Source organism: Cupressus sempervirens, chromosome 5 (assembly GCF_028749045.1).
Source record: "Cupressus sempervirens isolate cs-2001-9-10 chromosome 5, ASM2874904v1, whole genome shotgun sequence".
NCBI classification, from domain to species: Eukaryota; Viridiplantae; Streptophyta; class Pinopsida; order Cupressales; family Cupressaceae; genus Cupressus; species Cupressus sempervirens.
The window spans coordinates 695,144,471-695,432,828 of record NC_143122.1 but is presented as its reverse complement, the minus strand read 5'-3'; the positions used below and the strand labels follow the sequence as shown (position 1 = coordinate 695,432,828).

Sequence of the window (288,358 nt, the reverse complement as noted above, 5' to 3'; positions counted from 1 at the left end):
ACAATTGATAGCCAGAGTCAAAATAGTAGAAAGGATGGTTATTTAGACATTCAAGATAAACTTATGAAAATAAGCCATGACATGTCTAAATAGTTGGTTGAGCACCACCGTATAATGAATGACATGTTATCTGACCCAGCTAAGGTGGATAAGTTGACTGGATTTCTATTTGGCAGATTTTCTCACAGGACAGATGACACAATTCCCAAGAACTTGCATGAGGAGTTTGAGAAACTAGCTGATAGACAGGTAGAGGTCTCAGATTCTACTCTGCCACAGGAGGTGGTGGGAAAGGATATTACACAGATTGATAGTAACGATCAACTTGATACTCAAATTGAGACAATTGTTTACAGGTTGTCAAAGGGTGATGACACAGGTATTCAGGATGGTATAGTTACAACAGGCAGTGACTACAGTGTAGTGAGTTCCGATGATGATTATGAGGATGTTGTTGTGCAGGATGGTGAGATACCTGGTAGAGATGAGCAAACATTGAGCATTCATGACTTTGCTGAGAAAGAGTACCAGGCACAGTTAGATGCTTCATCACATGAGGTTGAGGCAGGTAGTACTTCACATGATTTATCCCGCCAGCAGAAGGTGAGTGAAGATAGTATTTTGACTTCATTATCTCATCATGATAGGTATGTGGAGTTAGTTGGTATTGGTCTTATTACTCAAGTGAGGATTTTGCTTGAGTTACCAGCTGATTCTAGTTTACAGATATGGACTCAAGATTGTTATATTGGCATTTGGGATTCAGTTGACAGGAGATCTTTAACACTTTTTGGTAGCAGTGTTTGTTTGGGTGCTATCATGGATTTGATTAGCAGATTGCATGGTGTTGTCTTTTCTTGTGCTAGCAGCTTGTCCAATGTTGGTATTAGTTTTTATACACCGATGTTGGGCTTTGCTCATATATCCAGTCGACCATACTTGCTAGAATGTGTTGATGATATTTCATATTTGGCAGTGTGTATAGATGAGTCCCAGGATCATATTGGCATTTATGACATCCAGGAGGATGCAGTGGGCAATTTTGAAGACTTAGTTTCCTTGGGTATAGAGGAGTTAGACAGCAATGCTAATGTTTTTGATACTCCGTATGTTGATATGAGTTTTAGATTTGATTCACAGGATATGGATGGTAATACTCTAGAGACTAGTAACTTTGAGGATACTCCTTTAGACAGTGCATCAGAGGAGGTTTGTAGGAGACAGTCAAGCCAGTGCCATCATGTGTCTAATCAGTTGAGAGTTAGTGACCAAGACATTGCTATCACTTGCCAGCATTTCAATGCTGCTCGTCAGTTGTTAGCAGTTTATGGATGAGGTTCTCCTACTAGTGATGAGCAGGGAGGCAGTTATCTTTCCTTGACAGAGTTCCACTCTTTATGGGAGGCTATCCAGATTCTGAGATAGGATTATATGCAGTTGGTAGCCGACAGAGATTATCTTATGAAGTGGGGCAGTACAGCATATGATGCATTGTTGGCCAAGGAAGATGAGGTGAGTGAGCTTACTGAGAAGCTTGTGGTGACTTCTGAGATTCTTGAGAGTACACAGTTGGCTTTCAGGGAGTCACAATTTCATTTGGCTAAGGTGACCATGGAGTTAGAGTGACTACAATCTTCACCTGATTCTATACAGTCACAAGCAGTGGTGTTTGGTGATCTGAGGATGTCCATGGCCAAGATTGTCAGAGACAGTGGAGATGGGGATGCATCCATTCTTGATACTAACATTGGAATATCACGTTCATTCCCACTAGAGTTAGGTTCAGTTGAGTTGGGTGTTGTAGCAGATTGTTGTATGCCTGACATGGTGGTGGCCTCGAGTATTGATGGCACAGAGACTAGAGATTTATCAAAGATCATGTGTGATGTTGGTGAGTCGGCAGTTGGCATGGTTCCTACTAGTAACACTACTCCCTTGGTGATATCTTCGGAGGTAGTAGTTAGTTCCAACATGGTTAATGATCAATTGTAGTTAGTTTCATCTAGATTACAGTCTGAGCCATTGACTGAGATTGGTGCATTCTATCGGCATTACACTGTGAGGTATGCTCATCAATTTACCTTTGATGACCATGTTGATGAGATAATGATACAGAGATGTACTTTGGTTCCTAGTGCTTATCATCAGTTATGGGACAATTTGATGCCTCAAGATGAGAGTTGTGATGGGCATGACATGGCGATAGGTTCTACAGTTGACAGCTTGATAATACATGACTTAGAGCAGGAGTTTCAGAGTGATGCTTCAGCGGGTGTTGTTATTGATTCTACTCCTTTGGCTATGACATCTCCTAACTTAGCTGGTGATCAGTCACAGTGGGTTGTATCACTTGTTCATGGTGAGTTGTTGACTAAGGTTGGTTTTTTTTTATCAACATTATATTGCAAGGTATGTACATCAGTTAGCATTTGATCCTTGTGTTGAGGAGTTGATGGCAGAAAGATTTGGTTTGGGTTCCAATTCTTGCTATTTATCTTGTGATGGCTTTTCACCATCAGGGGTGCATGGTAGTTATGGTTATGAGATAGTGGCCGGTGATTTGCAAAGTTGTGTTGACTGTAGGAGTTGTACAGTGTGTGGATTCTCCATACTTGGTACAGTTTCATTCGAGAGCATTCACCATTGTTGCAAAGTTGGATTGTGCATTCCGTATAGGCCAGTGGGATGCGTTGATGGTATTTACTGTGTTGGTAGTTTGATTTGTCCACTTTGCTTGGGTTCTGATGTTCTAAGAGTTTGTGCCTCATGGGTTTTTGATTGTGGTAGTGTGATTTCAGAGTTTGGTTGAGCTATAATTGTCAGTTTGATTATGGATTCCTCTTGGTCATATTGCAGAGGATATTGCAGGAGCCTGTGTTAATTGGTAGTAGTATAGTTCATGACTACATTTGGGATCCAGGTGGATTGATTGGTTTATTGTTCAACCATTGCTTGAGGACAAGAAATGTTTGGGAGGGGAGGACTTGTCATGTCCCCTTTTCAAATAATTAAAAAATAATAATCTTTGCTAAGGCAGGCAGGCCCAAGAAAGTGAAGTTTCGAAAAAAGGGGGTTAATCTTTGGAAACCGTTGGACTAATAAATGAAAATTATTATTAAAATATGTTTCATTAACCTCTCTTGGATGTGATTTATAGTTACGCCCTCTTTTAAGGGATTTGGAGGCATTTTGGGCGGATTGGAGAACTTGATTTTTGCTCATTCTTTGTTATTCTTCAGAGGCTGCCAAACCTGTGGAGAAGGAGACCCAAGAACGGGAGTTTGCAGGTTTCCAGGGAGACCCAAGAATGGGAGTTTGCAGGTTTCTAGGAAGGCTAAGGATGGGAGTTTGAAGCCATTCCATGTGCATGCTCATACAGAGTTTCCCTTTGTGCTGAACAGTGTAGATTTGTGGGTTTTTGGGTGTGTTTTTTGCATGAGTTTGGTGTTTTCAGTTGAGCATTTCATATCAGTTTTGTTTGCTGCTGTATTTCAGACTTTAAGCTGTTAAAACAGAGCTGAATATATGTATTGGGATGTGATTAAACTTTTGAGATTGTTTATTAGTGTTGTGTGGTGTTTTCGGGCATTTTTGTGTTAATTTCGAGAGCCCGATGAGCATAGTTTTTGTCCTACATTTGAGAACTGTTGTGTAAAGGTTATACGGATCTGGAAATGTAATTTTGTAGGCTGTTATGCTGCTGAAATTTCTGTAAAAATGTCCACTTTCAGATTTATTAATAATTGGTGAAGCTGTGAAGCTTTTGGCACAATTTCTAGCATACCCGATTTGGGGTTTCTTGAGAAATTTGGAGGATCTTTGTGATATTAGTTGTTTGATTTTGAAAATCTAATTAGAGGCGTGAAATACCATATCAAATCAGAAAAGGGGACATTTCATAATCTCCATATAGAGGTTTCCCATCTCCAAGGTGAGGTACAAGTGGAGCAAGCGCAAGTAGATAGTGCTCAGTAGGCCTTGGCAGCACTACAAGTAGAGGTTCAAGCATAGCAAGTTAGGAGGGTTTAGAAGCCCTACAGGTGAGGATAAACACTGGCGAGTTTAGCAATTTTGGGATGCAGGAGGAGGTTGATGAGCTGATGGAGATAGAGACCCTCTAGTGAGAGGTGGCCATGCTACGAGCAAAGTGGGAGACACACCAAGCACAGCTAGATGAGTATCGTCGGTAGCAAGATATAGCTAGACAGGTAGTATAGCCTGGGGCATCCATGGCTATGATGCAGGAGGCTATGGAAGCCCATTGAGTGGAGACATGTGCAGTGCAAGAGGCAGCTTATTATAGGTCCCTATATCATGATGTCATGCCTACCAATCAGTGGCATCCAAATTTTTGAGAGGCCTCTAGCTCATCGACCACAAGGTGCCAAGACAAGTTAGAGCAGTCAATTAGATAGCATAGTTCTCCACAAGGAGGGGATACAAGAGGGGCTGGGCCCTCACAGCCAACTTCATGATTCTTACAACTAGCAATTTTGAAATAGAGGTGTAGATGTAGCGAGTTTTTGATGATGCATTGTACATAATGATACTACATGATTCTTTTGTATACAGACTATACACAGACATTGATTATTTTTATGATATATATACATGACATGATTTGATGAGCCTATGTGTATATGGATGATTATTGTTGATGCATGTGATGTTTATGATGTGGATACTAACATTGTGATGTAGGATGTGTGTGATGTTATGTTGCCTATGATTTATATAAGATGCCTAATGTGTGAATGTTGCAGGTTTGATGGTGAATATGAGATGTATGCATTGTGTTATTTTAAATGTATGGATGTACTATATGCTTTGTGAGATGTTTTATGATGTATATGCCACTAGATATGATAATGATAATGGATGCACATAATGACTTAATGTAATGAACTAATGATGAAATCTAATAATGAATAAAATGTCGAATTAATATGAAAATGAATGTATCCTAAAATGTTAGTAATAGAAAAAGACACTGATGAATGCAAAGTGAAATGATTGAACTTAAAATGTAAATATGAAAATGTAATATGAATGGACATGTGTCAAAACTCCTCATCTGTAGGAACCAAGTAACATAGCATAGGAGGGGAAATAAATAGAACCCCTGTCTCAAGCAAGGCACGATGAAACCCTATACTACATGAATCCTAACTACATGATACCAAGGGATTCAGTTGTTTTTATACGAGAGAGCACACCCTAGTTTGATTTTACAAAGGAGTGATGCACCAAATACTATACAAGCATAGATGACAAATTTCCTTTGTGTGGACTAGACTCTCAACACATTAGATACTTTAGGACAATAGATGTAGTCTATATAGCTATGATGGAACAAATGACAAATACACATTTGGAGAGTTCTAGGCACACCCAAAATCTTGTTAGGGGTCTTTGGTGGAAAGTGTGCTAACCCGTTGCCCCCAGTGAGTAATGCATAATCATAACTTGAAACTAACATGCATGTACTAAAGCATCAAAATAGATCATACTACAGATGACACGTGTGGTCAGTTGAAACCATTCGGGTGATACCAGAATATGGACAATCAAGGCACACTCTAAAGGCTACCACTAACACACAAAATGAAAATCAACCAAAAGAGACCTCATAACCAAGTAGTTAATCAGTCCACAGTTCCTACCAAGAACTTGAAGTCTTAGAATGTGAAATGTGTTATACCATGCATAGGAAGGATTTATCCTTCTAATGTCATTGCAAAAGCTGGGCAAGGGCTATAAAAAGAACATTGTCTCAAATCATTAAGTCTCAAATGGTGATTTGTTTAGGTTCTTTTGTGGTCACAGTTGTGGGAAAAATCTCAATGTAATGGGATTGGGACAAGCACTCGATGGAAACATGCCTTGTAGACTAGAGGTCTTTTGAAAAAATGGGAGTGAAGTGAAGCCTCATGGACAGGAGGTCTTTTTATTGGATGTCTGAAAAGTGAAAGTTAGATAGGACCTTTGCACAAAAATGAGATGAAATGGTGGAATGTGGTGAAGTGAGACAAGCCTTATAGATAATGGACCAAAATACTTTTTTCAAGAGCTTTTTCTTCTTTTTAGTCTTTTCTTCAAGAACATTTTATGAATGTTTTTTTAGTTTTCTCAATTTTCTATTTTTTTTGTATTTTTGTGGGACTATAACAACACTATATAGGAACTACAAGACTCAAGCATAGAACCACTTGAGGTGTTGGATGTTTATAGCCTCAAGGAGTGGATCTCCCCCTAAAGTGGCAATCTAATATGCCCTAGAACCATATTTGGTTCTAATGATAAATGGACCAAGCCAATTAGGTTTAAATTTTCCTTTCTTCTCACAGTTCTAGAGGTTCTTCATGTTATGTTGCAAAACTAAGTCACCCACCTCAAATTCCTATGGCCTAACTTTTTTTTGAAACTGAAGTTGAAGGCAATATTGATACACATGAAGGTGGTTTAGGGCATTGAGGCATCTTTCATTGAGGAGTTGCAGCTCTTGCAAGTGAGAAACATAGTATTCTTCTTCAGACATCAAATTCTTGAGATAGATTATGAGGGAAGGGAGCTCAACTTCGATGTTTAAGATAGCTTTAGAACCATAAACAAGGGAAAATGGAGTGGCTCCTGTATGGGTATGGATGGAGGTGCGGTAGGCCCAAAGGGTAGGAGCAAGTTGCAGATGTCAGTCATGGCCAGCTATGTCAATAGTTTTCTTTAGGATTTTCAAAATGATTTTATTAGTAGCTTCATCTTGGCCATTGCCTTGGGGGTAGTATTTGGTGGGAAAATGTTGGGTGATTTTGAATTTTCTACACAATGTAGCAACTTCCTAATTTTTGAAAGGCATTCCATTATTAGTCATGATATCTTAAGGTATACCAAAATGATAGATAATGTAGTTCAAGATGAACTTCAAAACCTATTTTCTAGTGGTGTAGGTTTATGGGATAGCCTCAGCCCACTTTGTGAAGTACTCAGTGGTGACAATAATATACTTGTGGCCATTTGTAGAATTTGGGTAAATTTTACCAACAAGATCGAATCCCCAGAGGGAAAAGGGCCATGGGGTGATGGTGGGTTGAAGGTCTTGGGTAGGGTCATGTATCAAATTTCCATGCTATTGACAAGGAACACATCTCTTCACAAAATGATAGGCATCTACTTCCATAGTAGGCCAATAGTAACCCATTCTAAGGAGCTTTTTTGCTAATGTAAGGCCACTAGAATGGGCACCACAAATTCCTTGGTGGACCTCTTCTAACATCATTCTAGCTTCGTCTAAACTAAGACATCAAAGGAGGGTTCCACTGAAGTGTTTTTGGAAAAGTGTATCACGTAAGATAGTATATCAGACAGTGCAACAGATGAAGGTTTTGCTTTGATTCGAGGAGAGGGCAATGGGAATTGTTTTGTGACATAGATAGGCAAAAATTTTGGTGTACCATGGAGACTTAGGACCAATAATCTCACACACCAACTCTGAATCAAGTTGCTCATAAGAAGGAATAAAAATATTCTCAACAAGAAACTCACATTTAGGACTATATTCAATCATGGCAATCATGGAGGCAATGTTAGCCATAACATCTTCAACTTTGTTATTAGCCCTTGGTCTCTGCTGAAAGACTATCTCTATGAAGTGTTGTTTAAGATCTTCAATTGTATGGCAATATGGCAACAACTTTTCATCCTTTGTGTGGTATTCATTTGTGACTTGTTTAATGATCACTTGCAAGTCTCCAAAGACAAGAAGACTCTTGATATTCCATTTGATATCTTGACGTAGCATTGTGACTAATCCTTCATACTCAACTATATTGTTTGTACAAGGGAATGAAATTTTATAAGACTTAGGAATGAGGTCTTCTTGTAGTGTAACAAACAAAATTCCTATCCCTGTTCCCTTTTGTGTGAATGAACCATCAAAAAATAGCTTCCATTGTGTACTAGGGGTAGCAATCATAATTGTGTCATCTGGAAAGTCTACTATAATGGGATGGTCTCCTTGAAGAGGAGCTTCAGTAAGCTGGTCCACAATTACATGTCCCTTAATGGCCTTGTGATCCTTATAGACAATGTCAAATTCACTTTAAATGAAGACCCATTTTGCAGCTCAACCAGTGAGAGAGGCTTTTGATAGCAAATATTTGAGTGGATCTATCTTGGCAATGAGATGTGTAGTGTGATTAAGCATAATATGGCATATTTTCTGCATGCAATAGACTACTGCCAAACAAGCTCACTCAATAGTAGTGTAATTCAACTCATAGCCAACTAATGTTTGACTGAGATGGTATATAGCTTGTTCATTACCATTGTCATCTAGTTGTGCCAAAAGGGCACCTAAGGCAACTAAAGTGGCCAAATTGTATAGAATCAATGGTTGTACTACAATTGGAGGGACTAGAATTGGAGGATTAGCCGAATATACCTTAATTTTTTCAAATGCTTTCTGACATAGGCAATCCCATTAAAACTTATTGTCTTTGTGAATCAGATGGTGAAGTGGATGGACCTTATCTACCAACTGGGACACAAATTGTCTAATGGACTGTAACTTTCCCTGAAAACTATGGAGTTGTTTCAATGTGGTAGGCGGAGGCATTTCCATGATGGCTTTTACTTTGGCAGGATCTACCTTAATACCTCTTCTTGACACCATGTAGCCTAACAACTTGCTTGATTTGACCCCAAAAATACATTTCTTTGGATTAAGGCACACTTTATATTTCTCCAACCTTTAAAAAATGGTGGTAAGCACATAAATGTGGGAATCACGTGTCTTTGATTTTCCTAGGATGTCATCAACATAGTCCTCCATTATGACATGTAGAAGGTCATGGAATATTGTAGTCATTGCGTGTTGATAAGTGGCACTAGCATTCTTCAAGCCAAAAGGCATGACTTGGTAACAAAAGGTCCCCCATGGGGTGGTAAATATCATTTTATGTTGATTTTCTTCTACAATTTTGATTTGATTGTAACCTGATTTGATTGACGGATCTAGACTATTTGCAGTAATGAATGCTTAATAAAATAAAATTAAATAAATCACAACTTAGCAGAAGTCTTAATTCATTTACTATCAATGAAATCAAAACTTAAGATGAGAAACAAATTGAGAGAGAAGATAAGAAGATGCAAACAGAGTTTGATTTCAGAGTTCGCCACAAACGTGACTACGTCTTCGGGTCGGCTCCAATACATGTATATATATATACATGGATATATATGTTTATATATATGCATATATAGTTATATACATATATATGTTTTTACATATATACATGTATATATATATATAGATATATTTATACGTCTACACATGTATATATGTATATTTATATGTATATACAGATATATATGTATATACACATTATTATACATATATAAATGTATATATGTATATACACATACATACATGTATAGACATGTATATATACATTTTTCTATATTATCCTTTTTTCTATTTTTCCTTTTTTGTTTTTTAGTGTTGTATTTTCTTTCTTTAGATGTTCGAGTGTTTGGGTTCTCAGTTCTCCCCCTTTATTCTTTGTCGTGCTTGGTGGATTTTTTATATTTCTTTCTTCTTTTATGGCTTAGTCCCCTTCGATGTTTTGACTTTTCTGTAACTTTACATTTCTTGAGCTTCTTTGTTTTTGCTCGCTTGGTTTTATTCAAGTTGATGCACCTTTAGTTCGTCGGTGCGTGTATTTTCTCTCTTCGATCCTTTTCCTTCGGTCTTCTCTTCTTAAGTTAATTTTTGTGCTTGGTGGCTTCCTCTGATTGGGGTTTTTCTTTCCCCCTTCTTTCCCCCCTGGGATTATTTTTATTTTTAATTCATTTTTCTCCTTATGAGTTAGGTGGCTGGTCTCATCAACTAACTCTCTCTCCTCCCCTTCCCCCTCCCTTCTATTTCTTCAGCTGGTTGGATCTGCATTCTAATTTTTCATGTTCTCTTTTCTCTCTAGCATCCTGATGATGGATCATGTAGTATGATCCGAAACGTTGATGTAAAAAAATTATACACAATCAAACCCAGAAATTTGATAGCACAGAGTACGACCAATCCGATTAATCTCCAAAATAAATTACAAATGCACCAAGATTATTCCCTTAAACACATCAGCATAGCATGCCCTCGATGTGTAGAATAGTCTTCAAAAATCTCTTAAACATTCTCCTGTTCTCACCACCTAAATGCCCTTCCAAAAGGCCTAATACCCCCCTTTTATACATTAAAATTAGCCTAAATAAGGCTATAACAAAAAAGTATAAAAATGGGGCCTTTAACTGATTACATTTCGAAAATACCCTTTAGCCATTTTTACCCATGACAACTTTAGGGTAACAAATTAACAAATTAACCTTAATTTGATAAGGTTAGGCGAGTTCAGTTAAGGTTTAAATACCATATCTCGCCTTTACATCTTTAGCTGCTAAAATAGTGCAACAGCAAGCTCTATTTTAGGATGGCCGCTTGTTGGGGGTTCCAAACCCGCCGGCGGCCTACTTTATGTGGAATTTCGGCCCCTTTATGTGGACTTTCGTCACTATTAAGGTTAAATAAAATTTTGTGCACATTAGTTTTAAATATCATTTGTGGTGCAATGGCCATCATGTTGGTTATGGGAGTCAAAGGTCACGGGTTCAAACCTCATTAGAACCCCTTTTTTTAATTGTTTTTTCCTTTTTCTTTTTTTCTTTTAAATTTGGTTTTTAAACTACCCCATGACATCATTATGATGTCATCAAGATTCAAATGACACTTTTACCTCCAAAATTCAAACTGCCATAACTTTCACATATGAAGTCTATTTTCGATGAAACCAACGCTGTTGAGAAGCTCTCGATAGGATCTTTGATTTGAAACCCATTGTTGACCACTTTCAAGATGGTCCAATTTTGCCCCTTATCTAGCCCTCTGGTCTACCTATTGACCAAAACTTTGACTGAGCCTAACTTCTTCATCCGAACTCTGTTTTTGTCCATTCAAGTTGCATTGGAATCAAGACACCGAGATCTTTCTGATGGTGCAAATTCTGGAGAGAAATAAAACACTTCAATTTTTACTAAAAATATCCACCGGATCAAGCCTCCCTACTGAAGACCTTTTGGACCTCCAAAAGTGACATTTACTCTGACATAAAGTGAGGACTTGGCCTCCCCACTTGTCTTGTATCATCTGTACATCTAAATACCTGGCTCACAAGCACAATGAAGACTGCAACAACATTGTTGATCATAAACATTATTCTATCACTTCCATAAGCATCTACATCAATTGTCGTAGCCACTAACCAACAAACATTGACTAACATCAAGCTGACCAATAATGCAAAAATGAAAGAGAATAAGTCAACAACATATCGATCCTTCACAATAGGAACATTTTTACGCAAGGAACCATCAATGCTTTCAATCATCATTCCCTCATGCTGTACTACGGGTGCATCTTGCAACATCTGACCCTGGTTAGCTACTCCAAGTTCAAGTGTAGAACCACCTGTACTGACAGACATAAGAGTTAACTCTTTACTTGCATTAATTACCCTCTTTAACTGCCCTGTGTTTGCAAAAGAATGATCAATCTTAATCCAGTGAGAATTTACAATATACTAAATGCCATCTTTAAACAAGTGATAATGATTCTTTTCCCTATAGAAAACTGCTTTTCTGTCATAAAGATAAGGGCTACCAAGCACTATCCCATAGATATCTAGTGGAACCACATCAAATTGTACTTCATCCACAAATTTACTAGTGATTGTGAATCTTAAGGTGCATTGTCTTGTTACTTGCAACTTATCATTTTCACAAATCCAGCCTAGTGGATAAGGTTTCTTATGTAATGTAGTTTTCAATCCCAAGTTTCTCACAATACTTTCAAAAATCAAGTTCACTTGAGAACCACTATCTATGAGTGCATCAATTTTAGTGTTCTTAGCAACAACCCTTAAATGAAACAACTCATTCCTTTTGTTATCTTCGGGGAAATCATTTACTGTAGAAGTAGAAGCACAACTAGCAACAGAAACACTAGAAATAGGAGCTTTACCTTTCAAACCCATGGCTGTTATCTTAGTCTCATCGTCTGAATCCGAACCAAGATCCATAACAACATTCACGGCTTTCTCCTTACCTTTTTGTTTCTGATTCTGTCTTTGAGCCCACTTAGGCTTCAATTCGAGATGCAACTTCCAACAATGTTCTTCATCATGACCCTTCCTGTCACAATGAGTGCAAGAAAGCTTCTCATCCTTCTTAACTGTAGTTGCCTTCTTTCCTTTCTCTGTCTCAGCATTCTTAGAAGATTTCTTTACATCATTATCAAACTTATCAATAAAAGATCCTTTACCCCTTGACTCTAAGTGCGTAGCTTGAACTGACACTTCATCCAAATTACAAGGGTTTAATACCAAAATAGAATGTCTAAGGTAGGAATGTAGGCCTCCTATGTACTTCAACAAAGTATCCTAGGTGTACAAAGGAACATTCAAAGCAATAGCCCTTTTTCTAAATTCATGGCTATACTCTTGGACAGTTTGACCTTTCCCTTGCCTAAACATTTGCCAGTCCATCATTAACTATTGCATATGTCATAGGGGATAAAATTGCTTCTTAAGAGCATTAACAAACTCTGCCCAAGTTAAACTAACTCTACCATGCCGTGAAACTTCTGCATTAGTCTTACTCTCCCACCAGGTTAAAGTTGTACCCCCTAACCTAAGAGTAGCTAATTGAATCCTATCAACATCATCTAATAGGTTCTGGACTCTATAGTAGACTTCTACTTGCTGAATCCAATCATCCAATTTTTCAGCATTAAGTTCACCACAATACTTAGGCAAGTCAAATTTTACATCCAGTTTGATCTTAGGCTTATACCCACTCTTGAAAGGATTAGAAGAAGTAGAATGAGGAGAAGATGGAGAAGAAGGAGAAGATGGAGGAGAAGAAGAAGAGGGTGGATCTGGTTTCTTGTCACCATCTCCATGATGTTTCCCTTTCTTGTCTTCACGTTCTTTTCGCTCTTGCCTCTCCTGAAAAAGAATGTCCACCTTAGCCTTCATCTCGAGGAATCCTCTTCGAAATTCTTGCTCACTGATCTCATCAAGAACCTCCATTCCAGAAATAGACATCCTTGAAAATGTTCTTCGCTTCCTGATCTCAGGGTTAAATTCTTCAAGATTGCCTTCGCCCTTTTGAATCTTGGATCTTGTTAGCATTCAAGAAAACAACTGCAATAATAGTCAACTGGGCTCTGATACCACTTGATTTGATTGATGGATCTAGACTATTTGCAGTAATGAATGCTTAATAAAATCAAATTAAATAAATCACAACTTAGCGGAAGTCTTAATTCATTTACTATCAATGAAATCAAAACTTAAGATGAGAAACAAAATTGAGAGAGAAGATAAGAAGATGCAAACAGAGTTTGATTTCGGAGTTTGCCACAAACGTGACTATGTCTCCGGGTTGGCTCCAATAGAGTACGATCGATTCGATTAATATCCAAAATAAATTACAAATGCACCAAGATTATTCCCTTAAACACATCAGCATAGCATGCCCTCGACGTGCAGAACAGTCTTCAAAAATCTCTTAAACATTCTCCTATTCTCACCACCTGAATGCCCTTCCAAAAGGCCTAATACCCCCCTTTTATACATTAAAATTAGCCTAAATAAGGCTATAACAAAAAAGTATAAAAATGGGGCCTTTAACTGATTACATTTCGAAAATACCCTTTAGCCATTTTTACCCATGACAACTTTAGGGTAACAAATTAACAAATTAACCTTAATTTGATAAGGTTAGGCGAGTTCAGTTAAGGTTTAAATACCATATCTCGCCTTTACATCTTTAGCTGCTAAAATAGCACAACAGCAAGCTCTATTTTAGGATGGCCGCTAGTCGGGGGTTCCAAACCCGCCGGCGGCCTACTTTATGTGGAATTTCGGCCCCCTATATGTGGACTTTCGTCACTATTAAGGTTAAATAAAATTTCGTGCGTATCATTTGTGGTGCAATGGCCATCATGTTGGTTTTGGGAGTCAAAGGTCACGGGTTCAAACCTCATTAGAACCCCTTTTTTTAAATTGATTTTTCCTTTTTTAATTAAAAAAAAAAAAATTGGGTTTTTAAACTGCCCTATGACATCATGATGATTTCATCAAGATTCAAATGACACTTTTACCTCCAAAATTCAAACTGCCATAACTTTCACATATGAAGTCTATTTTCGATGAAACCAACACCGTTGGGAAGCTCTCGACAAGATCTTTGATTTGAAACCCATTGTTGACCACTTTCAAGATGGTCCAATTTTGCCCCTTTATCTAGCCCTCTGGTCTACCTATTGACCAAAACTTTGACTGAGCGTAACTTCTTCATCTGAACTCTATTTTTGTCCATTCAATTTGCATTGGAATCAAGACACCGAGATCTTTCTGATGGTGCAAATTTTGGAGAGAAATAAAACACTTCAATTTTCACTAAAAATATCCACTGGATCATAACGAGAGAAACCATCCATTAAAGACAACATCTCATGTCTGGCAATCAAATCCACTATGATATCTACATTAGGAAGTGGAAAATCATCCTTAGGTGGGAAAATCATCCTTAGGAGATGTAAGATTTAACTCTTGAAAATCTAAATAGACGTGGATGCCCCCATATGCTTTTCCTACAGGAATAATGTTGGAAACCCACTTAGGATAATCAATAGGGAAGATAAACTTTGCCTCTAGCATTTTTTGCAGTTCTACTTTGACTAAAAGTGCTACCTTAGGATGCATTTTGTGCAACTTTTGCTTCATAGGTTTAATCTTGGGATCTACTATTAAGTGATGCACAACCAAATTTGTGTCTAAACTAGGCATGTCTTTGTCCATACAAAATTGACTTTACCCTTTTTTAAGAACTCAGTCATTGCCTTTTGTTCTTCAGGACTTAAGGTAGATGCAATGTAGGTGATTTGTGGATTATTATTTGTACCCAAATTGACTAGAATTGTGTCCTCATTCAAGATAGATGACTTTTTTGGTGGTAAAGATCTGAATGGAAAGTCAAACTCTCCCTCTTCTAGCACCTCTAGGAGGTTTTCACCAAAAGATGCATCCTTTATTTTATCTTTTTCTTCATCCAAAAGTGCTCTAAAAGAGTTTTCACTAGAGGATGTTTCTTCTATTTTTCTATTTTTCTTTTCCTTTTCACTTTTGCAACTAAGAGAGTTGACTTGGCTACCAAAGTAGGCTTCCTCATTGTATTGGATCTCATGTTCATAATCTTGGAGATTCTTAAGGCCAAAGAGTGCCATCACTGCTTCATCTAAGTTACAGATATCGAGAGCTAGTGGTATATCCTAAAGATCCCAGTCTATCATGTTAAGGTTGGTGAGAGGTAGGTCGATGGATGAAAGGTCAGCTATGATAATGGCACAGACATGGTTATCTAGGTCATCCTTAGTTTATTGGAAGGGTACTTCAAAGAATTCCTCCTCTTCAGTCTTAGAATCAGGTTCAACCATACAATAGTTGTCAGGAAAGGACACCTTGGGTTTAATGGAGCCCACACTTCATCATTTAGGATAGCTATTAGCCTCAAGAGGTTGTCTAATTCCATCTTCTTTTGGTCCAAGGCTAGTACCATGACATCCCATGTTTTTGATGATGGGAGGGGCCTTAACATATTTATCTTTGGAGAATTTCTACAATTTCATCTTTTCCATCAAAATATAACCAATCTAGGATATTAGATTCCATGTGTTCATCACTAAATGAACCCCAATGTTCAAATGTTGTTTTCTTAACATGCATAGTATCCTTATTTGCAGAAGGTGGTAGGTGTGAATGTTTTCCAAAGGAACAGGGGGAGAGGGGTAGTTGTCCAACACACAAGACATTTTTGAATGTATACTCTCCCACTCCTGTGTTAGCAAAAGTAACCTTCTTTCCTATAGTGTTGACCTTAGTATCTTTGACCTTCTCTTTTCCTTTGTGGGAACTGAAATCATTATTGAATAACTCTAGCACTATTGTGGAAGATGATTCCATTATGGTGAAGGTTTAGGTATAACCTTAGCAAACTCCTTGATTGGACAAAAATTTGTTGGTGTACCTTCTAATCTTTTACAAAAGTCAAAAGGCAAAGGATCGCCTGGAATTGTGACCTCTCTTCCTTGGTGTGAAATTTTCGAGCATTGATGATATGTAGATGGTATCACTTTGAGTGTGTGTATCCATGGCTGACCAAGCAATGTGTTATATGGAAAGTCCAAGTCTAGGACACGGCATTCAGTATTTATGACGGCTGGCCCAACCTTAGTGGTAACATGATGACTCCTTTTGATTCTCTTTCTCTTTCATTATATGCTTTGATTGTTATCCTTGTTATGCTTTCATTTGATTTATCCAACGAAATCACCTCCCAATATTTTCAAATTGTCTAAATATGTCCTTAATGGCAGCATTTGGCACATAAGCAATAACCTCAGCCCCAACTAAATAAGGTCGAAAGAATTTAACTGCCTTAACAAGAGCATAAGTTTGTTTTTCATTTATGTAATAATTTAGTTCAACCGCTTGTAAACTCTTGCTAAAGAATGCAATTGGCTATTCATGCCCCTCATCATTCTTTTCTAGCATAACTATGGCTATGGTATGGTAAGAAGCAAACAAAAATAATTGGAACCGCTTCTTAAAATCAGGAGATTTTAGAACTGGGGCTTCTTTTATAGCTTGCTTTATTTTAGTGAATGCTCCTATAGCCTCATTATCCCAAGCGATCTTTTCCTCCTTCTTAAGCATCTTAGCAATAGGCTTAATGATCTCAGCAAAATTAGAAACAAATCTTCTCACGAGTTGATTTTCCCAAAGAACAATTGAATTCCCTTAGTTGTTTTAGGTATCTGAATATTGTAATTAGTTGCTACCCTTTTTGGATCAATCCTTACCCCTTCCTTTGAGACAATATGACCTAAAAAATTTCCTTTAATGACACCGAACTGACATTTTTTAGGGTTTAAGGAAATTCCAAATTCAAGGGCTCTTATAAAAATCTTCTTTAAATGTTTACAATGTTCTTATGCTTTATTAGAATAAGCGGTAAGGTCATCCTAATAAACAACCATGATTAAATCAATTAATGCATCGAAAGCAATGTCCATTGCCCTTTGAAAAGTAGCTCCCACATTTCTTAGCCCAAAAGGCATCCTAGCATAGACGTAAGTACCCCATGGTGTCATGAAAGCAATCTTATACTATATGGACTCTTTAACTTTGACTTGATTATAACCTAAGAATCTGTCCATCATAGATAATAATTCATTACCAATTACTTTTTGCAATAAAATTTCCATATTAGGTAATGCATAATTATCCTTAAGAGAAGATATATTCAAATTTTTGAAATCTATAAATAATCGAATATCACCATTCTTCTTCCTCACTGGGACTAAATTTGAAACCCATGTAGAATGCCTAATAGGTTTAATAATTGTGGCATCTCTTAACTTAATGAGTTCATCTTTCATTTTTGGAGCTAGGGTTGGATTTATTGGACGTTGTCTCTATTTAAATGGCTTTGCATCAGCTTTTAGAGGTATTTCGTGTTGAAACAAGTCTTCCCTATATGCTTTAAGCTCATCGTAACTCCAGGCAAAAACATGTCTATATTTTCTTAACAGAGTAATTAAATCAGCCCTTATTTTGGATGATAATTTCTTTCCTATATAAAATTTTTTAGGAGAATTATCACTTCCTAAATTTACTTCCTCAATATTCAAGTTAAAAATCTAATAATATCTTTATCATCTTCAAAAAATTGCTAGTTTTGTACATTGTCTGGTATCAAAGGTCTATTTTTCATTTCAACCTGAATAACCTCATCGAATGGGATATCTATTTTCCTAATAGCCATGTTAGCCATTATATCAGCTAGGTAATTAATTGACCTATCAATCCATTTAATTGAAAAGGCATCAAAAAATTCTAGCAAATCCCATACATAATTATGATATTGTTTTAACCGTGGGTTCCTAGTTGAAAACCTATGCCTAATTTGTGAAAAAAATAGATTTGAATCCCCTAAGATAGTAAGTAGTTTAATCCCATAAGCCTTTGCAATATCAAGACCAATAATTATGTCTCATATTCAACAATGTTATTAGTACATTCAAAATTTAACAAGAAAGAAAATTTAAAAGTTTTACCTTGATGGCAAAATAAATATAATGTCGGCCCCATTTCCTTCCTTACTACAAGCACCATCAAAGAACATTTTCCAAATGTCATTATAATCTTCTTTTCCATAAATTGAAATTGGATCAATAATCTTAGAGGTAGGTTTAGTTATGCTAACATGAAAGTTATCCATGTCAGAATGACAAAAGTTGACTTTAGGATCCTGAATATAATCCTCAACCAAATAGTATGATTAAGGTTCTCTCTCAATTCTGATTTCCTTGTCCCCCACAGGTGTGGTAGCATAAGAAAAATCCAACTGCACATGACCTCCAACCAAATTTGACCATTGCCTAGATAACAACATACCATAACTTGCTAATATCTCGACTACTGCAATGTCAGTTCTATATGAGATATGTGAAAATGATAGAAAATGAAATTCAACATTTTTAATAATTCCAACTATAGGTATAGATCTATTATCCATGGCATAGCATTTACCAAAAGGAATATCAACTTTGAGACCTATTTCTTTCATTACATTAACAGACATGATATGGACTGTTGCGCCAGAATCAATCATACAATTCTTTACCAATTTATTATTTATCAACAATGTTAAATAAAATGGGTCTACTTGATTTGACTTTTTATTCAATGTTGTTCCTAGATATACAATAGGTGGCTCTTTGTTATTTCTTTCATCATCCTTATTACTAATATCTTGCACACTAGATAATATCTTCACAGTCTCATCCTTGCAATCAGAAATTTTCATCATTTCCATTAGAGGCACAGTGATTTTTAACTAAGATAAAGCATGACTCATAAAACTATGACAATCATATATTTTCTTACCATTAGTTTGCATGATCGGTTGCCTAGTCATCTTATAGGATTGATTACCTTCTTTTTGCTTGGCTTGGGCTTGATTACCAAGCTTTTTAGATGTTTCTATCTACTGTTGATTTTTTGCGAATATACCAGCAAGACTACTCTGATCAATATTATTATCCTTATTTCTTCTTTGGTAAGTTTTCTTAGCATGTTCTACTACTACAATAGTACAAGCTCTTCTATCTTCTGTCATTAATCTACGAAAAGTAGGTGTATCCTACTCATCTGAAAATACCTATTGAACACACTGCTGCTGATTAGAGACTCTATAATAACAATCAGCATTTTAGTCTTCATCCATAGAGTCATCTTCATCTCTTCCCCATAATAGTTCGGATGATATAGTATTGCCTATAGGTTTCTCCTCATTTTCTTGATTTTCTTCCTCAAAAATAGCTTGTGCAACAATACAATGTTTAAGATCATGGGGCAACCTGCAAGAATCACACCATGGGCCATCATCAATGATGTTGAATTTCTTTAAAGGGTTGAGGGTGTCCTTAGCATAACTTGGTCTTTCAGGTTTCTCATCTTTCCAATTTGTATTGTAGGTCATATCCTAGAGCCTTACCCTATCATTTTTGTGAAAAGGTGGTCTTTCATTTCTATTTTTTTTAACCTTTATTTCCTTTAACATATCCATTATTTCTTTTAGTTCATCCTTCTTAGGGTTTTTAGGATTGTATAATTTTGGATCATCCCTCTTGTTGATTCTCCCCACTACTTTTCTATCATTCTCAATTGTCATAGCAATTTTAAAAGCTTGTGGCAGCGAAGAAGGTCTTTAAGATCTTATCTCATAGTGGGTTTTACTATCGAAAGCACTTAAGTAAAAATCAATAAAAAATGAATCCATTGGTCTAGTTTCTCTTGGAATCTAATTGATAACTTTGTTAAATCTCTTGTTGAATTTCGATGCTGATTCATTTGAGTTCTTTTTAATGCTTGTTAATTCATGTGATGCAAAGGATGTATCATTGTGGTCACCAAATTGCTCAATAAAATGATCAACAAAATCACACCATCCAGAAATGGATCGATCTAGCAAACTTCTATACCATTCTACAACATCCTTAGTTAATGATTGAACAAACAGTTTCATGAATACATCTTCATGATCTTCCTCAAAATCTTCAATCACATTCATTAGATTAATTACACGTCTTTCAGCTAATTTTGTTCCACTTCCTAAGAATTTTGAAATGACATTCCTTAAGGCATTTGATATAGGATTATGATATCCTCTAATCCCACTAAAATCAAGTTGTCTATATCTTTCAATTGCCATAGGTTGTCTTATTACTTGATTTCTATTACCCTGATTTTGCATGATATGTCCTTGGATGTTTTGATTATTATTATTTTGATTCAGCCCATAAGGTTGTCTAATTTTTTCACCATTTTTCTGAATTCCTCTATTATGTTTCCCATTGTTCCATGTCCATTGATTGTTATGTCTATTAAAATTATTATTTTGATTTCTATCTCTTTTGTTCTCATATAATGGATTGTCATGACTAGTAGCAAATTGTGCCTCCAGATTCTTTCTATGAGGCAGGTTGTACTTTGGCAGTGTATTTTGATTAGACCTTTCTCCCCTCCATCTATTAGACTTTTCTTCATTACAATCTTTTCTAGGCAAGGAGGTGATAAGATCTTTTGATATTCCTATTTTTGCAAGGATATCATCTAACTGCATTTTTAATGTTTTTGCCAATATTGTACTATTATTGTTTGTAGTTACAGCCATCTTCTTTATTATCATATCCCATTGCATTATTTTTTCTTGTTCTTCATCATCCTCAATACGAGTTATCTCGCATTCTAGCTCTTCATCAACCCTAGGAATGTGAAAAAATAGATTACAATTTTCCTCATCCTTTTTAGGACTGTTATGACTTGATTCATATATTTTGGGTTGTTTGTTGGTCCTTTCCTGGAAGTTTCTATGTCCGGTGTAAAACATTTTTGCCTTTTGATTTTTACCTTATTTATTTCTTAGCCTTTTCTCAAAAGTTAGTTGTGCAAGTCTTTTAGGTTGGGGATTTACTAATCTTCTAGCCCTCATACACTTCAAAAGTAAACAAATGCTGATCAAAATATATTATCGAAACAATATAGAGTCACCACTTTCTGTCATAAAGAAATAAAGATCTAGGTTCTTTATCTAGTAGAGTTAATGCCAATAACTTGAGAACAATTTGCTGAAAATAAGAAAAGAACTTTTGTTTTAGTTGCTTTTAAGTATTTACGTGAAATGTAGACAACTTTAGATTATGCAAAATTTAAGACTTTTGAACACAGTTAGAAATCTTAAGAAGAACCTTATGAATTTTATTCAAATGCTGATAAGAAACTTAAATAATAGAAACTGAAAATTATAAAACAGCAAATGAAAATATTAAAAGAAATCTTACTAATATGTTTACATTTGTGGTGAATGCTTAAAAGAAACAAAATTAGAGAACTCGCCAGAAGGGTTGTGCTTAAATGAAACTCTAGACTGGTCTTGGAGTAAGCAAATCTTACTTGCGACTTTTTCCAATAGAGTTGCCAATCTATTGGTTATCAAAATTGCTGGTTAGAAACCTACGAGCCTTGCCTACTTGATGCTAGGTATCTAACTAATTTTGACCAACTTGACAGGATTGATTCAAATCCTCTATGCTATTGGTTTAGTTGGAGCAAGGCCTGTTTACCCAAATCTTGGATGACAAAACTCAGATCCAAGATGATTTATAGTGGATTATAACATAAAAACAAACTCCTCAACTAGCAAGTGTCAAGGAAATTTTCTAGATTGGAATTAATAACTATTTATCTTCAAACTTTGATTACTTTATTAAGATTTGTGTGTTGCTGAAAGAAAAAAGTTTTAAATGAATTACTATTAAGAATAAGATTCAATCTCTTCAAAAGAAAAAGTTAAAGAATTTCTAGCATAGTGGTTGAAGATGATGAACAAATTAATGATCAATGCCTAACTTTAATGGGTAATAGAGTGAAACGTATATTCCTTACATACAACTTAATGATATTAATGATATTATATTTGTTAATAACATAATTATTAGGATGCCATGAATTATTACACCTTTGCATATTCAAATTAGTCTTGCATGATTTAACCTTTATGTGGACACAACAGATACAAATAGAGGAAAGATTATATCCTACAATATTTATATTTATCAAATCTAAAGAGCAATGAATAATTCAATGTACTTATCAGAATATTAAATTATAAACAAATAATAATCAAAATCATAAAGGACAAAGTTATACGCCTTCTCACTCTAAAACAAATAAAAGTCTTACTAATTTATTGTTGGATAGCTTGTACTAAATACATTCAAGTTTGTTGATGCTCTATTCAATACAACCTAATTATAGACAACTTTAGTGTTTTACTCTCAACAATCCTCAGTCTCCAACTACTTTGCTCAATGCTTCAACAATTTTCCTTAAAAAAATTGATAATGTGTATGCTACAAAATATGCAGGGAGTTTTTTTTTTGTCTATGAAAAATTCCTCTTCCTTTTTGGCTTTATTTTACATATATTTATAAACATTTGAAGGGCATCGGTTGCTTTCCAAGAAACATGCATCTTCACAACTCAAAACTGAAAAAGTTAACATAATTATAATATGACAAATAATTTGGGATGCTACCGAACTTTATTAGGATTAGTTTTGTTTTCAAAATCCATCCTAATAAAAGATCTCGTCGTTAATACCAACTATTTTTATCATTTGTTCAATATATTTTTAAAAATCCAAAAGCATGGATGCCTTTAATCTCTATTATTGGGCATGGAATTTTCTCATGACATATGGTATCATAAGTTCTATGTTTGCATCCTTTTGATTCAAATTCAAAAATTTGTGCAACTTCTGCACGGTTGTTGATATGTAAAGTCTTCAGGTGTTGAAGATGCAATCCTGTCACATGCTTGTGTGATGTGGCCATTGAAGCTCAAGTTTTCACACTACACAAAAAATCCAACTTTTCCATACTAGTTCAATGCACTCCTTGATGCAAGTTGAAGAACAATTTTCTTTTGAACATTATTGCCACAGAGAAGTTCACATATTCTCCACGAACTCAACCCTACAAAATGAAACCAAAAAAAATAGTAACCATACATGTTACATGCGGGTTGGTGAAGAATAAACACTGGGGCCTCTATGACATGCTCATGATCCTCTGAAAAAGAAGAACTTGAAACATGATGAATAGATTCAGAATGCCAAATAGGTTGCCTTCCACACTGCACAAAGGCAACTTCATGCCCACTTCTTGCAATATTAATAAAGCCTTGGAAAAGGTCTCTTTGGCATCATTAGAGAATGGTACGCATATTGGTTTTGTACCCCTATATAAAACAAGCCACTACTTTACCCTTTCTTGATTCGTAAAAGCAAATATTGTGCTAGAAGGCCGATAATAGCTTAGTAAAGTAGCCATAAACCCAGTCCTAGTAAACACCATGATTGAGCTTCCAAGAGTGTTCAACATCATCATTGCATGGAAAGAAAACATCTCACTCATATGTCTATTAGAATCATGACCAAGGTTAACAGGAGGTGCTTCCTTCAATGTAGTCACTTCAGTGTGTAATGCAACAGTGTGCATGACATTCATAGCTTTTAAAGGATATTTTCCATGTGTTGTTTCTCCTGAGAACATGATTGCATCCGCACTTTCTTGTACAAAATAGCAATGTCTACAACCTCTACTCGAGTGGGCATTGGGTTTTTTATCATACTTTCCAAAAATTTTGTTGCTATTATAACTGACTTGCCCATGCTTCGACATATGTAAATTATTTCTTCCTGAAGTAATGGGACTTCCTCAATAGAAAGCTTTTCTCCAAGATCCTCTCAAGCTAACATAGCCTGCTCCTCTTCAAAGCCAAAATAATCCTGATCTTCAAAATATAATTAAAGAAATGGAATTGTATCTTCTATTGTTACTATAATACAAGGTATTGAAGAATTTTCAAGAAAGCCTGAATTTGCAAGCTTCTCAATTGTGAGCATTCTTTTGCCTATGTATTTCCATTGTAAGGCCACCCATCTTTTGAATTTTCAAATAGAGAAATCATGTGCAACATTTTTTATTCCACAACTTGTTATTTATATCTTGGTACAATCTCCTTGTCACCTACTTTGGTGAGTATATATCTTCGGTTTCATTTGATAATCAGTTGCATTACTTGTACATTTCCTTAGCAATATGATAATCAACATACAACATTTTCCCTTGCAAAACTGGGAATATTCTTTCCACCAGCCAACCCTAAAAAGACTGACAAATGCATTCTCAAGAAAATATCCAAAAAATTTGAGCTCCATCAGTTTCCATTATTGTTATTCTCATTATTGTGGTCAGGAAATGGTTTTTGAAATATCTTTAGTTTAGCATTTTTAGAGGGTGGTCCTCCTTCTACCTCAATTTCTCCATCATCAACAAGATTTTGAATAAAGACCTTGAGTTTCATACACTTATTTGTGTCATGTCCTTTGATGTGATGATATTTACAATATTCATTTTCCCTGTACCATTTTGATTTGGGTTGATTCTCATCAAAGGGTCATGTGTTGGGAAACACCATTAAATTGTGATTCACAAGTTTTTGGAATATGGCATCCAAGGGTTCACGAAATTTAGTGAACTTTCGGTTACAATTATAGTCACAGTTGCAATTTCTATTGGTATTGTTGTTGTTGTGAGGAAAAAATTACATTTGATTATAAGATTGTTGATTGTTTTGATTATGATTGTCTTGGTTTGAATTGTTGTTGTTTCGATTACGATAGTTGTTTTTGTTCCCTCCTTGGAGGTTTTGTCTGCTTTTAACATCAGTGACACCATCATGGGTGACACCTTTGTTTTTAGAACAGAATTTGGGTTTTTTGTTGTTGTTCATGTCATTATTTGAGGATGAAGAGCTATAATGTTTAATGGAACCCTTGTCTAGGAGTCCATTTTCAATGTTCTTTCCTTTCTTGACTAAGGTGGCAAAGTCCTTAGAACTAGCCATCTTCATGTGGAAAGACATCTCTGGTATCAAGTTTTTGATAAATATATCCATAAGGTGGGAATCCTCAATTTTATATGGCATGTGATTAGCAAGATGCCTCCACCATTGTAGAAAGTTGGTAAATGTTTCACCATTTCATTATTTTGTGTTGCACAAATCACTTAATGAGGCATGATGTTCAATGTTGTAAGAGTATTATGCTACAAACTTCCCCATTAAATCATTGAAGGAAGTAACAAAACCCTTGGGTAAGTTCATTAACCACTCTAGTGCAGGACCTCCAAGACTTCGTGTGAAGAGCCTCTTAAGATAATCCTTACTATAGGCTACTTCCAAACATAAAACGGAGAATTCCTTGAGATGTGTGATAGGATATGTTTCTCCCGTGTATTTGTCAAATTTAGGAATCTCAAAGTTTAGTGGAAATGGTATCATGTTGATGGATCTATCAAATGGAAAGAGAAAAATTTCCTCAAAAGAGAAATCCTTCACCCCTTTATTGCTCATGGTATGGACCAAGTTTTGAAGTTCATGCAACTACTAGGCTAGATCTTGGTTTGGTTGCATTTGTGACTATTGGGAATTTATAAACCCACCTCCCAAGTTGTAAGGAGTCCCAAATGTATTGTGAGGTTGTGGAAGTACTCTACTTTGGCTAATGTATTGATATTAGTCGTTGAAATTGGCACAAATGTTTTCACAATGTTTGTTGGCATTTGCAAATAAGAGGAATACATTGGTTGTGTTGGAATTGCCATCTATTGAGTAGGCCCTTTGCCAATGTTTAAGCATCCTATAGTTGGACCTATCAAGGTGGATTGTGGAATACTAGCATGTGTAGTAGTGTTGGGCATAGCACTAATGATTTGTTGAATATGTTCTACACTCAATTGGAGCATTGATTTTGTTGAAACACTGGATGTAGGTATGGCAGTAGTTGTCACCGTGGGTTCTTTTCCTTTGCCAAATGTTTGAATTATGTTTGAATTTGGCAATAAGGGAGGGCCACCTTTTGTAATCTATCTAATCAAGGTGTTTTCATCAAAACTCGTAGGGACATTAACACCATCTTTAACCAAGTTTAGGAAGATCTTAGTCTTGGTTTCCTTGATAGATTTTTCTATCATTTCTAAATTGTATGGATCTGCAAGGAATGTTCGAACATCACTAGGGATATCTTTGTTGTCAATAGGGTCTTCCTCTTGGTATACTTCTTCATCATCATGTGAATTATTTCCCAAAGTTGTGTTGCAGAAAGGGTCTTCTAGTTCTTGTGTGGATGTTAAGCTAGGCATGCCAAAGTTCAAACTAGAGGGAAATGTACTCCCCAATGAGGTTATTTGTGGAGGAAAAGGATTCTCCATCTCTTATTGCCTTAATGATTTTAACAAATGAGAAATGGGATTAAATGTGAATCTGTCAAATCGTGTATGTACCATACAATAGTGACCAAACCAATGGGTGGAAGATTATGGAAGAAAGAGAAGAACGTGTAGGAGAGCCATTGAACCTTATGTGATAAAAGGGCTAACAACCTAAATGTAAACAAAAGACCTTGTTGATTTAGCAAATGAAGTGTGATTATAGGATAAAAGTATCTTTCTCCTACCAAAGTTGGTCAAGTGATCTCTAGGAAAGATAGGACACCAAATTGATTACCCACTATTTGGAGATGGACTTATGATCCCAAATGAGTGAATGTAATTATGATAAATGTTTACTTATAGATAAAGGTCTAGTGTTGTAATCTTAGAAGCTTCGTAACTAAGATCTCCTTATGCCCAAAAGATTAAGGTTCAAATGATCAGGCTCTCTAGAGGAAATTTCAAAAATGGAAGACTAGAAATTTGAGAAATGGGGTTGTTCTGGAAAATGAAAGTGTTATGGTCACTATGCAATTAACTCAATATTCTCTTACTGGGAACAAAAATCTTGGGTTCACTCCAGGAAAAGTAAACCAATTTCAAATTTTAGCATTTTATTTGATTCTATCATAATGGTCTTGTTTGGCTTCTTCTTTCTTGATGTCATTGATAGTATATCATAATTGTTTATCATTGTGTGCTAGGTTCTTTGTTTCCTTGTAGGAAAATGGTTTGGACAATTTTACTTTCTTATGTTTGACTTTGTTGGTCATGGTAGGAACAAAATAAATCTAGTTTCAAAATCTTACAAATAAGCTTGTGACCAAAAGACTCAAAGACTTTCAAATGGTGGACCAAATGCAAGAACTCTTGAAAGATAACTGTAGGTCAAAAGGACCCACTTACAACTATTTTACTCACTAAAAGTTTAGCTCACCATTTCGCTCATTTTTTAACTTGTTTGATGTTTGGTGTTGGTTTTGGATGTTTAAACAATCAAGCATGTTGAACACATCAACAATTCTAGTAAGGCTAACACTAGGATGTACAAGGATTATCTAGAGGGCATCCTCGATATACACAAGGTACATGAGGCCCAAATTTGTAGATGAAAGAAAATAATTCCATACAGCGGGGGGGAGATGGTAACCCAAATCTCCACCTTCACTTCCCAAAGGTATAAAGTTCTTTGGGGCTTAGCTAAGAGTGACAAGATTTTACTTTCAAGAGAGGTGTCTTTCAATTCACCTCCTGATTCTTATACTCCACCAAAACACTGGAGTTGAGGTTGTCCCAAGGGGTGATAAAATCCTCAAGTAGGCTTCCTAAAAAAAATAAACAAGACCACTTATTTCTTGTGCACTCAAGGTCACTTGAAGGCATGAGAGGAGAGAATACGTAAGTGGCCTCAGGGTTAAAAGACACTTGTTCTTTTCGAATGGAGCTTTAGGTTTTGCAATCTACTCTTGAAGACACTTGTGTTTAAGCATGCATTGTTCTTTCCAACTTGACAACATTGTCAACATAATAAAAAGTGAAGATTTGTCAACAAAAGTAAATTGATTGTGAACATATATAAATTGCTAAAAATGAAACCAATTCCTTTAAGTCATTCAAGATTGAGTGAGTTCATTTTAAGCACCAAATCCAAATATTTCATAGCAAGCTTCATTGAACTTAGGCATTGAAGAGTGTATTTGCTATCTAAACATTCATTCCAATGAAAGCATGTCAATTTCCTTAAGGCATTCAAGATTGTGTTTGACTATCCTAAACATGCATTCCAATGAAAAACATATCCATTCCTTAATGGTATTCAAGAGTGTGTTTGAGCATCATTCATTCCAATTATATGTGTGTAAATTCTCCTTAAGGCACTTAAGATTGGATGTAATGTTTTCACTTTAAAGCATTCAAGAGTGTGTTTGGCCTTTAGGTATTAATTTACAACATACATTCCAAAGACAAATATTTATTTCATACAAGTTCATTAACCATCTAATCCTATAAGTGATCAAAATCACTATAAATTTTTTAATCCTTCAAAGTTTGTTGTATGCAATACACACTTGTTAGAAATCCCTGCCAAACAATTAATCAATGAATTAACTATTTAAAATTTAATTTAATTAAAATTTAGAGATGATAGACTCCAGGCACAGACAATAGAACTGCGTAGACACCAAAACTTGCAAACGACAGAAAGGCACAGATGCTAAAACTCGTAGACAATAGAAGACAAGTGTATATAGTTAGCAGTCCAAAGGTAACTTGCTAGGCACAAACAACAAATAAAATACATAGACGTTAAAACTCAGAGACAACAACATACTCAGCACACAACACAAATGACAAATTATGGAATGCAAACAACAATTCTCTATAAAAATTATAGACAACAATTTGAGTTTCACAACAAGCTCTAATGTCCACCCGCCACACAAATGATAAAATAAATAAAAGAGATGCTAAAACTCAAGATTATTGTAGTGACAGGTGGATTTAAAGAAAACATAGATGATGGTATGCAGAGATGCTAATCTGCGCAGACGCTAATCTATAGAGATGACATTTCTTCATAGATGACATTGCATCTAGCACAGATAACAATGCATGGATTTTAATAGTGGGTTACGATTTTTTCATTATTTTTTTAAAGGTAAAATAGGGACATGGGTCCCACCAAGTGTGCCAAAATGTATATGGGAAAAGCTAACCTATCAAGAGCATGCATAAACAAGCAAACATTAGTAGCATATGCATTCAAGATTCAAATAAGATTGATAGAACCACTAAGTCTACTTGAGTTTAACTACTTGTGCAACCACAAATAAAAGTCCTTACATAACCTCAAAGTAGCTCAACAAGGGTGCCCATAAGAGGCCTTTTTGGTGTGCTCAAGTGTGAGGGATGTAGATATGCTCTCCCAAAACACAACTATTGAATCCCTTGAGTAATAAATGTTATGCAAAATGAGATGAATCTAAGATTAAATGTATGGAGAATACTTTGAGGAAATAGCTATGAATGAGCCAAACCTCAAAGGATTCTAAGATGTGAGATGGAAATGCAATGCAAGAAAGAAACCTACAACATCATTCTACCATGAAAGCTAATAAAAACTAGAAATCTAAGTAATGCAAACAACTACCAAAGGTTAGTTCTAAGCATAAAATCTCTAAAAACTCTAGAATCAAACTAGCATGATAACAATGCAAATGAGAGAGATGGAAAATGATTGAGACAAGCGCTCTATTTATAGATTTGAGAGAGGCCTTATGGAGGTGGCATCTATGTGGCATCACATAGGTGCCACAAGGAAGACACATGGGCTAAAGGACAAGCCATGCAAAAGTCAAAAAGAGTCTTTAATGTTTGAGAGGCTCAAGGTGTGCTCACACATGTGTGAGCAACCTTAGGGGAAGGAGTGGGGGACAAATGTGTAAGAGGTGTAAGAGGAGTAAATGAAGTGGAAGCTTTATTGGATTATGTGTTGCTAACACATGTGTGAGCAACCACTTAGTTGCTAAAAATGTGACTACGAGAGGTTTAGGATAATAAAGTGGGATTAAGTAGTGGGTAGGCATAGAAAGATGAGAGTGATGGGTGTAGACTAGGTTTTAGGATGGGATTAGGACTAAGATTTAATTTAATCATAGGATTATAGAATTAAATGGAATGGAGGGAATTAAATAAATAGAATTTATTTAAAAAAGGATTTATGGAGCACTATGCATTAAATAAATTTAATACATTAGGGAAAGTATTAAAATTAAAATTAAATACATTAAGGAAATGAACTTATTTAATTAAATAAGGAGAAGAATATGAAAAATATAATTAATAAATAAATAATCAATTATAATGTCAAGGCAAATATTAAATAAATTAATATAGTGTTTAGGACAATTTTAAGTGTCTGCAGAATCTAGAAAAGAACTAGATTTAGTTGTTGAAACCCCTAAACTTAAGAAGAATGATCAGAATGAAATTGAGCCAAGTAAATTTAATGAAGTTCCTAAAGAAGTTGAGCAAGTAATTCAACCTAAGAAATGTGATGAACCCAAACAAATAGAGAAAGTTGAACCACCTAAAGAAGTAAGATATGAATTCAAAGGTAGATGTTTTACATGTAATGAAGTTGGTCATATGAAGAGAGATTGTACAAGTAGGTCTTTGAAACCTATTACTAATTTCTATTGTTATAATTGTCATGGTTTTTGACATAAAGCAATAGATTGTAGGAAACCTATGTTTGATAGTAATAATGACAATAGTATAATGTTTAGGGATATTAACCCTATAGGTAATGAAAGAAGGAGATCCTCAAGACAATCTAATGAAGGAGAAAGAGCTATTGGAACAAGGAGAAACATTATGTGCTACAAGTGTAACAACTTTTGATATATTGCAAGGAATTGCAGAGCACCAGTCAATCAGAATGGACCTAATCAAAGAAGGAGTATACCTGTATGTTAGTTATGTAATAAATTTGATCATATTCCAAGATTTTGTAGAATGGATATGAGGAACATCAACAAGAACCCAAACTATTGAAAAAATCAACATAAATGACAGAATGAATGATAGTGGCAATATTAGTCAGAAAGAAGCACTCAAAGAGCATGTTGAAGAAATTAAGGAAGTATTTGTAAAGGTAAATGATCCATCAAGTTCACATGTGGTTTTAGAAAAATAGTATTTCAATACAATTTATGAGAGATTGAAGTCATCCATTGTGTATGATTCATCTTATTTGAACTAAGAACTTTACTATCAAAGATAGAGTACTAGAAAGATAGAACAAAGGTTAGAGATTAAATTAGAAGTTGTGAAGTTAATGAAAGGAAATACATATCATAAGAAAGCTCTAGATAAGAATGCAAGTCATTTGGAGATCATATGAGGTTGTAAGAATGAAAACAAGTTTAAAGATTAACAGATAACAACTTTTATGGATTAAGTAGTTGCACGATCAATGCAAAGTTCAATTTGAAAGGATTTAAAGGATGTGAACAAGATTGTAAGTACCATTCAATCATGTGAAGAGTTAAGAAGCAATTGAGAGTGAATTGACAATGAAGTAAAGGTGAATTTGAAGCATTTGCAAGTGTAAAGTAAGAGAATTTGAAGCATTTGCAAGTGTAAAGTAAGAAAGCCCTAGTTATGCAAATTTTAGGTATTTTACAGAGTTTATCACTTGTGTTTTCAAAATCTTTCAATAAGTTAAGATGAAAAATCCTATAGTAAGTGATGTTAGTGAGAGACCATGGTATAAGTTTAAGAAACACCCATTTGTGTCACTGGAAGATGATTCTTTGGGAGCATTTTAGCAAGTTTTTTTGAATGTGTTGCATATAGAGGATGTAACGACATACATTTATTGCAAGTTTGATGTTATTGGTGACAATGATATTCACAAGGATTTGGATGTGGTATGTAACAATAATTTATCTTTGAAGCAAGACTTTTAGAGATTCAAAGAATTGAACATTATCAGGCACATGTTTAATACGAAGTTTGATGACCATGAACAAAGTAGAATAATCTTAAGTAGAATCCATGAAGGAATATTTTGGGTAGGAGACATCCCTATCATGATTGACAATGACATGATCTACATGCTTACTGGATTGAGCAACAAAGGGAGCAATCTAGTGAATGAAAAGAATGTTAAGAAATTGGTTGAAATCAATCTGAAGACCAAGTTAGATAGAAGAAACATGAGAATTGATTTGATCAAGGAAGATGATGCAAGAATCATTAGCAAAATTATAGTTTACAAGATGAATCATAGTTCAAGGTTGAATTTTGTATCTGCTAGATTTATCCATGAAACATAACTAATGATAGTGAAAAGGGAAAAGATCAATATGTGTGAAATTTTGAAGCAATAATTACTTGAAAAAATTTGAGAAATTGAAAAGGAAAAGGTGTACAATTTTCAGATTTGAATCACTAATAATCTACCCATTCTTTCAAGTTATCAAAAAGTTTCTAGGTATGCAAGACCATGAATGGAATGAAAACAAGTGCATAATGAACTTGATCACTTATCATTACAGTAGGCAATTAGAAGAAAGCATGACTGAAGATATAACTAAGATGATGTAGAGTTTCCATTCTAACATGAAAAAGAGATCCATAATTCCTCCATCACTAGTGGAGAAGTACAAAGATGACATATATTTTATGGTTGAAAATGATGTCACATTTATGGAAGCAAATGAACACAAAGTTAAGTTCATAAATCCCATGGACTATGAAATGAGTGAAGGTCTTATAGAAGGCTATGCGAGAATCATCCTGAAGTTTGATAGGGATAAGGAATGCCCTAGATGGGGTACCTATGATGAAAAGATGAAAGACATTCGTAGTGAACTATATAGCAAAGACATTAAGAAAAAGGTAGACAAAAAGATATAAGCTATCTTGAAGGAATATGGTATCACCAAAGAAGAATTCAATGAAGTTAAAGGGATTACCTTGGAAATGAAGGCAAGTGGACAAATAGAGGTATTGCTAGCCACACCCCTTGCAATGATAGGACCTACAGAAGGAGTTATAGTAGTATGATCTACCTCATAGATACCTACTATTTCTTATGCTGTAGTAGCACAAGTACAACCCATTGTTGTACAACTACCCAAGAAGATTGATGAAGAGGAAGTTACTATTACTGATGTCAAATTAGTCATTCCTCCAGCCACAAGGGAATCAGAGAGACTCACCAAGGTAAAACAAGAGATGGAGCCACCTAGCAAGAAGAGGACTAAGCAATTGTTAAGCAGACCTAGAAAAAGAAGAAATACTCTACAAATGATTGAATCAGATGAGTTTGATGAGTCAGAAGATGAAGAAGAAACAAAGGATAGACCAACAAAAAAATTGTTGGAGAAGCAAGGACATCCACTAAGAAGAAGCCTTGGAAGCCAAAGGTAGAGAATTTAAATGTTCAAATCATTAATGATGACAATTTTGTTCAATTTAATAAGTACTAAAGTCTGTATAACAACATGGATAGACTACAACTAGAAAATGTTGTAGTTAGGAATATGGATATGAGGAACAAAAGATTTGGAGATATACATAGGAGTATCCCACAAGATTTGTATAACATACTGATTAATAGAAGAAGAAAATTTGTTGAAGAAGACAAGAAAATAAGAGAAAATCTAATAAAGAAACTTTGCAAAGAAAATGATGATGAAGACATGAGTGGAATAATGAAAGGTATTGTGCCCTTGTCAAGAAATAAAAGAAGAGTCATTCTATTAATGGGAGGAAACTATGAAGAAGTGAATAAAGAGATAGAGGAAGCTATTGTTAAATACATGGCTTATGTACCCAAAATTGCATAGAAGAGCATGAAGTAAGGGGGAATCCCTATGTCTGTTGAGAAAAATACACCAACTTCAGAAACAATGGAAGTCAAGGACATGAAGATGTCAAACTTATCTCTGCAGATCTTAATTGGGACTTACACCATGCAAGTTGGTGCCACCAAGGTTATAGTTAACATTGCAGATAATCCTTTTAAGGATCTTGGGCCAAACATTGTTGACAATATAACTAGATACTCTAGTTCTGATAAAGAAGATGTAGAAGAAGAGAGAAGGAAAAAAGAGGAAGAGAAGAAAAAGAAAAAGGAGCAAGTAAGAAAAAGAGAGAGTGAAGAGAAGGTAAAGAAAAGAGTAGAAGATGAAAATAAAAAGAAAGAAGAAGACAAGAAGAGGAAGGAAGAGAATGGGAAAAATGAGGAAGAAGAAAAGAAAGAGGAGGAAGAAGAGAAGAAGAGGAAAGAAGAAAAAGATAAGAAAAATAAGGAAGAAGAAGAGAAGAAGAGGAAAGAGGAAGAATAAATCAAAAGGAAGGACGATGAGAAGAAGAAGGAGGATGAGGAAAATAAAAGGGAGGAAGAAGAAATAAGAGTAGGATGAGAAGGTAAGTGCACTTAGCACATCTCTCACCCTAGATGCACTAGCAGGTTTAGATGATGATGATCAAACATATTTGATATCATCTCTCAACAAGATTATCAACAAGATTAAACAAGTAAAGAGTTTACAAAAAACTCTTATGGATGTAACTGAAAAGTTACAAAGCATGCTGATAGTAAGGTCATTAGATCTTAATCTAGAGGATAGAGCTAAGTTTTTGATTCAAGAATTTGATGTCGAATCACAAATTTGTCAAAGGTAGTAGTAGCTTAGGCACAAGCAAAGCATGATGGTCAGATGTTTGATATTGTATGTCAAAACATTAGAAATGACTTGGGAGCTCTTGATGCTTGCATCAAGGAGTTGAGAAGGTGCGAACTTGAAGGCACAAAAATATATGCCAAATGTGCCATGTCCTTTAATTTCACCAAGGAAATTGATGAAGAGCTGAAGAAAAAGCATGATGAAGTCAAGGTATTGACAGATCAACTCAACCAACCTGGTGTTAAGATTAAAGAAATTGAAAAATAAGTCAGCAAGACTTATGGTGAAACAAGTCTATTAGAAATCAACAAAGAAAGGATCCCCACCAGGGTTTTCCCTTGGCCAAGGTTTCCCTAGTTAACAAAATATGGTGTTATGAGTTCTCTTTGTGTATGAATTAATTTACTATTCAACATTATTGGTCTACTTTCATATGCATGTTATAAAGTAATTAACAATATTTAGTTGAAGGAAAAAGTTTGTAGAATATTGATTCACCCCCCTTTAGTATTATCTATTTCTAACAGAATACTCCTAGGTTCAACTTACACTTGTGTACTGGAGAATTTATGGTTACTTTTGCTCTTGAGGCTAACTCTATTTGCCAACCCATGTCCTGTTTTACTACCACTAGCTCATATTTATCTACTATGAAGAGAGATATAAATGAGTATATAGCACATGAGTCAAATAAGATAGAAGAGACATACCTCTAATATCTCCCCAAGTCTCAACAACTAAGTCTTAGTGCTTTACTCGATGATGCTCTATCGCTACAAAAACTCTATGTGATCTACCGAGTCCTAAAAATTGAAAAACATGTTGAGGGAAGTTTGCAATCTGTCCAAACTATCCACCAAAGAAGAATTCAACACCTCTACCAAATCCCCTCCTTGAAATTGTTTCACTCGATTGTTGACGGTTGCCTCTACTAGTTATATGCAATTCTAAATTTATTATTACTAATTAAATAGTTATGAACAAAGCAATATTTATCATTAATATTTATATTACTCTTTTTTCCAACTTTCAAATTTAGTCTTTTTATTTTTATTTTTTTTAATTTAAGTCTTTTCAATCAAATGCACTTATTTAATTAATTAAATATTACATTCTAACACTCTCTTTTCCACAAGTATAATAACAATAATAATTATTAAGTAATTAATCTAAAATAATTCTTTGGTTGATTTAATATTACATCACACAACTAAATAAATGACTTACACCAACAAGAAAATTGAACCAAAATCCATAATGTAAAATCACACCTAGGGATACTTGTTCACAAATTTATGACACCTTGATGAGTTTAGATGGGTAGTTAGTGAGATACTTGTTCTTTGTCTCTAAACAAAATAGGCTCTGGTTGAGATTCATATCTAAACATTATCTCCCCTATCTTATGATTGGGATATTGCAATAGGATACACTCATCTTGACAATTCAAGGAAGTTGATGCCTGATACCTGCAATCCTTCATAAAAGAAAAGCATATACACTATATATCTACATCTACATATAATAGACAATAGTAGAGAGTGATACATTGTGTAGATTCTAACTTGAAGGTGACTACAACTCCCTTCATTCAACCACATTAGACATGTCAACCATAAATGTAAAACATACTAGAGAACCATACACATGCAAGTACAAGGCCAATAATCATTAATCCATATACATACATGACACCATCAAATATGACCACCATCATGAAGATATCTATAATCACTATATGAAATCATGTAAATCACCATCATCAAAAAAATAACCATGATCATCATATGGACACATATAATGTCTCAATTACACAATAGCTCATGATATACATGAATCCAATATGAAGTAGTGTCAAACAAATATGCAACCAAGTGTCACTGAATCAACCAATAGATGCATAAAAATTAGTCTAAAAGAGTTTGACAATATAAAATGAAAAGAAAACTATGGGTGGACACTACATTACACTATTAGTTTATCATTATTTTTAACAAATATTCATAGCTAAAACAATCACTATTTTAATCTTGACAGAGAAATCTTAAGGAAAAAAACACTCTTAAGGTATTGTCTAGAAAGTACTTGTGTTAGCATGAGTTGAGTACCATGACCTTTTTGTCATCTTGACCTCCCCAAAATGATAGCACATGTACCAATAATCGATCATACATGTACTAATAGTCAATAATTTTTTTAGCTTTTTGAGTTTGTAATCATATTTGTAATTTCAAAATTTGTGCACTATTAGGACATTTTGTAATGACTATTATAGTGTTCAATGACATGTACTAATATTTTGATATTTTTGAGTAAATGACTACTCATATAAGAAAATAGTGAATATAAAACATACTTTGAAACCACCACCTTTTAACTGATATTTGCCACAAGTTACAACCTAAAACCTTAACTTTAAACAATAAACTTACATATATCTTTGAAAAAACAAGAGCTCTATCTGAGCATGAGTCCCTGCCTATTGTAAGGAAAGGCATGTATTTTCAGTTTATGTCATTTTATTAGTTTTAGTCCATATATAATTAAGTGGAACTTGATTTGGGAGACTTTTATTGGATAGTTAACATATATTAGAAACATAAGAGTTGAAATATAAATAGAACTTATTTGTGAAATGTTTGTTGTATATTTAACATATATTTGGAACTTTAGAAGCAGTGGTTGATTCAATGATCTTCACAACATCTTCATCATTCTAAAATAGATTATTTTCTATGTCTGTGACATATGCCATTGTCTAAGGCCTTAATTTGGGCTTGTTAGTAGGAGTTCCCAGATCGATTGAAGGTGTGCTCTTCCAAGAACATAGTTTTAAATGATACAATCCCCAATGATGAAGTATAGTGAAAAAATGCTAATGCTTAAAATAGAAGTACAACACAAAAGTGTCATAGATATGCTCCAACTAAAAAACATATAGGACACGCTATGAGTATTGATGATGATTCACTGCCAGCTTATATTGCAAAGCTTGAGAGCAAGCCATTGATTGAAGATTATGTAGATATAGTAATAGTTATATAACTTATAAAAAAATTGCATTACCACTTAAAAACCCTTTGAGGAGCAAATAATTTAAACCCAGAGATTATTGATAAATTATCATTGTTCCATCATTAGACAATTGAAGTAATAGATAGAGATATAAGCAACATTATTACTGAATCTAATTGAAGTAGCAAACAGATCCATACAGAAAATATTCCCTTACTGAACATAAATATGGATCTATCAGACAACAAACATAACTCCTTTGCTATTTGTTGTTTGTTATGACTCTTTTGTTGTTTACTATTGCCTGTGTATCAAACCAAATGCATCAAAATTGTAACATGACAATCATTTAGGATTTTGGGGGAATGGTTAACAATCATAAAGTCAAACAAAATGGATCAAAAAAATAAAATTCACATGCTAAAATCACCATGTAGACACCTCATGCAACCTTTAATCTCCTTGGCATGCTGATCAAAAACTCCAAAAAATTCAGAACCCAGAAAACTACCAGCATTTAACATCCAAATCCAATCCCAAAAATGAATCCCATCTAGGTACATGGGTTTTCTACCAATTAGATGAGAGAGAAATTTTGAATCATAAACTATTCGTATGTCAACAATTATTTTATGTCTTCATAGATTCCATAGTCACAACTTCAAGGAGCCTATGAATAAGAAAAAGATTGGTAACACTCATGATGGACACATGGTATGTAAGGACCAACCATCTTCTAATAGACGAATGTGAAGGAAAAATTCCAAACCTTTGTATTGTCAGGAAATTCAAATATTTAAGGAATCTATTGCATCAACATTAAAGCAAAGACATGGAAGACCAAAATACTAGTATTTTTGTGTTTAGATGAAGACCACAAAATCTGCTATCAATATTTACATGATTAATTTCAATAGATAAATGTAAAAGTCATGCCCTGTCTAAAGGAATGATCAAAGTATTATTAAGCTTGTTGGTATTTGTAACAACCAACACCAAATTCAAAGTACATATCATGTTTAAGAGACATAAATAGCATCAAAAGTTATACCTGAAAGACCCATTGCCACAAACAAGATCAGTGCACTAAAATCATGATAGCCTAGAAAACATGACAAGCATTTAAACTCGCTCTAGCACTCAAATTTTTGGCAAACAAAGAAATTTCCTTCATCAACAAATTGTTGAAAATAATCAAGACTGACAAGGTTATTGAGAGGGGAGGGGTGAATCAGTAACTCTAAAACTTTAATCCATTTTTGCTTAATAACATATTTACCATCTAATCTACTGTATGCAAGAAAAGATGTAATACATTAACACACAAATTTGGTGACCCAGAAACCTTCCAAATAGAAAGTAAAACTGGGGTGGGGATGATACCCACAAAACTTCAATACTGCAGTATAAAGTTGGCTAGTCAAGGCTTACAATGATCACTTCTGATGATCTACCCTGTTAGGAGCAAGTAGGATTGCTAGATCCACCTTGTTAAAGGATTTACAAACATACAATAAAGTATGCACTCTGTTAGGAGATTTACAAAAGACTGTTAAATCTACCTTGTTAAAGGATTTAGCAAACTGATTCACCTATTAGGATGAAGCAGTGGATCTGATTACAACTGGTTGCTGATAAGATCCTTTGTGCTCTGATCACCTGATGTGATAGATATATCCTTTCTGCATCAATGTTGACCTTGATGTATTCCTTTGTTCTGCTAGTGATTCGCTTTCCTTCTTCTCAAATTATTGCAACCAACACAACCAACGACTTTCAACATCTTATCATTTCAAATAATATATACCATTCCAATATTTACACTGGCAAGGTCGACCAAACACAAGTGAACAAGCATTACTGAGTCAGTCAGGTTGTAGAAAACTTGAGTTCCACAAACTGACTCAGTGACCTTCTGATACTCAACATCCACTACAATACACAACATCGTCATGCACTCAGTAAGAGTAGAGGCACGGTCCATACTAATCATTTTAAGTAGCTGGGAACTCGGTAACCATTGGTGACTCAGTGAATATTGTGTCACTCGGTAAAAATTGAATCCATTGATAACCTTCTTCACTTAGTAAATATTGATTCCTTCATTTACCTAGTTTACTTAGTAATCACTGATTCTTTCATTTACCTTTTTTACTCGGTAATCATTGATTCCTTCATTTACCTTGTTTACTCGATAATCACTCATTCCTTTGTTTACCTTGTTTACTCGGTAATCATTGATTCCTTCATTTACCTTGTTTACTCGGTAATCACTGATTCCTTTGTTTACCTTGTTTACTCGGTACTCATTGATTCCTTCATTTACCTTGTTTACTCGGTAATCATTGATTCCTTTGTTTACCTTGATCACTCGGTAAACACTAAGTTTTTTGATGACTTAGTGAGCACTGACTGCTTGGGGAACACTGTTCTTCTCGGTAACAACTAACTACTCAGTAACCACTGTGAACTTGGTAAATACTGCGGAACTGCCCATATGCTCGATTTCTAAAGGAGTGCTCGGTATCAACTGTTTACCTGCAAAATTTATAAGGTAACTACTGAATGCTCAATGTGAACTATAGACTAGGTGATGAGCTCGGTAAGCATTCAGAATTGAATAAGTGTTGTGACTAATGACAAATATATCATAATTCCAACAATCTCCCCCTTTGGCATTAGTGACAAAAACACTTATGAGCCAAAACTTATATACAATATCTGACATACTGACAACTGATTCTGCTGAATATACATGGCTTCCTTACATATGACTCCCCCATACAATATACACAAGGTATTTACATGAGCTATATGACTTTTATTTACAGTATCTCTTTGTCTGTTTTATACATTTATCTCACCAATAACTCTTTCTGAGTATCTCTTTCTCCCCCTTTTTGACAATAATGCCAAAGAATTAAAAAAATAATGTATTTACATAGAAACACCAAAATGTGAGATAAACTCTAAATGTACCTAAAGAATGAGTTGCAGAGTCTTGTCCCAATTCTCTTGCAGGATTTTGCATGTGGATAGAGCTATTTAAACTTCTGTAGAGAGTTCAATCACATGGTCTGCAACGGAGAAATTGTTGTCATGGATCAATGTTTTTGAATGGGCAATGTGCTTTTGCATTGTGTCCATGATGGGAAGGATCATATTTTGAATATCTAACAATGTAGCTTGGATCCTTGAATCTTCTCTCAGCAATTCTGCTTGTTTTTTTGACAAAAATTTGATTCTAAGGTGATGAGATGAGGTTGAACTGGGGTCAAGCTTCAAGTTTTGTGCGCTTGCCTTCAGATCCTCATCTATCTTATTCAATTGTTCTCTTATCTCCTTAGTATACTCGGTAACATCACAGAGGTTAGCAAAAAGAGATGTTACATTATTAAAAGAATTTTCAATATTGGCCAAAACTGTGGTTAATTCAACCTGTTTTATTGCTATGTGCTGAGCAATGTGCTCAAGCACCTTATTATCAAATTTCTTTTTTGCCTTCTCCATCAGTTTTTCTTGACCAGAGGTATCCTCATTGAATTTATTGACTGCCTCTTCTAATTGTAGCAAAATGTGTTGAGAAGTATCAACATCAACACCTATAGCCTCAGTAATTATATTTTTCGCTTCATCAATAATTTTAAACTCTCTATCTCTCTCATTCCTTAGTTGTTTCTGCTTTGCCTTCAGTTCTATGTGCTGAGTGAGCAGTCTTAGTTCATCAACTGAAGCAGTATCCGTATCTATTTTTGGAATGACAATTTTAGTATCCAAGTCTACATCCTCATCAATTGTCTTGCCTGTTAGCAGAAGTTTTAATGGAGTCTTTGGTTTTTCTGCTATACTAACATCTTTCTCTTTGAGAACAAAGACAATGGTTGATGAGGTTGGACTGGCTGTCAAAATTGGAATAGGACCAACTAAAGGAAGACTGAGAGAGGGGCTAAATGTATCCAAAATTGATATACTTCCCAGATTTGATGTGCATATCGGAATATTTACAATTGAAGAGCTTACTGGTGCAAAAATTGGTGCTAATGTAGCTAAAGTTGACAAAATTGGAGAGGAAACTGGAAAACTTACTGTACATACTGCAGGAGGAATAGATATTTTTGATTTGGTGATTACTGCAGTGGATGACTCGATAACTAAAGAAGTTGCCTGTAGCTCGATAGATGAAGTGGAGGTATGCAACTCGGTAGATGAAGTGGTAGACACTTCAATTGATGATACCTGGAGCTGAGATGTGGTAGGTGCAGATGATATATCTGATGATATATCTGATGTAGTTGTGACCAAACCTATCGAAGTTAACTCCAACCTTGATGATATCTCAGTTTTAGGTGGAGAGTGAGGAAGGGATGCAATAACTACTGCTGCAATTTTCACAGGGTCATCCTCTTCCTTATCTGCCTCTTCAGCTTCTTCCTCCTTGTCTTCTTCCTCCTTATCTTCCATCAGTGTGTGCAGCTCTCCTAGTGAGACTGTGACGGATGGAGTGCTATCAAGCTCATCATCACTGTTGCTGTCATCATCTTTGATTTCTACTGGGTCTACACTGGGCTTATGTAGATAATAGATTCTTTTCCACATGTTTGTGGCATCATTTACAACATGTTCAATGTCTTTAATCAAAATCAAACAAGTGTGGAATTTGATCATCATTTTACCTTCATGGTTTTTCATTTCAACTTTTACTTCTACTCCAGTGAGACTTGGTCAGAGATTCTTCAGAGATTGCTCATAAATATCTTTTACCGTTTGGGTAGCTAATTCCCATCTCGGTTGCAATCTCTCTAGTAGTTCTTTTGAGATTTGAGGGGCAATCTGGTCTAGGGAGTATTTCCATTTACCCATCTTGCTAAGTACTAGTTCCTCAATCTGCATTTTCTCTACATCAGTTCTAGTTTCAAATTTCAATGCTTTGAAATTTGTGATTCCAACTTCTTCCTCCAATTGTTTGAGCCTTTGCTCAAATGTGGGTGTAGGCCTAACTAGTATAGGTTCCTGCTTACCTTTCCTGGTTCTTCTGGTGAATACTGCAGTAGGCTTCTTCTTAGGTTTGGTAATGATTACCTTTCCTTTCTTCTTAGGCTGTTCCTCTGCAAATTTTTCTTCTCCTTCTTCTTCACCTTCTTCTTCTTCTTTTTCTTCTTCTCCTCCTTCATCTTCACCTTTTCCCTCGGTGAGCATAAGAGAATCGGTAGAAGTTTTCAATTTGGCTATTTTCCTCTTGCCCTTGCTTATGGCCTGTGTAGCTTGATTTCAAACTCAATTCTGGCCTTAGCTTCTTCATAGGTTCCAAAAATTTGTTGCCTTGGGTCTACTGGCTCATTTACCAGTGCCTCTATGATGTCTCTGGCTTCATCAATATTTACCTCATAAGGAAGAGGTTTTACCCATGCAACTCGGGGTCTGACTACTTGAATGTATACCTTGTCATAGTCAACCATGAAGCACACATCATCTTTGTAGTCCTCAACAAGCTTAGGAGGGATTCTGAATCTGTTATTCATTCTTTCCTTGAAGTCTTCAAAATAATTATCCATAATACTATCAAAATTTTCACCCATCTCTGCTACAAACTCATTTATTTGATACAAAACTAGAATATCTTTCCTCCATACAATTGTACCTTTTGAAGGGAAAAAATTTTGTACATAGAAAAATAAACAAACTAACAAAGAACCAAATTTACAAGATATGGTTTTTTAGGTCCTTATACTGTCCATGTTCTTATTAAGTTGTTTTAGCAGCACATCTACTAGGTCAAACTCCATGTTTTTCTTTACGACCTTATAGACTAAATCTACGGCCTCACAGGGCACGCTATTCAATCTGCTGGAACTATACATCTTATATGCAATTAAATAAATTTTGAATCTTAGCTCTGCATCGGCTACATTGTTAGGTTTCAATCCTCTACCATCTCATTCGGCTATGGTTAACTTCTGTAGTTCATCTCGACTTAGGGTTTTAGTTGTTCTTGATTTGCTTAACATTGGCAAAATTGTGATCTTATGAATCATTTTCTTTGTTATCAGGACGGGTTGCTCTAACCACAACTGACCATTATGCACATGACTTAAAATGTATCTTATCCATTTCATTTGAAAGTTCCTTGGTAGGTGCGGGATATGGGTCAAACCTTTGGTTTCCAGATGTTTGAATTCAGGTTTTAGGGTTCCATCCATACACAACTCGGCTAGGGCATTATCCATATCTAGTGTCCTTATTTCTTGAACAGTGCATTTAAAATGAGTGCGAATGTCATTTAAAAGTAGTACCTTTGGTGGAATTTTTGATTGAGCTCCATGAGGGTCGAGCGATTCAGCTATGGCGGGAATGAGCTTGAAGCTAGATGCCTTCCATTCTACTCCCTTCACAAGCATTTTAGAGCCTCTCTTTGCCTTGCTGCTGCTGGTGCTTGCAGATGCCATTGCTGCTTGGTGAGTAAATGATTTCGTTAAACAAATTCTTCGCTGGAAAATCACTTCAAATCGCTTGAACTCACTTTCACACTCTTGGAAATTTCTTCGCTCTATATATTCTAAATTCGCGGTGAAAAATGAGATCAAATTTTGCCTTTTTGATGAAAAAAAAATTTGCCATTAATGCTCGAGTACGAAGGTAGCTGAGATGACCTAGGGTCTGCTAGATAGTCACCAACTTACTTGGTAAACTTTGCAACTCGGTAAACAAACAAAACCTTTCACATTACCGACCTAGCTTGGTTAAATCTGAAACCAACTTTTCTCGGTAAATGCATCACAGTGAACTATGTCTTGTATTTGAAATACTGATTTGTCATTTGTGCTTCTACATTCTGGAACTGCTTAGGATATTGCTTGAAGATGCAGTCCCTGGTCCTTCTTGATGAGTCTAATTAGAAATGGTGGAGTCACCCACTTCTTGAGTGACATAACCATTATTTGAATTTTTTGGCTCGGTAGATTTTGGAATCCACTGTTGTCTCATTTGTTTTCGAATGTTGTCAGCTCTGGCTTTTTTTTCATCTTCAATTCTTCCTATATTCATGAAATTCTTGAATATATGACCAAGTTCGGTACATGTATAACATCTTATAGTAGTATCTTTCTTCCTTAGGTGATGCCTTGCACAGTTTATTCCAATGTGTCCATATTCTCCACAATAGTGACATCTGCACCAAGTATTGTAGTTCCAACCGAATAATGCATTGACAATTTGTTCTGCTAGATTGAATGATTTAGATTTACACTCAGATGCCTTGTGACCTTGTTTCTTGCATTTGTGAAATTTTCCCTCAAACTTTGGTTTCTCTTTGCATTCATTTGCTTTGTGACCATGTTGATTGCAATTGTAGCATTTACCATTGAATTTTCTTTTACTATTGCTCCAACATCTGTTAGATGTATGACCTAACTTTCCACAGTGATTGCAAGTAGGTTTTTTATTCTTTTGGCTACCCTGTTTGGAAGATTCACCTTCTTCGTTGTATCCAAGGTCTACTTTACCTTTTTGTCTATGAAGATTCTGCTCATTTTGCAAATTCAATTGATCTATATCTGCTTGAGATTTTTTCATCCTTTCATTGACTTGTTTTTCAACATTTAAGTCATTTTTCAAACTTTCATTGATTTGTCTTTCAGTGATTAAATCATTTCTCAAACTTTCATTCTCAGATCTTAGATTCATAATTTCTTCATTTGCATTAGATAGTTGTCCTATAAGATCTTCATGCTGAAGGGATAGATTATTTCTTACCTCTAAGTCTTCATTTGCCTTGTTTCTCTGTTCCAAAACTTCACATAACCTGATGGATTGGACTTCTTGTTCTCTTTTGAGCTTTCTTACTTCTTCCTATAGAGAACCATTCTTTGCTAGGAGTTCCTTGATTGCTTCATTAGCTTCATTTGAACTACTTAATGGTAAAAGGTCTTCAATCCTTTCTTCAATATACTGATGATCATTCATTTGTCTTGCAAGTTCCTTCCTTCTTTTTAGGGATTGAGAAAGATGCTCCTTTGCTTTATTGAATTGAGTCATGGCCAATTCCAGATCTAGCTTTTCATTCTCAATAGATTTGTCAAGTCTGAATATCTCCATTGTCCTTGATCTTTGCTCAAGCTATCAAACTTTTATCCTAAGAACCACAAAGCTCTGATATCAATTGTTGAAAATAATCAAGACTGACAAGGTTACTGAGAGGGGAGGGGTGAATCAGTAACTCTAAAACTTTAATCCATTTCTGCTTAATAACATATTTACCATCTAATCTACTGTATGCAGGAAAAGATGTAACACATGAACACACAAATTTGGTGACCCAGAAACCTTCCAAATAAAATGTAAAACTAGGGTGGGGATGATACCCACAAAACTTCAATACTACAGTATAAAGTTGGCCGGTTAAGGCTTACAATGATCACTTTTGATGATCTGCCCTGTTAGGAGCAAGTAGGATTGCTAGATCCACCTTGTTAAAGAATTTACAAACATGCAATGAAGTATGCACTCTATTAGGAGATTTACAAAAGACTGTTAAGTCTACCTTGTTAAAGGATTTAGCAAACTGATTCACCTGTTAGGATGAAGCAGTGGATTTGATTGCAACTGATTGCTGATAAGATCCTTTGTGCTCTGATCACCTAATCTGACAAATATATCCTTTCTGCATCAATGTTGACCTTGCTGTATTCCTTTGTTCTGCTAGTGATTCGCTTTCCTTCTTCTCAAATTATTGCAACCAACAACTTTCAACATCTTATCATTTCAAATGATATATACCATTCTAATATTTACACTGGCAAGGTCAGCCAAACACAAGTGAACAAGCATTACTGAGTCGGCCAGGTTGTATAAAACTCGGGTTCCACAAACTGACTCGGTGACCTTCTGATACTCGACATCCACTACAATACATTGCATCGTCATGCACTCGGTAAGAGTAGAGGCACGATCCATACTAATCATTTTAAGTAGCTGGGAACTCGGTAACCATTGGTGACTCAGTGAATATTGTGTCACTCGGTAAAATTTGAATCCATTGATAACCTTCTTCACTTGGTAAATATTGATTCCTTCATTTACCTAGTTTACTAATCACTGATTCCTTCATTTACCTTGTTTACTCGATAATCACTGATTCCTTCATTTTCCTTGTTTACTCGGTAATCACTGATTCCTTTGTTTACCTTGTTTACTCGGTAATCACTGATTCCTTCATTTACCTTGTTTACTTGGTAATCACTGATTCCTTTGTTTACCTTGTTTACTCAGTAATCACGGATTCCTTCATTTACCTTGTTTACTTGGTAATCACTAATTCCTTTGATTACCTTGATCACTTGGTAAACACTAAGTTCTTTGATGACTTAGTGAGCACTGACTGCTTGGGGAACACTATTCTGCTCGGTAACCACTGTGAACTTGGTAAATACTGCGGAACTGCCCATATGCTCAGTTTCCAAAGGAGTGCTCGGTATCAACTGTTTACCTACGAAATTTATAAGGTAACCGCTGAATGCTCGGTGTGAACTGTAGACTAGGTGATGAGCTCAGTAAGCATTCAGAATCGAATAAGTGTTGTGACTAATAATAAATATATCATAATTCCAACACAAATATGTTTAAAAGAGACTAATAACACCAATTTGTTCGTAACAAGTATTAATTTTTATTGTAATAGATTATAAGTGTTGCAAATAGATACAAGGAAAATGAAATTAAACAAGGCAGTATAGAAGCAAGGAAAATTTAACTGAAGACAACATTTTTCTATAGATAGCAAAATTTTAGACTACGTGTTTTCGACTGAATGTTATTTGTCTATGCCTGAACATAGGATAGAAATTTCTCTTCAGTCGACATAATTTTTACTAAAGTATCTACGAGATCTATCTATTGGATATTGTTCATCAAAGCCTTTCTACATAGGCCAAATTTTTTATAATAGAAGTGATATCTATTGAAAATATTGTTTACAACATATTTGCAAGGTCTTCACTAGATTCAATGTGATTGTGTATATTGAAGCCTTCCAATGACCAAAAATGTGGACTATAGTCTATGAGCCTTAGTTGACTTGCAGTACATTTCGAAATGGCTTCGTTTAGTGGAAAAAAATGGAAGGAAAATAAATATTTGACAAAGAAAAAGGACAAGAAAGACGAATTAGTTCTAGCTTACATTGGTGATTTCTCCTATAATGGAGATGATATTGTCATTCATTGCAATAGAAAAAGACCCTTGTATTCCAAATGTTCACAACAGGTACACGATTGTTGAGATATTTTTTAGGTGTCAAAGGGTATGTTTGCAAGCTGTGGCAAGCATTCTTGAAGCATTTTCCCAGTCATGGTACATTCAAAATATTTATTCTAAGTTTCTATGGTGCAGTGCAAGAAAGGTCCATAGGTGAAGTTTGTGATTTGGTCACATGCAAGACATTGGATAGTTGTGGTGACTAAGGAGGGTGCCAATAATGTTGGCTGGTTGCATTTTGTGCATAGTACCTAGTATGGTTACAGATAAGCATTCTTTGTCCAGAGGGTTCTGGTGACCTAGGAAATAAAAGAAGATTTTGATATCAATTTGAAATGTCTTTTATCTAGAATATGATTGCAGTATTATTGGAGAGGTGCTATGGTTTTTTCAAATACCTAGATACTTCAAGAGAGTATGTTTTGTAGAGCCTTGATTGTACTTTCATCGTTGAGGCTATCAACATATGTTGATGGTGTTGTTTTAATGCTATTTGCACTACAAACAAGGGCATATGCATACCACTAAATAACCTCTATAGCTGAGCTTTACACATGTTGAATGAATTTACTCAAAAATTTTCACAACCTAAGATATTTTTATTTATATGAGAGTTTCTCTCAATAGCCATCAAAGTTTACCATTTAAAAGGTGGAAACATTGAACATTGATGATGAAATACCATAGAATTTATATTAAATAGAGGAGGGAAGACTTATAGATATTTTAACTTCATACCACACTTGTAGATAGATTAGAGAAGCCAAAACCAAAGACAAAGATGCAGATACTTCTCTGAACAAAGCAAAAACCAGGTGAGAAAACCATGTTTGCAACTTTGTAAATATCTATCATCTCATCAATGATATTTGGAAACAAGGTGACACAAAAATTTAGTGAACCAAGAGCCTCAATCAAGATAGAAACATAGACTCTACTTAATCATAAATGTGTTTTTTAAAATCTTTCCCTTACAATAGAATGTATCAATTTTAATTCTGAAAAATAGTTGTTCTATGCTATGATACATAAATTTAAGCCAAACATAATCAATATTTGAATGACAACTTAGATAAAATGTACAAACTAATTTCATGTAGAAGCTGTCATAATCATTATTAATTTATTAGCAACAAATATGAAATTGAAGAATTAGAGACACTGAAATGATATTCCCATTCATATGCTTTTGTAGTATTCAAATTTCTTCTTCTAACTATAGGGGTAGAATGAGCAACCATTCTTGGCAACTGTATGTTGAGTTCCAATTTCAGAACTATTTATAAATCTTGTATATGCATTTTAGCCTTACAACATCTACCTGATAAACCTGTGTACTTTGGCTTGAGTGTCAAAGTACTTACAAGATGCATAATACAAGTTAATGATGAAGGGAAACTATGAGCTTGCATTTCATGAAAGAGATCAAATGAACCCCATTGTTTCTAGGGAAAACTCCTCTCTGCTACAAGCCTCACCGTATTCAAGAAAAGGGAATAACTAGTAAAAACCTTTAACATGTAGCTGGTACAAATGCCAAGAAATTTGATTGTTAGGTAAAAATTAGTCAAACCCTTGCCTACCTAGTTGTGCCCTCTCTGGCTTGGGCCAGGCTAAAAATTCCCAAGTTAACATCAATAAAAAAAGTAACTCTGAAAAAGTTTTCCAAACTAGTAACTAATATAAATAGGATGAAAATGCAAATCCAAAAGTCATAGCTCAATATTCGAATTTCCTATGCCCTATGGCTTACCTCAGTTATGAGAAGAAAGATAGCTAGGTGTGTACCACTTTTATTAATTTAGGAGACTTAAATAGTATTTGGAATTTGTTCAAACTTCAAACATTGTGAAACAAACCTTCAACTGTCTTACGAGAAATTGCTACATCCCTAAAGCTCTAAATACACACATGCCAATAAATATAATCTAGGTGGGTTCCCATATAAGATAAGGATAAAACTATTTCAACAATACAAAATCTAATGGTATTTATCTAACATGTGATGATTATTTGTTGTAATGCACATGCTTGTATTTTTTGAGAAATTGAAACCAATAGGAAGTAGCATATAGATGGTTTCTATGTACAAGGATAACACTTTTTTGCTATGCTCCTTGGAGATGCATCCCTTGCCCTAAATGATACCAATGTCGAGTGCTTAGGGAGATGCATCCCTATCCCTTATCCTTTTTAATCAATATTGGATGTCAAAAAAATTGCAAGGCATGCCTAGGTTATTGTTAAAAAATTGAATAATTGAGCCCTATAGCTACTCTCTAATTTTGAGCATAAGTTTATCCTGGAAAAAATTACTGAATTACAAATTAATAAATCATTTAAAGATGAAGAAAAAGTAAAGGTATGCATTTTTAGGCATCGTTGAAGTTCACCATAATAGAGCATTCTCTATGTCCACTGAAAGAACTACCACTACAATTAGACTTCTTATTACCTTAACTTGTTGTGAGAGAGCACTCAGACCAAAATCCAAGATCTTCAGATTTCCCTTTCACCCCAAAAGAAGGTTCTCTGGCTGGAGATCATATTAAAGTATAGATCAAGACAAATTTCCTTCAACAATCATTAATCATGACTAATAATACTCAAAAAAATTAATTAAAATATTTTATTGTTGATGTATTTCTCCTGCAAAATAGAAGCCATATCAAAATCTTGAACTCATATGGTATAAAAGTTGATGATACCATATTGCTTTCTCATACCTTGAGATCTCGATGATAAACTCCTCTGTTGTGACAAAAATCAATTGCATTATAAGTTGCTGAAAATATTTTCTAGCATCATCTTCTTTGAGCTTCTATTGTTGAGCTTAGTGTTAAAAAAATTATTGAATGGCATTAGAAATTTTACTAACAGTGGTAGCAAACATGTAGAAACTAGCACATAGTGACATATGGGAAGAAACCATAAGGACAACCAGGGTTTGCAGGTAGAGTTATCTCAAAAATAAATGAATGAAGATCTGGGTCTCTTTGTAGCATGATATATCACAAGTTGTAATGTCCCCATTTTGGAGGTAATTTGATTTAATTAATTAAGTTGTCCAAAATAATGAATATTTTATTGTAAGGAAACTCAGGTGCGGAAACAGCTTCCTACACTAATCTCATAAGGAAAGTATGATGCAAATCCTATTAAAATCTTCTACACTTACAAATTCAATATCATGTAAATAACAATATTGTAGCCAAACATGCATACAGAAAATAGACAAAGAAAGGAACACATAACACAAGGATTTGCCAGTGGGGAAAAAACTTTTGGTAAAACAACCCCACCCCTTCAGAACCTGCACAATGTATTATCTTCAACACGAGGTTACAATACACTTGCAATGCAAGTTCAACATCAACCACTGAAGACTCCAGTAGCTACTCGCAGTACCAACAATACACCCTTTTCGCAACCCTAAAAACACTTATAACATGCACTTCACTTTAGGGCTACTCCCAAAGGTCTTAGTTGCCACATGTCTTCACCTATCACTGAATCTTCCTAATATAGCTCTTACGTGTCATAGGAATCCGTCATAACCGTTTTAGTCATGATCTCCTTACACACAATTCAAGATGTCGACACATCAACATTATTTGCAAAAAATACATTTTACAAAACAAATAATAAGAATAGGAATTATACAAGGTTGAGACACCGTATTCCTAACATTTATGAGGATGACTAATTAATTATTTTAATTAAATAAATAAGTGGTATTAAGTTAATTATTTATAAAGTTATCAAATAAATAAATATTAAAAGGTAACTTTATATTTAATTAATTTAATAAACTAACTTAAATAAAATAATATATCATAAAGTCACTTAATAAAAATAAAATAATTTCTGAAAGCTTCTAGATTTTGGGCCAACCTCTTGAGGAAAAAGTATAAATAGACAACATGGGCCTCATTCTCATCATCTAGGAATTGATGATTGTTTGATGTGATTATTTGGTGGAGAAGCCAGCTGGGGTTTCAGCCATTGGAGGATCTTTGGGGATGAAAACCCTCATTGGTTATGCAATTTTGAGGTTGTGAGATACCAGCTGAATTATTGTTGATTGTGGGCTTTACTTCAGAAGTCCAATCTTGTGCTTCATGCTGAAGATTATTTGAGTACAATAGTTGATGTATTATTGTACTTGCAACAGATGATATATTGTTGCATTTGATGGAGAAGTTACTTCAACTGCTGATGTATTGCTGAGATTGATTATGTTATTGAGCAGGATCATTACAAACCTTCATAATCTGCTGTCATGGAGCTTGATCAACCTATGTGAATCTCATGTTTTTGCTCATACCTTTCGATTGAGGAGGCCAATCATTTTGGGTATTGTTGCATTCAATTCCTATCATCAAGACAATCATTTTAGGGGCAAATTGGAAGGTATTTGGTGCTGCAATTAATTATCTAAACTTTTGCCAGGCAAGAATAGGGGCAGCAGCTTGAGTGATTTGATTTGGGCTTGGAAGGTGCCTATCACATTGGATTTTTATTGTTTCTTCATCAACAACATTGGGCGTCATGTTACCATGTTCTTCTTGCATTCACTAAGTAGTTTGCATTGTTATCATAGGCATTTTAATTGCTGTTATAAGTGAATACTCAAAAAGTCAAATTTGGCACTACTGTCAAACAATCGTAAGCCAAGAGTCTTGACCAATTCATAGCATCATTGTAGTAGACATTTTATTGCAAAGAAGGAGATATAAGTTGTTGGTCAACTACTATTGTAATTGAATACGTTATTGCCATTCATGATCAACTTATTAGTTTGCATGCCAATTGTTTGTCAAAATGTCAATTGGCTCTAGGTTCTCTTTTTTGGCATAAATAATGTTATAATTATGCATACCAAATGTTTGTTAAAATACCACTTGGTTGTAAGTGCATAAATGTCATCTTAGGTTGCATACAAAGTGTTTTTCATAATTAGTAGTTGTTGTAGCTACATATTACAAGTATTTTCAGTCACATATATGCATTGAATATTGTCAAAATAAGTTGCATATTCATGTTAGGTCATTGTTTAGTCAATTTAGAGTCATTTGTAAACATTCTCATTGATGCTAATTGAAGAAATGAGTCATTAAAGCAAACTGAAATGTTATATCAGTCATATGATCCTTGTATGTGAAGTGTTTGATGAAATTCTTTGAGCCTTCAATCAACATTTTAAGGTTAGATTTGAGCAAGGTCATTACAATGGTATTAGAGCTCTGATCTTGCCATCCTATGTGAATTGATTTCATTATTTGTATGAGATTATTCTTAGAGTGATCAATATTTTTATTTCCTAGCCATGGATAGATATAGGAGGTCAAGTTCAGGAAGTCAACACAGTAGTGGAGGGAAGAGAACAGAGTTAGATGCTTTCGTGGAAAGTGTTGAGAAATTAAGATTGCATCAGTAGTGACTTGTAGAGAGACTGTCAGATATGGCTATAGTTGACAAGGTAGCAAGATATTCTACTTCTGCTTTTAGTAGGCTAACATCGGGTTCATAGGGGAGAAGACTTGAGTTTTCTTTGTCCACTAATTGTGATGCTAATCTACCATTATCTAGTTCAACACCTACTATTACCATCCATAGTGTTGATGATAGTTTTGTTGCACCGGACTTAGTAGATGTTTTTGTGCCACTGGAGGACAGTAGTGTTGAGCATCACTAGGTTGAGGCTCCCATAGACCTTTCCATAATAGAATGCAGATATTCAGAGAGAGGAGTAAACTTACAACTCATTTAAAAAATAGAGGAAGAAGTAGTGATACCTTTGGATGCAGCAGCTATAGGTTCATCTACTATGTTTGTGGCTTTGTTGATCTTGACATAGTTGTTAGGTTTCTGAAATTTTCTGTTGCTAGGCATGGCATCACTCTTATCAACAGATACAAGAGCCTTTGGAGTGCTGCTCTCAAACTGGCTCACTTGTGATTGATAATGATGAAGCACTTCACAAAGTTGTGAAAACGAGGTAGATTCGGTAAGTAGAATCCTATCTCTAATGTGAGGCAATTGATGTTGTAGTCATCTCTGATCATTCAGATTCTTCTTCAGAGGGAATTGTCATTGGGGAAGTGTATGTTAGCTTCAGTAGCGTGGCTCCAGTTCAGGAGGTAGTGGCTTCTTCAGATAGGACCGAGGCTTCTATGGAGTCTCCTAGTAGTGTACTTGGTGATCAAATTATTACAAAGGGGACACTTGATTTCAGTTTAGGCTCCAACATTGTTGGTGTACAGGTTGACGATGAGTCACATGTACAGTGATCCATGTTTGTAGTTGAGATTCTTGCAGGTGATGTGAGAGTTGTTAGTATGGACAGATTTGAGGACACTTTCGAGGATGTTGTGAGTTGCATTAGTGATGATGCCCCCTACATGATATTGAGTGATGACTGTGAAGAGAGTTTGAGCTCTATATTTATGATATTTATGATAGCAGTCACAGTATGTATTCGATACAAGTGACAGTGTTATATTCCTATGTTGAGAATCTGAGCATGGAGATTTCTAGTGATGAAACTCAAGATGGGAGTGTTATAGATGTTTTTTTTGATGACACTCCATGCTACAATATAGATTATCCACAAGTCAACATCGAGTTGTGTACATGGTCAGAGTTAATAGAGGAGATGTAGTTAGAGGATATATACACTAGCATTCCAAATTCATCCATTACTATGAGTGAGGATGATGAGTGCTGTAGTGTATTTGGATTTTTATTTCTGACTTTGGGCATAGATTTAGCATCGACAGTTGGTGGAGATGGGTTCCTTGATTCAGTGTTGTCGGAACCCATAGATGAGGATGAGGTAGAGTTTGAGTGGCAGGAGTTTGTTTTGGCCAGGGCTACCTTGTTAATTGAGGGAGTTACTTTGTCAGTGACCCCTGATGATATTTGTTAGGATCTAGACTTTTAGTTAGTTGTAGAGCACGAGGGAGCTAGAGATTGTGATGATGAGATAGTTTCAGTAGTAGCTTCTTCGGAGTTAGATGAGGATGAGTCTGATGCTTGCATTTAGAGTGTGGAGGTGTACTCAAATATAAGTACACTGAGCATTGGTGATCTTGAGGGGAGTACGTTTGATTCAACTTTCTCTCATAGTGTGGACATTGTATTTGAGACAGTTCATAGGAGGCTAGATTGCAGCATCACCATGTGACTGGCGAGTTGAGAGTTAGCAAGAGAGATATCACTACTGCTTTGGAGCATTTTGATACCACTTGTTAGTTGTTGGCCATTACTGGTTGGGGTGCTTCTATGATAGATGAGTCCAGTGGTGGTTACCTTTCTTTGGTAGAGGTTCATGCCTTGCGTGAGGCTATCAAGGTTTTGAGATAGGATTACTTACAATTGGTAGTTGACCGTGATCACCTAGTTGAGTGGGGGAGTACAGCCTATGAGGAAATCTTGGATCGTGAGGAGGAGGTGAGTGAGCTTACCCAGGAGCTCACAGTGACTATTGAGGCTTTGGAGGACACACAACAAGATCTATAGGAGTTGCAGTTTTAGTTAGAGGAGGTGATCGTGGAGTTGGAGCATTTGCTATCTACACCAGCCCTAGACCCAGTTTATTTGTATATTAAGGTGGTTGGTGATGAGTACGCTCCTACAATTGTTACAAGGGAACATATTGTTGGGGCTAACACACATGTTTAGGATTTGGGAGTACCTGGTCCTAATGAGTATGGGATACTAGTGGAGTCGAGTCTCTAGATTGATTCTTCTCACACAGATGATAGTGTGGTACAGATGGTCATGCCACCTTTACAGAGGGATCAGTTGTGGTGTGCAGGGGAGTATGTTGATGCTTCCTCATATAATTTTTACTGCACTAAATCATTCATGGAGTATTTGCTAGATAGTGTAGGTGTTCTCATCCGAGGTAGTAGTGTTATTTGCATACTGGTTGGGGAGATTATAGTGATCCTTTCTACTATGCTACCTCACAAGGATTTTGAGGTGGGGTTTGTTGAGAAGATTGCACAGGGTCCTATCTAACCTACAGCCACTTGGAGTCAGAGATTGGAGCCATCTATTGATTCCCAGTTCAGTGATGGTGAACCAGTAGCGGAGTTTGGGGCTTCCTATCAGCATTATATGGTGGGGTATGCTCATTATTTTTATTTTGACCCAGAGATAGAAGATTTGATTTCACACAAGTGTATATTAGCTCTAGTTTCTTACCATTCATTATGGGATGGATTGGCACCATCTTTTGCAGATGGAATTGGCAGTTGTAAGTTAAATAGCCTATAGTATCAACACACCCTGGACAGTTTATCAGAGATTGGATTTGGTGGCAGTGACTCAGGTACCTATGGCTATTGTCATATCCACAATGCAGTTGGGTGTGAGTGTCAGTTAGATAGGGACTTGAGTTTTGACAGAGTCAATGTTTTAGTTGTCTTGAGTTCTGCAAAGTTGTTTCTTCTATCAACATCTACAGTTGGTCTTCATATGATTTTGTCAGTGATGTTAGTTGTTTGGGTGTTGAGTGCAGTTTCGTAGTTGTTGATTTTTGTACTGTTGATGCTGATGATTTCTTCACATGAGTTGTTTGGTAATGATTGGGACATTACACAGGTCTTCACTTGGGATCCAGGTGGAGGAGAATGGTACTTGTTGCTAAGATTGCTTGGGGACAAGCAATTTCAGGAGGGGTAGACTATAATGTCCCCGTTTTGGAGGTAATTTGATTTAATTAATTTAATTAATTAAGCTGTCCAAAATAATGAATATTTTATGAGGATAACTAATTAATTATTTTAATTAAATAAATAAGTGGTATTAAGTTAATTATTTATAAAGTTATCAAATAAATAAATATTAAAAGGTAACTTTATGTTTAATTAATTTAATAAACTGACTTAAATAAAATAATACATCATAAAGTCACTTAATAAAAATAAAATAATTTCTAGAAGCTTCAAGATTTTGGGCCAACCTCTTGAGGAAAAAGTATAAATAGACATCATGGGCCTAATTCTCATAATCCAGGAATTGATGATTGTTTGATGTGATTATATGGTGGAGAATCTAGCTAGGGTTTCAGCCATGGGAGGATCTTTGGGGACGAAAACCCTCATCAGTTACGCAATTTTGAGGCTGTGAGATACTAGCTAAATTATTGCTGATTGTGGGCTTTACTTCAGAAGTCCAATCTTGTGCTTCATGGTGGAGATTATTTGAGTACAATAGTTGATGTATTATTGTACTTGCAACAGTTGATGTATTATTACATTTGATGGAGAAGTTACTTTAGGAGCTGATGTATTGCTGAGATTGATTATGTTATTGAGTAGGATCATTATAGACCTTCATAATCTGCTATCATGGAGCTTGATCAACCTGTGTGAGTCTCATGTTTTTGCTCATACCTTTCGATTGAGGAGGCCAATCATTCTGGGTATTGTTGCATTCAATTCCTGTCATCGAGACAATCATTTTAGGGGAAAATTGGAAGGTGTTTGGTGCTACAATTAATTATCTAAACTTTTGCCAGGCAAGAACATGGGCAGTAACTTGAGTATTTTTATTTGAGCTTGGAAGGTGCCTATCACATTGGATTTTTATTGTTTCTTCATCAACAATATTGGTCGTCATCATTACTAGGTTCTTCTTGCATTCACTAAGTAGTTTGCATTGTCATCATAGGCATTTTAATTACTATTATAAGTGAATACTTAGAAAATCAAATTTGGCACTATTGTCAAACAATTGTAGGCCAAGAGTCTTGACCAATTCATAGCATCATTGTAGTAGACATTTTATTGCAAAGAAGGAGATATAAGTTGTTGGTCAACTACTATTGTAATTGAATATGTTATTTCCATTCATGATCAACTTATTAGTTTGCATGCCAATTTTTTGTCAAAATGTCAATTGGCTCTAGGTTCTCTTTTTTGACATAAATAATGTTATAATTATGCATACCAAATGTTTGTTAAAATACCACTTGGCTGTAAGTGCATAAATGTCATCTTAGGTTGCATCTAAAGTGTTTGTCATAATTACTAGTTGTTGTAGCTGCATATTGCAAGTAGTTTGAGTCACATATATGCATTGAATATTGTTAAAATAAGTTGCATATTCATGTTAGATCATTGTTTAGTTAATTTAGAGTCATTTGTAAACATTCTCATTGATGCTAATTGAAGAAAAGAGTCATTAAAGCAAACTACAATGATATATTAGTCATATGACCCTTGTATGTGAAGTGTTTGACAAAATCCTTTGAGCCTTCAATCAACATTTTAAGGTCAGATTTGAGTAGGGTCATTACACAAGTACATATGAAAAGGAAAGGTAAAAACTCAATAATAAGATTAAATTTCAAAAAGATAGGAAAGTATTCTACATGTGAACAGTAACTAAATTTTTGCTAGAGTTTAACAGGACATACTTAAAACTACTATAGATCCTTATCTTAAGGGTGAACTTTAACAACCTTCATCCTTGTGTCTTTAAGACTGTTTTTCAGATTCTTAACAATAAGCAGTACAATTGAGGCCAGACAATAATTTACATACATCTATGTAGCTGATTGATGCCCTAAAACCAAATTGGAGAAAAGGAATCTAAAGGTGTTGTAAGCACATGCTAGCTCATAGGAGATGTGAAATAGAGGAAAAAATGGGAAATTCCTCATAGGATGAAGCTAATGAGATTAGTAGAAGTAGTTGAGTATTTACTTGTTGTAGATACAATTAATACAAACGCAACAACGTTGGCAATCAAAAAAATAGAAAATAATAAGTATAGCTACATTACTATGCATATAGATTAAAATTTTGTAAGAAACTCATCAATTTTATTAACCTCAAGATTAAAGCTTACAATTTTATCTATAAAAAAAGAAGCTTAGAGCTTACAATTTTATTAAAAAGCTCTCCACCAATGACATACTCAAGAACAAAATATATTTTTGTCTTGCTGGCCATAACTTGCATTCAAAAAAGGGAAAAGGAAATCTTAAGACCACATAATCATCAGAGTCCTCAATAGCATATAAAGTTCCCAGTTTCATAAATAATGTGATGCCACTTATGTTAAAAGAACAACTAATCCTATGCATCCAATATAATATGAAAAAAGTACTTTTAACTAGTGAGTCCATTGTGAAAAGTACCTCAACAAGCTATATAATGTCAAGATGTTTAACCAGCCTCATTATGGAAATCTCTCTCTTAATCTAAAAACTGACCAACTTTTGATATATAAGAAAATTGACCTTAAAAAATGTAGATACTACAATTGGCATAGAACCTAGCCGAAGCTTAGACAAATAATTCCATCCTCTATAGCCAAAGAAGCACTAAAAATATCAAGCCAGGGTGATGCCATGCTTTCTGAAGCTTTTTGCCTAATTTTTTAATGTAAACAACTATCCAATAAGGCACTACGATTTTACAGATATAAAACTTCAGATAAACATTTTTTTCAGAGAACTATAAGTATGATAAAATTAGTAATGAAAAGGATTTAGCAACCGCTAAAAACTTTTACGATTATGTATCATTTTTGTAGATACTAACCTTAACAACAGAATCTCAAGATCTAAACCGAGAATTGCAAGTTTCACTAACACCAGGATTTTAACATCATTTCTGAACCATTACAGTAATTTTTCTGCTAAGGAAGAAACTATCTTATACCATGGTGTAATTTTTGTAGCTAAGCACTCTGCATCAACTTTGCGGCTTGCCCTTTTGGCATAAATTATTTAAGAGTGGTAAAATGAGCACTATGATGGATTTTGCAACTATCACTAGAAGGCAATGTTTAATTTTTCTAGCCACATACCTTAAGCCAAAAGCAAAAAAACCTACAAGTTGAGCAAAGAGGAGTGCATTTCGGCTGAAAGGATGAACACATGCACAATTTTGCAGCAATATTTTGCATTGCAGCTATTCTTTCCTATTATCGCTAGATATTTTTCTTGTGGGCAATGTTGATAGAGGTAAATCCTCGACAACAGAAAATAGAGAAAATTAAAACAATAAATGCTAGCAATTAGAAGCCTTCAACTATAGAAACTTGTGACAAAAACCAATATACGACTTTGAGGGTGAGAACCTATACAATCCTGCGAGGCAAGACTACAAAAGAAAATACCAAAAATCACAAAAGATTGAAGAAAATAAATAAATGTTAAATTAAAAGCCTATGTTTTGAAGTCATAAACATGTACTTGAAATGATAAATGATGGCATGATTTCTCTAGGAAAAATGTGCTTAACAGCAACCACGAGCAAATAGCAGCTAACCACAATTTGTTATTTTCCTAAAACATAACATATTTCAAAAAGTTTGAGGCATATCTTCTTACTCTTGAACGCTCCCTCTGCACTGCAACCATGAAACAAATGTCCATGCTTCCGGCTCTGAGAAAAGGAAATCACCCAGTTTTCAGAGAAGACAATGGCCAAAGCTTCGATAGTCAAAGAAATGTCCACCCTCTACTCTCCAAACTCATGCTGGGACTGAAAATTGCATGTTCAATTTTCTGTCACATATTGAAAATTTTGAAGAATCAATGCCCTAAAGTGCTTTTAATGCATATGTAGCCAATTGTTACTTTGAGGCCTAGATGGTGTTTGAGTGGCTTGACACCTTTCATTTGACATATGCATGTGATCCACAATGTTATTTTGTCATCCTAAATCATTCGGTGAAGCCCCATTTTGAACTAGTGTCAAAACTCACAATTCCGCCCAAAGTGTCAAATAGTGACACGAGGCCTAGTTTGTCTTTGAATATCTTTTACCCAAGAATGTGTCATGACCCTCCACTTGGGGATGTTTAGCATGCATATCAAAGAACATTTGTTCTAATTTTTAGCCCATTTCAAATCCATTTGACTAGGTTTTGAACCCCTCAAAGTTGGTCATTTACTATTTTGTGCTTTTGTGTAGTTGTTCGCAATTCTGGTAAGCCCTGTTCGACCAATTATATCTTTGACCCAGTTGACCCAACTGAAGAAATTATTTTTGCACTATGTTCTAGGGGTTAGATGTTTCATATGTTCCAATTTTGAGATCATCACGAATCCATTTGATGAATTTGCTAACATGATTAAAAACCCAATTTACATTGTTTTGTTATGACTAAGGTATCCAGATTGATCCGTACCATTGTTCAGCACGTTATAACTTTGATCCCATGATTTGTAAGCCTAAATGGATTGTACCATCATGTTGTGTCCTAAAAATCCTTGAAGTATGCCAATTCTCAAGTCGTGATGAATCCATCTACATACTTTCTTATGTCCGTCCGTTTACCAAAAATTACTTTTTGACACATTTCCCAGTTAAAAATTTCCAAGTGCCTGTTTTCAAAAATTTACCAAATTTGTCCTGTTACTTGTCATAAGCCCTAATTATGGATTCTTATCCTTTGAATGGAAAAGAACCTATATCTTGGTTTTCAGAACTCCAAGTGATCAATAACCTAGTTTATAATTCCGAACCTGAGCCCAATTTATGTTTTTTAACACTGTTTATTTGCAGGATAATTGAAGTATGGATGTTCGACAATTAAAATCTTTTGAATGGAAAGTCGTCATGGGCTGAGAATTTGTAGTATGGTAGAACATGTAGCATTGAACAATCATGCCAATTTTTTTAGCTTGGTTACTTGATTGAATCGATTTTCAAGGCCAGTTGGCAGGCCTCCAGACACAAATTCACAATCTCCAAAATTAATTAAAGGATTTGATTAAAGAGTCATGGAATCAACAAAAGAAATTGCAGCATATGTTTAACAATATTCCTCTTCAAATGCTAGGAAGCTTTAATCCTATTTTAGATGAAAAGGCCATCAACTTGTCTAAAGCAGATGGTAATGATGCATTTTCCAGTTTGATAGAGGAATTAAAAATACAAAAGGAGAAGAAATGTCATGGTCGACCTCCACATTGGTATATTAGCAATAATGAACTTAAATCTCTTTTAAGCTATATGAGAGGCCATCTCACTTTAGATAAGATTAATCCTGCTATTGATGAGATGGCGCAATTTGCAAAGGCTAATGCTCATCTAATAAAAGAACTAAGGAACAAGTTGGGGGAAAGTCTTTTGGAGAGAGCACTTGAAATGCGTGAGATTTCTACAGTAGAGAAAGGGGTGGACTTTGTTTTAGCATGTGTGATATTTGATCACAGATTTCTTTGATGTGTGACTTAATAAAATGCAATTATATATGGATGATTAGCCACCATTGGTTCCAAATTCTTATTTAAATTAATGTATTACTCTCCACACACATCAGCAATTGGGTGGGTGTATAAAGCTGGTTAAATTTGATTGAAATTAAAATTTGTATACCATGGAATCTGCATATTCAAAAAATAATATTGATTGTATAAAATAATGGGGTTTTTGAAAGAACTTGCAAGCAGCATCATCTCAAGGCAGTCAACACCAGAGTATGTTGTAGAATGGAAGGAAGACCATCTTAAAAAGGAATTCCACAAAAAAGGGAGGGGGGGCAACAAAGATGTTTGCTGGTGGAAATATGAGAAAAGGGAATATCAAGAAATTAGAGCACTCTCCCACGTGAAGAGCAGCAAATCAATTAAAAAAATTCTTACATAAAACCACCAGCCTTTACTCACATCATTAGACACCATGGAAACATTACATAATCTGAATGAAGATGAGACATGGAAGAAGTTAAGAATAGAGGTAGGTAACCATGTCCCATGTAGCATTTGGAGAAGTCCCACACAAGTAGAGAAGAGCATGGCTGGATGCCAAAGAAAAGCATGCCCACATCTCAAACTAGATGCAAGCTCTCAAAGATAATGGAGAATCGATGGAGTGGCAAATAATTTAGAATGAACAAAGTGATGGAAAACATAGAACAGAGAAGAGTTTTCTTTTCCAACATATATCCCACATTGCTTATACTAGGAAGCTTTTGAATGTTTAAATACACCTTTGTGCAAATAGTACAGTGTGAATAAGATAATGGCCGTTTATAAGGCAAGCTATGCATGGTGTGGGACCCAACCTGAATAGCTAGAGGCAATAAATGCATAATTTTGAACAAATATATGCACGTGATGATGTGGCAACAAAGCACCAAATGATGACACGTGTCTACATCAGAGGGTTGGTGCATGCTCGCAAAAGAAAGTTGCCCAAACATTAAAAAATGTGGGAATGCGAGAATGCACCACTTGGCAGTGGGCCAACCTAGTGATGATGTGGCGATGACAAAGCAAGTGCTGTTTGAGCTATGATGTGGCAACTTGGTGGGCCAATCAGAGGCTGCCACATGGCAAAAAGGTCGGTCAAACCTAGTTTGACCCCAAAATTGAGGGGTGGGGGAAAATAAAATTAAATATTTTAAAATGTTTTTCAAAAGGGGTAAGGAGAAATTTGGAAAATGATAAAAAAAATTATTTTTTATTATTTCTTCAAAATGTAGGTGCAAGCAAAGCTTTTAAAATTAAAAGGGCATTTGTTCTAAAGTTTAAACTTTAGATATTTTAAATTTTTGAAAAAAATAAGAAGTGTAGATCAAACACTTATAGTAGGGGACTATTTTTCAAAGTGGCTTTCTGGGGGTTTTCGAGAAGTGAATATAGGCATATTAAATATCACCAAAATTGGGAGAAGACGAACTTTCTGATTATGAAGTTAGTTTTCACATAGGAAGTAGTTTATTCAAGCTACAGGAGGTTTTGTCCTAGATTCCTAACTTGTAACCGCATTCAAGTATCAAAGTTCAGTTTTGATTTCTATTAAGGTAATGACCTAAATATGGGTAAAACATGGTAAGAATGCAGTTGGGGTCAATTTTGGTCACTATTATTCAGTTTAAACCCAAGTTTTTACCAACATTTCATGATGCAGTTCAGATTTTTGGTGACACAAAAGTTTTCATCATTTCAGTAAGATATTTTCAAATCAGTTACAGGATGATGATGAAAACCATATTAGATCAAATGGGTAGAAAGAAGAGAGAGGTTATTAAGTTGCAGGAGATGGAATTCCAAGTGGACACATGTCATTATGAGATCAGATCCAAGAATTCATCTTGGTTTATATCTTTCTTTCTTTCATCCATTGTAAGGGTTCCAGTCTTTGGAGAAAAACTACTCACTGCTGTGATACCAGGTTTTGGTTCTAGTTTTGATGTGTTTCCATACTGTGACACCACATTCTTTAGCAAATTCTTCTTGTATGAACAACATAAGTGAAGATAAATACAGATAGTTCAGATCTATTAGGTGTTTTCTATGTTTTGATTGCATGCATATGAATGTATTATTTCAAGGAAATTAATACAAAGAACAATAGGTTGAGTTTCATCTTGAATCTTGTCTCCTTTATCAGTGATCTTCAATGTTTTATGATCTTTGAACAAAGAGCCTAGGTTGTAGTTGCAGTCCCTTAAGGTTGTATGGTGTTTCATTGTTGCTTATAACTCAAGGGGTTTTGTAAATGCTTGAGGGAAATCAACAAGGTTGCAAATTTACTGATGAGGATATCATGTAAGAATGAGGTTTAGATTGAGCATAGATGTCTATTTACAAGGTGAATGGATAGATTAGATAACTGAAGATATAAATATGTCTCAAGTACCCATATGTATGTATTTGATTCATAAAATTGCCAATGGATTAAGCACTGATCACTTACAGGATCACTTGTTCATATTGGGGGTTTTGTTGAATTCAACATTATTAATCAAATGCTTTCATCCCATTTCATGTTGAAGAACTAAAAAGTTTAGCCCTCATTTAGCTTATGAATTTCATAGATTCACATTTAGCTACTATAGATCTATGTTATTTCATGAGTTATTAGGAGATATAAAGGGTTGCATCTATTTTTAATAGGTTCAGATTTATGTTTTAATTGCATTGGTGCCATATATCAGAACCTCAAGGTTAACCCGCCTAGGTCTTGTAGAGCTTGAAATGAAGAAGGATCAAGCCTTATAATTGGCCCAAGACTGCAGTTGAGTGTATCTATCATAGGAATTTTCTAGCCTTAGATGCATTGGTCTAGTTTCTTGGTCATTTTCAAAATTGTTAAATTAGGAGCCAACAAAATGGTGACTTTGTTGGAGAACAAGGTTGTAAATGCTTGAATTATGGAGCTAGAAACCTCTGATATATTTTGCATATTCAGTTTTGTATGAAAAGTTTTGTGATACCCAGTTAAGCTTTATTCATGGACAACAACATCTTGTAAATTGGATGTAAATTGTGTTCTATGAATATTATAGGTCTATCTTCAATCAATTTAGTTTGCAAGAGTTGTTGAGAAAGTTTAGAGTCAAGAATTGATTTATGAAGTGTATTTTCTTTTCAAGGTGTTAATGATTTGCAAGTTTCCCCTGTATTGAAGATCTGGTTTAGATTTTTCAAGTGATACATTATGTTTTATTTCTCGCGAAGTGTGAGTGGTGACTCTCAAATCTTTGTACCAGTTTGTTCCTAGTTGATTTCATTACATAATTTAAAGGATTTTCAATTGTATGGGCAGATCTGAAGTTTTTGATAGTCTCTTGAAAAGGAAGTCTACATTCTTGATAAGTTTTGAAGTGTTGTATGTGATCTACTATCATAAAAAATTTCAAAGTTAAAATGAATCACGACATTAATTTCATTTAGTTCTCTCCAAGGAGATGACAGCTCTATAAGGATTCGATCAGTGGTGTGAGGAATTGAGATCAAAACCAATGCCAAACCAGCAGATCAGTGGTTTCAGCATCAACACTTGAGGTATTTTATTTTTCATGATGTTATTCTTGTCATGAAAGAAAGTGGTATACGTGTGTGTTCTCCATCAACTGATTTTCAACACTAGGAAGAGGAGAATAGTGTGATAGGTCTTATACACTTCGTGGGAATAAGTTTTAGCTTGTAAAGTTTTGTGAAGTATTTGAAGTGATTCATTGGTAGAAGGTTATAAGCCTACTGCAAATTACAAATCAGAATTATGGGTGAATGATTTTCATATATTTGAAGAATGTCAAGTTTCATTTCATCTAGTATGCAGCCTGTTAGTAAGATTGCTAGATCTATTTCTACCAAGTAGTATATGCCATTTTTGTTTGATGGTATCAATGGTTTCCCAAATTTTATTCCTAATGATATTAGAAAATGTTTGCCTAAGTTTAGTGGGAACCATCTTGTTTTAGCTAGTCATCATGTTGAATTTTTTAGTGATTTGATGGGTGACTATGAGATTGCTCATGAGGACGTGCACATGAAGTTATTTGTTCAAACTTTAGAAGGTGATGCTAGAGGTTGGTTTTCTTTTCTACAAACATGTTTTATTTCATCTTGGAGTGAGTTGCTTTTAGCCTCCATGGAGCAATTTGGAGAAAGAGTAAGCATATCTGATTCTTATGATAAGTTCTTAAGGATTCACATTGAGAATGATGAACTTGTGCCTCAATTTAACATCAAATTTGTAAGAGTTTTCAATGAAGTCCCTGAGAGTTATAGACCTGACGATCAAATGTGTTTAGCTATTTACTTTGATGCATTTGATAAGAAAATGAATTATCTACTAAGGGATAAAGAACCACAGACATTATATCAGGCTTTTATGACCATTAGGGATATTGAAAATAATTTGAAGAATGGATTGATTAGAGGTCATTTTTCTATGAATGATCGCAGGTATAATGATTATGAAAGAAAAGTGGAACATAGTGTTGATACTTTAATTTCAAATCAGAATATAAACACCCCTGCTATAATGTATAATCAGATTGAAATTTCAAATCAAAATGTGTGTGTAGAGAAGAATGAGTCTATTGCAAATGAAGACATATATGTTCATGATGTTACAATAGTAAGATGTATTAAGAACTTTGATAGCAATGAGCAATGTGATGATATTATAGATCAAGGATTAGCTACATTAGCGAGTTCTTGTAATGCTAATTATGTACATGATGATGTTGCTAGTGTTTATAGACATGAAGTTGCTGCACCTAAATCTCAATATTGTGCAAGTGAGGAGGCTGAGAGTTATCTCTTTAATCATGAGTTTGGTGTTGCTAATCCAACATGCCATGGAGAGATGACACAAGATGAAGAGTGTGAATCACATTTATCTCAGCCACAGTCAAAAGAACATAGCACATATGTTTGTAATGTTTCAGCAATAAATGCTAAGGTGGATTCATTTGATTAGTCAGATATGCAAGAAATGAATTCTCTTATTGAGAGATTGCATTATGTTGAGAATGTTATAAAGGTTGAAGTTGAAAGATATGCATATCAATATGAGTATGAAGAAGCTGAAAGTCATCTTTCAAATGATGAAGGTGAAGTTGCTGATCTGACATATTGTGAAGACACATCAGTTGAAGACAATGACAAGAGTGGTTACTCGAATCAAAGTGAGGAAAATGATACTACATGTTTATCTTCATACGAGTCTGATGCTAATTGGGAAGAAGAAAGCAATGACAGATGTAAGTACTCTTATGAAAGTAAAGGTATAAGTTCTTTCTCTAAATTTGAAAGTAATGTTCCATTTTAGAGTTATGCAAGTCAGCTTGAGGTTGAAGGTTGTGAAGAAGATTTGTCTACACAATATGAAGATAAAGAGATTATTTATAAAAATGGACTACCTAATTGTGTAGATGAATGGCTTGAGGATGCGTGTAGTGATAATTAACATATAATGATTTTGAGATTAATGAATCAACACCTATTGGCAAGATAAATAATGATAGGTTTGCAGGTTTGCAAGACATTTGAATCACCTTTATGAAGACAATGTAACTAATATTGATCTATTTTCTACATGCTTCGTTGCTGGAGTGAATGGTAAGTCTTCATGTAGTTCTGATTCTTCTTCATATGTTAAAAGTGTCCATGATAGTGATGTTAGAAATGGTTTTAAAGTTTACACTAATCTATTATATGGTGAGGAGTTTGATGTTGATCAACACATCACTTGTCATAATGTTCAAAAGGGATCACTACATGGAGTTATCAATCCATTGTTTAAAGAGCACATGGAAGTTTTAGATTTAGTGGAGAATAAGTTTAATGATGATACTTTATCCTATTGCTGTGAGAGATCAGATTTTTCTTCTTTAGAGTTTGATAGTGAAAATGATGATTATGTTGCATCTCATAATGCAGATGATAAGGTGTTTGATGAAAGTGTTATTGAAAATTAGCATGCACCTTGTAATGAATTTTATGATGGACACTCTAATGCAAAGACGAATATGTTTGTTGATTGTGAAGAATCATTTGAAGATCCTAGATTAGTTTCAGATGCTGACATTGATGACATGTTTGAGTGCAAATTTGATTTCTCGTTTGAGTACCATCCGGTTGTGCATAAGGATGCATATTTTCAAGGTATGTGTGATTCATTTCCCCAAGTTGAGTATGAAGCCTTCATATTCAAAGTTAATAGCATGCATGATTCGTTCATTGAAGAGGATTTTTAGTTTCCCTTTGATATGTTTGAGCATGCTGATCATAAATTTCATAATGGACAAGTTGTTGAAAGTGAAGCTAGTTTTTGTATGCATTATGAAAGTCAAGGTGTAGATTTAGTTTTGCTAAGTGGTGTGTTTCAAGATGTTAATTTGATTGGAAAGACATATATGAGTGATAGTTTTAGTTTACCTCATGAGAATGCAGATGAAAATTAGGTTTATAATAGAAGTAAGAAGTGTTGTTGAAGTTTGGTGGCTCAGGGTCATCATTTGTACATAGTAGAGGTAGTTGTTTTTGCTTTCAATACAGCTATTTGAGAAAAGTTTTTGCTATTTTGGGAATGGTCTACTTCTTCAGATATTTGAATCCTTGCCATGCCCACAAGGGACATGCATCCCCAGAAAGAGCCACTATTGGGACTGAAAATTGCATGGTCAATTTTCAGTCACATATTGAAAATTTTGAAGAATCAATACCCTAAAGTGCTTCTTATGCATATGTAGCTAGTTGTCAGTTTGAGGCCTAGATGGTGTTTGAGTGGCTTGACATCTTTAATTTGACATATGCATGTGATCCACAATGTTATTTTGTCAGCCTAAATCATTTGATGAAGCCCCATTTTGAGCTAGTGTTAAAACTCACAATTCTGCCCAAGTGTCAAATAGTGACAGGAGGCCCAGTTTGTGTTTGAATATGTTTTACCCAAGAATGTTTCATGACCCACCACTTTGGGGATGTTTAGTATGAATATAAAAGAACATGTGTTCCAATTTTCATCCCATTTTGAATCCATTTGACTAGGTTTCGAACCCCTCAAAGTTGGTCATTTACTATTTTGTGCTTTTGTGTAGTCGTTCACAATTCTGGGAAGCCCTATTCGACCAATTATATCTTTGATCCAATTGAACCAAATGAAAAAGTTCTTTTTTCACTGTGTTCTAGGGGTCAGACACTTCATATGTTCCAATTTTGAGATCATGAAAAATCCATTTGATCAATTTGCTAACATGATAAAAAACCCAATTTACATTATTTTGTTACGGCTAAGGTATCCATGATCTATACCACTATTCAACACATTATAACTTTGATCCAGTGATTGGTAAGCCTAAAAAAATTGTACCATCATGTTGTGTCCTAAAAATCCTTGAAGTATGTCAATTCTCAAGTCATGACAAATCCATCTGCATACTTTCTTATGTCCGTCCGTTTACCAAAAATTACTTTTTGACACATTTCCTAGTTAAAAATTTCCAAGTGCCTATTTTCAAAAATTCGCCAAATTTGTCTTGTTACTTGTCATAAGCCCTAATTATGGATTCTTATCCTTTGAATGGCAAAGAACCTATATCCTAGTTTTCAAAACCCCAAGTGATCAATAACCTAGTCTATAATGCCGAACCTAAGCCTAGTTTATGTTTTTTAACACTATTTGCTTGTAGGATAGAAGTATGGATGTTCGATAATTAAAATCTTTTGAATGGAAAGTCGTCATGGGCTGAGAATTTTCAATATGGTAGAATGTATAGCATTGAACAATCATGCCAATTTTTGAGGCCTGGTTAATTGATTGAATCAATTTTTAAGGCTAGTTGGCAGGCCTCCAAACACAAATTCACAATCTCCAGAATTGATTAAAGGATTTGATTAAACAATCATGGCATCAACAAAAGAAATTGCAGCATATGTTTAACAATATTCCTCTTCAAATGCCAGGAAGCTTTAACCCTATTTTAGATGAAAAGGCCATTAGCTTGTCTAAAGCAGATGGTAATGATGCATTTTCCAGTTTAACAGAGGAGTTAAAAATACAAAAGGAGAAGAAAGGCCGTGGTCCACTGCCACATTGGTATATTAGCAATAATGAACTTGAATCTCTTTTAAGCTATATGAGAGGCCATCTCACTTTAGATAAGATCAATGCTGCTATTGATGAGATGGTGCAATTTGCAGAGGCTAATGCTCATCTGATAAAAGAACCAAGGAACAAGCTAGGGGAAAGTCTTTTGGAGAGAACACTTGAAATGTTTGAGATTTCTACAACAAAGCAAGGGGTGGACTTTGTTTCAGCATTTGTGATATTTGATCACATATTTCTTTGATGTGTGACTCAATAAAATGCAATTATATATGGATGATTAGCCACCATTGGTTCAAAATTCTTATTTAAATCAATGTATTACTCTCCACGCACATCAGAAATTGGGTGGGTGTATAAAGTTGGTTAAATTTGATTGAAATTAAAATTTGTATGCCTTGGAATCTGCATATTCAAAAAATAATATTGATTGTATACAATAAGGGGTTTTTGAAAGAACTCGCAAGCAACAACATCTCAAGGTAGTCAACGCTAGAGTATGCTTTAGAATGGAAGGAAGACCATCTTAAAAAGGAATTCCACAAAAAAAAAGGGGGCAACAAAGATGTTTGCTAATGGAAATACGAGAAAAGGGAATATGAAGAAATTAGAACACTCTCCCACGTGAAGAGCAACAAATCAATTAAAAAAATTCTTACATAAAACCACCAGCCTTTACTCATGTCATTAGACACCATGGAAACATTACATAATCTGAATGAAGATGAGACATGGCAAAAGTTAAGAACAGAGGTAGGTAACCATGTCCCAGACAGTGTTTGGAGAAGTCCCACGCAAGCAAAGAAGAGCATGGCTGAATGCCAAAGAAAAGCATGCCCATGTCTCAAACCAGATGCAAGCTCTCAAAGAAAATGGAGAATCGATGGAGTGGCAAATAATTTAGAATGAACAAAGCGATGGAAAATGCAGAATAGAGAAGAGTTTTCTTTTCCAACATATATCCCACATTGCTTATACTAGGAAGCTTTTGAATGTTTAAAGACACCTTTGTGCAAATAGCATAGTGTAAATAAGATAGTGGCCTTTTATAAGGCAAGCTATGCATGGTGTGGGACCTGACCTAGACAACTGGAGGTAATAAATGCATAATTTTGAACAAATATATGCATGTGATGATGTGGCGACAAAGCACCAGATGATGACACATGTCCGCATTGGAGGGTTGCGCATGCCCGCAAAAGAAATTTGCCTAAACGTTAAAAAAAGTGGGAATGTGGGGATGTGCCACATGGCAATAGGCCTACCCAATGATGATGTGGTGATGACAAAGTAGGTGCTGTCTGAGCGACGATGTGGCGACTTGGTGGGCCAATCATAAGCTGCCATGTAGCAAAAAGGTCAGTTAAACCTAGTTTGACCCCAAAATCGAGGGGTGAGGGAAAATAAAATAAAATATTTTAAATTGTCATTCTAAATTTTTTTTCCAAAAAGGGTAAGGAGAAATTTGGAAAATGATAAAAAATATTATTTTTTATTATTTCTTCAAAATGTACGTATAAGCAAAGCTTTTAAAATTAAAAGGGCATTTGTTCTAAAGTTTAAACTTTAGATATTTTAAATTTTTGAAAAATAAGAAGTGTAGATCAGACACTTATAACAAGGGACTATTTTTCAAAATGGTTTTCTGGGGGTTTCTGAGAAGCGAATATAGGCATATTATATATTGCCAGAATCAGGAGAAGATAAACTTTCTAATTCTGAGGTTAGTTTTCACACATGAAGTAGTTTGTTCAAGTTACATGAGGTTTTGTCCTAAATTCCTAATTTGCAACCACATTTAGGTATCGAAGTTCAGTTGTGATTTCTATTAAGGTAATGACCTAAATATGGGTAAAACATGGTAAGAATGCAGTTGGGGTCGATTTTGGTCACCATTATTCAATTTAAACCCAAGTTTTTACCAACATTTCATGATGCAGTTCAAATTTTCGGTGACACAAAAGTTTTCATCATTTCAGCAGAGATATTTTCAAATTAGTTACAGGATGATGATGAAAACCATATTAGATCGATGGGTAGAAAGAAGAGAGAGGTTATTCAGTTGCAGGGGATGGAATTCCAAGTGGACAATGTCATTTTGAGATTAGATCCGGGAATTCATCTTGGTTTATATCTTTCTTTCTTTCATCCATTGTAAGGGTTCCAGTCTTTGGAGAAAAACCATTCACTGGTGTGATACCAGGTTTTAGTTCTAATTTTGATGTGTTCCCATACTGTGACACCACATTCTTCAACAAATTCTTCTAGTATGAACAACATCAGTGAAGATAAATACAAATAGTTCATATCTATTAGGTGTTTTCTATGTTTCGATTGCATGCATATGAATGCATTATTTCAAGGAAATTAATACAAAGAAAACCAAGTTGAGTTTCATCTTGAATCTTGTCTCCTTTATCAGTGATCTTCAATGTTTTATGATCTTTGAACAAAGAGCCTAGGTCATAGTTGCAATCTCTTAAGGTTGTATGTTGTTTCATTGTTGCTTATAACTCAAGGGATTATGTAAATACTTCAGGGAAATCAACAAGGCTGCAAGTTTACTGATGAGGATATCAGGTAAGAATGAGGTTTAGATTGAGCATAGATGTCTATTTACAAGGTGAATGGATAGATTAGATATCTAAAGATACAAATATGTCTTAGGTACCCGTATGTATGTATTTGATTCATAGAATTGCCCAATGGATTAGGCATTGATCAGTTACAGGATCACTTGTTCATGTTGCTGCATATTAGGGGTTTTGTTGAATTCAACATTATTAATCAAATGCTTTCTTCCCCTTTCATGTTGAAGAACTGAAAAGTTCAACCCTCACTCAGCTTACGAATTCATAGATTTGCATTTAGCTACTGTAGATCTGTGTTATTATATGAGTTATTAGGAGATATACAGGGTTCCATCTGCTGTTAATAGGTTCAGATTTATGTTTTAATTGCACTGGTACCATATATCAAAACCTCAAAGTTAACCCGCCTAGGTCTTGTAGAGCCTGAAGTGAAGAAGGGTCAAGCCTTATAGTTGGCCCAAGATTGCAATCGAGTGTATCTGTCATAGGAATTTGCTAGCCTTAGATGCATTAGTTTGGTTTCTTGGTCATTTTCAAAACTGTTAAATCAGGAGCCAACAACTCAGAAGTTGAATTGAACCCATTGCCATTGATTTATTGTGGCCCTCAAAATCACATTTACGCAGAGTTAATATGGAAGCGTGTAAACTGCAAAACTACCTCTTCAAAATGCGTTCGACGATATTGCTTCCCTCATTTATCTATCCTTTTTCAAACAATAAAACCACTAGCAAAATTACTGCTAACCAATAGAAAAGTAGGAAAAAATTTAAAAAATATAAATTAAAGTCATTAAAATGCAAAAAAACCATAACATATGTTTATTTTCCCTATGGTCGGTCACATCTCGAAGGAGGAATATTAGTCTTTATTATATACACGAAAACAATAGTCTCTGCCTTTTAAAAGGGAGGACTAACAAAAACATCATCAACGAATACCAACTTGTGATATGAAAATCAGGATTTAACTGTGTGATTTTGAGTCAAACTCGATGACCCATGTTTCATGAGTAGTGATTCAACATGAATCCATCTCTCATGAGAATAAATGGAACACTTAGCACTCATTGGATCTAGGTGATGCTCACAGGGGTGAAGCACCGAGACTTCTCGGGAGGTCACCCATCCCAGTACTACTCTAGCCTGAGCGCGCTTAACTACGGAGTTTCCTACATAGTTAAACTATGTAGGAAACTATGTAGGAAACTAGGTTGCAAGCTTTGGGTTTAACTATGTAGGAAACTCCGTAGTTAAGCGCGCTCAGGCTGGAGTAGTACTGGGATGGGTGACCTCCCGGGAAGTCCTGGTGCTTCACCCCTGTGAGCATCACCTAGATCCAATGAGTGCTAAGTGTTCCATTTATTCTCATGAGAGATGGATTCATGTTGAATCACTACTCATGAAACTAGATCCAATGAGTGCTAAGTGTTCCATTTATTCTCATGAGAAATGGATTCATGTTGAATCACTACTCATGAAACATGGGTCATCGAGTTTGACTCAAAATCACACAGTTAAATCCTGATATTCCTATCACAATTTGACTAGCTGTGGAAATTATCTCCTACTTATCAAATACCAACTTACTCCAAAGTTTGGGTGTGCGGATGGTATGTTTTCCTCGTATATCACGGTCTAAAAAGAAACTATAAAAAAGTGAAGGTAAAAAAGCGGAAGACGGAAAAACGCAAATAAAAAATGGATGGAAAGAAATGAACATGTGCCGAGGTTCACTCAACTTGTTAAGCGAGGAGAGCGAAGGGAACTGAGTTTTCAAATTTGATTCTCTGCTGACAACGGCCTCAAAAATGAAAAATTATATAAGCGCAGGCGTCTGTCTTGAATTACGATAAACCATGGCTTCTTTTCGAGCAGCCGTGGAACCCACATTGCTTCCTCTCAACGCAGAAATGACCGCTTTCTACACGTTTTTCTCAGTTCATGTACACAAATCCAGTTTACTTCTCACTCATTTGGAATTAGGGGTTTTCCTCGGAATAATCTTGAACTTTGTTGGTTTTATTTCAGGGCCGTGAGTTTTCTTTCAATATTGTGAATGTGCCTCAATCTTCTCAAGGGCAGAAAGTTTCCTTAAAAAATGCCAAGTTAGAGGGAGATTCGGAACTCAGAAGCTTACTTGCAGGGCTAGAGCCCTTGGTTCAGCAGGTACGTTTTTAATCAATGCTTTAAAATTATGTTAGATTAGTCCGAGTCTTCACATTTTTAATCGCAAGCACATGTTAAAGCTTATCTAGTTATGAAGAGAGTATCACCCTTTGTCGATTATAAGTAACAATTGCCAAAAGAAAAAAATGAAAAGAACTCTGCTAATTAATAAACCATGTTTTCTTATGTTTTTTCGTGGTACAAATGAAACCCTTAAACTAAATTCTAGTTCATCCGAGGGCAGAAATTTGACTAAACAAACTAATTATGCTATATCATGTTTATGATTTGTTAATTTCTTTTCCCAAGAAAAACATCAACTCTAAGCAAATTGACATACCTAAAATTATTGCAAAAGCAGAAGTTAATTAACTTTCTTTTCATCCACCACATATGTTTTCTTTTTCTGTCATTCTCCTCTGTTTCGATCCAATCATGACAACCTTAATTGCCTTTGCGAGAAAAGAATGACTATTAACCATCTTGGCCAACTTTTCTACTCCCCAATCAGAGTTATACCTTCGTATTTCCTGTTCTCTTGATATGTTGGTTTGAGATCGTGGAATTCTTTGATCTGATGTTAATTTACCAAATTATTTATTTGCCAACCATTGTACTAATCCTTTTGATCGTTTCAAATCTCAATAATTAACCTTGAGTTCCCTTCCATCCAAAGTTTTCGCCATCCATTTTATTTACCAAACAAGCCTCCGACTTATAATTTGGTCAGTGCTACTAACGGTGGTGTTTGTATTCTATGCAAGCCTCTACAACTTCCATGTAGGCTCTTCTGGTATTCATGAGAAATTAAAACTGATTTAGAGTTAATTCTGCTTGAGGTTAAACTAACGCAACTAGAGATTATGAATATATAGAGCTGATTAGAGATGGTTGGTGTTAATGGGACATGTGATGTCTTGTGATTGAGCTCTCAGTTTTGAATGTCTGAGAAAAATTAAGTTGTAGGCCTTTGTATAACAGTGGTGATCTTCTGTAATTATATATGAGATTATTGTAAGCTACAAGAGAATTTTAAGTGGTAGATGTATCTGTGAGATACATGCATGGTTTTTGTTTTATTCTGAATTGATCATAAAACTTAACGACTGATTGGTTAAAATCTTCTCCATAAGCCAGAGATTATTGTATCGTCTTGGAGAACTAAGTAAAGGATCTATTTTTTGGGATGGCTGGGGTTTTCCCTTGAGTAGGAGGGCTGATGCAGAGATAAACTCAACGGAAGCAAAAACAAAAGGAACCAGCACCAGAAAGAGATAGATAATAGTATTCTTCTAATTAATTCATCAAATTACAGATTTCTTCTTCCCGTAATTTCATATCCAAAAAGTTGACCTAAACCTAAACCTAAAATCTCTATTTATACTTGTTAGGACAGTCTACGAAACATTCTAGATTATTACATAATAGGAAAACTGAACCAAAGAGATCTCTTGCCAAAACGGCTTACAAAATGTTCTAGATCTTGCCAAAACGGCTTACATAATGTTCAAGATCATTACAAAATAGGAAAACCGACCCCACAATGGTTTGGGTACATCACAAGAAAAGATCTCTAGGTGGGTGCTCCTGCACCAAGGGCTTTCCCAGGGTAATAATGGTGTCACTTGTTTGTATGATTTTTTGATTTTTTGTGTATTGCACTCATATTATTTTGGTTCAAAACATAACATGGTATCATAGCGGGTTTAAAGAAAAGATCCAGATTCAGAAATCTTAAGCCTTGAGATATTATATTCATGGAGATGTTCACTTGCATTCATTGTGTGAGATAGTATCCATGGTGCTATGATCATTCTAGGAATGTTGGTCTTGGATTATTGTTCAATTTTGTTAAAGAGATAATTGTGTAGTGACCCATTTCTATGTGCATGTTGAGATCCTTGTTGAGGAAGATTAGACAACAAAGAGATAAGTATTCTATGAGTGTAACTAAATTTTTTGATCATGACTTGTTGTTATAACACTAGGAATAGTGTATGCTTTTAGCATTGATCTGTATATTTCTCTTCATGATAGGTTGACTTTTGTGAATTATCATTAGTCTCTCTTGGTTGTAGGATGGATTGAGAAGCAACAAGATGGTGAGAGATTACATGCAAAGTGATGTAGGCTATAGAAATGAACATGGGAATGCTGCTTGCAGCCATTGGACTGAATTGATGAACTCATTAAAGAGAAAGAACTTATTCAAGTTGTCATTGAAATTAGTTTCTTCGAAGAGGAAGAAATGACATATTTAGTTGCATAAATCAGATTCAGAGAGAGCTTGAGTGGCAGATGTAGATGTAGAATGCCTAGTCTGTACAATATTTACAATTTTATATATATATATATGTATGTATGTATGTATGTATGTAAGTATATGTTGTAGCAAATAAGTTCATACACCACTATGCTAATCTTAAAGCAACTAAGCAAAATACACCACCACATATATTAACGATTTAGTTCGAATGGCATAACAAAATGTCAAAATACACTCCCATATCAATGTTTCAGTTCAAAAGTACTAATGTCAACACTACTAATCAATCATATGTGATCAAATATCATAAAAAATCATCAAACAAATCATCATCATTATGCAATTGCAGATTAGAAGCACAATTAGTACCACTAGCATCAATAGTCTCAGCATAGTGTCAGGATCAACTTCAACATCACTATCTCATGATCACTATCATCAATTACAAGTGCATCAAAGTGGGCTTCCAACTCCGTAGACTCTGGTTCAACATACCAATGTTTTGCCTCCCCTTTTTCGTAAATACTCTCTTTGTGAGTTGTGACCCTCAAGTTTGAATGCACAAAGACCAAGTTATCTGCCTTCTTGGAGTTTAGTCGATTGCATTTATTGAGTGGATCAAGGAGTATGTGTTCCAATGCCTCTCAGACGATGATGAACTAGCAACCTATCAAGATTTACAAATTTGAAATTATAGAGTGAAGAGTTTTGAATATTTATCAACAAGAAATTAGAAATTAGAATCTTAAGATTAAAAAACTTACCTATGGTAAATTTTTGATGGCAATGGGTTGCCAATATTGGTACATTGCCCATGGAAGTACCACCATTTATGAGCATCAACATTGTTATTGTCTTCAAGAGTTTCAAGAACACAATCATTGGTGCTTGTGAAACTCATAGATTCAGATTTCATTGCAGGTTGTAGGTGCTCAAGAAAGAATCTTCGAAGGGCTGCCTTGTACCCTTTAACAACTTCAGGATATCTGTACGGGGCAACTCTAGTGGTACTCTTCTTGAGGACTGATTGGCTATAGAACCTAGGGCTCAATGCAAAGGCAAGTAGATGGAAAGGGGTAGTCATTTTGTTCAATATCTCTACCATGATTACCTATAGCTCCTTGAAGAACTTTTCATTGTGATTTTCTCTCATTTATGATATTTCTAATATCCTCAATAATGGAGTCAATGCCATCATATACCTCACCCAAGCAAGGCCTATCCATGTTAGTGTATCAGATCATGCTCAATATGGGCTTGGTGAACTTCAGAAGGTACTTGTTGTGTGGTTTTCACACCATCGTCCCATTGCAAATGGGGACCCTTTCTTTACATTTTAGCGAGTAGGCATCGTTGTCTTAGGTGGTTTTGGTTGGCAACATTTTTTTTTCAAGTCTCCAAGTCTGATGTGAGTTTGAGTGATTTTTGCTCATCAAGAATTAAAATTTGTCTTGGCTTTGTGTGGACACTTTGGTGCCACTTATTGGAATTTTTATAGTTTGAGTCCTGGTGGAAATTGGAATTTGAGTTTAGGAGAGAAGGGTTTGCATGTTTGATGAAGTTTGTGAGAAAACTCGTCTTGGGGAAATTTTGCATCTTCAAAATTTTCCCTCTTGGGGAGATTTTGCATCTTTAGAATTCTCCCTCTTAGGGAAATTTCACATCTTTGTGGAAATTTCCCTACCTCCCCATTTCTCCCAAAAATCTTAAGACTCCCTCATTTGGCAAAATGAAGTGCAAATGCTTTAGAAGGCCTTTATTTGGTGGCAATTCAAGCATTGCAATATTAGAATGATGAGGGGAAGAAATTGATAAATTTCCAAAGGTTTTTCCTCTTGAAGAAATTTCGCAACTTCAGAATTTTCCCTCAGGGCGAAATTTCACAACTTCGGAATTTTCCATCCTAGGAAAATTTTGCATCTTTAGAAATTTCCCTACCTCCTCATTTCTCCCAAAAATCTCACAACTCAGGCCTTTATTCTGCAGTAACTTAAGCATTGCAATTTTAGAACAATGAGGGGAAGAAATTGATAATTTTCTAAAGGATTTTCCTTCGGGGGAAATTTTGCATCTTTGGAAATTTTCCCACGTTGAGTCTCCCAAGTTTTTCCATCCTCTAAGACATTAGAAGATTGACTTATGGCATATGGGTAACACCATGAACAATAGTAGAGCAAGGAATCACCTAGGAAGGTTCAAATGAGGAAATTTAAGAACATCTTCTTGTGGAAATCAAATTTCCCCAGCCCACTATCATTCTTAGTTAATCGCCCAAACCATCTGATCTTTGCTAATTTTTTTTTTTGGAGAGAAAGTGACAAAAATTTAGAGAAAAAAAAAGGTTTTGGATTGAGATGAGATTAAAATTTGCCTTAACTATGCAAAATGGTTGGTTTTAAATTGGGATGAATTTTGTTCATTATTTGTGAATTTATTTTTAAATTTTTCTCCACAAGCTTAATGCATTTCTCCTTTGTTTTGCAAGGTGAATTCAAGAAGGAGAAGCTAGAGGGCAAGGTGATGATCAAGGCCTCAAAACTTCAAGTGGGTACTACAAGGAGATGGTTCAATCCTGAGGACTCAAGTGAGAAGGAAGGATTCATGGTCAAGCTATCAACCCTCAAACTCAAGTCAAAATCAAGAGGAAATTTAGGAAAGCACAAAGGGTCCAGCTATATTAGGACATATCCAAGGAAAATCAAGAGAGATCAAGTTTACAAGTACACGAAAATGCAAGTGGTTCAAGTCAATTCCATGAGGAAATTTCAAAGGATGGAGGAAGTCACAAATGTTGGGAGATACTCTACAAGCCAAGACTCCAAGCACAAGATAAAGATGATGACGTGGCAATTGTTTGCCTCCTCCAATTAGAAAATTTCAATTTGAAGCACAGATAATGACAACATGCCAAGTGTCCCATTTTCTCATTGGCTATCAAATCATTGTAATTTTCTTATTGGCCCATAAATTGGTGCCTTCATGTAATTGGTTACAAATTGGGCAACCCTGATTAGGGTTTGTGGGAAGAAATCTCGACCGTTGATCTTGAATCGATCTTGGCCCTCCGATGTAATGGGACTACTATAAAAGGCCAATGCCTTCTCATTTGTAATTCATTACAAGAGATTAGAGGAGATTAGCTTAGAGATTGGAGGTAGTAGAGAGCTAGAGTAGAGTAGGATGTCCAAGGGGAAAGACTTGATCAAATTGTTGCTATGATGCTTTCAAAGTAATAAATAGTTCATTATTGGTTCTTCATGATGAATTGCTTGTTATTGCTTTCAAGTGTTGCATGGTTTCCTCAATCTTTCACTTCGAGTAGATTTGTTTTCATGTTGAAGTAGCATAGTTGAATGGAAGATATTGTGGATGTTTTCTTGTTTGATTCTAACAAATCTGGGCAACTAGCCTCTTGTTGATGGTAAGGGTGCCTTGCATGGTAAGTCGATGAAAACACTTAACTTCAACTGATGTTCAATCTTTGGTTTGCATCTAGATGATGGGACTGGAGAGAGGATGTTGATTCGAAAATCATTTGTGTATTCTTTAGAAGCTTGCACTAGGTGGGTGGAGCCGCTGGTGAGATTACTCCTAGTAGAGTCCAAGTCATCCATGCTTCCTTGCATTTATGGTTAGAAGTAGATGTAGGAGTAGTAATAAGTTAAGTTTAAATTGAAGTGAAAAAATTGGAAGATCAAAATCATATTTTCATTGCATGTTGTGATGCCAAATCTTTAGAAGTGCAATAGTTAATATCTATTGGATGAATAGTGTAAGTCCCTTTGTGATAACCAACACATCACATCATAAAACAAAGTGAAGTCCACGATTAAGAAGAAACCTTGAAGTCATTTCACGATCTTACTTTGCAAGCTTAGCATGAGAGATGACCTTATATCGAGAGAGGATTGAGTGTTTAGTGTTTCTCATTGAAACATTAACTATTTGATTCTAAATGTTCTAGTGGAACAAAACTCACATCAACAATACTCAACACGATCCCACCAAGAGTAATCTACGATCAATGCCTTAATGACAACTGCCTAGGCACTATTAGATCTCCACCATATGCTCTAATTAGCACTGATTACTATTCTAGATATTCCCTCTTTAACCTTGACAAGGCATCTCAAAACAATATTGTTGGAGGCAAAGCGGGTCTCAACAACCTATTTTAAGATCAAAACAATGATAAATAAAAAAATTAAAATTGAAAGATTCAAATTTAAATTCAAAAACATAGAAAGTTTACCAAACTAAAATGACTAGATTTCTAAAACATGTTTAAATTTTAGATAGTTGAACTTACCTTCAAGAGCTCCGAATTAGAGAATTGTCTAGATATGGCTTGCATCATATGATGGTTCGTGACAAACACTTGGATATCCTGTGCTTCTTCATACTATTTTTTTATCCACTTAACCTTATCGCCAATTTTTTGCAGCATTAGGTTGAGTGAGTGCACATCACAAGGTGTCCAAAAAATTGTGTTTGTATCGCTCCTCAACCAATAAGTTGACAACCCTATAATTCTTGGCATTGTTGGTTACTATTCGAACAACATTCTCACGACCAACTTACTCAATGGCTTGGATGAGAGTGTTTGCAATGAAAGCACTGTCCTTCTCCTCTCCTTTACAATCCACAACCTTCAAAAACATTGCACGTCTTGTGGACACTGCAACACTCACCAAATGACAATTTCTTGCATCTTTCCATCCATTTGATACTATTGTCACACCTGTTTCGATCCATGAATTATTGATGGGCAGCATCGTAGCCTCTACATGGGCCATCTTGCCATCTAATAGAGTGGTGCGTATCTTCTCTTAACCAGGGCCCTTGAACCCCTTTGGAGCCTCATTAACCGCTCTTACCATGTTGTGCCAATATGGAGAGCGAATGTAACATTGAATGACAATCCATTTGCATACACATCTCGATATGGCTTGATCAACAATGTCTCTAGCTTCATTTTGAAATGATGTTTCCAAGGGTCCCATTGCTCTCTTACTTACACCCTATTGTTGAGGAGAACACAAGAATGGATGACCCTTTGTAGGTGTTTCGTTGGGATTGGTAGTTGAAGTCATAGATGATATTTTTTATTTCTTTGAAGGCCTTCCACTTTGCAATGGATGAGAAGAACTTGCCCTCCTAGTAGCTTCATCTATTTGCTTTTGTTCTTGAATGTATTTGTTCACAATGTGGTTTGGAAGGAGGGTTTTAGGTAGCACTCTGTTAACTCTAGGCTTCCCTATACAAAATTTTATGCCTTTTTGAGTAATGAAGCACAAATGTGCTTTTAGTCTACTAGATTCTTCTTTGCAATGGCTGCAAATCCACTTAACTTCCTCTACCTAGCATTGGTCGAATCATTTCTACATATTTCCATAATGGGGAGCATCTATCTATTTTGAAGCTAGGTTTTTGCCTCTAGAACCACTTGCAGCCATTCTTTGAATCTACAAAGAACAAAACAAAGAATTTGAAAAAATAAAAAATGTCACACAACATGGCACATGGGTTTGAAACAAAATTCTCAAAAGTAAAGATTAAAATTCAAAAGTGAACAGAAAAATCCCTTCCACACAGGCACAACAATTGAAGCCCAATATATTTCTACCAACAGAAGTGTGTAAATTAGGGTGATAATCATGTGCATTTGTACACAAGCAAACATAGATAATATTTGAATTATAACAAATGTATAATGTGCCAAGTGTGTGAAGTATTCAAACTCAAATGTATATACATAGGCAATAAACCAAAAGCTCTATAACAATACATACAGATGGATAGGTATAAATATTTATGCATCTGAAAATACATAAAGCTTCTGCACAGTTCGCTTGCAGTTGCAACCATTAAAGAGAAAGGTAGCATGACATAGTTCTTATATTTTGTTTGCATACACTACCTATTTTTACTATTTTATTGCTTATTATTTGTTGTGTGTCAAGATTCATTGTGTTGTATGCCAATTTTGAGGGATTAAATAATTATGAAGATGAAAGTTCAAATTGTGGATCAATATCCCTAAATATTTTCTAACAATACATAAAAATGGACAGGTATAAATATTTATGCATCTGAAAATACATAAAAATAAAAAAATATAATGTGCCGTTGTGTAAATACATACAAAATCTCTAGAGTTTGCAACGTTCAACTTTCTAGCATCCAAACAGTTTGTTTTGCGTGTCCGGTAAATGTTTCGCAGTTGCGTATTAGGTAATTGCTTTGCATTTTAGCGTTTTATCTTTTCTAAGTTTTTTGCATTTTAGCTTTTAGTGTTTTAAGTTTTAACTTATTCACTGTGGCCCGTTGGTCATTCATTTAGGGCTGACATGGAAAATATAAACAATAAAAAACGTTAAAAAAAAATCCACTAAAGTCCAAATTTAATTTGAACTCGCCCTGCGACAATCAAAGTCGTTCTGAGTTTGATATCAAAAATTGAACGTCACTAAAAATCGTTGCAAATTCGTTTGTGGACCGAATCTGCCACGAATGTTTATTGTTAAGGAATTAGTCCAATTTCGAATTGCATACAATACGAGTCGAGTTTCGAATTTGACTATTATGCAGCAAATATGTTCACTTAGGGGAAAACAAGAAAAGAGATATAGGAGAAAATCAAGGATTATTTGAGTTATACTTGCGATGGCAATTTGTAGCATTTCATACTAGGAGAATAACAATTCCCCATAATTATTATGTATCGTTGTGCTTTTAGATCATATTTAGGAACAATACATCCTTAAACCTCAATACAATACATACTTAAACCTCAATTGCTTAATCCTCTCCTAATCACTAACCCTAATGTGGAGGGTAGAATTACTATGCTTGTTAGAAACAATCTCTAAGAGGCTCCCTCATGATCAAAGCCCGTTTTGGGAATCTTCTCTTTTTTGTGACCGGATTACTCTCCTCTTCACAAACTCCCAATCCTTTTAGTTGTATTAGTTAGTGATTAAAGAGTTAGATAATTATATAGTACTATCATACATAGTTGTTGTGCCTCAAACTATGGGGTTATTGATTTCCAATGATTGAAATACACTATTTATAGTTAATAATACATTTGGTAGTTAACATATTTAAGCTTGATTCCTTACTTCTCTCCTAAACTTGACCCTAGAGAGAGTGTGGATTTACTTGTTGTAGGGTGCTCGAGACCAGTACATTTTTTGGATTAACTCCACCTCTCCCTACACAACACCAACTACCACCTTCCAAAACTATAACAAAGATTAAGGAATATGCTATGAATATATTAGTAACTCATATACTACTAAAAATTACATATATGTTCATAAATAATATATATATTAATTGTACCATTATACACATGATATATATGTTTATATTCAATAACCTATAACCTTGAGAATCCATTGGTAAATAATTGCATATTTATAATCATGAGAAAACGTAGTTCTCTCTATATAATGTATTTATTTCATAATCAATGATACATATTAATTACTTATCTATCAATATATTTGAGTTATTTCAAATATAAACCTACTTCATAACAATATTAATGTATTTCTAAATCTATTATTTCATACACATTATTTTATAACCAGTTATTCCAAAGCTTATTTTGTATCGTTGTTGATATCTAAGTCATGCAAGTCTTATAAATGAATTAACTCAAACAAAGATATATTTACCTTCTTCCATGTGAGATGTCTTTTTTATTGGTTTATTCAATGTTTCTTTTCTTTTAATATTCTCTTTCATTTCCTCCTTGATTTTCCCCTATTTTTCTTTTCTTGATTTCCCCTTAAATAACCCCCTCTCTTGTTATTATTTTGATCCTTTAATTTATCTTTTGTTCTCCTATTGTTTCTGTTGATGTTTGATAGCTAAAGTCAGATAAACTTATATATATATTTATATATGAGATACAATTTATATTTATATGTGTTCTTTATATTGAGATATAAGGTCATTATTATATGAGAAAAAATCCATTAATCAGATAATTAATAATAATACCAAATTTAATCTCATTTATATATATATATCATAGTTCCAAGAATCACGGCGATTCATGTGATTCACGCGATTCGCCGATTCGATTCAAGCCAAATGAATTTTTGTGAATCGGTGAATCAAATCAGCAATAAAGGGTTTATGAAATAAGTTGCTCACTAAATTTCTAGGATTTTGTTTAATTTGCCGATTCGTGGGCGATTCGATTCTGATTCATGGCCGATTCACGATTTGATTCGGCCTTGCCGATTCTGATTCGATTTTGATTCTTGTTACTTTGATATATATATATATATATATATATGAGATTAAATTTGTTATTATTATTAATTATCTGATTAATGGATAGATATGTCCCTTGAAGAGACATGTCTATTCATGGTCTATTCTCTCTCTATATAAATCTAAGAGGATGTTACATTTGGAACACACATACCAACAAATGGCAGTGCTATTACATTTGCCGCGGTCCTTAGAAAAATCAACATGGTATCAGAGCCAGGTTGGAAATGTAGAAAAAATAATATTATAATCAGCAAACAATATCCAAAGATTATGCTAAAATCACAGTATAGGAGAAAGAATAATAAATCAAGAGTTCGAGAGTAGATATCTACATTCAACAAATGTCAAGTACAAGACAAATACTCATTGAGATTTTATATTTCTAAATCTGTAAACAGTCTAGCATTGATTGTCGTAGAAGAAAACTATTGAAATCTTATGCAAGGTTTATATATTGTTTTTTATCAATCCATTTCAACTGTCTCAATCTGTCTTCAAGGATCTGGTCAGATTGTACTTAAAAACACTGAAGAACAATGTTACCCTTCTGCATATTTGTGCACTTTGGTAAGGAGAAGTCACTGAAAAGGTTTATATCATTATCAACCATCTACTGTGCGTAGTAATTTTTGTACAGATAAATGTTTTACACAACAATCACACAAAGGAGTTACACATAATCAGTCACTCCAAGTCATAAATTCCATTGTGAATGTCACAGATCAAATATCTGCTTGTTGATGGCATTTATCTATTCTTGCATGGCCCTGGGTAATGTGGCATTGCTGCTATAATCCTTTAGTACAGGCCATAGTCTTCACATCTCAAGAAATAATGTTTTTATTTATCTTTTGGGTTTGATGAATTTTACATTATTTGATAAGCCCATTCGTGGAGGAAATATTTTATCAAAGGTTTTGTAGAGATGACATTTATTCCATTGAAACAGCACCTAGTTTTTGATAAAAGATTGCAGACGTCTCTGTATAGATTTTCAATGTCAAACTCAAGCATATGTTTAGGTTTAAGAACCTAATAGAAATAATGAAAAGGTAGTGCAGATAGTGCAAACTCTAATGGAAGCAACATATCATACTTGTGAGACTTAAGGCATTAAATGTCCAACTAGCAAACACAAAACAAAGAAAAGATAGGGTCAATAAAATTGGAACAAATATAATTATACACTGAGCAAACCAAGGGAGAATAAACAATAGTGTATGCCAGTGTGGAAAGACCTTTGGGAAGAAGGGGTGTGCCCCTACCACAACATACAGACAACTTTATAAATAAAAACATTGTGAACAACTCAGACTTGACCCACCCATGACGGGCAAAAGAAAGGTGTGATATGCAGAAAAAGTGTGAATGGGAAGAGTATAGAACTGCAAAATATTAAGGAATTCTAAATGTGGGAATGGATCCACTACAAAACTTGGTAAAGTATGTAATGCAGATACCACAGAGATTGTCAGACAGGCAAGTACGCACAAAAGAGTGTGGTACAAGGGGGGACCCATAAATCAAACAAGCGGAGGAGGTATATCTTAGTTTTTTTAATAATATATATATATATATATATATATATATATATATATATATATATATATATGGGTGAATTAATATGTCTAAATACTTTGTTTAATGAATCATTTAACATATGAACTTGAAGAAATAATTAATTTGATTATATACATACACATATGTGTGTGTGTGTGTGTATATATATATATATATATATATATATATATATATAAACATAAACTTTCAAAATTATATTGTGGAATCTTAAAGATATTGATTGATCTTTGGCTATAAATTTTAAAATGGGTTAGGTCTTTGTCAATATGTAAGTATGAAAGGTAAAGATAAGGTATAGTTATATTTTTAACTTCTATACATCAGTTATATAAAATTAAGTATTGTGTTATTTTTTATTGAAAATAAAAAGAGACGTTATAATCATTTATGTTGTTAGTAATAGACACGAGTTAAATTACTAACATTCAAATTAACATTCTTATTTGTATTTCTATACGCACTATAAGAGCTATGTGCCTTGATCTTTTCCTTTGAGAATCTTCTTGCAAGAAAAAGAGGATTGATATCATGTTTAGAGGGAGTCTGATACATTCATCTGAAAGAGCAGATAGAGGATATGTTTCAGTTGATCTTTGAAGATCTCGATCATATCAAATTTAGAGGGAGTATGACATTTCATCAAAGGCAACTTTGATTGAGGAGCTTAGATGACTAGTTTTCAGAGGGAGTTCAATAATCCTTGTGTGTGACTGTATGACCTTAATGAGCCTATCCCCTATGTACATCATGAGGAAGTGATGAGTTCCAAATGATGTCACTTGTATTTGTAGAAGTTACTGTAGGGTGAAAATTTTACAATAACTTGTATTATGAGATCAAACAAGCTGAGTATATGGTTAATGTCTTGCATCTCAACATTCTGGAAGGCCATTACTCAAAGAATACTTGGTGAATATCATTGATATTCTGGGTGGCTAGTACTCTTGATATCAGATGTGATATCAAAACCTTTTGAGTACTTGGTGAATATCATTGATATTCTGGGAGACCAATACTCTTGATATCAGATGTGATATCAAAACCTTTTTGAGTGCTTGGCGAATATCATTGATATTCTGGGAGGCCAATACTCTTGATATAAAACTTTCGCAGCAAGGTCTCTTTCAGTTTGGTGACTTTAAAATTCTTTTTGTTTGCTGTTTTCTATTCTGATTTGTGTATGTACTATCATGTTCTTGTTTGGATAGCTATATGTTTATCATTTATAACCCTATGGCATTGTGGTTTTCATGTTCTTACTTTGTTATCTTGTGCATATTTTTCTGTCTAATGAAATTTTTTTTGTAGGTCTTCACCTTGGGGTGCATGCTTCCTTGGTTCAAAAAGCTACATGCCTCTTCTACAATATCCTTTTGGCATCATGATGAGATTTTTTTTTTTGGTAGATTTCCTGCATAGGCTTTTAGATTCATAAGCCCGCTAAAGTGGGGGTTAAATGTAGAGCCGAAAATTACATATCCTTTTGCAAATTTCACCTATAGTTCTTGTAACCATTTTAGTGCCCTCTTCTAGTATTTGTGCAGGTCCATTTGAGCCCTTGCATCAATCTTTTCCCTCTCAAGATGCTCAAGGTCCTTTCTAGCAAGTACTTAAGCCAATTTTGCATCAACCACATGTTTCTCTTACCACTTGTCATTGTTTTTGGCATGACTTGTCTAGACACTAGCATAACATGCAAACTTTTGTGCACCATGCTTGTGTCTAGTGACATCCTAACGTTCAAATGTCTGTTTTGAGCTTTTTGCTACTTGCCACCTGCTCAGATCAGTTGAAATGACGCAAAATATTCCAAAACAACTTGACAACCTCTTTTTTCCTCCTCTTGTCACTTTTAAAATTCCCTTTTTCACTCCATTTGAGTTCTCTTGAAAGTTCTCTACAATGTCTCTTGAATCCTTTCACAATCTTTCATGCAATGTCTTGCAATCTCATGCTCTCTCTTGCTCATTATAACAATCTCTAACTTGCTACAACAGTCTTCATTGTTCTCTTGGCTTCCTTAAGCCTCTTGCATAATATCTATCTATCTATCTCACTTGTGTCTTCGAGCATCTTGGGTTTTATCACATCTCCTATCTATTAAATCATTTTGTCTATTTATGTTTTCATCTTTCTTTCTATCTGGTTCTATGGAGGTGGAAACATCAAAAAAGGGACTTCATCAAAGCAAGTCTTCAAACAACCCAAAACATTTTTCGTCTTCTATATGTGTGGAAGTTTATTGGAAGCATTCAAATGCACAAGGGTAAAGCAAGTCTTCAAACAACCCAAAACATTTTTCGTCTTCTATATGTGTGGAAGTTTATTGGAAGCATTCAAATGCACAAGGGTTTTCTTATGTTCTATTTATTCCATTTCTATTCATCTTTAGTATTTAATATATTTTGTTATGCTTCTGACTTTTGGGTTTAAGAGTTTAGCTGAGATGTAAAGGTGAGTTTTAACAGTTTCTTAGGCTTTTTTGTTTCATTTTGTGCAAGACTAGATCGCATTGCACGGCCGTCCTTGGCTAAGGCACTCAATTTTGGACCAAGAATTCCATGTCATCTTCACTTTCCATGTTTGTAATCAAAGTCTTCATTTTTTTAATCTATAATTAGACATCATCATTAGTTGTCTAGTTGGAGACATCTTAGCGCATTTCATGTAATTGTCTTATAAGGGAATATAGTTTTCCCCTTAACAGGGTCAGATTTCCTCCATTACAGTAACAGCTCTTTTATTGTCTAAAATCAGTTGCTATGGTCATGCAAGCTCTAAAGACCTAAGTGATGGTGATGCCATCTTTTTTTTTTTTTTGAGGGGTAAACGCTTTGACCTGGAGCTATGAACCAGTGAGGCCACAAACGGGGGACCTCATCCCCATGAGATTTGAACCTTGATGGCAAGGATAACAACACAACAACTTAACCATCACAACATGCCACTATTGGCAATGGTGATGCCATCTTGCTCAAGAATCAATTTGACAAATTTTTATTTTTCTAGATTAGGGACTGTGTTATGCGACTTTTTCTCCAAGAGAAAATAAATATAAAATAATTTTCTAGAATCAAATGGGGAGATAAAAACAAAAGATATTATAATCCTTTGATTTAGAGAAATAATAATAAAGAATATTTATCAAAAGCACTCTTAAAAGAGCTGAGTGATTATAATTAGTTAAAGGTAATTAAAGGTGACCTTTGCAAAAGGGTGTGATGGTTTGGAAATCACTCCTTAAAAGGTTATATAAGTCAATACGTGAAGCTTCAGAAGGGGACGAGATCTCTCATGGGATAAAAGAGAAAGAAATTAGAAGAATTGTACAAGACAGAGGAATAACTACAAATGGCACAAGAGAGGGAATAGTTAGTTCTCTGGCTGGGCATTAGGCATTGAAGAAGGGGCACACAATGCGTGTCCAACTCAGGGTACAACATACACCTGCGAGTGTCATGGCCAGGGCTGTGTTATTTTCATGCTGTGAGGCATGTGTTTCATATCATGAAGGTATGCAAGATTCTGAGAAAGGGCTGTGTCCTCCTGTGAATTCTTCTTGCCCACGAAAAAACCAGTACTAGTAAGTGATCCTTCACTTGTCAAAGTTCTTTGTGCAGATCGAAACATCTCCCTAATTTACATAGATATGTATTAACCCACTTTATGTTGTAGTCATAAATTAATGTTCAGTTGAGATCATTATTACGAAATTTCCTTTCAACAATCATAAAGAATAATTGATTAATATGATCATCGTATAGATATTATATGTTATGTATATGAATATTTAACTAACTCATGAATTAATGTATTCAATAATTTACTTAAAATACACTTTAAATTACATGATTTTATAGTAAAAGAAAATTTGATTATCTTATTTTTTTGTTTAGGTTAAAAGGTCAATTACAGACTGAAATTGTTTTCTTCAATTCTCGATTAGCCTTTGCTCTCGCATCCAATGAATCTCTCCCTGAGCTCTTCTTTTGTTATGTCCCCTGTAGAAAAAATTGAGCCTGAAAAGAATCATGTGCAGAGGAAAACAGAGAACAACCTCAAGAAGATCTAAAAAACTGCAAAAAATGTATTTTTTCATGTGCAGCTAAATGTTTCGAATCACTCAGAAAGCTTAAGCCTTATTTCATAGGTGTGCCATCTCCCAATATCAGTCACTGCCATGCTACAAAAATAGTACATTGCCTTGATGCTTCGTAGTTAATATCAAGTGTTGCAAAAATTCCTAATGGGAAGGAAAATAAATCTCAAGTCCTCCACCTTCATAGCCTAATGCAACAATTCAATTACCTCTTTACAAAAACTACTTTTTCTCAAACACTATTGACATGGGCTGTTGGTAAAAGATGTCTCAGCCTTGCATTACGAAATTTTGATTTTATTATATTTTGTATTCATTTGCTATTTTGTCTTCTTGATGAGAGTTGACACCCGACTTGGAGGCTTATTGAACTTAGTCTTTTCATGAGGAGCTAGGTGTCTTAGTTTGAGGTGGCATGGTTTGACCATGTGTCAGCATCTTGTGGTGTGTGGAAGGTCATCATGGAGGAAGTTATATATGGCAGATTTTATGATGCGCAAGTGCAAGTAAAAGGGAGGTTACATTGGAATCTTGACTAGCATTATGATTGGCTGGTATACTTCTCATGGAGCATCTTGTATGTCTGAATCAAGACAAATTGAGGCGCTCAAGTTTGGATGGTCAAATGTGACACTTCGATATTGTAATATATGATTGGAATACATTGAAAATAACCAAAAGGATTGTTTACCAAGATGTCGGAATTCAGAGTCTTGTTTTGGGTGTCATACATCCTATGATATTGTTAATGTTTTTTGAAGCCATTCATTATTTCCAGAGTGTAAGCTATTTATTAGTGTTTGAAGTTGTTGTTTGTATGGTTGATTTGTCGGTATTTTTTGTTGTTAGTGTTGTCCTGCATTTTGTCACCATAGAATGTTGGTAATAGCACGAAACTTTTTCACGCTAGTTTCGCGTTTCTCTAAGCTTGAATTTGATATTCAATTGCTTAATGTTGATCGATAGATCCATTTCAATTGTATATCAAATCATTTTAATGAAGGCCTTCGTCAAGTCTTTTTCGTTTTGCTTTCTGTCGAGCCTTTGCTTGATTTTTGAAGCCTTCATCATTTGTTCTTTGCTTTTGAGTTTGTGTTTGTTGGTTTTTAGTCCTTTGGTTTTGCTTATGTCATGCCTTTCAGTTTCCTCTTCAATTCAGTCTAACCTAGAATGTAATCGGAGTTGTCAGTCAAAAGATATGGTCATTTTAGTGCCCAAAAAATGGACCTTTTTAGTGCAATAGCATGAATTAAAAATATGATATATTTCAACATGATGTTCACTTTTTGATAAATATAATTTATATTCACTTTTTGTTATGTTTTCAAGTTACTTTAACTTTAAATTTTTAACTTAAAGTGACTATTGTGCACTTTATGTTATAATTTTAAATTGAGTTACTTTTTAATTTTTCACTTAAAGTAATTATATAACTATATAGTTTCAGTTTAATTTTTGGTTTTAAAAAATCAAATGTTTATTTAAATGTTTCTTCTTAAATGATGTTTGTATGTTATACTTCTAAATATGATAAATAAATATTGTTTATGGCCCATTTCATAACATTTTTATAATTTAAGTGAATTAAATGACTTAAAGTCTTTATAAGTGGACATTTTATATGCAATAACATGTAAAATCCATCAAATGTGGACATTTTACATGTTACTGCGTATAAAGTTTACTTTGGTGGACCTTTTTGATGTCATTACATCAAAAGTCTATCATAAGTGGACCTTTTTGATGCTATTGCATCAAAAGTGAAGTTTTCATGCTTTAACATCTAAAAGGTGAGATGCATTTTAAAACATGCTTCCTCCCCCAAAAGGTCCAATTTTGCCTATGAGCATATTTTAAAACATGTAATGGTACCCAAAAAGTGTGATTTTGATGAGATGCACATTTTAAAATATGTCAGTGACCTGAAAAAGGTACATTTTTTTATCAAAAAACATGTTTTAATATATGCAATGACACTCAAAAAGTTCGTTTTTGAAGAAGAACATGTTTTTGCCCTCCAAGAACCCGATTTTGGAGATTGTGAGAGATTTACTTGATGGTTTTGCATGAAATCTTTTCCATTAGGGTTGTTTTTGCTTGGCAATGGATTTTCTAACATAAAAAATGGATTTATCTTGCTAAAAAACAATTTTTCAAATTCCTTCCAAGGGCACGTGTTTGGAAAAATCCTCAAATAAATCCATTTTGAGTGATTTAAATCACATTTTTGCAAAGAAAAGAGGAGTTTTGGCATCTTCAATCATTTGCAATACATTTTGGCTCACATTTTTGCACTTAGAAGCCAAAAACGAATTCATTTCATGCCTTCTATCAATCACGTTTTTTGCTAAAAACGCCCAGAAAATTGAGGTTTTTATCCACTTTTTTGTGTTTCGAAGCCATTTTTTTGCATTTTGATCCATGCATATGCATTTGGGGAAGTCATTTTTGCATTTACAAGTCAAAAATGACTCAAAAACATGCATTTTTTGGGCATGTTTTTGCAAAAACGGCCGAGATTTTTGCATAAAAATGTCATGTTTTTGTTCAAAAACTCAAAAGTCAAAACAATGCATTTCCAACTCATACATTTGGATTGAGAGAGGTCTTTTTTGAGTTTTAATGCATGCTCTTGTCTTTGGAGACCACATTTTTGGCACTTTCATATCAAATTCAACCCTTCATTGCTCATTAACTTTTGGAAAAAGTCAAAAAGTTGTTTGAAAATCCAGATTTGAGGAAAAATTGGTCTTCAAGTCTATAAAACTTGCTATTTTGGCTCTTTAACCTCCAAGTAAGTGGACATTTCCAAACTTGCTCATCAATTCATGCTTATCTTGCTATTTCCATGCATATTATTGCTTAATGATTGCCACTTGTTGATTTTGTTGCCATGGAAAGTGCATTTTTCCTTTAAAAATGATGAAATGGTTCATTTTCACATTTGTGGTTTTTTCCCAATTTCCAAATTCGAATTTGTGTGTTGAAATGCATTGCATCTTGGCATGTCTGAGTCACTTTCCAAAGGCATGTTTTTTTTTTTTTTTTTGCATTTTTGTGCTTTGTGCTTGCTTGTCGGTTTGCTCCACTTGGAGAAATTGCAAGTTCTTTCTCAAGAACTTGTTTTTGCTTCATTACATGTGAAAGCATCATCACATTCCACATTCCATTTCCATGTCACAACACTTAACATTCTATCCGACAAACGTGATTACATGCTTTTTATTTCATTTACCATCCACACATACATGTAATCCCATTTTTTGCTTTCATTTTCACCCATCTCACATTCCGTATCCACTCGCACGACACGGTTATATGAAAAGCCTTACTTGTAATTACATCCAAAAAGTTCGATTTTGATTAGAAGTCACTTTTTGAAAAGTCAAAAAGATGTCATGTGCATGTTTTCCCATGTACTTTGACCTTACTTTTCCTTGAAGGCGTCTGTAAAGTTCATTTTCCCTCAAACTTTATTCCATTTTTGCCTCTCCATATGCATTTGCACCTCCATGAGCCAATACATGTTTTCGCATCTTTCCATGCTTTGCACCTCATCCTCCATTCACATTTTTATGTAAAGTGTATCCTCCATCCATATTCACATTTCATCTCACCTTTCATCTCCCGTTACATGTTGCATTTACATGTAATCCATTTTCCATGCAATGGCATCTTGAAAACCCTAGTCACTTTTTAAAAATCAACAATTTCCAACAGCACGCATTACCATGCGCCAAACACTGTAAAAAAAAGAAAGATTTAAAGGTGTTGATGGAAAGTTATTCCGAGTTTACATTTGGACATCGTCAAGAAGGTTTTCAGTGTCAGAGAATCCAGAATGTGCTAATCTACAAAAGGAGAATTTACGGGAAGTTGATAGATGAAAGCTTGAACATGTGAAAGTTTTAAAATGACAATGAACAATTCATTAAAGAGAGTCAGAGGTTATCAAAAGATGCAACACCATGGTTATCAAGGTGAATGCAACGGTACAAAGTACAGGAACTTTTGATCCGGTGATCATTTAGGATTGTATCGTCATGTACAAAGGCCCTTCAGAACAATCCCTAGTATTGTTTCCTCCTCTTCCATCTTTTTTTTTCTTCTTCTTTCATGTTTGTAATTGAAGAGGATGTATTACGTGAAGATGTGTAATTACATGTAATGCGAGTTGCACGTGCAGTTGCATGTAACCCTATATTTTATCTTTTAGTTAGACTAGGTCAAAGTTGGTTGAGTTGCTCCCACTTTTTCCTTCACCTTTTTCTCAACTCCTGTGCCTATATAAAGGAGTGCCCCCTCATTGTAAAAATCATCTTTTGTTGTATGCAAGAAAGCTCTGCTACATTTGTGCAAGCATAACTTTGATTGTGTAGTACAAATTTGGGAGAAAAGTGAATAAAAGAAGCAATTGAATTTGAAGCTTTGACTGGAAGCAATTGTAATAGAGCAAATTAGAAGTTTTGATTGTAATTTGTGTCTATTTTCTTGATTTATGTTATTATTGTGTGTTCAATAAAAGAGCATAGTGATTTAAGAAGCAATTGGAGCCGAAGCTTTGACTGGGAGTGGTTGTGGAAATATATAGCTAGAAGCTTTGTTTGTAGCTTATACTTCTTTCTTAATTTGCAAAAAAGTTAAGTTATTCTTACTTTTAGGAGTCTTTGTGCCCTAATTGTAAAGTTTTTCATATAAAATTACGACCCGAATTAGAGCCAAATTGGTATATTTTTAGATAGCCTTTGAGTTAGTGAAGGTTTATCTGTATCACTGTTTCGAGCTCTTGATAGAAGTGTAGTTAGAGATTCACCCTGCCCATTACTCACTCCACGAGTAAGTGGATTCTTTCTTGAAAGATAAGAAGAAAGGATATTGGTAACATCCATTTTATAACATCTCTTGACTTCTTGCTTACCTTGAGTTGATCTAAGGAACGATGAGAAGGGGGAGCTTTCCCTTTAAGGTAGGAGAGACTCTGTTTCACACGTTGTGGCTGGTCATCCTATTTTGCAACTGGATTTAACTCAAAATTGTCAGTTGCAAAATATGCACCCAATAGTTAGATTCACTCTAGATTTGTATGTTGGTGATACTCCATGTGAAGGCTTACTTTGCAAGTGTATTGTAATTTTTTCACTTTACTAAATAAATAATTGAGCTATTTTGGAGTGTAGTGTTTTTCCTCTTGAAGGTGGTTTCTCCATGTACACCTTTTGTTATGGAGTATTGTTTATTTCATAGATTAAAATATCGCAGATATCTCCACGGTAAGTTCACTTATTGTGAGAATCCGCAGTGTGAGAAGTTACGACTTTTTGAAAGGAAAATATCATAGAGAAACTAGCCAAATATCAATGGGAACTTGATGTTTTATTGTGGTAAGTCAAACTTATTGCCTGCAAGTGCATATACACAACAACCCAAAAAAGGGCAAAATATAAATTTTTTGACTGCAAAAACAGGTTTAGATAGGAGAGAAAGTATAGACTACTTTTATATTGTACTTGCATTTGCTTATAGTTTTACAGAGTCAATTTGCTATTTTTAGTTTGCTTTAGAATTCAGACTACTAGAGGCTACCTACTACCAACATTCCACATGAGGATGGGAGTTTGTTACCTATTTGCATTTAAATATTCTAGATCAGCTTGTTTGGTTTGTTTATTCATTTATTGACTCATTAGATGCATCTGCTTGTTGAATTTTGCAAAAAAAAATGCATATCTAATTATATTTAAGCAATTTTTTAAGTTTATGATATTTTCCCGATAAGTTTTCGAGTTCTCTCTGATATTTACCAATATCTATTTTTTTTCCCTCGACGATAACTCACTGATAACAATACTTTGAACTATTGTTTGGTGTTCCTGTTGTTGGCTGGCTTCTCTTTCTGTGTTTTGGCAGTCCCTTAGACCCTCTTTGTGGTCTCTTGTTGGACATTAATAAAATTATTCTATCTTATAGTGTTTCTACTTTTTTTAGGTGTAACAATGAAATAATTTGCATGGTACCCTCCTCCTTAGTTTGGTGTAGGAAGTGCTTTACTTTTTGCATACCTTTCTTCTTTTCATGGGCATTAGGGCAATTGTTTTAATTACAATTATAGCTTCATATTTCAATTACAAAGATTTCTAATTGCTTGTGGGGGTTTGGAAATCACTCTTGCCTTCTGAACACTTTAAACTTTGTCTATTCCAGTTTTGTATAGAATTCTGTCTAAATCTTGTTGGACATGTGATTTTCAAAAGAATAAAGAAATGTATGGTCTTCACCTTTAAAGAAAGAGGAGGAATCCTACGAGACATTTGTATTTGAAAAATACAGGCTACTATATGATGCCAATGTTTAACTAAAAGGATAACATAATGTTGGAATTAAAGAATCTTTTTTTTTTATGACTTATTGCTTGTAAAGTGTAATATCTTTGTTTATTCATTGAGACAATTTCTTTGTTGGCTTGTAGCAGAGGCTAAATCAAAGCATAGATGTTGGGAGTTTTGTTTGGGAGATGAAGGACATCTTGGTAAGTTATTCAATTCCACCATATGTGCAGAGTCATTCCTTCCATATTGCTATGTTGTATAATGTACGTCTGATAGTTTTCTTGACAGACCTTTGTTTTGTTGCTAGAGTCATTTTTCAACTATTTTTATAATCAATAATGGATATCATTAAATGACATCCCATCTGAAGGAGCACAGAAACATTTCATGTTGTGTTTGCTTTTAAATTGCTCTCTTTTCTTGTTTCAGCAAGGCCAACTTGCCCAATCATTGTGCTTGCTATTCAAGATTAAGAGGGTTAACACTCAAAAAATTGGTGTAATGGTTGCCCTTGTTTGCCGCTAACTTTTTGCACTTTCCCTTCTTTCTTGATTACTTAGTAATTATGTCAAACAGTTGGCATACATGCTCTGGTACCACTGTGATAGACAGCCCCTTTTGGTAAACTAATTTTTTTCATTCTGATTTTTGGAGTTTGCAATGGTTTGAAATAGATATGGAATGGACAATAATGTAGAAACATCTAAATTGCAATTTAATACATCAACTACAGCAATTCTGATAAATCATACTTGTATATTTTTCACTGTTACGGGACTCGGACTCGCCTTTGACTCGGAAAGGTCAAAATTCGACTCGGACTTGGACTCGGAAAATTGAAAAACTCATGAAATCCAAAGATTTTTAAGGATTTTAAGATTGTTTCTTGTATCTTTTAGTCAATTAACATCAAATACACAATAATTGATATAAATAGAACCTACTTAATACACACACAATTTTGCATAGATCACATAAGTATAAAAGCGAATTTTTGAAGGAAAAAAAAACTGAATAACCACAATATAAAGTTATAAAGTAATAAACATAGTGTCACTCCAATATCAAAGACTCAAATGTCTACAACATTCATGGATTACAAAATCCATGGTATCAAATTCAAAGGTTCAAAACATATATCAAAATAACAACTAGAGCCATCCTCTATGTCCTCCTACAAGTGCACCTAAGATAAGTCATGGAAGACTCTAGAGCCATCCTCTTTGCTTGTATCTGAGGCTGACCCTGAACCTCCTCATCCTCATCCTCATCATCCTCCTCACGCACATAATCTTCGTCATCAGCTTGGGATCCATCACTCCTAGCCTCAGGGTCCACTCTGTCTCCTCGTGCTCTAGCCTCCTCAACTGCCATCGCTACTGCCTTAGCCTCTCGATCCACCTGATCTACCCACTCCACATCTTCATCACTGAAGACAGGATCATCCACCTTTGTGTTCCACTCTGCATGAGGATCAACATTCTCTAATACAATTGGGCTTGTATCGGTGCCAAGGATCTGTCTATGGCGAAGGCGAAGGTTGTAGTGAACAAAGACAAGATCATTTAATTTTTGCACTGCCAACCTATTGCGCTTCTTTGAGTGTATGTGCTAAAAAAGACTCCAATTACGTTTGCATCCTGATGCACTAGATGGCTGGCTCAAGATGCGAATTGCAATCCTCTGTAAATTTGGCACCTTTGTGCCAAACATCTCCCACCATGCATCTAAAACAAGAAATTTTTCAATCATATCAATAACTTTGAATTTATCAAATTAAGATGGTAATAGAATTACTATTAGAAATTAGGATGTGGAATCAAAGATTTTTAGTGTTTACCAGGCATCAATGCTGTCCTATTATTTTTGCACAACTCTCGTGCAAATAAGTCCTCTTGAGCTTTCTTAAATAGCTCAATCTCACGGACTATATCTGTGCTAACTGCTGAATTAGGTGACATTCTCTCCATAACATCGTAGAGGCCACTCCACACCTCATCATCAGCCTTGAAATGTGGGCTGAACTGGTATGTTGGATTAAGGAAGTAGGCCACTGCATGTATAGGCCTGTGAAGTAGATTGTGCCATCGTCTATCAATGACATCCCATATAGGCCCATACCTATCTCGATTCCCTGCAAAAAAAGTGCAAATGGCCTCTTTCACCCTATCCATGCCCTCATAAATGTAGCCCATTGAGGGCTTCTCTCCATCAACTGTTCTTAGGAGAACAATAAGCGGCTTTACAAACTGCAATCATTATGAAAGTTGGAAAAGAAATAATCAGCTTTAAGTTTTTTCTTTAAAAAATGAACAATAATTTATAACATAATTTCATAAACAAAATAAAGTTGAAATGAGGACAAAAAAGAAAATTACGGTCATTTTATCAGCAATAGGTGTCCAAAAAGAGGGCTCGTCAAAAATATGATCAGTTGCAGCAATCCCTGCAGTGGTCTTTGCATATGAGGATGCAAGCCACTCCTCACTAACAAACATACGTCTTAAACCTCCCTTTGAATCAAGCAAGGATTTCAATGTGAGGAAGTTGGTTGCAAATCTAGTGACCCTTGGACGAGACAACTCCTTTTGCTCATTGTGTTTCCTCATGAGGTTGAGGACCCATGTATGATTATATATGAATTTGCATACACTCCTTCCTCGCTCTATAACTATTTTGATCCAAGGGAGTTTACCAAGATCCTCTAACATGAGGTCGATGCAATGAGCGGCACAAGGGGTCCAAAATAGGTAAGGGTGTCTCTCTATAAGAAGCTTTCCTGCAGCAACATAATTTGCTGTATTATCAGTAACTATTTGCACCACATTCTCCTCACCTACATCCTTTATCACTTCATCCATTATCCCACAAAGATATTCAACATTCTTTGTTTTTCCCGAGGCATCAATGGATTTCAAAAAAGCCGTGGCACCTAAAGAAAAAGAAACAAATTAGTATAATGATTAATGATGAATCATAATTTATAAACTTAATCACTTAAGTACAAGTTCTACTTCTAAATTTTTAATGTCTAAGACTCTAAGTACAATTACAGTTTACTTGATGAGGAGACAAGAAAGTTGAGGAGTGTTCTACTCCTTCTATCAGTCCAACCATCAGTCATGATGGTGCAACTTTTCTTCTTCCACACCTCACGCTGCTCCGTGATTTCAAGTTGTACATCAGCCACCCTTTGGTTCAAAATAGGGCCTCCTAGCTCTTCAGCACTAGGGGCTTTGAACCCCGGACCACAAACAACAACAGCATCGATTCCAATTTGCCAATAAGGGGACCTAAAAAAAATAGAATAATATTGAAAGTTAAACAAATTAGTATATTATAAATAAATTTGAAAATAAAATACAAATTAAAATAAACAAAATAAACATATTATTGAAAGTTGAAAGTTGAAACTTGTAACTTTGAAAGCAAGAGAAGACTTAAATTTAAATTTACATAAATAATTACCTTGCTGCATTGAATGAAATGTTGTTGTAGATGAAGAAGTCCCCATGTGCCAATTTTGCATAATCATGTTTATCCTTGTTCCAACCCATGCCCTCAAGCGATGGTTGTGAACCTGGAGCCGTGCGTGGAGCAAACATGGAATCAAGTGTCGATTTTTGCTTACGAATGCGAGGCCCAATGGTCACACTCGTAGAAGCAGTGGTATCCGTAGGTGGAGTAGGGGATAATGGAGAGCGGAAACTAAAAGACCCTTGTTGGGCTCTGACTAGTTGTGCCATTTCTTCATGTTGCTTCTTTTTCAATTCTTTTTGCTCCATTTTTTCCTCTAGAAGAGTTTGCATGTCTCGCATAACATCTTGAGGTACATTTTTGCATTTTTTAGCATCACATCTAGGTATATTTGCTAGGTGATACTTCAATCTATTTATTCCTCCCCCATTATATACCACACCACAATGCCAACATGTAACAACTCCCTTTTTGTTCCCCGGGATGGCATGTTTCCAAGCCCTATCCCTTGCTATTGCACTCGGGTCTGCATTAGGGTTAAATGAAGGCCTCTTTCCACTTCCCTCACCTTGTTGTTGAGACATTATATCAAATTTCAATAAGTTACTGTTTGCTGTCAGCCTGCTGCAATATGAATGTAAACAAAATGAGAAGTAAAAAAATAGTAGACTAGTAGTAGAGAGTAGAGACCAAACAAATTTAAACAAAATGAGAAGTGAAAATACTTAAAAAATATGAATGTAAAAGTTTAAAACATAGTATAAAACAACACAAAGAAATGCAACAACAACTTGTAGCTTACCTCTTCAAATTTGCACAATGGAAATGCAAGTTTGTAGAAACCTCCTCCAAATGCTCCCTCAAGCTCTTCTCAATGCTTTAATGCAAGCTAGAAAGATGCACAAACCATTAGCAATCAATACGGGAGAGCAAACCGATTTGTTGATTTCTCTCTCAAAACCCCAATATTCTTCTCTAACTCTTTCCTCTCTCTTGTGAGCACAAGCAAATGGTGGAATGACTTTTTTGGGTCAATAACATGTTATACAAACCAAAAAAATCCAATTAAACAAAGCATTTTATGTTTTTTTTGCCTTTTTACTTGTTACCCGCCGGCGAGAGTCCTGGCATCGGGACTCACCGAGTCAAGCGAGTCCATGGACTCGCCGAGTTAGACTGGACTTGGACACGACTCGGCAGAGTCTGAGTCAAGAGGCAGTCTGCCTCGGAAAGGTGGACTCTGCCTTTGACTCGGCGAGTTCGAGGCTGACTCGGCGAGTCCCGTTACACTGATATTTTTACTATTTCTGAACAATGTTAATTCTGTAAACATCATGAACAAAAGAACAATTTATAACTTTAGTATTCAATGATATCACAATGCTTTCACATAATCCTAATCGCTTCACCAATTTGCAATGTTGATCTCTACATGCATTTGCAGCAGTAGTAACTCCTCTGAGCCCCTTGACATTGTTTGCTGTACAGGGCAAAAGGATACTTAATGCATGTAGTATAGTAAGATATAACACTGAACAGATACTTTATTCATATATGCAATATGCACTCAATGCTTACAATCCGATTATAATAATGATCCAAAGTCCCTTCTGGACGGTGTACATATACTTTCCCAAAGGGGTGACTCAACCATCACGCGCCCTTTCGGATACAATTCTACTTGTCGGCTGCAATATAGAATTTACCGACAACATCATCCCCCCCAAAAAGTAAAGTCGTCTCCGGATGACAATACAAAAAAACTAAAAAATAAACAACTAAATGTATAGATACTAAGCAGAGGGATGTGTCTCTGGCGTAGTGGCCATTCCCACCCTCACCTCGTTCAACTTTGCCCGTAGCTTATAGACTTGCTCCTTCCGAACTTTCAATTCCACTTCCGCCTCCATTTGAAGCTCTAATGTTGATTGCATCATCCCATCAATCTCTCCCAGCTCTTTTTCCTTCTCATCTACTACTCTCTCCTTCTCTGCTACCAAATTCTGTAGTTGACTTTGTCTAGCTAACAAGGCTGCCCTATCGGATTCCCAGGCTGCCCTCTCTGTGGCTAGCTTGGCAGCTGACTCCTCCTGAGCCCTCTCAGTTGATAGCTGATCAGCTTAACTCCTCTGAAGGGTGTAATATGCCTCCCTATATATCTCTACTATCTCGTGAGTCAAAGCCTCTACTCAACTCTCCATACCAGGACCTCTCATTGTGGCCCAATCCTGTCACATCTTTGCAGCCTCCACATTCGGCCATCCCCGTTCCTCGAAACAGACTGTAAAGGCAACCAATCATCTTAATCTCATGAAGGATACTACTCCCTCCAACTCCTTCACTATCGAGTCTAAAGCCTGAATCTCTACAGAAGCCACCACCTGGCGAGCCCGAGGCTAGAGCTGCTATATCAGTGAAGAATGTCTCTCTTATCACTACTTCCAGCACTCCTGGATGTTCCTACTGCACACCCATAGCCCTCTCTATTGCTTCCGCCATCCGCTCAACAACACTATGCTGTAGTCCCTCATCCTGTGCGGCTCCTCCACTTGTGCCTACAAAGGCTCTTCATCTGAAATTGCTTCTTGCGTAAGTGTCTGCAGGTAAAATGTTTACCGTAAAGGGTAAATGATACTTAATGCATGTAGTATAGTAAGATATATCATAGAATAGATACTTTATTCATATATGCAATATGCACTCAATGCTTACAATCCAATTATAATGATGATCCAAAGTCCCTTCCGGACGGTGTACATATACTTTCCTGAAGGGTTGACTCAACCGTCATGTGCCTTTTTGGATACAATTCTATCCGTCGGCTACAATATAGAATTTACCGACAACATACATTACACTTTCAGCTCCAAAGTAGACAGCTAATAGATGTTAATGGCGAGAATAGATTGCTGCCTTCTTAGCAGACCTGAGAAACCTCTGGGATACTCAAATTGACCTCTTACAAGATATAACCACACAGATGTAGTCAATTTTGTGCCCTTCTCAAACATGTACGATGCACTCCATGTGGTATGGTCAGCATAAAATGCACAGCTATATAGCAAGTTGCAGCCAGCAATGGAAATGATGCACAGAAGCAACAGTATACTTCTAGTTCTTCATTTTGGCACCAGTTACCCACTCAAATCAAACCTTTTGAATACTTTTAAATGGAAGAAAACAACTAGACTATGCTTTCAGATTATACCTTTGTGCAAGCACCAAACTCAAACCTCCAGATTTACAATAGTAGTACCTTCATTTCCAATTATTTGAAACACAAGTGTGATACTTGGATAATATCTCCAAGTGGCAATGGGTTTCCGTCCATTGCCTCCAAGCTTGAGGGTTTTAGTCCTTAAGCTTGTTGAAAGCCAAAACCCAAATTCTCCAAAAGAAAATAATGAACCAAACATAAACCAAGCATGCTGAAGGAGAGCTCTTCAATCTCTTTTATAATGCTCTCGTAAGAGCTCATCACTCACCTTTTTGATGTGGGATAAACAAAGTCTCTTTTTGTCTTTTCCTTATTTTTTTGGGTTTTTCTTTTCCGCTATTTTCTTGCAATTCCTATTTTCTGCGATTGCTTTCCCCCTATTTTATCGTGATTGCTTCCCCCCTTTCCCCCCTCCACCCCCCACCTTTATTGCGATTCCTATTTTTCCATGATACATTTTCCTTTAATCTTAAGTTCTCAAACATTTTATATCTCTATTTCCCACAACTATAGACTTAACATTAATAAAGTTAAATATTTAAATTTAACATTATGAACTAAATTTATTAATGTAGTATAAATCAGATCAATGATAAAAAATCCTCTGTCGATATTAAACACTTGCCGTCAAAATGTCACTATCACTAGAGGTCCCAATCATGTCCAAAATGACTTACCATGGATAGAAAAAAGCCCGGAATTGCCTCTAGACACTTTAGAATGATCTGCAACTAAAATTGCCTAGGCCAAATAGCTTCTAAGTCCCTTAAATGTCCTGACTAAGGGGGAGATAGGCTACGATGTCACCATGCCATAAGTGCTAGAAAGGTGTCATTACAGTACGTCCTTCCTAAAATTGCTTGTCCTTAAGCAATTCCAAAGTTGCCCCAAGGTCACTATGTTGAACCAAAGTGAAACTGAGTATGATCCCATGGTCCCAAGCCAACAGTCTATAGCACCATCTTTGTCAACTCCTCAGGAAACCGCTCTCCAAGAAAACCAAACAAGAACAGCATGAGAGCAAACCCCAGTAAGCTGAAGTTGGATTCTTTATCCTTCACTATGAACTGCAAACCCAAGTGATCTCAGGGTTCTCAAATAAACCTCAAAAAGTAACCACCATGTTGACCCTGCGCCACTGTAGTATAATACTAGTAACTAAACGGAAACTCTGCTATTATGTGCAAGCATGTTGCCCATGTATGTTGTTGAATCTCTTGTGTCATTAAGCATACTTAGCATGAGATATAGAATAGTTTTCAGCATATCTCCTATTGTAATCACATACATCTCTTCATAATTTTCAGCAGCAAGAAAACTGACTTACACTCACTTCCTGAATTTTTTTTCTCTCATAGATCAGTAATTGCAAATTCATATCCCTTTTACTGAAAGAAGATCTACTAATTTCTCCTAACCCTCCAAAACTTTCAGTGATTACTTCAAAAGCCTCTTTTATTAGATCTTCTTTTTGAGGAATTTTAGGAGCTGTAATTCTAATAATATCACTTAGGCAACTATAAATAACTTGTCTTACCTCCTTATCTGCATGTCTCATTAATCTATGCTCCCCCAAAGAGTTCACAGTCAGAGCTATTGCTATTTGGATCAGCTGAGAGGGGGACTATTTCACCTGTTGCAAACAGGCTGCCACTTCCTGAGCTGAGAAGATCATCTTTCGATAGGGATAAGTGTCCCAACTTTTGTCTTGATATATATAGCTTTTTGCTTAACTTCTTATCACCTTCTGAAGTAGCTAGTACATCCTTCATTGTGTCTTATCTCCTTTCTTCATTTTTGCAGACTTTATCCTTCTGATTACCCCTTGAAGATGGTAGGATACACCTGCTCTGATACCACTATAATGGCTACCCTTGTTTACCACTAACATTTTGCCCTTTCCCTTCTTCTAGATCACTCAGGAATTATGTCAAATAATTGGCATGCATGCTTTGATACCACTGTAATAGATCACCTCTTTGATAAACTAATTTGTTTCACTCTGATTTTTGGAGTTTGATAATCTCAATAATAATTTTGGCATGCATGCTTTGATACCACTGTAATAGATCACCTCTTTGATAAACTAATTTGTTTCACTCTGATTTTTGGAGTTTGATAATCTCAATAATAATTTTGTTTGAAACTACCTCTAAATGCTGCATAATGATCTGCAATTGAAATTGCCTAGGTTAAATGGCCCTTAAGCGCCTGAAATGTCTTGGTTAGCTTATGGGACCAAGGGGTGAATAGGATTATGACATCATAATGCTATAAGTTCTAGAAAGGGGACATTTCAAGAGGATCAGCTATGTGACATGTAAAGAAAGAAGAAAATTTTGTTATCATGCATGATTGGTGAAAGCTAGTGAATTGGACTTAATATAGAAATTAGTATACCAACTTAGGAGTGATAAAAGAACTTTGAAAACCAAAATTAAATTATGAAAACTCAAAGTATATATGATTACAATGACTAAGGTATATCACAATGTAACTTGAAATATCTAATTAAGCCAAGATGTTGTAACTTGAAATATCTAATTAATGTCAAAATAGAATAATATTTGAGGTTAGGTAACACCAAACAATACTCCACATGAAAGAAGCCACTTCTTGCTCTATCTCTAAGATATGCCAAATACAAGTAAAAAAAGATGCAATCACAAGTACACACTTAAGTTTCTACTCTAATATCACATTGGGTCTATTTAGTGCGCTGTTTTGAAGGATATGAGGAATGTCACCTTTAGTGTACCAGCTAAGGAATTAAATTGTGTGACTGGAGATAATTATGTGAATATGTGGGCATTGAAAATGATTGTTCTTTAGTCATTTCTTGCTTGTAATGGTGTGAAATTGGATATATATGTTAAGGAATCTTCTGTTAATTGTATCGTCACAGAATCTATGTAGTTGATTATCCCTCAGAGGTAATCTCTGATAAGTTGATTATAAAAACCATTTTCATAAAGCTAGATATTTTCAATGTTGTTAATGATTATCTGCTATATACTGTTTTGAATCTAATGAAACTAATGCTAATGTTTACTAAATACACTAAACAGAATCTTAATATTATGGTAGGAGACTGAACTAAGATTTCAAATTTGTATCTGATCTGTCCTGCAATATTTCTTTGTTAAATATCTTCTATTTAAAAAACATGAAGTTTAAATTGGATTGGTCTGATTTAGTTGATGTTGTTGAATGTGGTAGCACTAGCAGCGATAGAGATCTTCTGATCATACCCGTACCATTTATTTGTTCTTCAATCATTGCATTCGCTCATATTTTCCTGTTCCCTGTGGTGGCGTGGGTCGTACCAAGCTTATCTGATCGTCTTGTCGGAAGTATTCTTCATATTATATATTTTACAGATGTGTCGAAGAGTTCTTCTGTATGCTGTCTAGAACTTTATTGGTGTGTTGTCATATAGTCTGTAATGTGTATGTGCCGTTTTGGTTATTTCTGGCACCGTTCATATAATGTGTGTACTTCTTTAATGGTACCTGATTTTTATCTTACTTAGCATCCTGGTAAGCGATTCATAGTAACTTGTCTCTGCTGGCAATCTCTCACCATTTTGGTGGATATTTTATAGAAGTTGTCGGTGAATGTTTTGAAAAAGTCATGGTTATGAAGAAGATATCATTTGTGGCACTATGTCTATTCACCTTCAGCTTTCGTGTATAATTAATTCTTTTGTATTGTCATTTTAATTGCTAGTGAATTGCAGAGACATATGGGTGAGAGTTATCGGATTCCAACATATAGAGCTTCAACTCTTTATGAATAGCAGTTTTATATGTGATTGGCATAGAGATCTTGTGTAGTAGAAATTTTTGAATCTTCTGTATAGTCTATTATTGCTGTAGCAGAACATATATTGTGTGTTTTCAAGTTTTGTACGATTATGCAAAGTTCTACTGTGGATATGACTACATAGCATCTGTGATCATTGTATCTAAAATAAATCAATTATTGTGTCTTTAGTATCTTTGAGATTCGGAGATCCAGAAGGTACAGCAGGTGACTATTAGTGTTTATCATATATATGCTCAGTGGGATTTGATCATGCTGATTTTATCTGTAATTCCTATTCTATATTATAATGCTGGGAGCGTTTCTTTATATTTTAGACTTGAAGGCTTTCTAAATTTTCACTCAGTTATTATTTCAACAAAGTGATATTTTTCTGGTGTGGCTGGGTGTTTCCCTCGAGCAGGAGGTTTTTCCCAGGATAAATATTTGTGTCATCTGTTATACTTTTCCGAGTTTCTGCAGATATCATTTATACTATTCTGGTTCAAAAACAACAACAGATGTGATCATTGTTGTCTTTGTTTGCTTTCAAGATTTTAAGTATTTTGTGCAGGGTTGTGTGGATTGACCTAAATATTTGAGTGCCTACTATATTTCTGCATGTACCTTTAGGTGCATTTATTTAATATAAGCCTTATATGCTCCTTGTCTTTTACTTTGACAATCGACTCAAATTTCTTGTTCTGCATTACTTGTTTATTTGGAATAGAAGTTTTGTTGATGGTTGGGTTGTATGGTAATTTATGGAAGATAGGAGAGCCTTTGGCTGAAGGGAAGCTAAGGAGTAGGCGAACTGTTGAAAAAATCAACGGAGAAAGGAAAAATAGCCTTTGAATATTGAGTGGTGCAGGTGGGATCTAGAGGCATAAATGAGCCACATCTCCTAATGTTAAGGATTGTAAGATGTCCTCCATCATCCTCTTGGAAAGCTTCCATTAGTGGTTTAAGGCTTAAAGCAATGATCTCTACCTCGGTGGTTTCCCAAGGACCATCCACATAGGAAGTGACTATTGCACTACCTTGGGTCCTTGGGTGCCTATTACTTAATCTACCGAATAAAACTAAATATAATACCTATTTCCTTTTGTATCTCTGAAGGGTATAGTTGTTTAAGCTTGTAGACACTGGGACTTATGGAATCTGAAAAGCAGTTTATCCTTCTGTAATATGGAAATATTGTGTCATATGGTTGCTATATAATATCTTAAGACCTTTTATGCATTGATGCTTTAACTTAATTCAAATGGAAGCTTCTTTCACATTTAAACTGCACTCTCAATTCATCTTTTTGACATTTAAAAACTCATCTCGTGGATAAATCATGTCCTAAGATTGACATTGGTCTTTATTATTGCAGGAGCACATAGCTGGAGATGTTAAAAATAAATTCTCTCTGCCATCAGCAGAATTCTATCGCAGAGTATATACTGAAGTATGAGCTCTAATTTTGGCCTTTCATCCCTATGACTAATGGTGCCTTTATATCTTCTTTAATGAACATTTTTATAGTTGAAACAAATCATCATAAAGAAATTGTTGCAGCCAAAAGCATATAACAATATAATTTAGAGATGAAGGCCATGACAAGACATTGTTTGTGATGATTATTTTTAAATTTTAATTCTATTGATTTTATTCTTTTTTTTTTGATGGGTAAGAGGCCGAAGCCAAGATTAATTATTGTGTTGTGATTAATTATTATTTATTAAGCTTGGGTAGACTCGAACCTAAGACCTCTCAAATAAGAGGCTCACAATTTACCGTTGTGTTGTAGGCACTTGCCTCAATTGACTTTATTCTTTATTGCACCATGTAATTCTAATAATCTTTAGTTTATAAGGCTTCATTTTCTTTTGTTTACCTTAAGTAAATTTAATGCAAGGAATCATATGTATATGAAATCTATATTACTTATATAAATATGTTTCATATATGCTATTTGAACAAATAAATGAATTATGAAATAAGATTGAATTGATTCTCAATTAATTCGAGTTCGTATTTTTAATAGTGTGCAGGCCAGAAATGAAAATTGTGTTTCTAGAAACATTATTTTCTTGTAAGATATGTCCATTTAGATAAAAGCCTACTTGTTTGGCTTGGAAGACATGACAAGTATCATGCATGTGCTCAAAAGTTTGACAAAGTTCTATAGACAGATATACGAGGTTTCATTTAAAGATTTGTAGGACTGCAGGGCTATATCATAATACAAGAAAGGTCTTCTTATGCCTGTTCAAGGTCAAAAGATGCCAGTCATCCGTCAAGGCCTTCTTGTCTATATCAACTTGTGATGAAATCCGTTGAGAATCATGGTAGGATCACAGTTACAACAATGACAGAGGCAGGCACAAAGAGATTTCTGCAACTGTGCATTCTGTACATATGTTATTTTCAATTAATGATAGAAGGAAGTTCTGGGCAGAACAAAGTACTAAGAGAAGACACACAAAAGTAAGCTCCAAGAGGAATATCAATATACAGTTATGTACAAAATAAATTGAATCAACAATAACATAAAATGCAACATGATTGAACGTCTTATTACTTTTGTCCTTCTCTGAAAAGAAATGCCAATTAAGGCTATATGATTGAACATTTGATTTCTGATTGCGACAACTCTAGCAAGATTTCCTTATGCTAATGGATCCATGACTAGTAGTCTGTATACAAACGTCAAGAAGATTATCCTCATTTGAAGGAGATTTAATCTAGATTTTTAGCCTTAGGGTGAGAAATTTCATTCTCCAAATATAGAAGGCTTATTTAACCAAATTTGGTTTACATACACAAAATTTTATGTGAAGGTAAGAAGGAAGACCTGTTCTGAAATTATTTTGTCCAATCTTTTGCAAAATAGTGTAAGCCACATACTGATCAGTTTCTGGGCTTATGATAGTCCTGAGATCTGAAACTTTTCTTATTCAAGTGGAATTGAGATTTATCACCACTCTTTTCTTGTGCCTTCAATATGTATTATGTAATGTCCCCACTAATAGGGTTAGATTGGGACATTATTACATGGAAAAATAAATGTTAGATTTGAATATTAACAAGTTTAAATATATAATTCTAGCCATAGTTCTGGCCATTACCTCATTCTTATCTAGCCCTTTATACAGGGTTACTCATCTCTTGCACTAGCACGATAGTGATTTATATGAGGATCTCACTTCCTGCATTAACACTATAATATACACGGGATATAGTTACTTCTCGCACTGGCACCATAAGCCATTTATACGAGAGGACACATCTCATGCACTGGGACTATGATATTTTTTGTGAATTCCAACCTACCCATTTATATAGAGAGGATCCCCCAAAATCTATATTAGCATGAAGTCATTTATATAGAGATGTGTGATGTCCCTATTCTGGCACTATTATTCTCCTAATCATTTCCTTAAGACAATATTTAGACTTAATAATTATATTTCCATATATCATTCCTAAAGTAACTTGCCAATACCCTTGTATATTATGGCACAATATATATATATATATATATATATTCCATCATATATTTGACATATTAAAATAACCATAATATAAGAAAACATTAGTTTACTTGCACCATAATAACAACAAAATAAAGTGTGGCATATATCACCTTATGTACCCTTGACTCTTATCGGTTACGTGGCGCATCTTCCTATTTTATTGGTTTGATGCCTATGCTTGTGACCCTTATTAAATTGTGCTGTATGTAGGCTTGTGACCTTAATAATTACCTGTCCTGTCCATGGTGTCCTACGTCAACCTTGCGTTATAAGTTTGTATTTGAACGTTCATTCGGTGATTGGGGTGCAGTCGCTGCCACGTCGTTATGTTGATGATGTCCTTCCCACTAGATATCGTGTAGTCCTCTCCTTTTCCTCTATGACGTGTCCTCAAATGAATGTTGCTTGAATATTCCCTTCCAATCGGGATGCTTGTCTTAACTAGGTGTCTTGTCGATACATGCTATACTTTATTCATCTGACGGGAATTCCACGTGATCTCTCGCAGTGTATTGTGTGGGCCTGTTGTCCAATCACCTCCGATGATATTGCTCCCTTTATAATGTGATGCTATAATGTGCCAGAGAATCTGTGCTCTTCCTTCGTAGGTGTGTGTGTCCCCCTTTTGTATTTGTGTTCAACCTTTAATATATGTTGACCCTACCACCTCATAAATATATTTTTGATTTATTATATTCTATTCATTTATGATTACATTTAGTGGTTAACTCACTTTCTCAATCATTTAATGAATAATAATATTATTTTATATTTGTTAGATATGTTAGAATTATTATTTTTATTATGTCTTCTTAATATTTATTTGTAATATTATTATTATTATCACAGGCGATAAAAATAAAGAGTCAATTATATATGTTTACATGTCAATAGGGGTTATTACATGAACTTGTGTATGGAATCTAGCTAAATGCTTGGCAACAGAAGGAGGCTAAGCTTGATCCATTGTTTATGAGAAGAAGTTGTAGGTAGAGCTATAAAAATATGATAAGGAGCAAGGGGTTGATGCCTCTAGTGTAAATAGGAATATCACCCTTTCTTACAAATATACAGAGTAATCAAAATGATATACATAATTGAAATATAGAACATACCATTCATACCATGACACCTGTAGGCGTATTGGTAAACGGAATGGGAAATGGGTCCTTTATGGTTACAACATTTAGGCTTCTGAAGTCTACACATTCGAATCTGAGTACCATCCTTCTTGAGTGATATCACAATAGGAGAAACCCATTCGCTTGTCTGAACTTTAAATATTATCCCTGCGTCCAACATCTTTGTGATTTCTTCTCCTACCCGCTCGACATAATTTCTATTCATTCTATAGGGTCGTTTCCGTACTGGCCTTGCTCCAGGTATGAGTGGAATCCGATGGACACACACCTCCGGTGGTACTCCTTTCAAGTCTTTGTATGTCCATGCAAAAATGTCTTTGTATTCCATAAAGATTCTGAGGGTTGTAGCTTTGAGCACAGGATCCCAATCCTCACCTATGAATATTTCTTTGGTGTGCCCTTCTCCTAGGTTCAAGGCCTAGAGATTAGCCTCTTTGTATTCCACTTTTTGGTCAAAGATGTGGGCCGGTGTGGTATCCAACGTGGTTCCACCTTTGTACTCCATGTACTCCTTGGGATATTGTTCCTCTGACTCTTCTAACATGTTGCAGTCTGCTTGGAGGACTTCATAATTGCCCATTTGCTAGTGAAACAAGCCTTTCAGGGAGTATGTGTCATCCTCCAAGCACTCCCCCAACTTGAGTACTCCTTCCTCGTCGGGTTCCATTCCTTTCATATTCTTCTTCTTCAGAGTTAGATGCCAAGTCTTGACTCACGGACTGGTTTTTGAGATCAGTAATGTACTTCCTTCCTTCTGATTCAATAGAGAGGATGTTTCTTTTCTAATTGTGATTGGCTTTTGCTACCACCAACCATCCCCTCCCCAATAAAGCATCATATCCTTTCTTTACCAAGGTAATAACCACACAATCCAAAATAAACTGTTGGGTTCCTATTATTACCTTTTGCCCTATCAAGGTGCCAATTGGTTTGATGCCATGCTAATTTGCTCCCACAAGTTGGACTTTGGGCGGCCACAGGGTAGGTTTTCCAATTGCCTTCCAAGTATCTTCGGGTAAAACATTTACCTTGGATCCTTCGTCAATTATTGTGTTTGAGAGTTTGTACCCCATTATTTCCATCTCCACCACTGCTGGCGTTCTCCCCAAGCCTATTGTAAATAAGGTATTTTCTTCCTTTCCCACTGAAGTTTCTTCTTCCTCTACTCCCTTTACTTCTTTTGGTTCCATTGGTTCCACTTGCTCTATTGTTTCTGGTTCCCTCTCGGAATCCTCTTGCTTAGTTGGCCGCATTCCTTGTGTTAAGGCAACTTGTAACTGGGGTAGTGTAGCCAGTAATTCCCAATGGAGACCGGAATGGTAGTTTCTAATACTTTCTTTATAATGTTCGGTACCCTTTTCCCTTAGGGTTCTTAGCTGGCTTACTTGTTGTTTCCCCTCTCAACTCATTTTGGATGTTTTGCTTTGCCTCCTGAAATCTTGCTTTTTCCATTGTGGCCTCCAGGTATATGGCTTTCTTGGCTTGCATCCTTGTTATTGCAAGTATCTCCTCTTCAGATCCTTCAATATCCAACATGATTACACCTTTTTGCCTTGGGCAATTTGTATCCTCATGGTTACCCTGTCCACACCATTTGCAGAGCATCCCTCTATTCTGCCCCCCTCCATTTTGACACTCTTGGGCAAAATGTCCCCATTCGTTACATCTCTGGCATTGGATCATGAGCCATCCTCTAGAATCATATTGGATTGCCCTTCGGGGTGTGTTGGTGTTACTATTGTTGTTATTGTTATTGGCATTGCCTCTAGGTTACTCCTGTACCCCCTTGGGGAAGCTTCTATATTATTGTTCTTTGGGGGAGTTGCTAGTGGTGTAGACTGTTCTCCAGCGAACAATACCTAGGCATTCCTTGTTTTTAGGTTATAAGGGCAGTCCTTGATAGCATGACCCCCTATCTGGTAAATCTCACAAAACATCTTTCTCGGACATGTTCCTTTGGTATGACCCTCTTTTTGGCAGTTTGTACACCATATGTCTTTACCTTCCTTCCTCTCATCCTTATTTCTAGCTGCTTCCTTCATTAACCGTTTGAGGTCCTTCCTCAAGGCTTGGATTGTTTTAGACTCTTCCTCACTCTCCTCGGAGCTCTCACTAGAGCTTTCATGTCGTCTCCTCTTGGAGGTTTTAGTTTCACTTTCAATATCCATAACCCGCGTACAAGCATATCCAAAGGTGGATGGTGGAACTATCTTCATTTTTTTCCTTAAGGATGAGGTGAGTCCTTCAATAAACCATCTTTTTTTTAGCCTGTCCGTAGGCTTATTGTCCAATTTGTTGATGAGTTCCTTCAGCCGCTTGGTATAGACCTTTACTGATTCCTTCTTGTCTTGCCTAGTGTTATAGATTTTTGTGACAATTTCATCATCATCTCTTAACAGTTTAAATTCTTCTTCAAATACTCTACGCAAGTTATCCCACGTGTTCTTCTTACCAGCCTCCAAGTCTGCATACCAATCTATGGCGATCCCTCTTAATGTGGCAAGGAAAGCCTTCAGTCATTCGTTACTATCATTCTCCTCGTTGTCTTGCCATATAGTTATATAGGTTTTGCAATGGCGAGCGGGATCCTCTAATCCGTCCCTTGTAAATTTGGGCAATTTTTGTTTATCAACAACCATTTTCTTTGCTTGTTGCCGCCTTCCCAAGGGAACCCCTCCTCCCGAGGAAACACCACCACCGAGTGAAACCCTACTCCTAGATGAGACACTACCTCCTAATGGAACTCCCCCGCCAAATGGAACACCCCCGCCAGATGGAACACCCCTGCCAGATGGAACACTACTTCCTGATGGAAGTTTACCTCCAGATGGAACACTACTTCCCAATGGACTAGACTCCTGACCCCTTATCTTCTCTTGAGTGAGTTCTTGCCGTTCAGGGGTTTCTGGTTTCCCACACGTGGACTGCCTTTTCGGTGTGTCTGAAATAACCAAATTGGCTAGTTCATCAATAGTATGTTCAATCCACCCTTCTTGACTTTGATGAGAATCTTCTTGTGTGCTCCAGTTACGACGCCTCTCTTCTTGTTGCTGGAGATGTAGGGTTCTTAGGGCGACTTCCTCCTCAGTTTTGTCCTTGGTATTGTCCTCCGGTATATATTCGAAATTAAGGGCATGAAGTAATTCAGTGCCTATCTCCCTCTCTTGGCTTCTTATTGGGTTCCTCTGTTCTAGAATTCCGTGCCTCCTCTCTAAACTGTTGAAGAACTTGTTGCCTTCTTTCCCTCTCAATTTGTTCTCTTTTGTCCTCAATATTTAGGAGGTTCCTTGCCAACAGCCGAGGAATCTGCCTAGGAGATTGTACACCGCCGGTGGCATGGAGAGTTCATCGCATACCGTGCTCTTAGGAACCATCCTCTCACGGGCTTCCTTTTGCACGTACTGCTCGACCGCAACTTCCCTCGCTGTCACCAGGTTGCGCGTCAATTGATCCTCCCTAGTTATTTCCTCCTCCTCTCCGTCGCTATTAACAATTTGGATGCAAGGTGTAAACGATCTTCCCATTAGTCCATTCTATCACTACCGTACCTCCAGATCAGAACTTAGGCACCGGCGCCAAAAATGTAAATAGGAATATCACCCTTTCTTACAAATATACAGAGTAATCAAAATGATATACAGAATTGAAATATAGAACATACCATTCATACCGTGACACCAGTAGGCAAGGAAATGGTTTCTTTTATTGATAACAAAATCATACATGTACAATACCAATGTTCCACATATTTATAAAGTGTCAGTTAGTTGGAAACCAACCGATGCATTTCCTTACCACCTAACTACCCAACCCAACTAACAATAACAAGTACTAACATAACATTTATTTATTGCGACTACATCTAGCAAACCTGAAATGGAGAATATGCTATGGTGACATGGTCAACTTTCTTAAACAGTATATCTAAAGATAAAAACCCCAATGCTTATTCTATTTGTGATAGATGTAGATGGTACTAAACAATGAGCAATTTGCTACCTTAGTCTAACCATCAATTTGTGACTTTAATGACATAGAAAACCCTAGTTGACAATGTAAAAGCTTATACAAATTTTTTCAAGATGACGAGGAAGGATTGTGACACATTTGTAAATAAATGTGAGTGTTAAACCAGAGTGATACCAGTCATCTTGGAAAACAACTCAGCAGCTTTTGCCATATTTGTTGGTTTAGTGCATGGAAGGAAGATAACCATTTAAGAAAATCCGAATTCAACAATAAAGATGCAATCATTCCTCAAAACATTTGTGGCAAATCCTTCATTAAAGCCCATCTTTAGGGGTTCCCAAGGTCAAGAGGGAACAAGAAGTTATTGGATAAATTGATATTTCTAATAGAAGGTTTGGATTGGCTACAAATGAGAAATGATCACCATATAAGGGTGAGTGTGCCTGTTCTACAAATGAGGCATATCGAATTAGTTGGCTCACAAGGACAATGATCTTTTAATGTATTATCAATGAAAGGATCTTGATTTACCCCTTTATGTTGTTGCAAAGGTTCAAGATTCAGTATAAATGTGGATTTCAAGTGTAGAGTATCCATCAACCTTCATAAGCAGCAAACTTAGAATAAAGGATACACTTCTTTCTTTAATGGGGGTGTCCTTGTGACCTATGCCCAGCAATGACCAGCGGCCGATGCGAGCTTAAGGCGAGACTAGTCCCCCACGGGTGCAAAACAGCCGTGCGCTAGCCAATCTCATTGGGTGAACCCAAAGGTAGAATCAAACCCGAGACCATGGAGGTGACCCATGACTTCAAGCCTATTTGTCTACCATGTGCGCTAGGGGTTGCCCACGAATAACGGATACGCTTAACTTTGGAAGTAGTTCTGCTCAACATATCAGCAACTCAAATAACAACTCCAATTCTTTATTTAATAATTAGATGGAATTGTTGTATATAATAAGCCCATTACAGATGCTTTTGCTCTTCAATGTATTATGAAATAAAAAACATAAGTTGTTGATGATCAATATTAAGAATAATCCCTTTACCAAGGATATGTTACCTCCATCGCTTGAGTGTTTGAGTCTGTATATTGATTTCCTTACGATACATTCAATACATTGCCCTAATTGTAGAAAATGTGAATTAGTGTGCAATTCCAAGTTCTACCAACTCTAAACCAAGCTCTATGGCATAATCTGAAGCATGGGTCCCAACCATAAATAGGTAACTTAAGTCAGTAAGAGAAAGCACTATGTTTGAGCAAAGGGTATATCTGAGCTGCTGAATTTTAGTTGTTGCAACAGACTATGAGAAACGCTTTTGATTTAAATATTTGATGTAGTGGTGTGGCATATGATTGCAATGTTGACTAATTTTTTTTATAGAAACTCATAGCATGATGGAAATGTACCATGCCCTTTCAACCCTAACATCACCGTCTACACATGGACGTACACAATCAATACTATTAAACAAGGACATAATTTGATAGGTCACATGGTGAAAGCTTCTTATTCACCTTTGTTTGTATTTGTCAGGCTCTAGGATTCAAAATGAGAACATCTGGCTACTATTGTGATACTTTGGGACAAAAAAGATGAATTGCCTACAATCAATTCCACTGTAGACTGCAAACCACCAAGCCCCCCATTTACCAGAGTTGACAAGGAAACTAGTTGATAATGTAAGAAGGTTGTGGGCACTATCTTAGACAAGCGAACACCTCAAGAATTGACTATTCCAAATTTCCAACAGAAATATTTGTTGGCATAATTGTCTCAATGCTCGGGGACTGACTAGTGCATTCACTTATGACTATGTTGTCATTGATGTCAAGGCATAGAAGGAACAAAGACTGGTATAAAATCATGACCGACAAGGCCCATCGATCTTGTGTGTGTGACTCTAGTTCACAAGGGTGATCAGAGAAAGGTGAAGGACAAGCCCAACATAAGCAATGGCTAAGGTTATCCACTCAGATGCAGTTACTGTAAGTGAAGTAAGAACATGCAGAACAAAGTCAAGCATGAAAGAAAATTAGAGCGACCGATAATCATATAGGATGGATTGGCCTAGTTAGCAAGGAAAGCATGGAGCAAGATACTTGTGACTGCCACGTCATAAAGTAGGCAGTGGTGCACTCATCGATGGACTTAATGGTGATGGAGTTTTCACATCAAGGAATAGTTAAAAGAATTCAAATTTGAATTCTTTCTAGCAATGCAAGGCATTGAGGACACAACACATCCATGACTCTTGCACGAACACACTACATCTGCAAGACTGACGCACAACAAGAAGAGGTCAAGGTAGAAGTAGGCTTGAGAATTCAAATTTTGAATTCTCAAATTAGGGTTCCAAAGCTGAACGAGAAGAGACTATAAAAGTAAATAGAGTCAAAAGAGAAAATGTTAGATTGCCAATTGATTAACCACAAAGCCAAGAGAGACAAGCTAAATATAATCTCGAAGTGTGAAGAAGTGATAGAGAGAGGTCATAACTAAAGAGATAGTATGTTGAGAAGCTAGTGAGCTCGAGCAATACAAGAGTGAATTCGTAGAAGATTGAGTAGTGCCAAGCATGTAACTAATCGTGTCTGAAGTTGCAGAGCCAAGAGAAGGAAGAGCATAGTTGTTGACAGGTCAAAGAGCAATTTAGGGATCTATTCAAGCCAAGTATAGTAGCTATTTCATTAGATCATTTCCTTATTGTTTACTAATCTTTACTATAGTAAATCCCATCGAGGGTGGACCCTTGTAAGTTCTTTGTACTAAATCCCCTAACAGGGTGACACATTAACTTGTGTTTTGAAGTCCTCTAACTAGGCTGCTCCTAATAGGACAAGACTTTCATAGGTCTTACCTAAATTCCTTAACCAAGTGGCTCCTATCAGTGTCATAATCTATCAATAAAGATAAGCTCTTGACCTGGCGCACTTCGGAAGAGTGCAAGCTTCGTGAGGATCGACTCACACACCATGGTTTTTACCCTAGTTGGGTTTCCACAAGATAAATACTGTGTTACGTGTTGCTATTGATGTGCTCATTGTTTTTGCTTGATCTTGACCGGTCAAGTTTTAGCTAGCACTAACCTGCAAATTGACACAAAGTGTGGTATAAGTAGAAAAGTAGTAGGGTATACTGATCCACCCCCCCCTCTTAATATACCAATCTATGATTGGACCAACAATATCTCTCCCTTGCACTAAAGACTTAAACATGATAAGTAAGGGCCTGTGAAAATAAACTGAAATTCATGACTAAGGCATGGACAACACTAATCAATAGCTGGAATGAAACCAATAAATGTTCCTCTTGGTATATATAATGCGATGCCCAATCACTACATTGTCAAAATGAGGGCAATAATTGGCTTCACACATGAAGTGCTTCAACCACTAATGTTGACCTCAAAACCTTGGATCAATGTAAGGTAGAATTAGTCAATCTCCTTGTTAGAGACATTCTAATATTAAAATGCTATCAATATCCAAGCATTGAGTGCAACACCAATGGCCACTTTCTAGCCTTAGCTGGGAATTTTTGGCTTCTTGTTTAGAAGGAAGAGAATATTCCTTTGGACATTTAGTTTAAGTTAGGAATGATGGTAATGCCCTACTATAACTATTCATATGATCATCTCTCAATTATTCCTTCTTAAATAAATCAGTGTTACTATGTAGGTACTGTGGCAATTTCAAAAGGATCCTGACATATTATCAATATTATACGGTTGAATCTTGATGTATTATCAATATTACACATTTGAATCTTGATAGCAATATCCCAATATGACTTGTGGAAAATATCTCTTACTTTTCAATTAATGATCTTTAGGGGATTTCTAATGACTGGGTCAAAAAGAACAACACTTGTTGAGGGTTTTGCAAATGGGCTTGCAAGCAGAGCTGAACCACGTAGGAAACTCTGTAGGTAAGCATGCTTGAGCTAGATTAGTATTGGGATGGGTGACCTTCCAGGAAGTCCCATTGCTTCACCTTTGTGAGCATCACCTAGATGCAATGAGTGCTAAGTATTCCATTCATTCCCATAAGCGATGGGCTCTTGTAAACCACTACTAGAGTTTTTCTTGTGAACCACTACTCATGAGAGATGGCTTAGAGTTTGACCCAAGAATCTACACAACTGAATCTTGATAGCAATATCAGGGTTTGACTTGCTGTGCAAAATATCTCCTACTTATCAGTTGATGACCTTAAGGGGCTTTCTAATGAATGATTCTTAAGACACAACACTTGTTGAAGGTTTTGCAAATGGGGTTGCAAGCAGAGTGGGCTTAATGGAGGAAACTTTGTAGTTAATACATAAGCTGGAGTAGTATTGTGCTGGGCGACCTCCCAAAAAGTCCTGATGCTTCACCTCTCTGAGCATCACCTAGATGCACTGAGTGCTAAGTGTTGCATTCATTCTCATGAGAGATTGGTTCTTAACTTCTTGTGAACTGCTACTCATGAAACATGGGTTAATGATTTTGACCTGAAAAACTACTCAGTTGAAACCTGATAGCAATTTCACAATTTGACTTACTACTGAAAATCTCCTACTAATCAATTCATAATTTCTATCCCTAAGGAAATACAATCCTTCACATCCTTGTCAATTTAAAAAAAAAAAAAAAATCTTCTTGAACCAAATTTACTGTAAACAAACTCTGAATTTTATTTCCAGCAACCTGAAAATTTGCTTAAAAGTTTAAAACCCTCTTGCAATGCTTGATGCAGGTCTTGGAAATGCTTGATTTACTGCCAAAATTTACTTGAGTTAGGGCATAAATCACCTTGCATATCATCCTGCTGAAAATTGACCTTCTTAGGAAAATTTGCCCTTGAATCTGATTTTGATTTGCATTGGAATTTATTTGAAGAATGATTGAGAATGATGTTTTTCATATTATAATAATGGGTGCTTCATTTATGAATCTCAATTTTTTTGAAGAATTTTCTTTAAATTTTTTTAGATTTCCTTCCCTTTTGGATCAAATTGGTCATTCGTTTTCTTTTGCATAAAAAAATTAATTTAATCTTTAGGGGAAAATTAACCTCCTCATGGAATTATGGGTGGAAATTGACCTTGTCATGGAGTGATTTGTGGAGATTTAATTGATCTATTGGATGTGGATTTTTGAGTGAATATTTCACTTCGACATGGACTGTGAAGTGTAAAATTGACCTTAACATGGATTTCTTGGTGGAAATTCACCCTAGTCAAGTATTTCTTGGTGGAAATTCACGCTAGACAAGTATTTATAGGTGGAAATCCGATGTAGGCAAGGATTTGCTGATGGAAATTCAATGTAGACAAGGAGTTTTTGTGGAAATTCAATGGTGTGTTGGGCTTTCTTGGAAATCATGGAAGTTCAATCATGATTTTAAAACTCCTAAGAGGAAATTTGAACTCGACAAGGATTTTGCATGGAATTTCAACTTTTTCCAAAGATTTTTTGAATTTTCCTTGTAATTCCCTTCTCAAGCTTGGAATATATCTTTTACTTTTATCTTTCATTTTTCCAAGTATTGAATTATCTTTTTTTTTTTCATATCACAATTTCATAAATTTTATCCTTGACCCACATCTGAACTTGATAAAATGTAATCCTTTTCATCCTAAGACGAGATTTTGAAATCACCAAACCTGCAAAAACATAACAACCAAACTAAACCTAGCTAGTGGCAACAAAGAGGGGTCCCCATTCATAATGGAGTGATGTGTGAAAAGGTCGTAACACATGTTGTCTATTTCATCATCTAATCTATATTTGGAAAAGTTTCAACATTATAATTACCAAGACAAATTGTATTATACCATTGGGTACCTTGTCCCTATACTCATTACATCTCTTATTGATTGTATGTACATGTATTATAGTGAAGCATCATAAATATAAATGATTTCAAAATGCTTTCCATCTCTTTGAGTTAATACATTTTCCTATTTGTCATGGTCAATAATTTAGAGTATATAAACTTATCTAATATCATGGTAAAAAAGAGTTTGGTAATCATTAATTAGCTATTAAATAAGAAAATGAGTCATTATATATCATATTTTGAGATTTTTTTTAAAAATTTGAAATGAATCAAGATATGCATATTGATTGCTTTTTCAATGAATATAGATTAAATTTGAAAGTGTCACAATTTTCTAATGGTGCAGATAGAAGTTGTGGGATGGGAACATGTTGTTCACTTGGGTGAAGATTTAGCTTCTGTTCATTTTCGTGTCTTGTAAGTGTAATGTGATTAACATTTTTATTTGATTTAATGATTATTTGTCGAATGTAAACATAAAATTGCAAAGAAATGATTTAATGATTTCATGGATGCTACATATAACCTCGGTTAATCTACTGCCCTAATATATAATGAAATGCATATTACTACCATGGATGATTTTCCTTAGATTATGCATGGTTATATTCTCATGATGCAATTGTTTCGGTGTTTCAATGCAACAGCTTGGATTTCTTTTGTTGGACATTATGTTTTCAGGATTACTTATTATTTGATTGTGTCTTCTTTACTTGTCTGAGATCATCAGTTTGAGTTCTGCTCCACTTTATCTGTTTTATTGCTTCCAAGTTCCATGTTAAGATATTTTTGATTTGGTTGTTGTGGTTCCTCTTTGCGATCTCGCCTACTGATCTTTCAAAGAACTTCTTTTTCTTTCTTAGCGATGAGGGAGCTAGAGAGCATGTTTTGGAGATAACCCTACCTTCGAAGTATCCTGAAGTTGAACCTGTGGTTTCTTCGGTGAGTCTTATTTTTTGATGCAAAAATGCTTCTCAACAAAATAATTTGTATTATAATGCACATAATCAGAACAAAATTTTGGATGACTATTTGCATGTAAAACTAATGATACTTGGTACTAATCCTCATTGCATGCTTTAGTCTATTGCTATTTGACAAGAGTCAAATAACATCTTGAAATCTAATCACCAATGCATAAAAAATTAAAATACATTTTGGCATTCTTATTTCCATTGCTATTATGTGTTCCATAGGATAATTGTGCATATTGTCTCATCAATATCAACTAGATTGTTTTGGGTAAAGAATCCTATGATCATTGCAAAGCTCAGAGATTTAAAGGAATTATAGAGACATCAATGCTAAAGAATTTACAGCAGTAATGTATAGTTTGATTAGTTTTAAACAGAAGTTAACAAATCAATGGTCAAATGAATTGACCGTTTGGGTCTCGCATGCCACCATATGAAGCTGTAGTGTGAGATCTGGAAACAAAGAAATGATAGAAATGAAAAAAATTGAACATGATTGTCCACACACATTTACAGCATTGTTGTCTCTAGCCATGACTCTTAATTACATCATAATGTATGTCAAAATGAGAGTTCTTTTCCCGAAAGAGGTGTAAAGTAATCTTTTACTTAATCAAATGAATAGCCACAACAATATCAATCACACAACATCAAAAATTACGAAGACAGGCTAAAACAATATTTGAATAGAAGCCATTTCGAGAGAAAACCATGAGATAATATTGCTTATGTACAATTCTTGTACAAACTTTGTAGGCACCAACCTATTGGAGACATGAATCCTTGCTTATCTTTGTAGGCACCAACTCACCACAGACACCAGTCCTCACTACTGAGCACCAAACCAACAAGACAAAATATTCTCTTTTATTGAGAGGCACGAACCTCTAAAACAACAAAAAAATTATCTTCTTGATATTGCTTCTTGAAAGCTTGAGAGTCTATAAAATCTGCTAAAATTTAGTTCTTAGATCTGCTTTAAATTTACCATAGATCACCTCCAGAAGTCTGCGGTAAATCTCGTTGAAAGGTCTGCTATGTAAAGTTCCCATTCTATCTGGACAAAGAGCTCAATTTTGGGAGAGACAAAATTGCAGAGGTGCATCAAAGGATCTTACAAAAAGATTTCAGTGATAGCTAGAAGACTGATATTAAGCATTGATCAAAGCATCAACTAATATCCTCGGTTACCCTGCATTTCCAGGAACACGAGATGGGGAAACGGGTTTTTGGGACTGACATGTTTTTTTGTCATTTTAGGAGATGAGAGAGGTAACAACCATTTAGAAGATAAGAAAAATATTAAATATAGAAAAAATCTAAATGTCTGTAAGAATACATGGTCAAAGCATGCTTCTATGCATTATATAACCTTAAGACATAACGTTTGTGTTAAATATTTTTATTTGAGAGTTCACATGAGAGTTGAAATTGTTAAGTATATTAGCTTCAAGGAATTAAAGCAATATATTTGAGTTACTTTTAAATCTGATTATTCATACATACACACACACACACACACACACACACACACACACACACACGTGTCTGTGTGTGTGTGTACATATAAATATATAACTAATAAATGAAATTATTCATATGATCTCATATATATATATATATATATATATATATATTATAACCTTGCCTTGTTGACCGTCAGACTTAATATAAATCAATGAGACGATTATATTGATGAAGGAGTATAAGCATATTAAAGATATCGGTTGGTGAAAGACTGCCGATTAGTGAGTCGTCTCTAAAGTTATTAAGTCTGCAGTTATCTTGATTGTATCGGTGCCTCCAAAGTGTATGTGTTGGGGCATGGATACGTAGGGTCACAACCCTCGTACACATGCCTCAATACATACTTATATATTCTTGCAGAATCTGAGTTGAGTATCAATCAATAACAACTGGAAATTGTATATCAAGTATTCAGACCTGCACATAGATAAAAACAGCATCAGTTAGATTAAAGGAGATATTACTTATATATATGAAGACAAATTAATCAGATCTGAATTACAGTCATAAGAACATAAATTGAAGTTTGTCCAAGATACTCTCATTACAGATTATAAGAATTGTAAGTCTACTCCAATAAACGATCTATAAAACTTTACATGGTATCAGAGGCTAATTGGCAGAGAGACTTCTAAATTAAATTCTTACAAAACAACATTGACAAACATGTCAAATAATGTCAGAGTAGAGGACAGGCTGGAAGGAGCAGCAAACTTCTTCTCTTGGAAAATTCGAATTATAACAGTGCTAGAAGAATTAGAACTAGAATCATTTATTGAATCAGACAGTTCAATACCCGAAGATGAGGCAGAAAGGGCCACTTGGAAAAGACGAAATAATAAAGCCAGGAAAATTATTGTCAATTCTGTAAAAGATCATATTCTTTCTTCCATTTCAAATCTCAAAAAGGCATTCGAAGTATTCAAAACAATTAAGGACACATTTGAAATCAACAATTATAGCAGATTAATTACATTAAAAAATCAACTGATGAATACAAAAATGAATAAAGGTGAGTCAATTTCATCCTACTTGGAAATCTCAGAGATAAAGAATCAACTTTCTTCCATTGGAAGCAAAGTAGAAGACCAAGAATTATCTATAATAGCACGTAGCGGATTACCTATACCTTGGGAGGCATTCATTTAGGTTGTCAGCAGACCCTCTATACCAGCGTTTGATCAACTAAAAAATGATTGCACATTAGAAGAATCAAGACTAATTTTGAGAGGAATCATTTCAAATCGAGAGGAAGAAAATCAAGTCCTTTTCTCTGTCTCTCATAATCAAGGAAAGAAGAGGAAATTCAAAGGAAAGAGATATGATAAAGAGGAAAGGAAATAATAATTACAAAAGAAATGATTTTTCCAAAGTTAAATGTTATAAGTTGGAAAAACTCGGACATACATTCAGAAACTGTCCTGAAAGGGAAAAAATCCTAGCCTTCTTAGCCGTAACTAAAACGGATGAAAATTTGTTATTTTATTCTGCTCTATCAAGTGAAATGAAATCAAATGAAAATGTTTGGATAATAAATAGTGGTGTTTCTTGTCATATAACAGGATTCAAAGATAAATTTGAAACTTGTGGTAATTATCTCACTGAAGGAGTCACCATTGGAGACAATTTCACATATCCAATAAGAGGAATAGGGACCTGTTCTATACAGCTAAGAACTGGGGTCACACTAAAATTAAAAGATGTTCTTTTTGTACTAGGCATAAAAAGAAATCTAGTATCTATCATTGAACTTGCTGATGAAGGGTTTCAAGTTACTTTCAGTGAAAACAAAGTATTGTACTGGCCTAAAAACACAAATCTCAAGAATGCTATTACTATAAGATCAAGAGACGGGACCCTATATAAACTTTGCAACATTCAAAAGCAAGCCCTAAGTCATGAAGTGGAAAATTCTAATGAAGTATGGCATAGAAGGTTCAAACATATTGGATTTAGTTCACTCCCTAATATAGAAAAATTCACCACTGGAACACCAAGCCTAAACTTTAAACATATAGGCACTTAAAGGATGTGCTCTAGGAAGGAATATAAAAAACCTTTTCCTCCAAGTGAACACAAATATAAATCAATTCTTGAACTAGTGCCCTCTGCCTTATGTGGACCCATGCCTACACTTTCTTTAGGAGGTTTCTCCTACTACATAATATTCATTGATGACTTCTCTAGGAAAACCTAGATCTACTTCTTAAAAGTCAAAGAATTATATAAGGTTCTATCAAAATTTAAAGAATTCAAAGAAAGGAAAATCAAATGTCAAAAAGAATTAAAACACTAAGATCAGACAATGGAGGAGAATATAACTCTGAAAATTTCAAAACTTTTAATACCTTTGTTGGGATTAAGAGGGAGTATACGATACCTTATAATCCTCAACATAATGGGGTCGCGGACAGAAAAAATAGAACCATTGTTGAAGTAGCTAATGCTATGCTTCATGATCAAAATTTATAGTACTCATTTTGAGCAAAGGCCACCAATACAGCTGTAAACATTCAAAATAGATGTCCACACTCTATACTAGAAAACATAACTCCTAAGGAAGTGTGCTTAGGAATTAAACCTCACCTAAGTCATTTCAGAATATTTGGCAGTCTTGTTTACATTCACATACCTAAAGAAAAAAGAACTAAATTAGAACCATCCGAAAAGAAAGGAATTTTTGTTGGATAGAGTGGAAACTCCAAAGGGTACAAAAGCTATATACCTAGACAAAGACTAATTAAAATAAGTAGAGATGTCATATTTGAAGAGAATATTGCTATAAAACTATCTATAGGTATAGAAGATGAGCCCATCACAGACTTAGATGAAAATCTACAAACTGAAACTCAGAGGGAGAACATATTAGAAGAGAATGAATCATTACCCGATGCAGATAATAGAGACAACATTAATGTCAAGAAAAGGCCCTTATTGGCAAGGAAAATGATTGAAGAAAATAATGTTGAGCCAGATGAAATCTCCAGGGAAAGCAAGAAAACTAGGAACAAATCTTGTTATACTGCCTTAGTAATTGCACTGACAAAATTTGAACCATCAATTGTTGAAGAAGCCTTAACATGTCAAGCCTGGAAAGATGCTATGGTTGAAGAATATCAATCCATATTACAAAATGATGTTTGGGATATAGTACCTAGACCAAAAGACAAGTCGGTTTTTTCATCTAAATGGTTTTATAAAATCAAATATGCTTCTGATGGAAGTTTTGAAAAACATAAAGCAAGGTTTGTTGCTCGAGGTTTTTCTCAGAAGGTAGGCATTGATTATGAAGAAACTTTTGCTTCTGTTGCTTGCTACACTTTAGTAAGAACTATTATTGCAATTGCAACATCCAAAGGATGGAAGATACATCAAATGGATGTCAAGACCGGATTTCTGAATGGTGTTATAAATGAAGAAGTATATATCGAACAACCTGAAGGTTTTGCTATAAAAGAGAAGAATAAATATGTACGTAAACTAAAGAAATCTTTTTATGGACTCAAACAAGCTTCGTGAGTTTGGTATGAAAGGATAGACAGCTATCTTACCAAACTAGGATACTCAAAGAATGAAGTGGATCCAAATATCTACTTAAAAATTTCTAATGATGACATGTTAATCCTTGTTTTATATGTTGATGATCATTTGATAGCAGGAAATGATGACTTGATTGAAAAATGCAAACAAGACCTTATAGCTGAATTTGAAATGAATGATCTAGGCTTACTACACTATTTCTTGGGCCTAGAAGTCTGTCAAAAGGAAAATCATATTTTCCTAAATCAAGAAAAATACACCTTGGATATTCTAACTAGATTTGGGATGATGGACAGTAAACCTCTATCAACTCCAATGGAAGCAAATCTACACAAACTAAAAGAAGAAGCTGCAAATTCTGAGGCTATTGATCCCACTCTTTATAGACAAATCATTACATCTCTCATGTATCTTGTAAATACTAGACCTAATATTTGCTATGCTACAAATGTTTTAAGTCATTTCATGTGTGAACCAAAGAAGATTCACTTGATGGCTGCCAAACATATCTTGAGATATCTACGTGGCACTATTGGTCTTGGTTTGAAGTACAAAAATGTAGAGATCAAACTTGAAGGTTATACTAATTCTGATTGGGCTGGCTATAAACCGCAAGAGTACTACAGGATGTTGCTTTAGTCTTAGATCAGCAATGATGTCTTGGTTTAGTAGAAAACAATCTACAGTTTCCCTGAGTTCTACTGAAGTTGAGTACCTAGCAACATCCATGGGAGCATGAAGTAGTATGGCTGAGAAAGCTATTATTTGGACGTTTTGGCAAACAACTAAGTCCTACAACAATTTATTGTGATAACTAGAGTTGCATCAGGCTTTCTGCAAATCCTGTTTTCCACAAACGGTCAAAGCATATCGAGACTCCTTATCATTATAGCAGAGACATGGTTGACAGAGATATCATCAAGCTGAGTTATATCGCACAAATGAGAAAAATGTTGACATTTTTACTAAACCTCTTGCAAAGTTGAAAGTTGTGTACTTTAGAGGTAAACTTGGTATGACAAATTTGTAATTACATTTGTAAATTAATATATTCATGAATAAATAAGATTGTTTGCAAACTTGTTTTTGTGAAAGGTGACGACCTTTCTTGTGTGAGATCACTATTATAAGGTGATGACCTTATTTTAGTTGATATATCTTCTAACACCAAAAGTGTTGAATAAAGTGTTATCCTTGTTCTTCAGGTCAGATTTTGCTAGACACCTTGAAAATATATTATGGTTCTTTAGGCCGGATTTTGCCGGAGACCATAATTTGACCACATCTTAAGTGGTATTTAACCTTGTGTTATAGTTCCTTCAATTCCCTTCTTGCTAAAGAGGGAGTGTTAAGTATATTAGCTTCAAGGAATTGAAGCAATATATTTGAGGTGCTTTTAAATCTGATTATTCACACACACACACACACACACACATATCTGTGTGTGTGTATATATATACATATAAATATATAACTAATAAATGAAATTATTCATGTTATCTCATATATATAAATATAAAATATAAATATTATAGCCTTGCCTTGTTGACAGTCAAACATAATATAAATCAACGAGACGATTATATTGATGGAGTACAAGCATATTAAAGATATCGACTGGTGAAAGATTGCTGATTAGTGAGTTGTTTCTAAAGTTATTAAGTCTGCGGTTATCTTGATTGTATTGGTGCCTCCATAGTGTATGTGTTGGGGCATGGATACGTAGGGTCACAACCCTATGTACATGTTAGCCTTAATTTGAGTCGCCATATTTTAAAATTTCTTGTTTTTCCTTTAAAGCCCGAAGTCATGCATTGAGCAAACCTCTATTGGTCTCATATCTTACAGATATCATTGATCCTTGCATATAGAGATTAATCCTGTGATGTATGTCACAACTCTCGTGTCTTGAACCTCTTTGAAATTTTGTTCAAAGTAGTTCAACCAAAGGTTTTGATTCTAATTGTTTTCTATAGGTGGGACCCGCTCAGCATAATGAAGATGTTTGTTTGAACCTCTTTGAACCTCTTTGAACCTCGGTTCGAAGTGGTTCAAAGTAGTTCAATTGCTGAAGATTTTTGAACAGGCATTTATGATTCTCTAAGGACGATCGGTTCTCGAGAAACTAATTGAGATGTCAGGATTAATGATTGGGGATCGTGTCGGATTTAATTTCTATTTGAGACATGAGTCAGTTGTCATCATGATTAAAAAAGGAAAATCTTTCGTCCGGGAGTTGGATTATTTGTTAGCAATTTATAATCATTGCAAGGACACTTGTGGAGAATGATTATTTAATGAAGGTGTCTTATCACAGTTTCGAGCGTGCAAATCAAGCCGCAATGAAAATCGCCATGAATACCTCATAGTGAGGTGGTACTTTCGCCAGTATGTCTCCTTTCCTTGTAAAGTATGAGTTTCTTGTTTCAGTTATTTTATCATGCGAAAGGGAAAATTGAAGGAGCAGTGATAAGCGAAGAAAAGAGGTCTGGTTCTCTCTCAGTAGCTTACAGGTGAGGATATAAGAAATCCCTTGCTCTTCCCTTTGTGTGTGTTTCGAAGAACGAAGCAGTGTTGGGCTTTTATTTCGTTTGCTTAAAATGAAATCTATTCTACATTTCTTTGGGAACATTTCTAGTTTAAAGTGTAGGAGGCCTGTCATTTCTAATATTAATTTGGAGGGTGTCAAAGTTGAGAAGTTGCAAGGAAATTTTCTTCATCAGCCTGACAAAGTTAATAGTTGTCTAGAGATTTTAACAAATGGTTTGATTGAAGCCGTGGCTTTTCCCCCTGCACTTTTGAGTCTTGAGTTACTCCAACTATGTATTGATCACTATGATTTGAGGACCAAGAGCATTTTGAATGACCAAGAGCATTTTGAATAAAGATGGAGAACCAGTGTTATCCATCTCTAGCGAGACTATTTCATTAGTCTTGCGCTTGCCTGAGTGTACTTTTGCTGCCTTTAGCCCTACCCAGTCTTTAGTTGAGTATCATGAAACTCCAGACAAATACTGTAACATGATGGCTAGGAAGTGGACGAAAACAAATTATAAAGGTAGTTTAAGACTCCCCAAAATAATCACCAAGGACCATATGAAACCTCATGGTCATGACCTCATGGTCTTATTGCACTGAGTTAAGGGTTCTTCAGATGTTTTTCTCTTTGAAGATTGTATGTACCATTATGTAGAAATCATTCTAAAGGGAGAACAGTTGTTGGATTGGGCAGAATTGATAGCCAGTTCAATGAGAAATCAGCTAAAACATGTGACATGTCTTCCTATCTGATGTACTACATTGCTTGTGTTAGCAATATCACTTCTCTCTCTTATGAAACTTGGAGTGAGGACATAACTGTCTAAAAGTATTTTCCTTTGCTCCAAAGGGATAGAGTGTTGGAGGATTTTAGGAAAACACATGATTTGCTGATAGAAAGTGTACACTTGAACCTCATAAAGGCACCAATGCCGAGGCTATCCTTGGAGGCCCAAAGGCTAATTTAAACTTATGGCAGCTATTTTATTCAATTTCCTAAGTTCACATACTTAAGAATAGGGGGATTTGAAGAACTAGTAAAACTGCCTCGTATGCCCTTGATTGTTTTATCATAGCTGAGATTTATAAACAATTGTTTTCAGTGATTAAAGACAATTTGCCTTAGGAATCCTAGGAGTCTGTTTTCCCTGTTAAACTTGGTTACCTAACTTGCAGTAACATGATTAATGCCTCAATCATTGGAAGTAATTTGCTTAGTTTCAATTTTGGATCCTACCAAGGAAGGAGGAATTTTGACAGCAAAGGTTTCGTGGCAAAGGTACTTGGTTTGAAAGGTCAATCACCCACGGTTCCACATTTAGAAGGTTTATGGCAAGATTGTAATGATGAAGAAGAAGTGATAAAGAAGGATCATTCAAGATTAACACTCCCGCAAATTAATTCTCTCAAGTTGAAGTTTTAGTTGGAAGGAGTAGTTGAGGATGGTTTGGATATTGTTGAATCGGGATGGTAGGAAACAAGTGAGCTAAAACAATTGGAGGTAGACTGGAATCAAGGGGAGGAAGATGATATAAATTTGAGGACCAGATCTATCCTTACTCACATAGATAATTGGTTGAGGAGAAGGAACATGAAGGCTATCAATGAAAAACAAACTGGAAAATCTCCAAAGAAGGTTTCTTTCTCTGAAACATTGACCTCTAACATATTAATTTTGTCTCATGTTGCAAGTAGTACTTCAGCTCCCAATAAGCATAAAAGAACACCGTCCCCTAAACAAAGCACAACCCTTAGAACCAGGTCAAAGACCAAGTCCGAGGCACTCATGTAGTAGGAGATTCAAAAAGAGAAAATGTTGGCTCAAGGACAAGGTCTAGGAGAAGAACTCAGCTTCTCAGATACATAGAATGGTGATGTGTAGTTAGTAGAAGCTCCTAGGTTGGATCAGCCTAAGTTCACGACCCCTCCCAGGGGAAGTCAAGGGATAATCGCTACTCCTACTGTTCCATCATGGTTGTCTAATTCAATCAGTAAGAAGCGAACCCTGCAGCTTGTGTCTACACTTGTTAAAGATATTGTCACTAAGTATGCAGCTCGTGGTTCTAAGAGTAAAAAGATGAAGAGTGATGCATGCTTAATCAAAGATCTAGTGACTGGAATGGTAACGACAGAGGTGGCTACATACAAACAGGAAGATGAATTCAGAGAAATCAATGCCGAAGGATTTAAGGTCAGCATTGTAGAATTAGGGGCCATTACGAGAGATACTGGTAATCATTTCTTCAAATTCTTTGCAGACCATATGCTAACTCAATTGGAAAAGGATAGCAAAGAGAAGAAAGAGTTAAAGGCACTGGTAATCACCATGGCAACTTATATAGATTCACTGATGAATTTAGGTGCCCTTCCCTTGGTCCAAATCCCACAGTCTTTTGACCCTAATTCCTAAGACAACGAGCAGTTGGTTAAACAGATGCAAAGGGGCAAACTCCTCTCAGATGCAGTACATGAATGGGTGACATCCATTATAAAAGAAGGCAGTAAATTCATTATGGATTTTACCACCAGCTATGCTGAAGGGGAAGTGCTGTTGGGTGAAATTCAAACCCTCGTGCCAGTATGGGAAGCTGACCAGAATCGTTGCTAGGCCATTGTGTTCTAGGTTCATGAAGTTGAGAAATACAGAGTATTGAAGTTTCTAAATGAAAATCCCATGAAAATTGTGGACTCATGCATGCTTTTCATTCTTAAGAGTAATATGGGATGGAAGGAATCAATTTACAAAGGAGCCATTGAATAAATGTGATCAGTAGAAACTGAAATGGCATGAATGCACAAAGAACTCCTAAAGGACATGCAAGTTGTTAACCCTACTGGAATCTTGCAATTCGAAGATGGCAACATGGACTTCGAAGTCTTGATCAAGAACTTCAATGATGCTGTGATAGAAATCAAAGACAATGACACGCCTACCCCCAAAGACTATTAAGATAATATCTTATACTTTCTATAATAGTCAACTACTTGTCTGTAGTCCGTCTTTCAGTCTAGATAGGAATGTTTCATATCCTGTCTCTTTTGTCTTCAGTCCAGATAGGAATGTTTCCTATCTTGTCTCTAGTTTTGTTTCTAATTCTGTCTTTAGTCTACGTTGTTTCTAAAAGAAACAACGTCCTTGTAATTCTTTATAAGGAACACATTTGTTCCTCTGTTAATTAATCAATCATCTGAAAATCCGTTAATTTGCCAATTCTTGAATCTTGTAACATGGTATCAGAGCCTAGTTTTTGAAATTATTTCGTGATCCTTGCTTTCTAAAAACCCTGAGATTTCGACTAGGGTTTTTGTCTGAGGTTTTTTGTCTGAAATTTCGTTTGAAAGTTTTTTTACCTGCAATCCGCGATTCTTCTTTGCAACCCGTAGCATTTTTTTCTTTGGAAATCGTGGCTTTTCTTCTTCAGAAATTGCGACTTGTTCTTTTGCAGAAATCATAGTTGTTGGAATAATAGGTTATGATAAAAACGCACGGGTCTACTGCACGGGTTTGAATAAAAACACAGGGATTTGATCATCTGCCGAAAACGTGTTCAATTTGTTTTTTTTATCTATCCTGGTTCAGGTGATCATTTAGTACAAATTTGCTGTCTCAAATCTGCCTAGATAAGGATCCGCCTATCTCAAATCCGCTTGTTCCAAAATCTGCCAGTATTCGCCATTTTTTTCTTGCAAATTGCATCCAAATCACACACGTTTGAAGCAACTCGCGTCTACATATTTTCAAGCACATTTGACAGCAAAATCGCGATTGTAGGGTCAAGGATTAGTTCGTTTTTTTTGCATTCTTCATCGTTTGCGCTCTCCTTGGAAAAAATCCGCCATTTTTATCAAGAAATCTGAAGTTTTTTCAAGCTTTTTTCAGCTAGGGCCTTTTTTTTCGAAACCCTAATTTTTGGGGTCGGAAATTTTTTTTGTTTGCAGATTGTTGATGGGTTTTTTGAGACCTCATCCGGGTCTTCGTTAGAATTTTCTGGGTAACTCGTTTTCCGTGCCTCAATTTTTGAGCCGGTGGATTTACATTGCGACTGTAGATTCCTTCTGGGTTTTTTGTCTACTCTTCTGGGCACTTGTCTTTTTTTGGGTCAGCCTCTGCATTGCCTCTAACTTCGTGCAAATGGCATGTTTGACTAATTTGATGTTGGAGGGCAGTCTACGATTCAATGGCCACAATTATAATCACTGGAAGCAGCGCATGTTGACAATTTTCGAATATCGTCGTTTGGATGAGCTTGTTCTAGGCACAAAGACTCGTCCGACCTTCGACCAATCAGAACAGGACAAGTTTGATGATCGCAATCGAGAGGCTGTTATGCTTCTTAAGCTCTCTGTTATCGATGATTAGCTACCGCAGATTCCTTCAGGGAAGTTAGTTGCAGAAATTTGGAAATATCTGAAGAAGTTGCATGAAACATTTGACAAAAGTCGGGCATTCTTTTTGAAGAATCAGTTGTTCTCGATTATGATGGATGAATGTATGTCCTTACAAGAGCATCTAACAAAGATTAAGGACATCCGTGATCAGCTCGAAGCTATTGGTCAGAAAATCGAGGAAGAGGATATGGTAGTCATCACTCTGAAAAGTCTACCATCATCCTATGAGCACTTCATAGAAACACTCAACATTACGTCAACTAATGTTGATCTGAAGTTTCCAGAATTATGCACCAAACTTTTGCAGCAAGATTGTTGGAAACAACAGTTTGGCAGCAGTGCTTCTACAGCCTCCTTAGAGCAGGCATTTGCTGCAAAATCCTTTCAACCGAACATCAGCAACCATCAGTCTTCTCAGCCTTCCCAGCATCAACCTTCTGCTCAATCTCTGGATGGCTCTACGAAGCAAAATGTGCAGTGTAACTACTGTCACAAGTTCGGCCATATAAAGTTCGAGTGCCAGAAATGTTTGGCTGCCCAAGCAAGGCAAAATGCTTCCCAGCCAACAACACAAGTTGTCGAGCTTCCTGATCAAGGCGAAGCTGCATTTTTCGCCTTCTGAATCTGTTTCTGTTTTTTCTGGGTTTGTTGATTTTCTCCTCAAAAATCATTTCAAGTTGTCTGTAATACGCAAGGTTGCGTGAGATTCTGGGTTTTACTGCTTTTTCCACAAAAATGAAGTTTTGTAATTGCAACCTATTTTGAGTCATAGCAATCTTTTGGCAAAGCTTCTTGGTTTCAGCATTCTGTAGATCTAGGGAGGGTCTCAGTTATCACAGAATGTTCCGACATCCGTACATTGACCATTAAGGGAGGGTATTAAGATAATATCTTATACTTTCTATAATAGTCAACTACTTGTCTGTAGTCCGTCTTTCAGTCTAGATAGGAATGTTTCCTATCTTGTCTCTTTTGTCTTCAGTCCAGATAGGAATGTTTCCTATCTTGTCTCTAGTTTTGTTTCTAATTCCGTCTTCAGTCTAAAGAAACAACGTCCTTGTAATTCTTTATAAGGAACACATTTGTTCCTCTGTTAATCAATCAATCATCCGGAAATCCGTTAATCTGCCAATTCTTGAATCTTGTAACAAAGACTTCACTACCTTGGCAAACATCGAATCGATGTTATATCTAAACATGAATCTCATGCCGAGACAAAGTCGAAGGATTAAAGAGCTAAAATGGAAAAGGGACGCTTGTAGGTCAGAGTTACTCAGCTTGAAGAATCCTCACTCCTATGCAATGCAAGAGTTCACAAATGCCTTTAGGAGTTGGAAATTGGTGAAGTAGACTATGGCAGATGGAGGGAATTCTGGCGATGGTGTTCAGTTGGAAGCAGTTATTTTTTGTTTTGTTTTCCAAGCTGTTCTAAAACTATTTCTTGTTCTCGCAACTGTTTCTAACCGAAAGGCTGAGCTTTAATGGAGGCCTTTTCGGGTTTTTAATGAACTATAAATGCTGGAGCATTTAGCTAGTTAGGGGTTAGATTTTTGGTAGCTAAAATATACTTTGATAAAGCTAGTACTGTTTTAAGTTAATTTTCTAGAAGTAGTGATAGACAGATAGTCATATATTTGGGAATGCTTTCTTAAATGACTTGGTGCTAAAGAAGCTATTTTGTATATATATATATATATATCTATCACATTTAGCTGTGCTATAAGATTTGTTGTTTAAAGAGGATTCGATCATAGTTACTTTGTGAATTGTGGTGATTAGTTTTGTGTGATATCTACTGCTATTTCTTTGTTGTTCATTTTCATTTGTCTTCTTCCAAAGTTAGTTTGAATTATTGTAAAGCTCCATTTGCTTAGTTAAATCTTGCTTGTTTGTGAAAAGACTATGAGCTTTTCATCATTGAATCTTTGAGTATGTAAATCATTACCTTAGTATGCAAGAGTACATGAGCGTTCCTTATGCACTTTCTAGAAAAAGTGTGCATGTAGTTAATTTTAATCTTTTGAATTCATTGATAAATCTTTTGTAAAGGGAGTTGTACTTGTAAAATTCAGAGGGAAATGAATAACACAACGTTTACCCAACTGTTGGATTTTCCGAGCCTTGGGCATAGATTGAATTGTTATTTTAGTAGGAAAAGACAATCTGTTCACTAGCAATACACATGCATCAATACATACTTGTATATTCTTGCAGAATCTGAGTTGGATATCAATCAATAACAATTGGAAATTGTATATCAAGTATTCAGACCTGCACATAGATAAAAAACAACATCAGTAAGATTAAAGGAGATATTACTTGTATGAAGACAAATCAATCAGATCTGAATTACAGTTATAAGAACAAAAATTGAGTTTGTCCAAGATACTCCCATTATAGATTATAAGAATTGTGAGTCTACTTCAATAAATGATCTATAAAACTTTATAGAAATCGAACAAATTATCAAAGCTCAAACACTAGTGGTATGGTATAGGGGACTTTTCTTGAGTTTCCAAGTGTTTGTGATGTCCACATTTCTGAAATGAGATCAAATTATGATGGGGACACATTCCCGAGTAACATAAGTGATATCATGATATTGCTATTAGGATTTAACTGTGTGATTTTGAGTCAAACTCATTGACCCATGTTTCATGTGTAGTGATTCAGCATGAATCCATCTCTCATGAGAATAAATTGAACACTTATCACTCGTTGGATCTAGGTGATGTTCATAGGGGTGAAGCATCAGGACTTCCCGGGAGCTCACCAATCCCAGTACTACTCTAGCTTGAGCACGCTTAGCTACGAAATTTCCTTCATGGTTAAACCCAAAGCTTGCAACCCCATTTGCAAAACCTTCACCAAGTGTTGTACCTTATGAACGATTCATTAGAAAGCCCCTTAAGCTCATCAATTGATAAGTAGGAGATAATTTCCATAGTATGTCAAATGGTGATATTGCTATCAGGATTTAATTGTGTGATTTTGAGTCAAACTCATTGACCCATGTTTCATGAGTAGTGATTCAACATGAAACCATCTCTCATAAGAATAAATTTAACGCTTATCACTCATTGGATCGTAGTGATGCTCACAGGGGTGAAGCACCAAGACTTCCCAGAAGGTCACCCATCCTAGTACTACTCCAGCCTGAGCGCGCTTAACTTCGGAGTTTCCTCCATGGTTAAACCCAAAGCTTGCAACCCCATTTGCAAAAGTTTCACCAAGTGTTGTGCCTTATGAACCATTCATTAGAAAGCCCCTTAAGCTCATCAATTGATAAGTAGGAGATAATTTCCACAGCAAGTCAAATTGTGATATTGCTATCAAGATTTAACTTTGTGATTTCGAGTCAAACTCATTGACCCATGTTTCATGAGTAGTGATTCAACATGAATCTATCTCTCATGAGAATAAATGGAACACTTATCACTCATTGGATCTAGGTGATGCTCACAGGGGTGAAGCATACTTCCCGGGAGGTCACCCATCCTAGTACTACTCTAGCTTGAGCGTGCTTAACTACGGAGTTTCCTCCATGGTTAAACCCAGAGCTTGCAATCCCATTTGCAAAACCTTCATGAAGTGTTGTGCCTTATGAACCATTCATTAGAAAGCCTCTTAAGCTCATCAATTGATAAGTAGGAAATAATTTCCGCAGCAAGTCAAATTGTGATATTGTTATTAGGATTTAATTGTGTGATTTTGAGTCAAACTCATTGACTCATGTTTCATGAGTAGTGATTCAACATAAGTCCATCTCTCATGAGTATAAATGGAGCACTTCTCACTCATTGGATCTAGGTGATGCTCACAGGGGTGAAGCACTGGGACTTCTCTGGAGGTCACCCATCCCAGTACTACTCTAGCTTGAGCCCGCTTAACTACGAAGTTTCCTCCATGGTTAAACCCAAAGCTTGCAACCCTATTTGCAAAACCTTCACCAAGTGTTGTGCCTTATGAACCATTCATTAGAAAGCCCCTTAAGCTCATCAATTGATAAGTAGGAGATAATTTCCATAGAAAGTCAAATTGTGATAATGCTATCAGGATTTAACTTTGTGATTTTGAGTCAAACTCATTGTTCCATGTTTCATGAGTAGTGATTCAACATGAATCCATCTTTCATGAGAATAAATGGAACACTTATCACTCATTGGATCTAGGTGATGCTCACAGGGGTGAAGCACTAGGACTTCTCGGGAGGTCACTCATCCCAGTACTACTCCAGCCTGAGCGTGCTTAAGTGATATAAATATCAACCAAGTGTTGTTGTGCAATAACAAATGGTTAGTAATTAGTTAGTCGAAGGGGTAGGTAGTTGGGAGGGTTACAACACTTGGCATTGCAACCCTTCAACCTTTATATATGTTATGTAATTACATCTAGGAGATATCATGATGACAAAGAAGTAGCTGTTATTATTATAAACATTTGGCTCCGTTACTTACAAGGATCTATGAGTGACGAAGAATAGTACCTAGGAAAAGGAGAATAATGGGCCAAACAATAAGCGAGGGTAATAGCAGTGAAGACATCATGTTTCAAGAGTTATTTGAATGGGAGAGGGCATTGACGCCAGACTACATATCCATATTGCAAGCGTCAATTGAGACCCATGTCCAGAGGCCAGCGACACAAAAAGAAGTGAATCCTGCTATCCTATTAGGGGTAAGAAAAAATAAAATTAGTATTTGATCCTACGGATGACATGCAAGTAATCAACACTCTTATAGTTGTTTTAGACATGGAAGTACTTGGGACAGCAATTAATAAGGGAAATCAGATGAAGATTACACCACAGGATATAATGGGTGATAGAAGGGATAAAGTTCTTAGCATGTTTGTGGAATATAACACTCTACCTCAATATGTTAAGCAAGATTTATCTTTCTACCATTTTATGGACTTGTATCCAAAGCTATGTGGTATGATTGGTACAATGAAGAAACAATATCACAGGATAACTCATGACTTATTTGCAAGAAGAGTTGGTTCACATAGTGATAGGTAAATGGTGTTTGATGTTAGGAAGGTGAAATTTGAGAAGTAAGTGGACGTTAATGGGGCCCCAAAAGTTGTTATCAACAGTAATAACAATTTGTTTTTTATTTATGACAATAGTCATAATGTTGAGCCTACTCATAAGATAGCAGCCATTCCATGTGTGGAAGATGCTTGTATGGAGTTCTCTTGTGTAGACTCTCAAGATTTGGGTGCTAGAAATGGGTTATGTGATGCAAATGTAGGTCATAACAAATCGGATTTTACATGTCGAACCTGAAAAAATAAATCAGAAAACTCAGTGGTTGGTAATAGGTCCTAGAATTGGGGTTTGGATAGACATGCAACAATCTTGGAAGAAATGTGTGAAGATACTGTCATATCAGTAGCTTCTTCCTTACCAGTTGAGCCATCTGTTGAGTTTCACTTTGGGAACAACCCTGTTGATGGATACAACATTATCATATGACAATCCTCTTATTCAGGTTGATGTTGATTACAAACTTGAGTTGAGCTTGGCACAGTTTTCACTGTCTGCAGACACAGCTCTATTTTCTATAGTAGTAGTTGCTTATGTTCTTATGTCCACGGATTATGGTTTTGAGAATGCTGAGGATGTGGCCACACCATCACAATTATAGGTGTTGTTGGTAGTAGATATAGATAGAATAAGTGCATCTGTTGAGAGTGACGGAGAACCACATGTTGCATCACATTCTCCTCTGGTTACATCTATATGTAATATTCCTGTGTGCACTCTTTTAGAATTTGAATAATTTTTTTTTTTTATAATTCAAGTTCACTAGACTCCTTTTTGTCCAATCTTTTATTTGATACTAGTGTATGTCTTGAATATGGCTTATAGATATGTATATTAACCCTATCTTAGTGAAAGGTATATTTTGGTTATCTTGATTTTATGCAGGAAATAATTCTTATATGATCTCTAAACACGGTATAATTAATTTTCTGGTGAAAGAGAGATCAATGCATACAGAGATCAATTTTCTTCTGCCAATCAGAACATGACAGTAGTTGCTTATATAAATATTGATATGATATTACACTTATTTTATTGATCTCAGAATGGTTAATATAATATAATTTATTGATCCAACACAGGCTTTACATTAATTCTGCAAACAATATACTAATTCTCTATTTTTGATATTATGCATAGTGATGTGATTGTTATATTGTTGTCTTTGCTAGAGTCTACTTGTGAATGCGATCAATGATTCTTGACAATGTTGGGATAAATACACTTGAGACTATCATATATAGAACAATATGTATGGAATTAGTAATGACTTGCCTACATTGACATTTAGCCTGTTAAATATATTGGTCTTTTCCTTGGTTTGTATTCCTTAATCTGCTAACTATATTTTCTTCCTAAGTACGATTGAGGTTTGCCGACTCCAGGGAAGATGATTGATTGTTCCTAATTTATATTGGACATTTCCGTCTCCATATTGGTTGCATTACTTCTCTGACCCTTTTAGTTTCTCTTTTCGAATGATAATCCTTCTCTGACCACTGGAGATTGTGCAAGTGATTGGGCAGAAATTCAGGAAGAATAGAAGAAGATTGATGAATTTGTATCATTGATTGCAAAAGGGAACCTAAAGGTAAGGGTATTTTCAGAAACAAAGCTCCTTTTGTTTGTTGGCACTGTAAGCAGATTGTTCACTTTTCTTATAAATGTCCTTAGAGAGAACCTAAGGTGAAACCTAGACCTTACAAATCAAAGATTCCTAAAGAATGTCTGTATGTGAGTGATGATGAAACTAAAGTCAAATAGATTAATTTTCTAGACAGTGAGGATGAAGATGAAATTGGATTTTTTCCCATAAAGGAAGAGAGTCCTGTTAAAGAAGAAAAGACACTTATTTCACATGTAGAGAAAAAGAAATCAGACTGGATAATAGGCAGTGGATGTTCACATTAAGTGACAAGTGACAAAAATAAATTTGTTGAATTTAAGAGCTATGATGGATGTCTAGTTAGAGTTGGTAAAATTGCACCTTGTCCTATTAAGGGAAAGAGATCCATTACTCTTGATTGTAAGACTAACAGTGAAGATGTATACTTTGTTGATGGTTTGAAACATAACTTGTTGTGTGTTGGACAACTGTTTATAAGGGCTATCATTTGCAATTCTTTGAGAAGACATGAACAATCTGTCCTCCAGGACCATCGTTACGAAGATAAGTTAACACACACACACACACACACACACACATATTATTAATTATTTTGTAATAGTATTAACTTCCAATGAACTAATATAAATTAATTAATAATATGTGAAATAATAAAATAATAAGTTTGGAGTGATTAAAATGATAATCATCTAATTATGAAATAGTTGTATGGAAGTTCACCAGATTCTACTTGATTATTGCATTTTAAATAATGTGCCGTGGGAATTTGAGAGGGAGATTGAAAGTTTGTGGATTCCTCGGAAAGAAAAAGAAAAAGAAACAAGACATTCAAATCCTTTCGTCAACAATTAGCATTGGCCTAGTGGATTCATTGGTGAACGTATTAAGATTGGGTGCGAAGAATTACTATTCCTGCGGCTCAACATTGTGTGAGAAGATTCAGGGCAAACAAGAGGTTTCAATGATCGGGGTTAGAAGTTACCCATATTTGGTATTCGTTCCAGAATACTGAGCAGAAGTATTGGGCAGAATAGCGTGTGAACTTGAACAATATTGAAGACAGCAGTTATATAATTTCCTTCACCAGTATTTATGAATGTGAATCGCTTGTACAAATATGGACCTGCGAATGGAATAATGACGAGGATCCTATGTGAAGTTATATCCGAAGAGGATCAATACGGAGAGTGCAAACTGCAGTAGGGTTGAGCTGGAAATATGTTACCTCTCTTAATTCATATACATGGTGATTATTCCTGTGTCCCAACGGCATATTCGGAAGGAGGCTGTTTGAACCGTCTTGCTGGATATATTCAAAGCATTGAGGAGACTATCTGATACGACTAGCACCAATCTACAAAAGGTATTCATGAACAACCATTGAAACCAGGGGCAAAAACTGTTGGATTGCACGACAAAGGACAGCATTTCTGTAAACAGTAATCAGAGAAATTCCAGATTCCGACGGTAATTCCAGGTGCTATTTTAAATTTGCAATGTTCACAACAGTGAACTTTGGCTGGATCAATTGTAATTGAATTTAAATACATTCAGAAATTCAGTATACTGTGTATGAAGTAGAACATTACTCTTGTATTAAACCGCGTAAACCCCAACTGTAAGGAATACTGTGTATTGTCTGGCAAAGGTGGAGAGAATTTACTTCAAATTAGTTCAATGCATTTTGTGAGGATAATGGTATTCGCAAGCAAGTTTCAACACCTAAGATACCACAACAAAATGGTATAGCAGAAAGAAGAAATAGAACAGTGAGTGAAGCAGCTAGAACAATGTTTCTTGAGGGTAAAGTATCACATGTATAGTAGAGAAAAGCAGTTAGTTCTGTAGTATACACTATGAAGTTATGAACAAAGTTCAGATCAAGCATGGAACAAGTAAAACTCCTTATGAACTATGGTTTGGTTATACACCTACTGTTAAATATTTCAGAATTTTTGGAAGCAAATGTTATAGCAAAAGAGAATATGATATAGGGAAATTTGATCGTAGAAGTGAAGACACATTTCTTGGTTATTCTACTAAAAGTAAGGCATAATAATTTGAGATTGAAGAAGATTGTTGAGAGTGCAAATGCCAAGATTGATGAGAGATTTTAGGTACAGGAAAGATCTTTTGAATATGACTTCGATGACGACTCAAATTAGGGTAGTACAAGTCAGAGACTAGTAATAAATCATAATATAGAACAAGAACAATTCTTTGAAATGGATGATGGCTTAAAAGTAAAGATGGAAGAGGCTAGAGAAGAGCAAACACCTAAATATGTTGCAGGGACCCATCTTGATAATCGGATAATTGGAGATGCTAGTAGAGGAGTAATGACAAGAGGTAAGTTAAGAGATGAAATTTGTTTGATTTCACGGATTGAACCTAAGACTACTGATGAAGCATGTAAGGATGAATTTTGAATAGATGCAAAGAAAGAATAGTTTGAGTAGATAGAAAAGAACAATACATGGGAATTGGTCCCTAGACCTAAATATAAGAATGTTATTGATACAAAATGGGTTTTTAGGAACAAAATGAATGTTCAAGGTGAAGTTGTAAGAAACAAGGCATGGTTTGTATGTAAGGCTATTCACAACAAGAAGGTATAGGTTTTGAAGAAACCTTTTCCCTTATAACAAGACCTGATGAGGCTGTAAGAATATTTTTGGGTTATGCATCTAACAAAAATTCAAAGTGTGTTAGATAGATATTAAGTCAACTTTCTTGAATGATGAACTTCAGAAAGAAGTCTACATTGGATGACCTGATGAACTTCCATTGATTCAGGAAAAAGACATGGTATGCAAGCTAAAGAAATCACTGTATGGATTAAAGCAAGCACCTAGAGTTTGACACACTAGATTGGATAAACATTTATTGAGTTTGGTTTTAAGAAATGAAATATAGATAGTAACATGTACTTGAGAGCTAATTCTGATGGCTCGTTAATCATTGAAGTATTTGTTGATGGTATCATTTTTGGTGGAAATGATGAGGCAAGCAACAAGTCTTCTGATGAAATGAAAGATGAATTTGAGATGTCTATGATTTGTGAGATGAAATACTTTCTTGGATTGCAAATAACACAAAGTAAAAATGACATATTCATATCTCAAACTATGTATCTTAAAAAGTTACTGGTAAGATTTTGTATGGAAAATTGCAAACATGTTGGAACACCTATGGAGACTAAATATAAATTATCTAATAAAGACGATAAATCTAGTCCTATGCAAACAAGGTACAAATCTATGATTGGTGGTTTACAATATTTGACTCATACAAAGCTAGATATGGCTAATGCAGATGGAGCTCTGATGAGATTTCAAGTAGATCCTAAAGAGACACATTTCGTAGTAGTAAAGAGAATTTTTAGATATTTGAAAGCAACAATGGTTTTTGGCCTATGGTATGATAGATCTAATGATTTCACATTGTATGCATATACTAATACTCATTGGGTAGGTAATGTAGATGACAGAAAGAGCACAAGTGGAGGAGCATTCTTTCTTGTTGGAAGGATAATATCTTGGTTAAGTAAAAGAAAGATTGTATTTCTGAGTTCACAACCTAGGCAAAATATGTTACAACAACAAATAATTGTAATCAGATAATGTGGATGAAGCAAATGCTGAAAGATATTAGTATTATATCTTTTGAGCTTACTTTTATGCATTGTGATAATTAGTGTAACCCTAGTACTAGGGTACATTGGGACGTGGGGAAAATGGGCCTCATTTTTGGGACGGCGAGCGGACGGCTAGGGGACGGTGGAAAGGGGAGGATGGGGTAGGGACGGGTGTTGTATAGTATACATAAAGAACATGAAATGCTAGTGACGAAATGATGTTTCAATAGAACATATCGAATTAAAATAGTTGAACATAGAAAAATTGCAACATGAACTAGAACTATTGAACATTCAACATAGTAACATATTTCATACCCAATAGTAACATTTAAAAATCAAAATTCAAATAGAAATTCAAGTACTCATCCCAGTGGTAGCATGGTTGCAGAATGACAGAGGTGGGGGTTCTTGGGTACTCAAGTGCCCGATGTGGGGATGTCGTAGGGAAAGGTACTTCAAGGTTTTGGAGGGGGGTGCGAGTCACCATGTTACACTGGTGATAATACATGTACAATTAGCATATTAAAGAATCTTGTTTTACATTCAGAGTAAACACATTGCAATTAAGTATCATTCTCTGAGAGAGAAGGTTACAGAGAAGTAAATCAGATTTGAATATGTGAGTACAAAAAAGTAGATAGTAAGTTGAAATAGAAGGACATCGTTGAGTATCTCAGAAGTATGCTTGGGGGTATATCCCCACCTAGTACAGAGTAATTGATGCAACTTTGCATCAGTTCAGTATATTCAGAGCATTATTCATTCACTTGGACGTGATGCTTGGTACTACTCCTTAGGAGGAGTGGTCACAGTGAGAAGAGCTATTTGTAGAGCTCTTATCTAATGTATTTGGCATAACAATGTTTGTTGACACTTGACATATTTTTGGTTATAGTTTGACTTGATCCATGTAAATACTTTGATGAAGATGTTCATTAAAGAGGGAGCATTTCAACATCACGGTTGATATTTGGCATATTGGCACATTTGCCATTGATGTCAAAGGGGGGAAACCAACAAAAAACCAAAAGAATCAAAGGGGAAGAAAATAAATCACGAAAACCTATGAAAGCATACGGGGAGATTGTATGAGAGTTCTTAAAGGTTGTATATGTTGAGGATATTTGGGAAATTAGGAAAGCTGTATATGTTGAGGATATTCAGAAAATTATGTTTAGATTATTTTTTGGATTGATGGTTTTTCAACATATGTTGCCATCAATGCCAAAGGGGGAGATTGTTAGAAATAGAGGATTGGTTGTCACTTAAATGTTTCTTTTATGTGTTGGATTGATGATAGATTTTGTCATTGATGACAACATAGGTTTATGTGATCATGACATACATACATTGTATATATCATAGGATGATTATTGGCATAACGAAGTTGCCATGTAACAGGTTAAGTTGTGCAAGCTTAGAATTGTGTTCACAAACGAGTATAAATATCATATCTATGTTTGTTGGATCTTATGTTGAGTTTTGGATAAGTAATAGACCATTTGGTGAAGATTGGTAGCAAAAAAGTGTACAAGAAATAATGATAGAGACACTTGGTATCATATTTTCTATATCTTATGAGTGTGGTGGAATTATTGTCAATGAGCTTGGATAGTGGTAGAAGACATGTTCATGCAACTATGTTTGTGGTAGCAAGGCTTAGAGATAATTTTGGAAATGTGGTTGTTGGGAAACATGTAGCATGTTTTACTGGAAACGTGTTGTATATCACTTTAAAATGTAATGATTGTACAATAATGTGTGTGAACCTTAAATATAATATTTGTAAAGATGCTTATGAAGGCGTGTATGCCTTAGTGTGGTTTTATGTATTTAAATGTACATTGGGTAAGGTAAGCATTAACTGACCAACCTAATTAATTAATTAAATGTACATTGGAGATGGAGTAGGACTGCAATGGGTGAACCTCTTTGCAAGATCTGTTGCTTCACCTTTGTGAGCAACACGTAGATGCAATGAGTGCTTACTGTCCCATTTATTCTCATGAGAGATGAGTTCTTGTGCACCAGTACTCATGAAACATTTTCCAATGAGTTTGACCAAAAACTACACAATTGAAACTTGATAGGAATAACACAATTGTTGAAAATTGTTAAGTAATGCATCCAGCTCTGGGATCTAGCTGTTAAGGAAATAGGCTCAGTTGTAATACCTATATATCAAATTTATATGCTTCTTCTGCAGAAACTTATCTCACAAAAGGATCTTCTCGATGATATGACTAATTTCCTTTTGCAGATTTTATGTAGGTATATTTGACAACCAACCTGTAAGTATACTTTGAATTTATTATAATGACAATGTCTATCAATATTGGTATATTACTGATTTGATTATGTATGATGTAGATCGCTTCAACTTGAATATCACCGCTTGTTATTTCTGTGTGTGCAGCAACTGATTGAATATACATATGATGATTAGTAGGGACATGTCCCTACGTGGCTAAGGCCACATAGGGACATACCCTATTTCCAACAACACTGATTCATAATAATAATCATGTTTCTTGTAAGTGCCATTTCATTACACAAGTGATTTGCTTAATGATCATAGTTGGTAATGAAAACAATTGCATGATAATAATCACGGTTCATAAAGAACATGATCTGCATTATTTAATCGGGACTTGCAGCGATATAAATATCAATTGATTTGCTCATAGATTACTGATTCGATCAGATTAACAATAGCTTACATTACTGGTAATTATTAGATGATATTTGTAACTGCTAAATCCATATATATATATACACACACATACTCAATTACTATATGTATACATGTGTGTATGTTGATTAGCTAATAATTGCTAATAATTATTAGTCCAAGATAACAATGATTAACTAGTATCCATAGTGATTGATTAAACACAGTTATCTTTTGATCAAATTAATTTGACGGAAGCTACAACATTAACACTCCCTCTTAGTTTGGGAGGACTGTTTTTAAGGTCAACAAACTGCATCTTTAGAATGAAAGAGAAATATTATCTCAGTATGATATTGTAGAAAAATGATGTGATCAGCATAGATCCATTATATAGATGCTGCCTTATGGTATCATCAAAGTATGGAGAGTATCATCTGTTGTCCTGTATTTTGTCATCACAAAATGCAGGTAATAGTATGCAACTTTTTCAACTTAGTTTCACATTTCTTTGAATTTATTTCGTTATTTAATTGGTTAGTATTGATCAATCAATCAATTCCAATTGATATAATAAATCCTTTTATTAAATGCTTTCATCAAGTCTTTTTAGTTTTTTTGCTTGTTGAGCCTATGTTTGATTTTTGAAGCCTTCAACGTCCTTTTTCTCATTTTTGAGTGTGTGTTTGTTGGCTTTTGGTCCTTTGGTTTTGCTCAAGTTATTGCTGTTGATTTTTGTTTTGATTTGATCTATCTTAGGGCTTAATCGGAGTTGGCAATCAAAAGATATGACCATTTCAATGCCCAAAAAGTGGACCTTTTAGGTGCAACTGCACTAATTAAAAATATCATGTTATATTTTTAAGTTGACAATCACGTTTTGAAAAATATAACATAAATTCATTTTATGTTATGTTTTTAAATTATTTTATCTTTTCAAAATTTCACTTGAAGTAACTATAGTGCACTTTATGTTATATTTTTAGGTTGAGTTGCCTTTTAATTTTTCACTTAAGTGACTATATTAACTATATAGTTTAATTTAATTTTGAGTTTTAAATGAAAACATCTTAATAAATATTACTTTTAAGATGATATTTGCACATACTATATTAAATATATAGTGTAAATATTAGTTATGACCCATTTGAGTAATATTTCTTCAAAAATTAAATTGACATTTGTTTAATACATCACTTAAGTTGTGCATAACATCTCTATAAACACACTTTCATCAAAATATGCAATTGCACCCAAAAAATGCGATTTTGAATGAAAATGCAATATGAAAACATATAAAACATGTCATTACATGTATTTTAAAATATGCAATAACCCCCAAAAGGTGAGACATCATATTTTATGTGTTTTCAAAACATGTAGTGACCCCCAAAAGGTGCATTTTTGTATTAAAGGTCATTTTTGAGAAAAATTTAAAACACACATATGCCCCCAAAAGGTGCGATTTTGCTTATGGCTTCCATTGCATACATGTAATTGCACCCAAAAGGTACGATTTTGCCTATAGACTCTCTTTCATGTGTTGTTAAACATGTAGTTGCACTCAAAAGGTGCATTTTTATAGGGAGTAATTCTTGAAGATTTCAAAACATGTAATGGCACCCAAAAGGTGCAATTGGTTCCCAAGAGCATGCATTTGTCTTCAAGACAGCCGTTTTTGAAAATTGAAGGCATAACTCCATGCATATGCCCTCCAAGAATACAATTTACACTCAAATGCTTAGATATCATCATGGTATGACTTGAAAATCCCAAGAGGAGAGACATTTTAGCATTTCTTGGCAATTCCATGCCTTAGACGTTTGATTTCATGCCAAAATCGCTCATTTTATAGTGATGTGCATTCACGTTTTTGACCAAAATTATCCATTTTCATGGTGTTGCTGATCACATCTTGGTTCATGAAGGAGTCAATTTGGGGGTTTTGATTCATATGATTGTTCTTGGGATCACGTTTTTGCTCTTCAATGCCAAAATTGATCCATGTAATGGCAGGTTGAAACCATGTTTTTGATTAAAAATGTCCCAAAAGCTTGCATTTATTAAAAATGTTGGAGTTTTGAGGGATTTTAGGGCATGTTTTGGACATTCTTATCCACAAGTGCCTCCTTGGATGCTCTTTTCAAATTCATCATTTCAAGGTTGAAGAGATCCAAGTTTGTTTGAGACTTTTTCAAACTCTGAACTTTATTTCCTTCATTCTTGGCATATTAATCTTCAAGTAAGTGGACATTTTCCATTTTGCTAATTAATTCATGCTCATCTTGCCGATTTGATGCATTTTTTAGCTTGATGTTACACATTTGTTGATATAGATGCCTTGAAAAGTGCATTTTCTCTTTAAAAATGATGAAAGGTCTCATTTTCATACTTTTGTTTTTTTCCCAAATTCCATATTGGAGTTTGCATGTTGAGGTATCTTGCTTGTTGACACGTTTGAAGGTACGTGTTTCTTTTTGTGTTTGTTTTCATTGTTTGTTTTCTTTGTTTTCCTTTTTTCTTCATTTGGAAGAAGTTGCAAGTTCTTTCCCAAGAACTTGAGCACATTTCACTTCACTCCATCCTCCATCATCGCATGCAAGTGCATCATTTCATTTCATGCGAAGGCACATTGCATCCATTCCTTTCATATGCAATTACACTTCATGAGCAATTATATGTAATTCCACTTTTCATGTCAAGACATATTGCATCTCATTCTCTACATGCAATTACATGAAAACTCACCTTCCATTCACATTTGCATGCAATCTCACTTTTCATTCCCAATCGCATGTCACATATACATTTAATTCACTTTTCGTGCAATGACATCTTGAAAAGCCGTTTTTGACTTAAAGTCACTTTTTAAAAGTCAATTTTTTTCATTTGCATGCATTCCCATGCATTCAACTTTAAAGCATTGAAGCATATCCATAAATGCTCACTTTTACCTCATGTTTCCATCTTCTCAAGCCATATTCCAGCCTTTACATTTGCATGTTGTCTCTTTTCAAAGATAAGCTCACTAGATCTTTGAAGTGTCTAATCCATACTTCAAAGCTTTGTTGCTGATCCAGAATCAACACTTTTGTGGAAGCAATATCCTTTGATGATGTGTTCACATTTTGGAATTTTAATGTTGCAGCACAAGCACAAGGATTGCTGTCATCCACAAAATTGAAAGACAAAGTAAAATATCAATATGATAAAGAGTTGGCTTATGCAACTCCATCCCAGGTCACATCTATTCTTAATAGTGTGTCAGATATAGAGATCAGGCATGTGGATATGGTTGATTACTTACGAAGGATAGAAGCTCCTGCTTATCATGAAATGAAACACATCAAAAGGAGTAATATTCATTTGGTGTCTTCTTTTCCTATGGCTGCCGTGGAATCGAAATTTGTTCCAGGATGTGCAAAGTGTTTTAGTCTGAAGTCAAAAAAAATCAAGGATGTTGATGCTAATGCTATTATTAGCCTTGATCCTGAGGTTATTGAAGTACCATAGAGTGCATAATGTCTCGATTTGATAAAGGAAGCGTCATTGGAAATATGGAATGAAAACAAGGGAAATTATTAGAAATATGTTAATTTGTATTGGTTGGATTCCAAGAGAAACAATTTCTCAAGATGGCCTAAAACCATTCACAGATCCAGTTTTAAGCTAGAATACAAAGCCCTGATTATCGTTCTCAATAGAAAATGCAGTCTCAAGGATTCCAATGATTTTGAGCCATGGATGTACAAGTTCATTTTTCAAATCATTAGTAATAAGGAACATATTTTTTGGGGGGATCTTATCAACATTGCACTTTGTTAATAGCTACTCAATACAGGAACATCGACACCATTGTACATGAATTCTTATCTTGTCTATATTGCTACTACTATGGGATCTTTTTCAAGACTTTCAACCAAAGGAGACTCTTTTCAGGTTCCAGTTTAGGAATATTATGGTCAAATTACTTTGACAAATAGTATCACTATAGGAGAGTTCAAGATGGATTCTTTGGACATTTCCAGTGCTTGTTTGATAAGAAGTTCTTTGTTAAAAGAGTGGCTGATGAGGCTTGGGATAAGGTTAATCAATATGGTTGTATTTTTATTCAGTTTCTAACTTTTACCTATTTGAGAGTTGAGTATTTCAAAGGAGAACCATATACCTTACCTAGGTATGCTGCCAACAAGATCATTCTAATGAATTTGGCTAGACAACTCATTGAGGTTCAATCTGATCAACATACTCTGCATTGGCTAGGTTTTAGTATTTCTTTTGCCAGACCCTTGGCAATCGGTCAATATATGATCAATTCTGTACACAAAGAAAAAGCCATGGAAGCAACACTTCAGTTGATTACATTGAAGAAGTTCAAACCCAGATATGATTTTGATTATAGAGAGATGGATTCAAAAATCAAGAGAGCATTGATTCATTTCCATCTTATAGAAGATATTTGGATTGACATGTGGATGGAGTTGGATATAATGAAAATGGACTATTGTAGGTTGACTTTGCAGCAAATCGTTGATCTTAACATGCTCGACATTCCATCTAATTTCCAAATTGAAGATGATGGCAATGTTTTTGATCTGGAATATCATCAGGCTGGTTTTGATAAATGATGCCCTTTTCCTATTCAATGACAGCAAAAGAAAGGCACTTCTATCCTTGATCGATTTCAGTCTATTCTGGAAAACGCCAACAAGTGGTTCAAAATCAAAGGTCTTAAAAGCGTCAATCCAAAGTTGGGTTTGGATTGTGGAAGTTTTGTTCCACCTAGAAGGCAGTCACAATTAGAAATTGTAGGTAAAGATGGAGCATCTTCTTCTGATATAAAGAAATCCCTCAAATTCAAATTGAAAGGTGGAAAGGGATTTGAATTATCTGAGACACTTGAACAAGTTCAAGAGTCAGAAGGAGAATTAGATGAAGGACTTGATGAAGAAGAAAAGTCATGATCATATCTCTTGCTAGGCTTATACAAACTTAGGAACCATTTATGTGGGAAGCACCTTTTTTGGGCGTGATAGATGATGATGTGGATTCATTTCCACTATTTTCACACCTATCTCGACCTCAAAAGTAAATACATCGACTCTTCCTATATCTTCAGTAGTTCCTCCCATTTTAATAGTTGAACAATGTGAACATTTAGGGAATGTGTTCGAGGATTTTCCAACCCTCACGGAAGGTCAAGTATCTCAACTTGATACATCCCTAACTGGTTTTGAGTTCATGACAGAATCCTCCTATTATGCACCTATGAATTCAGTTGTACAAATTGAATGATGCTCAGTCACAATAGAGATATAATCAGGATCAGTGCCAATGGTCTCTACTGTACTTGTTTCCATAGATGAAAATTTTAATTTGTCTGCATGGTTGAGCAAGATTACAATGAAGGGAAAAAAGGTTATTGTACCCCCAGATGACCTTCCTATTAAGAAAATTAAGTCGAAATATTTAATAGATAAGATTGTTTCAAGGATCTTGGTTGACCCTAAAAAGACTAAGTTTGTAGAAATTGTTGAACCATTAGTGGGCAAGCCAGTTGAAGAACTTACTCATCTTGATTACAAATTCACCAAGGTAGAAATTGGAAAGCAGTTGCGACTAGGTTTCTTACAAGATGCTCAAGACACACTTGCCAATGTGTCAAAGAGAAATCATGAATTATGGGAAAAGAAAAACTAGCTCAAGCAGGAGGATGCTCGCTTAAATGAGGTTATTCGACAACAATCCTCACAACATGCAGTTGTTGTATCATGCACACCTAAAGAGAGGAGAGTAGAAGCTACAAAATCTTGGATGGGAGAAGTCATTTTTGAAAGCGTATAAGCCATTGTAGATACAATCAAAGTTCTTGGATGTATCAAAAATGTTGAAGAAATGATACATGATTTGACTGCATCTTTGGCTTAGGAGGCTAATACTTTGAAAGAAATTCTGAATGATTGTGATGAGATTGCTAAATCTGATCTAGATGCCATGGTCACGTGTGATGTTCTTCCATCTTGTGAAATGTTCTATAGATGCCATAGAGTCATGGGTTACAAGGAAGGAATGCTAAGAAAGCTCGTAGCAAACTTGTAGGCCAATGTAGAAGGTTTCCGGGCAATAGAAGCTGGGATCATGTGTCACTTGGAACAAATGGGATGCCAAATTCTTGTTGAACATGGTAACTTGGTTGCAGTTGAAGGGATAACTTCAGAATATACAATCAGGATCAATACAGGTTTAGATTCTGAAGATTTTGGTTCTTATACAATGAACATGTTTGCTTTGTACAAATCTTTAGCAAAACGCTTACGAGATGCTCTGTTGACCAATTCTAAGATTATTGAATTGACATATGCTGATGCAGTAAGAATAGAAGCCATATCAAAAACAATGGAGATTTTTGATCTTCATATAGTGCGTGATATCATCATCAAATTCAAGACACGTTAAGATTGTTATTTTGTTTTTATGTTTGTAAATCAAAGAGGATATATTGCATGAAATTGTGTAATTACATGCCATATGAATTGCATGTATATTGACATGTAATCCAATAATTTCTCTTTTCAGTTATACTAGGTTAAAGTTGGTTGAGTTGCTCCTACTTTTTCCTCTATCTTGTTCTCAACTCCTTTGCCTATATAAAGGAGCGTTCTCTTATTGTAAAATCTATGTTTTATTGTATGCAAGAGAGCTTTGGAGAAATTGTGCAAGCATAACTTCAATTGTATGGCCCAATTTTGAAAGAAAAGTGAATACAAACAGTCAATTGAAATTGAACTTTGATTTAGTGAAATTGTTACTTGTGCTAGAAGCTTTGACTGTGATTTGCATTTGTTATCTTTGATTCATGTGTTTTTGTATTCTTTATAATTGAGTATAAAAACAATCAAGAAGCAATCGGAGCCGAAGCATTGACTGGGATTGGTTGTAGAGATATATAGACTAGAAGCTTTATTTGTAGTTTATATTTCTTTCTTGATTCACAAAATAGTTAGGATATCTTTACTTTTGGAAGTCTTTTTGCTCCAATAGTAAAGATTACTCTTATAGAATAGATAAGACCAGACTTAGAGCCAAATCAGTACACTTTTAGCTAGCTTTGAGTTAGTATTGGTTTATCGGTATCATTGTTTACAACTTTAGATAGAAGTGTAGTTTGAGGTTTCATCTTGTCCATTACTCGCTCCACGGGTAAGCGGAGTTTTTATTGTGAGCTAAGAGGAAAGAATATTGGTAACACCCTTTACAAAATCTCTCAATTTCTTGCTTATCTTGAGTTGATCCAAGGAATGGTGAGAAGGGGAGCCTTCCCTTTAAGGTAGGAGAGACTTTGTCTCAAACGTTGTGGCTATTTATCCTATTTTGCGATTGGATTTTACCCTAACTTGTCGGTTGCAAAATATCCACGTAATATCATCCATAAGATGTTTACCATACTTATTTTTGTTATGTGCATCGATATCAAGTCTCATGATGCCTAGTGTTACCTACATTTTCTGAGCTATGGTCTTGCATTTTGTCATCACAAGATGTAGGTAATAGTACAAAACTTTTTCAACTTAGTTTCGCATTTCTCTAAGATTAGTTTTGATTTAATTGTTTAGTATTGATCAACTAATTGACCGCAATTGATATAACAAACTCTTTTACAGAAGGCTTTCGTCGATTCTTTTTCATTTTTCTGTTTGGTAAGCCTATGCTTGATTTTTGAAGCCTTCAATGTCCTTTTCGCGTTTTCAAGCGTGTTTGTTTGCTTTTGGTCTTTTAGTTTTGCTCAAACCCTTTCTTTCAATTTTCCCTTTGATTCGGTATATCTTAGGGTTTAATCGGATTTGACAGTCAAAAGATATGACCATTCTAAGTGCCCAAAAAGTGTTACCTTAAGATGCAATTGCATATATTAAAATAATATTTTATATTTTTACGTTGAGTTGCTTTTTTAATTTTTCAATTAAGTGGCTATATTATCTATATAGTTTGATTTAAATTTGAGTTAATTTATGTTTTAATTTAAAACATTTAAGTAAAACTTACTTGTTGAATGATATTTGCATATTGTAATAAAATTATAGTGTAAATATTATTTTTGACCCAATTAAGTGATATTTCCTCAAAAATCAATTGAACTTGTGCTTAATTGATCATTTAAGTTATCTAAAGGCAACTTTCAACCCTTTTACATGTAAATATGTAATGGACCTCCAGAGTGCATTTTGCACTAAAAAAGCATGTAATGGACTTACAAGAGTCCACTTTGCATTAAAGCCTTCATTACATGTAAATGCCTTGTAATTGCATTTTGCGTCCACATTTTGGCTTTCCAAAGTCAAAATTGTCAAAAGCATATTCCATATTGCATGTTTTCAAAATATGTAATGACTTCCCGAGAGTGTGCTTATGAAGGATTGACTTAACATATAAGTTTCAAAATATGCAAAGAGCCTTGGAGAGCGCATTTTTTCACTACTTACATTATTTTTGACAAGTTTCAAAATATGTAAAGTCACTCCAAGTGTGTGTTTTGCATCTATACTCCAAAAAGCAAGTTGCAAAACATATAGTGAGGCTTGGAGAATGCATAAAAATGCCAGAACCCCTCTCCTTAGGCAAAAATAAAACCCTTCCTATTTACTTTAGGAAGTCCGGTGATGAAGTCCATAGAGATGCTTTCCCACTTCTGTTTTGATATAGGTAAAGGCTGCAGTAACCTGACAGGTAAAGTGTGTCAGGATTTGTTTTGTTGGCAAACTGCATATTCTCGTACATACTGCAATACATCTCCTTTAAGCCCCTTCCATGAAAACCTCTCCCTTAGTCGTCTATAGGTTTTGAGAAACCTTGGGTGTTTGACCAACAGTGAGTCATGTATTTCCTTCAGGATTTTCTACTTCAATTTGGATTCAGGCACCAAGTATATTCGATCCTTATAGTAAATGATGTCATCCACCACTTTGTATCGGTCATCCTGAGTGTCGCTGTCCATTAGCTTACAAGCAAATGTGTTTTTGGAATATTCTACCAATAAGTGTGCTTTCTAGTGAGCTAAGATCTGAGATAGTAAACAGATGACAGGTTTTCTTGACAGGGCATCTACCACCATATTATTCTTCCCTTTAAATATTCAATGGTGAAATCAAAAGCCTGAACCTTACCAGTTTTTGTTTCCTTTTGTTTAGATCTCGTTGCTCCAGAAAATATCTCAAACTATTATGATTGGTACGAACAACAAACTTGACACCTACCAGATACTGCTGGAATTTGGTTAATGCATGCACGATGACCAACATCTCTTTGTCATAAATGGAAAATAGACGCTATGCTCTTGTAAGCTTTCGACGCTCATAGGTGATAGGGTGTCTATCTTCAATAATACCACACCAATTCCCTCTCCGAATGCATCACACTCTAGAATGAATAGTTGTGTGAAATCGGGTAAGGCAAGAACTAAACAAGTGCTCATTGCTTCTTTTAACTTATCAAAGGTGCGTTGTGCTCTTTCGCTCCATTGGAAGGAGCCTTTCTTGGTTAGATCAGTTAATGTTGTGCTAAGCTGAGAGAAACTGCTTACAAACCTCCGGTAGTAATTGCACAGACCTAAGAACCCTCACAACTTAGAGAGCGATTTTGGTGGGGGCTAATCTAGGATAGCTTGAATTTTCTCTTGGTGGACTTGCCCTCCATATTTGCTGACAATGTGCCCTAGGTATAATATTTCTGTCATTCCAAATTCACACTTGGATTGCTTGGCAAACAAGGACTAAGCCTTCATGATCCCTAAGAGTTCATTCAAGTGTTTCAGGTGTTCTTCCCAAGTTTTGCTGTAAATAAGGATATCATCAAAGAATACCAACAAGTGGTTACACAGTTGTTTGTATAAGATGTGATTCATGCAAGACTGAAAAGTCATCGGTGCATTTGTTAATTCAAACGGCATGACCAAGAACTCATAATGCCCGTAGTGACAACAAAAAGCTGTCTTCTCCATGTCTTCCTTCCCACATGCGGATCTTATGGTATCTGGAACAAAGATCTATTTTAGAAAAATAAATTGCACCATGTAGCTCATCGAACAATTCATCAATCTTTGGAATAGGGTATTTGTTTTGAATTGTCTTCTTATTCAGTGCAAGATAGTTCACACATGTGCATCGTCCCATCCTTTTTTTACCAAAACCACTGATGATGCAAAATGGCTAGAGCTAGGATGGATCCATCATTTCTTGAGGAGTTCTTGAATAATCTTCTCAATCTCATCATTGAATTTCTTGGGATGACGGTGAGGCATGATAACTAGTTTGGCCCTGGCTTCCGACTCGATGGTATGTTCAAACCCGGGATGGGGGGGTATGCTAGGAGAATGTCTATAAAAAATTTATCATGGGTCCTCAAAATATTTTGAAGGTCAACGTCCCAGTGAGGGGTCTGTTGTCCTTTTCTAGCGTCCGCAAAAGTGACATAATGTGCAGCCCATGCAATGTCATCATGGCGGAAAATTGCTTCCATCCGCTGTGCTGAAGCTTCCGTTGGTCTTTCATTGGCCATTACACGGAGAACAACCTTCTTCTCATCAACAACAAAAGTGAAGTCCATCCGTTTGAAGCTTTGGGTATATTCATCAAGTGTCTCCATCCACTATATGCCTAGAATAACATTCATATCATCTAGGTCCACTATAAAGAAATCTTTTTTCATAGTGTGGTTAGCCATGGTGATACTCAATTGGGGAACAAGGTGCGTATAGGGCAAAAGTGTCCCCTTAGCGACCTTGACATGGAATCCTGTGTGCGTCTCAGTAGGTAGACCCTCTCGTTTCACCAAAGATGAGTTTGTGAAGTTTAGAGTGGCTTTGCAATCGAGCATCACCATGACCCTTTGACCTTGAAGGGTTCCCCGTACACGAAATACCGTACACCTCGAGCTCTTAGCTAAGGTGATGCTTTGTTCATGCCGAACTAATGTTGCAATCCTCTTAGTACGGTTTAGGTTAATCATTTTGGTGTCCTCATGGGAATGCTTGTCTTCTGTAGGTAGATCCTCCTAATCGTCCTCATCATCAGATACAACTTCAATGTAGTGTATTTTTCCTTTACCGAGGCATTTGTGCCTAGGCTCTCATGGTCCATCACAATTGAAGCATAATTTCTTCCTTCGTATCTCTTGTTTGGTGGCTTCGTCCAACGAAGGTTTCTTTGACAAAGGTTTGTTATCTTTGTCCTTTGGAAATACTGGCGGTTTGGAGTGTGAGTAACCTCGAGAGGATGATGTCGATGATGATGCCATGTTCTGCACCTTTTTTATGGTCTCCGAAAGGGTGGTAGGATTGAAACCTTTTACCCAACCCCTCAGTGGTTCCATTAGACTGTCCATGAAGAGCACCATCCGTCTGCTTTTGGAAATGCCCATAACCAAAACAAAGAGTTCTTGAAATTTTGTGATGCACTGGTCCACCGATCCAATTTGCCTCAGTTGTGCTAATTCCTTGAAATTAAGTTCCAGATTTGTACCATCAAATCGATCTATCAATCTTTTAGTGAATTCTACATAAGTATTTATTTGGTCATTCCCCAGTGTGATGGTGCCATGTTGCCAACATTCATGCACCACTCCCTCCAAGTGTAGTGCTGCAAATCTGATTGCTTCTTCTTCTGGCATTGGATTAAGTTGGAAGTAAGTGTTGGACTTCATTACCCATGCTTGAGCAGATATGGTCTCAGACCCGTCAAATGGTGACAAATTTAACTTACTCAACTTTCTTCTGAGATCATCGTTAAAATATCCTCGGTTTCTGCCTCTAGAATACCTCATCCTTAGTTTTGTGTAATCTTTGTAGGATATATCTTTCTCCAAATTTGCATTGTTCCAATCTTCTCTTAATTGACCTTGAACTTCCTCGAAGGTTTTCTACTTTCCTCCATGTGGTACCTTCATTCATGGAGGAAAAAATGACATGGAATGTCGAAGGCGTGTTGGACATGTAAATCCCTTTACATGTAATTACATCTAGTGTCCATTTTGGTAAAAGATCACTCTTTAAATACCAAAATCAGCCTTGTCATTTGCACGCATTCCCATATACTTAGCTTGCATTCCAAAGAGCATTTACATGAAAACACATACGTACATATATGCTGTCCAACTTCCTAAGTCTCATTTTTACCCTCCACACATACTAGCCATATCACATCCAATTCACATACATTCAATGAGTGTCTAATCCATACTCTGAATTCTTTGCTTCTCAAGATCCGTCTTTGCCAATATTCTCATGGAGTTAGTATCCATATCTTCTGATGATGTGTTCACACTTGGATTTTTCATGTTCCAACACAAAACATGCCCTTGTCTTCAAAATCAAAATGAAAGATGAAGTATCAATATGACAAGGAATTGGCACATGCAATTGCATCTCAGGTTTCTTCTACCTTAGATAATGTTTCTGATGCAAAAGTCGAAAATGTGGACATGGATGAATTCCTACAAAGGGTCAAAAATCCTTCAAGTAGAGAGATGAGGTGTATAAAGAAAACTAACATTCATCTTGTATCTACTTTTCCTATGGCTGTTCTATATTTTTTGAGTACGTCTTAGGATGTGCTCTCTATTTCAGTCCCAAATCTAAAACAATGAAAAATGCAGATAAAAAAGTTATCATCAATCTATATCTGGAGGCGATCAAAAAGATTTTTAAGGTCCCTCAAAGTGCAGAATGTGTAGATTTATCAAAGGATACAACTCTCTACTTGTAGAACCAAAAAAAGCTAGAGTATCAAAAGCAGATGAATGCATATTACTTGATTGTCCGAAGAAATAACTTTTCTAGATGGCCAAAGACTCTTCATAGATCAGACTTGAAGCCGGAATGTAAAGAATTGATTACCCTTCTTAACTGCGTACGTGGCCTTAAAGAATCTGGCGAATTTGAACCATGGATGTTCGAATTTATCATCCAAATTTTTGATCATGAAGAGCCCATCTTTTTGGTAGAGCTAATCAGTACAACTTTGTGTGAAGAATTGCTTAACATGGAAACTTCAACACCATTCTATATGAATTTATACTAGGTTTATATAGCTGTAGCTATGGGAGTTTTTTTAGGATTATCCACCAAGGGAGATTGTGCTTTGTTTCCCATTTGGAATACTATGAACAAATCACATTGACACAAAGTAAGGTACATTATAGGAGAGTCCAAGATGCATTCTTTGGATATTTTAGAAGTCAATTTGATAAGGAGTTTGTAATCAAGAGAGTATTAGATGAAGCCTGGAACAGGATGAATCGGTTTGGTTGCATTTTTCTATAGTTTCCAACTTTCACCTAAGGATTGGTTATTTCAAAGGAGGGTCGTGTACACTAGTGAGGTATCCTAGTGACAGGATTATTCTAATGGAGTTAGCCTGATAGCTTATGGAGGTACAATGATATGAAAATACTCTACATAAGCCAAGTTTTGATATTACTACCGTTAAACCTTTGGTGATTGGGCAGTATATGCTTAACTCAGTATAGAAGGTGAAAGACATGGAGATAGAACTTCAACTGATTACTATGAAAAAGTTCAAGGCTAGGTATGATTTTGATTATCGAGGTTTGAATTAAAAAATCAAGAGAGCATTCACTCATGTTCACCACATGGAGGATGTATGGATTGATATGCGAACAAAGCTAGATATTATAAAGATGGATTAGTGTAGGCTCACCTTGGAGTAGATCCTTGACCTCAACATGGTTGAGATTCCACCCAATTTCTAGGCAAGAAACAATGATAGTATTTTAGATCTGGAATATTATTAGGCAGGCTTTAACAAGCATTGTCCATCTCCCATCAATTGGCCACACAAGGAATGCATCTCTATCTTTGATAGATTCCAGTCTATCTTCGTGAATACCAACAAATGGCTAAAGATCAACTGTCTCAGCCGGGTATATCCAAAGCTAGGGTTAGATTGCAACAGTTCTGGACTTGTTGGAAGAACATCTCAGATGGATATAATAAACCAAGATGGTGCATCTTCTTCAACACCTGAGAAATCTCTCAAGATTAAGCTCAAAGGTGGAAAAGGGTTGAAGTCATCTCAGGAGCACTCTCAAGTACCAATTCATAAAGAAGAAGAAGCTGAAGAAGAAGTTGCATTTGAAGAAGAATTTGATGAAGAGGAAGAAGGATAAATCATGATAATCTCTCCTCCAAGGCCACCAAATGCTCAAAAACCCCCTCCTCTGGAGGAAATTCTTTTGGATAATGTAGACAACAACGTGGATTCATTCTCCACTATCTTTACATCCACAATAGAGCTGAACATGTCATCTTTTCCAATATCTTCCTCAGCTCCTCCCATTCTCACAATAGAACAATGTAAACTCTTGGGAGATATTTTTGAGGATTTTCCAACCCTCACAGAAGGAAAAGTTTCCCAACTCGACACCAACTTGACAATAAGGATCAATGTCTACCATGGCCACTGTTCCTGTTTCAGCTGATGATGCTTTTAGTTTGCCTGCATGGTTGGAAAAGACTACTATGAAGGGGACGAAAGTATTGTTGCCTCTAGACAATCCACTTGTCAAAAAAACCAAATCCAAATCTTTGAAAAGCAAGATTGTTTTGAGAATTATGGTTGGGTCTGAGAAGACCAAATATGCTGAAGTTGCAGAACCCATAGTGGATAAACTGGCTGAGGAACTCAATTGTTCAGATTATAAGATCACCATGATTGATTTTGGTAAACAAACACGGCTGGGATGTTTGCAAGATGCTCAAGATGTGCTTGCTAATGTGTCTCGAAGCAATCATGAGCTTTGGAAACCGAAAAATCAGCTTAAGGAAGAAGTCACTCGCCTTAATGAGGTTATCTGACAGCAGTCATCACAGCCTGCAGCGACCACTTCGCATACAACTAAGTAGGAAAAACTGATTGAAGTAGCCAAAATTTGGTTTGGTGAAGTTGTCTTAGAAGAGCGCAGGTCATAAAAGATGCGGTTAGAGTTCTTGAACACATTTGAGAAATTGAAGAAAATATACACGACTTGATTATTTCTATGAATCAAGAAGTCAACACTCTAAAAGGACTTTTGGTAGATTGGGATGAAATAGCCAATACTAATTTGGATGGCATGGTGGCCTATGAAGTCATTCTGTCTTCAAAGATGTTTTACAGATGCCAGGGTTTGATGTGACACAAGGAAGAGACATTGGGAAAACTGTTGACTAATTTGTAGACAACCTTGGAAGACTGTCAGACATATGAAACAGATTTTATATGCAATTTGGAACAAATAGGATGCATTGTTCTCACCAAGCATGATAATTTGGTCCTAGCAGAAGAAATGAATTTAGAATACACAAATAGAGTCAATGTTGAACTTGATTATGAGGAATTAGGCTCAAAAACAATGAATAGATTTGCAACATCTAAATTAGTGGCAAAGCATCTACAGGATTCGATTGCAGCAAACTACAAGATTGGAAGATCAACATACACTGATATAGTCAGTTTTGAGGCCATATCGAAATCAATGGAGATCTCAAATTTTCTTACATTGTGTGATTGCATCACTAGATACAAGGCACTTCAGAATAATCCTTAGGATTATTTCCTCTATTTCTGTTTTATTCTTTCTTTTTAGGCATGTAGTTAGAGAGGATGTATCGCATGAAATTGTGTAATTGCATGTAAAAAGTTTGCATGTCCTTATGACATGGAATCCAATAATTTCTCTTGTTTATTAGACCGGGTCAAAGTTTGTTGAGTTGCTCCCACTTTTTCCTCCTTTTCATTAACTCTTTTGCCTATATAAAGGTGTCATTTCCCTGATTTCCCTTCAATAGAATTAAATAATAAATGATAACAAAATAATAATAATGAATAAATAAATTATAATAATACTTATTAATTATATTGTCAATATAATGATAATAGAAGAATATTATAGAATATATTATAATGCAATAAAGATATAATATATTAAATGATATTATTATATGGCAAATAAATGAATTGTAAAAGGAAGATAAAACTAGTGAATATAATGTTTTAATATTATTACTACACATCTAATTGCATGTAGAAGCTATAAGAAGGAAAACACAAAATGGGGGGGGGGAGGACGGGGGGAACCATTGGAGGAGATCAATGGAAACTAAGAAAATGATAAGGAGAGGAGGAAAAGCATAATTCGATCAAACCTATATGGAGCACTTAAGTTTAGCGGGACAGGAGCAAAGATTTGCCAAAAGCCTAACACGATAGCTAGCATGAAAGATGAATAGATGAGCAATGAACGCAACCATTAGACTCAACAAACGAATGATAAAGTTTGACAGTATGGGGAACTCACATTTTAATATATTTCTTGTTTGATAATGACACTCATTAGAGATGTGGCATAGTCGATGATCTGGTCAGCACATATTGTTGAAGTCATGAGGCTATTGATCATAAGTGGCGATGAAAGTACGAGAGGAGAAAAGAATAAAATCACAGATAATACAAAGACTTCATCGGAGGAGATATCGAAGAGGTAGAAGACCAAACAGGCAATCTACGGCAAGCTAGTGGCAATGTTAGCGTCGAAAGACTTCCTAACAACCACTGAGCATGATGAACAACAGAGTCATTGCAGGGTTTGAATTACTACTTGATTACAGTTTGAAAATGAATTGAATTACTAATGTCTTCCGGGTATACAAAATAGATAGGAGACTATTGATGATAATTACAAGCCAATGACTTGCAAATAACGAATCTAACAAGGATATGAATTTGAAGACATCCATGCAAATAATATCAGGGAGTTAGAATACCATTCTCATCAGATTTGCCTTCGTGGTATGTTAAATGGTTATTGTATTTGATGAAATTGAGACATATATAGATCAGACAATTCGTAAAGGCATAAAAGATATTGGTGACATGGAGAATATCTGGATCAGTCAGTGGAACTACAGAACAAAGCATGAGCAATACGCATCATATCAACAACAACGATAAAGAACTTCAGACTGGCTTTTCTGTAAAGTCAACAACTGAAGCAGGAAAAATTATCGCATGGATGAGTAGATCAAAACAACTATATTGGTATTGCACATTGCTATGTTAATTGTCCTTCCTGGGATTCATACAAGACCATAGAGATATCAGAATTGGTCAGATATGTTTCAGATCAATAGTAAAACTCTCAGTAAAGAATACCATATATACATTAGATCAAGGCTTAGTTATGTCAACAAATTGGGTAGTACTTCTATTGTATTAAGGCTGACATAAGGAATACAAACACATATATCAGATCAACTTTATTACAATATTATTTACGTTGGATACAAAGGTTGGGACATAAAGTCAATCTTTTTGATTGGAGGCAAAGTCCATTATCAACTACGGATCAGAATTGTTGTTGAGCAACATACTCCTTACAAACTAGTCCTCATCAATATCAAGACAGTTATTTACGATATATAGAAGAGCAGTATACAAGTTATAAATAGAAAATAAGTTACTTATAGTTGGAATCATAAGAGATAGAAAATGGAGGGGGGACATTACAAAAGGAGTCCCCCCTCATTGTAAAAATCATTTTTTATTGTATGCAAGAGAGCTCTGGAGAAATTTTGCAAGCATAACTTTGATTGTGTGGTACTATTTCGAAAGAAAAGTGAATACAAAGAAACAATTGAAGCTGAACTTTGATTGAGTGCAATTGTGACTTGTGCAAGTTGGAAGCTTTGATTGTGATTTGCATTTGTTATCTTTGATTCACTTGTTTTTGCATTCTTGATAATAACGTACAAAGTGTTAGGAAGCAATCGGAGCCGAAGCTTTGACTGGGAGCGGTTGTGGAGATATATAGACTAGGAGCTTTGATTGTAGCTTGTCTCTCTTTCTTAATTCACAAAAATAGTTAGAATTCTTTACTTCTGGAATTCTTTGTGCCGCAACGGTAAATGTCATTCTTATAGCATAGTTTAAGATCAGACTTAGAGCCGAACTAGTACGTTTTCAGCTAGTGTTTGAGATAGTGTTAGTTTATCGGTATTGCCATTTGCTTCTTTAGATAGAAGTGTAGTTTGAGGTTTCATATTGCCCATTACTCGCTCCTCAAGTAAGTGTATTCTTTCCCGAAAGCTAAGAGGACAAAGTATTGGTAATACCCTTTCAAATCTCTCAACTTCTTGTTTACCTTGAGTTGATCCAAGGAATGGTGGGAAAGGGGAGCCTTCTCTTTAAGGTAGGACAGATTTTGTCTCACATGCTGTGGTTGGTCTACCTATTTTGCAACTGGATTTTACCCAAAACTGTCGATTGCAAAATATCTGCCCAACACCTACCAAGGAAAATATCTGCACATGGTGTCTCCAATACTATAGTATAGACCATGCCATATCTTAGTGATGTAATTTTAGAGATTGCATAAGAGACGTGCTATCATGATCATTATAGACATCAACGAAATGATATCCATCATGATAGCAAGTTAAACTCTTGATAAGATCGTCCCTGTATAATAGTAACCTCAATCAAACATCATGGAAAGATCATCACCTTTCATGATGTTTCTACCTAATCATGTAGTAGCTCATATCATAAACATAACATATCTTTTAATTAAAATTTAATTGAATCTCAACCTCATAAAATATAATTATATTTTAATCATACCAAGTTTACTTTATTATATTTTAATCATACCAAGTTTACTTTTGAAGTGATCCACTTTTGGTTGTGAGAGGGGCTTGGTAAGAATGTCAACACTTTGCTCATTTGTGCTAATATATCTTAGTTGTATGACATTTGTTTCCACCATATCCTCGATTTAATGGTAGGGGATCTCACTATGGTTTGATCTGTTATGAAATACTAGATTTACTTAAAGTTTTATACAACACTGATTTCCACAGTGTTTGATAGTGGGGTCCATGGATTGTCCAAACAATCCTACTAGTAATTTCCTCAACCTTATTGCTTCTTCAGCACCCATGGATGCTGCAATGTACTTGGCTTCCATAGAACTCTACGCAACTGAATATTGCTTTCTGCTGAACTGTGATATCATGGCAGATCCGAAGCTGAAACAACACGTGGAGCTGCTTTTACAATCAACATCATTGCCAACCCAATGTAAGTCTTAATACCCATTGAGACGTATATCAACATTATCATATTTTAGTCCAAGTCCAGTAGTTCCATGTAGATATCTCCTGATATGTTTTGCTTTTGCAAGAAGTATTTTTGTGGGCTCACACATGAACTGGCTGAGAGCGTTTATAGCATAGCTGATGTCTAGCCTAGTATTGACCAAATACATTAAGGATCTAATTATCTTATGATAGAGTCTAGTAGCGACTAAATTTGATTCAGAGTATGCATCAAATAACTTATGTAAATTTGTTTTCATGGGTGTAGACATAGGTTTGTAGTCTATCATTCCAAAACTATTTAGAATATCAATAGTGTATTTACCTTGATTTAGAATAATAAAATTCTCATCTTGCCATACTTCTAGTCCTAGGAAGTAATGTAGGAGACCTCAGTCCTTCATATCAAATTTTGAAGCGAGATCTTGTTTGCATTTTATAATGTGATGATCTTCACTTGTGATTAGTAAATCATCAAGATAAATAATGATGATTAACATATCACCATTTGTTACCTTGAAGTAGAGGTTAGGATCTGCTTTATCTTTGGAGAACCCCAACTTGGTGAGATAACTATTTATCCTTTCATACCAAGCTCTCGGTGTTTGCTTGAGGCCATAGAGAGCCTTCTTTAAGCATCAAATATGAGAACTGCTATCATGAATAATAAACCATTCAGGCTGTTCTAGATATACTTTCTCTTCTATAATACTATTCAAAATGTAGTCTTTACATCTTAGTTGCTGATTCGTGACACGAATCCAATTCGGGCACGTGAATCGGATCCGTGGATTCGGGATTTTTTTTTTCCCAATTATGATTCGTGGAGGATTCGTGCATATATATATATATATATATATACACACACACACACACACACTAAAAAAAAGAGAAATATACATAATTCTAAAACTAAATCATTTCATAGTATGAATCTATGATTCTAGTATGCATCTATGAATCTAGTATACTTAATCAATGACATTGATAATTAATCTATTTTCACGATTATAAAGAAAATCAACACATTCACATTGAATTACTGAAAGTGAAAGTTTGTAACATTCAAAATATAGGTCATTAAACTTAAAGTTTATAACATGATTTACTCATAAGAGTCCAGAGTCAACACTAAAGTTTTTATTTAATCATCAAATGGATTTTCAAGAAAATCCGCATCAGAGGGGTACTAGTGAGCTGCAAGAGCTGCATTTGTATCAGTAGAGGAACCCAAACCGCTAGTAGTAGAGGGGATTGTTAACTCATAATCCTCCTCCTCATCATCCACATCAATCAAAGTGGATCTAGCAAGATCCCGGATGGTCATATCTAAATCAGGAGTCTCGGGTGCTACATCCCAAAGCTTTTCGGGCCCCTTCTTGTACTTAGGATCCTTCCGTGACAACAAGCGCAAATTGTTGTGAATGAACACAAGGTTTTCTGATTTTTTTGGAGCCAACTGGTTGCGTTTGACTGAGTGGATAAAGGAGTAAGTACTCCAATTCCGCTCAGCTGCAGAAGAGCTGGCAACCTAAAGAGAAATTAAAAATTATCAATACAACAATCAAGATAAATAAATTAAATAATAAATTCAAGGAATTGAGAATGTTAAGCTTAATTTTACAAACTTACTTGGGATAGGACCTTTATGGCAAGAGGTTGGAGGTACGTGAAGGCTTGCCCATGAAGGTACCACCATTTGATGGCACCCATCCTGCTTTGGTCTGCTATGGCAATAGGGTGGAAATCCTCACCTGAGTTGAAAGCAGCAAATTCACTCCTCACAATTGCCCCAATCTCTGGATGTTGGAATATCTTAGCTAGTGCCCTCTTATACCCATCTACAACCTCTACATCTCTAAATGGTTGCACTCTACCTGGAATGCGAAGTACATTTGCATTATAGTACCTGGGGATAACAAAAGACAATTGAACACTATCAAATATCAATAGCACAAACATTGGATAAAATAAGCACAAACATTTGATAAGAACTACAGTACCTCGGGGATAGAGCATATGCAAGGAGGTGCAAAGGTGTGGTCATCTTGTTCCATCGATGATGAACAATTTTTTCCACCTTCTTGTAAAGGGTGTCCTCAGGATCATTCTCCCTCCTTTGTATGACCTAAGATATGAAATATGAATAATAATTATAATTAGTGAATATGTCAATTTAAAATTTAGAATCTAGATAGCTCTCAAATAAAAAATTGTTGTAATAGAGCGTAAAACTTACCATTTTAATTTTTTCCAGCATACTATCCATGGAATCATAAATGTCCCCAAGGCATGGCTCATCACTATCTGCAAAGCGAAGCATTGCCATTATTGGATTGGTGATTTCCAACACATAACTCACAAGACCCCACCAATCCTCATCTAGTATCATTCTTCTCACATTTAAAGCCCTTGCTGTATTGGAATTCTTCCAAACGCCGCATTGGGGCCTAATGACCATATGCTTCAATGCTTCTTTTACCTTCACAAGTCGTCTCAAGACGATTGTGTGAGAGGCAAACCGGGTTTCAGCAACCTAAGAGCATGTTAAACTCAAGTTAGTAAAACATTTAAAAATTAAAACATGTTAATGTAAACAACAACAAAAATTAATAATTGTGGAATCCAATAATATTCTACTATATATTAAATATAAAAATTTACCTTCAATAACTTCAAGTCCGAGAAACTCCTAAAAATTGCTTGTGACATGTGGTGATTTGTCACAAACATTTGAATCTCTTCAGCTTCCTCATATATCCTTTTCACCCAATCTATTTCGGTGCCAATTGCTTTCATCACTAAATTGAGAGAGTGGATGGTGCATGGTGTCCAAAAGATATGATCATATCTAGACTCTACAATTATCCCTGCAACCCTACAAACTTTTGCATTGTCCGTGACTACTTGGACAACATTATCAGGACCCACTGACTCTATGGCATCAATGAGAATGCGTGAAATAAATTCTGCATCTTTCACTTGCCCTTCACAATCAATTGCCTTCAAGAACATTGCCCCCTTAGGGCATACAGCAATAACATTGATCAATGGACGGTTTCTACAATCTTTCCACCCATCTGAAATAATACACACCCGATTGAACCCAAAAATCTCTTATTGGTTGAAGTTGAGCCTCTACATTTTTCCTCTCATCATGTAATATGGTAGTGCGCAACTTCTCATAACCAGGCGGTTTGTAACCATGGGGTGCATCATTTATTGCTTCCACCATCTCCCTAAAATAAGGTGATCTAGCAAAATTAAATGAAACACCATTTGCAATTAAACAATGTCCAACTTTGTGATCAGCAATGTCTCTCTTTTCAATTGGGAATGCCCTATCTAGTGGGCCTCTCTTGCGGGTGAGTAGAGATGGGTCTTCATCTTCATCATTTGTAGTTGGCATAGGCAAAAAAGGATGTGTTCTTGTGTTTGTTTGATTGGATGATGGTGTTGGTATATTTGTTTGTTTTGAAGCACTATGTTTTGCTTTTGCAACTGCTCTATCAGCATCATCTTGCTCTTTTGCTAACGCTGCTATTTGTGCAGCTGGTAATCCCTTCTTATCACTACCTCGACACATGTGAATTCCTTCACCCGCAGGGCCCAAAAAATGTAGTTTCACTCGAGAATAGGAGCTTCTATGTTGTATGTTGCAAAAATTACATTTCCATATGTATGCGCCACCCCCAGGACATTGTGCAACTCTTGTTGTGTGTCTCCATAAAGGAGACCCCTTATCAATTTTGAAGCTTGGTGATGCAGCCCCACCCCCACCCACTGAGCCTTGACTACTCATTGTTCTATTCTTGCAATCTAGAAAAAAAAAGTGAAAGAAAACCATGCTTCACACTTGCACAAAAACTTGAAAATTTGGAAAACTAAAAATAAATCAATAATCTATGAAAGAACTCAAGAATATGGTTGAAATGCATACCTTAAACACTTCTTGCAAGGTATTTGAAGCTCCACAACCGATCTCCTTCGAATCCAAGCACTTTACTTCAAACTAGCAAGTATGAGAGAGCAAAATAGAGAACAAAATAGAGAGCAAATGAACTTGCATTGTGATTTAGAGGGTCGTTTTTAGGGTTTAGGGCCTTTAGGGGAAAAAAAAACATAAAAAAATTGAAATTGGGCCCACGTTTTTGCTTCCTTACTATGTTATTGCCGCGGATTCATGCGGATCCGCGTGTGGATCCTCGAGGATCCGGGTAGGATTCGTAATCTTGCCCGGATCCGCTCGGATCCATACGTGGATCCGGATCCGAATCGGACCCGAGTCCGGATCCGGCCATTTCCAGGCGAATCCGGTAACTAAGCTTTACATCCATTTGATGTATTTTCCACTCTTTTGAGATTGTGATAACAATTATGGTACTTACTAATGTGTACTCGGCAATTGGGACAAATTTTTCTTCATAATCATTTCCTTCCTTTTGGAAGAAGCGTCTAGCAATAAATCTAGCTTTTTACTTTTTAGTACTTCCACATAGCCATTTGGATGAGACAACTGATTTTCCTTTAGGCCTGGGCACAATGTCCCAGACATTGTTTTTCATAATGGATTGATACTCTTCAATTATGATATCTTTCCAAACTTGATGTTTTAATTGTTCTTTAGCATTTGGAGACTCAGATTTAATAAGTTCACTCATAAAAGAACATAATTTGAGTGGCCTCTTGGCTTCTTGGTTTCTCTAAATGTGCCTTTAGGTGCAGTATAATTTCCTGCTTAGTCTAGAACTTTCCTTTCCTAGAGTGGTCTCTTCCTGTTATTATTAGTAGGTTCAAGAAGTTCAGGAGTAGAATTTATAGGTTCATCACTTTCTACGAATGTCTCCTTCTGAAGTTCAGTGTCAAGATCCTCTTCCATTTCTTGAGGTGACTCATTGTCAGTCTCACTAATGTTTTGAATGCCATGTTCTCTTCAAAAGTGACATGTCTGTTTAGTTCAATTATTTTCTGACCAAGAACATATATCTTGTAAGCTTTGGATGATTCACTAAATCCAATAATATCACTTTCTTTTCTGATGGGTCTAGTTTTGATCTTTTCTCCTTAGGAATTTGAATATACACTGGGCAATCAAATATTTTAAAATGATTTAAGTCAGGCTTGTTTCCAGTAAAAGCTTCTTTAGGGGTTATGTTGTTAGGACTAGAGTGAGGATATCTGTTTTGAATGTAGATTGCAATGTTAGAGGTTTTTTCCCAAAATGAGGTATGAAGGTTTTGATCATGCATCATAGCTTTAGTAGCTTAACTATGGTTTTATTCGTGCTTTCTACTACCCCATTTTGTTGAGGATTATATGGAACGCTGTATGCACTCTTAATCTCAGTAGCATGACAATTTTTTAAAAAGTTTTTTGAAGATATATTGTCCCCTGTCATGTGATCTTAGGGTTTTGATTCTTTCCCCATTTATATTTTCAACTAAGACTTTAAATTCTTTGAATTTTGCTAATAATTCATTTGATTCTTTAAGTTTATTACACATCTAGAGTTTCATTTCTAATAATGAAGATTTTATTGTTTGCTCATATCACAGATTTTGGAGGCATTAAATTATCATTTAAGGCAATTGTATATTTGGAGGAATGTTATTTCCTACTGAGAGAAGGATATATTGATTTGCATCATTCTTTAGCTTTTTGGTTTGTGTAAATAAGAATAATTTACAATGACTGGTCATGCGACCATCTGATATGGGCTCTATTCATAACAAGCACTTAAAGGTTTGTCTTATTCACTTGGTATAGGAGTTGCCTTCAATGTTTGAGTTACAATGGTCGAATGAGAGTACTCTGAAAGATGTACTGAACCAATTCAATGAGGTTTGCTAGATTTTCCTTTTATTGGTCATTTAATGTTCTACTTTTTCAAGTGTTAATAAAATTTAGAAACATAAATTGTCAAGTAGCTCAGCTTTAGAATGTGCATAATCAAATGATTGACGTATGATTGTTTACTGTCTCAATTATTATATCAAGACTTGCATTATTTATATTTACAAAATAAATAGTAAAATGCCAAATGCTATGTATCATATTTTTTTTCTTTTGAGTATTCACAAAACTTCTAATTATATTTTTGTATTGCAACCTTTCTTTATTAGAATATAGAGTCCTTATCTGGCTTGTATTGGAATGTATTGATTTATTGTAAGTCTTAGAAAGGAGCTAAAACCCTAAGAGGGATAAATTTTAATAATGGAAAAAGAACCCCTTTAGGCTTTGGGGTGTCTTATACACCAAAGTGGTATCTAACTTCCTCATATCCTAAAATACAAGCTTGACCCTTAAAATTTATAGCTAAGTTAGCAGATCAGTCTAATATCTTGATGATTTTGGGTGCAAAACATTTAAAGACAAACTGATTTGTTTGTGGATCTTCTTAGAGCATAAGATGTTTTAGATAAAATCATTTAGAGGCATACTTACAGTGATTCTAGAAGCGTTAGGGTAATTTGAAATTGAAAATGATTTTGGATTGTTTCCAAGTGTTGGATGTAGGTTACATTGCTTCATATGGGGAATTTTTGTATCAGTAAATAATTTGTAGTTTATCTTGATTTGTGTCATGTTATTTAGGTATGAAATTCCTTTCACTATGGAAGAACTTCATATGCCGCACAACTCTTTATTTTGACATCTGCAAGTATAGCTGATCTACCATTACTTACATCAGTAAAAACTTGTGAGCTTTTTGAGTAAAAATTAGTTGGTTTGCTAGAGTGTCTAGTGGGAATATTAAATGGGGGATAATCACAAAATAAAAATACCCTTACCATTGTAATCTTCTGTGTGTTGTGCCTTGTACACACACCCCATTGAGAGTCAGTGAGCCCAATCTTCTTCTAGGTCCTTAGGTTAGATTAGGCTTGTTTGTGTTGGTCCTTAGGTCCTTGCATGTTGAAATAAGGAAACTACCTTATACCGCAGAGACTTGGTTAGGCTTTTTTCTTAGGACCTTGTCTACGATAGGTTTCATGATAAGATTTGATGTCTTTGGTCATGAGGAAATCTGGAAGTCATGAGAATATCTGAAATTGAAAATTGATTTTTTTAGTGTGTATGAGGAAGTTGGACAAGTTTGAAGCATCACTGCATATAGAAGTTTCACAAAGATGAAGAAACTCAAGATTTCCTAAATCAGGTGTTTATGTCATAAAGCACGAGAAAGTGAAATTGCTTAAGGTCAAAACAATGAAATTTCCTAAATGCCTATATCACGCGCCAAAAAAAAAAGAGTATGAAACTTCTTGAGGCATAGGGTAAGTCAAAATTTCTTTAAATTCTTTTGTTGTGTCAAAATTGAAGTTTTTTATAAGGATAAATCTGCAAAAAAAGAAATTTCAGGATTTCCTAAAAGTCATTTTTTGGTGCGTAAAATATCGAAGTGTGAAACTTCTTAAACAAAAATTTTATGTGCAAAGTTATGCAAAGATGAAGTAAAAAGCGAAGTAATAAAGTAATTTCAGAATTTCCGAAAGGCCTTTTTTCGAATTTTCCTCAAATAGGGTGAATTTTCTAAAACTTATTTCATGTTGCAAAAATAAAAAAGGATGAAATTTTATTAAACAAAGAACTAGCGAAGGTCGAAATTTCTTAAACAAGATGGCTTGTGTGAAAGTATGAAAAGATGAAATTTCACTAAAGGTAAGGAAACATTAAATTCAAAATTTCTTACAGACCTATTTTTGTGTATAACTCTTGTTTTAACTTTCTCCTTTATTGTATGTATGTGCTGTTGTTGCAAAAACACACTAAGCCAAACACAAATAAACACACTAAACCAAACGCACAGACCGCTTCTAGAGTAACCATCACTCGACATTCTTTGGCATGGGACTTGGTCAAAATGAGGTAATGGGTAAGATGACAGTGATTTGTCATGAACCCAACACTACATATTCTCACCAGGAGACAAGGAATAAGATTTTGTTTAACCCAAAAGGTGGAACTGGTTTCAACAACTCCTCTCATCTGCTGGGACCAATGCTGAATGCCCTTTATCAGGAAGGGTGCAACCATTTAATGAGAGGGAAAATAGCCAAATGCACAACTCCATTGGCAATGGACAATGCAAATGGTTTAATGGATGTCTAGGAGACTATCATGTTGGATTATCTCCAAAAGAAGGCAACTAATATAGACAGAGGGTTGATATTGGTTAAGGCAAAGCAATACAAAGAGATTTTAAGGCGTAGATAGACTAGGAAGATCAAAGAACCGTCCAAGAGGCATCTTGCAATGATTTTACCGCGTGCGAAAGGGGTTTCCGATAGTATTGAACAATCTAGTATGGAAACAACTGTGATGGAGGGGGAGGGAGTTGAAAGGTTACAAAATCAGGTAATATCAGGCAAGCTCATTGGTTTGTTTTCACGACAAGGTGAAACAGTCACAAACGGTTAAAGTGGGCAACACGGAGGAATCACTAGATGATAATATATAGTACAGCCCAACCACTACACCTTTAACGTGGTGTCCAAAACTATATGTGCAAGAACTCATGGACTTGAAGAAGAGGCTTGAGGCTCTGAAAAAGAGGAATTGAGAAGAAGAGAACAAAGTATATGAAGCGATAGAGTACACAAGTAAGATAGAACGGGAAAAAATGTAAAATTTTGTTACGACCCTACATGGAACTATCAATTATTCTCTAGGAATGATCGTATGCTTGTATCTGATACAATGGACCTACTGTACGGTGGCTATAGGAAGCAATTAGGAAAGACCGTACAGAATTGATGAGGTTAGATGTATGGTAAGGGAAACCAAAGGCTGTGGTGCTAGAGGGTCGTATGGTAGTTCAAGATGGCCATGCGGTGAAGGTAAAGCAACCAAGTATAGAGCGATAGCTTTGAAGCCATATGGTAGAGATATGAAGGGCCGTACGGTATATGTATGTAGGCCGTTGGTGCAAGTGTTTGTCCGTCGTCATCATTAGGAATCACCTCAATGTAATGAATCTTTCCCTTCACAAAACAGCGATGACCAGGTCCCCATGTTTCTTTGCACGTGAAACATAGCTTTTTCCTTTCGAGCTCTTGTCGAGAATCTTCATCAAATTGAGGTTTTTTCTGAATTGGCTCCTTGTCTTTGTCTTCTTGTAGGGATGGTGTTGGTGTAGCTGTGTGAGTTTTGGAGGAAGATGCGGCCATGCCACACACCTTAATAGCTTCATTGAGTGCACACGGGTTGAACCCTTTGATCCAGCCTCTTAAAGGCTCTCTTAGCCCATCCATGAATAACACAATTTGACGTCTTTCAGAGATGTTTGTGACTAATATTGACAACCTTTGGAATTCAGTGATGTAGTTGTCTACCGTGCCCGTTTGCTTTAGCTAAGCTAGATCTTTGAAATTTAGCTCAGGATTCTTCCCTTCGAAACGGTCAATGAGTCTCTTAGTGAACTCGACATAAGAGGTTACTTGGTCGTGTCTGAGAGTGACCAATCCATGATGCCACCACTCATGCGCCACTCCTTCCAGATGAAGTATTATGAACTTGATTGCTTCCTCTTCGGGCATCGGATTGAGTTGGAAATAAGTATCTTCCTTCAGAACCCATGATTGTGCGGTAATGGTGCCAGATCCATGAAATGGAGATAAGTTTAGCTTTCCGATCTTTCTCCTGAGATCATCATTAAAATAACCATGATTTCCCTCGCTAGAATATCTCTTTCTTAGATCAACATAGTCTCTGTAAGATATATCACCTTCCATATTTGTGTTCCAAAAATCTTCCTGAAGTTTTTCTTGCATTTCTTGAAAAGTGGCTCTCTTTCTCTGCGTGGTGCTTCCGTCCTTGGAAGGAAGATGGGTATCGAGGGTCGAGAATGAGAGGGTTGAAAATTTGCCCTTCTTGAAATCGAGTCGTCATTATGCCCATTTTGTTCTCTTGTTGTCTTTTCCTTGGATAATTTCTGCCGTGTTTCCTACATCAGCCATTGGGTTTCGTTGATTTGTATTTGGTTTCTGTTGAGCTCTCTTAAAAGATTCATGAGTTCTATTGTAGGATCCTGATGATCTACCATTCTATCAATAGGGTTATTTTGCCTTCTCCTTCGAGTATAAACTTGCAATTACATTCACTTCCACAAGCTAGTAGAATAAAAAGCTCTTATACCACTGTAAGATTCCGATACCCTTCTGTCACAACCCTACACAGAACTATCAATTATTCACTAGGAATGATCATATGCTTGTGTCTAAAAGCAATGGAAATACTGTACAGTGGCTACAGGAAGCAGTTAGGAAAATCTGTACGAAATTGATGAGGTTAGATGTCCGGTAAGGGAAACCAAATGCCGTGGTGCTAAAGGGTCGTACAGCAGGCCAAGATGGCCGTATAGTGAAGGTAAAGCAACCAAGTATGGAGCAATAGGAATGAAGCCATACGGTAGAGATATGAAGGGCCGTACGGTATATGCATGTAGGCCATACAGGATAGGTCGTGCAGGATGGGTTGTATAAGATGGGCCATGCAGGACAGGCCATACAAGATGGGCCGTCCAAGATGGGCCATATAGTGTTACTACAATACAATCATGAACAAGTGAAATCCAAATAATCAGAATTGAACATAGGTATATTCAATTAATATTCGGAGATAGGTGGTGCTTGGATTTGCTAGATCCGAGTGAAGTGTTATAGGTAACGGAATAGGGTGAGGGTTGAATCCCACTAAAAACGGACAAACCAAATAGGGGAGGTCTTTCACTTCCAAAATGGCGAACAACAGAAAACTCCAATAGGAATTCACAGTACATAGAAAATAATCCAAAATGCATACCTACTACTACCTACAAACCCTTCTTAAATACTCGTCGGGAAAACCTTCTGAGGGTGTACAAACATAGCCGATGACCAAACTTCCTATGGAAAGAATTAAAAATGGGTCAGAGATATATTAGATCAATCAGCCCAATAATAAAGTTTAATTAATTACATTTATTTTATGATGGGGATATTACAAAAAAAACTCTAAAGGAGCAACTTTCAAGCATGCAGGAGAAAATGGAGTTTAGGAAGCAAGAGTTAGAAACCATGAAACATGAACTTGAGCATTGGAGATCAGCCGGAAATAAGGTGTTGGTTCTAACAATGTAGCAGATATAACACAAATCAAGGAAATTCTAACAGCCATAGTGGACATAGAAGTTAAAGAGCCTCAATTGAGAGCACAAATAGAAGAAGCGAGATCTTGGTCTCAAGTGGTTAATGTATCAACAATCAAACAAAAGAGATTATTGAACAAGAAGTTAAAATGCAAATAAAAGAAGAACAGGACAAGTGGGGAAAGTGGCTAATATCATAGTCAAAGGAGTGAAAAATTTCAGAGAAAGTGAGAAAACAAACACCCTAATGAGGGGTTTTCTTAGAGATCAGCTGAAGTGGATAGGTGGCATTGAACAGGAAAACATGATTGGCAAGTGGCTAGATAGGGGGAGAGATAGGCACATACGGGTTACCTTGAAAAATATAGAAGACAAGAACATCATTCGTTGAAATAGAGGGTTGCTTAGAGGCACGGGGTTTTATTTGGATGAAGACTTAACCTTGTCACAGCCAGAAGAACAAAGAAAGGAATGGGAAAAAGCGAAAACAACAAGAAATCAAGGGACATGGGCTTGTTTGAAGAATGGGAAAGCCCAAATCAGCAAATGCTTCTCGAAGGAGAAATAGAAACTAGGGGCCCCATAGGATTGCCTAAGTATTGTAAGTTCGAATTATAGAGGTTACCCATGGAGAAGAGGTTTGGGGGTGGGGCCCATTATGGAAGAAAGAGATATCATCATTCTTGTGGCACGAGGGTTGCAAAGTACCAGTTTTCGAAGGTTACACAAAAATTTTAGTTTGGAATAAAGGAAATGACATAGGTAAAGGGTATGGCGGGATTATGGTGCTAGTTCTTGAGAGGTGGTGTGACATTGTTAAATTTGAGAAAGAGGACCCAAATAAACAATGTATTTGGCTCCAAATATCAGGGAATGAAATTAATTTTAGATTGGCTGCATGCTACTTTGCTTCGCAAAAGTCTAAGTTCTACTAGAAGGGAAAACTTGACAGTGAAGATCCCTATGCTTCACTGAAAAGACATTTTATAGTTCAGTACCATTGGAGATATAATGTTAGTGGAGGATTTCAATGCTAGGACTGCTAGTAATGAATCCTTACAGCTGATTGACAATGAAAAAGTGACAAATAATCCTCTATGGCTAGAAGAAGGTAGTGATAGGCTTCGGAAGAGAGCCTTCGAGGATGACAATGTGGTTGTTTCACACATTGGGTCTGAATTATTGGGACTGTGCAGTTTGTTCGATATGGTTATTTGCAAAGGGTTAGAAAGATGGCCAAAATTAGGGGGTATCACGTGCAAGACGTGCAATGGCTAAAGTGTGGTTGACTATGTAATCTGCTCACAAAATCTTATAGATAAAATGCTTGAGTTTAACATTGGTGTTTGTCCCATAGAGATGAACTCCGACCACATGCCTTTACGTTTTTAGATGGACCTCTCTTCAAACAGCTTACACAATAAACATGATACTCGCATGCAAAAAGCAACTAGTAGCAAAGGAAAAATCCTTTTTTAACTTGAGAACAAAGTCATTTTCAATGCAATGCTTAAACAAAAACTTCTAGAAACTAACAATCTTTTAGATAGTGACAAGGTTAATGGGGTAGTGCTACTGTTATTATTCATAAGGCTTTAGAGGCATGTAAAAGGTCAAACAACAAAAAGAAGTCTACTAATACCTTTCCGACAAATTCTTAGTATGATGAGGAGTGTAAGGCAGAAAAGAGAAATATAAAAGGGAAATAAGCTAACAAAGACACCAAGAAATGGTATACCAAAATTATTTGCACCAAAAAAGTAGAATGTCACTGCAAAAAGGCAACAACTAATATCCCTGGGAAAGCATGACACCAAGAAGTTTTGTAAAGAAGTATAACAAGAGAGAAAGCAAATAAATAACAGCAATACAGATGCACAATGGCTTGAGTATGCAAAGCTGCTATACGAGCGCCTGCAAGAGGAGAACATTCCTCGTAAGGTGAAAACTTTTAAGGAACTCTTCACAGTTGATGATAGCAAAATGGGGATAAAGAAATTGTCAAGTGGTAAAGCGAGTGACATTGATGGGATGCAAGCTGAATTCATAAAATGGGGAGCGAAAGTTATTGCGCTTCATTTAAAGGATATTTTCAAGCGTGTTGCTTGTGAACGTTTCCCATTAGATTGGACTACTAGTGTGGTTATCCCACTTTTATAGAGCCGTGATATCAACCGCCCATCAGACTATTGCACTATTATGGTTGACCCACTTCTCGGAAAACTTTTTGTGAGCATGATTAACTGTAGAATCAGCAAATGGGCATAAAGTGAAGGTAAAAGAGCAAGAGGACAGACAGGTTTCAGACGCAAACACTTCACCATTGACCATTACATCAGCCTTCAGCACATAATAGAGAAAGCGGGGGACAGTCGGGGGGAAGAAGCTTACTACTGTTTTGTTGACTTCAAGAAAGCCTTTGACATGGTGCCTAGAGGCAAGCTATGGAACAGAATGAAAGAATTAGGCATCTTAGATGAATATAGAGTAGCGGTGCGTAGATTATATGACAAAGTCAGAGCCAAAATCAGAACTAGTGATGGTATGTCCAAATGTTTTGGGAGTGATATTGGTATCAAGCAGGGATGCCCTTTATCCCTTACCTTGTTCGGGCTATACATCGATAAACTAGAAAATTGGTTAGATAACTTCGAGGGGGAGGGTGTTTAGTTGGCAGGGTATGTGGTGAAGTTTCTTTTGTATGTTGATGATCTTGTTTTGATAGCAAAAATGGCTCAAGGATTAAGAGATCATTTAGGGGCCTTAGAATTTTTTTGCCAAGAAGTTGGGATGCAGGTGAATATCTCCAAAACCAAAGTCATGATTTTCTCTCTAAAGAGAAAAGAAGAGAATACTACATTCCTTTTTGAAGGCAGCCTGTTGGAAATCGTGAAAGAATACAAGTACCTTGGGATTGACTTTCATTATAAGCTCAGACGGGAGATTTGTAGAGCGAAAAGGATTTGTGGGGGTTGGAAAGCTTCATTTTTGCTTTAGAATAGATGTAGGACAGTAGAACCATGGGATTGGAAAACTAAGAGGACTCTCTTCAATTTGCTTGTCATGCCGGTAGTTCTTTATGGCTATGAGGTGTGGGGGGGCAGCATGTCAAAATGTGGATGGAGGCAAATAGAGAGAATTCAAAAACACTGAATTACAAGCAATCTCAAAGTCAAATCTTCTGTTCCCTATGAAATTCTTTTGTTAGAAACCGACGCTTTTCCATTATATGCTTCATCGTTAATTTGGTTAATTAGCTACTTAAAAATGATGGAAAACATGCATGGCCATCGGTGGCCGAAAATTGTGAAAGAAGAAGTTCATAACCATAGGAAGAAAGTATGGATGAAGCAAAACATTAAATGGATGGATAAATGGAACATCAAGGTGCAAGAGTGGCCGAACGATAATGTAGGCATAAAAAAGTCTTAGGGAAAAGTTTCAAAGTACCATGTGGAATAATAACATTGGTAGAAAAAAGGGTTATTACATTAAATAACTCAACCCAACCAGGGATTATGATGAGAAAGCGTACCTTGGGGCTGCTATTACAAATAAGGCAAGGTTGTTATTGGCTTAGTTGAGGACTAGATCCCATCACTTCAGGTGCGAGACAAGCAGATAGAAGAGGTCCAAGGGGGTTTGGGAGGAGAGGATATGTGTGTTTTGGAGGACAGTAGCTATTGAATCAGAATGGCATTTTCTCTTTGAGTGCATAGTCTACAACAACATCCAAATTTACTATGATTTTATACAAAAGGCAGGCAACATGCATAGTTTGTTTGAGGTTGACAGGGTCAAGCAAACCATGGATTTATTGGTTGAGATCCATATCCGAAGATTGGAATTGGAAAGAAATATGGAATCTGCTTAGCATGTTCTGCTGGTCACATAGACTGTTGTGGTCTCATGTACGTCATGAAAATCGCATTCATTTATTCAAAGGTTGAAATTTCTTGAAGTCAAATTTGGATTAAAAATTTCTTAGAACATATTTTGTACGCTAAACGGAGGAAAGTTGAAATTGAGAAGATATATTATTAAAATCAAAATTTCCAAAGTCATGTGATAAAACGGAGAAAGCAGAATTCATAAAGTAAAAGACTTTATAAAACTCAAGTTTCACAATGTGTCACAAAATGCAATTGGGAGGAAATAAACATTTCAAAGGGCCAAATGTAATGTCCCCATTTTGTCGGCATCAGAGTTTTAGGAATTAGCCTATTATTGTTCTCCTTGTAGGCTAATTATTGTGGATAGAGGGTCTTCTGTGATAGTGGCTTGGCTTGGGAGGGTCTTATCTTCTCCACATCTCAATAAGCTACAAGTTGGTTTTCGTTTGACTTAGATCGGACTTTGTTTGAGCTTAGTTTTGTGTACTTACTATTTGTGGTAAGTTTGTGTTGATCAAGATGGACCTTTTCTAGTTTTGGAAAGTGCATTTGGTCACATGGAGAAATAATAGATGACTCCTATTTCAGGCGACATATTTAAATGATGAGTATTTTGGGAGTTATTATCTTTTTAGTGGCCAAATTATTATTAAATAATTAAAAGGCTATTTATAAAGTTACAATTTAACTTTATAATTTCACTTAAGCTGAAGATTGAGTTATCATTGGAATGTTGCCAAAAGAGTTAAGTTGGAAAGTTAGAAGAGTTGAGTTAGTTGGGAAACTTTCGCAATTTCAGAAGTTGAGTTCTTTTGGAAACTTTTGTCAACGAAGGCATTATAAATATGAGCTCATTTCATTGAGAAAGGCATGCTTGAATATTATTTGCTTTAGTTGCCTTTGTGGCTTTCCTAAATTCTGATTTTGTATGCCTTTCTGAAGTATAAGGGTTTGTAGTTGATTGTGCATTCAACTGCTGAGATATAGTGGTTTGATCGGAGAGTCTAGATTTAGAGCTTTCTCTTTCTGTAGCAACTGTGGCTGAGGAGCAATTGTCTATTGAAGGGATTCAGTGTCTTCTCTTCATGTATCAAGTATGGCTGAGAAGGCAAACCCTATACTGGAGAGATTGGTGTTTCATAATCTTGATTATTTGTAATTCCTACTTCTGATTATTGCCAATTTGTAATTCTGATTTAGAAATTCATAGCACTGTGATTGGGGATTGATCTGCTTTTGAAATCTAGACATTAGATTTTTCTGGAGATACATTTCATATGCAATTTGCAAATTGGGAATTCATCACTACTGGATTTCATAACCACTGGAAATACATAATTCTGTGTGTTCGAGAATTTAATTTATGAATTTCCTGAGTTTGAGTGCCCAGTAATTCATTCTGTTGGGGCCCTTTGATTGCCTGCAATTGAGGGCTTTCTTTGGCGTCTGGGTTCCTGCGCATTAGGCGTCTTCTGTCCATAAAAAATATTTTGAAACCCTTGCTGCTGGGTGATATATTTTTACTGCATATGGGCAGGCTTACATTTGGGAGATTAACGACATTGCTGACTACTATTTGAGCACACAACTCCCTGGATTTTGGGCATTAATCTTCCTTGATTCTGGAACACTAAATCTGTTGTGATTGGAATTAAGTTTGTTATAATTTGCTAACAAGCTGGGCATATATTTTCCTCCTGTAGATGCCATTTTATATTCTCACAGCTAGTCTGGTTGGAGATTCAATTCTGCACATTTTAAGGGTTGAGTTCTACACATTCTAAGAGTTGTGCTCTGATTGGAGGCAGCAAATATAATCAGTTTGCATATGTGGATGCTTGGAGGAGACTGTAACAAATTGTCTTAGGGTCTGATATTTGTTTGTAGTTGGACGCTTTGCTCAGTGAGTACCATCACCAGGTTCATCAGTTATTTATTTATTGAGTTTTTTCAGCATGTGATGTATGAGCAAGGAAGTATAGTTAATAAGATTGATAATTGCGTATCTATTGTGATTTTTTTATATTTTGGCATTACATATGCAAGGGCTATAGATAAAGAGTTGGAGTACTACCTTTAATCTGTCATTGCAAATCAAGTATATTTATCCAACTAAAACTCTCGTAATCTGTAAACTCCACAAAATCATAAGATAAATCAAATGGAAACAATTTCTTTTAGCATTGCAGTGGAATGATCCGATTGGGTTCATTACACCAAACTTCAACAAAACAGAAGAAACACAAGGGTTGAGGCTGCGCAAACACCATGATTGGCGAGGGGCTGTGAGTAGGATTGTATTGAACACAAAGATGCAAAGCCTTAGAAGTACGAGATTGTGAACATATGCGGAACTTAAAATTTTCCATGGAGGTCTTTGCACACTAGATTTCAAAATGAAGAAATTTGGAGTTTCTTAATTTGTTACACTTTCCAAATTTCTAAAAGACATGCATTTTTGGTCCTTGTGTAAAAATTTGAAATCTATACCATCTGCTGCATTAAAGTCTGTGACCTACTCTTGAATTTGATAAGTTGAGGTTCTACACACATTTTTTCCTCTAATCCAAACTCATGAATGTAAAAGATCTAACCCAAATCCCAAGATTTTGAGTTCAAATTCCTTTTGACCGTAATGAATTCAATGTCTGTTATTATCTTGATATAAAAATAGTTCAATTCAAGCAAATTTAAGACCCAAAGTTGCAAGAAAAATAGGTTGTATATTGGTATACCAATGATGCTTGTGTCTTAATAAAGTTATTAAGTAGTTCGAGGTTCTATGCTTGCAAGATTGATGCCTTCTAAAAATTCAAAGATAGTTGACTCCTCTAAAACTCTTAGAGCTGACAAAACTTAGAGGGCTGCACAAATGAGGTATGAAGATCAAGGAGTGGTGCATGAGACAAATATCACCTCTACATGGGATTAGGTGGGGGACATGGACTTGGGACATATCAATGTTGCTGAGCTCAAAAGAAGGATGTATGCTCCAACACAACTGATTTGGCAAAATGAATGGTCCCAAACAATATCATGCAGGTAGGCAGATTCAAACTAGCATTGCAAAGCAGAGAGCTCATCTTGGAATGTGAAAAGCATTATGTACCCGATAGTAGGGTAAAAGTTATAGAAGATAAGGTCATTGCGGATTTCACTAGGAAGGCAATTAGAAAGGCATTCAATATCCCGATATACAAGAAAATGTCAGATATTACAAATGAGCAAACCAAGGCAATGTATAACCAAGGATTAACCCAAGATTAATAGACTTACTTGAAGAGTCTTAGGCGACACTTTTCAAAGACTCCAAAGAAAAATGAAAAGGGGAGAATTCCTTGAAGAATATTGTGATATGACTACCTTGTTGAGCAAAGTAATGAGACTCCCACAGTCAAATAGCAGTCAAATAGCTTTGAGGATCATAGTTCAACTTCTCGTTCTCGGCCACTTCTGGGCGAGGCCAAATTTTTTTTTCTTGGCAAATATCGGAGAGAAATCGGCAACTTCTCGGGAATTTAAAAAATGACTTTAATTTAATTAAAAATGCATTTTTTTCACAAAATTCAATAAGTAGATGCATGTATTGAGTGAGTAAATGAGTAAACAAACCAAACAAGCTGATCTAGATATATATAAATGCAATTAGTAACAAAATCGCATCCTCATGTTGAATGCTGATGTAGTCATAGTGTACAGACTCTGAACTTTGAAACAAGCTACAAATAGTAAATACCGAATTGTCTTTGTCAAAGACTCAAAATATAAGCAAATACAAATGTCAAGTTCAATATGAAACTAGTCTACTTCTTCCTCTTCCCCATCCCAGTAGCTCTAGTCAAAACTATGGGAGAGGGAGGGGGTCTAGCAGCTCTAGCCGTAGTAGTTGTCTGTGGTGGTGCTGGTGTTGGCCTTGGCAAGGACTCCTCATCATCCTCATCCTCACTATGATTGTGCTCATTGTCACTGTCCTCAAACTTCTCATTCTCACTGCCCTCCTCCTGAATGTCGTCTAGTCCCACTGCAAAACCACCCTCCTCCATAGCCTCCTTGTCCAACTCATATATTTCATCCTTTGCTGTCCAATCCCCAAAAGGATCTATGTCATCCAGATCAAGTGGCTCAGTTGCTGCTGCCATTACCTTTCTTATGCGCAACTTGAGGTTATAATGCACAAAGACAAGGTCATTTAGGCGTTTTTGTGCCAATTTGTTCCTCTTCTTTGTGTGAATAGATTCAAAGAAGCTCCAATTACGCTCACAACTAGATGAGCTACAAGGCTGACATAAGATGCGAAGAGCAAGCTTTTCCAGATTTGGGACATTACCACCCCAATTTTGCCACCAAGCATCTGCAAGATAAATATTAAAGAGTTAGAAAGCAAGATGAGGACAAGTTTTTGTAGCTTATTTATCTACTTAACATGCATGTGAGAGACTCGAAATTCCAAATATTGTACCTAGTGTCTGAGTCTGTCTACCTCTCTTTGCCAAGGCTGAGGAGAATAGTTTGCCTGTTGCATTTTGATACACTTTCATCTCGGCCACAATGAGGTCTCTCATTGCAATGTTGGGTACCATCTTCTGCATGCATTCACTAAAGCCCTCCATGACCTCTCCATTGGGATCTGCATATGACGGAGAGAAGCAGTAACAAGGGTTGAGGAAATACCCTGCTGCATGAATGGGTTGGTGGAGCTGATTGCTCCACCTCCTATTAATAATATCCCATAAGGGCTGAAATTTTAGGCTCTCTCCCCTATACTTATTTGTTACAGCGTCTTTCGCCCTATCCATGGCCTCATAAAGGGACCCCATTGGGGTTTGTTCCCCATCTATCAAGCGGAGAACTCTAACCAAGGGCTTCACCACCTACAATTGAAAAGTAGAAAACAATTATCGATCAAAGAGTAGGGTTATAAAATAATAATGAAAGACTTGATTAATTAGTACAAAAAAAAAAATCAAATTTTGAAGTTTCCAACTCACATCCACTTTTTTTGAAGCTCGCTCAAAAAACTGGAGGTCAAACACAATGCGTGCAACACTCTACCCATTGACCTTCTTTGAATAACTTGACTGTAGCCATTTTGGACACACAAACATTTGCTTCAAAGGATTGATATGTTTAAGAACACTTTGCAACGCTAAAAAAATCGTTGCAAATCTTGTGACTGCGGGTCTAACCAACTCCTCGTCTTTGGTGTAGTCTCTCATCAAGCGAAGGACCCAAGGGTGATTGTAGATATATTTTGTTATCGTCCTTGCTTCCTCTACAACCGGTTTCACCCAATCCAATTTCCCTATATCCTCCAAAAGAAGGTCAATAACATGCACTGCACAAGGAGACCAAAAGAGAATGTTATGCTTTTTTTGTAAGATCCTACCCACTGCCACATATGCCGCTGCATTGTCGGTTATGATTTCCACCACATTTTCAGCCCCAACCTCTATCACAGTATTCTCTAGCATTCGAGCCAAAGTCTCAGCCGTCTTTATCTTGCCTGAGGCATCCAAGGATTTAAGAAAGATCACTTGATCCTTGCAAGAAACTAAAAAGTTGATGATGGTACTGTTTCTTGCATCTGTCCATCCATCTGAAAGTATGGTGCAGCCATATTGTTTCCATTCTAACCTTTTCTCTTCAACCACTTCTTTACCTTTACAAATAGCATCTTTCAACAATCTACAAGCACAAAATAAAAAATGAAATTCACTTTAAGTACATGAGTTTGATTAAGAAAAATTACTTTCAACAAAAACAAGTAAATTGTAAAACTGTAAAAGTATTGAAGTACGAAACAAGTGAATTACTCCCACTCAAGGCTGCAGGAGTAGGTGGTTTGTAGCCCTTTCCTACTACCGTACAACCAGTCACAAAATTTAGAAAATATGGACTTGCTGCAACATTGAAGGAGAGCTTGTTAAAAAACCAAAAATAAGGAAGATAAAAGTGGAGGATCTTCACATTGATGGATAGGTAATGAGTTTTACTTCTAGACTTGTTTCAAGAGGAAATATAGAGTTGCTGATCCTATCGCTCTTCAAAAGAAAAGATTCTTTGATATTTGGTTCACTTGGTGTAATAATCAATCTAGGAGGCAAAGAGTTTATTGTCAGTTGGAGAGGATTTATGTGGAGGATTCAATGTTTAGTATTGCCAATGAAGATGGTCATAATCCTGTAAGTGTTATTCTTGCATCTCTTTTTGATCATCATCCCATTTATGCAAATGTTCTTGTGGACATTGAGCTTGGTAACAATAGGAAAGCTAAAAATGGTTTTAAACTCAACACATCTTTATTGAACAATGAGGAGGATAATGGGGCCATTCATATGGTTACATATTTATATAAGTTATGTGACTTAGAGTTGAATCCTAGGGATAGATGGAGCCTTTTGGTGGATCTTGGAAAAAAGTCTATCAAATTATTGGTAAGAAAAGAGCTAGGGACAAGGATGAGGAGGAGCAGGTCCTATAGAGTTCCTTGAATTTCATTGAAAGAGATTTTTAGAGTAAGGGTTGTGATCCTAATTTAGAGGAGAAACTTATACGGACTAAAGCCCATCTTAGGAAGATTCAGCAGTATAGGATAAGAGGACGACAAATCCGAGCTAGGATGAACTTGATGAAGGAAGGGGATGAATGTTCTAAATACCTTTTTAATATCATTAGAGCTAAACATACGAAGGAATTGATTGAGTCTGTTCAAGTAAATGGAAATCTAAATAATGATCCTAGCTGCATTAAGGAGGCTTTTTATAGCTTTTATAAAGATCTTTTTACCTTAGAATTGACTGATGTAAAGAAGCAGGAGTTAGATAAATGTCATAAACTTATTCCCAAAAAGATTAGTAATAAAGATGCTAAGGCATTGGATAGACTCATCACTTTGGAGGAGATTAAGGAGACTATTCTTTCTCTAGCTAATTATAAGGCTCCTGGGCTTGATGGCATCCCTGCAGAGTTTTATAAACACAATATTGGGTAGATTGGTTCTGAATTGTTGGAGTTGTATGAGAAGGCTTTCCAACTTGGTTCACTTGGAGCTGACATCAATAAAGGGGTTATTAAGCTTTTACCAAAAGGTGGGGATAAATCAAAAGTTAAGAATTGGAGACCTATAACATTATTAAATCTGTCATACAAAATTATTGCAAAGATCTTGGCTAGGTGGATAGGGGGGCTTCTTAATGAGTTTATTTCTCCTACCCAAGCTGGTTTCATCAAAGGAAGGCTTATTCTAGAAAACCTCATTACTTGTTAGGAAGCAATGCACTGAGCTAAGCATGATGGTTATGATGCAACAATGGTTCTGTTAGATTTTGAAAAAGCTTATGACAGAGTAGAGTGGCTTTTTGTGATGGGTATGTGGCAAGCTTTTGGATTCCCTCCTGGTTTTTGTAAATGGATTAGCATATTGCTTAATGATTCTTCTATAGTTATAGATGTTAATGGGGAGTTGATTGAGAGAATTATTCTTCAAAGATCTATAAGGCAAGGATGTCCAATTGCTCCCTCATTGTTTTTATAATTGCTGGTGATGCATTAATTAATATTTTTAGATCTTCTCAATTAGGACCTCCTGTCAAGGATATTACTCTGCCCAATCAAGAGATATTACTTAATGCTCAATTTGTTGATGACACTGCACTGTTTATAGGTTTGGATGAAGTGAATTTTAATAATATGTACCATAGATTGCAAATTTTTTGTTTCATATCCGAGGCCTAAGTGGCTCCTCACAAATCATGCATTATTGGGTGGTCATTGTCACCTCCAGATTGGGTGGGGAGTAAGGGTTGGCAATGGTTGGGACCTAATGAGATTGTTAGGTATCTTGGGATCCCATTCTCCATTGAGTCATCTACTAAAGATATCTGGACTCGGACTCGGCCGAGTCCTGGCAGAGTCCACATGGACTTGCCGAGTCCAAGGACTCTGCCGAGTCTTGGGTGAGTCCAGAACCCAAGACTCTTTTTTTTTTTTTTTTAAATTTAAAAAGATAGAGATTTTCAGAAGATGTTTTTTACAATGTATATAAATTCTGAAAATGATGTGGCATGTCAAGAATCTGTTAAGGATTGAATATTGAATCTTAAATCTTCAACTTTATATTATGTTATTCAATTTTTTCCTTCAAAAGTTCGTTATTATACTTGTATGATTTTTCGAGTCCTTGCCGAGTCCTGGCCGAGTTCGGTCGCTGAGTCCAAGTCCGAGTCAGATTTTGACTTTCCGAGTCAGAGGCGAGTCCGAGTCCCGTAACACTGATTTGAAATGACAAACTCATCTATTGTCTGTGGCAGGTAGAGTTCAAGTGGTACAGAAAGTGTTATTTGTTCATCACATATTCCTTGTTTGCTTGGCTATTTTCCAAATATTAGAGCAACAATTTAGAAAGGATAATGAGTGATTTTTTGTGGTTTGATGGTTTAGGGAATAGAAAAAGACACTGTGTAAAGTGGGAATGATGTTGTTTACCCAAAGATAAGGGAGGATTGGGGATAATTGATTTAAAAGATCAAGGTATGGCATTGGCTTCTAAATGGATTATTGAAGCTCTGAGTGGGGATGAACCATGGAATATTTTAATTAGAAACATCTCTAGATCTGTTATAAAAAAGGGGAAAGTTGGCATAATGTTCAGCTATGTGACAAAGTCTTTGGGAACTTTGAGTTATTAGTGTTTGGATCCAAAGTTTTCCATTCTCTGTGGAAGACATTGTCATATCCCCATTTTAACATAGAATTTTAATAATAATTAGATAATAAAATGTTATTAAATAAATAATGATAATAAAGTTATATTAAAACTAATACTAAAATATAATACTAGGAAATAATAATTATTTAATTTATATTATTAATGAAATAATATTTAGCATGATATTTTAAATAATAAAAAATAATAAAATTTCAATGAGTAAATAAAGAAATAAAATTAGATACAAGAGACAGTATTGTAGAAAGTATGTTAATTTTCTAAATAAAATTTAATAATAAATAATAATAAACACAAATGAGCAAGTAAATAGATAATATAACATAGTATAATATAAATTAACTAAATCTAATGAATAGTGAAGGGATGTTTAACAAATAGACACGACTCCTTAAAATTAAGATATGAAAGGGAGAAGAGTTTGTTTTAGAGAGGACAAAAAAAGGAGGAGAAGAGAGGAGTTCAAAAAGGAAAAATGGAAGAGGAAATTAATATGAAGAAAATAAGGAAGTGACTTTTTGTAAAGGTGTCAATGATATTGAAAGGATGTGAACCTCCGAAAGGGTCATAATTATGAATAGTTGCAACTTTTCAAAAATATTGTGATTATAAAGTAGTTGGACTTCTTCAAAGGATTTTAGTTATGAAGTGTTGTCACTTTTTGAAAGTATTATAATTGTGAAGTGTTATGACTTTCCAAAGGATTTGTAGTGCAACTCTTGGGAAAGAAGAAGGTAAGAAAGGTATGCTTATGAATTATAGTTGTTTAATTATGTTTATGAATTTATTTATATTAATGAACCATACTTGTGGATAATATTGTGTTAGCTCATGGGGTTAACACCATGGATATTAATGATGCTCGAAGAATGGAGCATGTGAGATATTAAGATCTCCATTATCCACCATGGCCAAGAATCAAAATGTGAACTCGAAGCATGGAGCATGGAGATATTAAGATCTCCATTGTCCGCCATGGCCGATAATCGATGTGCCAAAATATTTTGATGTTGTCAAACATATGCATGTCATTGGCTTTGGATAGAGGATGCTCATCCAAGAAGAATCTTAAGGGGTGCACTCTCGGGATGATAGCGAGGTAGCTATGAGCTAAGAAGTCCGATCTGGAGACGTCCTTAAGATTGGGTTTAACTTAGAGGGTAGAATAATATAGTTAGTCTTATTATTGTTGTGATTCTAACATTTATTTTGCAGGTATTACTTGTCCCAAACTAATCCTATTAGTGGGGACATTACAAACATGGTCTCAGGTTAGGAAATATATTCCATTTAGGGATGTAGTTGGTGGCTCCCTAAATATTCTGTTTTGGATAGATCTATTTGGTGTGGTGTTGAAGCTAATGGTAAACCTCTTGCATTAACCCAGAGTTATGCAAAAAACTGGAACAAATATGACATTTTTACTGTTGGTGATATTTTGGTTGACAATAGGCTAGGATTATGGAATGAGATTGTTGGCAAGTTCAACATTCCTAATTCTCAAAAGAAGACTTATTCCATCATTGTTAAAGCTATAGGAAATGTCTTTCCTGGACATATTATGAATTCTAATCAGTTTGTGCAGAAGATCAGATGGAAAGATGACAATCACTTCAATAATGTTTCTCCTAGATGTATTTATAGAATGCTTAAAGATGATTGTTCTATTTTTGATAGGGTTAATCATGGTTGGGGGCTAGGAGTTTTGGTTGATAGATGGCCTTTATCTTTTCCTTTTTTTGGCATTCTTGGTGTGAGCCTAAGAATTCTTGTTGCAGATGGTTGTTACTTTTGAAAAAACTTTCTGTGGGTAATACTTTGGCTAATGGTCATGGTACTCCTATTATGTGTGGTGTATGTTCTGTCCATGAGTGCTTTGAGCACCTTTTTTTGTGAATGTAGCTTTACAAGGGTGTTCGGGCTATTTTTCTAGTGACCCATAGTCTGGAATAGTAGGTCGGGTCTTTCTTGGAGTGAAGTGCTTGCTGGTTTTGTTAATGATTTTGATTTGAAAATGAATAATTTTTGGTCTGTCTTGTGAAATTCTTTGGTTTCTTTGGAAGGAGAGAAATGCAAGGATATTTCAGAAGAGAAGCAGACAACTTACTGAGTTTGGATGTAAACTCATACATGTTCAAATTATGTCACAGGTTGTTGCTACTTTGGAAATCTCCAGGGATAGATTTATGATGCTGATGCGGCAGGGTCAGATCTTGATCCACAAAAATGATATTGTTTCATGTCAATATTTTTATATGCACAAGGATATGCTCAAATAGAGGGAGATGGAAAATCTTAACCAATTTATTAAAGATCTTAGTATTGGTGGTAGAGTTAAATTTGGAAATCATATTTCTCATGATCATGTTGTAGATGGATAGAGTGGTTAGCCCAATATATGGGTTATTTTTTGATGTTTGGAAGACAGACCAGGCTGGTTATATAGTTGTTTTTTGTATTAACTATCTTAAAAATCTCGGTTATGATAGTTGTTACTGTAAACAGTTAACAAGTACTACATGTAGTAAAGAACTTGTTTCATTTCTAGTATCTGCTTAGGTTGTATGCATATACTGCCTGTTGAGCATATTTTGAAAATATTTTGTAAGATGCTCAACGTGTTAAAAAGCTTATGATGTAACCCAGATGATTGCACTATGTTAATACAAAAAAATTGTTTTAATGATTATGGCGTCTGGAGGCGTACATTTTTTATGATGAGCTTTAGACAACTCTAATTGTATAAGCTATCCATAATACCGACCAGGTTCAGGATAACGATATTATTCAGCAAAGAGATTATAATAAGATGAAAGATAAGGAAAGCTCCCATATTGATTGGTCCTGTGAAGTAGTCACAATCATTGATACTATCTCACAGCATGTTCTTGATTATACCAAAAGATGGCTAGAGAGAGGAGCATAGACTGAAGAGGGACAATGTAATTTTCACTTATGACGTGCTAGGTGACTTGAAGCCTCACTCTAATAAAGATGCGGAACAAGGGAGAGGTGATGCCTCTCAGTTAGAGGAGTCAAACAGGAAAAGGGCAATAAAGGAGAAAATGGAAGAAAGGGGAAGGCTGCTTTTGAGAGGTGTCCTATAGAAAGGCTTAGGAAGATTGTGGAATCCGGCAAGACTAGATCCTCCACAACTCGTGAAGGTCATCTTGACTTTATTTTGGCTGCCTTACCAGAAGGAGGTGAGATAGTTAAAGTGCTTGAAGAACAAGAAGAGGAAGGGTGACTGCTTGAGATTGTAGCGACCCTTGCAGTCCCTCACTTCAAGAAGCTATACTGTTCTTATAGCTTGAGGGTCTTCAACAAGTGATGAATAGTGTTCTGAGGCGAGCACACAATGGGGAGGAATAAGAAAATAAGGCATTAATGGTTACTTAGGATAATCTCTTGATGGGGGCCCTTGCCGAGCAAAACACAAAAAAGAAAAAGAAAGCAACAAACAATTTAAATAGAAAATAAAGATAGATAAGATAAGATAAGATAATAATATTAATGTTGAAGAAAAGATCACCAACAGGTCTATGAGACTGAAAGATTACAAAAAGACAACTAGCAACTGTAGGAGCACCAAACGGTGTTCGAGAAAAGCATACAACAAAACCGAAGAAGGAGAGAGAGAGAGAGAGAGAGAGAGAGAGAGAGAGAGAGGCCAAGAAAAAGACTAGGAGTCCTTTCTTGGTAAAAAGAAATCAGTCACAGAAGGATATGACTGCAAATGGATAGGAGCTTTGATCTGTCTCTGTGAGCTCGTAGAGGAGTGATGCTGATTAAAGAAGCCGGTATGGGGTCTACCAGACCTGGAATGACCAAAAGGACTGGTAGAACTAGACGGCCTTTTCACACCACGTAAAGGAGATAAGGGTGTGAAAAAGGCAGTACTGAGCTGAGTAGATGTATGCGAGTGAGGAAGTAGTGACTGTAGAGTATTATCATGGAGTAGGGTGGCCTCCTAAAGATAGAGTGCGAGACATCGCTGGTCACAATTATTGAAGAAGGATGAAAGAGAAAAACAATTCTGAAATAGACAGTAAAATCTTCCTCTGATCTCATAATAGATAGGGCAAGGGAAAATAAAGTGAGTCAAAAGTACACAGCTTACAGATCCGTTCTTGATGATCGATCTGAGCTTGAAGACGGTGAGAACCAACTCTGAAGGACCCTAGGGAGATACGTAGGGCATGAGAGTACCGTCGAGATAACTAGGGTGAACAATAATCCCATCACAGATCTTCAAAAAGTGCTCTGCATAGAAGGTGATCTTCGAACATAAGACAAAAATAGTATATTGAGATTCCTTTTGATGGGGAAGAAATGATGATGATAGAGAACCTGCCCGAGAATCAAGCACAATAGGAGGATGAGAGTATCGAGAATGTTGGCGGAGATTCAAAATCCAATTAGGATGACTCTTCTCTTAATCGATCGGAGGCCCTGGGCTGGTTAGAACAAAGAATGGCAAAAAAGTTAGCAACTTGACGTCCACCATTGACATTTGAGGCATGTTTTGCCCAAACTAGTCACCCTCAGGAAGAAAAAGACCTAAAAAAAATTACTAGGGATGCTCAACATAATTGGAGAATCTAGGTAGCAATTCTAAGAAATGAAAAACTAGAGGGTGTAATATTCCATCATTAAATAATCAAAATAGTAAAATTTCTTTTGTATTTAGGGCTTTGAGGGATTGTTTTATACCTTAGGCCCATCTTTAACTTTTAGTAGGCGTAGGTGTTTGTTGTGTCATGTGTTGGTATTTTGTGTCTCTCAGGAGTTTTTCCTCCGACGAGATATTTAAGTCCATTGGGTTGAATGTTCTAGGGATACATCTTGAATTGATTCTATTGTACTACAAATTCCAATTGGAGTTTTGCTCTATTGTCACTGTTTCAGAACTAAAAGGTCTTCTCTATTTTGCTTGTGACACTTTCAGTGAGATTTCTAGCTTACTCTACTTTGCATGTGGATTACCTTGCTTGGATCTTGCAAGTCCAAACACCATCTATAAACATTCTTGTTCAGTAACAAACTAGATATATCAGTATTTGGCCTCTATCTCTATTTGGTGAATATTTTGTGTATTTGGCATTAAATTATTGTCTTAATTCACATCTAGTTTGGAAACGTCATAGGCACAAAACTTTATCTTCCGTCATTAGCCATTCATCCCTCCCATTGTACGGCCTGCTTACCAACCCCTTATTGTACAACTATTATCTATGTACAACCTCTCCACCTCCAAACAACTATACGATTTTATCGTTTGCTTTGCCATACGTCCATAACCTCCCTCCACCATATGCCTCACCTGTCACAACTCTACCATACGCCTCACCTATCACTCCTCTGTATGCTGCCTTTCTTTGTACATCCTCAACACTCCCTCTCCCCACTGTCGGTGACAACCCTTCTCTCCCTACCATACGCGCCTCTTCAATCCATCATCGTACGAGTTATCAAACTTCATAACTCCCAATTCTCATTACAAATGAAGGCTTTCACATATCGATTTCAAGTCCCTTTATTGCTCTGACTGGTGCAAAACATTACTATGGTATCAAAGCTAGTGATTCTACTAGCCTATGGAAGTGAATACAAGTTTACACTCGGAGAAGAAGGCATGATCACTCCATTGGTAGAATGGGGGATCCACAGGATCCTATGACAAAAGTCCACATCAATGAAATCCAATGACTTAATGCAGGAAATATTACAAAAATTGGCCAAGGAAAAAGCAATTAGAGAATAAAATGGGCATAGCAACAACTCTGTTATGGGAAGGACAAACCCTCAACCCTCTCGCTCTCAACCTTTGATACCAATTTTTTCTCCAAGGACAAAAGCACTACATAGAGATTGAGAGCGCAGTTTCCAAGAAATCCAAGAACAACTTCAAGAAGATTGGAGGAATGGGAATATGGAAGATGATATATCCTATAGAGACTATGTTGATCTAAGAATGAGATAATCATGTGGGGGATAGCAAGGTTATTTTAATGATGATCTCAGGTGGAAGATCGACGGAGTGAACCTATCACCATTCGATGGATTAGGATGAATCGGAACACTGATTTGGGTGTTAAAGGCAGCCACATATTTCTCGCTCAATCCAATGCCTAAAGAAGAAACGATCAATTTTTGTTGTGCTCCATTTAAAAGGAGTTGCACACGAATGGTGGCATCATGACTTGGTTACTCTCGGTCATGATCAAGTAACCCCGTTTGTCGAATTTACAGAAAGTCTGATATAGCACTTTGATGGAAAGGATCCCAAATTGGATAAACACTTTGTTGTAATGACAAGTTGTGCTAATTGTATCACAGATTGCAATTTTTTCCTTAGAGTGAGATTTCTGGCTATGCCCTTTCTGCTATAGGGATGGTGGGGACTATGCCCACCTTGAGCCAAGTAAGCCAATAACTCCACTATTTGGCACATTTGTATGGAAAGGTGGGTTCTTGAATATATTGAATCCATTAATGGGGTTGATGAGGGTTTATGTGCCTAATTTGCTGATTCATGGGGAAATAGAAGAGTTATTATTGGGAGTATCTCCTTGAAATTAGTGAGGTGGTGATTGCTATGGCTATTGGGCTGTTAGTTTAAGGTGGAAAATGGAAGAACAGTCGGGTCATAGACAATAAAAACCTTAATATGTTTTCCAAGGGTGATGAAACTCTGATCAAAATGCAGGGAGGCTATGAACGGAACAATTGCCACCACATTGGGACCAGGTTTCTGTCATCATGATGAGGTATTTCACTCTTATATAGCGCATCAAAGTTTATCACTACTATGATATGCCCCTCCTTAACCATTTTAGAAATGATTAAATTATCTCTTGTCCATTTTTCTTGTTTAACTCTCTTGAAAGCTCTGTTTTTGTTGTGAGAGAGCCAGGGTGAGAAACCTTTGCCTTTGCATTAATGTCTTAATTTAAGCTCTACAATTTACACTTGGCCCTCTACCCTCCTAGACCAATTACAGCCTAGGAAGTCCCTGTTTCACTGTCTACCCCTCTTGCTAATATCATTGACATGCTAGGACCTAGTAGGAAAAAGTGCATTCGTTACCTTGGAGCCATTAAGATTGCCTCCTGCCCTGTTAATTCTGAAGTGTCTAAGTTGAGGTTCCTACCCTTGACACCAATGGGCTCAATCTTAAAGAGTTTAAGTTAACCACCACCAATAGGAAAAGAAAAAACTCCACCCCCCATTTAGAAAACCAAACTTTCTATTCATGAGGTGGTCAGTGAGGAGGTAGACAACACTTATGAGCACATTCTCCCTTAGGTCTGACAAATTGGTACCATAACTGCAAGGAAAGGAAAAATCTGCTTGATTATTATTTAGAGGAGTAAAACATAGATGAGAAAATTAAGGAGAGGAGGAGAAAGGAAAAGAAATGGAACATGACTAGGTTGAAGCCGATACCTTGGCAGTTCTAACAGGTCTACCACCAACAGCTTAACCCATATCTTGGATTGTGTGGAAGAGGAGCCCTTAGACCTCTCTGGGGAAGAAAATTCAACCCTACCAATCCCAACTTGGTTTGTGAAGGCTCTATGAATACAGTACAGAATTTGGGCAATCTGAAGGGGGAGGTAGGAAAATTGAAAACCAAATTGCTTCAGATGGAAAGAAAGATGGGAGTGTTTCCAGGTTCATTCTTTGGGTTATACGCAGCTCTGCTTCTTTCCTGTGTCTGCTGCAATAGAAGATTCTTGGCGAAGATGGAGAAGACAAAGGAAACTACAAGTATTCAAGTTTCTTGCCGACAACTGGACCCATATGTTGTACCAGTGAGGCTGTGACATCAAATTCCTCTGCAATGTGTAACTTCTGACTGGCTTTGGTTCTTGCCATTTCCCCTGGGGAGTTTATTTTTGGATTGGTCTGTAAGCCTGAGCTCTATGCCTAGGAAGAATACTTTATTTGATCCTCTGTTTGACCAATTTGTCTATGGTTGTTTACCAGTGAGATTTCTCTTGGTAGTTTGTTGTTACTCTACTGTTAGTGTGCTGTTAGTTTTTGCAGCCTTAGGCTGTAGTTCTTTAAGTGTCATCAACACCCTTGTTTTGCTGCTAAGCGATTTCAAAACAGCTACACTAGTATAGTGAATAAATTTTAAGGAGATTAGCTTTCCAAAGTCCATAATCAATTTATAACTTTGCTTTTAAGTTCAACTGTGTGCAATATTTTACCATTGAACCCAGAAGCAAAATTATATGACAAATGTGTCATGGTCCAGGTTCATGGTTAATGATATGCGAGTTATAATTTGGATTTCTGATTTCATTGTTAAAAAAACTGAAATTTCTTTAAATGGTATTAGAGTCATTGATTATTGTAAAAGACATTAAATGTTTATCAGCCATGTTCTGCTACAGTGCAGTACTCTGCGAGAAGTACAGACAGGCAATTGTTTTTGGAATGTGGTTGTGTGGGCTTCTGCAGACATCACTCAACATAATTTTAACACTGCCGTGTTATATTGTTATCATTATCGTTATCATTATCATCCCCTCTCTCTCTCTTTCTCTCTCTCTCTCTCCCTCCCTCCCTCCCTCCCCCACACCCCCTGTGTATGTATGTATGTAATGGTGGCATTATCTATGTAAAGATTCAGGCAGACCGAACTTCCCTTAAAGCTTGTGTTGCGTTTCTTTATCCTTGTTCTTCTGGTGACCATAATGGAAGAGTTCAATATTTCTTTGTCAAACCTTCGATCTTTCAGTTATGTTTCTAATAATTTGCATGCCAACAGATAATTAAAAAATTTCAAGACTTCTGGTATGTTATGGAGGATATTGACATGAATGTGTGGGTCATGGAGCCTCTACACCCATCACGAGCAAGTTCATTTCGACGTATAGCTTTAGGTAATGATGATACATAGCCTTGTTATTTTTGTCAAATTCAAACAATTGCTTGTTATCTTCTGAATTTAATCTGTAGGGGCACTTGTATATGCAGGCAGACATTGCTCATTGTCACTGACAGTGAATGCATTTTCAGCAAGATTTGTACCAGAGTATAACATGATTCCCCATCAGATGACACCTTAAATAAATTATAATACGTTTACAAATTTTCACATTTTGAAAACAGGCATATCAGTATGTTGTAGCTAATACTCTTTTATTTATCTCCACTTATAGGTGCCGCTTTTTTGGGTCTGACTTGGTAATAGCTCCATTGCGGAAAAAATGGAATAGCAATATTGGACGGTGGTATTACCTCTTTCTTATCAATGTAATTCGACTATTTGTTTCATTTTGATAATGCATCATTCAATATACTAGGACATTCTTGGTATTTATTATTAAGTAGTTTAATTTTATCCTTCATATCTATGATGCATCTAAGTCCCCAATGTAAATGTATGGTGTTGTTTGCATTTATCGTCAGTTTTTGGAATTGAATAAATCTTAGATGTTGAGGTAACCTGCCTTGTTCTTTATTAACTTAATTTAGATAATTTCAGATATGTGTTTGTAAGGGAAGAATAAAACCTATAGATCATTAAAACATTGAAATAATTGATATAATAAAAAGATGTCTTTTCTTAATATTATGTAATGTGCCCTTTTTGGGAGATTAGAAAATTTAAAGACATTCATAAAATATTAAAATTGACTTTGAGAGCATGGATTAACATTATAAAAGGTTAATTTAGTATTATAAAGTGGGCCAAAATGACAAGGGGAGATAAGATGAAAAGCCAGGAAGGGAGTTGAAGAGTCACAACTTTATGGATTAAAAGGAGAGAGACTCATTCATTCATATATGCTTGGCTTATGATTCAGATTTCAGTTTCTCTCTTGCGAGAGTTATTGGGAAAGCTTCAGCTTTCATCCCATGTGAGGGCGTAGCCCATCGTGTCGGTAGATAGTGGATGCAAACCCATTGTCCGTGGGGACGTCACAACAGGTGTTTGCGTATGCTTACAGGTTCTTTCCTTAGTATTCCGATCTGGCTGTAAAACTGTGTTTAAGATTAGATTTTGAATACTATTTATTGTATCGCTGAGGTATAATATAGTAGCATATTTTAAGGTACTTTATGAGAATTTACTAGTTTTATATTGTTGGTTTGTAACACATTTTCATATGTTTGAGTTCTGAATATTATCTTGAGAAAGAAATTGGGTCAATATCCATTTGGGATATTTCAGTGGTGCTTATAGGTTCTTTTCTTAGTATTCCAATTTGGCTGTAAAATTGTGTTTAAGATTGGATTTTGAATACTACTTATTGTATTGCCGAGGTATATTACAGTAACGTATTTTAAGGTACTTTATGAGAATTTACTAGTTTTATATTGTTGGTTTGTGACACATTTTCATATGTTTGAGTTCTGAATATTATCTTGAGAAAGAAATCGGGTCAATATCCATTTGGGATATTTCATATTATGGCTCCAAAATGGCAATTTAAGTATTACAGATACTTGTATGTCACAAGTACAGATATTGTTGGTTTGTAACACATTTTCATATGTTTGAGTTCTAAATATTATCTTGAGAAAGAAATCGGGTCAATATCCATTTGGGATATTTCGTATTATGGCTCCAAAATGGCAATTTAAGTATTACAGATACTTGTATGTCACCAGTACTCTTTGAGATAGTCCATTGTAGCGTGGTTAGTCAACAACAAGTCTCAAATTTGTGAAAAGGCTGGGAAATAGTGAAAGGAGCCTTGGGAACAAGCAAATGATACCTTCCAAAATCCTTTGAAGCAATTTGATATGTTATTGTAACCTATATGGGAACTTTGACCGTGAAAGTATAATTTAGAAAAGTAGGCCAACTTAGAATCTTTTAGTTAATTGGACATTACAAAGAAAACTTGTATGTAAAGATCCAGAACTTGCCTTTGCCAAAAAACACGTTCATACACAATTTTCTTATATAGCATATTAATTCTAGTACAACAATGAGGAATCAGATTTGTTCTAGCATAAATTTTGGTTTTATACTAAGTTGTGAATTTGTGTTTAGGGATGGGTTCAGCTGCGAGAATCCGGTATGTGGATTCTTAATTTTTTTTTCCATTATGATTCTTATGGGTTCATGTGTGTGTGTATGCAATATACAAACATACATAATTGTAAAACTAAATCATTTCATAGTTTTTATATATGATGCTTGATCATTGACCAATGCCAAATGTCAAAGATAAACATTATGATTAAAAGTTTAAATACTTGATTATTGGTATATGTTCATGATTCAAAAGTAGATCATCACATTGAATTACTAAATCACAAAATAAAAACTCAAAATGTAGTTCATTAAAGTTTGAAGCATGAGTCAATATTGATGAATCATGAAAGTAGTCATCAATCATCAAATAGGTTATCAAAATAATCTGGATCATTAGAGTCTTGAGCAGCTGCAAGTGATAGATCATCATCATTGTTATTGGAATCCCAACCGATTCCACTAGCACTAGAGGGCGTTGTGTCATCCTCATCATAATCTAGACCAAGTAAAGTGAATAGCAAGACATTGAATGGTCAGATTCTAGCTTGAAAACTCGGGTGCTAGATCCCAAAGTTTCTTTGCCTTCATCTTATATTTTGGATCCCTACGTGCTAGGAGGTGCAAGTTGTTGTGAACAAACACAAAGTTTTTCTTTTTAAACCCAATTGGTTATGCTTCACTAAGTGGATAAAGGATTACGTGCTCCGATTTCAATCAGCGGCAAAAGAGCTCACAACCTAGAGAGAAAATCAACAAAATAAAAAATAAAAAATAAACAAGATAAATTCAAGAGTGTTGAGTGTTAAATTCTATAATCTAAGTAGCTAAATAAAGAGAAAAACTCAAAAACTTACCTATGATAGGTATTAGGATCTTAATTGCAAGAGACTGGAGGTACACATAGTCTAGCCCATGAAGGTATCACTATGTAATAACATCCATTATGGTTTGGCCATTTATAGCAATAAGGTCTACATCTTTTCCTGAGATGAATAATTCAATTTTTTTTCTAACATTTTCACCCATTTGGATTGTTGAAGAGTCTACTAAATGCCCTGTTATACCCACTAACAACCTCAACGTCTCAATATGGCGCCACTCTACCTAGAATAGCAAGTGCCTCTAGGCTATAATACCTCAGAGATATGGCATATGCTAAGTGGTGCAAAGGCGTCATCTTGTTCCAACAATGAAGAACAACTGCTTTGTAATGTCCCCAATTTTTAATAAAATATTTTAATTAGGTTAATTAATTAAATAGTCCTAAAAAATTAAATAATATCCCGAGAAGTTATTTAATTAATTGATTTTATTGTAAAGGGCCCAAATAATAAAATAATTAAACTTTGTCGGCCGAGGTCCTATTTGTAATCCTTTGGGAAATTTTCCAAAGGCCTTTATAAGGCTTTTGTTGGCATTGTAGGTATCATGGATTGGATTTGATTTCTCTTGGTATTTCTGGAGGCTAAAGGCTAAGAAACTTGTGCACAATTTCAGATGTGGTAGACCCTCCTTACTTTGTCTATTACAGTTTCAGTGGTCGAACGCCACCCTTTTCTGTTGTTAGAGATATCATTTAGATATTTCGCTTTGCACGCCAATTTGGATGGTTTTTTCCTTTGAGGATGGATTTGAAATAACCTAGCTTTATCCGACACCCTTGTAATTCACATTACTTTATTGTCTAAAAATAATATTCTCTGCATCGTTGGCTTTTGGTGACAATCCACTGCATTTCTCTTGTCATTCAAAGCAGTATTGATCTTTGTGTAACTTTCAACCTTGATTTCGTGGATTTGCATTCACAATAGTATTCGGTATTCATTTTGTTTATGCGTCTACCCTCTCGTATTCAGTTGCCTATGCAAGAAGCTTGGCATAACACATCATAACCCTCTCTGTACGACTTACTTGTTTGCTCCATTGCTCACTATACGGTCCTTCTTCTTGTTACTGTATGACACATCTGCTCTTACCATATGACTATCTTACTCCCCTTGCAGTATTAACTCATCACACATTGTATGGTCCACCTAATTGTACGATCAAATTCTATTGACATTGTACACAGAGATATTCACACCATACGAACTTCTTGGGTCAACTGTACGGATTGTTTGTCCACCGTATAGGCTACACAAGCTATTATTTAATTAAGGGAATTGTTAAGTCTGGATTCTTCACCTACAAATGGGTCTAAAACGTTGCAATAGTATTAGAGCTTGTGACTCTCCTAGCCTATTGGGAGAATTGAGAGTTTGGACTTAGATCACACTATGGCATAAGATCTCTGTCTTAGTTTACAGCCGATTGGAAGGCACATCTGCTGGTCGAATGCTCCAAGAACACTTTTGCATGCAAAGTGATGGACACTTTGTGTTACATCCCAATTTTTGACCTAATTTGAAATATAGCCATTTAGGTTCACATGAAGTTAGTTGGCAGTTTAATTTGTCATAATTTGGCGAAATGGTAAGATAGTTAGTCGTTATTATTTCAAGTGAAGATAACATGCCAGTTGATCGTTAATCACGAATTCATGGATTTGAGAAGATGGTTAACCATTATGATTAAATAATTTATTATGATAATATAATTTAACTGCGGGGGATTTCCTTGCAGGAAACACGTCGAAGGGATGGAAGCATTGTTAGAAAAGAATTAGATAGGACATCACCATCATTGTGCAGATAGGTAGAGGACCTAGTGACTTGAAACGGGATACATGTATGGGGCCCGCATTAGTTATTTAAATAAGTAAATTGAAAAAAGGATTGGGTTAAAATATAAAATGTATCTCAAAGAATTTTAATTTATCTTTCATCATATTATTTTAATAATAATTAATATACGTGCATATAATATAAAAAGGATTTGGCATCATTATAATTTAATAATTTAATAAAGTGATGTTTACATGTAAATATAAATATAAGATTATAATAATGTTCGGAACATAATAACATTCGAATTATAATCTTCCAACTTTATTTTTTCTTTTTAATATTCTTGCTTTTAATCGATTAACATTTGTTATGATTAATCTATTAATATTCGGCAATTCGATTGGTCTTATAATCTTTCCAACTTCTTTTCCAACTTTTTTGTTTTTCTGATCTTTAAATTTGAATTTATGATGTATTCAAATGGTCAGCTTGGGAATTCAAATGACTTATATCTTTGAATATCAGGGTGTCAAGAAGTCACGGCTTGCTCTTTATTTGGAAGTCGTGAGGGAGGCGGTCAGATATATCTATTCTTTCACTTGTCTACCTTTTAAAAGAGATCAGTTTTCTTTATCAACTCGCGATCTTCCTTCTTTTCTATGTTGTGTGTGTGAAGGGATTTTATAACTGCGATAATATTTGCTTTATCAACAAAGGGGAAGCTGATGTGCTATGTTTTTGAACTCCTGTTTTTGTATTATGTCTTTTCTCTTCCACAAATGAGGCGCCCTTCCATCGGTCTTTGTTTTTATGTAGTCGACTATCATGGATCAATGTTTCCTAAGTGTCTAGGTTCTTGCCAAAATCCTTGGAAATCAGCGTATGTTTCAAAAGAAGAAACTATGCACGATCAGTCAATCTCTATGATTGTCATTGAAGTTACCGACTCCTTGTCTCTTAACGTGGCATGGTCTTTCTGGCTCGATGCAAGTAAAGAACGACTGGTTTTCTAAATTCAATCATCGTGCTGACCGCCACAAATAGATGAGAAATTAGGTTATGCACTTCTTGACTTATTTTTCAGTCGGCTTTTTATTTCCATATTCTTCCAATCTGAAAACAAACTATCAGTCTTATAGAACTCGCATTGCCATTCCTAAATCCTTGAAAGCCGTATATGATATTGAGCCGGGTGTTTATTGGAGAGTATAGTTGAATTCGAAAGTTGTTTTCTTGTTTTAACAATGATAAATCAAAGAATTTGTACACAAAATATTGAGACTTCAAATGATCAGTAAATTATTATCTGATCTCATGCATATTCTATCTGATACTTTTATTTTTCTTCCTCAATCTAAAACGAATTAATCTTCTTAGATGGTTAAGACTGGAATGTTAAGATTAATTTTTTTATGCCATCTTCTGATATATGAAGTATGTATAATTTCTTTTCAACTTAACAATAATACTCTAAGATCTCATAAAAAAATCAGCCTTTGGAACAGAAATAATCATGTATATTGGAAGTTATTCAAATGTTACAAGTTTAAACCTATTACCAGGCATGAAATTAGAACATATTGACACCATGAAAATTCACCTGGCAGAGAGGCCAATGAATGGTGAAGAGGTGAAGATTTAACCTGTAAACGAAACCAAGAAATCATATTTGAATAATAAATATTTAATAGCTTGTACTTGATCCTATTGTTGTAACTCCTGCCGTCAAGTCTTGTGGTGTGGATAAATACGAGGAAGCCCAGTGGATGGCAAGATGTTCCCTGTCTATTCATAGTAGGAAGGGCCTTTCTCATTAGAGATCGTGTGGGGATAAGTTGTGGTCTGAGGTTGGGTGGTTAAGCCCTTGACAATGTTTCATCTCTCCATAAGTTACTGGACGTGCATTGGAAAAAGATAAGTCATACATTCAATTGGCTGTCAGAAACAGGTATTATTACTTTTATGATTAATATACAAGAAGGTAAGATTAATTGAAGTTATTTCATCATTACACTTAGATGCAAGAGATAGATTTATGGATTGTTTTTCATTTATATGAATATCGAATATAAGTATATTTTCTAATCTCGAGTTACTGTCATAGTTAAGTAATCAAAAGGAAAGGAATCTGAAATTGATTGAGTGATCATTGGAACCCTATTTGAATCCGTGGTATCGGAAGACCTATTTGAATCCGTGGTATTAGAAGCCCTATTTGAATCAGTGGTATTGAAAGCCTTAGGTGATACAACGGTATCAGAAGCCCTAAAAGATCCAATGGTAATCAATGCCCTAATGATTACAATGGTAAGTGATGCCCTAATTTTATATGATGGTATTTAATGATAATCATCATTTGATTTTGAATTAACAATATTGGATGGAAGTTGTTTTGTGATAATGTTATAGTGGTATTTGTGGACTAACCCGGGTGGTTGCAGAAGCATCCCTACATTGATTTATCGATTCAATTTCTAAGGTACGTGGATATTATTTTTCTATATTAAATTCCTTGGCGGTGTTTTAAATTTTTAGTTAAGAAATTTTGTCTAACTGATTTTAATGGTAAATCTTATTCACATGAACATGAATGATATAATTGACTTCCTATGAAAATGAAGTAATAACTATATTTCTTTGAGTTTGTTATTTGAGTTGATTCTGTTTCATATTGTTGTCATACTCATGTAGACACTCACCATATTATTAGTGTGATTCCATATTGATATCTTCATTTAAGAGAATTTTTTCAGGGTTCAATGACTAAAATTAAGATAAGCATTCAGAATTGAAATTCTTCAACTAGGAAGGTCTAGATCATAACTTGATCGTAATTTAAATCACTTATACGTACCATCTGGCATGTGGCATTCATTAATGGGTAGATCATCCTTTTAACTTACAGATCACCTGGAAAGGTTAATAGATCCACGTTTTTCCATTTATGTGACTTCGGTCTTCATGTCTGTCTCATAACATTTCGTTAGAACAATCATCTCATGATAGAATAGAACAGCTTAATATGTAAAATCAACATCTTGCATATTATACATGTATAGCAATGTGTCAAAAGGTAAAAACATGATATACTATGTAAGATCATCATACATCAAATCAAGATTGTAAGAATTTGAAATAATTCATAAGATTCTTATTGAGTGGCTCATCATTCATTTGCAAATATCTGGAGGTTTATCTTTTCCATTTCTGTGATTTAGGCTTCCATGCCCGTCTTGTCAAAGTTTACATCTGTAAACAAGCATTGATAGTTCCAATTATGCAAGTGTGTTTACTCCATATTGGAGCACATAATGATCTTGTCATTTAATCAACATCAAAAAGGATCACGGTTCACAGTTTTGTTTTCCTTTAGTTCAAGTTCAAATAGGTAATAATTTATTTCTACCATTAATTGCATAAAGAATTATTTAGCCATCATCATGGATTTTGATAACATTTTATCAGATTATAGAAACTGTTTTGGATTGAGCAAGCCTTAGCCTTGAACCATATTCATCCCTCACACATTCTAACCTTTTAGAATGGCTTCCTCGGGATGTTTATCAGTCCGGCCATTTAAGTAATCAGGTGGTTTGAGTGTCATAATAGTTATTCTCCAAAATAACTAAAGCATCTGGACAAACAAAAAAGATCTCATGTTCGACACATCTGCCTATATCTACCTTGGCCAAGGATTTCAAAGTTGGGATAAATCCAATCCCCACCACTCGACTTGCCAATCATTTTATCTTCTTAATTAGGTTGTCTTTATGATATTATAGTTTATACATTTGTCCATTTTATATCATCTTAGCCTTCCCGGCTATTCTGAATGATTTTCCAATTTTGATTGCAATATCCAGTTATGTAAAATAAATCTTTTTCAACATTGCATTTTCAGTTTCTCAGAAACAATGTTGGACCCAAGGTTTCAGCATTGAACCCAACGCTCTGATACCATAAGTAACATATCGTTTTCCTGGGTCTTAATTAACAAATAATACACTCAAAGAAATATAGTTATTACTTCATTTTCATAGGAAGTCAGTTATATCATTCATGTTCATGTGAATAAGATTTACTGTTAAAATCATTTAGACAAAATTTCTTAACTAAGAACTTAAAACACTACCAAGGAATTTAATAGAGAAAAATAATATCCACGTACCTTGGAAATTGAATCGATAAATCAATGTAGGGATGCTTCTGCAACCACCTGGGTTAGTCCACAAATACCACTATAACATTATCACAAAACAACTTCCATCCAATATTGTTAATTCAAAATCAAATGATGATTATCATTAAATACCACCATATAAAATTAGGGCATCACTTACCACTGTAATCATTAGGGCATCGATTATCATTGGATCTTTTAGGGGTTCTGATACTGTTGTATCACCTAAGGCTTCCGATACCACTGATTCGAATAGGGCTCCTAATACCACGGGTTCAAATAGGGCTTCCAATACCACAGATTCAAATAGGGTTCCAATGATCACTCAATCAATTTCAGATTCCTTTCCTTTCGATTACTTAATCGTGACAGTAACTCAAGATTAGAAAATATACTTATATTCGATATTCATATAAATGAAAAACAGTCCATAAATCTATCTCTTGCATCTAAGTGTAATGATGGGATAACTTCAATTAATCTTACCTTCTTCTATATTAATCATAAAAGTAATAATACCTATTTCCGACAATCAATTGAATGTATGACTTATCTTTTTCCGATGCACGTCCGTAACCTATGGAGAGATAAAACATTGTCAGGGGCTTAACCACCCAACCTTGGACCACAACTTATCCCCACACGATCTCTAATGAGAAAGGCCCTTCCTACCAAGAATAGACAGGGAACATCTTGCCATCCGCTAGGCTTCCTGGTATTTATCCACACCACAAGACTTGACGGCAGGAGTTACAACAACAGGATCAAGTATGAGCTATTAAATATTCATTATTCAAATATGATTTCTTGGTTTCGTTTACAGGTTAAATCTTCACCTCTTCACCATTCATTGGCCTCTCTGCCAAGTGAATTTCCATGGTGTCATTATGTTCTAATTTCATGCCTGGTAATAGGTTTAAGCTTGTAACATTTGGATACCTTCCAATATACATGATTATCTCTGTTTCAAAGGCTGATTTTTTATGAGATCTTAGAGTATTTTTGTTAAGTTGAAAAGAAATTATACATACTTCATATATCAGCAGATGGCATAAAAAATTAATCTTAACATTTCAGTCTTAACCATCTAAGAAGAATAATTCGTTTTAGATTCAGGAAGAAAAATAAAAGCATCAGATAGAATATGCATGAGATTAGATAATAATTTACTGATCATTTGAAGTCTCAATATTCCGTGTACAGATTCTTTGATTTATCATTGTTAAAACAAGAACACGACTTTTGAACTCGACTATACTCTCCAATAAACACCCGGCTCAATAGCATAAACAACTTTCAAGGATTTAGGAATGCCAATGCGAGTTCTATAAGACTGATAGTTTGTTTTTAGATTGGAAGAGTATGGAAATAAAAAGCCGACTGAAAAAATAAGTCAAGAAGTGCATAACCTAATTTCTCATCTATTTGTGGCAGTTGGCATGATGATTGAATTCAGAAAACTAGTCGTTCTTTACTTGCATCAAGCCAGAAAGACCATGTTGCGTGAAGAAACAAGGAGTCGGTAAGTTCAATGACAATCACAGAGATTGACTGATCGTGCAAAGATAGTTTCTTCTTTTGAAACATATGCTGATTTCCAAAGATTTTGGCAAGAACCTAGACACTTAGGAAACATTGATCCATGACAGTTGACTACAAAAAAACAAAGACCGATGGAAGGGTGCCTCATTTTTGGAAGAGAAAAGACATAATACAAAGACGGGAGTTAAAAAACATAGCACATCGTCTTCCTCCTTGTTGATAAAGAAAATATTATCACAGTTATAAAATCTCTTCACACACAACATAGAAAAGAAGTTAGATTGGGAGTTGATAAAGAAAACCGATCTCTTTCAAAAGGTAGACGGGTGAAAGAATAGATATATCTTATTGCCCCCCTCACGATTTCCAAATAAAGAGCAAGCTGTGACTTCTTGATTCCCTCCGATATTCAAAGGTATAAGTCATTCGAATTCCCAAGATGACCATTTGAATGCATCATAAATTCAAATTTAAAGATAAGAAAAACAGAAATGTTGGAAAAGGAGTTGGAAAGATTATAAGACCAATCGAATTGCTGAATATTAATCGATTAATCATGCCAAATGTTAATCGATTAAAAGCAACAATATTAAAAAGAAAGAATAAAGTTGGAAGATTATAGTTTGAATATTATAATTCGAATTTTATTATGTTCCGAACATTATTATATTCTTATATTTATATTTACATGTAAACATCACTTTTTTAAATTATTAAATTATAATGATGCCAAATCGTTTTTATATTATATGCACGTATATAAATTATTATTAAAATAATATGATGAAAGATAAATTTAAATCCTTTGAGATACATTTTATATTTTAACCCAATTCTTTTCTCAATTTACTTATTTAAATAACTCATGGGGGCCCCATAGATGTATCTTGTTTCAAGTCGCAAGGTCCTCTACCTATCTGCCCAGTGATGGTGATGGCTTGCCTAATTCTTTTCTGAGAATGCTTCCATCCCTTCAACGTGTTTCGTGCAAGGAAATCCCTCGCAGTTAAATTATATTATCATAATAAATTATTTAATAATAAATAATCATAACGGTTAACCATCTTCTCAAATTCATGAATTTGTGATTAACAATCAACTAGCATGTTATCTTCACTTGAAATCATAACGACTATCTTACCATTTCGCCAGATTATGACAAATTAAACTACCAACTGACTTCATGTGAACCTCAACGGCTATATTTCAAATTGGGATGTAACATACCATTCCCCTTGTGGTTCATCATCAATGAACTTGTAATTGTAATGAATATTATAAAGGAGTATTTTAATATTGGAATGTAACACTTCGAATATCAATTGATGAGCTTAAGGGACTTTCTAATGAATGGTTCATAAGGTGCAACACTTGTTGAAGGTTTTGCAAATGAGGTTCAAGCAGAGTGGGTTTAACCATGGAGGAAACTCTGTAGTTAAGTGCACTCAGGTTGGAGTAGTACTGGGCTGGGTGACCTCTTGAGAAGTCTCGATGCTTCACCTCTGTGAGCATCACCTAGATCCAATGAGTGCTAAGTGTTCCATTTATTCTTGTGAGAGATGGATTGATGTTGAATCACTACTCATGAAACATGGGTCAATGTTTTTTGACTTATAAACTACAGAGTTAAATCTTGATAGAAATATCACAATTCGACTTGCGTGGAAATTATGTCCTCCTTTTCAAGTGATGGACATTGACATTTAGGACGACCGATACAAGGTAGTTGATGAGATCATGTATTACAAAGACAAAATCTTTTTGGTACTCAAGTCCAAGATGAAGGAAAGGATTTTGGAAGAAGACACTTGCACAAATATCATTGAACCAACACTCGACGATCAACTTGATGAATATGGTTTGTAATAGCGACTCTTAGAATAAACATGCTCTACCGGTAGTTGTTCAACCTCCAAGTGATGCTGACTGAATTGAGGATGCTTTGCAAGAGCATTCTTCATAGTTAGTTGAATATGGAGTTTACCATTTGGTTGGGCATGAGGTATACATGATTGCCACCTCTTCATGTGAGGAGCATCCTCATGAAACTACAAGTTATACTTGAGCTTTGAGATCCTTGAAGAAATTTATGAGGTTGATGATATAAAGGCTTTGGATCTTATTATCGAGGCATCTAAATGGGATCTTGATGACTCTGGGCATGGCCATGTTTATATCTGAATGGCATAGTGAAAGCTTGGTGGATATTTACTTTTCTTGCCTACTTCCAAGTGCGTATACGTGATCATGATGTGGCATGAAGACTCTAGGAGATATAACTATCAATATCTGTGCTTGGTTTAGGATCCTAGAGTTGTAGTGGGCAAACTGTTTGATGATGGATTGCTTGAGAGAAAAAATTAAATGGTCCTAAAAAATTAAATCATATCCCAATTACTTATTTAATTAATAAAGGGTCCAAATATAAAATAAGTTGGAGTTTGTTGTTCGTCGAGGCCCTATTTGTAATCCTTTGGGAAACTTTCTGGAGGTCTTTATAAGGCCTTCGTTGGTATTATAGGCATCATAGATTTGATTTGACTTCTCTTTCTATTTCCAAAGGCTGAAAGCTAAGAAACTTGTGCACAGTTTTGGAAGTGGAAGACCCTCCCTCCTCTACTTATTGCAGACTTGGTGGTCCAACAGTACCTTATTCTACTGTTGGAGATAGCATTCAAATATTTCACTTTGCATGCCAATTTACAATTTTCTTTCCTTCGAGAATGAATTTGTAATCACTCGGCTTCATTTGACACCATTGCAATTGGAATTACTTTATCATCTAAAAATAATTATCTTTGTGTCGTATGCTTTTGGTGATACCCACTGCATTGTTCTTTTGATCCAAAACAATATTGATCTATGTTTAGTTATCAACCTTGACTCCGTGGCTTTGCATTCACAATATTATTCAACATTCATTTTGTTTATGTTATCCAAGTCCATTCAGTCGTACCAAGTTGTCAATGCAAGAAGCTTGGCATAACACATCATAACCCTCCTATGTACAACATACTTGTCTGCTCTATTGCTCACCATATGGTCTTCCATCTTCTTATCGTACTATACATCTCTTACCATACAACCCTTTTACTCCCTGTGCAATACTAACTCATCCCACACTGTATGGTCCACCTAACCATACAATCAAATTCTGTTGACACTGTAGGCATAGCAAATATTCACATTGTACGAACTTCTCGGGTCAATTGAAGGAACCATTTGTCCACTGTACAGACTCCTGGTGTTGACCATACTTTTTGCACAAGTTATTATTTAACTGAGGTAATTGTCAAGTCTGGAATCTTCGCCTATAGGTGGGTCCAAAACATTACATACTTCGACCATTTTGTATAAGGTGTCCTCAAGACAATTATTTCCTCTATATGATCTAGGATACGAGTGTCAAATGATGTTCATGTACGTTATCTTGATGTAAGTTATGTTAATTATTATTTTTATTTCTTTTAGTTCTCTCAATAAAAAAGGATAGATGATTGTATTATAACTTACCAATCTTAGTTTCTCTAACATGGTGTTAGTGGCTTTATAGATATCCCCCAAGCATGGTTTATCAGTGACAATAAATTGAAGCAAAGACATGATAGGCTCGGTGAATTCCAATACGTGATACACATGGGCCAACCAATCATCATCCAATATCATTGCCTTCACCTTTTGGGCCGTGTATTGGATTGCTTCGAATTGCCCCATTGTCTGCTATTTAACATTTGTGACAATTCTTCTTTTACCCTTAGAAGTCATCTAAGAACGATTGTGTAACTTCAACCACCTAAGAACATGTTAATAGTAAGTTAATAACACATTTAAACTATGAAACAACACAACAAATATTTTATTCGCTTAGGTAAAACATTACAAAATGATAAATGGAACTAAATAAATTAAATTTTAAAATTTATCTTCAATAATCTAATTTTGAGAAAGTTCTGAAGATTGCTTGTGACATATTTTCTTCACGCATTTTATTTCGGTGCTAATTGCTTGCATTGCCAAATTGAGGCTGTGGATGAGCTTTGTGTCCAAAAAATGTGATCATCTCTAGCCTCTATCAATGCATTTGCAACCTTGCAAACTTTTGCATTGTCTGTGATTACTTGGACAACATTATCACTACATGCTGCCTCTATGGAAGCAATGTGAATCCAGGAAATAAACTTTGTATCTTTTACTTTCCCTTCACAATCAACTGCCTCAAAAATACATTAACCCCTTAGGGACACATCAATAACATTGATCAAGGGATGGTTTTTGTAATCTTTCCATCCATCATGTAACATACGAATTTTCTAGCCTTGAAAAGAACTACATTCTGAAATAAAGGATTTATGCAAGCAATACTTGAAACCATATTACTGAAGTGAACTTTTTTAATCCATTTCATGTGAAATTAATTGAAATAACGACCAACTAAATAACCGATTCCTATAGCATTACAAAAGAACTTAAATTATTACCATCAATTCTATGATATTTAATAATTACAAGAAAATGAAATGCATAATAAGGATTTGAAGAGGAACATACATAATTTGACTAAGGTGTCTTATAATGTTGTGCAAGCCTCGGCTTTCGGGTAAGAGGAGAAGCATGAGCTTAGGCTTAATCTCCCAACCACAGACCTTACCATTTCCACACACAATCTTTTGTCAAGAAAGGCCCTTCCTACCTCGGGGTTAGGCTTGGGGCACTATCAATCCAGTCATCCGAGCAATACCGGTGTTTAGAATGTCCGCTCAGTAATAGGCAGGCATGCTTGATTAATTGGCGCCACCAACATCATGTGATCTATAGAAGGAAAGCATGCCTTTAATGACCTTGGCTGAGGATTTAGATGAGTTTTATGATACTCGATCACCACCGCTCGACTTGACAACAAAGTATATGAATTGGGCAACATGAGCTTACTTGGACTTCTTAGAGTTTAATTATATATTTTATCATGTTTGATAGTTCTGATTTCTGTTCTTCCTTTTGCAGGGATCTCGTCCACCGCTTCACGCTATTTCATTGGTCCTTCCGACCAGGGTGAATCCTTGGTGATCAATCATGCTGCTAAGCATGGAATTCCTCCATTAGCAATATATTGCTGACTCTCAGCTGAAAACATGAGATAAAACAACTTTGGCATTAAGCCATTCCGATGAGTCAAACATCACAAAAATAAGATGTTTCACATACATACATAGAATTGTTCTTTATGAGAATCATGCTTGTGCATTTCGACTCATTTTTGATGCTAAACAGTTGGCATTTAATCATGAAGAAAGAACAAGAAAGGTTGCAAACATGAGCTGAGTACTTACACTTCACTTGCAACATTGAAACATCAAATGATTAAGAAACAATAGCAAGTTTAGATTCATCAAGATAATTATTGGCATCGATTTTTGAATAAGAAGAATGAAAGTAAATGATATCAACATAACTTGATCAATGATCAGTGAGACTCAGGAAGTCATGACCGAGCGGCTCAAGCCATCTGGACTGTAGAGGCAATGCTAGAAATCTGGTATGTAAAACCCATGAGGTAAATGAAGCTCGATCTTTTAATGTAAAGAGAGCCGAGAGGAAAGAAAGCTGAATGCCGTCCTCAGCAATGTGAAAAGTTTTTAATATAATGTCACGGCCCAAGGTGGTAGTTTTAAAAACAAGATCATTGGTTTTCTTGAATTCACCGATTTAAAAAGAAGAGGCGCCAAATGTACTCAACGTCTCTCATAGAGACTTATAATTTTAAAAACAAAATCAAAGGGCTCCTTTGAAGAGTTATTAAAAGGAAAAATCAATGATTATATATATAATTTCCAAAATGATGTCATCAAACTATTATTATGTCCATGGTTATACCTATTAAAATACACATATTTATATATGTGCATAATTGGGAGGATAATGATTTATCTTAACCTCATATCCTTCTAATATATATATATACATATGTTAATAGAGATGAGCTTGGAGATTTAATATCATGGTGGCATCATACCTTTATACATACACGCAAACACACACACACACACATATATATATATATATATATATATATGTAAATGATGAAGAAAATGAAGATGCCAACCTAGAACAACAAAGGTACAAATTTTAATTATGTTTAAATATATAAATGTTTTATATGATGCCCAAGTAGCTCATACGTGTCCAATGTACATACCCTATTATGAAGTCGCTAGATTCTTGCCAAGGTAGTTAGAGGCCACACTTGCCGATCGAACAGATGGACTAGAGTATTGCCCCATTCCTTAAATCCTGTTTAGCAATGCTTTCTCCCCTTCACCTGCTCCTGCAACCACCTGTGCAACATTTCCACAATATTAACAAGTTCTTCCCATTTTAAATCAATACCAAAATGTAACATAGATAAATATAATAATGGCTAACTACCATAAAATGTAACATAGATAAATGTAATAATGGCTAACTACCATGATCTAGTAAACATAACAAGCAACTGTTAACTACCATTATCAAATATATGACAAGCAACAGTTAACTACCATCATCAATATATGGCAAGCAATGGTTAACTACCATCTTCACTAAGCAATTATACAAAGTAATTATAAACAATGAAGTTCACATGAAATAAACAATTAACTATAACTTCTTTTTTCACATGATCAGAGGAAATGATGGTTTTAGACTAATCATCTCAACGACTATAATTTAAACTTAATTAGGTCAAAATTCTAGGATGTATCACATCATAGACAATATACACACATGTTTGAACCCAAGAATCTCTTATTAGTTTTAGTTGGGTCTCTACATTTTTACTCTCATTATGGCATAAGGTTGTGTGTACCTTTTCATTTTCAGGGCCTTGGGAACCAAAAGGTGCATTATTTATTGCTTGCACAATCTCCCTCCAATAAGGTGATCTCACTAAGTTGAATGGAACACCATTCCCGTAGAGGCAATGTCCAATTTTTTCATCAGCAATATCTCTTAAATCATTTGAAATGCCTTATCTAATGGGCCTCTTGTGTAGGTGGTGATTTGTGGCTCTTCTACTTCATTATCCTCCCTAGAAGGCATACGCGAGTAAGGATGTCTAGAGGCTGGTTGAGTGGGTGGTTTCATTATTTTTTGTTTTCTGACATAACCACTTGTTTCCTTTTTGCAACAACTTTGTCAGCATTTTCTTGTTCTTTTATGAATGCTACTATTTGCCTAGCTAACTACCCCTTCTTATTTATTCCCTAACACATATTAATCCCTTTGCCCCTAGAGCCAAAAAAATGAAGTATGACTCGGTAATATAAGAAACTTCTATATTATGTGTTGGAAAAATTACATTTCCAAATAAACCACCTACCTCCAACACATTGAGAAATTCTAGTGAAATCGTGAGAAAAATTTAAAACTTTTGAAATGCACATGGTTGAAATGCATACCTTTAACATTCAACTCTTCTTTTTGAAGGGTATTTTCCACTCTACAATCGATCTCCGTCGAATACAATCATCTCTTTTGAAACTCACAAGATGTAGAGAGCAAAATGAGAGACAAAATATGTTTGTAAACTCCATATCAAGGTCACTTTAGGGTTTGAGGCAAAATAAATAAATAAAAAAACCAATTTTCATTAAGTTTGGTCTTGCATTTTTCAAGTTTGGCTCGAGGGTCCCTGGGGATCTGCTTGGATTTGAGCGGGAATCCCTTGGGTGTGCATGGATTCATGCACGATTCACCTCGGATTCAGATAGGGTTCGTATTTGACCCTGATCCAAATGAACTCAAAAGGTCAACTACGAACCCTATCCAAATCTGATGTTAATCGATTTGTGAATCTGGATCGAACGCAAACCCGAATTTGATTTGAGGTTTGCTAGCACAAATCCATAACATAGGTTCTATATGGTAATAATTCCAATTTTTTTGATTAGTTACTCCTATGGATGTATTTAAGCGTTTTTAAAATGTACACATTTATAATTTTTCTTCTTTATCTTTTTGGGTTTAAACTTTAGATGGCATTTAGAACGATTGTAGTTTTCCAAGGTCTTATTAAGATTAGCCTACCCTCCACTAAAATTGTGGAATTTGTCCGTCTTCGAGAGCTCATTAAGTCATTGAAACACAGTTATAGACTTTGGATTCTTGTAGACTTTGTGATATACAACAATGGTGTGATAAACATGTTAGCATGAATGCTGATGGTATTCCTTTGGGGGAATATCCTAAGCATTGGAGAGACTGTTTATGATGGACATGTTGCATTCAGGATTGTGTTTGTCATTAATTTCAACGTTGTATTGTTTCTGTGAAGATTGACAGATGTCAACGGTGTATTGTTTCTGTGAAGATTGACAGAGGACGAGGTCGTATGAACTATGTCTTGATGATCAGGTTGAGCACGGTTAAGAATGTATTTGACACTGTATCCTGATGACTTGGATAAATGCACAAATAGAAAGACGAAGACATGCAGAAGATATTTCTAATTCATAGAAGACGGTAAGCAAATAGAGTACTTGATAAGTAGTTTCTGATAATTGATTTGTATCTCTTAACTGGGATATAATCGAGATGAGCACAGTTTGACTGTGATAGGAGACAACCTAATGATGACGTCAGCGAGTGTGCAAGATTAGAGATCGTAGGTGTGAGAAGTTGTAAAAACTGTGAGCCAACAGTGATTTGTAATTGCCAAACGATATAAAGTTTTGTAATATCTTTATGAGGTCCTATTATAATTAATTGGGAAAGCCTCAAGGCCGACTAAAGGAATTATTTTTAGGACTTGGTATAAAGGAAATTTACTTTCCTTGTTATAATGTATGTATTCAAGTGTGAAATGCGAAGTGTTTGGTAAATGCGAGTAAGTGATCCAAGGGATTATTTGGATGCGAAGTTGGTGATCTAGCATCCAGATCAGAAGAGGGTTGGTCCGGTCCAAAGGAAAGAGGAGTTCAAGTTATTCATTTCTATTATTTTGCAAGGAATAATACAGAGACCAGTTGGAAAGTGAGTTCGGACAGTGGGTCCTTCTGCCTTCTACAACTCCTAACAGGATTGACACAACTCCTAATAGGGTTGGAATCTCCTATCAGGGATTCAAAGTCTCTTAACAGGGACTAATATGTATTGAATGTATCTTATTGGCTCCTAACAAAGTCCATCCTCTTATAAGGAACTTTTATATTAGTACATCATTTTGTGGGTACCATCCTCATCGGGGTTTTCTCTGATTAAGGGTTTTTGTAGTTAGCATATCTGGTGTTATTGTGTATGTGTATCTTCTTATGGTTGCTGATTATTTTGCTTGCATGGTTAAGGATTAATAAGGTTGATAAATGTTTTAATAGTTGGATAATTGATTCACCCCCCCCTCAATTATCGTGGTGGACTTTACTTTTTTACAATTGGTATCAGAGCATCAGGTCCTTGAAGAAAAAGTGTAACAACTTAAGGAGATCAATGGCAGGTCACTTCAGAAAAGAAAGTCCTAAATTTGATGGAGTTAACTATGATAGTTGATAAGAAAACATGAAGACTCATTTGCTATGTATGGGTCTAGGATATTAGTTGACAACAAAGACTAAAAGGAAGATTGTGGAAGAAAGCAAACTTGAGGAATGCAGTGAAGCTAAAAGAGATTTGTTAATGTGCAATATGCTTGCCAAAGAAGCATTATTGTCAACTCTTCTCAAGAATAAATACAGTTAGGTAAAATTCTTAGAAACATGCCATGAAATTTGATAAACTTTAGAGACTACATTTGAATGTGATGCACATGCTAAAAGAATCAGATTACAGAAATGGATATGTTTGTTTCAAGATACTAGAATGATAGAAGATGAATCTATAAGAAGCTATATTGGTAGAATATCAGAAATTGTTGCAGGTATTAAATCTTGCAATGGATCCAAAACAAAATATGAGGTTATGTGGAAGATCTTGAAAACTTTGATACCACCATTCGAGCAAACATCATCGATGATTGAGTTAGTGATCCCCTGCATTGACAAATTTACCAGAGAGACACTACTTGGAAGATTGGAAGCAACGTAAGCAAGCTTAAAGCAATCTGAAGATTTGCCTAGAGTATAGACATCCTTTAACCCTTCTTTATCTAGAAGTGTGAACACTAGTGGAGACTATGCTAGCAACAACATATCTAGATTTGAGTAGGATAGAAGAATTGAAGAAGGAATTGCCCTGCTTGTAAGAAGAGAACAAGATGGCAAGAGAATTTTTAAATTTTGGACTTGCAAAGAAATTGGTCATTATGGTTCTAAGTGTCTTAAAAGAGAGAAAAAGTATAAGAAGAATTTCAAGTCTAGAAGATGTACAGATTGTTTGTATGCAAATGAAGATGATGAGTCTGAAGAAAGAGTTCATGGTGAAAGTGATGATGAATTAGGATTTGTGGCTTTAAGAGAAGAAAATTCTGAAGAAGAAATTAGAGAAGAAAGAACCCTAGTTTCACAGGTTGAAAAGAAATCTGATTGGATTATAGACGGTGGGTGTTCACATCGTAAGATTGGAGATATGAATAAGTTTGTTAAGTTTAGAAATCATGATGGAGGAATCGCTACAGTTGGAAATAATGCACCTTGTCATATCAAGGGGATAGGATCTATTACTCTTGATGAAAAGACTAACACTAATGATATCTATTTTGTTGATGGATTAAAGCATAACCTATTGAGTGTTCAACAGTTGGTTGATAAAGGTTATTAGTTGAAATTCACAAAAAAGACATGCATTATCAAGTATAAAATAGGTAAGTTGATTGGAACTGGTACAAGATCCAAAGGTAATGGTTTCCAATTGAACCCTACAGAGATGACTTGTTTGGTTGCAAATTTGGATTACAGTTGGTTATGGCTTAGAAGATTTTGTCATATAAACTTTGATAACATTGTGAAGGCTGGTAGAAAATTTGTTGTTAGAGATCTACCTAGAATAATGAAACCTACTAATGTTGTTTGTAAAGAATGTGTTATGGCTAAGCAAAAAAAGAGTTTCTTTTCCTAGCAAAAAGTTCACTACCACAACAAAATTGGAGATTGTTCATATAGATTTGAGTGGTCCTACCAGAACAAGGGTCGTAGCTAGTTGGCAACTCTGTTCTTGCCAACCAAAACAAATTTGTTCAGAAAATATTAATAAATCTCTGAATTTCTTGGGATGCTGGTATGGTGTGGTTATGATTGGTTTGGTGCCTGCTTCTAACTCAATGGTATGCTCAAACCCACAATGGGTAGGTATGCTAGGAAGAATGTCTATAATAATTCTATCATGAGCACTCAAGATATTTTGAAGATTGTCATCCTGATGAGGTGTCCATAGTCCTCTTACGAGTTCTACTGAAACAAAACAGTGTGTAACCCAAGAAAAGTCATAATGCCGAAAAATAGCTCCCATCCATTGTGTTGAAACTTCCTTTGGTCCCTCATTGGCCATCCCATGGAGAACAACCTTCTAGTCCATCTGCTTGAAACTTTGTATGTTTTCATCTAGGGATTCCATCCATTGTATGCCTAGTACAACCTCCATACCATCCAGATCTACTATAAAGAAATCATCTGTCATAGTTTGGTTAGCCATGGTGATACTCAGTTGAGGCACAAGGTGCGTATAGGGCAAAAGTGTTCCACCGACGACCTTGACTTGGAATAACACGTGTCTCAGTAGGTAGACCTCTTTGTTTCACCAAAGATGAGTTTATCAAGTTTAGAGTGGCTCTGCTATCATAGCATCACTACGACCCTTTGTCCTTGAACGGTTCCTCGTACAAGAAATACTGTACATCTTGGACTCCCGGCTAGGGCGATGGTTCCTCTATGCCGTACCAATGCTGCAATTTTTTTCCTTACGTTTCAGATTAACCATTTTGGTGTCCGCATGATAATGGTTGTCTTCTGTGGGTAGATCCATCCTCTTGATCGTCCTCATCATTGGATAGGACTTCAATATAGTTGTTAATAATTGGTAGCTTTAGTTGGATAAACTATAGTAAAATATAATATATAATATATTATATGTATAAGTGTAAGATATAACATATATAGTAACATATTAAATATACGAGATATTTATTTGTCATTATATTAATTACATTCTAATGAATAGACATGTCACATGAAGAGACATGTCTATCCATACTTCATCCTATATTAGAGAGATGACTGCCATTTGGAAAACACATACCAAATACAATAGCAGTGCTATTACATTTGTAGCAGATTTGGAAAACTCAACATGGTATCAGAGCCCAAGCTACAAATGTAAGAGAAAAAGCATCAACAATAGAAGACATGACATAGTTTCAAGAGCTACTAATAGCAGTGGAAAATATTCAAAGAATAATAACCTTAATAGTCATCAATACAAATTTTAATTAAAATCACCAGTTTTAAATGGGTGTGGATTGAGAATATTGGCTTTATGTTATTGATAGTGGAAAATCTAGTACTCATGTTTAACTATCTTAGATTGGGCTCAAATTGAATCATAATGATCTTCGAACAATAATTGTTGGTTGCCAAATAATGTGTCACTGCAAGATCTCTCATTACTGTGGAAGATTATCGGAATCAAATTTGATCGATGTCTTCTATGTTGATTGCAAGGTGGATTACTAGACATGGAAGAATCTTGATTCACAAAGGCAGATTCACACTCAAAGATGTTAGTTGTTGATCATTCTCGGTGACATATTCTGGACAAACTCATAGAAGAGACAAGGTGTTTGGCAGACCAGCGATGTTGGCTACTCATGTTTGGCCTACGTGGAAGGGAGCCGAGTTAAGTATAAGGACTCCATGTTGTTAGCTAGAGATCATGTGTTACTATGAGTGGTGTATGGTGATACCATTGAGATCGTTGGTGCTAAATATAAGATTAATGATGCCCACATAGAGATAAGTGGTCACTATATCAAATCAGAACAAAGAAATCTACAATGAATATCAATTGGAAATTATACACCCTTAGCCTTATCCAAAACATTAGGAATGTGGTCTAAGAACCTAGTGTTGCTCGATAGGAATAGGCAATGTGATCATAGAGCGTGTAATTTATTATATAGCTTTCAATTAAGATCCCTATCAAATACACATATTTACATATATATATGACAGACAATATCTTTGTGTAGGAATGTACACCCCCTCCGTAAAGACTGCCAAGAAATCTACATTTCACGAAAACAATGACCTGCCTAATCTAACACTGTTGAGGTGGAGACAATTGGCGTTAGGGTCCGAAAGTCGATCTTGTTGAATATCTCAACATTAATAACTAGAGAAAATAGAGATGATTGGTCAAGTTCTTGAGATTTGATGCAGGAGCATCCAGAGGTATAAGGGCAATCCTGTGTCACCCAAAAAAATGTACTTAGACTTAGTTTCTGTTTCATGTGTTTTCATTTTTGGATACCCATTTGGGTCAAATAAAGGTTCCAACTCTCACAGTTCCACTATCAGTGTGCTAGAAAATCCCGAAAAAATAGGAGCATGTAATTGGGCCATCATTTTGGTGAACTAGGAGGTGTAAATTGGCTAGATGAATGTAATTGTAATTTAGAGCATTCCAGAAAAAGAATCAGGTCAAAAGGCCCCACGGTTTGAAAGTTATTGCAGTTTTTCGGGTTTTGGAGACCTCCTAAGAATGCTTCAAAGTCAGGTTAGGGGCATTAAATGATCTCGAAAAGGGCCGAAAAATGGGGGACGAGCGAAGCTGGTCCATAGGGCTATAGAGCGCTTCGAGAGCTTTCTGGAAATGTAAACGGTTCGTCAATCGGAGGTACGGTTCAAAAGTTATGCCTCGCAGAAGTTCGGTTACCGTTTCTGGATTCTTCTAGATTTGCACCGACTTCTAACGCAGCTTCTGGAACCTTCTATTTGGTCGGTGGATGCCTACTCGCACTTTCTAGAATGTACTCCTAGTCCTTAACCCTCCGAGGTATATTTAAGGAGATTTTTGGCATTGTAAAAGGCAGTTCGGAGTGGAGTTTGAGAGGAGGTATTGAAAGGAGAAATTATCTCCAGATTTATGCTATTGTAAGCCCTTAGGGCATGTTTTGAAGTTTATTTTCTCTGTACTGTTTGTACTAGCTTATTTTCTCAGTTAATACAATTTCCCTTTTCTGTTGTGTCCATTCTATTCTAGGGTTGTGTCCCCATCAAGTGGTATCAGAGATGGTTTTCTTGAGGGTGTAGACAGAGCACCGACTGTGAGGCAGTTTGCACCAGGACTGTGTGATTGTGGGTTTGAGTTAAGAAGATGCCTCCACGAAGAGAGCGTGGCGGAAGGGCCTGAGCTATTAATCCTGAGGAGGTTAGAGCCCTCCAAAGGCAGGTACAAGCATTGTAGGAGGAGCTCCGTAGAGGAAAAACTGTGGCCGTAGGTGATGAAAGTGAAGATGACAACGAAGAAGATGAAGTTGGACCAGAAGGGGAATTTGACGGGGAAGTTCTGAATCATGCAGAGGAAAGGCTTTTTAGGGCCATTACTAAGTTTGGGAAAAGACTTACAATTGAAGTGGATGTATTTTCAGGAAGTCTGAAACCAGACGAGTTGATCGATTGGATCAATGAACTGGAAGAATACTTTGAGTATGAGGATATTAGGGACCTAGATAGGGTTAAATTTGCAAAGGCCAAACTGAAAGGTCATGCCAAAATCTGGTGGCAAGAGGTTCAATTGGAAAGAAACAGAAGAGGAAAGGAGAAGATCACAAGATGGGATCGCATGGTGGACAAATTGAAGAAGCAGTTCATTCCTGTGGACTACGAGCTTGATTTGTTTAAGAAGATGCATGGGTTAAAGCAAGCAGGAAGATCAGTCCAAGAATATAAAGAGGAATTTTACCGACTCTTGATTAGAGCGGGGCATGCTGAAGCAAATAAGGAGAAGGCTGCTCGTAATATCAGTGGGTTGCGACCTAGCAGCCAGGAGGAATTAAGTCTGGTAAGAATGACCAGCGCTGAAGAGGCATACCAGTTTGCCCTATGAGCTGAAGAGAAGCTGAATAAAACGTTTGAAGGAAGACAAAGAGGGCGCGGTCAAGGAGGAAGGGGAAACGGTAGATCATCTGGAGGCCGCAATGAAACCCAAAAAAAAAATGAAGATGTGGGTACTAGCAGGAACCAGAGGAATGAGGGTTTCAACTGCTCCCATGATCAAGACTTTGGAAATCAGAGAGGAAGAGGTAGAGGACGTGGACAAGGAAGAGGAGGCTTCCGTGGTACCTGTTTCGATTGCAATGAAGAAGGTCATCGTGGCTTTGAATGCCCTCAACGACAAGGAAGGACAAATAGGAGAGCTGAGGTCCAAGCTAGGGTTGCTCATGTGGATGAGGATGCACAATCATCACATTCAGAGGATGCAAAAAGAGGAGAGACCTTGGTAAATGAAAGAGTTCTAGTAAGTGGTGAGATTGAACCAGGACAACGGAGCAGTTTGTTCCGTACCAGATGCAAGTGTGAGGATAAATGTTGTGATGTGATCATTGATGGTGGTAGCACGGATAACTTGGTATCAGAAGAGATGGTCTCTAAGCTGAAGCTCAAGAGGGAGAAACATCCCCAACCCTATTGGACTGCTTGGGTAAAAGATGATCATAAGGTCCTGGTAAGTGAACAATGTTTAGTGAAATTCAAAGTTGGGAGTTACCAAGATGATGTTCTCTTTGATGTTATTTCGATGGATGTTTGCCATCTATTGTTGGGTAGACCATGGCAGTTTGATAGACATGCAGTACATGATGGACATGCAAACACATACTCTCTGACAAAGGATGGAGTTCGCCACAAATTGAAGCCCATGAAAAAGGAAGGTGAAAAGGTATGTAGCAGTGCTAGGATTTGTCTTGTTAATGAAAGGAAGTTTTTAGATGGCATGAAACATCAGCATATGTGCTATGCTTTGATTCCTAGGAAAGATAAAGAAGGTAGTAGTGAAATACCACTTGGAGTTTCAGATTTACTAGGGGAGTTTGGAGATATTATCTCTGATAATGTTCCAGATGGATTGCCACCAGTAAGGCAAATCAGTCATCAGATAGATCTGATTCCAGGAGCTAGTTTGCCTAACAAGGCTACTCACAGGATGACTCCTACTGAAACAGAGGAGCTAAATAGACAGGTTCAAGAGCTGTTGAGGAAGGGCTTGATTCGAGAGAGCCTGAGTCCATGTGCAGTACCTGCAGTACTCGCACCAAAGAAGGATGGAGAGTGGAGGATGTGTACAGATTCTCGAGCTATAAATAGGATAACCATCAAGTACCGGTTTCCTTTGCCAAGGATGGATGATCTTATGGAGTGCTTGAGTGGAGCTCAGTACTTCACAAAGATAGATCTGAAGAGTGGTTATCACCAGATACGGATTCGAGAAGGAGATGAGTGGAAAACAGCCTTCAAGACCAAGGAGGGTCTTTATGAGTGGTTAGTCATGCCCTTTGGATTGACGAACGCCCCAAGCACCTTGATGCGGCTCATGAATGAGGTACTTAAGAAGTTCTTGGAAAAATTTGTTATTGTCAATTTGGATGATATTTTAATTTTCAGCAAGAGTTTCTAAGAACATTTACTGCATATTCATAGTGTCCTTGAAAGGCTAAGGGAAGAGAAACTGTTAATTAATCTGAAGAAGTGTATCTTTGCAAAAAGGGAGTTAGTTTATTTGGGGTTTGTTATATCACCCGAAGGTCTCAAAATGGATCCAGAGAAGGTAAAAGCCATCTTGGAATGGCCTACTCCAAGGTCTGCTACTGAGGTAAGATCATTTCATGGTCTGGTTAGTTTCTACAGGAAGTTTATTAAGAATTTTAGTGGCGTATGTGCACCCCTAACTGATACAATAAGAGGGGATAGAAAAGAGTTCAAATGGACTGCAGCAGTTGCGAGAAGTTTTGAATTGCTGAAGAAGAAGGTGACAGAACAACTTGTGTTGGCACTTCCAGATTTTAGAAAGGTTTTCCAGGTGGATTGTGATGCCAGTGGCAGCACTATTGGGGCTGTATTAAGCCAAGAAGGTAAGCCTATTGCATATTTTAGTGAAAAAATGAATGATGCAAAGAAGAAGTATTCTGTTTATGATCAAGAGTTCTATGCAATAGTTCAGGCCTTAAAGAAATGGAGGCATTATTTATTGCGAAAGGAATTTGTTTTGTATACCGATCATCAGGCATTACAGTACCTAAATAGCCAAGGTAAATTGAATCAGAGGCATATGAAGTGGGTAGAGTTCTTGCAGAGTTATACATTTGTGTGAAGCATAGAAGTGGAAAATCTAACAGGGTTGTAGATGCACTAAGTAGGAGACAGTTGTTGCTTACAGTAATGCAGGTTGAAGTAGTTGGGTTTGATGAACTCAAGAATTTGTACCCTGAGGATCCTGATTTTGCTGAAGCATGGAAAGCTTGTAAAGAACCTGTTGCTGTAGATAGAACCAAGTGGTTAGACTATTTGATTCAGGATGGCATGTTATTGAAAGGTAGTCAATTGTGCATTCCAAGGAGTTCCATGAGGGAAAATCTGATTAAGGAGAAACACAGTGGAGGGATGGCAGGACATTTTGGTGTCTGATGCAGGAGCATCTAGAGGTATAAGGGCAATCCTGTGTCACCCAAAAAAATGTACTTAGACTTAGTTTTCTGTTTCATGTGTTTTCATTTTTGGATACCCATTTGGGTCAAATAAAGGTTCTAACTCTCACAGTTCCACTATCAGTGTGCTAGAAAATCCTTAAAATAGGAGCATGTAATTGGGCCATCATTTTGGTGAACTAGGAGGTGTAAATTGGCTAGATGAATGTAATTGTAATTTAGAGCATTCCAGAAAAAGAATCAGGTCAAAAGGCCCCATGGTTTGAAAGTTATTGCAGTTTTTCAGATTTTGGAGACCTCCTAAGAATGCTTCAAAGTCAGGTGAGGGGCATTAAATGACCTCGACAAGGGCTGAAAAATGGGGGACGAGCGAAGCTGGTCCATAGGGCTATAGAGCGCTTCGAGAGCTTTTCGGAAATGTGAACGGTTCGTCAATCGGAGGTACGGTTCAAAAGTTATGCCTCCCGGAAGTTCGGTTACTGTTTTTGGATTCTTCTAGATTTGCACCGACTTCTAACGCAGCTTCTGGAACCTTCTATTTGGTCGGTGGATGTCTACTAACACTTTCTAGAATGTACTCTTAGTCCTTAACCCTCCGGGGTGTATTTAAGGAGATTTCTGGCATTGTAAAAGGTAGTTCGGAGTGGAGTTTGAGAGGAGGTACTGAAAGGAGAAATTATCTCCAGATTTATGCTATTGTAAGCCCTTAGGGCATGTTTTGAAGTTTATTTTCTCTGTACTGTTTGTACTATCTTATTTTCTCAGTTAATACAATTTCCCTTTTTTGTTGTGTCCATTCTGTTCTTGGGTTGTGTCCCCATCAAGATTGTTGTCTTTTGTTCACTGGTTGACGAGCTATTAAGCCTTTGTGAGGGGGTTTGAAGTCCACTGCGATGAGCATCCTTGCGTGGAGATTGAGGGTAAGGTTTGTGTGTAGGCTCTTGCAATTTGAAAAGAAATTAAATGTCAAAATTTAAAAAATCAGATTCGAAATTATAGACAGAGATGAATTGACGATATCATGGATTATAGTGACAACATATGAAATGCAAAGGGACTTTGAAAAATTCCATGTACATGGTATGATAATCCACTAAAAGGATGAAATAATTCATTTTTAAAATAAAGTCCATGATTGTACACAACATATAGAATTGAGGCTATGTTCCATGTCATTGTTTAGATGACAAGACTAAAGATAGTTAAGGATTGGGAAAATAGAATTAGTCATTTAACAATTGGGAAAAGGCACTTGAGGATGTTTGAAGTGATGAACAAAAGTAACGTGGCAAGTTGAGACTCATGACAATATTTCATTTGTGATACTTTGAAGTTGTGGTTGTACAAAGTCACCTGTCAATATTTTTCTCTTTCGTATCTGTCCAGGGTACAAAGAGGGGTGATTAAATATTCAATGAAGGATGAAAATTGATTCATGCATTATATTTCCTATATGGGCTCACCTTATGAAAGGAAATATTTGAAACACAAGGACGAATGCATATGGAATTCAGATTCAAAGCGAGATTCAGAGAGAGTTTGACATCTTCAAAGAGGTCAAAATGTCGATGAACTCAAGCTTCATATGGAGCAAATGGGTTCAGTCAACTTGTGACAATCTCGATCATTGTGATTGAGAGAGAGTTTCACTGTTGAAGGTGAAACACTTATGAGGTAAACTTGATTTAATTGATTATTATACTTATGAATTCATTTAATGCCTTATACGCCCTGTGTAAATCATGAGGAAGTGATGACTTCCAAATGATTATCACTTGTATTTGTTGATGTTATTGGAAGATGACAATCTAACAATAACTTAATCTTCTATCATGATAGACATCGTGTGATGGCTGAAACAAATCATGATAGATGATTTTGAACATGGTAAATTCAGTTCCTTAAACAGACCATAATCTTCTAGATTGTGATAGACATCTTGTGATGGCTGAAACCAATCACATTAGATTATGAATGTTCCTATGGTAAGTGCACGTTACCTTGGAACAATTTTTGAGTTATTGTGAATATCATGAGACTTGATATGCTTGTTTAGACCATATCTCTGATATCATATTGAGGTGATGTCTAAAACTAGGTATCATGTGCTAGGTGATTCCTTCATATCATGAGTTAGGTGATATGTAAAACTGGGTATCATATGTTAGCTGACTCATCATATCACATGTTAGGTGATATGTAAAACTAGGTATCACTTGTTAGGTGATTCCTCATATCGCATGTTAGGTGATGTTTAAAACTAGGTATTATATGTTAGATGATACTTCATTTCATGTGTTATGTGATCGTAGGATATGTAATAGGATTATACCATTTATCTTCCCTAGCTGAGAGGGAGTGTTGATGTTTGTAGCATCAAGTAGATGCCATTTTTCCATCAAGCAGATGTTAAATGAGTTGACATTTGCCATATGAGTTGGTGTTCAATAAATTGGGAAGTCAAATGAGTTGACATTCTAGAAACCATTATTTACATTGAGGTAATATGTTATTCATATTGTGTATGAATCTTGTTTATCCTCTCTAAGCTAAGAGGGAGTGTTAATAATTGGGAGCTTTAGTTGGATAGACTATAGTACAAATACATACATACATACATACATACATACATCATACATATATATATATATATATATATATATATATATATATATATATATAATATTATATATGTGTAAGATATAATATATATATTAATATATTAAATATATGAGATATTTATTTGTCACTAGGCATGTCTCTTTTAGAGACATGTCTATCCATGCTTCATCCTATATTAGAGAGATGACTGCCATTTAGAAAACACATACCAAAGACAATGGCAGTGCTATTACATTTGCAACAGATCTGGAAAACTCAACAATAGTGTATTTTTTTTTACCGAGGCATTTGTGCCCAGGCTCCCATGGTCCCTTGCAATTGAAGCATAATTTCTTCCTTCATAGCTCTTGTCTGATAGGCTCATCGAACAAAGGCTTCTTCGGCAAAGGTTTGTTAACTTTGTCCTTCGGAAATACTGGTGGTTTGGAGTGGGAATAACCCCAGGAGGATGATGTCGATGATGTTGCCATGCTTCGCGCCTTTTTTATAGCCTTCAAAAGGTTGGCAGGATGAAACCTTTTACCCAACCCCTCCATGGTTCCGTCAGTCCATCCATGAACAACACTATCCATCTTCTTTTAGAAATGTTCGTGACCAAAACAAAGTTTTTCAAATTCTGTGATGTTCTAGTCGACCGATCTGGTTTGCCTCAGTTATGCCAATTCTTTGAAATCAAATTCCGGATCTTTACCATCAAATTTAACTATCAATCTTTTAGTGAATTTCGCATAAGTATTTATTTGGTCATGCCCTAGTGTGATGGTGCCATGATGCCACCATTCATGCACCACTCCCTCCAAGTATAGTGCTGCAAATTTGATTGCTTCTTTTGGCATCGAGTTAAGTTGGAAGTAAGTATCAGCCTTCATTTCCCATGCTTGAGCAAATATGGGCCCGGATCTGTCAAATGTTGATAGATTTACCCTACTCAATTTTGTTCTGAGATCATCATTGACACATCCTCGGTTTCTGCCTCCGGAATGTCTCATTCGCAATTTTGCATAATCTTTCTAGGATATAGTTTCCTCCAAATTTGCATTCTTCTTGTCTTCTCTCAACTGTCCATGAACGTTTTCAAAGGTTGTTTGCTTTCCTCCATATGGGACCTCTATCCGTGGAAGGAAAAACATGGAAGTTCGAGAGTGTACTGGATTAGGGTTTTCCTTACTCGACACCAAGTTTGTGTTGTGACCATTTCATTCACTAGATATTTTATTGTCTGCCAATTTCGTGAGTTTCTTCCATAAATCATTGAGTATCATTGATCTGCATTTGATTCCTTGAAAGATCTCTTAGTAGTGCAATGAGGTCGGTAGCAGTGGGTTCTTGTTCCACCATTCTATCAATTGAACGAGATCTTCTCTTCTGGCTAAAAACTCTTATTCACTATCCACAGCCTAGTAGGATGGTTAGTTCTGATACCACGGTAATGTTCCCATTCCCCTATGTCTTCTCTAAATCAATCTTTCTCTCGTTAATAAATGATAATGTCAACCGATGGGATGATTGTAAATGCCGTACGGTCTAATGGGGAGCACTACAGTTAGAATAGGATGTCGTACGATGCCAAGTTGGATGATGTATGGTTAGAAACAGAGGTCATATGGTGCAAGATCAGGATGGATGGTGTACGGTCAGGAATACAGGTCATATGGTTGATGTTGGATGAATGGAAGGTGTCCGTACGCAGATCACATGAAGCCATACGATGGAAATAGTCTTGACCGTACGTGTGTGACAGGGAGGTATGAGGGTTGTACGGGATAGGGAGATAGTGATGTACTGTTTGGTGTGGAGGGAAAAACGAAGAGGGTCGTACAGACTAGGAGTAGGGGCGAAGCTGTGTACAAATTTGACTCAGAGGTATTGTTAATATTGAATATAATCGAAGTAACTGGATCGCCACAAATAGAATGTAACTCCAGAAGACAATGATATTAGCAAACAAGATTAATCCTCTGATTCCCCTAATCCGAGCCAAGTAGTACACAAATAGAATAAGGTGAGGATTTAATCTCACCGAAATTGGAAAGCCATGTAGGAAAGATTTCACTTCTGAAATGGCGAACAATAGAGAATGGCAATGGGAATTTGTAGTACAAAGAATAATAAACCAAATCACATACCAACTATTACGTACATGTCGAGCTTAAATACCCGTTTGATGAATATCCCAAGAGTTTACAATGATAGCTGACGACCAAAACCTATAGAAACAATTAAATAAAAATGAGTCTAAGGTATATTAAATCAATCGGCCCACTAACAATAGTTTGATTAATTATTTTATAATGGGGATATTATAGCAAGAAGCGATGAAGGTATGTTCCTCAGTTATTCATTGAAAAGAAAAACTTATAGATGTTTTAATTAGAGAACTAAGAGAATTGTTGAGCATGCAAATGTGAAAGTGGATGAAAAGTTTGTAGTTAGAGAAAGAATGCTGTATTATATCTCTGATGAAGAAGATAAGTCAAAACTTGTTACAGAGAATATTGAAGTTTCTTTGAGACTAACATTGACTTGCAAAATGCTGTTTAAATTGTTCAACAAAGAAAGAACGAAGACCAGAATTGAGAGAAGAAATACGAATTGAAGCATCTGTTAGAGTAAATAATTATTATTTACCTTTTTACTGAAGTTTACTTAGCTTAAATGCATTTAGATATTAGTTGTAGTCTAGGAGTTGTTGACAACACGAGAGTTTGTTCCTATCTAAGTCATACTTATCTTCTCACCTTGATCGAGGATAATCCACCTTTTTTGGACGTATGCTTAGTTGTCAACCTTATCTCCTAGCTCCTTCTAGCTTGTTCTAGAAGCCTCCTTGAGGCTTTTATATTTGGGCTTTCCTATTGTAATTTCATATCTTTTTCATATCATATTGTACATCAATTTTCATTTTCACATTGTTACAATATAATTTCTCTTTGTTGCTTCAAGCTCTTGCTCCTTCCTTCTTTGGTTTCTCTTCAGCAAGTTTTTTGCATGTAGGTGATCTTGGCACACTGTGAAATTGGCTTTCATCAACTTCTACATGGTATTAGAGCCTCCCTGCTGCTTCTTGGCTGAAAGATTTTTGAATCCGTGATTCAAAGACACAAACCCTAGTTTGTTTGTGTTTTTTTTCTTCAATCGGGAGGAAGAGCATTTTTTTGGAGCACTTTGGGCCTAAACGAACGCTACCATTAAGTTCAAAAGGCCCGTTACAGTTAGGATTCATATAATACTTTTCGTTGTTGGTGACTGTAGCTTTGGGAAATTTCTTTTGCCCCCCTTAGGGAGGACTGTACAGATTGTGCAGATGGATTTTGGCAAAAATAATTAAAAAAATCGCTGTCGCCACCGCACCACCTAGGCCTCGTTGTTGCGCCTCTTGCGCTCGGCTTGGGGACCGCCAGAGCGGGCTGTGCCACCACAGCGATGCTAGGGCTTGGCCATTGTCGGCGGGATACCGACCAACCACCATCGCCAGCGGCCACCTTCGCTGGGTTCCGTCGCCCTGCGGCCACCACTGTTGCCGCCGCTGAACAGTCCCTGCTAGCTCTATAGCCCCAGATAGGTGGCACATTCTGTGAGTGGCCCACGTAGCCCGTCCCACGTCATGTTCAGTCATTTGCCGTGCTGCCATGTGGTAGTTTTTTTTTCCATGATGTCATCACTGCATCACCACTCTCGTGCCTCTCCTTCAGGTCCCTTTTTGACCTACTCGCATTTTTTTGGCCATAACTTGAGCATAAAGAGGTATTTTTCCGATTTGAAAGAAGCGTTTGGTTTCGAGACGGAGACATTGGTGTAGGTATTTTTCACTTTTGAAGTAGTTTGGTTGCCTGTTTTTGCAGTTAAAGTCAGATGTTTTGTTTTTCACTTGGTGAGCATATCTTATGCGTCCCATCTCCCTTTTTCAAAAATGTTATATTTTTGGAAAGTTGGTTATTCCATCTTTTCAAAAATGTTGTAATTTCCTTTAGATTTTGCCCCATGCTCTTTCTATCATGTTTTTGACATTTTTGCTCTATGGTGGATATCTTGGGTGTTTCAGGTTCGAGGATCGTTTTCATGGCATTGGATCTTTTGTTTTGGGCTATACTCTCTTTTGTATCAGCCTTTTTCCCCTTTCTGATCATTGTTGATATCATTTGTAAGCATTTTTATGCAAACGCACTGAGATAAAGTGCCACTCTTGCATTTCTGGTTCATGAACATTGTTTTGACACAATTGTACTCACACTATATTATAAAGTGCCATGGGGGGTTAGTTGTTGCTGTTTTTGTGCCCTCTTCCTTTGTCAAGTATGTGCCCCTTCCACGACATTAGCCCCATGATGTGTCAAGTGACACGTGCCTTTATAAGTGTTTGTACTTCTTCCTCTCTCTCGTTGTTCTTGGTTCTTTCTGCAGAGGACTTTTGGCCCACTTTCTCAGTTGCTTGTCACCTCACTCCGTCTACATTAAGGGGGGGGGGGGTGATTTTGTTGTTCTAATGCTTCTTTTCTTTGATGGTTCGATAGTGTGAGCTATGTATTCAGTATTTGATCCTATATACTAGGCGATTGTAGTGGATGGCTACCTATGCATTTCGGTGAGATGGATCATCTACCATATAGACACTTGGTTCGTGCCTTCTATTTTCCGTGGAGGTTCTTCAGATTAGCAGTTTCCTTTTGACAAAGTTTGCGGCTTCCTCATGCTTCAGTGATGCTCTTCATGATCTTCTCTTTGTTCATGTTTTCTAGGACATTCCTCCAGTTCGAGGCTTCTTCAGTCCTTTACTGGATTTTCAGTTATCTACTTAAGTTTGCTTAGATTAAATGCATTTAGTTATTAGCTGTAGTCTAGGAGCTGTTGACAACACGGGAGTTTGTTCCTATCTAAGTCATACTTATCTTCTCACCTTGATCAAGAATAATCCACCATTTGTGGACATATGCTTAGTTGTCAACCTGATGCAGGAGCGTCCAGAGGTATAAGGGCAATCCTGTGTCACGAAAAAAAATACTTAGACTTAGTTTCTGTTTCATGTGTTTTCATTTTTGGATACCCATTTGGGTCAAATAAAGGTTCCAACTCTCACAGTTCCACTATCAGTGTTCGTGTAAATCCAGAAAAAATAGGAGTATGTAATTGAGCCATCATTTTGGTGAACTAGGAGGTGTAAATTGGCTAGATGAATGTAATTGTAATTTAGAGCATTTCAGAAAAAGAATCAGGTTAAAAGGCCCCACGGTTTGAAAGTTATTGTAGTTTTTCGGGTTGTGGAGACCTCCTAAGAATGCTTCAAAGTCAGGTTAGGGGCATTAAATGACCTCAAAAAGGGCTGAAAAATGAAAACGAGCGAAGCTGGTCCATAGGGCTATAGAGCGCTTCGAGAGCTTTTCGAAAATGTAAATGGTTTGTCCATCGGAACTACGGTTCAGAAGTTATGCCTCCCGGAAGTTCGGTTACCGTTTCTAGATTCTTCTAGATTTGCGTCGACTTCTAACGCAGCTTCTGGAACCTTCTATTTGGTCGGTGGATGCCTACTAGCACTTTCTAGAATGTACTCCTAGTCCTTAACCCTTCGGGGTCTATTTAAGGACATTTCTGGAATTGTAAAAGGCAGTTCGAAGTGGAGTTTGAGAGGAGGTACTAAAAGGAGAAATTATTTCCACATTTATGCTATTGTAAGCCCTTAGGGCATGTTTGGAAGTTTATTTTCTCTGTACTGAATGTACTAGCTTATTTTTCAGTTAATACAATTTTCCTTTTCTGTTGTGTCCATTCTGTTCTTGGGTTGTGTCCCCATCAAGTAGTATCAGAGCTGGTTTTCCTGAGTGTGTAGACAGAGCGTCGACTGTGAGGCAGTTTGCACCAGGATTGTGTGGTTGTGGGTTTGAGTTAAGAAGATGCCTCCACGAAGAGAGCGTGGCGGAAGGGCCAGAGCTATTAATCCTGAGGAGGTTAGAGCCCTCCAAAGGCAGGTACAAGCATTGCAGGAGGAGCTCCGTAGAGGAGCAACTGTGGCCGCAGGTGATGAAAGTGAAGATGACAATGAAGAAGATGAAATTCGACCAAAAGGGGAATTTGACGGAGAAGTTCTGAATCATGCAGAGGAAAGGCTTTTTAGGGCCATTACTAAGTTTGGGAAAAGACCTACAATTGAAGTGGGTGTATTTTAGGAAATCTGAAACTAGATGAGTTAATCGATTGGATCAATGAATTGGAAGAATACTTTGAGTATGAGGATATCGGGGACCCAGATAGGGTTAAGTTTGCAAAGGCCAAACTGAAAGGCCATGCCAAAATATGGTGGCAAGAGGTTCAATTGGAAAGGAACAGAAGAGGAAACGAGCAAATCACATGATGGGATCGCATGGTGGACAAATTGAAGAAGCAGTTCATTCCTGTGGACTACGAGCTTGATTTGTTTAAGAAGATGCATGGGTTAAAGCAAGCAAGAAGATCAGTCCAAGAATATACAGAGGAATTTTAGCGACTCTTGATTAGAGCGGGGCATGCAGAAGCAAATAAAGAGAAGGTTGCTCGTTATATCAGTGGGTTGCGACCTAGCATCCAGGAGGAATTAAGTCTGGTAAGAATGACCAGCGTTGAAGAGGCATGCTAGTTTGCCCTACGAGTTGAAGTGAAGCTGAATAAAAGGTTTGAAGGAAGACAAAGAGGGCGCGGTCAAGGAGGAAGGGGAAGCGGTTGATCATCTGGAGGCCGCAATGAAACCCAAAAGAAAAATGAAGATGTGGGTACTAGCAGGAACCAGAGGAATGAGGGTTTCAACCGCTCCCATGATCAAGACTTTGGAAATCAGAGAGGAAGAGGTAGAGGACGTGGACAAGGAAGAGGAGGCTTCTGTGGTACTTGTTTCGATTGCAATGAAGAAGGTCATCGTGCCTTTGAATGCCCTCAACGACAAGGAAGGACAGATAGGAGAGCTGAGGTCCAAGCTAGGGTTGCTCATGTGGATGAAGATGCACAATCATCACATTCAGAGGATGCAGAAAGAGGAGATACCTTGGTAAATGAAAGAGTCCTACTAAGTGGTGAGATTGAACCAGGACAACGGAGGAGTTTGTTCCGTACCAGATGTAAGTGTGAGGATAAATGTTGTGACGTGATCGTTGATGGTGGTAGCACTGATAACTTGGTATCAGAAGAGATGGTCTCTAAGCTGAAGCTCAAGAGGGAGAAACATCCCCAGCCCTATCGGACTGCTTGGGTAAAAGATGATCATAAGGTCCTGGTAAGTGAACAATGTTTAGTAAAATTCAAAATTGGGAATTACCATGATGAAGTTCTCTGTGATGTTATTCCGATGGATGTTTGCTATCTATTGTTGGGTAGACCATGGCAGTTTGATAGACATGCGGTACATGATGGGCGTGCAAACACATACTCTCTGACAAAGGATGGAGTTCGCCACAAATTGAAGCCCATGAAAAAGGAAGGTGAAAAGGTATGTAGCAGTGCTAGGATTTGTCTTGTTGATAGAAGGATGTTTTTAGATGGCATGAAACATCAGCATATGTGCTATGCTTTGATTCCTATGAAAGATAAAGAAGGTAGTAGTGAAATACCACTTGAAGTTTCAGATTTACTAGGGGAATTTGGAGATATTATCCCTCATAATGTTCTAGATGGATTGCCACTAGTAAGGCAAATCAATCATCAGATAGATCTGATTCCAGGAGCTAGTTTGCCTAACAAGTCTGCTCATAGGATGACTCCTACTGAAACAGAGGAGCTAAATAGACAGGTTCAGGAGCTGTTGAGGAAGGGCTTGATTCGAGAGAGCCTGAGTCCATGTGCAGTACCTGCAGTACTCGCACCAAAGAAGGATGGAGAGTGGAGGATGTGTACAGATTCTTGAGCTATAAATAGGATAACCATCAAGTACCGGTTTCCTTTGCCAAGGATGGATGATCTTATTGATTGCTTGAGTGGAGCTCAGTACTTCACAAAGATAGATTTGAACAGTGGTTATCACCGGATACGGATTCGAGAAGGAGATGAGTGGAAAACAGCCTTCAAGACCAAGGAGGTTTTTTATGAGTGGTTAGTCATGCCCTTTGGATTGACGAACACCCCAAGCACCTTCATGCGGCTCATGAATTAGGTACTTAAGAAGTTCTTGGAAAAATTTGTTATTGTTTATTTGGATGATATTTTAATTTTCAGCAAGACTTTGGAAGAACATTTATTGCATATTTGTAGTGTCCTTGAAAGGCTAAGGGAAGAGAAACTGTTAATTAATCTAAAGAAGTGTATCTTTGCAAAAAGGGAGTTAGTCTATTTGGGGTTTGTTATATCACCTGAAGGTCTCAAAATGGATCCAGAGAAGGTAAAAGCCATCTTGGAATGGCCTACTCCAAGGTCTGCTACTGAGGTAAGATCATTTCATGGTCTGGTTAGTTTTTACAGGAAGTTTATTAAGAATTTTAGTGTCATATGTGCACCCCTAACTGATACAATAAGAGGGGATAGAAAAGAGTTCAAATGGACTGCAGCAGCTGCGAGAAGTTTTGAATTGCTGAAGAAGAAGGTAACAGAACAACCTGTGTTGGCACTTCCAGATTTTAGAAAGGTTTTCCAGGTGGATTGTGATGCCAGTGGCAGCGCTATTGGGGCTGTATTAAGCCAAGAAGGTAAGCCTATTGCATATTTTAGTGAAAAATTGAATGATGCAAAGAAGAAGTATTCTGTTTATGATCAAGAGTTCTATGCAATAGTTTAGGCCTTAAAGAAATGGAGGCATTATTTATTGCCAAAGGAATTTGTTTTGTATACTGATCATCAGGCATTACAATACCTAAATAGCCAAGGTAAATTGAATCAGAGGCATATGAAGTGGGTAGAGTTCTTGTAGAGCTATACATTTGTATTGAAGCATAGAAGTAGAAAATCTAATAGGGTTGCAGATGCACTAAGTAGGAGACAGTTGTTGCTTACAGTAATGCAGGTTGAAGTAGTTGGGTTTGATGAACTCAAGAAATTGTACCCTGAGGATCCTGATTTTGCTGAAGCATGGAAAGCTTGTAAAGACCCTGTTGCTGTAGATAGAACCAAGTGGTTAGACTATTTGATTCAGGATGGCATGTTGTTCAAGGGTAGTCAATTGTGCATTCCAAGGAGTTCCATGAGGGAAAATCTGATTAAGGAGAAACACAGTGGAGGGATGGCAGGACATTTTGGTCAAGATAAGACCATTGCCATTCTTAGAGAATGTTATTTTTGGCCTCAAATTTCGCAGGATGTGAAGAAGTTTGTACAGAGTTGCCAAGGGGTTTAGTCACAATACCGGCCTATATCAGCCATTGCCTGTTCCATCAAGCCCATGGGAGGATATAAGTATGGATTTTGTTCTTGGATTGCAAAGGACACAAAGGGGTAATGACTCAGTATTCGTGGTGGTTGATAGGTTCTCCAAAATGACACATTTCATTCTATGCCACAAAACTCATGATGCTGTCCATATTGCAGACTTGTTTTTCAAGGAGGTGGTAAGACTACATGGTCTTCCAAGGAGTATAGTTTCTGACAGAGATTCTAAATTTGTGGGGTATTTTTGGAGGACATTGTGGAAGAAGTTGAGAACAAACCTAAAATTCAGTTCCACGCATCACCTGCAGACTGACGGCCAAACAGAATTGGTAAATAGAAGTCTGGACAATTTGCTGAGATGTTTAGTTGGGGATAAGCCCAAGGGATGGGATTTGATTCTACCACAAGCAGAGTTTGCTTACAATAACTCTATAAATAGGAGTACTGGAAAATCATCATTCCAAATTGTATATGGGAATAGCCCAAGGACTGCACCAGAATTGAGGAAGATAGAGCAAGGGGAGAGGACAAGTGCTGAAGCGGAAGAATTTGCTGAACATATCAAGCGTCTACATGAGGAGGTTCAAGCACACATTACCAAGATGAATCAAGAGTATAAATCTAGGGCTGATCAAAGGAGAAGACATAAAGAATTCCAAGTAAGGGATCTAGTCATGGTGCACTTACGAAAAGAAAGATTTCTAGCCGGTACTTACAACAAGCTGAAAATGAAGAAATTTGGCCCCTGCAAAATTTTGAAGAAACATGACTCAAGAAATGCATATGAAGTGGAGCTGCCAGATGGTATTCACATTTCTCCCGTTTTCAACATTGCAGATTTAACAGAGTATCATGATGATGGTGCAGATGAGGAGCTGGTGTTAGAGCCATGTCGAATTCCTGTTTCTAAGAAGGAGGAGATAGAAGACATTCTAGATCATCGTGTGGGTAGGAGTACTAGAAACAGGCAGTATGAAGAGTATTTGGTCAAATGGAAAGGACGACCGATCGAGGAGTCAACTTGGATTTCAGCAGCTGAGGTTTCCCATCTGGGATTTCCTCTACCATTCATAAAGTGACAGGGTCACTTTTCAATTTACCCTGGGTGTCTGATGCAGGAGCATCCAGAGGTATAAGGGCAATCCTGTGTCACGAAAAAAATATACTTAGACTTAGTTTTTGTTTCATGTGTTTTCATTTTTGGATACCCATTTGGGTCAAATAAAGGTTCCAACTCTCACAGTTCCACTATCAATGTTCGTGTAAATCCAGAAAAAATAGGAGTATGTAATTGAGCCATCATTTTGGTGAACTAGTAGGTGTAAATTGGCTAGATGAATGTAATTGTAATTTAGAGCATTCTTGAAAAAGAATCAGGTCAAAAGGCCCCACGGTTTGAAAGTTATTGCAATTTTTCGGGTTGTGGAGACCTCCTAAGAATGCTTCAAAGTCAGGTTAGGGGCATTAAATGACCTCGAAAAGGGCCGAAAAATGGGGGACGAGCGAAGCTGGTCCATAGGGCTATAGACCGCTTCGAGTGCTTTCCGAAAATGTAAACGGTTCGTCAATTGGAGCTACGGTTCAAAAGTTATGCCTCCCGGAAGTTCGGTTACTGTTTTTGGATTCTTCTAGATTTGCGTCGACTTCTAACGCAGCTTCTGGAACCTTCTATTTGTTTGGTGGTTGCCTACTAGCACTTTCTAGAATGTACTCCTAGTCCTTAACCCTTCGGGGTCTATTTAAGGACATTTCTGGCATTGTAAAATGCAGTTCGGAGTGGAGTTTGAGAGAAGGTACTAAAAGGAGAAATTATCTCCACATTTATGCTATTGTAAGCCCTTAGGGCATGTTTGGAAGTTTATTTTCTCTGTATTGAATGTACTAGCTTATTTTTCAGTTAATACAATTTCCCTTTTCTGTTGTGTCCATTCTGTTCTTGGGTTGTGTCGCCATCACAACCTTATCTCCTACCTCCTTCTAGCTTGTTTTAAAAGCCTGTTTGAGGCCTTTATATTTGGGCTCTCCTATTGTAATTTCATATCTTTTTCATATCATATTGTACAACAATTTTCATTTTCACATTGTTGCAATATAATTTCACTTTGGTTCTTCAAGCTCTTGTTGCTTCCTTTTTCAGTTTCTCTTGAAAAGGTTATTTGCATGCAGGTGATCTTGGTGCAGTGTGAAGTTGGCTTTCATTAACTTTTATAGCATCAAATTCCTACACCCAACAAGAACTTGACAAAGAACCACCCTAAGAATCAAATTATTGGAAGCAAAGATAGTTATGACAAGAAACAGAGTACATGGGAATTATGTTTGATTTCTCAAGTTGAACTAAAGAGTGCAGATGAGGCATGCAAGGATGATCATTGGATCAAGCGATGAAGGAAGGACTAGATGAGATTGTAAAGAATGAGACATGGGAATTGGTTCTTAGACCTAAAGACAAGAATGTTATAGGAACTAAATGGGTATTCAGAAATAAGATGAATAAACAAGGTGAAGTTGTGAGGAATAAAGCAAGATTGGTATGCAAAGGATATTCACAACAAGAACGCATAGACTATGAGGAAACATTTTCCCTTGTTGGCAGACTTGAAGCAGTAAGAATGTTCTTGGCCTATGCAACAAATAAAAACTTCAAAGTATATTAGATGGATGTAAAGTCAACGTATCTTAATGGAGAACTGGAAGAAGTCTACATTGAGTAGCTTGAAGGTTTTCCTTTGTCAGAGGAAAAAAACATGGTATGTAGATTGAAGAAAACACTATATGGTCTAAAGAGAGCACCTCGAACTTGGTACGCAAGATAGGACAAAAATTTGGTAAAATTGGGATTTGCTAAAGGTACGACATATTGTAACTTATATTTGAAAGAAATTGAGAATCAATTGGTGATTATTGTAATATTTGTTGATGACATAATCTTTAGAGGTAATGATGAAACAAGTGACAAATTTGCTGATGAAATGAAGAATGAGTTTGAGATGAGTATGATTGGCGAGATGATATTTTTCTTGGGCCTACAGATTGCACATAATAGTGATGGTATTTTCTTAGCACAAACTAAGTATTTGAAAGACTTGTTGAAAAGATTTGGCTTGGAAAGTTGTAAGCCTCTCGGTACACCTATGGTAACTTGTCGCAAGTTATCTAGCAAAGATGAGACCAGTGTTACCAGTCTCGGACTTGGTCAGGCCCAAAATGGGCTCGGACTCAATGGCCAAACTTTGCAAATTAAAAAACTCATGAAATTCAAAGATTTTTAAGGATTTTAAGTGTTTTTCATGCATCATTGAGCCAATTAACATCAAATACAAAATAATTGAGATAAATAGAAGCTACTTTGCACACACATACAACTTTTCATAGATCACCTAAGTATAAATGCGAATTTTCGTAAACTAAATAACATAATAGAAATTTGAAATATAGTATAACAATTAACTGTCAAATGTCTACAATAAGTCAATATCCATGAAATATGCAATTCATGGAATCAAAAGTTCAAAATATATATCAAAAGAAAGGCTCATTGTAGCCTATGTCTTCCTACGAGTACGCTAAGATAGGTCATAGAAGCCTTTAGAGCCATCGTCTCTCTCTGTGTTTGAGGTTGAACCTTAGTGACATGATCATCCTTCTCATTCTCATACTCATCCTCATCCTCATCATCGTCATCATAATCCTTATCACTAGACTCAGATCCATTGCTCTCGCCCTCAGGGTCGTGCACTAGGTCTCCTCGTGCTCTAGCCTCCTCCACAGCTAGTGCCACTACCATTGCCTATGCCTCTCGATCAACCTGATCAACGCACTCCAAGTCTTCATAATTGAAGACACTATCATCAACCTCTAAGTTCCACTCTGTCTGTATATCAACCTTCTCTAATACAATGGGAGATGTGTCATTGCCCAAAATTTGTTTGTGGCAGAAGCGAAGGTTTTAGTGAACAAAAACAAGAGCATTCAACTTTTTTTTTGTCAACTTGTTGCACCTCTTTGAGTGTATATGCTCGAACATACTCCAATTGTGTTCGCATCTTGAAGCACTAGATGGTTGGCTCAACTACAATCCTTTGTAGATTACACCTTACTATCAAACATCTCCCACCATACATCTGAAACAAGAAAATTTTAAATCGGTTCTATAAGTTTGACTTGATCAATCTATATTATAGATTCTAAATGGCAATGAAAGAGAATTTAGAATTTGGAATTATATATTTTACCAGGCATTAGCTTTGTCCGATTTTTTTTGCACTTCTTATGAAAATAGATCTCTTAGTGCTTTCTTATACATCTCTATCTCACGGACTATAGTTGTTCCAACAGTTGCATCAGGTGACATTCTCTCTATAACATCATAGAGGCCACTCAACACCTCTTCATCAGCCTTAAATTTGGGCTGAATTGGTCTGCTCAATTAAGAAAGTGGGTAGCTACATGTATAGGCTTATGAAGTAGATTGTGCCATTGCTTAGCAATGACATCCCATATGGGACCATATTTTTCATGATTCCCTATATAAAAAGCTCGAATGATTTTTTTTGCATTATCGATGCCCTCATAAATGTAACCCATTGAGGGCTTCTCTCCATCAACAATTCGTAGGATGACAATAAGAGGCTCTATGAATTGCAATCATTGTGAAAAACAATCCATTAAGCTTTAAGTTTTCCATTTAAAAATGAACAATGTGAATGCCAATAAACATAAACAAGTGTTTAAAACTTAAACAAAAGTAGTGAAATGAAATGGAAATGGGCACGAAAAGGAAAATCACTTCCACAATCTCTTTGGCGGGCTTCCAAAAGCCACTCTTATCAAAAACCTGATCAACCACCTCAACTACTGCATTGAGTTTTGAATATGATGAATTTGTTCACTCCTCACAAACAAACATACCTTTCAAACCAGCCTTTGCATTAAGAAAAGATTTTAATGTGAAAAAATTTGTTGCAAATTTAATGATCACTATACAAGACAATTCTTTATTCTTTGTGTGTTGCCTCATAAGGTTGAGGACCCAAGCGTGATTATATATGAAGTTGCAAATATTCCTTGCTTGCTCTACACATTTTTTTATTCAAGGAATTTTACCTAGATCCTCCAACATTAGGTCAAGGCAATGGGCAACACAAGGGGTCCAAAATAAGTGGTGGTGCCTCTCCATAAGAAGTTTACCAGAAACACCATAAATTTTTGCATTATCTGTCACAATTTGCACAACATTCTCCTCACCGACCTCCTTCAACACTTCCTCCATTACCTCACAAAGATACTCAACACTTTTGGTCTTCCTTGAGGCATCAACTGATTTCAAAAACACTATGGAACCTGAGAAATAATTAAGAAATTTAGTACAAACACAATGATTAATCAATTTACTACTAAATTATTAAATTCAACTTCCTATGTACAATATTGAATCACCTTATGAGCGGACAAGAAAATTCAGTAGTGTTCTATTTCTTCTATTAGTCCAACCATCGGTCATGATGGTGCAACCCTTCGTGACCCATACTTTACATTGCTCAATTTCAACTTTTACATCAGCAACACGATGGGCAAAAATAAGACCTTTTAACTTATCATTAGGGGCTTTGAACCCTGGAACACAAACAGTAACAACATCTATGGCAATTTACCAATAAGGAGACCTAAAAGTTAAAACAAATTAAATAAACAATATAAGTATACTTATTATGCAGGCAAGGGAAGACATACAAATTGAAAATTAAAATTGTAAGTACCTTGCTGCATTAAATGGAAGGTTGTTGTAGAAGAAATCTCCAAGTGCCAACTTTCCTTGCTCATGCTTCTCCTTATTCCAAGCCATGCTCTCAAGTGATGGTTGTGCACTTGGAGCTTTGCATGGAACAAAGATGGAATCAAGTGAAAATGGAACCCAAGTTTGAAGAAGCCTCCTCCAAATGCTTCTTTTAACTCTTCTCAATGTGTATATGCAAGCTACAAAGTGGCACAAACAATCAACAATCGATAGATGAGAGCTAATCGATTTGCTAATTTATCTCCCAAAACCCCAATACTCTTCCCTCAACTCTTCTTTCTCTATTCTTTGTGTTTGTAAGTGGTAGAATGATCTTTTTAGGTCTAGCTTATGCTTTAGAATGTTAACATACCCAAAAAAACAAAAAAAATAAAAATAAATAACTTTTTTTGGCTTGTTTGGACATTGATTGCTGACCGAGTTTGCTTGATGGGACGCTGTGTGTCAATTGAGTTAACTAACTTAGTGAGTCAAGAGTGTTTCGGTTAGGACTCGGCCAAGTCCGTTGCCTGGCTTGCCTCGGGACTCACTAAGTGTGGCAAGGACTCGCCGAGTCCTGTAACATTGGATGAGACACCTATAGTTGAGCAAAACAAGTATAGATCTATGATTGGAGGTTTGCAATATCTTACTAACACTAGACTAGATATAGGAAGTGCAGTTGAGATAGTAGCAAGATTTCAATCTGATCCTAAGGAATCACATTATGTAATAGTAAAGAGAATATTCTAATATTTAAATGGTAAATCTGACAGATCAAGTGATTTTACTTTGTATGCTTATACTGATGCAGATTGGGCAGACAATGTAGAAGATAGAAAGAGCACTAGTGGTGGAGCATTTTTCCTTGGAGGAAGATTGGTTTACTGGCTAAGCAAGAAACAAGATTATATTTCACAAATTACAACAGAAGTAGAGTATGTAGTAGTAGAAAGAAATTGCAGTTAGATCATGTGGATGAAGCAGATGCTGAAGGACATTGGGATAGAGTTTTCAAAACCTGTTATCATACATTGTTATAACACAACTATAATATGTCTAAGAATCTCGTGTTGCATTCTAAGACTAAACATATATCCATTAAGTATCTTGTTTTGAGAGAGAAAGTTGTAGAGAAAGAGATCAGCTTGGAGTATGTAAGTACAAAAGAGCAGATTTCCGATATCTTTATGAAGCCCTTGCCTAAAGATCCATTTGAGTATTTGTGAGGTATGCCCCTGCCTACTTCTGAGTAGATGATGTAGAGAGTGCATTAGTCTAGTGGTATAGAGCACTATTGTTTGTCTGGACTGAATGCTGATGCTTCCTATATGGCGGAGTAATCATGATGAGCAGAGTCATCAAGGACTCTTGGTAGTTTGTATAGAATAGTGTCTTTGGATAGTTGAGCTGATTAAAGACTTTGGGCAGATGATTGACATAATGAAGCCTTTGTCATTGATGTCAAGGGGGGAGAAGTATTCATGAAAGACATCCTTTAGCAGAATGGGGGGAGAGAGTACATGATAACATCTTTTGGTAGTATGTGGGATATTTATGTATGGGGGAGAATTGTTCATGAATTTATTAATGTCAATGAGGAGAAGCATTAAGTTATATCAATAGGGGAGTTGTGAACAATTGATTTCCATCCATGTAAGTTCTTGTGACTTAGAGTGTGAACAATTGATGTCGATCCTAAGAATGAGGAAGCACTGACTGAGCAATGTTCCAGTGAGATTAGATTTGATTGATGAAGACGATTTGAAAATAAAGGAGCAACAACAACAACATAGTCTGATTTGGTATTCTTGGAACTTAAATGTTTTTCATCTATGTTGACATTAGTGCCAAAGGGGGAGATTGTTAGCGTAAATACTGACCGTATTCCTTTGTGGGAATATCCTAAGCATTGGAGAGACTGTTTATGATTGACATGTTGCATTCATGATTGTGTTTGTCATTGATGTCAATATAGTATTGTTTCTATAAAGACTGATAGAGTAATAGACAGAGAACCAGGTCATACGAACTGTGTCTTGATGATCAGGTCAAGCGCAATTAAGGATTTATTCCACATTGTATCCTGATGACTTGGATAAGTGTGCATATAGAAAGACAAAAACATGCAGACGATATTTCTGATTTATAGAAGACAATAAGTAGATAGAGTATCTGATAAGTAGTTTCTGATGATTGATTTGTATCTCTTAATTGGGATAAAGTTGGCATGAGCGCAATTAGAATGTGATAGTAGACAGCTTGATGATTACGTTAGCGAGTGCACAAGATCAAAGGTTGCACATGTGAAAAGTTGTAAAGACTATGAGCCGACAGTGATTTGTAATTACGAAAAGATGTAAAGTATTGTAATATCTTAATGAGGTTCTATTATAATTAATTGGGAAAGCCTCATGCCCGACTCAAGGAATTATTTTGAGGACTTGGTATAAAGGAAAGTTACTTTCCTTGTTGTAATGTGTTTGTTCAAGTGTAAAATGCAAAGTGTTTGGTAAATGCAAGTAAGCTATCCAAGGGATTATTTGGATGTGAAGTTGGTGATATGGTATCGAAAGAAAAAGAGGATTGGTTCGGTTGAAAGGACAGAGGAGTTCAAGTTATTCATTTCTATTATTCTGCAAGGAATAATACAGAGACTGGCTGGTCAGTGAATTTAGTGGTCTTGCCCCTGAAGCTATTTGGATAGTGGGGTCTTCTGCCTTATACAAGTCCTAACAGGTTTGGAATCTCCTAACAGGGATTGATATGTATTGAATGTATCTTATTGACTCCTGACAGAGTCCATCCTCTTACAAGGAATTGTAATATTAGTACATCATTTTGTGGGTACCATCCCCACCGGGGTTTTCCCTTTGACCAAGGGTTTCCCTAGTTAATATATCTGGTGTTACTATGTATGAGTATCTTCTTATGGTTGCTGATTATTTTGCTTACATGGTTAAGGATTAATAAGGTTGATAAATCTTTTAATAGTTGGATAAATGATTCACCCCCTCCCTCCTCTCAGTTATCTTGTTGGACTTCACTTTCTAACAAAACAAGGCTGCATGTTACCAAGTTCTTTCCTTTTAATGCTTACAAAAGTGCCATCCAGTCTCAATCAACAATCTTGTGAGACACCAACATTTGGGGATGAACAATGTAGTGACATGGCTTGCATTGAGATCTCATCGTGCACATCACCTGTTACTATATTTGGATCTCACATTAACTCATCCATGAGTCCTAGAGATGCTTCCTGTTAGGATATTGACATTGGCTTTTGAGATGTACCTCATTGGGACGCACATTAACCATGCATCACATTTTTCTTTTTAGAATCTCAACTTTTAGTTTTGGATGACACATTTGAGTATATTGATCTTCTATTTGATGACATTCATATTTAATCCAAATCAATGTCATCCTTTACGACAATATTAGATTCTTATCAGTCTGTTTATCACAGTACGCCCTTGGTCCTTGCTCTTGACTCTACTGTGTTGGCATAACTGATGCAGTGTTGCTGACTCAGGTTTGGCACAAGTTTGATGACGGGAAGATCAATTATTGCGTTGTCATTGATGTTAACTTGGTTATTTTTTTGTTGACTATGTTCTTGATATACTGCTTGGTAGCATTTGATGTTGTTGTCTGTTTACAATATGAATTTGCTGGTATAGTCATACACTTTACTACAACGATGTCTGTAGTGATGTTTTTTATGATAACACATGCTTGTGAGATAGTTGGATTGAATTATAATTGATTTACAACAAGACATAGGGGAAGCGGAATGAAGAACACATAGTGATAGCCAGTGAATGATTTGATTGGGCGACCGAATCCTTGTTGATTCAAGTGATGTTGTCATACTATGTTAATCTTAATTTGATTGTTTCTGATTTTCTATGAATGTTGAAGGAATGGGCTACCACAACATGTATGTTTTGGTTACAAAAGATCGTGGAGTGAAGAACATAGAATGTTTGAGCAAGTATGAATAGGTAACGCTAGATTGATTAGTGGTCATGATTTGATTGGTTCCAATTGATGTTTGTGATTCATAGTTGTCATGATGACGTGGCTGGATGATCTTTGGTGATTCTTGATTACCATAATGATTGAGATGAATGAATTTTTGAAGGTTATTACCTTGTGTTGGAGAAGTCAAGAAATGAACTATTTATGTATTTGATTGATGTGATGGAATCTATGGATGCCTTAAGTATTTAATCGCTTGTTATAGAAGTGTAATATGTTTTAGAGTTTGTTGATTGAGCGAGAATGATTGTAAATCATGAATTAAAGCGTTTGTGTGCTATTATGTAATGAAATGTATAAATAGGTATGTAGGATGAAATGCTAAGTCTAGATTGGGGGTGATCATGTTGCGATTGAGTGTAGTTGTTGAAGTGACTATGTACTGGTATATTATTGAGCTGAATTGGATCTGATCAAGCAGAGGAGTGTTGCTATTCACAGATCATTGTACTTGTTGATTCCTAATAGTTTCTACAAGCAAATCCCATAGCTGCGTAAATCCTAATAGATCTTTCTTGTAAGTCCTTTGACAAGGTGTCTCATTAACTTGGGTTTAAATCCGTTTGGAAGGTTAATTGTAAGAAATCAAGGCTTCTAATAGGGCTGAGGTAAATTCTTTAACTAAGTGACACCTAAAACAATATGTTCTTAACCAAACATTGTTCTAACCTCCTAACATCGCTAAAGCCTTTTATAGGATGCATTTCAAAAGAGTGCATATTTGTGGATACCAAACCACTATGATTTTTCCCATATTCCTAGTTTTTTATGAGAAAAGTATTGGTGTCATCTTTGCACTTGTGTGGATGGTTGTTCAAGTTGGTTTCTTGTTGATGCTTTCATTTGCAGGTTTATGTTCATGGTGAATGATATTAGTTAAGTTGTGAAGTTCGGTTTTAGTCCATAGATCTGATGGATTACTGATTTGACACCCTCTCAGTAATCTTGACCTCATTAATACTAATAATTGGTATTAGAGCCAAGGTTCCTTTGAGAAATCCTAACAGCTTGGGAAGGTTCCATGAAGGAAACATGGAGATTGCTAGATATGTGAAGAGTCTTGAAGACCAATTTGCAGAGGCAAATGAAATGATCAAAAGGCTGAAAGAACATGCTATGCATTCTAAGGAAAATAGGAAGAATTATCTGATCAATTGGATGCCTGTAGTAACAATGAATTTGATAATGATGAAGCCCTAGAAGTCCTGTTTTAGGAGAATGAACAACTATAAAAGGCCAAGACGAATATTCAAAGACAATTGGAAGCATTATCTATCAAGATTGCTGAAGAGATGGAATGAAGAAAAGTTGCTGAAGATGCCAAGAACATAGCTGAGGAAACCTTACAAGTTTAGGTGGATGAACTTTTTAAAGTCGATCAAGAAATTGGAATCCTTTATGAACATTTTGATAAAGCCAATGAGGATCTTGTGGAAGTCAGAAGTGAACTTAATCCTCTTATGATGAGCAATGAAAACTTGGCTAAGGAAAATGAAAGAATGCAAGAACTTGAGGCCGCGAATAAAATATTTAAGAGATTGAAAGTTTTGCAAAATTAGATGAACAACTAAGGAACCAAAGAAGACATGGTGAGATTCATGGTCTTGGGTATACTAGTCATGAAGGTGGAGAATCATCTAGATCACATAAGCTAAAGCAAGAAGACAAATTTCCATCAAAGGCGAACAATTCAAGTCTTTGTAAGAAAGCTTACAAACTAGTTTGCTATAATTGCATTAGGGTTTGACATGTTGCAAGAGAATGCAAGTATTACACTACATATTCAATATGTCATGGGTCAATAAATGACCATTGTTACAATTGCAATTAGTTTGGTCATAGAGCTAATGATTGCGGGAATAGAATGAACAATAGTTATAGAGCACGTGTTATTTAGACAAGTCCGCATCAAAATGAAAACAAATCAAGTCAAATTGTCACAACTATAGAAACAATGACAATCAACTGTAGACTAAGGAAAAATAGTGGAAATGATGGACCTTAAGAGTACCACTGGAATGACATGTTTTCTTTGTCATAAGGTTGGACATCATGCTATATTCTGTTGATCAAGGAACAATGGTAGGTAATTGGTAAATCAGAATAATGACAGGAAAGGAAAGAAGATTGCTATAGTTGAAGAAACAAGGAATCGGATGAACTAGGTTTAGGTGAAGAAGGAAGACAAAAGGTCAGAAGTATTTGTATCACCTCTTGGTGTAGAGAATTCATTATGCAACTACATCATCATATTGTAATGTTCCTTTCACAGATATATGGTAACTGTACCTGTGGGATTCCTTTAACGAGTCAATTATGGTGTGATCTAGCTGTTACAAGCTAGAGTTGCCATTGCACCAAAAGATCGACCTACTAATGCTCGATACAACCACTAGACTTATAGAACACAGGAGGTGGTTAAACCATGTCACGAATCTCGAAGGGGAAGGCTGGTGGTTAGTCCAACAATTCCCCCCTTAGCGTTACTCGAGGAGATTCAAACCTGTGACCAAGCTCTGATACCACTTGTTACAAGCTAGAGTTGCCGTTGCACCAAAAGATAGGCCTGTTAATGCCTGATACAACCACTAGACTTATAGAACACAGGAGGCCCGATGACTATCTTCTGGGTTATGGGACCATATTGTGCTATTGTAACTCTTCTTTTGTGCAGTGATAGAATTTGTGTTTGTTGTACACTTGGTACTATCAATTCCTACTGCGTACGATAGCTGTATATCCTTATGGTGTTGTCAATCCTAGCACAATGCACGACCAAAATTTCTCCCCAAATGCCATACGGTCTTCTACTAACCTTGGTCATACACAATGGATTTGATATAACGTTCGTACTGTAGCTGCGTGTGGTGGTTCGAACTCCAACCTGGTGCAATATGAAACTACGTGCGTACTCCCTTAGAATGTTAAAGATCTTGTAATGATCTGCCTAGGAGAGGAAACAATCAGAATATGAATCCCTTGTTTATGCGGATTTTGCTAATTGGTTGGGAACATACAACTCTAAGCACAATCTCTCTACATTGTGTAAGTAATTAATTGAGATAAGAGATTTTAATTGTGAAAGATGACTATTACACAAAGGAGAGGTCAGATTGAAATAATATAATTTTGTATTCTCCAAATCTGTAATTATGGAAGATATTCTCCAACACAGGGTCCACAATACAATAGATTGAATGCCAATAGCACCTCCAATAAGAAAGCCGCCAAGAATGCTAGTGACACAAGGGATAAGAAATTGAGATTATAACCAAGTGATTACAAATTTGTCCTTGAAAAAAAATCCCTTTGAATTGGTGCACAAAGTGAAATATCTATATTATATTTCCAATAGAAAAATAGAGTGGCATTGAACCACCAAAATTGCGATAGGTAGATTAGGGAGGGTCTTCCACCTCTGAAATTGTGCTCAAACTTCCTTAGCCTTCAGCCTTCGAAAATACAAAGACAAAACCAATTTGATCCATGATAAAATACAATGCCCAAACATCTCCTTGTAAAGGCGTCCAAGAAGCATCTAGAGATTTACAATAGGTCAACAATATTAATTATTTAATTACTTTTATATTGAAATCGTTTACAAATCTTGTGCTCATTCAAGCAACAACATGAGACTTACAAGCTTATTCAAGCTCCTTACGAGCAACCACACTAGAAACAAAAATTGGAAGGCCAAGAATAATAGAAGACCAAGAGTCACAATTTTGAATTCCACAAAGATGTCCCTCTTGGAATTTGAACTAGGGTCTATACAATGAGAACTCATTGCTTCAACCAACTAAGCTAAATCTCTTGGACATTATTTAATTACTTTATTAATTTGGGCTTCATATTTATTAATTAAAATAATTAATTAAATGCCCTTTATTATTTAATTTAATTTCGGTGACTGATTAATTAATTAAATTATTACATTAAAAATTGGGGACTTGACAAATCCTCACCTCCCAAAGATTGCTTGCTCTCAAGCAATCCAAATTGAACGAGAGGCCATCAACTCTAGGGTCCCAAACAAACTGTGTAGGCGAAATGATTAAATTGGTATCAAACCTTCGCTGCATCTTATTGTTGAAAAATGTCCACTGTGCCACTTTGAGATAAACATTGTTGTGTCCAAAGTCAAAAACATCGTCGTGTCTAAAGTCTCCTTGATTCCAAAGATGCCAATCTTGAATTACATCGATGTAGTCCTTGCCATCTTGTTCATAGCTTAGGTGGGACTTGTTGTAATCACGACGAACCTCATACAAAAAAAAATCTGTTATGCATGTCTTGAACACCACCAGAAGATAGACTCCAAAATCAATCAATGGTAGCAATTGTTCTTGCAATTGATTGTCAGTAATTGCTCCACCTCTAGGTTTGTGATTCGATTTATGTGACTCTAGATCATTGCCCATACACTCCAGAAGTTTTGTAGGCTTGCTCTCCTTCCACACACTAACAGTATTATGGGGGTCCACTTCAGCATTGGCTTGGTTGTCATCTTGTTTCAGATCTGCTATTTTGTCTTGTTCCTTAACCCCAACCATTTGTCCATCATTGACCTTGTTTGAATCATCAAGGACTTCTCCATTTTCAATCTCCTGATTATCTTGATAATTTTGTTGTTCTCCATTGGAAGGGGCAATTAGAGTCTTTTGCTTGTTTACATCCTTTGGTGTCTGTATGACTTCATCTGGTAGGCACTTATCAATCTCCTGCTTTGGACCATTGTTGAAGAGTATATTGTGTTGAGATAACAGATATTTTAATAGCAGTTCTATATAATCCTCGAGAGATATATGACTTTCCCATCCACCAATCAGCCAATCTTGATTCATTTGCTTAGCGACTCATCCAAAGTGGGTTTTTGCAATTCTTGACGCTTGGCCCTAGGAGTGGAAGTCCTCATCAGTGACCTTGTGCCTACCAAGTGGTTGAGTGTTTCCATCGTTTGTTGGTGGAGCTTTTGTTGACTTCTCCTTAACTCTCTCAACATTTTATTTAAACCATCCTTTGATGCCATGATTTGATCTCAATACTTGACAGGCTGGCAAGATCATTAGCTTTAATACCACAGTAATGTTCCTTTCATAGACATATGGCAACCGTACCTATGTAGATTCCTCCCACAAGTCAATTATGGTGTGATTTGGGTACGTGAGAAAACTGAGTCCCATATGGGGTAGGCTGGACGACTATCTTTTGGTTTATGGGATTGTATGGTACTATTGTAACTCTCCTTTCGTATAGTGATGGAATCTATGCTTGTTGCACTCTGCCTACGGTAATTTCCTATTGGGTATGGAAGTTGTATATTTGTACGGTGCAATCAACTCCAGCAAAGCGTACAACCAAAATTTCTCTGTAGATGGTATACACTCTTCTACTAACCTTGGTCACACGCAATGGATTTGCTATGGCGTTTGTATGGTAGTTGTGTTTGGGGGTTCAAACTCCGATTTGGTGCAGTTTGAAATTAGCTGTGAACTCGCTTAAAATGTTAAGGATCTTGCAATGATCATATTGCCTGAATGAGGAAACAATTAGAACATGAATCCCTTGCTTATGCAAATTCTGCTAATCGGTTTGGGACATAAAAATCCAAGCATAATTTGCCTACATTGTGTAAGTAATTAATTGAGATAAGAGAGGTCAATTGTCAAAGATAACTATTACGCCAAGGAAAAGTCATATTGAAATAATATGATTTCATATTCTCCAAATTTGTAAGTATGAAGATGGTCATCAACAGGGACTCCACAATACAATAGATTGAGTGTCAATAGCACCTTTGATAAGAAGGCCACTAGGAATGCCGACAACGCAAGGGACGAGAAATTTATATTGCAACTGAGTGATTACAAATCCATCCTTGAAGGAGAAACCTTCCAATTTGGTGGGCAAAGTGAAATATCTGTATGATAATTCCAACAACAAAATAGGGTGGCGCTGAACCACTAAAATTGTGACAGGTGGATTAGGAAGGGTCTTTCACCTTTGAAACTGCAGACGGACTTCCTTAGCCTTCACCCTTTGGAAATGCAAAGACAAAACCAATCCAGTCCATGATAAGATACAATACCCAAAAATTTCCTTATAAAGGCCTCAAAGAAGCATCTAGAGATTTAGAACAAGCTGACACTATTAATTATTTTATTACGTTATTAATTTGGGCCCCATATTTATCAATAAAATTAATTAATTAATTAAAGGCCCTTTATTGTTTAATTTAATTTCTAGGATCAACTAATTAATTAATTAATTTAAATTATTACACTAAAAATTGGGGACATCACATATATGGTTAGGGGGGCTTCATTGAAAAATCCATACATGAATCCCCCAGGTAAGCATGCAATAAGATTAGATTTGCATAATAAGATGTATTATGATGAGTTGTTCCATGATGATTCAAGGAGATGTTCCTAGAGCTTATTGGAGAGAAGCAATAAGTGTTATAGTTTACACACTAAAGTGGGTCCAAGTAAAGAAGGGAATCGATAAGACACCTTATGAGCTATGATATGGACACACATCTAATATCAGTTATTTCAAAACTTTTGGAAGTAAATGCTAAATCAAGAGAGATGATTTTATTGGAAAACTTGATGCAAAAAGTGATGAAGGTATCTTCTTGGGTTATTCTACTAAAAGTAAGGCATACAAGTAGGAAAATAAGATGATTGAAAGTGCCAATGTGAAAATTGATGAATAGCCAAAGAAATTTCATATATCATTCAAGAAGACAGACAATATGTAGGAAATCATAAATGTTCAACCACAAGAGCATGGGACAATTGAACTAAACAATGAAGTGGAATCTATAGAACCGGTTGTACAACAGTTGTGTAACAAGATGAGTAGAAAGGACAAGAGCAAAATAAACCAAGCTTTGAGATAGTAATGCCAACGTATGTGAAGTTAAATTATTCTATTGATCAAATTATTGGTGATAAGAATGCAGGAGTACAAACCAAAAGAAAGATTAGAGAGAATCCCTATTTCATTTCAAAGCCTTAACCCAAAACAATGAAAGAGTCATTGAAGAATGTCAATTGGATAAATGCCATGGAAGTAGAATTGGATCAAACTGACTAGAGCAACACTTGGACACTTGTTCCCAAACCAACAAACTAGAATGTGATCGGTACTAAATGGGTCTTCAAGAACAAACTCAATGAAGAAGTTGAAGTGGTTTGTAACAAGGTAAGTTTAGTATGCAAAGGTTATGCACAGGTGGAAGGATTGGACTATGGAGGAACCTTTGCACCTGTTGCAAGACTTGAAGGGGTAAGAATCCTACTTTCTTATGCAACTTAAATAAGAAATTTAAGTGTTATCAAATGTATGTCAAGTCAGCTTTTTTAAATGGAATACCTGAGGAAGAAGTCTACAAAAAGCAACCTGACAGTTTTGCATTAACTGAGAACAAGGACATGGTATGCCAACTCCATGAAGCTTTGTATGGTGTGAAGCAAGCACCTACAACATGGTATTAAAAGGTTACATTCTTACTTGATTAAAATTGATTTCATTAGAACAAGCGAGGATAGTAATGTCTACTTGAAAGCAACGGAGAAAAATTACTCATTGCTGAAGTGTTTGTAGATGATACCATTTTTGGATGCAATGATGGATGAATTTAGCTTTTGCAAAGGCAATGAAGAAAGAATTTCAGATGTCTATGATAGGAGAGATGTTGGGTTGCAGATTTCACAGTTAAGAGAAGGTAGTTTTATCAGTCAGTCAAAGTACATCAAGGAAATATTGAAGAACTTTGGAATGGAGGATTCAGTGCCAGTTGGAACACCAGTGGCAATAGGATGTAAATTGTCCAAGAGTGATGAGTCAAGTGCAATAGTTGTGACTCTTTTCAGATCAATGATTTGTAAGTTGCACTATGCAGTGCAGAGTAGATAGGATATTGCACAAACAGTTGGGATAGTTGCAAGATTTCAGTCTAACCCCACAGAATCTCATATGGTAGTAGTGAAAAGTATACTGAGATATTATAAAGGACTACAGATTATGGTTAATGGTATGCTCAAAATGATGATTTCTCTTTGAGAGTGTTTATTGATGCAAATTGGGCAAGGAATGTTGATGACAGAAAGAGCACAAGTGGAGCTGCTTCATTTCTTCATGAAAGATTGGTGTATTGGATGAGAAAGAAGAAAAATTGCATCACATTCTCTAGTAGAGCCAGAATATGTGGCAACAACAACAAATTTTACTCAGCTTAACTTCGGATAATTATTAGTAAGGTTAGGTAAACTTTATTATTATTAATATTTGATTTTTTCATACATTTAATATTAGTGGCAGGTATTACCTACCCTCTCACCCCATTGGTGCTTCCTCTTTCACTCTGGCCTACATAAGCAAAGCTATTGTACATTTGTAGATATCTCATCTCAATACATATTTTGTTTCTTGGTCAACTCTCCTTGTCTCTCTATGGAAGTTATTTCATTTGTGATATTGGCTTGGGAACATTGCTCTAGCAATTTTTAAGTCATAGTATATAGTATATACACCAACCTAGTCATTTGGCAAGCATCCTATTTTTAGAATTTTGGTAAATACATTTGGTGGTAATATTTTAGCAGTTACTATGATCAGAGTGATTACGTTAATTAATGTTAACAAGAATTTAAGTTAAATTAATTATTTAAAGATAATGCCATTTAATTTAATAAAATTTTCAAGTGGGTGCCTAGGGTGATTATAGTTGTTATTATCTATGTCAGTGTTCAATGAATTTCATTCATGAAATTCATAATTCATTGATTTTAAAAAAATCAAAAAATTCATTTTAGTTCGCCTTAAAGCTTGCTCTAGATAGGTTAGTGTTTTTCACTAAAAATGCATTTAAAAACCATGAGTTTCCTTGGGGTTTTCTATTGATAAATAGTTTACCATGCTTGCTCGTGCAAGAGATTCTCTGTCACAAACGCAAATAGGAGCAACACCCTGCAAATCCAACATGAACCAATAACACTCTGCAGTCTGGTGCTAACAATGGTGACACCCTTTCATTTTGGTTAAAACAAAGTGTCACCATTGATACTGCATGAATTTGATGCAACAAGTTTGATTTGACTACTACTTCGATTTAGGTTTTTGTTTTCTTTCTTCTTTGGATATCCCACGAAAATTTAAAAATACTTTTTTCTCAATATTTTGTTTTGTTTTTTAATTATATTAAAATAAAAAAATATATTGTTAAAGTTTGGTATTTTTAATTTAGATATTAACTCATGTTGGTGAAGGATTTAACTATTTATTTTTAAATCTTTATAACATGTTAATACTCAATTTTAATAAATTTAAATTTAAGACTTTTTCGCTTTTAAAGTTATAGTTAAACTAATTCAATAATTTATTTTTGATCGATAACTCAACAATCTATTAGTTATATTATTTAATTTTTTAAATTATAAGGTGAATTTAATGTCAAATTGTTTTTGGGAATCTTTACTCGTGTGAAACTTCATCCAAGTTTTATTGTTGCTGAATCCAAACTCAAATTGGAACCTTGTGACTCAGGTTTTTTTAAAATAAATTGTTTACTAGGTTTGGGCACCCAAAAGGGAGTCATAAGATGATGTTTCTAATGCCCCCCTTTGGGATATACCTGGTTTTTTCCCAAAACTAACAATTCCAATAATGCAACTAATCTACGAAGAGTTTTCTATAAATAAATATATGATGGCAAGTAAACTTAGATAAAAATTATAATTAATCAGCATCAAGCATCATAATAATAAACTACCCCTTTTGAAAAGAGTATCCTATATGCATTGGGTCCATTTTCTAGTGTATTTTTGATAGCCAACCATTTAATTTTGTGGTAAATAATGGTAGGACATCAGAGATGGTCCTCCACAACTAAGCTCAAGAGTGTAGATTGACCATCCATGTCAATCCCTTGGTAAATTGTTTCCTAGGTTTGGGCACCCAAAAGGGGGTCATATAACAATGTTTGTAATGCCCCCCCTTTGGGATATATTTGCCCAAAACTAAAAATTCCAATAATGCAGCTAATTTACAAAGAGTTTTCTGTAAATAAATATATAATGGCAAGTAAACTTAGATAAAAATTATAATTAATCAGCATCAAGCATCATGATAATAAATTATCCCTTTTGAAAAATGTATCCTAAATGCATTGGATCCATTTTATAGTATATGTCTAATAGCCAACCATTTAATTTTATGGTAAATAATTTGTAGGACATCAGAGATTGCCCTCCACAACTAAGCTTAAGTTTGTAGACTGACCATCCATGTCAATTCCTTGGTCCACAAGAAAACCAATTTGTTGTGGGCTACTTAACTGACGGAGCCAGTAATGCTGCATCTCTCTGCCACTTTTCCTCACTAATCTCAGTTATGATTGCTTGTCGGAAAATTGAATGAATGAGTACTGAATATTCCTAAGGTTATTGATGGATTGACAAGTTAATTAAATAAATAATTTTTTTTCTTTTCAAGGTTCACAAATTAATAATTATTACATTCCAATCACTCCAGAAATACAATTGTCTGTTTTGTCTTACCAATTTATAATTAAAAGTCTTACTGCCTAATTATTTTTGTCAGATCCCTTTTCTTCGTATTCCTTGATGCCTTATACCCAATGCAATTTCCTTCTTTAATACACACATAGGCAGTTGGGTCATGACCCTTTCAAGAAGTGCTGCTCTTTTGAAACCTTATGTAATTATTAATTAATAATTGCTTGGCAGCTAACTGAGATTAGTCTAAGCGTGGCTGGCTTGCACTTAAGATAAGAATGGATGACCAGTATTTAGGATTGTCGACCATTATTTGTAAGCATTAGATTATTTTCCAGGATCCAATCAGTTTATAGGAATCTCTTCTTCCCTTAAGTGTGTGATCTAATTTTTCTTTGTAATAGTCTGCTGGTGCTGTCGCAAGGGTACGACAGTCCGCCCCCGAGATTTGAAGGAGACACTTTAATGATTACATTATAAAATTGAATTGAGATGGTATCCACCTGAAATCACAAAAGAGTCTCAAATTTCTTTGAAATCTTCAGAAAGTCACCATTATCAACTCACCAAGGTCCTCTATAAATTAAAAAAATGTGTTGCCCCATTACAAAGTTCCTTTGCATTCTAAGAACAGTTCTAATGGTGCCAAATCAAGAGTCATGAATTTCAACTTAATTACATATCATGGTACAAACATACATAATGTAGCTCTTTTGCTCCTTGGGTATCAAAATCCAACCTTCACATACTGAGCTACATCAAAATGCAGCCCTTTACACAGCTTCCAAGATTATTTCCTTTCTTCAAAAGCCAAATACTACATTTAGACTTTGACATGGCACTGCAAACATGTCACAACCCAAGTCTGAATTTTGTTACTAGAGGAAGAAATGGACTTGTCAAAGTTTCCATACTCAGTTTTTGTTGTTACTTTGTTAAGGGAAATATAAGTTGCAGATAATTGCCCATATTTTTTAGGTTGAACATTATGGCAAATATTTCTAAGGAGTGTGGTTGAGTGGTAAGGTTGGAAGTGATAGGTTCATGTGCCTCCATGAGCATGGAATAGTGATTAAAAGTTAAATTTAAGCTTGGCTAAATGACCATCCAAGGCAAACAGAGGTGTATCAAATGCAAAGAACATAATGACGAATAATAATTAATTTCTTTTCTGTTGCCAAGTTTTTTGGATGTTATGCTTATTAGATTTGAAACATACACAGTGGCATAGCAAAAAGAATATGAAATGTAATCAAAATCAAAGAGTCACACAATTATTTCAGATGGGTTATTTTATGTTAGCATGCTTGCTTTATTGTCTGATTCAATGGAATTTGATGTATTGTAAAAAGAAAAGCTGATTGAGTGATATTTTGTGGGGAGAAAGGAAAACTGACAGACTGTTACGGGAAAATCTTGAGGATGTTCTTGAAATAACATTCCCTTCTCCTCAAGATAGCATGCAAGAGGACATCAGTGCAGAGTGTGGAATTTGTTATGCATTTCGGCTTCCTAATGGTATGTTAGAAAACATATGATTGATAGTATCTGAGAAAGCCTTAGCCATGACATATTGTTGACATCTTTTTTCTCTTTTCCATGTTAAGCTGATGCTCTTGGAGCTGATAGAGGATGTGTACCTGATCGAGCTTGTGACAATCCCACCTGTGGTAGACCATTCCACAGTGCATGCCTTATGGAATGGCTGCGATCCATCACAACCACCCGGCAGTATGTTGTACATTTTACCTAAATTTCCATCTATTCTTTAATTCGGAAATTTTATGATTCTAATGAAAATGGTATATCCTATTTTGCCTTCAATGCAGATCTTTCGATGTTCTTTTTGGCAATTGTCCCTATTGCTCTCATCCTATTGCTGTCAAAACCACAGCTGCATGATCCTTATTAAGCTGTGGTATGGATACATTTTGTGCTTATGTTACCAACTTACCATTATAGAGTTTTTTAGTCTCTGGAAAAAAATTCTCAAAAATTATATCAATGATTTTCAGTTGTTGACCCAAAACATGATGTAGCAACATGAATTTCATTTCAGGTCGTTTAATGTAATCAAAAGTCAAAGCAAAGGCGCATTTGGCCAACACAAAAAATGGTAGCTATAATAGTATTTCTATCATTATGTATTCTTTCCACATCTACTGAGTACACTGTTCTGGAAGAATTTTACATTCATTTATGATTCTAGGCTAATTCTGAAAGCAATGGATCTTGACAAGAGCATTAAGCAAAGATGTTTTACTTTGAAATTGACTATGCAGCTATAAACAAGATTAACCACATTAAGCTCGAACTTGTACAGGTAAAGGCCTAGCTTCTGTTGTACGTTGTATTTGCATCAGGCAGAGCACTATTGGCCGTGGTTGGATCCCATGGAGAAGTAGACTTTGCTATTTTCTTTCAGTTGTGCTTCTTATGGGACCACTAAATTTTATAGTCCTGTAAAGCAACTCACTTCATTTTTCTCAACACAAATAATCTCTTGCTGAAAAATGTGAACGCAGATACTATTCGTATTCTCTTTGTTGAGAGTTCATATGTAAAGATGATAGACAGGTCATATCTTGTTATGTGCATTTCAGACTTATTTGATGTAGAAATGCATTTTCTTTTGGGGATGTTTAATTTATTTGAAAATTTGATTATAAAGTATAACAGCTGCTTACGTGATAAAAAGGATACAAGATCAGTAGTATTTAATATGTTCCCTGTGAACTTGTCCCTTGGGATTTTCTATTTGTTACCACAATGGGGACATTCTAGGGATGCAAGGATTGAGAGAAATACACAAGGCGTGTCCCTTAAAAAACAATAAACTTCTCTAGTATGCTGAAAAAATAAATCATATGGTATGACTTGGAATGCTAGGGCATGACTAGTTGTTCTTAGGATGGCTATGAGATTCTCAAATGTACATTGACCATCTTGGATATTCCACCTTACAAAATTTTTCAATTAAAGGGAAGCCCACTATTAGTCCCTATAACTAACTTCATGCGCTGGTAGAGCTTGGAACTATTCGTTGGATTTCAACAATTTATTTCACTTGTCTTCGTATGTGTCTTAGCTACTTTATTTTTCGTTTAGGCTTATGGGTATTTACAAAGCTCCAATAGAATTCATTAAGCTTTGAAGGGTCACAAAGTGACCATTTCAAAGCATTGTTCGATACCTAGTCGAAGATGCCCCAATAATCATGCACCCAAAATTGACTATACTTAGGAACAAATGTCTTAGTAGTCATGCACGCATGTCTAAGTAATTGTGTACCAGTGGGCTAATTATGAACCATAAAACTTTAAAAAGTGATCAACTTTTGGCACATTTGAAACTTACTAATGAGTTTCTAGTTATCAATTTTTTTACTCCTTTAAAACTAGTAATTATGGGTCGGCTACTTGAATATGCTTAGCTGCTAGCGTTCATCCCCCTAACAAATAGATAGAGAAAAAAATGAAATGAAAAAAGGGCCAATAGATCCATAAGGACCTTCACATCCTTTAACAACTTTAAACATTAACAGAGATGCTAACACTAAAAAACAATAAGCTTCTCGCATTTTTTATTTTGTACAATTACTAAAAGAAAGCAAACTCCCTTGCTTTTTGCCTTGAATAACAACTTCCTCTTAAGTCTAAGAAGTGAATTCATTTACAAGCATAATTTTCATAAAACATTTTCAAATGGAATACCTTATTTAAGAAAATCATGATTCAAATCCTTCAATAATTTTACTAATCATTGAGAAGTGCATATGATGCCATTTATCTCCACAAAGCATTAACAAAAAGATCAAATTTTCAAAACATGTAAATCCATATAAATATAATTTATACTTAAATGTAAGATTATGCTAATAATCATTTGAAAGTACATTCTTACAATAATCAATTTAGGAATTTGTTATAAATGTTTGTAAATTGCAATCTTAAGGATTATTGTTCTTGTATTCCAAGAGTATGGGTGGATTCTTCACCAATCATCCTAGGGTGGAATACTTGAGTAAACCCTTTGGCCTGATGGAATATTGTCATTGATGTTAGGTATTTGAGGGATTACTATTGTCATTGATGTCAAAGGGCTTCATAGGCAACACGAAATTGTAAACGTAACTATTATCAATATCAAAGGACGATTATGAAAATGATTTGTGATCAAGTATCAAACCTGAAAGTCACCCAATAGTATATAAAGAATACTGAAGAAAGCAATATGTTGTGTCCCCTACTTTCGTACAATAGCATTTAATAAATAAGTTGATAAAATAATATGAGTGACAATGAATTACATAATTATGAATAATAAGAGAATGATAAGATATAAAATCATATTAAATAATAAGCATACTAATATTATTACTTATGTCATTAGTATTATAATATATATGTTATATTATAATAATATTATCAAATATTTTCCTAATATAATCATATGTTAATAATTAAATGATACTTAATGTAGCTCTAAGAATAGTCATGCTTGCTCAAGGAAATATGTATATAATAAGGAATGCATAGAGATTGGAGGGGGAGAATAATGGAAGATAGAGACGAGCTTTTGGGTGAGATGAACATATATTCCTAACTACATAGTAGCCTGCAGAAAGAAATCAAACAAGATATGTCTCTTTGGAAAGAGGAAGTAAAGAAGTAATTAAATACAAGGAACAAGACTCTTAAGGAATTTACGTGCTTGGACAACAATAAACAAACAAGAATTATCTCCAAGAGAGCATGAATAGTAAACAAACAAGAACTATCTCCAAAAGAGCATGAAAAGAGACATATTAGACTTAGAATCACTTGAGGTGTATATCTGCGAAGGGGGAATAAAAATGGGAATCACACAAAAACCTTTTGTCGTGAACAAGACTAGTGAAGGAAAGGGATGGACCAATCGACAACATATCCACCCAAATTTACCATTAATCATTGCTCAATACATCATATGGTTTCTCCCTTTCTCATCCTTAGTCAAGCCACTTGTTCCACATTTGAACATGAACGGTGAGGTTATGTTAAGAAGAGTTTAGATACAATAGTATCTTAAACCAACCAAGTCATAATAAGAGATCTTCTCTATTTTTTTCTAGTGATATTTGAGTATCATATATAATTTAATGGCTATGGGTCAAAAGTTCTGCATATGGTCATTGTAGAATAATCAATAGAATTACATACTATGTGGTTATATCATCTGTTAAAGAGTTTAGGAAAGTATAGGTGGCTATACAAAAGATTGAAGACATTAAAGGGAGAGAATGATATTAGAATGAACAAATCATTATCACAATATAAAAGGATGCATAGTGTTGAGCAAGACAAATAGTAAAATGTAGAAACACCAAACAAGAGATTATATACAGAGCATTCTATCATTGATACACATGAATTTTGATTTGCACATCTAGCATGAGACTTGTGTTAGTTTGTAGTGACTGATCAAGGAAGTACTGTACATACTTCATAATTCTTTGGGGCTTGTGGCATAGGCCTAAATTTTTTTTTTGAACCCTATCTTATCGAGATTTTGGGCCGACATATAATTATTAATTATAACAATTATAACCCTAAGGTGGTAAAAATATATGTATAAAAGGGCTTTGGGTTAGTTGTTTTTTATAATGTGTGATGTGAAAATTGCTTCTTGTGGCGGTATTGAACTATAAGGGATTACAGATTGTAATCATTGGATCGTAATAATATTGGACTTGTTTGGTGGGTGTAAACTAGGGATTTGAGTGAACTACGTTAAATTATGTATTGTGTTCTCTTCTGTGTGATCTATTATTTTCTGATATTGTTTATATTTGCATGTAATCGCTATTTCTTTCCGTGGTTAAATCCTAACAAGTGGTATTAGAGCGAGGTTGGTTTTTTTTTTCAATTATCCTCTGCAGGAAAGTCTCACGGTTGAGTGGGAGCAATGGTAGATTAGGGTAAGCTAACGGTTGACAAGTTTAATGGGTAGAACTTTCAGTTATGAAAGATGCAAATGGAAGACTATCTTTATCAGAAGGATTTATGGAAGCTGTTGGAAGGAAAAACCAAGAATTAGGAATTTATGACAAATGACAACTGAATTTTTTTAGACAGAAAGGCACTTGGAAGCATTTGATTATGCTTAGCACCATTGGTGACATTTAATATTACAAAAGCGAAGACGATAGAAGAGTTGTTGGAAACCCTAGCGAAATTGTATGAAAAGCTCTCCGCTTCAAACAAGATATTTCTCATGAAGTGTTTATTTAATACAAAGATGGCAGAAGGTGGAACCGTCGCAAATCATTTAAATGAGTTTAATACTATTACTAGTCAATTATCTTATATGGGTATTAATTTTGATGAAGAAATTAGGGCTCTCTTGATTTTGTGTTCTTTGCCTGAAAGCTGAAATGGCTTGGTAATAGCTGTGAGAAATTCTGTTTCTGGATCTAATACCCTAAAATATGATGATGTAATCGATGTTATTTTGAGTGAGGAAATTTGTAGGAAAACCTCAGGTGGATCTACATCAGGAAGTGTTTTGAATGAACAAAGTAGAGGCAAGATGATTGAAAGAGGAAGTAAATAAGGAAATCATGGGAAATCAAGAGGAAAGTCAAAGGGGAAGAGGTCTCAATCTAGAGGACTAAGAGATTGCTAGTACTGTGAGAAATTAGGGTATAAGAAGAAAGATTGTTGGATTCGAAACAATAATGAAGGAGATAAACCAGAAGGGAACAAGGAGGCAAATGTGGTAAGTAACAAATTTGAAGAGGATGTTTTGCTTGCGTCTTTAGAAAGTGTTGATGATTCATGAGTTTTAGATTCTAGTGCTTCATTTCATACTACACTTTATAGAATTTATTTCGTTGATTATGTCCAAGTTGATTTTGGGTTTGTTTATTTGGGAGATAATGAACCCTGTTAGATAGTTGGAAAAGGGAAAAGTTAAGATTAAGTTGCAGAATGAGAATCATTGGCCACTACATGAGGCAAGACATGTTTCAAGGCCAAGTAGGAATTTAATTTCAGTAGGGCAACTTAGTGATGAGGGTTGTGCGGTTACTTTTAATGATAAAAATAAGAAGGTTTCAAAAGGTTCCCTTGTAGGAGCAAAAGGTGTGAAAGTAGGCACCTTATATCTTTGTACAGGTCATGTTGTTCCTTCTACTTTGATTGTTTTAAAAAAAATGAATGTTTAGGAACAATTCTTGTAGTTGAGTAGGGAGAACAAATAGTTGTCGATTCTGAAACAATGGTGTGGGACAACAAATTTGGGCATATGAGTGTAAAAGGTATGAAACTACTTCATTCAAAGAAATTTTTACCGAGTCTGAAATGTGTTTTGATTAAGTAAAAAAAGGTTTTGAAAGGACCCGAAACCTTTTAACAAAAGGCAAGAAAGATATAACAATGAGGATAAAAATACAATTATGGGAAACCACCTAACAAAATAGAGGGACACACCAAAGTTCCCAACAAGAGGGCAAACAACCCAAGAAGTTATAGACCATCAAGATTTACATTTTGGTCCAGTCTTTTGAGAATGTAAAGACATATCAAAAGAAGGAACGAAGGATTTGCCTTTCTTTCCTTTAACTGAAGTCCAACCATCCTCTGCCTTCCTAGCAGCATTTTGCTAGTCCCAACTATCCTCCAACAACTCCTCATCTATAGAGTCAATAACAAAAAAAGGGACAACAACAACATTATGATCCAAAGCGCGTAAAGGGACAACAATTGAATCAATAGAGACAATAGCAGGGGATGAGTGAGAAACAACATTCTGATTCAAAATCGTCGTAGAGACAACCTTTGAATCCCTAGAAACAGCAATAAAATCCTCGACCAAAGAGAGATCAATATGCGAAGAGCGATTCGAACCATCCACCTCCATAGAAACCTTATGAATTGTATAGTGATCATCCGAAACCCTCAAACACCAAGAAGGTGATTTCTTCGATCTAGGCTTGTCAGAGGAGCAATTTGTAGCAAGATGGTGGGTCTAAAATGTGTTAATATGGATTTCTATGAAAGTTGTGTATATGGAAAATAAAAGAGAGTGAGTTTTGTGAAGACTGGGAAGGAAGAAAAAAGGTTAAAGATTAGAGCTTGTGTGTACAAATGTATGGGGACTGGTTTAGGTATCTTCCCTTGGTGGCTCTCATTATTATGTTACATTTATTGATTATGCAACTAGAAAAGTATGGGTTTATTCCTTAGAGAGCAATCTAATATGTTTCAAACTTTTTAAAAAATGAAAATGCTTGGCTGAAAATAAGATTGGTAAGAAATTAAAATATCTCAGATCTGATAATGGTGGTGAGTGGTCCACTTATGATATTCGTAGACAAAAAAATGTTCCAAGAACTCCATGGGAAAATGGAGTGGTTGAACACATGAACAAGACAATAATGGAGCGTGCAAGGAGCATGAGGTTACATGCTGGGTTGCCCTTAGACATGTGGGTGAAGGTTGTCAATATTGATGTATATTTGATTAATAGAGGTTCCTCTACTCCTTTGAGTTGTGGTATTCTAGAGGAAGCATGAACTGGTAAGAAGGTGAGTTATTGGGTATGTGCAGGATCATGGTGTACCAAACTATGGCCTTAAGTGATAGTGAAAAATCAGCAAATCAGGTTTATGTCAACTTGACACATATTTTTGAAGTGGTTATGGACTTTATATCAAAAAGTTGTTAGAAAATAATCTGTAAGAAATTGAATGTAGTTTCTAAACTACTACGCCTTATCAGGAGAAAAAAATAATTAATTGGTCAAAAGTTTGAATTTTAATGCAGTACTAAGAAAATTTCAAGGCGAAAATAAAAAGTAGGTGTATGCCTAACCACCTTAATCAAAACAAATCATAATATTTTTAAAATATAATTATAGATATGAAAACTAGACTCATGCTCGCATGTGACGCATATTTTTTGATATTTTTATTTCATATAAATAATTAAATATGAATTTTCTACCAAAAATTTTTTGAAAAAAAAAAGTCTCGTGTCTGACAACCCTAACTAATAGAAAATTTTACCAAATTAATTTTTTTTTTTATACTAGCCGAAGTATAGAATGTGACGCAACTTTTAGATTTAAAAAATGTTATACCGTTTGAAAGTTATAGCTATTTTTCAATCAGTATGTCAATCAGCACTTTACAATAATCTTCATTGATAATTAACTAATAAATACTTATTGAACTCAGAATTTGACAGAAATTATATTGATGGAATCTAGAGAGCGATATTAAAAAACTTTTTTTGTTTTATTCAATTTCGATCAAAATAACATTGTCAGACGACTACTCGAAGTCTGAGTATCACTAAAACCCTCTTCAAACACGTCTTTTGGGTTGACCGGGTAGGCTTGGTAAATACCAAGCCTAATCGGATATCCGATTCCAAATCCGATATCCAATATGTTGCGGGTGGCAAATTTAAAATCCCAACCCATTTTGGAGGGAAAATTGAGTTTAAACATCATAGCTTATTATTTATAAATTATTTCACTTATATTACTATGTAAAGACGTATTTTTATATATATATATATATATATATATATATATATATATATATATATATATATATATATATATATATATATATATATATATATATATATATATATATATATATATATATATATATATATATATATATATATAATAACGTAATGTAAAGATATAAGATATAATCTAGCAATATATAATAATATATTATGTTAATCTTATTACAATCTATAAATATAATTTATATTATTATTATTTTTATTAAATATAATAACGTAATTTTTATATATATAAAAAATACGTATTATATATTATTATATTAATATGTAAAATAATATTATATATATAATAACGTAATATATTAAATATAAATATATAATATGTATTATATATATTATTATATTAATATGTATGTTATATATATATATAATAACATAATATTTTCATTAAATATAATAAAGTAATACATATATATATATATATATATATATATATGTATATATATGTGTTATTAATATATATAATAACGTAATATTTTTATTAAATATAATAACGTAATATATATATATATAATTATATATTATTATATTAATATGTATGTTATTAATAGATATGTATTTTATTAATATATATGAGTCAAAGGGGGTCAAAGGTCAACCATTGACCCCCTTTGACGCATTAAACGATGACATATGTCTTTAGGGATCCCAGGAGCCCTAGGGACATATTACAATGGTTAATATGGGTCAAAGGAGGTCATAGGTCACCCTATGACCCTTTTTGACCCATTAAATGACGATATATGTCCCTACGGGTCCTAGGAGCCTAAGAAACATATTTGAATCGTTCATATGGGTCAAAGGGGGTCATAGGGTGACCTATGACCCCTTTTGACCCATTGAATGACGACATATGTCTCTAGGGGTCCTAGGACCACTAGGGACATATTCGAATGGGTAATATGGGTCAAAGGGGGTCATAGGGTGACCTATGACTCTCTTTGACCTATTAAACGATGACATATGTCTCTAGGGGTCCTAGAAACCCTAGGGACATATTCGAATAGGTAATATGGACCCATTAAATGATGACATATGTTGCTAGGGGTCCTCGGACCCCTAGGAACATATTCGAATGGGTCATATGGGTCAAAGGGGGTCATAGGGTGACCTATGACCTCTTTTGACCCATTAAATGATGACATATATCTCTAGGGGTTTTAGAACCCCTAGGGACATATTTGAATTATTCATATGGGTCAAAGGGGGTCATAGGGTGACCTATGACCCCCTTTGATCTATTAAACGATGACATATGTCTCTAGGGGTTCTATAACCCCTAAGGACATATTCGAATCGTTCATATGGGTCAAAGGGTGTCATAGGGTGACCTATGACACCCTTTGACCTATTAAACGACGACATATGTCCCTAGGGGTCCTAGGACCCCTAGGGACATATTCGAATCATTTGTATTGGTCAAAAGTGGTCATAGGGTGACCTATAACCCCCTTTGACCCATTAAATGATGACATATGTTCCTAGGGGTCCTGGGACACCTAAGGACATATTCGAATCGTTCATATGAGTCAAAGGGGGTCATAGGGTGCCCTATGACCCCCTTTGACCTATTAAACGATGACATATGTCGCTAGGGGTCCTAGGGACATATTCGAATGGGCCATATGGGTCAAAGGGGGTCATAGGGTGACCTATGACCCCCTTTAACCCATTAAACAATGACATATGTCCCTAGGGGTCCTAGGACCCCTAGGGACATATTCAAATCATTCATATGGTTCAAAGGGGGTCATAGGGTGTGTTATGACACTCTTTGACCCATTAAATGATGACATATGTTCCTGGGGTCCTAGGATCCATAGGGACATATTCAAATCGTTCATATGGGTCAAAGGGGGTCATAGGGTGACTTATGACCCCCTTTGACTCAATAAAAGATGACATATGTCCCTAGGGACATATTCGAATGGGCCATATGGGTCAAAGGGGGTCATAGGGTGATCTATGACCCCCTTTGACTCAATAAAAGATGACATATGTCCCTAGGGGTCCTAAGACCCCTAGGAAAATATTCGAATGGGCCATATGGGTCAAAGGGGGTCATAGGGTGACTTATGGCCCCCTTGGACCCATTAAACGATGACATATGTCTCTAGGGGTTCTAGTACCCCTAAGGACATATTTGAATCGTTCTTATGGGTCAAAGGGGGTCATAGGGTGACCTATGACTCCCTTTGACCCATTAAACGACGACATATGTCCCTAGGGGTCATAGGACCCCTAAGGACATATTTGAATCGTTCATATTGGTCAAAGGGGGTCATAGGGTGACTTATGACCCACTTTGACTCATTAAACGACGACATATATCCCTAGGGGTCCTAGGACCCATAGGGACATATTCAAATCATGCATATGGGTCAAAGGGGGTCATAGGTCTCTTTGACTCATTAAACGACAACATATGTCCTTAGGGGTCCTAGGACCCCTAGGGACATATTCAAATCATTCATATGGGTCAAAGGGGGTCATAGGGTGACCTATGACCCCCTTTGACCCAATAAACGATGACATATGTCCTTAGGGGTCCTAGGACCCATAATGACATATTCAAATCGTTTAATGGGTCAAAGGGGGTCATAGGGTGACCTATGACCCCCTTTGACCCATTAAACGACGACATATGTCTTTAGAAGTCCTAAAACCCCTAAGGACATATTCGAATTGGTAATATGGGTCAAAGGGGGTCATAGATCTCTTTGACTCATTAAACGACGACATATGTTGCTAGGGGTCCTCGGACCCCTAGGAACATATTCTAATGGGTTATATGAGTCAAAGGGGGTCATAGGTGATAGGGTGACCTATGACCCCCTTTGACCCATATGAACGATTCAAATATGTGTCTAGGGATCCTAGGACCCCTAGGGACATATTCGAATTGTTCATATGGTTCAACCTATGACCCCCCTTTGACCCATTAAACAATGACATATGTCTCTAGGGGTTTTAAAACCCCTAGGGACATATTCAAATTGTTCATATGGGTCAAAGGGGGTCATAGGGTGACCTATGACCCCCTTTGACCCATTAAACGACGACATATGTCTCTAGGGGTTCTATAACCCATAGAGACATATTCGAATCGTTCATATGGGTCAAAGGGGTCATAGGGTGACCTATGACACCCTTTGACCTATTAAATGATGGCATATGTCCCTAGGGGTCCTAGGACCCCTAGGGACATATTCGAATCGTTCATATGGGTCAAAGGGGGTCATAGGGTGACCTATGACCCTCTTTGATCCATTAAATGAAGACATATGTCCCTAGGGGTCCTGGGACCCCTAAGGACATATTCGAATCATTCATATAGGTGAAAGATGATGTCATATGTTCCTAAGGGTCCTAGGGACATATTCGAATGGGCCATATGGGTCAAAGAGGGTCATAGGGTGACCTATGACTCCCTTTGACTCATTAAACGATGATATATGTTCTTATGGGTTCTAGGACCACTAGGGACATATTCGAATCGTTCATATGGGTCAAAAGGGGTCATAGGGTGCCTTATGACACCCTTTGACCCATTAAACAATGACATATGTCCCTAGGGGTCCTAGGACCCATAGGGACATATTCGAATCATTCATATGGGTCAAAAGGGGTCATATGGTGACCTATGACCCCCTCTGACCCATTAAACGATAGTATATGTCAAAGGGGGTCATAGGATTCGAATATGTCCCTAGGGGTCCTAGAACCCCTAAGAACATTTCGAATGGGCCATATGGGTCAAAGGGGGTCATAGGGTGACTTATGACCCCATTTGACCCATTAAACAATGACATATGTCCCTAGGGGTTCTAATACCCCTAGGGACATATTCGAATGGGTAAGGGTCAAAGGGGGTCATAGGGTGACTTATGACCCTCTTGACCCATTAAACGATGACATGTGTCGTTAGGGGTCCTCGGACCCCTAGGAACATATTCGAATTGGTCATATGGGTTAAAGGGGGTCATAGGTCATAGGGTGACCTATGACCCCCTTTGACCCATTAAACGACGACATATGTCACTAGGGGTTCTAGAACCCCTAAGGACATATTCGAATTGTTCATATGGGTCAAAGGGGGTCATAGGGTGACCTATGACCCCCTTTGACCCATTAAACGATGACATATGTCTCTAGGCATCCTATAACCCCTAGAGTCATATTCGAATCATTCATATGGGTCAAAGGGGGTGATAGAGTGACCTATGGCACCCTTTGACCCATTAAACGACGAAATATGTCCCTAGGGACATACTCGAATCTTTCATATGGGTCAAAGGGGGTCATAAGGCGACCTATGACCCCCTTTGACCCATTAAACGACGACATATGTCCTTAGGAGTCCTAAGACCCCTATGGACATATTCGAATCATTCATATGGGTCAAAGGGGGTCATAGGTCCCTTTGACCCATTAAACGACGACATATGTCTCTATGGGTCCTAGGACCCCTACGAAAATATTCAAATGGGTAATATGGGTCAAAGGGGGTCATAGGTCCCTTTGACCCATTAAATGACGACAATGTCCCTAGGGGTCCTAGGACCCCTAGGGACATATTCGAATGGGTAATATGGGTCAAAGGGGGTCATAGGGTGACCTATGACTCTCTTTGACCCATTAAACGATGACATATGTCTCTAGGGGTCCTAGAACCCCTAGGGACATATTCAAATGGGTAATATGGGTCAACCTATGACCCTCTTTGACCCATTAAACAACGACATTGTCGTTAGGGGTCCTCGGACCCCTAGGAACATATTCAAATGGGTCATATCCGATATAACATCGGATATCTGATATGGCCCAATAACATATAATGAGTATAATATATATAATATAACATATAACATATAATACATATTACATTTTATATATTTTTATATTATATTATATATATATTATATTAATTTACTATATCTTACAATATACAATATTATATTATATAATAATAATATTATTATATTATATTATTATAATTTATAATATATTATACTTTTTTATTATATATTATATTATAAGATATTATTTTTTATTATTATATTATATCTTATATATATATTATATTACATTACTATATATTATAATATATTAAATATTATATTATATTATTATAATATAATACATTATAATAGTATTATTATAGTATAATATTATACGATTATAATATAATAATAATATTATCATTATTATATTATAGTATAATAATTATTATAATAATAATATTATATTGAATAATAATATTATTATAATATAATAGTATGATATATTATTTAATATTATTATTATTATTTAATATGATATATTGTTTAATATAATAATAATATTATTATTATTTAATATGATATATTATTTAATGATAATATTTAATATGATATTATTATTATTTAATATAATATTATTATTAAATAATAATAAGATATATTATTTAATATTAATATTTAATGCGATATTATTATTATTATTTAATAATAATATTATATTAAATAATAATAATATCATGTAGTAAATATTTATATTAAATAATATATCATATTAAATAATAATAATAATAATAATATTAAATAATATATCATACTATTATATGATAATAATAATAATAATTATAATAATATTAAATAATTATAATAATAGCGGTATAATATTATTACTCTATTATCAGATAGATGGTCACATGTCAGATATTTGATTTAAAATCAGATATCCGATAAGGCTCGACCTTACCTTCCAGGTTTGGTTCCTGGATAGGTGGAAAAAATTCAGAGCGAATTTTGAAGCACTTTTAGGCATCTTCAAACTTTTTTTTTTTCACATCGCCACTTTTTGACACACCATGATCCTGCACATACCCTAATATTCTTTTCTCAAAATCTTCGGTTGTGAAACATTTGTTTATATAGATTTTGAAAATTGAACCAAGTTGTAAGCTAAGTCAAAGAAATGTGTATTTGTTGGATATGGCATTGATGAATTTGGTTATAGGCTTTGAGAATTTGAAAATTGTGAAATTGTAAGAAGTGAGATTGTCATATTCACTGAGAAAGTGTTGTGCAAAGATCTGTTGCAGCAACATGAGAAGAAAGAAGATGATTATGTAGTGCTAGATGATACTCCAAAAGATGATGTTCTAACAATTCCTCATGATGTGCAACAATAGCAATAATAAATACCACACACACCAGTGAATGTTAAATGGTCAAGGTCAACAAGGCTAAGTAAAACTCTGGAAAATTTTTCTCCCTCTTTGTATTCTATTTTACTAACCGATGCTAATGAGCTTGGATGTTATGACGAAGCTATGTAGGTGGATACTAAGATTTAGTGAGAGTCTGCAATGAAAGATGAAATTGACTCTTTGTTGAAAAATAAGACATGAGATTCATGAAAGTTGTTTGCAAGTAAAGGGCTTTACAAAATAAGTGGGTTTATAGGTTGAAAGAAGAGGATGGAGGTAAGAACAGATTTAAAACTAGGTTAGTTGTAAATGGATTTGCAAAGAAAAAAGATATTGATTTTGATGAGATATTCTCTCTTGTTGTTAAAATGACTTCTATTCACATTGTTTTAAGTATTGTGGCTAATGGAGATTTGCATTTGGAAGAACTTGATGTTAAAATAACCTTCCTTCATGGTGACTTGGATGAAGAGTTATATATGGCTCAACAATAGGGATTTGAGGTCAAAGGTAAGGAGAACTTAGGGTGCAGATTGAAGAAAAGTTTATATGGCTTGAAGCAATCACTTCGGAAATGGTATCTGAAATTGGATGGTTTTATGCATGAGCATGAATATAGTAGGTGTCATTCAGATCATTGTGCTTACTTTAAGAGGTTGGATGATGATAGCTACATTATTTTATGTTTATATGTTGATGATTTGCTTGTAGTTGGGTCTAACATGGATCACATTAAAGGGATGAAATGCCAGTTAACACATGCATTTTCAATGAAGGAGTTGGGGGCAAGAAAACAAATCTTTGGTATGAGGATTTACAAAGATAGGAAGAACAAGAAATTGACTTTATCTCAGACTGATTATATTGAGGTGGTGTTACAACGTTTCTTTATGGAGAATGCTAAAACTGTCAGCACATCTTTATCTGGTCATTTGAAGTTTACTAAGGAGATGTGTCCCAAGACACAAGAAGAGGGGAAAAAGATGTCCAAGGTACCTTATACTTCAGCTGTAGGAAGCTTGATGTATGATATGGTATGTACAAGGCCAGATATTGCACATTTAATGGGAGTTGTTAGCAGGTATATGAGTCATCTTGGAATTGAGCATTGAAATGTAGTTAATGGATTCTTGGATATTTAAGATGGACATCCAGTAAGTGTTTACACTTTGGGGGCTCCACTATTGATTTATAAGGATATGTTGACTTAGATTTGGCATGGGATATTGATACTAGGTAGAGTACTACAGGTTATGTATTTACTATTGGTGGGGCAATAATGAGTTTGGTTTCTCATTTGCAGAAGGTTAATACTTTGTCCACTATAGAGGTAGAGTATGTTGTTGCTATAGAGGCAACCAAGGAGATGATTTGGCTTTAGTTCTTCCTAGAAGAATTGGGACACCCTCAGAGGGATAATTATTTGTTTATAGATAGTCATAGTGTCATTCCTCTTGAAAAAAAATCAGATCTACATTCAAAGACAAAACACATATATATGCGGTACCATTTCATTTGGTTAGTTTTGGATAATGGATAATTAAAGCTAGACAAGATACATATAGATGAAAATCCAACAGATATGTTTACAAAGGTAGTGACAAGGGAGAAGCTGACTTCCTTTTCAGCTTCGGTTGGTCCTCTAGATTGAACAAGAATAAAAGAACAATAGAGTCCAGAGTGGTTTGCTCTAGTGGGTGCCCCATGTGGTAGTGGTATTCCTCTAGAATCAATCTCCAAGTGGGAGATTGTTGTCTAGTATGGAGTTTGATTAGTCCCCAAGTGAGAGATAGTTTGTGGTGACTGATCAGGGAAGTATTGTAGGTACTTCAAATTTTTTTGGGCCCTATTTTATCAAGATTTTGGGACAACATGTAATGATTAATTATAACCCTGAAGTGGTAAAAATACATGTATAAAAGGGCTTGGGGTTAGGGGTTTGTCATAAGGTGTGATGCAAAAATTGCTTCTTGCGATAGTATTGAGCTATTAGAGATTACAAATTGTAATCACTGGATCATAATAATATTGTACTTATTTTTTGGTGGACGTAGCCTATGGATTGGGTGAACCACATTAAATCTTGGTGTCTTATGTTCTCTTCTGTGCGATCTATTGTTTTCTGATATTGTTTATATTTGCATTGTTATTTCTATCTGTGGTTAAATCCTAACAATTTATGGTAACTTCAATCTATGAAGATATTAACAGGAGTATTCTAATCCAAGGAATTTGAATAAGTCCAACATGATAATATTAAGGCATATAATCTACAGACCCAGGTATCACACCAAAATAATATTAGTAACATATACATGGAATAGATATTAATATTGATGATAGACATAATGCTTTGGAATTATATTATACAAGATTCATAAATATTGCACCACATTCAAGATCAACTTGTGCATTGGTGATCCATGATATACAAAGGTTTCAAAAATCTTGACTTTCAAACATATGTATAAGTTATCTATAATATTTTAAACGCTAAATTTGAAACTGTAAGCGAATTCCAGGGAGTCCCAAATCAAAGATATCACATAATACTCACAAATTATACGAGTTACTGAATTGTTATGAAACATATATAGAACTCATTATAAGAAGTCAAAAGCAAGATGATAAGTAGAACAGTAAAAACTATACGTATGTTGACTCAATATATATGATTTAGTGAGACTCTATATGCAATGAAGTGCAAGTAAAATAGAAGTAAAAGTTCAACATGAAAGATTATACGAATCATTGGACATGAGAATATAAGTAGTGATTTTTAAGAAGTCTAACAAAGGCATCACATAACATAGTGACTAAAACATATGATGGAGTCAAATTAACCACTGAATGCTGAAGTCAAATTAAAATATATGTATATTGTTTATTTGGAGTAAAATATATAGTCTATACAAATATGGAGTCACACTAAAAAGTATAGTGGTCCTAGTCAAAGACATATCAACATTCAATGTTTGGTGACATGTAAATCATTCTAGTTAGCATATTTGAGAAGAGCTTAGGCAAAAATGATAGGCATAGGGTTAGAATTAATCTCCCCTTCTACCTTAGGCAATCCTTGGGTAACACCATTCTGGCTATACAGAACAATCCAGATGGTGCACATTCTTGCCATGAAGGCTTGATGGTTTAGATTATGAATCTCCTTAAAGCCAACAAAGTGGACAGACCTAGTTTTAGTAAGAAAACCTTGGAGTGTGAAATTGAGGGGAGTGATCAGGATGAGGGCAACGATGAGGACATGGAGGAGGAAGATGATGAGATGGAGGTTAAGAAGAGAAATAAGCTTGCTCCTGGGAGCTCACCTATGAAGAAAAGACTAAGGAGGTGGATTTTGAAATAGACACAGAATCTGAAGATAAGATAAGATAATTTTATTAATGTCCAACAAAAGACCACAATGCGGGTCTATGGAACTGGAAGGTTACACCAAGAAGAAAGTAGACAAATGGAGCACCAAACGATGTCCAAAAAAGAAAAAGTACAAAAAAAGAAGAAAAAAGAAGGAGACATCACAAAAAAGATTAGGTATCTATCTTCACAGGAAAAAAGTCCAACAGTGACTGATCTGTGCGGCTACTAGAGTCGTTGTGATGAAATTGAGTGCTACAAGAGGAGTGTCGCTGGTGAAGAGTACCCCTGTGGTGTCTCACAGATCTAGAATGGCCCATGTTAGGGAAATTGTACGATCACTTCACACACCGAGCCAACGCTAAGGGCGAGAAGGTCATAATAAGTTGTGCTTGGGTCTGAGTCATGGGAAATGATAGCTATAAAGTATGGTCACGAAGGTGTAAGGACTCACAGAGATAGAGCACAATGCAATGCTAATATTTGTACCTGAGAAAATCTAAGAGGGATGTACAATCTCTAAACAAACAATAAAATCTCCCTCTAATCTCATAGTATATGGGGCATCTAAAAAGGAAATGGATCTCAGATTCTGCCTCTGCTAAGGTACAAAATCTACACACCCGATCCTCTCTAGCAATATGGTGATTGAACTGGATCTAGAGTCTGTGTTAGCCCACCTTGAAGGAGCCAAGGGTGATACATAGGGCATGTGTCTAGTATCTATGCAAGTACTTAGGGCATACAATAATCCCATCCTAAATATCTATGAAGTGGTCAACATAGAAAGCCATCCTTAGATGTAGTCCTCCTGGAGGATCCACCTAAGTCTGTATGATATACTACCTATAAATGTCAAGTCTGACATGCCTGTTCAACTCCTGGAAAGAGGGGAGTAGATAAGGAGTGTCCAATGAGAACTAGTAGGGAGGGAGATAGGCAATGTTGATCCCAACTGAACTCAGCAGCATAGTAACCTAAGCATACCAACAATGGGCTCTAGTGGCTAGATCAGAGTTTCCAATAGCAACTAAGGAGTAGTAGGTTGAGTAAGGGTATCTGTGTTGGCCTTAAACCGAGTCTGCAAAGCCATGCAGATAGTGGAGAAACTAGATCAAGTCAAAAATGGATGCAAGTCTGAATGGGTGAGCTCCAAACTTAGCCAAAATAATACTGTAGGGGGTAGATCAATGACATTTGATAATTCGACGGAGGAGTAGAGTCTAGGTATGCTTGATCATGGCCCAATCCGAGTCTAATAGGGAAGTACCCCAAACCACCGAACCATAGAGCATTGTGGGTCTTACTGAGGAATCCAAGAGGGATAGCTTAGATGATGTGTCCTAAAAGTGGTGTCTTGTTAGTATACATATGGAACCGTATCTTAAACTTTTAGTTTCAGGTTTTGAACCTCTCTGAAGTGCTTCGAACTGAGGTTCAGATTAGTTCAAAGTAGTTCAAAATGCAAATTGGTTAGTTTAGAAAATTTTAGAATTCTGTCTCGATTCATATTTCAGGTTCAGATTTTGTAAGTCCAACGGTTTTAGGAAAGTGCATAAGTGTAGATTAAGCATGGCTCAGGATCTCAGTCATAGATGGTTCAAAATGGTTCAATTTGCGTTAATAGATTCATAGATTCAGAATTCAGTTTGGGGGCTTGGTAATCTCAGTATTATAGACGATTTTTGTGGTCTCCAAATGCAATAGTCAGCTTCATTCAATATTTTGAGTTCAATTGACACAAAGTGGCTTACTGATTGACAATATCAATTTCAAGTGTTCAATTCTAGAGTTCATATGCTAGGAATTCAAAGGTCAAGTGTTCAATTCTAGAGTTCATATGCTAGGAATTCAAAGGTCAAGTGTTCAATTCTAGAGTTCATATGCTAGGAATTCAAAGGGCATATAATCTCTATAGATTAAAGAGAAAGACCCCAATAGACTCACAGATACTCATAATATTTGAATATGACCAAGATATCATAAATGTAGAATGAGTGTGAATCATTCAACAATTTCCCCCACTACAGGAGTACAATTCATAATAGATGGCATAACCAATGTAATGACAGACTTGGCCACCATATCATGGAAGTGTGGGAAATATTCAATAATTTGTATTTGTATCCCTATCAAATATGAAATCTTCCATTTTCAAAGTTTAAATGGGGTTTTGAATCCAATAGGCGGCCCCAATGATGAGGAGGTGACAAAACTCAGTTCAAATCATGTTCAATGTGTAGAACCCATCATTACAGCCGCGGGGTAAATGATAATTGAAGACGCTCACAGGAATGTCTAAGAATGCCCGAGATCAGAAGCTTGAGTTCCTTAGCAGAGGATACATCGGGTGCAAGCGATACCGAGAATGAAAATTGTAGTCAAGCCTGATCCTCAGAAGAATCAAGAAACATGCCCATAGTCCCTCTCGGCTTCAGCATTACATGCCTTAAAAATTAGTACTAGTTCGACATAATTAAGGAAACAATTAGACATTGGATGGAAATTGTTTGTGGACGCGTCATTATGGAGACTAGAAAATGCCTTATCAAGCAAGCAAAGAAACCCGCGGCCTTGGCAATGAAACCATGTGTTAGCTGTTAAAGAATCAGTGACAAGTATGTGGATTATACACATGGCTGGTTAAGCATTCCAGTCATTGAAATAATCATCAAAAACCATAACCATGAATGTGAAACATTTACACCACGAGGTACATGGTCATGTGTGAACCATTTGACTAAATATTCATGGTCACGGGTTGCAAAAATTATCTTAAAGTCATTTAATGGAATTCTAGCAAGACAGAATTCGGCAGGGAATAATACTGGTGTTTTGATGTATTTGGTGGCATCATGCGCTCTAGCTACTGAAGTGATCATTGGAACTATGGTATTATCTTGTCAAAGCTCAAGGAATCAATGTGGTGAAGTAAAACCCAAATCTAAGATTGAATATTAATATCGACTTCTTGTGTTTAATCCTTGCATGGGATAATAGGCATTCAACACAATATATAAACTTAATCATGTGTGCGGCTATAAACAATACAACTGGCAGATACGTGAAAAACGTAGTTTGGATGTGCATCATAGCAACAGACAACCCGAATGCACTAATGGAATTTGTAAAAAAGAGAATGGCCAAAGCTTAATCAACATCTTCTGAGCACTTGGAATCCGCAACCGTCCACGTGTTTGTCTAAGCAATAACAAGAATGGTGATCTAAATTGCAAATAGATGTTCTACATTCTTTTCAAATCCGATAACAGCTTGATAAAGAAACATGAGTCGATTCTTGTCAATCTTCATTGAGTGGTGATGGTCATATGTGAGGTGCGCAGTTGATTCCCGGCAGGCGATGATGAAGGATGAATTATACCACAATGGAAATCTATATCGGGGCAATGCAAGCATCGGTAAAGATTATTTTTCTACCAAACACAACCATGGTGATTTTGATTGTCCAATGTGAAAGATATTGGACAGTTAACATTCTCTAAGTTTGACACACGTGGTGGTTTAGGATGCGTGGCTAATATGGTGAGATTTGCCCAATTTGGTAAATTCGAATAGAATGATGAATTCACTACAAAGATGGTACATGGGGCAATAGTTATCATTTAAATGCTCAATCATACCATGACATTAAAGTTTTAAAAAGTCCCATTCAGATAATCACTTTTCCAGAAATGGTTACATTTGAGGGAACAATAATCTCTTATTGTGGATTTGTTATATCAAATTATGAAGGTTAAACATCATCTATCGAAGAGATATCATTCAAAAATGGTCTTCAAGAATTAGTTATGAAGTTGAAAAGCTACCGAAAAAAGAAGAGGTTAAAAAGGCTAGTAGTAGTGATGTAGAGGGTTCCATCTTTTTTTCTCCGAGACTGTAGACGGTGGGCTACAACAAAAGAGAGAAATTTTCATGAACTTTCCCATTTTCTTGTGGAGGTTATAGGGAACAGAGCCAGGGTTTCTTTTATTTTTCTAAACTGCGTGTTAGAAAGTAGGAGAGTTGTGATTTGTTTATGTAATGCAGAGGAGGAGTTTCAGCTTTCTGTAATGGTGATTGTAATTGCAAATGCATAATAAGGTCTTTGCATCTTTTATGCTTTAGGGAAGGGAGACTTGAAAGTTGACTGTTTATCAAAACTTTGAGTTTGAGCGATCCTCTTTCCACTAATTGTGATCTTTGTGTCACTTTAGTTTTCTCTAAATGTGCTTTTACAATCGTTGTTTCTTGTATATATTTAGATTGCAAGACATCTTCATAGCTCTATTTCTGCACTTTCTCAAGAAGATGGAAAATGCATTTCTTGATTTCATCCTTTGTAGCATGTCGGGGTGAATGGACTTTGTGTCATTTACAATTTAATTTCTTGTAGTTGTTTATTTTTTTCGCATCTACTTTGTGTTTACAAGTAGATGTTTGAAATCCTCTTGTGCTTTCTGGTTAAAAGTATCCACAGTTTATTCATTGTATATCTTACACATGGAGTTGTACCTAATAAAATTCAGAGGAAGGTTATCAATCCCATGATAATTTGTCCAACTATTGGTGTTGATTAGTCCTCTCACTTGGGCATTTAGGGTTATATTTCCGTACATTTTTTTGGAGGAAAATTTGTTCACTAACATGTCTGAAGCATTGTCTCTTGAGCATGGCAAGGGAACCCAACCCTTTATTGATCTGAGGTTGAATGGTTGGTCTCAAGCTGAAACGAGATCTGGAAAACTTAACCCAATGGTATGTGTAAGATGATGTAATCTCAACTTCCTAAATCTAGAAGTGAAAATGGAGACGTGAGGTCTTCAGACCATTGAAGACCATAACATGACTCTTCTCAAGGTTCACAACCAGTTGTCTCATGTCGCAAAAAGATGCAAGTCTATCCAAATGCCTTTGAAGACCTTCAGGGAAGAGGCAAGAAGAACCACATCATCACCAAAAGGAAGGATGGAGATCAATACCTGGTGTAGATAAGATAAGATAAGATAAATTTATTAATGTCCAACAAGAGACCAATGAGGGTCTAAGGGAAATAGTACAAAGGAAAATGCTAGCAAGGAGAGCACCAAATAGTGTCTGCCAAAAGAACATGAAAGAAAAACAACAAAAGAACTAAGAAAAGGAAATAACAACAGCTAAGAACTTCTCACAGGTGTGAAGTAGTCTAGAATGGAATGGTGGACATTAGGACAATTAGACACTTTGGAAGGTTACCTTTCAGGTCTACTAGAGGGATGTTTCCAAGTATAATCTCTATGGGGTCTCACAAATCTAGTGTGAATTGAGATAATGAAGAGAGGCCACTTTGATCATTGGGTAGGAACTGTAGGACTGAAGAAAGAGGTGATGAGCTGTGTAGGGGTCGAAGTCGAGCAAAGCTAGAGCTATATAGTATGCTCACAAAGCTGCATGGTCCCCTGAAGTTAGAGTGCAAGATAGTGTTGGTCAATATATCTAAAGCATGAGGGAAGAGATCAAAACTCTCTAAACAAATAGTAGAATCTCCCTTGGATGTCATAGTAAATAGGACAACAAAAAATAAAGTGAGACTTGGTCTCGACCTCCCGGAGGTGAAAAAGCCAATAGATCCTGTCCTCCCTACCAATTTGGTGATCAGTATGAATACGTATTTGGTGAGATCCCACCCTAAAAGATCCCAAGGAGATTCGAAGAGCATGAGTCCAATGACGAGTGAGGTGCTAGGAACATAAGATGATCCCGTTCTTGGATATCAAGAAAGTGCTTAGCATTGAAGGCCATGCATGGATGAAGCCCACCTAGGGGATTCTTCTAGGTCATGATAACATGCTACATGTAGATGTCAAGTCTAATATGCTCATTCAACTCTGATTGAGGTGGAAGAAGATGAGCTAGAGTGTCTAGAGAAAACTGGGAGGGGGGAAAATGATCCAAGCTAATACAATGGAGCCCAAGAGAGAAGAGACTTGGGTGTACCAACAACGAGATTTGTGACCAGAGTTTGAATCTGCAACCATCATAGAAGAAAAATAAGCCAAGTAGGAATATCTGTGACAATCATCAAAGGAATTGACAAAGCTCTAGTGTTAGTGAAGAAGCCAAACTAAATCAAAAGTGGTCCCCAATCTGAAAGGATGAGCACCAAACTCAGCTAGAACAATGTTGTGTGGAGTGAACTGGTGACATCTGATAATGTGCCAAAGCAAAAGAGTTTGGATTCTCTCAATAGGGGCCCAGTTAGACTCCAAGAGGGAGGGGCTCCAGACAGTAGAACCATAGAGGACAATCAGCATGACCAGGTAGTCAGGAAGAGACATCTTAGTCATGGTGTCCTAGAAGAGGTGTCAAAAATATTGTTGCTCAAGAATAGCGAGGGAGTCGAGCCCCTTGTTGATTCTGGGCTACATGGTTGGTCTCAGGGTGAATCAAGGTCTAGAAAACTTAACCCCCAACTAAGTATATGAAGATGCAATCTTGATCTTGGTACCTTGGAAGTAAAAATGGAAATGAGATGTCCTCAAACAATTAAAGACCATAACTAGAGTCTTGCCCAGATTTACAGCTAGCTCACATAAGTCATAGAAAGAGGCCAAGCCCTTAAGGAGCCACTAAAGACCATCGGGAGAAGATGCTAGGAGAATCACATCATCAACAAATAAGAGAATAGAGATCAATACCTGATGTAAATAACAATCATCACTAGGGAGCGAGCAATCACATAGAAGTGCCTCAACCTCATTGATGTAGATGCCAAAAATAATGGGGGAGATAGGACAACCCTATTTCACCTCGATAGTGCTCTAGATAGGATCAGAGAAGCCCTATGGAGTCCTGAATTTTCCCTCAATGCTCTTGTATATCCTCATAATAGCTATAAGAAGAATCTTTGAAATCTTGATATCCCTAAGATGCTGAAAGAGAGCCACTCAAGGAACAAACTCAAAGGCTTTTTGAAAGTCAACAAAGCAGCAATAAAGTTTTGCTGAGTGGTGGCGAGCTTCCTCAATGATGGCCCATAAATTGAAAATGTGATTAGTGGTTTGAAAGTCTGAATGAAAACCAACCTGACCTCAAGCTTGACAATGTCACTAATCGAGCTTACTGAACATGATACCGTTTAGCATAGTCGCATAGAGTTTGGCAAAGGTATTCCCAACCATGATGGTCCTATAGTTTCTGGATTCAGAAGTTGGCCCAGATTTATGGATCAGATAGACAATATGTCATGATCAAGAGTCAGGGAAGCTAATGCAAACCACTCGATTAAAGAACACTTTAAGAAATGGATGCTGGATAGAGATACCCACCTTGAAAAATTTCTCTTGAAATCCTTCCTCATCTAGAGTTCTACTATTGTTCATAACTCTAACTACCTCACAAATGTGGGAAAAAGAGAAGATGTGACAATAGGTGGGGGGGGGGGAGGAAGGAGGATGAGATGGAAATGGGGCTGGCTAGGAATATCATAGAGAGTGGAGGTGTGGGAGGCAAGGGAGTGAAGGTCTAGAGTAGAGGGAGGGGAGTAGGTGGTGAAGGAAGATGGTGCGACGAAAGAGGTTTGGAGACTAGAAGAACATGGCACAAAGAGACTTACACTATAGTAAAGTGAACTTCTATTTCTTATGGTGAAAAAAGTGGTGGTAGTCGAGCTTCAACTGAGAGGAAGAGGAGGAAGAAGTAGTGGATGGAGCAGAGTGAAGCATACAATGAAAGGATTTTTAGACCTCATCAAACCATTGGTTCATGGGACAAGATATGCGAGTGGGGCAAAGGGTGAGTGAGGAGGTACAATGGGGAAAAAAGAGAAGGGCATACTCCCACAAGGTAGATGCAAGTGAGTGGAACATGGAGGTCACATCCCTGGAGTTGGGGAAGAGGTCCTGGGGGAGAAGTTGTTTGAGGTGGTGGATGAAGAGCTCTACATCCCCATTGGAGAAGCAAAATAATGCGCGAGTATGGGGGGAGGGAAGAGGGGGGCGAGAAGAAGCAAACAAGCAAGGGGGAGAAGATGTTAGGGGTCCCCGAAGGGTGATGATAAGGAGGGCATGGTTAGGAAAAGGAAGGCAAGATATGGTAAAGCAAAAAATGAGAGGGATGAAGGAGATAGTAGAGAGAACATAGTCAACAATGCTAGCACCACCACCATGTGGCCAACAAGTGAAGAGTTCAAATCCAAGAAAAAAAGAGAGCCCATTCAAAATCACTAAGTTAGAAGACTCATAGAGCTATGAAAAATTATGACTATACTTGGTGAAGGGCCCTTGATAATGCTTGGAGAGCAGAAGTAAACCTATAGAACCATGATTAGAAGTAGTCATACACATGGGATTAGGCCTGTGATCATGGAGAGGAGGTTTTAGGTCTCTGGTCTACACGTTAAAGTCTCCCAAAATAATGATGTCCCCCATGGTAGAGAATTTGATTATGTACTCAAGAAGGTCCTTATAGGGGTCCCCACCCCCAGTGTTGTGAACTGCATAGTACAAAGATGCTAGC

The 288,358-nt window shown here is 35.8% G+C and overlaps 2 protein-coding genes across 6 annotated transcripts; one reads left to right on the top strand and one right to left on the bottom strand.

Moving 5' to 3' along the window:
* Positions 1-74,498: 74,498 nt before the first annotated feature.
* Positions 74,499-263,413, top strand: LOC149557892 (zinc ion binding protein). Of its 5 annotated transcripts, none has more exons than XM_089832348.1 (15): positions 74,499-74,837; positions 74,923-75,060; positions 97,771-97,827; positions 109,504-109,578; positions 122,939-123,009; positions 123,456-123,534; positions 173,459-173,533; positions 200,224-200,338; positions 200,433-200,490; positions 200,618-200,689; positions 262,104-262,234; positions 262,324-262,447; positions 262,546-262,634; positions 262,776-262,832; positions 263,040-263,413. In XM_089832348.1, exons 1-13 carry the CDS (start codon positions 74,751-74,753, stop codon positions 262,616-262,618), a joined length of 1,155 nt encoding a protein of 384 aa, XP_089688474.1. In that variant the 5' UTR covers positions 74,499-74,750; the 3' UTR covers positions 262,619-262,634; positions 262,776-262,832; positions 263,040-263,413. The 5 variants fall into 5 exon arrangements, with proteins under 5 accessions (XP_089688474.1, XP_089688472.1, XP_089688473.1 ...); XM_089832346.1 differs by having other exon boundaries at positions 74,572-74,837; positions 97,768-97,827; XM_089832347.1 differs by having other exon boundaries at positions 74,572-74,837; positions 97,768-97,827; positions 262,999-263,413.
* LOC149557893 (uncharacterized) lies at positions 168,882-172,029 on the bottom strand. Its single transcript, XM_089786083.1, has 3 exons — positions 171,929-172,029; positions 169,325-169,601; positions 168,882-169,223 (listed from the first exon to the last, which is right to left on the bottom strand). The coding sequence occupies exons 1-3, from the start codon at positions 172,027-172,029 to the stop codon at positions 168,882-168,884; spliced, it is 720 nt and encodes a 239-aa protein (XP_089642209.1).
* Positions 263,414-288,358: the final 24,945 nt, after the last annotated feature.

Excerpts from the sequence above, each read along its gene's own strand:
- LOC149557892 (XM_089832346.1), top strand. The coding sequence starts at position 74,751 with ATGGCTTCTTTTCGAGCAGCCGTGGAACCCACATTGCTTCCTCTCAAC. Across the intron at positions 173,534-200,223 it reads TACTGAACCAATTCAATGAG|ATAATTAAAAAATTTCAAGA; the intron begins GTTTGCTAGATT and ends GCATGCCAACAG. Across the intron at positions 262,235-262,323 it reads TGCATTTCGGCTTCCTAATG|CTGATGCTCTTGGAGCTGAT; the intron begins GTATGTTAGAAA and ends TTCCATGTTAAG.
- LOC149557893 (XM_089786083.1), bottom strand. The coding sequence starts at position 172,029 with ATGGATGTAAAGCTTAGTTACCGGATTCGCCTGGAAATGGCCGGATCC. Across the intron at positions 169,602-171,928 it reads ATGGATCCGAGCGGATCCGG|GTACTATAATGCAAATGTAC; the intron begins GCAAGATTACGA and ends TGTTATCCCCAG. Across the intron at positions 169,224-169,324 it reads CCATAAAGGTCCTATCCCAA|GTTGCCAGCTCTTCTGCAGC; the intron begins GTAAGTTTGTAA and ends ATTTCTCTTTAG.